Source organism: Balaenoptera physalus (genome assembly GCF_965194825.1).
Source record: "Balaenoptera physalus genome assembly, chromosome: 1".
In the NCBI taxonomy this organism is placed as follows: Eukaryota; Metazoa; Chordata; class Mammalia; order Artiodactyla; family Balaenopteridae; genus Balaenoptera; species Balaenoptera physalus.
The window spans coordinates 35804459-36061722 of NC_138882.1; the positions used below are offsets into that span (position 1 = coordinate 35804459).

Consider the following 257264-nt stretch of genomic DNA (forward strand, 5'->3'; position numbering starts at 1 on the left):
AGCCTACCTTTCAATTTGAGGGAACAGAGGGTTTGAGGTCCTCTCTCTTCTATTGCTCTAGTATACTGCAGAGCAGCTAATAAAATACTGGGTTTATAGTTGATATTTAAATCGCTGATTGATCATCAAGATTGGGATGTATCATTGGAAATGAAAATAGGAAGAGTCTTATGCTTTTTAGGTTTTTCTTTTTTTCCTATGTCTCAGAAGGCTCTTTGACAGGGGACTTTTTATTCTCCCATACAATTCCATGAATACTTTTACCCTGGCACTTATTTTAATGGCATTTTCAATTTATAAATGTCTTTGAAACACATACTGTAAACCATTTGAGGGTAATGACCATGGCCATTGGTGGCACATCTTAAATGTGCATCGTGTTAATTTTTGAGTGTCATGTGGTCTACCATCAGTGCTTCCCTCTTTCACCCAGTTTTCTTCCTCATTTCCTTCTCCAAATTTGTCTCATTTTTCTACTTTCCGTTTTGCTTCTCTATTCTTGCTTTCTCTTTCCCATTGCATGTGTCATTCTTCTTCTTCTTCTCCTTCTGACTTCATTATTATGGCCAACCGAAACCTTTTCTAGAATGTTCTCTATCTTTCCTGCCTCTTCATTGCCATCCACAAACTTACAGAATATTCGTGGTTGACTCCCTTACTTCCTAGCATACCCATGTACTTCATGATCATTTTAGAACATTGAAAAGGGTTGGAATTTTTAAAAATAGGTGATTATAATCAGTCTTCTTTCACCTCTGGCATAAGACTCTTCTTCCTCAATCTGACCATTCTCAAATCTAGAAGTACTCCAGCTCATTGGTCTTCCTTACCCCCATGTCTAGGCCAAAGAACTTGTGAAACCTTAGCCCTGTTTAATACTAGAATTTATCAAAACATAAGAGAGCTAATTCTGCCTAAGGGCACGGAAGAAGAATAAAGATGCCACAGATAAACGTTTTAGTCCATATTTATAATGGACTCTTAAGTACCTAGTTGAGTGCTAACCATTAACTCACTTGAACAACAGGGAGCTCATGACAGAAACTAACATGTTAATTGTATAGACACTTCACTTCACCATTCCTCAATGTAGCTGATAAACTGCATCCAGTTAGCTTAAATAACATGAATGATGAATTTCCCTGTGTATATAAATTGGGAGTTTCTAAAGTTATCTTTTTCCCTTTGTACAACTACTGACTGCCACCTCGCTTGGTCACTGCAATAGAAAATGACGACTAAGAAACACGTTGTCTCAATATCAGTGGACATAATGTCCTAGTATTCTATAAAAATCTCAAAATTCTTAATCTAAAAGATATATCTGGGCTTCCCTGGTGGCGCAGTGGTTGAGAATCTGCCTGCGAATGCAGGGGACACGGGTTCGAGTCCTGGTCTGGGAAGATCCCACATGCCGTGGAGCAACTGGGCCTGTGAGCCACAATTACTGAGCCTGCGCGTCTGGAGCCTGTGTTCCGCAACAAGAGAGACCGCGATAGTGAGAGGCCTGTGCACCGCGATGAAGAGTGGCCCCCACTTGCCGCAACTAGAGAAAGCCCTCGCACAGAAACGAAGACCCAACACAGCTATAAATAAATAAATAAATAAATAAATAAATAAATAAATAAATGTATTAAAAAAAGAGATCTATCTGCCAATATCTTATATCCTTATCCTTTGTTAATATAAATATCCAATCTGTGAAGGTCTCAGTTTCCTTACTTAGACTATGAGGTGGATAGATTTGCTAATATCTAGGGACCTTTCCAATTTTAATATTCCCTGGTTATAAGGTCTGAGCCAAATACAATGGCTCCCTTAATCATTAACCTCACTCATGATGAAAGTTATCAGCAAGTTCTACTTGTAAGTGATCAAACATTCATATCCATATACATTGTAGCACGTTGACTTTTACAGAACTCAAAGTAACACAACATAGTTACATTCATAGACTTAAGGTCACTGTGGTATACTTCACAATTTTTCTTTTCCCTAGGAAGGAAATGTAGATCCCTAGGAAGGGATTTCTATCTCTGCCTTTCAGTAATGGAAGCCTTTTATGATCTCTTGGATCCTAAAAATGGGTAGGGTTTTGGCAGGTGGAGCTTAGGAGAGACCTTCCAGGTGGCAGGGACAACATGAGAAAGGGCAGAAGGAAGAATGGATTTTGAGAAGGACTTGTTATCTTACATGATGAGAGCAGCGTTTCACAATCTCTGTCCTGAGGAGCACTGGTTTTAGATGATGTTGATGTAGTTACAAGGCAGAAGCATTTGGGAAGAGCCGTACTCTACATCCCGACATGAAATTCAAGTTTCACTTTGTTACATTACATACTCTGAAAAGTTTTGGAGGAAGGAATTGATTTCATTTTTTTAATTCAGTCTTACTCACACTTACTTGACAAACCTATATTCAGCTGATGGGACTGTATTTTGTGAAAGGCCAATCGGAGAAATGCTGAGATGGAGCTTAGGTTATTTCTGTGTTGGGACAGGCATGTGATTATTTTTCTTATAATTCTTTACTGTTTGTCCTAACAATTGTTACTTTGCAGGATTTTTTTTTTTTTTTTTACATCTTTATTGGAGTATAATTGCTTTACAGTGTTGTGTTAGTTTCTGCTGTATAACAAAGTGAATCAGCTATATGTATACATATATCCCCAGGTTTCAGTTTTAAACCTTCTGTTTTTACCTGAGTCATTGGGCCTCTTAGAAAGCTCAACAATTCGGGGGTCTTCATCTCTTAAATAGTTTCCAGAAGCTCCTGGCACTTACCACTATTTCCTCTTGATTCTTTTCCTCCGACTTCAAACTTCTTACGATTATGAGCTGATTGTTTTCTCAACCTCTAGAGTCAAAACCAGCTACCTTGCTCATCTTCATTGTCTCAGTTACAAGGTGCAATATTTCCCATGTTTATATGTGTCAAAATATAAGTCAGGGATTGATACATAGCATATGCGTAATAAAAATTGTATTTCCATTTTTTTCTTTGTTCAAAGGTATCCAAACACTGGCCAAGTTCTTAAATTGAAAGTAGAGTGATCTAATTTATTCAGCTCGTCCAACCATCAATATTGAATATTTGTCTTTTTTCTTACACATATTTCTTGTATTCCAATCGTGACATTCTAGAGCACAGTGAGCACATTTATAACTTATTACTGCATTACTACCTTGGCTATTCCTTGGCCAAAATTTACTTCGTACAACTGACAGCCTAATTAACCTACTAGAGTTTTTTTTAATGTATGCATACAAACAATGAACACCAATTGCATTGCTAATAACTGAATTTTTACATCTCTATGCACCCATGTATCCAACACCAGGTCAAGATATTCTAAAATATTTCTAACACCCTACAAGGTTCTCTGTTACTTCTTTCTGTTCCATACTCCCCCAAGGCAACACCCAAGCTGACCTCTATCACCATATATGACATACATGGAAACACACAGTGTGTATTCTTTGGTATCTGGCCTTTGGTTACATATCATTATATCAGTAGTTTATTGTTTTATTGTGTTTTCCTGATTTTTTAAACCTAGACATTCATACAGTGTCAAAGTACCACTGATTTCTTAATATTATTATGCTGACCTCCATCTTCAGGGACTTTCCACAGTCTTCCATGTGTCTTTCCACCTACTTTCTCTTCCGTCTAATTATGTTTCATTTAACCCACCTCAGCCAGCCTTTCCCCCATATTCCCCAACACGTAGCACTCCTGTGTTCAGCCAGTTTTGTTCCCTATTCCATAAGCCCTCTGTGCCATTCCTGACAGTGTGCCTGTTCCCTGCCCGGAAGGCCTGTTCCCTCTATATACTTGTTCAAGACTCAGTTTAAATGCTGCCTGTTCTAAGGAGTCTTCTCAGAAGAAGCCAGTGCTTTTTGGAATCCTTCTTTAATGAAATCCCATAGCAAGTGTAATCTGTCCTCCCTGATCTGGTAATTAATTATCCATTGTTCCTATCATATAGTGTTTGTTTTTCTTATGTGCTGTTATTATTTATTGAAGCAGATTATAGTGACTTGAACCAGGAACTGGGTCATTTTCCTCTTCATTTTAGTGCAAATTTCTGTGATATGAAGTTAAACTCTTTTTCCCTCACTTCCCATTCACCCTCAGCACTTGTTAAACATAAAGTACAAGTGAAACATATTGGTTAACAGGTTTTTGTGGTCCTTGATTCTGGTCCCTAGAGCTAAGCTGCACTTCTGTCGTGCTAATTTGACTGATTCCTTATTGTCACATAACTCAGGAATTAACTAAATCATTACAAATTTAGATACATATAATATATTATAAGAAACCCAGTGGATGTCACAAGTTGAGGCCTGTAGGAGAGTGTTGTATGAGGCCTAGTTCGGCGGGGCTCACACAATGCTCGAGCCTTCCGATATTCCATTGTAAGTAAGAAAGAGGTATGCAAATATATGCTTAATATTTAACAATGTTGATAAAAAAAGAGAAGAGAGAAAGGGATGACAGGTACTTTGAGGCTTTTTGGAATTCATGAACAATTATGATTGGATGGGGAAAAAGAAAAACCGAGGTCTGACCTCCCACAGATGAGCTCAGGAAAGAGAGAAGGGCTCATCTGGTATGCAGGTAGGGAGGTTTGACGTACAGAAACTTAGAAAACCTCAACAATCTGAGCACTGTTGGCAAGAGGCAAACTAAAGGGCTAATGAAAGTCTGCAAAAGTCTCACACAAAGAGCTTTGGCATGGTGTTCATCATGTAGCTAATCCTAACATGCAGACATTTATGAGAGTAAAGTCAGGTCTTTGCCAGAGTGGATTCCTTATTTGGGCAACTGGGTCAAAGGAAGAAAGGCAAATGTAGGCTGCCAGAGTAAATAAGGAGAGGAAAAACAAAAAGAACGAGACATACCATTCATCAGTGATTTCCCCCCAATATTCTTAGCCTCCACCTTATCTCCATCTTACTGGTAACACAGGAACTAGACTGAACAATCAGGTAAAAGGTCTCTACAGAAACTGAGGTAATACAGAAAATAAAACATAAAATTGTAAATTTTCTTCCTAGGGGTAATTGAGATGATAGTTCAGTAATAACATAAGATCAGTTGAAGTCTAAAGAAATTTTAGAAAACCTGGATAAAGTAAGAAAACATCTGTTCGCTGGCATCAGAATGTTAGAGAGACACCAAGACATGTGGGCGAAGTTCTGGAGAGAAGGGAAACACAAACGCAAGCTAGACATTTGGTGCAGCTTTTCTCCTTGGGGTATTTGCTGATTCAAATCTTACAGCCTAGGAGCTGAAAAGCCAAGGAGATCAAAAGACTCTAACCACAGAAGCCAAACGGCAAGAGCTCAAGCTAAAGGCAACAACTAATGGAATGACCAGCTAAGTGTATCTTTAGTCTCGCAGGGCTGCAGGAACCATTACATTTAAAGCCTAACAAATACAAGGGTAGTTGGGAATAGGGAGAATCCAAACGTTCACATGGTAATCCCAAAGGGCAACACCCGTAGAGGAAGGACAAGACAGAAATAGACAAACCTTCACACAGACTGAAAAACAGCCTTGAAAGAGCTCAAACTGAGAATGGACTAAGGTTACCAGTCCCTATAGTGACTGTCTGCCATGGGCAAAAGGAAATCTTTTCAAGAGAAAGATAACAACATCCAGAATGTGGAGGTATCTTTATAGTTTCCTAAAATAAGTTAAACCCAATTTTAATATAAAAAATAATTTGACATACCAGGAAAAAGACGAAATGATCAAAAGCTCAAAAAAAAAAAAAAGAAAGAAAGAAAAAAGACAATATAAATAGACACAGGAGGACAAGAGTTAGCAGGCCTTGGTTAAAAAAAAAAACAACAAAACAACTATGATTAAACAAAGAAGATATACACATGGCAAATAAGCGTATGAAAAGATGCTACACATTCCATATCATCAGTGAATTTTAAATTAGAACAATAATGAGATACCACTACACACCTATTCAAATGGCTAAAATCCCCAAACTGAAATACCCAAGTTGGTGATGATGCAGAACAATTGGAATTCTCATTTGTAGCTAGCGGGGTACTTGGCAGTTTCTTACAAAACTAAACGTACTTTTACCATACAGTGCTCTAGTAATCATGCTCTTTGGTATTTACCCATAGGAACTGAAAAGTTATGTCCGCATAAAAACCTGCACATGGATGTTTATAACAGTTTCTTGCATAATTGCCAAAACTTGAAATCAACCAAGATGTTTTTCAATAGGTGAATGGATGAACAAACTATGGTATATCCGTACAAAGGAATAGCATTCAGCAATAAAAAGAGAAGGCTATGAAGCCATGAAAAGACATGGAAGAAGCTTAAATGCATATTGCTAAGTGAAGAAAAGCCAATCTGCAAAGGCTACATGCATATTATATGATTGCAGCTATTTGAAATTTAGGAAAAGGCAAAGTGTGGAGACAATCAAAAGATCAGTGGTTGCCAGAGGTTGTGGGGAGGGAGAAAAGGATGGGTGAAGCCCGGAATTTTAATGGCAGAGAAATTCCTGTGTATGGTTCTGTAATGGTGGATACAGGTTATTGCACATTTGTCAAAAATCATATAATGTACAAAACAAAGAGTGAAGTCTAAAGTAAAGCATGGACATTAGTTAGTAATAATGTATCAATATTGGTTCATTAACTATAACAAATATATTATGCTAATGTAAGGTGTTAGTAATAGGGGAAACTGGGTAGAGAGCTAAGGAGGTATGAGAACTCTCTCCTTTCTGCTTAATTTTTCTGTAAACCAGAAACTGCTCCAAAATAGTCTATAAGTTTAAAAAACAAATCTAGACCTGCATACAAAACTTGCATGTAAATCCAACCACAGCAGTATTATTCTTAAGAGCCCCAAAGTGGAACTAACCCAAATGGCCATTTACTGTGAATGGATAAATGAAACACAGTAATATCCACACCATGGAATATTATACAGCCATAAAAAGAAATCAAGTACTGATACATGCTACAACATGGATGAACCTTGAAAACATGCTAAGTAATTGTATGATTCCATTTGTATGCAATGTCCACACTAGGCAAATCTGTAGAGATAAAGTATATTAGTGGCTGCCTAGGGTTTGGAGAAGTGGGGAAGTGAGTGACTTATAATAGATTCTTTTTCTTTGGGGGTTGGATGAAAGTTTTACAATTGATTGTGGTGGTAGATGCATAACACATTAAATTGTACACTTTAAATAATATGGAAAGTAAATTATACCTCAATGAAACTATTATTTAAAATTATGATTAATGTCTTCAAAAAGGACAACTTATACAATTTAAGCAAAAATTATCTGTGAAGTACAACCAAGGGAAAATTCTAGAATTAAAAAAGCTGAAATTAAACACTCAGAAGATCAGTTTAGCAGTACCTTAGTCAAACAAAAGAAAGTATTACAAATGTCAATTAAAAAATAACTACACCAGGCTTCCCTGGTGGCGCAGTGGTTGAGAATCTGCCTGCCAATGCAGGGGACACGGGTTCGAGCCCTGGTCTGGGAAGATCCCACATGCCACGGAGCAACTGGGCCCGTGAGCCACAATTACTGAGCCTGCGCGTCTGGAGCCTGTGCTCCGCAACAAGAGAGGCCGCGATGGTGAGAGGCCCGCGCACCGCGATGAAGAGTGGTCCCCACTTGCCGCAACTAGAGAAAGCCCTCGCACAGAAACGAAGACTCAACACAGTCATAAATAAATAAATAAAAGAACGTGAATTTCTTTAAAAAAAAAAAAAAAAAGCAAACTGGGCTATTCATTTCAGTAAAAAAAAAAAAAAAAAAAAATAACTACACTAAAATTTCGAGGGAGAAGCATGGAAAACAGAGAAATAAGTACATAAGACATATGGAGTATATGTAAAACACTGTGTCTAGGCAGGCCCAAGTCTCACAGCCTAGGGAGGAGACACACTGCCTACCTGAATCATAAGGACTTCTCCAAAGGAAAAATGAGGTTCTGATGCCAGAAGTGGAAGGAATGAATTGCAAAGAAAACGAACAATAGTACACTATAATCTAGATATACATCCGTAAATACATAGGTTCCCTGGGGTTGTGATCTGGTACAAACAATAAAAAAATGATGAGACTCATAGTAGAGGCTGCTAGCTTCTGCTGAGGAAAATGTCCAGGGAAGAAGAGTTGATTTATTTAGTTCTTTTTTTAGAGTCCACATATAAGTGACATCATGCACTATTTGTCTTTGTCTTATTTCACTTAGCATAGTGTCCTCCAGTTTTATCCATGTTGTCTTAAATGATAGGATTTTCTTCTTTTTTAAGGTTGAATAATATTCCATTGCATATATATACCATATTTCCCTTATCCAATAATCTACTATGGACACTTAGATTGTTTCCATACCTTGGCTCTTGTGAATAATGCTACAATGAACATGGGAGTACAGATATCTCTTCAAATAATGATGATGTTTCCTTTGGATATATACTCAGAAGTGGGAGGGAGGAAGAGCTTATGACACAAATTGACCATGTGTAAATAAAAGATGTTGTAGGAATGATAAAGTCTGAACACCTAGGAAGAAAGGGGGAGCATGGAGTATTTGGAAAGGACATTGTTCAAGGTCATACATAGTTTAAAATTATGACATTTCAGTGAGCCCGTATGCATGAAGGCTTGCTTATATTTCGGGATTTGAATGCAGTGCAAAGAAGTGTTGCTAAATTTTCGATCAACATAAAAAAAACGGTGGAAATGTTTTTTCTTTTATTATTAAACTGCAGGAAAGGCAAACCTTATAAGCAGCCTGAGGCCCAGTAGAATTTTCCCTGATGATAATGGTAATTTAGGAGATGAAGAAGGATCCAAGACCATAGAACAATTTTGAAAGCAAAATCAGACTGCTGAGTCTTCACCCAGTGTATGAGATTAAGTTTTAATGGCATATGATGAAGTGGCCATGACACAGCCGGCAGAGCTCGTTGAGTTGTTGAAAATGGCTCTTGAAGCTACAGGAAATGGACAGTAGACATAGAAAAAGAACAAGGAAATCCAAAAGAGTGGAAGGACAAAATTAATCAAGAGAAAAGTCAAAAATGGAGAAGAAAAGCAGTAAACTTGACAAATAAAACCAAAACGTTGTCCTTAGAAAGACTAGGAAAATAAGCAATATTTGGCAAGTATGATAGAGATGGGACTAGCTATAAAACAGAGAGAATTTTTTTTTAAATTACAAAAGAATACTGTGCTAGCTTTATACCAACACATTTGAAAATCTGGACAAAATGGCTGATTACTGGTAAGTTATATGCAGCCAATATTTACTTCTATTTTGAGTAGAGAATACAAGTAGCTTTATGAAAATAGAAAATATAATCAAAGATATACACCTTAGAAAGACATCAGTCATTTTCCAATGTATTAAGAAAGCTAGAAGAGTCCTAATACAAACAGCAGATATGGAAAATTTACCCAAAAAGTAACTAGAAGTACATTTCTTTTAAGATCTTAAGTTCTACCCCATATTAGCAAAAAGATTCCAGCAATATATTTTTAAAAAGTCATTATGATCAAGAGGGATTTATCACCATAAAGCAGATTTTTTAAAGTAGGGGAAAGTTGGAACGAGGAAAGAAATGTCCGTATCGAATATCAAAACACACTCCAAATTTCAGTAGTTTAAAAAAATCTAATGAGCTATAACAGTACACTAGTATATTATTAAAGCAGAATACGAACCCATGTATATATGAGAAATAAAATATAGGGTAAGTAAAGTACAGGCTGTCCTCACTGTGGAACTACAAAAATGATCATCCAAGCTGAACTGTGCAAAGTTGATCTTAATGATCGATGGGGAAAGTATTATTGTTCTATGACCTTAAAATTTTTCGGACAAAAACACTAGAAACTTTCTTGTTGGTTGTGATGTTATAGATAGACGTAAAAAATTAGTAAACCTTCGATTTAGTGCAACCTAAAACATTAGAAATATTGAGAATTAACATGTTTTATTCCATTGTAAAAAACTTATGAGACTTCTAGTTTTGAGTCCAGCATGGAAGGAGCTTGGAAGTTGCCACTCTGTCCTCAAAGGTAAATATCTGAACACACTGAAAAATCAACAGTTCTTCTTAGATTCATTAGAGAAGTGAGGTGACAGGAAAAATCACTGTGCCCCAGATTGGAGAGGCAGATGGCAGATACAGAGAATAACAACTTACTGGGACAGATACCCAAGAGCAGAAATCTCTGTGGAAAGCAATAGTGAGGTAGGAAAACCTGAACTGTATTTGACGGATTGCTGGAGGCTTGTGTGGAAAAGTCTGTGAGGTAAAAAACTCCAGGGAAGCCCCTATCCTTCTGTGAGTTTTGTCTCTTGAGCTCTACCAGTTTGTGACTACCAGGTGAAGATCAAAGGAAAATCCCCTTGGAATTCTGGCAGGGGGAGGGTGAAAGGAGCAATTTTGAAATACACCAGAGCATTCTGCTATGCTTCATAAGGCCTGCCTTCAGGAGAAACTGTTTTACCAGAGGCCTAACCTATGGGGTTTTGTCAGAGCCTAACTGACCTGGGGGAAGGGAAATATCCTACCCTGACCCCTGCCAGCCATTGTGTTTCACCTAAGGTGAGGGAAAATACTGAGAGGCACTTGTGACATTCATAGCTGAGGAGCACATGCTCATTACCAGACTGAGACCTAATCATAAGACTATGCAATGCTTCTATAACACCACATCACTAAAGGACTATGTACTGCAGTGAATTTCACCAGTACATCGTGTCTGGATTTTCAAGGAAGAGAAAAGTGAATCATATAAAATGCTTGATTAAAACCAGAAATGGCAGAAAAAGAGTGGAATATAAAAAAGGAACAAAGAACAATGGCAATAAATATGAAACAGTAACAAATATGCTAGATATTAAGTCAATGACATCAATAATCATTTTAAATACCAATGGTATAAATACACCAATTAAAAGACAGAGATTGTCACAGAGGATCGATAAATAAGATCCAAATATAAGAAATCTACTTTAAATAAGAAGGCATATATAGCTTAAAAGTAAAGGGTTGGGGAAAGGTACATCATGCTAACACTAATTAAAAGAAAGTTTGAGAAGCTGTATCAATTTCAGGCAAAGCAGAGTTAAGAGCAGAGACAATTATCAGGCACAAAGAGGGCATTATCATTCCATAATGATAAAGGGGTCAACTCTCCAAGAAGACATAACAATTCTTAATGTTTATGTGCCTAACACCGAAGCATCAAAATTCGTGACACAACAACTGATAGAACCGCAAGGAGAAAGAGATAAATCCACTATCATAGTTGGAGATTTCTACACCTCTCTATCATAAATGGACAAATCCATCAGGCAGAAAATCAGTACAGACAAAGCTGAATTCAACAGCACCGTCGACCAAACGGATAGAATAAACATCTGCAGACTACTTCATCCAACAACAGCAGAATACACATTGTCTCAAGCTCACATGAAGTATACACTAAGAACACATTCTGGGCCATAAAACACACTCTAATAAATTTGAAACATCAGAAATCATATAAAGTCTGTTCTCAGACTGCAGTGAGGTCAAACTGGAAATCAATAACAAAAACAAAGCTGGAAAATTCCAACTTGAAGATTAAATGGTTCTATTCTAAGCAATACATGGATTTTGCTGTCTGTATGTGAACTGAGTAACATGCACAGTGACCAATCACCTACAGACTTTGAAAGAAGGAACCTGATTGTTCACTGACCATGATACACATCTGTTATATCCCGGGTGATATGTGGAGTTAAGAACTAGCTGTGAAGTTTGTACTTTCTGCCCTTCCTCACAGTTAATATGGCAGTAACTGAAATTTGATTGTTTTGTTGTGGTCCTGGGATTGTTTAACTAAATCATGGCAACTGAAATTCATGCATGGGTAAACTGTTCAGAGCGAGGACTGCATGTGTAGCATACATTTGGTAATATTCCATTGCAAGAAACAAATACCTAGAAGAATGTAAAATAGGATGAGAAATCATACTCTTGTTATGAGGAAATCTGTCCCTAAGCAGAACATGAAACTGAGATATCATAAAGAAAAAGGAGAGTTGATTTGACTTCATAAAAATTAAAGAATTCTTCACGGCAAAAGGCAACCCAAACATAAAAATAACTGACAAACTGGGAAATGTAATATAAACATTTGACCGTGGTTTTGGCCAGCAATTCCTTTTCTGCACAATAGTATGGGAGGGGAACTCTCAGTGAGCCAAACCTCATGAGTCAATAGATGAGAGGTTAGACTAAAGTTCTCATATGGTGTGGATTTAATTTTATGGAATGCAAAGTACCTTCCAACAGAAAATGTGGAGTATTACCAGTCTTATCCAGATCCTTGGCAATGCAAGTAGAGAAACCTTGAGTAACTGTGTGATAGATGAATCTCTTTTCTGTTCTATAAGAGAAGGAGAACAATTAACAGAATGTCTATTTCTCCAGGGCAGAATTCCAATATTGTCTCTGTACCACTGAGCTTTGCAAAACATCGAAACGCACAGTCTTTAGCAAATCACTCTTAAACTATCAAGAGGGAAAGAAATGGAAAGGCTAATGAACGTGCCAATTACCTTTGTAGCCCTGACTGTTGAAAATAGCGATGATGGGAAATATGTGATGCCACGTATGTGAAACTTAAAGAGCACAGAGATTCAAATGGAGTAGAGTAGGGAAGAATGCCTCTGATAACCCACCCAAGTTGAATTATTTATAGTCTCAACTGGGAAATGTTGATTAAGAAATGAGAGGAAACAGGCAAGAGCAGCCCCTGAAATTGTGCCTAAATACCTCCAATATTCCTAAGGAATCCCGCGGACAACTGTGTCAGAGCGGAGCTGACAAATGGAGTATAGTAAGCGCAGAGGTCATGGCCTTGTCAGCCAGCATATGGAGAGCATTACTGATCCTCAGCAAATCATTACTGATCCTCAGGAAAATGTACTGCGAATGGGTCTAAAACCTGACTGGAATTTTCCATAGATGTGTGATGCTGGAGATGGGTTTGCAGCTGCACTTGCCAAATCACCTTTGCAAAGCACAGTAGGTCACAGTCAGAGGAGCAAAGGCTGCTCTGTTCTTTCTCAAGCAGAAAAGGATTTTAGAAGTGTGCCGGTTCTGTCCCACAAAGCATGGGGATAGCAGATTACGAAGTAGTGATTAGTACAATATCTGTGATCCCTCGGCTAATTTCCGTCTTGAAGCTGGGATATAAAGACTCAGGTGTTGGGTGATGAGCCACAAGCCCTCTGAACAGGTGCTTAATCAGGAGTGGATAGGAAGAATTCAGGCCTGGGCATCTGGCATCTGGTTCCAGCCCTTTTTCTGGCAGGTTGCCTTTAGACATGTCCCTGACACCTTTGCATCTGTAGCTTTTCGTTGTTGTTGTCTGGTTGTTTAAATACGTAAAATGGCGATAACACTATTTGGTGGCATATTTTATTTTAAAAAGCCTTCCGTTACTCCGTGCACATCAAACAGTAAATGCTTTCTCTTAGTAAACCCGCATAACAATTTTCTGAACTCTTCTGCTCTGGGCAAGATTCATGAATACACCAGGCAAATAAAGTGAAAGAGGAGACAGTACATAGTGTTGTATTTAATTGGGTCTTGATACCTAAGTGTGACTCTTAACCAAGGATTATGCAGTAGTTAAGGACACAGATTAAAGTTGTTTAGAGTGTGTCCTAAAGTCTCACTGGCAGAATTTCAGTCTCTACTCTGGAAATTGTAGACCTGAGACAAATTACTTCCCTAAACTTCATTTCCTGCATCTGAGAAAGATGATAGTATCTACTTTGTAGTAGTCTGAATAATACCGTTGCCCCCAAATAGCCACATTCTAATCCCCAGAATCTGTGAATGTCACCTTAAACGGCAGAAGGGACTTTGCCAGTGGGATGAAAGTAAGGGTCTTGGGATGGGGAGATTCTGCTGGACTACCTGGATGGGCCCAACTGTAACCACTGGTGTTCTCGTAAGAGAGAGGCAGAGGGAGTTTTTACTCCAAAGAGAATGTGATGATGAAATTGGGGTTGGATAGATGTGGCCAGAAGTCAAGGAATGCTGGCAATGAAACAGTTTCTCCCTTAGAGCCTCTAGAAGGAGGATGGATGGCCCTGTCAACTCCTGGTTTCAGCCCAGGGAAACTGGTTTTGGACCTCTGTCTTGCAGAACCATAAGAAAATAAGTGTTTTGTTTTAAGCAAGCACATTTGTAGTAATTTGCTACAGCAGCCATAGGGAACTAATGCGTACCTCATAGGAACTATTTCTCCAATTAAAATGTGTGACTGGAAACACACTTAGTGGCATGTCTGACACACGGTAGGTATGCTACCATAGGTCGTTCTTAGAAACTGAAGCCTTGGTTTTGAGGGATCATCAAAACCAGTACAATGGTTGCCATGTTTCTCCTTGTTCATCCTTGTGACAAACCTGTAGAGAGAGCTCCATCCTTTCCCACAGGATGCCCACCCCTAGTACTTAGAGGGAAGAGGTTATGTCTCACTTAAGGCACCTTCTTCTTTTCCTTTCTACTTTTTTTTTTTTTTCATTAATCTTCATCCAACTGGCCTTTCTAAATTTTAAAGAAAACAAAACCATTTCTCAATGGATTCAGATACTACCCCAAGTTAATATTCCAACCAAGTTCTTGTTCTTCCGGGTCACATCACCAGAAATTTCTGGGCCTAAATCCTGTCTAGTTTCTAGGATCACTCATTTTCTCATTTCTCCCTTCTCCTTTTAGTTCAGAGTCTTGTCAATTTAGTCGCTTCCCTAAACACAACTTATAATAAGCAGACACAGCAAAGTGATGAAAGTCTAGACGGTCTGGTTTTAATCCTGGGTTTTTGCCACCTACTTACTGTGTGACATTAGACAAGCTATTCATCCTCTCTGGGTCTCAGTTTCCTCCAAAAAAAGGTGAATATTATGAATAATACCTACCTATAGGGTTGCCATTATGAGGATTAAGTGAGTTAATATTTGCTAAGCACTTAGAATAGTACTTGTTATAGTCTAAGCACTACAATTGTGCTTGTTAAGAATAATAAATGCAATTACAAGCATATAAGTTACTCAACTTTCTGTCATAACTTTGAGATATTTATTTGGTGAAATCAATAAAATCGTGTTTCAAGGGAAACAGAAAAGTATTTTTGAGAGATTGTTCATGTGGCTAGCTTAGATATTTCACCACAGTCAGTGTTTCCAAGTTTCTATACAACAGCCTGGGCGAGTCCTGTAGCAAACTAGAAATTGCTGGAGCTCGTGTTTTGAACCCTTTATCTCAATGTCCCCCCCAGCCCCAACCAATCCCCATATCTGTAGACATAAACTTTCATTTGTCCTCTGTCTTGTGAAAACCTACTTCTAAGAAACTCTCTGATCTCCAACTTAGTGTGAATTTAAGGCAAAATTACTATTTACCTCAGAGAGACAACTTTTCAAGAGTGGTTTTGTTTGGTTTGGTCTTTCTGTCTCTCCCAGCCCCTTAGCCTTGGACAAATCCAGGAGATACGTATTATGGCTCTACCACTTAGCACCTGTGGGATTCTCCGAGCCTCGGTTTTCCTACCTGGGAGGGGCATCTGAAAACCATCTGGATTTCAACCAGTACTCCAGGTAATTCTGAAGCAGGTAGTCCTTATTCCATATTGAGCCAAATACACTGGTATAGGCCATCAGTGAGATCTCACCAAGGGCCTCATGTGTCTTGTAAGATTAAAAATTTTGCATGGCACTACTTCAGGCTAAAACTCTGGTTAGTAATAAGCAGGGTATTTTCCCTGCATGTATCTCTCAATAATTAGAGAAAGTTCCTGTCCTGGGACTGCTGAGAGGACCACGCCCAGGTCTGTCTCAGGTAAAGTATGAACTGCTGGTCAGGCAGCCTCACTACATCACATCAACCTGGGTTCACGGCAGTGACTGGCTCAGGGAGGGCCTGGGCAGTCTCATAACAGTCAAGGGCTGTTTCTAGATCTCTAAAAAGAAAATATTTAGGACAAGAAAGACATGCATCCATGAGTCTGAAATTCTCAAATCTTCCCCAAGCCACCTTCTAATTCTTGAGAGACATGCAGGGAAAATACCCTGCTTATTATTAATCAGAGTTTTAGCCTGCAGTGCCTTACCAAATTTCTAATCTTACAAGATACATGAGGCCCCCCCTTGGTGAGATCTCACTGATGGGCTAGAGCAGTATTTGCCTCAATATGGAATAAGGACTACCTGCCTCATAATAACCTGGAGTGCCAGTTGAAATCGAGATTGTTAGCTGTCCCACAAAGCAAGGAAATTAGGATGATGGGGCCAGAATTACGCATTTTCCATAATTAGTAATTAGTCATTATTTCCGGCCTAGCCTAAAGGCAAGTTGGTCCCCTTTCTTTTAAGATCTTATCCTTACTTTGGTCTTACAGCTTCCAAACTGAGTAGGGGAGGGACAAGCGTTCTGGCACAGGATGGGACCCAGCCAAGGAAACAATATTGAATTTGAAAATTTAAAAAATAATTTATTACGGGCAAATAGTGCAGGGAGAAAAAAAGAAGAAGGTAGGTCAAATTTTAGGAAAAGTAATGAAATCTTGGAAGAAGATAATAGTTGAAGTCAAAAGCAAACTAAAATATAGCATGAGTTTAAATAATTGATAGTAATGACAGAAGTAGGGGCGTCATACCTAGAGAGAAGAAAATACAGTCCTACCATACTCTTGTCCCCAGGACTGAGCGAAACTTAAATAGTTAATATAACTTCTTGGTTTTCAACCCTTGTTGTCAACCTGTAGATAAAGCACAGGACCGGGCTTCCCTGGTGGCGCAGTGGTTGAGAGTCTGCCTGCCAATGCAGGGGACACGGGTTTGAGCCCTGGTCCGGGAGGATCCCACATGCCGCGGAGCGACTAGGCCCGTGAGCCACAGCTGCTGAGCCTGCGCGTCTGGAGCCTGTGCTCCACAACGGGAGAGGCCGCGACAGTGGGAGGCCCGCGCACGGCGATGAAGAGTGGCCCCCGCTTGCCGCAGCTGGAGAAAGCCCTTGCACAGAAACGAAGACCCAACACAGCCAAAAATAAATAAATTAATTAATTAAAAAAATTAAAAACAAACAAACAAAAAAAACAAAACACAGGACCATTTGCTGTGATTGCATAAGAAAATGTAAATGGGATCAGCACAGACAAATGAAATAAACATGGTATTGACAGAAGGTGAGCTGTACAAGGGGAGAGGAAAGACAGAGAGCTGTGGGGACACAAATAGTCTCAGGCAGAAAGAAAATGAAGAGATTAGGGGGAAAGTTGATACCATAAGAAAGCTGAGAGTATAGCTATATACTAGAGCTAATATTTCTTGAGAGCTTCTGGGTGTTGGATACTAAAGGCTGCAAATGCCTTGTTATTATTTGCCATGAGCAACTCTGTGCGATGGGTATCATCCATTTCCTCGGTTTACAGGGGAGGAAACAGAGGCCCAGGAAGGTTATATGAATTACTCAGGATTGCAGAGCTAATTAACTGAGGAAGAAAGCTTCCAAGCCATGTGGTCCATGTCCAGATCCAGTGCTTTTAGCTACTGTGCTACCACTTCTCCCATCAATAGAGCTAGCAAAACTCCATGAAGTTACAAAAGAGAAGCAGCATGAGTAATGACATGAATATGATGTATTGGAAAAGAAGAGTGATGAGTAGTAGTGGGGGTAAGAGTTTATCTTCCTCTTTCATGTTAGGGTGTTAAAATGGATCTAAAATGGATATAGCAGGATAAACATAATGTTTAGAATTATGGGGGTGACATTGAAGTAGCGAAAACCTGTCTCTGGAGAGGGGAACTGGGGTTAGACGGGTTGAATTTCAGTATTACTTGAGTTGCTATCATGTTCATGTATTATTTTCATTAAAAATACTTTATTTAGAAATAGCTTCAACTGTGTAAATGCATCAAAACATGAAATTCAAAATTATCTTTAAATCTCTCATACATTTGTTAAATGCTTGCCTTATCAGGATCGTTCTTATCAGCTTTGAAGGCCATTTTTTAAAAATAAAAAGCCAAGAAGTATGAGTTTTTAAAATTAAAATTTGTCCCTGATAATATTGCCAGGCACCCCAGAGAGAAGGTGTGGAACTATTAGAAGCAACCTGGATATCAACCCTGCTTCTGGGAGGCAGTTCTGACTACAAGGGCAGGAGATTCTCTGAAGCCAGGTAGCAGGAGTTTGTTTTTTATTTTAACATTTTATTGGAGTATAGTTGCTTTACAATGGTGTGTTAGTTTCTCCTTTATAACAAAGTGAATCAGCTATACATATACATATATCCCCATATCCCCTCCCTCTTGCGTCTCCGTCCCACCCTCCCTATCCCACCCCTCTAGGTGGCCAGAAAACCCTAAGCTGATCTCCCTGTGCTATGCGGCTGCTTCCCACTAGCTATCTCTTTTACATTTGGGAGTGTATATATGTCCATGCCACTCTCTCACTTTGTCCCAGCTTCCCCTTCCCCCTCCCCGTGCCCTCAAGTCCATTCTCTACGTCTGCGTCTTTATTCCTGTCCTGCCCCAGCAATCTCACTACTGGGCATATACCCTGAGAAAACCATAATTCAAAAAGGGTCATGTACCACAGTGTTCATTGCAGCTCTATTTATAATAGCCAGGACATGGAAGCAATCTAAGTGTCCATCGACAGATGAATGGATAAAGAAGATGTGGCACATATACACAATGGAATATTACTCAACCATAAAAAGAAATGAAATTGAGTTATTTGTAGTGAGGTGGATGGACCTAGAGTCTGTCATACAGAGTGAAGTAAGTCAGAAGGAGAAAAACAAATACCATATGCTAACACGTATATATGGAATCTAAAAAAGAACAGAACAGAAAAGGTTCGGGAGCAGGAGTTTTGATCCTCTGGAACCGTAACAAACAACTTAGAGTAAATGAATCAGGCGCCTGGGTGCCTGGAGGAGTCTGGAAGCCTCTCTGTGATGGTTTTCTTTGTTTTTACAGGTTTAATCTCATAAATGTTGCACTAGGCTCAGTGCTGTGCATTTTTAGGCTGTTATATTTTTCCACCTGTGTACTTCATAAAAGTAAGCACTTTTATGCTCCCTTTAAAAAGGGGATCTCCCATTTAAATTGCCAAGTGAAAGCTTTAGAAGGAATTCATTAAGCATACATATATGTGCAGTATCTCCATCTGTCACTGAAGTGAGTATGAATGTCTGTCTATCTATCTATCTATCTATCTATCTATCTATCTATCTATCTATCTATCTATCGTCTATCAATCATTATCTCCCTGTTTATCTATCTGTATCAGTCTGCTTAGGCTGCTATAACAAAATATCATAGACTGAGTGTCTTGAACAACAGACGTTTCACACAGTTCTGGAGTCTGGGAAGTCCAAGATCAAGGCAAATCCAGTTCCTGGTGAGTCCTTCTTTTTTGGCTTGTAGAGGGCCACCTTCTTGCTGTCTCTTCACATGGTGGAGAGGGAAAGCTCTGGTCTATCTTCCTCTTCTTATAAGAGCTAATCACATCATGGCAGCTTCACCCTCATGACCTCTTCTAAACCTAATTACCACCTGAAGGCTCCACCTCCTAATTTCATCATACATAAGAGGATAGGGTTTCAACATATGAATTTGGTTGGGGGGGGGTCACAGAAATTCAGTCCTTAACTCTATCTATCTATCTATCTATCTATCTATCTATCTATCTATCTATCTCTCTCTCTCTCTCTCTCTCTCTCTGTCTCTCTATCTCTGTATCTGTCTGTCTATGTATCTATCTATATCTATCTCTCTATCTATGTCTCTGTCTATCTCTCTATCTGTCTATCTATCTATCTATCTCTCTATCTCTACCTATCTATCTATCTATCTCTACCTCTCTATCTCTACCTATCTATCTATCTGTCTATGTCTCTATCTATCTATCTATCTCTCTGTGTATCTATCTATCTGTGTGTCTATCTATCTATCTATCTCTCCATCTCTCTATCTCTCTATCTCTATCTCTCTCTCTATCTCTCTATCTCTCTATCTGTCTATGTATCTATCTATCTATGTATCTGTCTATCTATATCTACCTGTCTATCCATCTATCCTTATGTATAGAACAGTAACAGTGGCTTATAAGTCACTTCCCTACATTATTTTATCCTTCCAAAACTCTTGAGAGGTCAATAGGCCATAGGAAAAGCACTGAGTTCACTGAAACACTTGAAGGTTGAATTAACTGTTTGTGATCACTCAGTCAATAAATGGTGATGCAGGGAATTCTACACACATCTCCTCTGTCCTCCTTTCCTCCTTCCCTCCCTCCTACTTGCTGACTCTATTCCAGCCACATTATTTACTAATTCTTCCCTGAGGACACTGGCATCCTTCCTCTGGGCCTTGCAGAGGTTATTCCCATGATCTGGAATGCTTTTCCCTCAGATGTCTGACTCATCTGCCTCCCTCTAGACTGTTCAAATTCCACCTTCCCAGTAAGACTTATCCTGTCTACCGTTTACGTTGAAAGCCTTGCTCCTCTCTGCCCACAATCTCACCTCACCATATACTGCTTAATCTCCGTAGCATTTATTCCTGGCGAACCTACCAGATAATGTACATGGGTTTCTGTTCTCCCTTCCAACTGGAAGATAGGCTGCACAGACTCAGGAATTTTGCCATTATTAAACCTAGTTGAGGCCCAGTAGAACTCTAGGGCCAGCCAGAACTGGGCACAATTGTCACTCTTGTGATTTGATATTTTAGTGGGTTAGCTCAGAGCCAAGCCAGTTATTAAAGAGGATCTTTTCTGCTATTTTAAGCAACATGGTACATTTGAGGTCAACTTAAATTTTCAATAATTACAGAGCAGGTATGAACTCTTCCTTTGTTTCTCTAGACACATGGACCTGGATGCCAAATCTGTCCTCTCTGGGTGTAAAGGGAATATATGAAGTTGACTGGCCTAAGTCTCAATTGAATAAAAAGATGCCCCAAAAGACATTTCAACATTTTTGAAAAGTACAATCATTAAGTGTGGTTCCTTATCACACATCAGGGATTCTCTAGCCTCCAGTGTGGTTGGAGTGGTGAGGGGACAGAGAGACATATAGAGAAGCCAGGGTGAGTCACCCCATCTCTCCCTCCTCTGGACCTTAGTTCCTCCTGATTGTCACTCGTTACACTGAAAACAGATTTCAGGAGTCAGCACATGCAGCCATAATGTGTGCCTAATTCCACATCCCAGTCACTGGGACACAAAATTTTGGTGTCTTAAGTCTGGCTCACACATCACCACTCACATATGTCAGTTCTTCCTCTACAGCTGAGTCAGTGAGTAAAGACACATAAACAGAAGCAGATTAATATGAACAAGGTTTTATTGACATATATATATGTACATAAAGCTGGGAAAGAGAAGGGCCCATTGAGGCAAATGCATAGGAGGAAGGGAAGCATCTGAAAACAGCAGTGGGCATCCTGCCAGTTCCAAGTCTAGGGAAAACTGGCCAGGAGCTTGGGTCCGCCAAGTTAACAGTCGAGCCAGGGATGGCACAGTGGATGATACAGCCAGCTCTCTTCCATTCTCCTAACTGGAACGTCTCAAGTCTGGTGTAGTTCTGAAGTGAGCTCATATGCTCCTCACCCTCCAACACACACACACACACACACACACACACACACACACACACACACACACACACTCTTGCACACCCCTGAGGTGTGGTCCTCCGGCTTGCTGTAGGAAGAGAGGAGGTTAAGTTTCACTTAAAGGGGCTGAGCCGCTTTCCAGTGAGGCAAAGTCCATTCATGGTTACACACAGTTTGCAGAATAAGATCTGCTCTTCATTTGTTGAGTTTCTTCATAGAAGAAAGGAATTAGCTGGTGGCTCCTATGAAGCCCTGGGCAGGTTATGAGGCTGCCAGACTCCTATGAGCTCAGGCACAGCTGCCCTGACCAGGAGCCTCCAAACACAATGCTGGCTCGTCTAAGTCAGAGGGGTGTCCTGACTCGGGGACCCCAGTGTTCTTCCTGAGGGTGGAGCTTCCTCTCTAAATATGGATGGTGCTATCCCCCATGGCACCACCTGGGTTTTGACCGGGGGGGGGGGGGCAGGTGCTTTGTATGAATGTGGCACCAGAAGTGTATCCAGTCACAGCAGGTGTGGTGCTGTCCCCCATGCCCCCCCCCCCCGTTCTCTGCACAGATGGGTTCCAAGTCTGATGGCAGTTATTGACACAGGGCCTCCCAGCACCAGTGAGATGTTGTGCCGTCCATCCGCACCACCTGTGTGTTGGCCAGGTGGGTCCCAGTTGTAAGCGGGAATACCAGGTCCTCCAGTCATGGGCATGATGTTGTTCCCTCCTAGACGACCACCACCTAGATTGTGGGCAGGTGGGCCCCTTGTGCTTGGAAATAAGGTAGAACTAGAAGTGTGTTGAAACCCACGGGTGGTAAGCACACTTGCAACTCCAACAGATGTGGTGTGCTCTGATGGAAGGTGGAAACTGACATGTCCATTGACACAGATTTCTTCTCCTTGGTGATGGAACTTTTAAAAGTAGATTTTCTACGTCCAGATGGGCCCTGTGTGCAGTGACGGCAAGTGGAAACACTAGGGCCTCCCATCGTGGGGATGGTGTTGTCCCCTGCCATCACCGTACCACCTGTATTCAGTCCAGGTGGGCCCCAGGTATTTGGATTTAAGGTGGAATCAGATATGTTCCCAAATGCTGGGATGGTGCCTGCCCCTCCTACTGCAGCAGCCTTGCCGTGGTCAGGTAGATGGCAGGTTGTCTGGCCCGAAGTAGGAACAGAAGCGGTGCTGAGTGCCCCACTTAGTCCTGCCCCAAAGTTAAGTGGTCTGGATGCCTCTGAATGAGTGAGGCCTGGGGCTGACACACCGACTCCAAGGCTCCCACCGGCCGTAGGGGCTGCAGGTCCCCTGAACAGTGGGCCCGGTGTGGTATCGGCAAAGAGCGAGCTACTGTCCCCAGTACTGGGCATCCTGGTGGCAACTCCAAAGCCAGTAGCAACGGACACAGCCCTGGGGAGAATGCCTGGGTTGTTGCCAAAGGCCGGCTGCGTGTTGCTGGTGGTGGCGAATAGGGAAGCTGGCAAAGCTGACTGCATGATGCTGACTCGCGGTGGCTAGGCTGCAGGAGCGACTAGGACTTTCTCTTGTGCTGAGGCTGCTGGGTTTCCCAATAGAAAATTATCGTTAGGCCTCTGCCCATCGTTGGCCCCCAATGTGGCCTGAGACGGGAGACCTGGGTCTAAGGAAGCTTGAAATGTTGGTCTATCTGTTGGCCGGCGTTGCAGGTAAATGAGTCGAGGCATGGGCTGAGGCATTGCTGCCACTGGGTGGTGTGTTCCCAGAACTAGGAACAGCCCTGTGAAATGCCTATTGCTTCTGCCTGGAGACAGGGGCAGACTGGAAAATGACAGCCTGCGAAGGAGGTGTGGTGTCCATAGGTACAGTGTCAGAGCTGCTGCCTGCTGAAGCACTGGTGACGGCCGAAGCCATAAATGGGTGGCTGGGGAAAACAGGAGCCGAATGGTACATGACAGCCTGGGAAGGAGGTGTGGTGTCCATAGGTACAGTGTCAGAGCTGCTGCCTGCTGAAGCACCGGTGACGGCCGAAGCCGTAAATGGGGGGCTGGGGAAAACAGGAGCCGAATGGTAAATGACAGCCTGGGAAGGAGGTGTGGTGTCCATAGGTACGGTGTCAGAGCTGCTGCCTGCTGAAGCACTGGTGACGGCCGAAGCCGTAAATGGGGGGCTGGGGAAAACAGGAGCCGAATGGTAAATGACAGCCTGGGAAGGAGGTGTGGTGTCCATAGGTACGGTGTCAGAGCTGCTGCCTGCTGAAGCACTGGTGATGGCCGAAGTCTTAAATGGGGGACTGGGGAAAACAGGAGCCAAATTGTAAATGACAGCCTGGGAAGGAGGTGTGGTGTCCATAGGTACGGTGTCAGAGCTGCTGCCTGCTGAAGCACTGGTGACAGCCGAAGTCGTAAATGGGGGGCTGGGGAAAACAGGAGCCGAATGGTACATGACAGCCTGGGAAGGAGGTGTGGTGTCCATAGGTACAGTGTCAGAGCTGCTGCCTGCTGAAGCACTGTTGACGGCCGAAGCCGTAAATGGGGGGCTGGGGAAAACAGGAGCCGAATGCAAAATGACAGCCTGGGAAGGAGGTGTGGTGTCCATAGGTTTGGTGTCAGAGGTGCTGCCTGCTGAAGCACCAATGACGGCCGAAGCCATAAATGGGGGTCTGGGGAAAACAGGAGCCGAAGCTGTAAATGGGGGGCTGGGAAAAACAGGACCTGAAGCCATAAATGGGGGGCTGGGGAAAACAGGAGCTGAAGCTGTAAATGGGGGGCTGGAGAAAACAGGAGCTCCAGGGAGAGAGGCCCTCTGCTGCCCATCAGAGGTCCCAAATATGGGCTGAGGGTTGGTTTGGGGGCCAAAGTGATGGTTAAAAATTGGGGTGGCGCAGGGCACCATCGGCACAGGTGGGGTGATGGACACTGGTACCCCTGCAGGGTGCCTCTGCTCCACCCTGAAACCTGGGGGAGACCTAACAATGACAGCTTGGGAAGGGGCAGTAGTGTCCGTGTAGACACTAGGCTGCAAGGTCAAACTTCCAGATGCCGTGACCATGCTGGTGGAAGGGATTGCCACAGAAGTCATGGGCTGCCCAGTTAACATAGGGGGATTGATGGTAGGGACTGGAAGAGGGGGAGGTAAGTATAAAGGAGGGGTAGAATCTACACAGACGGGTGTTGGGGGTTCTTTTTCATGGGACGGTGGCTGGACCTTCCTTATATTCTTGGGGATCTTTTTCCAGCGACACTGAATGTTCTTCTCCAAGGTGCCTGGGTTTTTGGCAGCAGCTAAGCACAGAAGCTTAGGAGGAGGGGGCAGCTCACCTCGATCCCATGTCAGTGCCTCGTTCCCCGACGGGGGCGACCTCAGCCTTGGCAGCGGCAGAAAAAGCGGCAGGGGAATCTTCCGCTTCCAGGGCCTACTGCTGGTAGATAGCAGGGAAGAGGAGCTTCTTGTTGGGATGCGTGAAGACTCTTCACGCTGCCGCTCCTTCCCAGACATCGGTGAGCCTGGTGATTTGGGCCGGTGGTCTTCACCCAGCGCTTTTTTTGTTGGCTTCTCCAGCAGCAGGGAGCAGCATGCGGTTGGGGCAGGGGACACCATGGCATGGGATGGGACCTTCACCTCCCTCTTCTCACCTCCTTCCCAGGCTGTCATTTTGCATTCTGCCCGTGTTTTCCCCAGCCCCCCTCTCCTCAGTGGGAGGTGACTGGATGGTACCAGCTTCCTGACGTTGACTCCCTGCTCAGGGCAGATGGCAGGCGCTGGAGCAGCAGGGTGGTCCCGGTCAGATGTGGCAGCCTCCCAGGAAGGCAAAACCAGCGGGTGACAGCCCACCGGGGCCCCTCGGCGGGGCGGGCGGCGGGGCCGGAGCCAGGTACGAAATTTGCATAGTAAATTGCCCATGTAGGACCGGTTGTGCGCCAAGCGATCCGAGAACAGAGTGAAACTGGGAGAGCTTCTCCTTAGCTTCACCTCCTCTCAAGGTCTAGCACACACTGGACACTGGATGGCTCAGCCTGGCGCTTGTGACATGTCCATTGTACCCGTCACAGAGAAAGGGTGGGCGGGGCAAGGGGTGGGGCGGGGGGGCGCATGCAAGCCCAGCCCGTGGAGAAACCCCGGCCCAAGGGCAAAGGGCGGGGCCCCAGAGCCCGAACCCTTCTGGACTTTCTAGTGGCTGGGACTTCTCGCTGTGGGTGACAGGTGTTTGGCACCGGATGGGCCACCATGCGGAGACTGTTGGGGACTGTGGAAGCCTTCTCCTGCAGAGCTCACCCTGCCTGGGCACCGGCTCTGCAGGCCCCTCAGCCCTGTGTATGTATCGGCCAGCCCTTCCCCCACAAGGGGCCCAGGGGCCAGAGCCTGTTCAGAGCTGAGTGCAGGAGGCACCCAGAGCTTGCCAGGCTGTGGCCAGCCTCCTCCAGGGACCTCCCCCGCTTCTCTGCGAGGCCTGATGACGGGAGCACCTTCTCCAGGGCTGCTCAGCTGCCAGCATCACCATGAGCCAGGTGGCGAAGGTTTCTGAGCAGGGGATGCAGAGCCCTGACCCGACTGGGTGCTGCACCCCACGATGTCCCTTCCTGGCAGATAGGTTCTTTCTTCACTTCTTTTTCAAAATTTGGTAAAACAACGTTTAAACCTTCGACTGTTCTTCAGGGTATACAGATGGTAGTGGCTTAGCCGGGATTCGAAGCAAGCCTGTGTGATTCCAGAGCTCGTGCTCTGGACTGTGGCGCCTCCTTATCATATATGCTTCATGTGTTACTTTTTTTTTTTTTTCTTGTGGCCCTTATGGTACTTAGCCCTAAGTGCCATACGTGTGATGAACACATACACTGCCCTGTAGGAGGTCTTCTTTTGTTCAACGCATGAATTGCTCATCCACCACACTGGGTTCTAGTCTCAGAAGATACAGGTCAGGGAGCACCAGTTGTCAGCATAGCAGCACCCCACATTTCTAACTGAGGCTTGCAGCCCAGATTTTCCCTTTGGTCTAGTTTGAAGGATCCAGATATGTAAAGCTTATATTCTAGATAAATCATGGGCTATCCGGAAAGAAATTCACCAGTAAGTTATTCCAGTTTCTCTGGCCTTCCTGGAGTATATCCAGTAAGGCATCTCATTCATGTCTGGAAAGCAAATATATCATTTATTGCAACTTCATCGTGGAGCGACGTATTGGTTTAAAGTACGATCAACACAATTTGGTCATTGTGAGTATGCCAGCTGGGTCCACTGTTTACTACACATATGTAACTCTAGCGATTCTTATGCCCAAGAGAGGAGACATACTCTTGGGTGTCTAGGGCAAGGGAAACATGTGTTGTTATTCAGGAGCTGGAAGCTTCAGCATGACAGGAAAGAATTGAAAAATCCTGGTCTACACATCACTTTACCTTGTTTGAAACTTGTTTCTTTGGCTTGCTTCATTGGAGTGTTTTCTCTCTCCTGGGGCTGACATTGTGTGTTCTGTATCACGCATGTGACATGTAGAAGTTTTGGAACCCAGAGTCATATAGATGAGTAAAAATTTATTTATATATTTTAGTTTAAAATCTATTGAAAATAACACTGGGCATAATTCATATATTCCAAAATTAGTTTGACCCTCTGCCCATGAGATTCTTTTTATGATATGTGACAGCTAATTTGGACTTCCATCCCCAATAAACTTTGAGGTTTGAGGACACAAAAGGTTTTGCTCAGACCTAAATTCTGTCTGAAAAAAAGGGGTAAATATTATAAGCCCTTTCTAACCTCTCCAGGAGCAGAAATGATTTACAGCTGTGGCATTGAACCATAATTCCTTGATCTCATTTGAGAAGAGTTCAGTAAGAAACAATGTCCTGATTTTTGTTTGTTTTGTTTGTTCCCTGTTTTCTTGTCTTGCTTACCAACAATCCATTGTAATCCATGAGTTTGTATGGCAGCAGGCTGAGTGTTCCCTGGAGCTCATTAAATGAACTTTTGTTCCTAAAATGATTTTTGTCTCCTTGTTTTCAGCCCCTCTTCTTTCCTCTGCCCTTGACTATAACCAGAGCTCAGCAAAAGCTGACTGGCTTTGTGCAGACCCTACTTAGGGTAGTCTTTTCTTAATGATTTTATTCATGGCTCCTCCATTTCATTGTTTGCCTTCTCAAAATGTGTTGAAATCTTTCTGTGGTTGATGACTTCCACAATGTCTTGGCTTTTATTGGTTGCTTAATTTTGGTATTTCTACAGTTTTATTTAAATATGGTTTCAGGAGGAACAGAAAGTCAAGGTTTCCTAGTTTGCCATCTTGAGCTGAAAATCCCTGTGGATTTTAGCATCCAGTGTTCCCATCGGAAAAAACCCAACCTTGGCATTAATAGATGTAACACTCAAGAGTTCAGCTTTTCTTGAGCAATCACTAAGGATTGAATATGTGGTCATTTCTAATGGGAAAATAATAACTATCTCATGGAGTTGATTTGAGGATTAAATTAGATAATGAACATGAAAATGCTTTGTAAGGTTTAAAAATCTATAAAAATGTTTTGTGTTATTATTTGATTTGTTGCTATTTCAACTTTAGCTGACAGTTGTTTATGACCTTGCTTATGTGAGAAAATGCCTTCTGGTTTAGTGTGTTGAAAGCCAGAATATATTTTTCAATAGCTGAATGGAAATCGCATCATTTGTGAAGGTTAAGGGTGAAGGCATAAATGTTTCTTGACACCTATCACTTTACAATGTTTTCAGGAACTAATTGACTCATGTATTCCTCTTCCAAATTTTGCTGAGGACCTCCTACCAACCAGATGCCTTCCATCAGGTGTTGGAAAGCATTTTCTGGATTTTAAATGTCTTAAGCTTTGTGGGCCATATACAGTTTCTGTAGCTTCTCCTCCCCTTTTTTCTTCAACAACCTTTCGAAACGTGAGAACCATTATTAGCTCACAGTCACACAGATCCAGGCTGAGCGCCTGATTTGATTTGTGGCCAGTATTTGCCGATCCCGGCTCTGCGTCCTCACTGAGGAGGAGGCACATTTTTGAGTAAATCACTTCATTGAATCAACTGTTGGTCTTCTGGGGCTTGTCCTTATTCTCCTACAGTCTCTAATCAACATGGCATCCAGAGAGATCCTATTAAAACAGGTCAGATCATGTCACCCAAGTCTCTTCAATGGCTTCTTCACAGGAAAAGCAAAGTCCTCAAAGTGCCTCCACAGCCCTAGAAATCTGGGCCTCTGATTCCTCTCTGACTGTTTCCTTCTCCTCTCCACTTTGCTCCCTCTGTTTTCCACACACTGACATCCTTTCTGCTCCTTGGATACTCCAAACCCACTCTTGCCTCATTGCCCTTCCATCTGACTGTTCCCTATGCTTGTACTATTCACTTCCCAGATATGCACCTTGCTCCCTCTCACAACCTTAAGTTCCCTCTTAAATTTTATCTTCCCCAGAAAGCCCTCATTGATCACTTACTTTCAGATCGCAGCCTCCTCCTACCAGCTAACAATCTCCATCTCGCTTCCCTGCTTGCTGTTTTTCTCCAGCACTTACCTGATATACTAATTATTCTACCCATTTATTTAATTTTTATTTACATATTTAAACTTATGATTTTATATTTGCTTCTTTACTTTTGTCTCTCCCCTCAGCTCGAGAGAGGCTATATTCATCTGTGTTGATCACTGCTGTGTTTCCTGAACATGCCTATAAAACATACTGAAGAAGGGTGCCTGAAATTTGGTAAGGGATCAATCAATTTTCTTGGCTGAATGAAGAAATATGTTCATAAATTAATGAACAAATCTCTGGGGTTTCTGAATTAAGGACTAATGGGAAGAGGAAGGCAAAGGGTTGGGACAGGGTACTGCAAGAAGTAGTATTTGGAGTACTCTGATAGCTATCCGAATAGATACAATTTTGTTCGTTTAAGTAGTTTTAATGAGAGAGCTGGGAACTAGGGACACACAGCATCAAGAGTTTTATAATGCATTCTGTAGAGTTCTTTTTAAGTGTGTACAAATATCATTGAAAATATATGCATGCATATACACCTCTGTTACTTTATTTAGTGCTTTACAAGAGCCCCTCAGTGAAGGGGTAGTAGCAACTATCAGTGTCCTTCCTTTATGATGAGCTTAATTTATTCAAAGTTACATCATAATTTATTGGTAACTGAGAAACTAGACTTAGTTATTGAGTAGACCCTCCCTAGAAACCTATGACATTAATAAAACCAACAAAAATTTGTTCAGTTTCCAATGATACACACACTACAGACTCAGTTATGGGCCATCCATTTTAATGAAGGGAAGAAGTGATTTAACCAATACAGAGCAAACAGAATATGAAGTTTTGTCCTCCATTAATATTAGTAACGGATAAAGTAGGCTCCAGCGCCTTCAAGATAGCTTGAGACCATCATCTCTGTGTCACAGGCAGGGGGATGTTCAGCCAGGATGTCTTTCTCTGTCACTGAGAAAAATTTCCATAATATATAATGATACTTACTGAAACAGATATGGGGCATTTGGGTAATTAGGAATCCGGTAGCATATTTTTCCGGAAGCCTTGACTACAACATGAAGATAGCAGATTTGGACACTTTCAGCTATGAAGAAGTTGTTTGGGTATTCATCTTTATGCCAAATGAAATAAGCTTATTTCATCTCTGCAGCTTCCCATATACCATTTTCCAACCTCTGTTTTGTGTTTGGAAAGACTTTTAGAAATTAAAAATCAAGTTAAAAAGTGAGTGACAACTTAAATGGTATATGGAATATTTTGCTGACTTACAGGAGCATGCAGAATTAAATATGAACCAGTTGAAATGTTAATTTTATTTTAATACGTATGTTGGGGTGGAGTCTTCAAGGTGCCAGAAAGCAAGAATTCGCCCATCCTGTTTGGAACTGCAGCACACACACCCCTTCAGTTACCAGTTCTGTTCATTCCACAGAATCATCTTGAGAATACATACTGTTTTTTATGTACCTGGTATATATCTCAATTAGTCTGAAGAATTTCCCAGATAACTGTTAATATGTAGTTCTCCAATACCAATCTTGCCACGTCCTGTACCAGTGACACAGCACATAGGAATTTTATTTCTCTTTCTTTCTCTGGGTTGTTCAGAACCCAACGAAAGAACAATGGAATGGCATCAAAGAGATCAGGGTTCTTGACCCAGATTTACCATAAAATAATTGTGTCCTCTTGGGAAAATTATAGTTATTCTAGGCCCCTTTCCTTTTCTTTACTTTGACAGAGCTGCACTAGATGACCCCAAATAACATTGCACTCTTTCAGTCGTAGCTTAGATGTGATTGGTTTTCTGAAACAAATGAAGACAATGACACATGAAGCTGTGCAACATCTCTGTAACTATGTTTTCTTAGAGTTGCCTCCATTTTACAGATGACAAGATGGCTGAGCACAGAAGCAGATGTTTTGACCAGAAGTTCCAGAGTAAATGGAACTAAACCACAAGTTTCCTTTTCTCCTGACACTCACTTAGCCGAAACATAGGCTTCTGAATATTAATCTGTAAAGCATATTATCAGTATAGTTTAAAAGAAGCTGTTCTTCTAGGATTTCCAATTAATAGCAGGAGGTTTTGAAATTCTTAAAAGATCATCTAATTTTGTGAGATTTACAGCTCTATTTTCCTGTCAAGCAAGTTGTATTAGTGCCAGACAATCATCTGAGCTTCTGGATGCTTCTCTGAACCTCTTGAATTTTTCTTCTTGCTATCTGTAATTCATGCCAGATAAGCCTTTTTGTAGAGAGTATGTACAGACTTGTCTATTTTTATATAGGAAAGCGATGCAGTGAGTCAGGTCGGGGGTTAAGCCCTCATTCTCAGAGTGGTATTGAGCTCCTGGTGAAATACAATCATCATTTCCTCAGAATCGAAAAGCAGTTATCTCAAGTTTTTAATGCCATTAACTATTTATACATTTACGTATAATACATATATTTATTGTACCTATGAGGTGTGTTCTCTTCGGGAAGTACAAAGCTATTTGAGACATAGGTTGTTCATTTTTTTGTTTTCCCACAAATCCTGTGACCCTTTGAGCAGGAAGGTGTATATTTTACTAACATTTAGAACAAGCAGCTAACACGGTGTCTAAGATGTAGTCAATAAATATGAAATAGATAAATGAACACATTTTTAAGGAAGGGCCAGGACATGAACAAATAGAAGATTTTCATGTTCAGTCACGAAGCCACAACAGGCATAAAAATGATACAGACAACAAGTGCTACGGTCATTCAAAGAAGGCATAGAATAGATACAACAAGGATCTCCTCTATGGCACAGGGAACTATACTCAATATTTTGTAATAACTTATAAGGGAAAAGAATCTGAAAACGGAATCACTGTGCTGTACACCTGAAACTGACACGACATTGTAAATCAACTATACTTCAATTAAAAAACAAACAAACAGACAACAACAACAACAAAAACCCAAAGAGGTCATAGAAGTTCTTATGAGATTCCATAAGAGAAGAGAAGCCAAATGAGGACAGGAGAGAAGGCTTTTGAATCAGTTCAGAGGAGAAGTCACAGAGGAACTAGTCTTTGACCTGAACTTGAGATTAAGATTAAGATGAAGTAATCTTAATTAATTAAGATTGCAACACAGGGATATTACAGATGAAGGTAATCACATAAACTTACTATACTGAAACTTGCAGAGCTTATGAGTGTTGTTCAAGATCCCAGCGCAAGTGCATTGTGGAATCAGAATTTTAAGTGAGGCCTAATGAACTAAAAGCAAACACAAAAACAAGCCCTTCCTGTGATAACCACGTTGCCTTTGAAGTCGTTTTTTTTGGTGGGTTGGTAGAAACTGGTTCCAGGGTTTTGCACAACTGTACAGTGTTTCTTGCAGGAATGACTAGTTCTGTCCCCCCGCGGCCCCCCACCCCCGAGTTGATCCTCAAAGTTTCCCTTAGAATGGACTTGCTAAAATGCAGACATGCAAGTATTCATGACACCTGTGTCCAATCATTTCTCCTGCCATTGCCTACTTCACTTCTGGATTATATGAACAATTCACTGTCTTCATTTATGCTTTTCCCTCCTCCAAGAATTCCTTTCTCCCTATGGGACACCTGGGAAACCCACTTCATTTTTCAAAACTCAATTTACATGTTATGCCTTTTGTGCACTCTTCTTTTTAGTGTTGTGATCACACGCTCCTTTTTGCTACCCTTGCACTTCTGCATGCCTGATTGTTGCACTCGCTACACTGTATTGTGACGGTATTTTTCACATATCTCTGTGTTCAAGGAATGTTCTGGGCAACATTCCTTGGGGCCAGGGACTACCTTTTCTCATCTGTTGATGCTGCCTTAGCATGTTACTTGTTGTGAAGTAGTTAGTTATAAAAATGAGATTTGAATAAATTAAAAATTGTTATGTACATATTACTTATTATCACTTTACAGATATAACAGGAAAAAATATTAATGTTGGTGCTGAAAGTTCACTTCTAGTAAATGGTGGTGGTACTTGACTCTACTTATAATATTTTCCCCACTATTTTATATCTTTCTACCTGATAGCTCTTCTTTATTTCCATCTATGTTTCTTTATTGCTAAACCAAGAAAAACAGGTATGAGGGTAGGGCTAGGCCATACTTGGCTGGAATAGTAAAGAAATTGTGTGGGGTTTTGGTGAGAAAATCCTGAAGCATACAGGTCTGCATCTTCCCTTTGAGGCATGTGGAGGGGTCTGCTTCTAAAGAGTTTTATTAGCAACTAATCAAGATGCTTTTGCACAAGGCTCCTGATTAGCTGTTGGTATACTGAGAGTGAATCAGAGTTAGCGTAGTTTCTGATTTCTTTTACATTGTCAATGTGGATGATCATTTTTTACTGCTGGGGGTGGTGGTGGTGGGGAGCGAGGGAATGTTCCTTTCCTGCTCCTGATGTTTCAGTCCTGTCAAGAGAGCTCTTAGGGACATTTCAGCCCTGCTTCTTTACTGACTCTGCCCCAGGGTGATCAAGTGTCTTATATAGAAAGCTTGAAAAGAATTAAGTGAGCATGCTTGCCTTGACTAATTCTGTTCTCTCCCTTGAGAGTGTGAGTGAGTGTCTTCTGTTTCTCTCATTCTGCGTATTACTAGTTAGTAAATCTCCCCAATTCTGGGGTTCTGTTATGTGATCATTTCATTGAAACTGGACTCTCAAGCCAGGGTTCTCAACAGTAACAGGAATATTCGGCCCTCCATCTTTTCTCTTTTCTCTTATTTCCTAATTTATTCCAAACCAAATGGAATTAAGGCATTGTACTTGCTGGAAGGTAATTAAAAGACCCTAACATTTGGTGCATTACCTGGGAACACTGAGAAATAAAAAGAAAGGAGCAGACATTTTGGAGAGGAAAATGTCCATGTGGAAAATATTTTGGTACTGCCAAGGAAGGTAGTCTAGTGCCTTGGTCTTTAATGTATGGTGGGAAGTTGAGACCTTTGACTGTTTGAAACTATTTAGGTTTGTGCAGTAAACTGCTGAAGCCTAGAAAAGGTTTAATGCATGCTGTATAATTGTCCTCCGTGCTTGCTGGGAGACTAATTAACTTGGAGGCTTAACACAATAGAAATTTACTATCTCACAGTTGTAGAGGCCAGAAGTGTGACATCAAGGTGTCAGCAAGGCTGCTCTCCCTACAGATGCTCTAGGGGAGATTCTATCCCTGCCTCTTTCAGCTTCTGGTGGTTGCCAGCTTCCTTGGCTTGAGGCCACATCACTCAGCTTTTGTCTCTGTCTTCACATCACCCCCTTTCTGTGTCTGTATCTTCTCTTTTGTCTGTCTCAAATGTCCCTCTGCCCTTCTTGTATAATAAGGACAATTGTCATTCTATTTAGGACCCATCCAGATAATATAGGATGGAAATCCCATCTCAAGATCCTTAATGAAATTTGCAAAACCCTTTTTTTCAAACTAGGTAACAGTCAAGGATTAGGACATGGATATATCCTTTTGGGGGCCACCATCCAACCCACTATACCAGCCGTAAGATACTTTGATTTTGGCTGATGGCTGCAGCTTATGGCATGGGAGAGTGGCTGTTTCTTTAGAGCCACTTAAGTAAAAGTCTGACATAAAGAAAAGGGGCATTAGGGAGTTGTAGGTGACTGAGCAATACCTGGAGCGGAATGAATAAGGCACCTGGAGGGTCTTTAGTATACAGAGACCTTTACCTGGCACTTGACTTGAGAGTGTGCAGGAGTTTACAGGGCAGGAAAGTCTCAGGCTGCCGTCCACCTTGCCTTACTCTTCAGGTACACTTTTTCCCAAGCAGGCTTGACTGAGACAAAGACTCAATTGTAAGGAAAACATGTTTTGTAGAACTTGTTGGCATTGACACATATGGTCTACCGTAGGCTCAAGTGACTGCCTTTACATGTGGAACCAAGCTGACTCTGGATTTGTCCATTATGTTGGAGGAAGAAATGTTCTCTTAAAGGCAGCCGCCTTTGGTCTATGCAGTTCCATAGCAGGAGGCAGTGAAAATGGCCATGGCGGCATAGGACTGTCAAATCTACGCATCAGAACTGGAGGTGTAATGTCACTCGACAGAAGCCATAATCAGTTCAGTACTGCAGTGGGAACCACAAGGTCATCAAGGAGGAAGGATAACTCAAGGGTCCATGTGTGACAGATGCTCAGGGCTGTGCACTGCACATGGCAAATTCATAGTGACAAATCAACGTCAGGCTTCGAAGATTCCTCCTGGTTCGAAGTTCGCAGGTCAGAAATTTCAAATAAATGGCATAGACTAATGGACATCCTAGTGAGGCTAAAACGAAAGAGACTTTATCTTTCTCTCAAATGCCATTGAGTTTCTGCTATGTTCTTTGGTCAAATTCTGTATTGGATTCTGGGAACAAAAATGTGCCTAGTTTCACTCTTCTAGGAGTGGGGGGTTGGCTTGCTTTTGAGATTGTTTTTAAATTTTGGGGATAGTGCTGTAAAATCAAATTGTATCTTAGTAACTCTTTAGACTCTTTAAAAGCATGGTTCATGAGAGACTTGATAAACTGATAAAACAGCCAAGGCCCTAAGAGACCCACACCCGTGTCAGTGACTGAAGTCCAAGCTACAGATACTGAAGGAGCCCTCAGTCCCATTCAGGCAATGAAAGCCCTGTCACTGAGAATGAACCAAATGTACATTTGGGAGGATTGCTTATGGACATTTAGGACTTTGGATTTTTAACCCACAGTAACAAGGAAACTTGATTTCAAAATTGGACTTTAATACTTTGGGACCTTAATTCATAAGAGCGTTTAATGTGTGCCCTTTTAATTTCTCTGTGAAGAATTTGATACTGGCAAAGGTGTACTTCCAAATTTGCGACATTTCTATGATTTCTGAATTGTATTACTGGATGCTTTTATGTATTTAACCTTAATGTGTCATTTAACCTCATCAGCTTTCTGTGGTTAGCTGTGCTGTGGATGGCTGGTAGAACAAAAAGTTGTTTCTGATCATTGGATATGAGTAGCCCTGGAGTTAACTTAAATTAATGCAATTTCTCACCCATGTCGGAGACTTCTGGGATGAAACTCTTAAGTCGTCCACCAGCAGTTCCCGGAGTCCACTCAAGTGAGTAGCCCTATAAAAGAGTGAGCAGGACTGTCCTGATAAAGGTCTATTCTTTTTCCTGAAGGGAGAGAGATATTCCGTTAATTACAGGCTTAAAGGCATAGTTGAGTGGGTTAAGAGATTGAAAAGAACAGGGAAGCATTAGTGACAATTTCCCTTCTCGTTCCTAATGGTACCTCCATATGAAGGGAATTTGATTAGTATAACTTTTAACCTCCCTGCTCTTATATTCACTGACACTGGCTGGGTGAGGTGACCTACTTGACTGGCAAAGTTAGGAAGAGTAACTGGCCATGCTTTGCTAAGCTCTTCTTTCCTTCATCTTGGGAGTGAGTCTGGTGATAGAGAGACAAAAGTTCTCTGCTCCACTGTGGACATGCCCCTTTCACATGGGTTTGCCTGGAACCAACTTGCTGCAACAAAGTGGGTAAGTCTGGATAATTCTAGAATTCAGTTGACAGACTCACTTGGCTGTCTCATGAAGCCCCTTTTTCCAACATGGGCTCTAACAGTGAAAAGTGACATAATGTGTGGGCTCCAGTGCAAAATGAAAATATAGTGCCTCTTGTTCAAACTGCAAAGCAAAAGTGTTGTTGAAAGTATTTGCATTGGGGTGCATAGTGTCCTCCCCAAATTCATGTTCACCTGGAACCTGTGAATGTGCCCAAGTAAATTCTTTTTTCAGATAGAATCGAGATAAGATGACATCATACTAGATGAGGGTGAGCCCTCATGGGTTCTCTGGGGTGTTCTCTCTTCTCTTTTTCATAGATGTCATCTTTTTCAGCAGAAGTGTTTGGCTAATATTGGGAAGTGACACGAGTAAGAAAGGATATGATAAGATTCCTTGGACATTCTTGTTTCTTAAAAAACAACTGCTTTCTTTCTGTGTTAGAAGTAAGTTCAGATTCAAATGGAAAGCATGGCCTCCCGGAGAGGTTAACACCTTCACTTAGTCTTGGATGTGACCAGTAGCACAGAATTCTGGTGGAACTCAGTAAGACTCCAAATGGGTACCAAATAAGCATGTCATGGAAAGCACACCATAAGCAGGGTGAAAACTAGATGTGAATGGGGCAGCAGGAATGGTGGCAGACACACATATTGCACATGTCTCCTCTGCTCATGCGTATATTTTATTGTCCCATAAACTTTACTTACAAAACGTAAGTTCAAAGATAAAATCATTAAGAATTTCAAGACAGCAATAGCAGAGCATGAAAGCAAGCAAGCGTGGGGCCCTTCTGAGCATGGTTCATGTGGGACTTGATCAACTGGTAAAAGAGCCAAGGCTCTGAGATACCCACACCATGTCAGTGACAGGAGTCCAAGCTAGAGATATTGAAGGAGCCCCCAATGCCACTCAGGCACCGAAAGCCCTGTCACTGAGAATGAACCAAAATGTAAATTTAGGAGGATAATTTATGGACATTTAGGACTTTGGATTTTTAACCCACAATAACAAGAAAACTTCATTTCAAAAGAAAGTGTGAGGTCTTCAAGTTTGCTTTGGTTATTGAGGGTCCTTTGTGGTTACATATCAATTTTGGAGTCGTTTCTTCTATTTCTGCAAAAATAGGGGATTTTGATAGGCATTGCATTAAATCTGTAGATAGTTTTGTGTAATATGGACATTTTAACAATAGTTCATGAACATGAGATGTCTTTCCATGTATTTATGTCTCCCTTAATTTCTTTCAGTAACACTGTAGTTTTCAGCGTACAAGTCTCTCATGTCTTTGGTTAAGCTTATTCCTAAGTATTTTATTCTTTTTGATGCTATTGTAAATGGAATTGTTCTCCTAATTTCTTTTTGGGATTGTTCATTGTTAATGTGCAGAAATGCAAGTGATGCGTATATGTTGATTTCATATTCTGCAAACAAACTTTGCTAAGTTGTTTTATTAGTTCTAATAATTTTTTTGTGAAATATTTAGCATTTTCTACACCTTTTTCAATAGCTTCCCTTTCAGCATAAGTGTATCCTTCAATCTAGGGGACATTTTGACCTCCATCTTAGGCTTTCGTCTTATTTCTCGACTTATTCAGAGTCTTAGTTGGTTAGTGTTCTCCTTATTGTTTGCCACTTTGGAGAATCCAACAAAATGTTCTACTCAAGGTGAGACCTCTTTTCTCTTCCACCTCTGAACCTGAATATCACTTATTACTTACTTCATTCTCTTAGAACTTAGCATTCAAAGTTTCAATGGTGATCTTTCTTAAAGGAGGTCAATATGCTCACCAAATTCAAGACCTCTGGTGAGTTGTGTCAAGTGTGTAGGAATCATATTAACTTGTTGGCTGTTAGCACCCCTGGAAACATTTCTAAAGTGGCGTTTGAGCTTGATATTCAGGTTTATTGGACACCGCATTAAAGAGTTTACCAGAATAAGAGTAGGCTGGTCTTTCCTAAAGCAGAGTTCATCCAAGGGTGACCTTGTAGCCACCTGCATCAGGCTCATCCCCGTTGAGTCATTGAGTGCCCTCAACCCCCCTAAACTGTAAACTCCTTATAGACAAGAATTATGTTTTATAGCTCTTGTTCCCCTTCCCTCTACCTAAACATGCCTGGACTAGAAGGTGCCTCTACGAACAGGTGTTGCTTTATTTTAAACTATATTAAGTACATGTATATGTTCATTTCCCTGTGGGAAAGGAGGCTACATTCCACAGGATTCAAATATCAAGCCTTTAAACTTCCTTGAACCCATAGATATATAAATAGTTGCATAACTATCCTCCCTCTATACAACTCTAAGATGATCATATCAAAGTATGGTCATTAATTGTTTTTCTTTGCAAACAGATAATAAGCAAAGTGAAAGGAACTTCTTCCACCAAAGTAAAGGCTAAAGTTCAAAAAGTCAAATTAATATGGGATTTGTTACTATTCTAAATAGTAAAGAACACTGACAAGAAATATCACAGTGCTGGTTGCTATTATCATCTTTTCATTTTCCATTCCAGTTGTTTATATTATCTTCATGGGATTTCACTGAAGTTATCAAGGTTTTTAAATAGTCAAATTGAAAAGCGAAATCCCTTGAAATGCCAATACAAGGAAAAATGAGTCAGAACATGAAAAAATGTTTTAGACAAGTTGACAACATATATTCTTTGCTCATTTCTCTTTCTGAGACAAGTTCCATCTTATTCACACCCACATGTACAATAGACTGAATAAAATACAACCCCATCACTCGATGGTGATAAAAAAAGGAAAGACAAGCTGGTTCCAGAAAATTCCTCTATTTATTCCTAGTGTCTTGTTGCATCTGGCAAAAAAGAGCATTTTGAAATATTCTCTAAAGTTTTGTATTTTATTTTATAATAATTTGCTTATTTATCTCAATGTAAATATTAAAAACGCATGAGAAATATTTTAACATTTGGCATTTGACTATTCCTATCTATTTCCTTAATGTTTCCTTTGCCTCGTATGATGATCTTTTGGGATAGACAGCACATACCACTCTCATACTCCCCAGACTCTACAGCCCCATACACATGCAAAATAGCTCGTGGGGATGTGTTAACATACACTTGGTTGAGGCAGGAAGGCCGTAGAATACATCGTTTTTACACCTTAACATTTTAAGTGTTTTTGGAAAGTAACCCTAGTTTGAGTGCAAGATCCATCGATTTATCAAATGCATTTCAGGTATACCTAGGTATGTCCAGTCAAATGGTAAGGCTATATTACTGGGAGACTATTTACATAAGCAAGTGAAAAGACATCAGTGAAAGAATATATTATAACCAAGAGTCAGATATAATACGTCAGTCAAATAGAATGTAGATCCCAGAAACATATCCACACATATAAGGACAATTGATTTTTCAATCAATTGAGGTGCAAAGCCAGTTTTGAGCAGAAAGGATAGTCTTCCTGACAAATGGTGCTGGAAGCATATAGCACACGGATATTGTGCGTAGATAGCCATATGCAAAAGTATGACCTTTGATCCCTACTTCACACCATGTAAAGAATTAACTAAATGTAGATCAAAACATAAATCTCTAAAACTTGGACAAAATCTTTTTGACCTTGGGTTAAGCGAAGATTTCCTAGAGATGACACCAAAAACAAGATCCATAAATGAAAAAAAGTGATAAATCGGGTTTCATCTTTGGAAGCCATTATTAATAAAAGAAAAGCCACAGGTTGGAAGAAAATATGTACAAATTATATACCTGAAAAGACTTGTGTCTCTGACACGTATAGAACTCTCAAAACTCAGTAATTAGAAAAATTTTTTTAAATTAACAATATGGGTAAAATATTTAAAAAGAGATCCTGCCAAGGAGGTGTACGGATGCAAATAAGCACATGAAGTTGCTCAATGTAATGAATTATTATCTAAATGAAAATGAAAGCCCCAGGAGATGCCACTACACACCTATTGAATGGCTAAAATTAGAAAAGTCCAAGCACACCAAGTATTGGTGAGGCGGTGTAGGAACTGGAAGTCTTTTGCACTGCTAGTGGGAAGGAAAATGGTACAGTCTCTTCAGTCAACAGTTTGGCTGTTTCTTTATAAGTTGAACATACACCTACCGTATGATCCAGCCTTTCTGCACCTAGATATTTATGCAAGAAAAGTGAAAGCATATGTTCATACAAAGACTTGTACGTGGATCATCATAGCATGTTTATTTTTAATAGACAGAACTGTAACGACCTCGAGCACCCATCGACAGGCGAATGAATAAACATGCTGTGCTAAACTCATCCAGTGAGACACTACTCAGCAAGACAAAGTGATAAGCTATTGATACCCACAAAAATATGAGTGACTCTCAAAATAATTACATTGAGTGAAAGAAGCCAGATAAAAGAGTCCTCACTGTGTGAATCCATTTATATAAATTTCTAGAAAACTGCAAACACATCTCTAACGATAGAAAGCATATCAGTGGTCACTTGGGGGTGTGGAGGGGTGGAATGTGAGGGGAAAAAAGGGGCTTTATGAATGAGGCATAAAAACACTTGCAAGTGATGGATATGTTCCTTTTCTTGATTGTGTTGGCAGTTCCTTGGGTATATGCATATTTCAGAACTTAAATTGTGTTCTTTAAGTATGTGCAGTGTACTGTGTGTCCGTTCTATTTAACAGAGCCATTACAAAAAGGCTAAGAACAGACGTTTGTCTCAACAAATAAATGTAGCAAAGAACAGAAAAGTCAAGTACAGTATGATCGCTGTCAGTTGAATTTTCCTATAGTTTATTTCCCTCAAAAAATATATCCCAGTTCTTAAAAGAGATGGGACTCTTAATAAAAGGTAAAAAAAAAAAAAAAAAAAAAACCGGAAAAGCCATCAGCAGGGTGAGCTCCAGCTACTTTTCAATTGTGAGACCCTAGGTGCACGGTGCAGACATGCTAGGATGTTTGTTCTTCCTGCCCAATATTTCAGAGAGGATATTAAACACCCCCGTTAAATGCCTGCAAGTGATGGCCAGAGTGGAGTTTGGAGAATGATGGCTGTGATCTTTAATATGGTTGTGCCTTTGTAAAGAGTCTCACTCAGAATTTCCAGGGTAATTTTGGAGTCAACTTTGTTTTGTTTTTTGGATGATATATATGTCTAACTCACCTCAAGAATATATCCACGTAGACTTGAAGTTAGGGACCAGCTGGTGTAAATTTGTGTGGTTATCTCCTGACCTAACCTTTTAGCTTCTCTTTGTTCCTTGATTGTAGTTAAGCTTCATCTTGCCTCAGGGCCTTTGTATTTGCTGTTCCCATGTTTTGGAAATATTATTTCCAGAAAAATTGTCCATAAATGATTCCTTTCTATTCTTTGGCACTCATCTCTTAAAGATATTTTTTCCTTGATTGTCCTACTAGCCTAACTCAGTCCCAATTTATCAGATTACCTTACTTCTTTCACAGAATGATAATAAAAACAAATATTATCTTTGGTGTCTCTTTGTATTTAGATGAACTTCTTCCCAAAGAACTCAAGCCCCACAGTGACAGAGGTTGTTACCTTTCTTATCCCTTATTCTGTGTCTTAGAACGGTGTCTGGCATGTAGTAATCACTTGAGGCCTGTTGACTGTGTAAAGAATATGTGAGTAGATGAACAGATTTGGAGTTATTTGAGGTCGCTCTTAATGATGGCTGGTGTTAGTGATTAAATTAAAATTGTAGGTTTTAGAGTTGGAAGTGATCTTGCTGAGTCTCACAGCTATGGCAAAACTCTCCCTACTGTAGCATCCCTGACAGATGATCAAGTCTGAGCTTGAATAACTGTATATGAAAGACCCTAGCCAGGGCAACCTCCTAGCTTTCTTCCTAGCAGGTCACAGCCTTCCATGGGAGTTTGCTCCCTATTATTCAGCTGTAATTAGGAGAAAACGGTTTGATTTACCCAGAATCATCTTCTCTCAGTCTCCTTGTTCTAGTTCCTAGAGAATAGACAGGACAGAGTTTCCTCTAAATTACATCCTTTGGGTTTGCATTCCTGCTTGTAACAAAATAAGCACCGTGCTATGGCAAAATTCCCCTTGATTGTCTGCCACTTGTTGCTACATTGCTTGTTAGTGTTTAGAAATAATTTGTGTTAATGTTCCACATTATAATTGATGGAGTACAGAAATAAAAGAGATCTCCGGGTTATGTCAGAAGCAATCAGACGATATTTTAACTTACCCTTTTAATGTATTTAATGCTGACACTGTGAGGAATTGAGTGGTATAGTCACCGCGTTATTGCCATTGCTGAAAAAATGTATTTATGGTGAAATTTAGGGTAATTTTGAAAGCATTAGTTGAAGGGGGAATTGTCAGCTACATCTTAGAGCTCTGAGCATTTCTCAAAAAGTTGTGATACGAAACACCTCTGCCTTTTCTTGTATTTCTGTTATGTTCAGCTACTTCACAAGGTAGCTTAGTTGAGATTCTTTTGGGTCCTAAGGAAACAATATGTGTGCATAATAGTGTGGAGTTACACAGAGCCTGGATGTTTGGCTCCAGACTGAAAGCCCCATGGAGTCGTTTTTTCACATCTGTTCACCAATGTGTATGAATGGGAGAAAACCAAAGTTCTGGTTTGTTCGATCAAGGGGAGCCACACTCCTTTTACTTTTGCTGTGACAAACAAGTAAAAAGGTGTAAAATATCTGAAAAGAGCCTTTTCGTGTTTGGTAGAACGCTTAAGGGGGATGTAGAGAATATACAACAAAAAGAAAAGCAAGTGAGTACTGCTGGCAAACTTTTTCAAGGACAGCTAACAAAATAATAATAGTAGTAACAAAACTAGTAAGATTGATTTTAAAAGCCTTAAGAGTGGCATGGATTCCTAAGCACTCTACCTGTATTAACTCCACGCCACAGCTCTGTAAAATGGGTGAGGTTATTAAGCCCTTGTTTTTCAAAGAGGAAGCGAAACACGAAGAAGTAACACTCCTGAAGTCCCACCACTAATAAGTGGTGGAGCTGGGGAAAAAAGATCCAGGCAAATTAATTTCAGAGTTAGTTAGTGCTCTTAACCAGTAGGTTATGTCCCACAGGTAATATTTGCACATTTTGAAATCACTTTACAAATACTATTTTTACCCCTAAAGTACACGGGGAATACCCAGGGAAATTGGCATTGTTATTATTTTTATATCTTTGCCAATAATCTGTTAACTTTTGGCAGTTCAGTATCCTTCCCCAACTTCGTAAAAATTCAACCTACAATCCAAAACAATAAGGGCTAGTGAAAATAAATGTCTTGTAAATCCAGTTCAAGAGAGCAACTAAAAATTAAGGCCCCCAAGGATGTAAAAGAGAAAGCAAAAGAAAAGAAGAGACAAGAAGCCCAAACCTAATGATTAAGCTCCACGTTGTTAGGTAAAAGGGCATTTAATTAATGCTTCTTTAATACCTTGTGCACAGAGGCATGGCTCTACAGAAGCCAAGGAGTCTCCCTTTCATCACTGATTCATGGTATGCTTCTGGCAGGGTCACTTCCTTCTTTGAGCCTCAAAGCTTTTCATCAAGACAGTGAGGGAATTGGAACAAGGTTAGCTCTCACAAGCCAGCTCTCATGTTCTCTCATGTTACCTGTGAGTCTAGGTAAGTGCCGAATGTCTTTAACATGACAGATCATATTTTTTCTTAACCATTTCTCTTCTCCTGATTTTTACATAATTTCTAATACATAGTACAATAGTAGAAAAGAAAAAATACCACACTGAAAAGTAACTGATACACTAACTTTCCATTCTCATTTCACTGCCAATTCAACCAAAAGCCTTCTGTAGAATTCTGATGCAGACCATGAAAACACACTGTAAGTGTTCCAAAGTCTTTTCCATATTTGGTAGTCCTGTGATTTCCATTGGCAGAACTATCTTGGACTGTCATCTGAAAATCTATCAAAAAGAAATTAAGTAATAGGAATTCATATCAATGATATTGGAGAAAGAAATCCTTGAACTTATCTTACTGTGTGAACCTTCATCCATGTGCAAAATCAACAAGAAAGGTTAAACTTTAAAGGCAACATGTTCCCATGAGTAGAAGGGAGAACATAACACAAATAATATACAATGCTAACATTATGTACATACACATATATACAAGTGGTCTTGAAATATATTCCCAGATATTAATTGGATTAAAGTTTGGGGCAATAAAGCATTTTTTCTCATAGAGAACATTATTCTTTAAGGCACATACAGGCACACATATCTGCCCTGCTGGCCTCTCACAGTTTCAGCTGATTCCAGTCATGTCCCCAGTTCATTTCCCCATATATTTATTCTCGGATTAGTGATTTTTGAACAGGTGTTCATCTCTTTAGAAATACCTGTGCCATGACCGCAGAGTACTCAGATTTCTTTTTGGCAGTTGGTGGCATATGATGGGGAAAGTGACGAGTTGTACGACAGGAGAGGTACAAGGTGAACCTTAGAGTAAGTAAGACTTTATGCATAGTTCTTAATCCCAAAAGGAAAAGAGAAGGATAGCAGCGAAAATCATTGGAATAAAGGACATCTCAGATGAATCAGCATTAGGATAATTCATTGGTTACCGACTGTCCAGTCGTTTTAGGTTATAAAGTATTCCTGAGTGACTGCGTCACTTTATGAAAGGATCTACCTAACTATAGCTTTCTTTTGCTGGAGTTAGTTTATATGGCAATAATATGCTTAGAGAATGGCAATTGTGAATTCCCGTCTTCCCCAAATTGAAGACACTCGTTAAGGTACAAGTTTCCCCAAGACTGCAAATGATTTATCCGTACTATACTGACTGAGACTGTGTCTTACCATTCTTGTTTGTTAAAGGAGATAACAAGGCTAACTTTGAGTAGAGTAATAGCAAGATACTTAGAAAACACTTTCAGGTTAAGTTTTGTATACAAAGTTCAGTGGTTACCCACCAAAAGGAAATCAGCTCATTTAGTATTGCAGGAAATGCCTTCATACTTTTTCATTGCCACTAAAGGAATTTAAAACACCTGTTGGATATCTTCCCTCCTAGAATGCCATTTGTACACTTATTCCTAATAGGACCTGTTATTTTAAATGCAAACTCATATTAGAAGGCTCAGAATTGATACTCAGTATTTTTAGTGATCACATGGTTTAGGGTTCTCAGATTTGGGCTCAGACTTGCATTTCAAGCATTGCAATTTGGGCTTGTTCAATGATTCCCTTGCAACCAGGAAAAATTGTTTATCTGACTCTAAAGTCCAATTAAAGAAATGTGATAGTGGTGATAGTGGTTGATGAAGCAGACTAGCATAGCAGCTAGGGCAATTATGGACAAGTTACATTTAACCTGTCTGTGCCTCAGTGTCTTCCTCTGAAACTGAGTTTCTTCATCAATGGTGATAAATACTGGTAACCAATCGGACAGAGTTATTGTAAGAAATGAAGGAGTTCACAAATTTCCTAAAGGCTTAATGTTTGGCTTGTCATTACTAAATGCTGGTAATTATTAGTAAAACAATACCCCTCTATTATTTATTATATCAAAATAATAATGATAAGGGCCTGTTATTTTAGTAGTTCTATTTTTTGGTCATATAGTTTAGACTAACTCATATTGTTTAAATGTGAAACCAAGAAGAAAAACAGTTTTGTTTTGTTTTTTTCACCTGGTCAAGGAACCCAAATCACCTAATTCAGAAATGTTTCTAACTTGGCATCTGCTTTGAATCTGTCACAGCCAGAGAAAGTTTATTGTCTCAGAAAGTGACAGCCTTGTATTTGTGTAGCATAAAAAAGAAGATACATGCTAGATAAGATATAGACCCCTTATCATAGTCATGCCACCTAGAATGCAAAACTATTCCTGCTGGGTTCAAACATTGTGATCCAGAGCCTGCCATTGCCTATTATCAGGAGCAGGAAAGCGTAAGAACCGTATGGGTTTGCCCTTAAGTTGGTCTACAACACAGATACTGTCAATCAGCCTCTGATAGTACCCTCCCCGTGGACAACCTTCTGTGCTCTTTTGAGCATGCTCAGATGGAGTCTACCATCAGTGTGGTGGGAGTTCACTTCGCTTCAAGTGTGTCCACGTTGAAGGGTGAAATGAACAAATACTAACCAAATTTGTGGCTGTCCAAACTAGGAAAATAGTTAAAGAATCAGGACATGAATCAAGCAAATACTCATTTGGCGTCAACCCAATAAAAAAGCTTCTTGGTGAGAAAAAAGTTGCCAAAGATGAAAGGCCAGAATAGTGCTACTTTAGCCTAACCACAGTGTCAAAGCAAATAACACACATACACACAAACGCAAAAGGAAGCCCTCTTCACACTAATGCCCCAAAGTCCTTTATGGGTCTTCAAATTGAGCAGATTAGGTAGGTTGATGGTTGTCCTTTATGGACTGGGTCCACCTAACAAGACTGCTTACTAACAGAATATCTCTGTTTTGTCATTTAATAGACATCCCAAACTTAATATACCTTTCAATCAAATACACACATAGTCACTCATGCTTTTCCTGTAGACTTTCCAAAACAGAAAAGGGCAGCTCCATTCTTCCTGGTGCTCAGTTACACAATGTGATTCATCTTTGACTTTTTCCTTTCTCTCTCCTTTCACATCCAATACAGAAGCAAAATGTGTCGGCCCTATCTTTGAGATAGAACCAGAATTTGACAGTTTCTCGATTTTTCCACTATTATCACTCAGGATTAAGATTTCGTTGTCTGTCATCTTAATTATTATCCCTCTGAAATGTGTCCTTAACACAGTGGCCAGAGAACCCTTTGAGAATCTAAGTCAGAAGAATTATGTGACTTCAGTGTCTTCCCCTTCATTATAGTTGAAGCTGAAGTTCTTAAAATGCTGGAAAGTTGCTACATGATTACCCTCCACATTATATATTTGATCTCATCTCCTCTACCTCTACTCCTTGCTCACTCTTTTCCAAACACCTTACACTCTTTAGTCCTTGATGTTCAACAAGTATAGTAGGCAGACATTTTCACTTGCTGTTCCCTTTACCTGAATTGCTGTTCTCTTTACTATCTACAGTACTCATCCACTCACTTTTTTTTTTCACACACACACACTGTATTTTATTTTTACAAGAGATAAATAGACTGACACCAAGCATTGTACATGGATGACCACAACAAAAACAACAATGATTGCAATTACCACACATGAAACACACTCATACTATGTCATAATATTGACATTCAGTCCAGTAATCCTCCACTGTAACAGCTCCTTTACTTTGCAGTGAAAATTGATTTGTATATTCTTTGCCTCTGAGTCCTTGTGGGATTTTTTTTTTTTAATTCAGACAGAAAGTCACAAAAATTATACTCATCCTCATCAGTTCACTCAGTCCCATGTAATTAATTTTTTTTTTCATCTTGATCTTTTGTTAGCACTTTTATGAGTTCGTCAGTTTTTCATTAGAGTTCTGAAAATGCTTATTCATTCAGTTCAGCAGTACAGTCAGTTACCAGAAATCTGTACTTGTCAGAGTCTTTTCCATGAATTTCTTGAAGATGAAACCCTTTTATAGGAACATATTTGCAAAAGCATCAGAGTACACCCAGAACTGTCTGTAAATGACAAAAGACTTAAAAATGACCACGGTTAAAGATTTGATGAAAGTTCATAATAATGCAGTTGACAAGAAAATTAGTTATTTCTGAGATATACATTTTAAAGTAATAACTAGGATTATGACTTATAACATTATACCAGAACATACAAGATTTTTAGAAATTTCATGTAATGTCTGAAACATTTATATTAACATATTTCCATACAAATAATCCAATGAAAGTTTAGTATTAGTTGTTTTGTTTGTTTTTTTACACGGCAGGTTCTTATTGGTCATCAATTTTATACACATCAGTGTATACATGTCAATCCCAATCGCCCAATTCAACACACCACCATCCCCACCCCACTGCAGTTTTCCCCCCTTGGTGTCCATATGTCCGTTCTCTACATCTGTGTCTCAACTTCTGCCCTTCAAACCGGCTCATCTGTACCATTTTTCTAGGTTCCACATACATGCGTTACTATACAATATTTGTTTTTCTCTTTCTGACTTACTTCACTCTGTATGACAGTCTCTAGATCCATCCACGTCTCAACAAATGACCCAATTTCATTCCTTTTTATGGCTGAGTAATATTCCATTGTATATATGTACCACTACTTCTTTATCCATTCATCTGTTGATGGGCATCTAGGTTGCTTCCATGACCTGGCTATTGTAAATAGTGCTGCAATGAACATTCGGGTGCATGTGTCTTTTTGAATTACAGTTTTCTCTGGGTATATGCCCAGTAGTGGGATTGCTGGGTCATATGGTAATTCTATTTTTAGTTCTTGAAGGAACCTCCATATTGTTCTCCATAGTGGCTGTATCAATTTACATTCCCACCAAGAGTGCAAGAGGGTTCCCTTTTCTCCACACCCTCTCCAGCATTTGTTGTTTGTAGATTTTCTGATGATGCCCATTCTAACTGGTGTGAGGTGATACCTCATTGTAGTTTTGATTTGCATTTCTCTAATAATTAGTGATGTTGAGCATCTTTTCATGTGCTTCGTGGCCGTCTGTATGTCTTCTTTGGAGAAATGTCTATTTAGGTCTTCTGCCCATTTTTGGGTTGGGGTGTTTGTTTCTTTAATATTGAGCTGAATGAGCTGTTTATCTATTTTGGAGATTAATCCTTTGTCCATTGATTCGTTTGCAAATATTTTCTCCCATTCTGAGGGTTGTCTTTTCGTCTTGTTTATGGTTTCCTTTGCTGTGCAAAAGCTTTGAAGTTTCATTAGGTGCCATTTGTTTATTTTTGTTTTTATTTCCATTACTCTAGGAGGTGGATCCAAAAAGATCTTGCTGTGATTTATGTCAAAGAGTGTTCTTCCTATGTTTTCCTCTAAGAGTTTTATAGTGTCCAGTCTTACGTTTAGGTCTCTAATCCATTTTGAGTTTATTTTTGTGTATGGTGTTAGGGAGTGTTCTAATTTCATTCTTTTACATGTAGCTGTCTAGTTTTCCCAGCACCACTTATTGAAGAGACTGTCTTTTCTCCATTGTATATCTTTGCCTCCTTTGTCATAGATTAGTTGACCATAGGTGCATGGGTTTATCTCTGGGCTTTCTATCTTGTTCCATTGATCTATGTTTCTGTTTTTGTGCCAGTACCATATTGTCTTGATTACTGTAGCTTTGTAGTATTCCACTCACTTTTTTAGGTCTTTTCTCAAGTATCACCGTCTCCATTATGAGGCCTTGCTTGGATTCCCTGTATAACCTGCAGCCCCACTAATACACACTACCTCCTTAGACGCCTCCCTTCTGCTGTAGAATCTGTTGAATGAATGAATGGAGTGGGCTATGTCTAATTTCCAAAAAAATAAACATCAGCCGTAAACACTTGTTGAGAGACGGGTTCAGGGTATAAAGAAGAAAAGAAGTGTAAATTCAGGCCTTACAGTTCACCATCTATTCCCTCAGGGTTCTGCTATGTTGTATCTTTGAATAAAAAGCGCAATTTGATAAGACTAATTAATAGCTTAAATTCGTTAGACTCCCAAACCTTTTATAGTAGAAATGTGATAAGAATTGTGTCAGAGATTCTCAACAAAATGTTAGCAAGTTGACGCCACAAAAGTAAAAAAACAATTATATACCATGACCAAATGGGATTTGTGTCAGGTAAGTAAGGCTGGTTCAACATTGGAAAATTAATTAATATAATCCATCCAAGACAAAAAAAAGGAAAAAAAAAAAACATATAAATACGTGCGGAAGAAGCATTTGACAAAATCCAGTGTGTACTCATGAGAAAAACTCTCAGTAAACTAGGAATAGAGAGGGACTTTCTTAACTTGATAAATACGATCTACAAAAAACCCAATAGCTAACATCATACTTACTGGAGAGAATCTCAATGCTTTCCCACTAAGATTAAGCACAAGGCAAGGATGTCCTCCTTTATTATAACTTTTCAGTATTGTGCTGTAAGGCCTTGCTAATGCAATAAGGCAAGAAAAGGAAATAAATGGTGTACAGATTGAGCAGGAAGACATAAAGCTGTCTTTGTTCACAGGTGACATCATCATCTATGTAGAAAATCTTAACGAGCTGACACAAAACTCCTGTAACTAGTAAGTGATTATAGCAAGGTTGCAGGATCCAAGGTTAATATACAAAGGCAATTGCTTTCCTATATACCAATAATGAGCAAGTGGAATAGGTTTTAAAAAACCCCACACTATTTACAATAGCACTGCCAAAAATGTAATACTTCAGTATAAATCTAATAAAATAAGTACAACCTCTATAGGAGGAAAACTACAAAACCGTGATGAATGAAGTCAAAGAATAACTAAATAAATGGAGAGATATTGCATGTTCATGAATAGGAAGACTCGGTATTATCAAAATGTCAGTTCTTTCCGACTTAATCTATAGAAATTCAGTGCGATCCCAATCAAAATCTCAGCGAGTTACTTTATGGATATTGGCAAACTGATTCTAAAGTCCATATGAAGAGGCAAGAGACCCAGAATAGCTATCACCTCATTGAAGAAGGACAAAGTTGAAGGGATGACACTACCCAGCTTGAGGACTTATTATGAAGGTGCAGTAATCAAGACAGAGTGGTATTGGTGAAAGAACAAATAGATCAATGGAACAGAATAAAGAGCCCCAAAATAGACCCACATAAATACAGTCAACTGATCTTTGGCAAAAGAACAAAGGCAATACAATGGAGCAAAGATTGGCTTTTCATCAAATAGTGCTGAAACAACTGGATGTCCATAGTAAAAAAAAAAAAAAAAAAAAAAAAATCTAGACACAGACTTTATATCCTTCATAAAACTTAAGTCAAAATGAACCACAGACCTAAATGTAAAACACAAAACTGTAAAACTCCCAGAAGATAACATAGGAGAAAACCTAGATGACCTTGGGTATGGCAGTGACTTTTAAAATATAACACCAAAGGCACAATCCATGAAAGAAAGAATTGATAAGCTAGACTTCATTAAAATAGAAAATGTCTGCTCTGTGAAAATCACTATCAAGATAATGAAAAGACAAGCCACAGAGTCGGAGAAAACATTCGTAAAAGACGCATCTTGGGCTTCCCTGGTGGTGCAGTGGTTGAGAGTCTGCCTGCCGATGCAGGGGACACGGGTTCGAGCCCTGGTCTGGGAGGATCCCACATGCCGTGGAGCAATTGGGCCCGTGAACCACAACTACTGAGCCTGCGCGTCTGGAGCCTGTGCTCCGCAACAAGAGAGGCCGTGAGAGTGAGAGGCCCGCGCACCGCGATGAAGAGTGGCCCCCGCTCGCCGCAACTGGAGAAAGCCCTCGCACAGAAACGAACACCCAACACAGCCAAAAATAAATAAATAAATTTATTAAAAAAAAAAAAAAAAGACGCATCTTGTTAGGATAAAGTGGCAACTTGCAAGCTTCTTACATGTGCAACTGGTGTAATTTATTTTGGTATGTAGTGTGAGGTACAGACTTTAGTTTTCAATGGGTGTGTAGTTTTCTAGGCATCAATTTTAAAGATTATAACTTGACTTTATCACAATCAAACTTCCCAGACATACTTAGAACTATTTGTGGATATTCTTTTCTGTTTAATTTGTATATGTGTTCATTCATGTAGTAATGCTACAATGTTTGAATTGTAGTGGCTTTATAGTTAAGTTATATAGCTGCCTGCTAATTAACAGATACTCAACTTCTAATAAAACTTATGACTTGTACCTGAATGCCTCCAGATTATGTTCTTCATTCAGACTCTTTACTATTCACTCAATAGAAATTCAGAGCTGATATACATTAAAAACTGAACTAAGGTGGCTAACATTTTTTAGTTTTCATCTATATTCCTAGATTTAAAATCCGAGAAAGTAATAGAATGCAACATTTTTAAAAACCTCTAATGACTCACATTTTGTATCTCTAATTAAAACAGAATACCCTGTGGAATATCTTTGCATCATTTACCCGGTTTCATTAATTCTGGCTGCTGAAGTTAATTTAAATTCACTCGGGTAAAATGAGAGCTCAGTATAAGCTTTTAGCATACTCAGTGAGACTTACAAATAGTCATCTGCTAGGTGGTAAACAGTAAACAGTCTTGTTTATTGCAAATAATCTTAGCCAATAAATGTTATTTATGCTCCATTTAAGAATAAAGATGTTAATCTGAGATCACAAAACGATCTTTTTGTTAAAGCTAAAAGCAATTCTGCTTTGATTAGTTGCAAATGCAAATATTACCCAACTTCTTTCTCCTTCTTTGATAGTTGTATAGAAATAAAACTAAACATAAGAATGTAAGCCAAACCCACTACAAATGAAACTGCACTACAGGCCCAGTATCTTCAGTGATTTCTAGATGATTTCTATGCTCAAACCTTCATTCTATCCTCTCTTCCTAAACAGAATTGGTTTTTTTTCTTGTTTTGTTTTTTGGTTTTGAGTCACTTTTATTACACAAGGGATTCATATTCTTTATAGAGAAATCAAGTAATCAAATAATCCAAAAATAGATTAAAGAACAGCCATAATTCCACCTCTCAGATATATTATCACTGTATCTATTTTCTAGTATAGCTTTCATATATATATTTTTAACATCTTCATTGGAGTATAATTGCTTTACCATGTTGTGTTAGTCTCTGCTGTATAACAGTGCATCAGCTCTCCGTATATATATATCCCCATATCCCCTCCTTTTTGTGTCTCCCTCTCACCCTCCCTATCCCACCCCTCTAGGTGGTCACAAAGCCCCGAGCTGATCTCCCTGTGCTACTTGGCTGCTTCCCACTAGCTATCTATTTTACATTTGGTAGTGTATATATGTCCATGCCACTCTCTCACTTCGTCCCAGCTTCCCCTTCTCTCTCCCCATGTCCCTAAACAGAATTTTAAGAAGATAGCCAAGATAAAATGAGAAACTGATTTAGACTTAGGTCCCAAATTTACAGCTTCAATGATTTAGGAAAATTTCTTGACAGCTATACTGAGCCTCAGTTTTCACATTTGTAAAAAAGGGTGAGGATTAAAAAAACTGATACTTCTGGAAATGCCTGTCATTCTGACTGGATATTTTAAAAATGTTAACTGAAATTTAAATGTATAAATTATAAAAAGAAGATGACAAAAAGGCCTATTATCATTTTATTACCCAGATAAACCCTGGTGGTCCACTGATAGGAGAAGGGGCTTCTCTAAGTAGTTTTCTTCATCCTGATTTCTGGACATTCCCTTCTTTAATCTGCTTTTGGAGGCAGCGGGGGACATTTTGGCAAGTTTTATTCAATTTCTTTATGCCTTGCTTTTAAGAAAGAAGAATAGTAGCTGTGCTGAGCTCTGCCAGGTCAGATAGAATTTTGGAGTATTCTTTATCTCTCTTGTAGACAGCCACTGTCATTTGGTAAGCCATAAGCCTTTCTTTGCTTTGACTGTGGTTAGTGTGTTTGCTGGATTTCTAAAATATATTTTTAGTGTTTACTTGTTTAGATTGAAAAGATTGGGCTATATTTTTAAAAGTTTATCCCTTCATTTTGGAAGAACTTTTAAGTTGTGATATTGCATGCAAGAGAGCTAACGGAATTCTGGACTCCATATTTTCGTTTTTACCTTTTTTTTTTTTTTTTTCTCAGACTTTGAACCAACAATGGCTAAGAATGAAAGGAACTCAGACCCAAATATTTTTTTCCCTTGTAAAGCACAGAGAATATGGGAAAAAATGAAATTGGGAAATTGTTTTGCTCTCTTCCTCCTCCTTTTTGGTCAGTTACCTTAGTCATCCACCTCACTTTGTATTTCTAGCCTGGCTTCAGAAAGACCTGAATTTGATGAACTACACCACACTGTTGGAGTAGTAGATTGCTAGAAGGAACCAAGATCCAGACAACCTTCAATGGTGGCTTCATGGAATTATATTCAAGAAGGATGGTCCAGCCAATTTCCTCACTTCCATTGTGAAAGGAGTTCCCTATTCCTAAGAAAATGGACCTATGTCCGACTGACACAGAAGATGGAGATTTATCCCAGTGCATTTATATATGTATATATATTAAAATTATGTATATTTATATATATATATAATGCCTAATGGAAATATCTCAGATGGTCTATTTTGTGTTTTTTCTTTAATTTTACTTATAAAATTGTGACCATTTTTTAACTCAAAAGAGGAGAACCTTAAAAATTAATTAAAAAGACATTCTCACTAGTCTAAGGTTCAGAGTGACTTGGCAGAGAAAATTGCTGAATGGTTAGATAACAGTGCTGGTATGCTTGGCTATTGTAACACTTTACATTTGAGTTTCTCTTCCTTGGAATTACAAGAACTATATGACTCAAGAGAAAGATTGATAATTAGGAATATTCTGCTTGCTTTTTATATAGTCGAATGAAGAACATTTTGATTAATTATTTGGAGGTCATAGGAAGGAACCTTCATGATCTAACTTTTGAACAAGCAGTGTTGCAACACAAAGCTATGACTTCAAATTAAAAAGGAAATTTGAAATGACCTATTTCTTTTGGCATCTCAATCCAGATATCTGTCAGTAAAATGAGTCACTTTTCAGTCAAATGGGTGATCAGCAATATAATTTTTTATTGGGAAGCTGAAAGACACCATTGCCAAACAGAGCATCTGCAGTGTTAACATCTATATTTGAGCATCTTTCGTTTTCCCAAGGGGTGCAGGTGAGAAGAAGGAAGGCAGAGAAATGCACTTGAATAAAGCTTTTCAAGATGGATAGAACCGAGAGCATTCCCAGAGGCAGGTCAAGTTCAACCGAAGAACAACTCTCTCAGTGCTTTCACAACTAGTTAACTCAGCTCTCAAATCAGTAATTCAGCTCTCAAATCAGTGCTGAAATCAAGCAGAAGGTTGTTAATATCGATACGGTTAACATACATCAAATAGGATTACTGAATTTTCTGAATCCAAAAGTTCTCCACAGTGTTGACATTTCCTCACTGAACTCCCAGGATTGTTTGGTTTCAAAGGCTGTTGGGCTCAAGACGCATTTTGATTTAAATAATCCTTCATAAAAAGTTCAGCTTTCAGTCTAATATGATTGAAACCCAGCTTGAGTGTGTTTTATAATGCACTGAGCTGGAAAGACTATGGGCATTGAATTATTCAAAACATGGTAGGCAAAGGAGTGATATGTGGGGAGGAGGTGATCAAAGAAATCAGTGAGACTTGATATGTCATGTTATCTCATTTTATTTAGCTTTTAGAACTCTTCCAAATATTAGAAGAAAGAAATCAATATCAATTTTCATCTGTCACGTTCCACACTTCAATTATTAATGAATGTCAAATTTGACCACAGTTTTCTGTACCACCTGCTCTGCAATAATATTTCTGAGCCTTTATTAAAAATGTAAATTTGTCATTGAATTTCCAAATATGATTCTGCAGTGGCTAATTCAGCTTGTTTTATTAATAAGCAAGTTCTGATGAGTAATACTAATTTAATACGCCTGCATGTAAGGTTAAAGTGTAAATTATTCCTGCCGAAGGTGATGAGATATGACTGCGATGCGGTGGTAGGGCACTCACCTTCCTGAACGAACCCTGCAAGCACACAGTTCTTGGGAGAAACCAGTACTTCATAGAGTAGCAAATCTGATATTATTTTGCATGCCTCCTGTAGCAGTGGAATGCACACACACACACACACACACACACACACACACACACACAAACATGATCACGGGTGAAAAAACACAGATGCGCACCTTAGATGCTTGCTTTAATTTCTGAATATAGTTCTCCGGAAAGAAAAAGCTTTACTGATGATTTGTATTTTTATAGTTTATTACTTTATCCATACTAAAACACTTCATGAAATCACTTACTGTTTTGTTGTCCATGGAATCCTTTCAATTTTGAGATGCTAAATAGAAATCGAAATAATGACTTAAGTTACAGAGAGCCCGGTGACTGGAGGTCAGAGCTGCCACGGAATTATTCCCTGCTCCAGAGACCATTAGAATATCACTGTGTACCCACTTAAGGATAGAATGCTGCTATTGAGAAACTAGCTCTCTTTTATTTACGCTAAAAGGAGAGAACAGTAGGGCACATTGGCTGTGTGAGTGTATGAAACTTTCTCTGTTTTGTACAATAAGCAAAAACTATACATGAAATAGCCTCGGGCCTTTTGTCTTTTGTACCCAGCTCTTTCCTGTATTGCTCCTGATCAATTACACTTAAATCAACAAGAGTTGCTTGAACATTTTGACAGTTATGTTCCCCATACCCTGAAGCATTTTTAAAGGGTTACTGAGATAAAGCTATTTCAAAAAATACTCCCTGCAAATGTTTTCAGGGTGGCATCAATGAAAGTAACTTAGAGGAAGAAAACTCCACCTTGAGTTCCTGGCCTACCACTCTAAGGCCAGGCAAGCATAAACCTTCATAGCAAAACCTAAGTTTGCTCCCACTTGAGAATTTGGTTTCCATGGTCTTATATGAAAAGTATATGGAGACTTTAATTCCCTATAAGCCCTTTCCAAAGAGTAAATACAGTTCATCATTCGTAAGAGATGATGAAAATTACAATTTTGTGGAATAGGTGGAATATATATTATATATAATATATATTTTTTTAATATATACATATATAAAATATATAAAGTTACTATTCAGAGTCCTAAAACATGGATTTTTCTTACTTACCAAGAAGGAACGGTAACTTGATCTCTAAACACAATAAAGCACCTGGTCATAGCAGAATCATAACAAATATTTGATATCAGAATGAATTCACTGTTCAGGTGTAAAGAGGGAATACCTTCAGCTTTCCTCTTTCTTGTACCCCATTATTGCATCCTGGACAGAGGGGATTTTTCTTGATTTTAATCTAAAGGAGAAATGTTCACTTTTGTTAAGATGGAAATTGACAACCTCAGTAGGCAGAGGCACTGTTTTTTTTTTTTTTTTAATTTTATTTATTTATTTATGGCTGTGTTGGGTCCTCGTTTCTGTGCGAGGGCCCTCTCCAGCTGAGGCAAGCGGCGGCCACTCTTCATCGCGGCGCGCGGGCCTCTCACCATCGCGGCCTCTGTTGTTGCGGAGCACAGGCTCCAGACGCGCAGGCTCAGCAATTGTGGCTCACGGGCCCAGCTGCTCCGCGGCACGTGGGATCCTCCCAGACCAGGGCTCGAACCCGTGTCCCCTGCATTGGCAGGCAGATTCTCAACCACTGCGCCACCAGGGAAGCCCCAGGCACTGTATTTATTTGGCTGAATTCCTGTTTCTAGTGATAATTCAAGGTGTAATAGGGTTTTCTCTGCCACTCCAAAATCTGAAAATGATAAGCATCTCACCCGAGTTTCAGGACGGCCCGTTACCTATTCTGTGGAAAGGACATTCAAAGTACCACGCTTCATCAGTGTCTTCTTTGACTTATTCATCAATGGACAACTACTGAGTTAAGACAGTGTCTTACCCTTGCTTCAAAAAAACAAAAACAAAAAAACCCCACAAACACAAAAAAAACTGTTAACGATGAAAACTTATTATGTCAGGCCTTAGTATGGCCTGACTTGGAAATTTAGTTTCAGAGGCTTTTGTGAATATACCAAGGAAAGAGGATCTAGGTGTATCTTATTCCCACAGGCCGCCAATAAATATTTGCTTAATGGAGAAAAAATTAATATATAGTATAGGAGAGAACCTGACAGATGCTTAACATTATTGAGTGATAGCAATGCCCAAACTCATCTGTGATCAAACACTATGAAAGTATCCTCCTAAGGATAAACTGATTACAAATAAGAAGTGAAAATTCAATTATGGAGATACTTTCAGTTTCAGCTCTGATACGCAAAAAGCTTGGAAGTTGTCACTGTATCTTGTCCTTACAAGATAATGCTGTACAAAATGAAAATCAATGACTTTTCTCAGACATGATTAATAAAACATGTAACTATGAAAGAATTTTAAAACTGTAATTATGTATGTGTATATATGTGTCTCTGAAAAATCTGTGTCAAAGAAAACTGAGGCTATCAGTATAAACTCATTTAACTTCTATCTCTTCTTACCTTTATTTCCTCCCAAACTTACCAGTATCCATCCAACTCGAAGGATACAAGTGATTTTTATATACTGTGCAAGGTTTTTTTCTTATTCCTATGTCCATGTTTCCCCAGTTCTCTAAATTATTATCTACATCTTCAGGATCTCCTTCATCGGTTCCTTCATTTCAACATATAAAATACAAGTCCTTCTCATTCTAAAAAGTTCTTTTTTGCTAATTATTTTCTCTTTTCATCCAAACTCCTTCAGAGTAGCCTATTCCCACTGTCTTCACTAGCCCCGCCTGGCCCCCACAGGCAGCCCTACACCCTCAATTTATCGCCATCTGGCTTTCTTGTCCACCACTTCACTGAACTGCTCTAAGGTCACTGGGGACCTAACTGCCCAAATCCAATGGACACTTACATTCTCTGAAGGATGACACTGTCATCTACTTCCTCCTTCTTGAAACTCTATCACCTCTCTCCTTTCCAGAATTCTTTCTCTGCTTATTACTTAAACGTTGTCAGTACTCACAAATCTCTGAAATCTCATCCATTTTCATGATTTTAATGACTGCTAAGTGCTGATGACATTCAACTTTTTATCTTTCCATGTCTTCACGTGCAGGTCCAGTTATCTACCAGTTTGTCTCCCGAATTCTACAGGTGCTTTAAAATTCTACATGTCCAGAACTAAAGTCTTTTCCCCAATTCAGTTCTTTATCCCCTATTTCCAAACTCAATGATACCACCACCCAACCTTAGTCACACAGATGGGGGTTCAGCCTCCGCCTCCTACTTCTTCCTTACTTCCCAAGATCAAGTCTTGCTTGTAATTTCCTAAATACAATTAGAACTTATTTCCTCGCTTCTTCTATACCTTATTTCAGACTCCTTTCTTCTTGTTATTATCTGGTCTAGAAGTTACCAAATTGCTGTTTGCTGGAACCAGTTGTTAGACACTTCTATTAAAAAAGGACTCTAGAGTCAAATAGCTTTGAGGATGGCTGTGTACCATACGCCTGCTGTGACGACCCAGAATGAACATTAGCCTACAGCAGCCCCCAGAAGCTGTGCAGTAAAGAAACCTGATTACCTTTACTTAAGCTACGTTCTCCCTTCTGCCGGCCTATAAACCTTTCAGTAGGGCCAGGAGAGGAGGTGGCAGCATGAAAGTCCCCCTCGAAAATAAAAAACACTGCTCCTCAGAAGAGTGGGGCATAATTGTCTCCAGGCTTCTTCAGATTCCTCATCCATACTGACGTCAGTGGTCTAAAATGCCACCTGAACTTGTCCTTTCCATTCTTAACTATTTTCTGAGGAAACCAGCTCCACGCACATGGATGGCTAAGACCCGCTCTCCTCCTCCTCGCTGCCTCCTTTAGGGGCGCTTGCCACTGCCTGGTGACACTGCACTGATGCTCCAGAGCCTGTGCCTGTGGCCCCGTAACACACCCCTCGCACACTCACGGCTCTGGACTTCCGCTGTCCTCTCTGCCTTGAGTGTCCTTGCCCTTCACCGGCTGACTCACCAGTTTTGCACGAGTCCTTTAAGACTTAGCTTAGGGACTGCCTCTTTCGATGACTTTTCTTTGCCTCACAGCTCCCCCTCTTCTTCCACAAACACTGATGAAACGCCCTGAATATGTCCGTCACAGCAGCATGTCACGCGCAGGATGAGACATCTGCTGTGTGTCTTCCCCTCTCACTCCACTGCTAAAGGGCCAAGGCTACATCTTGCTCATTGTTTCTCTCCTCTAACACCCAATCCATGACTAACGAACTAACTAGTACTCTAGCAGTCCTCTTAGTAACAATCAGGCAGGACCTTTTAGAAGAAATCTGACACTCTAGCTTTTCTCTGATCTCACCTTTCAGTCTGAATGAACTAAAGACTTATCTGTACATGTTTTACGAGGGAGACATAACTTAATCCAGAGATGTGTCATCACATACTCTTACATACTGTGCCATTTAAAAATTAGGCTCACGATGGGGGAAGGAGACAGGTGTGCTTTCTGATAGACCCACTCTTTTGCACCTCTAGTGCTCACTGTCTTCTCTCTCGGTGCCTTCCTTAAACCCTTCCTCTCATAACAAGGAAACAGGATAACAAAGTAATTAAGAGCCTGGGTTCTGCCTATCTGTGAAACAGAAACATAACCAAGGACATAGAGAATAGACTGGTGGTTGCCAAGGGGAAGGGGGTGGGAGAGGGTTGGATTGGGAGTTTAGGATTAGCAAATGCAAACTGGTGTATATACAGGATGGATAAACAAAAAGGTCCTACATGGGACTTCCCTGGTGGCGCAGTGGTTAAGAATACGCCTGCCAATGCAGGGGACACGGGTTCGAGCCCTGGTCTGGGAAGATCCCCCATGCCAGAGAGCAACTAAGTCTGATGCCACAACTACTGAAGTCCATGCACCTAGAGCCCATGCTCTGCAACACGAGAAGCCACCACATTGAGAAGCCTGTGCACCGCAACTAGAGAAAGCCCGTGTGCAGCAATGAAGGCCCAACGCAGCCAAAAATAAATAAATAAATAAATACATTTATTAAAAAAAAAGTGGATGTATTTTAAAAAAACCAAAAAGGTCCTACTGTAGAGCACAGGGAACTATACTCTATATTCTGTGATAAACTGTAATGGAAAAGAATATGAAAAAGAATGTATATAAATGTATAACTGTCACTTTCCTGTACAGCAGTAATTAACACACACTGTAATTCAACTATACGTCAATAAAAAAAAAAATTTAAAAAAATTGTCATAAAAATCATCACATAAGGGGGACTTCCTTGGTGGTCCAGTGGTTAAGACTTCACCTTCCAATGGAGGGGGTGAGGGTTTGATTCCTGGTCGGGAAGCTAAGATCCCACATGCCTTGCGGCCATAAACCAAAATATAAACCAGAAGCAATACTGTAACAAATACAATAAACACTTTAAAAATGGTCGACATCAAAAAATATCTTTAAAGAAAAAAATCACATAAATCAGAAACAAATGAAACATAATAAAGTCCGTACATTTGAAAAAAAAGGAGCATGGATTCGGGTCAGATCGCAGCTTACCACTTACTTATAGCTGTGTAATTCTTGGCAACTCACATAATGTCTCCTCAGACTCCTCATCTATGAAATGGGGATGGTAATAGTTCCCAACCTCATAGCGTTGCTGTAATCCATAAACACGGTTAAGTGCCTTGATAAATGTTTGAGGCTCTCTGGTTATTGTGAATTAAAATACGTGGCTTCTGGCCATGTGATTTATAATAGTTTGACATTTAACCAAATGGTAAAACTGTTCCATTTATTATTCCCATCTCTTTTTACCCCTTACCCTGTTTTGTTGTTTATGTTTTCTCCCACCACAGAGTGCTAGTTCCAGGAGAGTAAAGGTTTTATTTTGTTCACTGCTGAAAGCAACGGCACCCAGAAAAGTACTGTACATATGAAGACCTCAGTAACCACTAGCTGAATGAATGGTGCAAAGTGTCACAAGGAAAAATACACCAAAACTTTCATTATAATAAAAAAGTATAGATAAATCTTTCTCTAATGGCTTCCAGTCAAGTAATTGAAACACCATATGCTATAATAAAAACATAAGTAGTTTATTAAAATTTGAAGGCAAAAACATAATTTTAAAAGACTTAGTCCTATGTTAGGCGTAATAGAGTATGGATGCTTTCTTAAAATTCACAATCAGATCCAAGAGTATCACTTTCAGAATGTTCTAGTAGACTGAGTTTACTTTTAGTTGTCTTTGATGAAACAGTCACTATTCTACTCTCTTTCTTAACAGAAATGTGTTTTTGCAAAGACTCACTTTTAATTGGTTTATTAACCAAAGAATTCTTTTGCCCAATTCCTTTGCTTTTCTGCTTTACAGGTGAGTCAGAGCAGGAATGCAGGTCCTTCCCAGGTTGTTTCTTAGCAGAGTATTTTTTGGTATATTCACCTGCTTTGCTCATTTTCTCTGAAGAAGAACTGCTATTTCTAGATAATTCCTCTTCTTTTCTTTGACTTCCAGTTCCAGAAATGACGTCTGCTGAAGGGAGAACATGTTCTAGCAATGAAATCTTCAAAAGACTCCTGCTGCTGCTCTGTGACTGGGACCCCTAGGTTGTCTTTGGAAGTTTCTAAGGCCTCCTGAGTAGAGACTGGGACATGGAAGGAGTCGAGAGGCAAAGGAAGCCCAGCATCACCTGTAATTTTCTGAAACTGGAGGGAAAGACAAAAGACAAGACAAAAATTTAGTGATGAACAAAGCCAACCATTAAAAAGTAGAGTTCAAAACATCAATGTTATTCTGTGATCTTATTATTAACACAGTAATTGATTATTCAGAAGATTTCAGAGCCAGTTTTTTTCTAATTATATCTTGCCAAGTGATTCTCAACTTAACCTAGCTATATCCAAGGCTATGTCTGCTACACTTTCAGACTTTGGTGATTGGGGTAGTTATTACCCATTTCCTTTCCCTTACTAAAAATGAAACCCTACTCAGTAAGAAAATTAATTTCTTTTCTATCCTCCAGGCACATGTAAACAGTATATTGTTTGTGACCAGACTGTGTTCTCAAGTTGTCAGTTCCCAAGACCAGTCTGAGATTGGCTGATGTGGGCGAAGGGGGCTCTAAGTAAGACTAGAGGAAAAGTTGACATGTTTCCCCTCCCATTCCCATGACCAGGTGAGTCACTATAATATCTTACGTATTAGCTATGTCAAGATTACTTATTTTAAAAATTCTGTCAATACATGTACCTTCATTAGTGTTCCTTCATTGTAAGCTGACTGCATACAAATAGAAACCTAGATAAAATATGAATAGAATAGACATTTATACAATTTAAAATTTGGAATATTTTCTGTAATGTTTTCTTTCTTCATTAAGGAGAGTTTGCTTTAACTCATAAATTTTCTAAAGAACTTCCAGTTTTCTTATGTACAACAATACAGTATCATGAAATGGGCCCACATTTACTAATCTCAGATTTGGAGAGGACTCCACAGTCCTCTAGCTCCCAAGCATGTGAACTATTAGAGACTGACCATTATTATTTTCTCTCTGACTTGGTCATTTCCTTTTTGCTAATCACTCTTAGAATCATTAAGTGCTGTCCTGTCCACTTACTTGGAGATTCTGCATTTGTACTGGGGCACTCTGCTTTGATTCTGATTTTTCTTCTTCAAGTGCCTTCTTTTCTTCTTTAGGTGGACTACTAACAGTAGAATTCATCTGGGGACGACCTAGTAAATGAAAATCTGACTGATCTATACCAGCCATTGTGGCCAGCTGCCCAAGCCTGGACCAGAGGAGGAAAGGAGAAAAGACAAAGGTTATTATAATCACATTAGAGCAGTTTAGATTTCCCCAGACCCACAATCATGAAATACTTCTAAATTCTTAAAAGCCAACATCCTACTCCAGACTACAAGCCTCTCTCTCCCCCAAATTCTCAGCCCTTTCCAGATTCATCCTCTAGGAGACATCCCACTGTCTCACTAGCAGCTTCAACAAGTACCACGCACCTCATCCACTGCTTGTCACACCTCCATTCCCACACTTCTTCACCACCTTTCCTCCAGTTTCCAAGAATGTGTTTGTTCCTTCCTTCCCAACACCAATTCATTCACTGACAAAACACCACTCCATCAACTATCAATCTCTACTTCCCTCTTTCAGCAAAATTGCTCCCGGTTGAGAACCACTGACCTATATCTTCCCTGAAGATTAATAATAATTTTTATGTCTAAGACAAAAATAACTTTAATTCAAACTTATCAAACAAGCAAAATAAATGAAAGATAGGAAAATTCTTATCCATTCCCAAATATTTTCAATGAAAACTGCCTTCAATTTAGTCTTCACAAAAAACTATACCTACTAATTACTCTGTCTACAGGTTACTCTTTTATAATGGGCTCCCCACTCTACCAAAGCAGGCTGCCCTATTTGCATTTCTTAAAAAATTTAATTCCTCATTTTAAAACGTCAACTATATTACCTATAATTACACTAAATTTGGCTAAATATGGCCACGTAAGTGATGAAAATCGCTCCAGTTCCTCAGCAAACTACCGTTATAGTCGCAAAGAGAAGAACGCCATGAAGAGAAATGAACTAACCCAGCATCTTTAAGGAGATCCAAGAAAGCATGGAACTTCTGAAAAGAATTCTCAGTGCTGCCCAAAACACCTTCATCATCCAGGATCATGCTTGTCAATGAGTGGGCATGAAGGCCTTCAGACAAAGAGAAATTTATATTTCTTAACTGGGCATTTTCATGTTCCAGCTATAAAAGAAGACTGAAAATGTCTGACATGCTTTTTTCTCATTGTCATCAAAAGTAGTCTTGTCTAGTTTCAAGGAACAAAACTAAAACACTCAAAATGTAATTAATCTGTAATTAACCTAACTCGCCACCAGTAAAGACAGAGACCATATCACATAATAACCAAAACCCCCAGGCACCCAACAAAGTTTCCTATATAACACTTAGCTGGCACATAAATAAACCAAAGTTATTGTTTTTTTGTTTTTTGTTTTTTTTTAATTAATTTATTTATTTTTGGCTCTGTTGGGTCTTCGTTTCTGTGTGAGGGCTTTCTCTAGTTGTGGCAAGCGGGGGCCACTCTTCATCGCGGTGCGTGGGCCTCTCACTGTTGCGGCCTCTCTTGTTGCGGAGCACAGGCTCCAGATGTGCAGGCTCAGTAGTTGTGGCTCACGGGCCTAGTTACTCCGCGGTATGTGGGATCTTCCCAGACCAGGGCTCAAACCCGTATCCCCTGCATTGGCAGGCAGACTCTCAACCACTGCACCACCAGGGAAGCCCCAAAGTTATCGTTTTATTAATGATCTTTCACAAAAGATCACATTTCTAACTGGTTAAATTCATAATGGAGCCTCATTCCACATTAGAAAATTACCTGCTTTAAGTTTCCCTTAAATTAGAAAGTGAATTATAGAATCTGATTTGAACAAAACATATTACAACTCTGCTGAATGTTAAGAATTAGCTTTAGTGAGCAAATTATCTAATGCTTACGTTTAAAAGTCCTAAATCATACCCAACCCAATTTATTAAATGTACGATCACCAATATTTTCTTTGGCTTCTTGAAAATATTCACTCCCGTGCACTCTTCCCCCTCCGCTCATCACCTATGCACTTAAAACCCCTATAAGCTCAACTCTAGTATTTCTCAGAAAGGCCGTTATGTTCATGATGCCCCTTTTGCCTTATATAAGCAGGTGCTCAACACTTATTGAATGAGTGTCCGCCAATCCAATGGATGCACTTTGAAAAATTCCTCCCTACGTTCAACCTATGATAAAGTATATTTAGATGGAACTTTTTAGATTATGCCCTGCTTTCATGCACATTACCTAATGTAATTCTTATAGTATATATTTTTATCTTGCATTGCATTCGTACAAGTTTTCCAATATCTTAAATTTATTTAAATGATTCACTTTCCTAATTCATTGCCAGGAGAGTCTCATCATGTCTTTTATGCTACTGTATATACAGTATATGCACAAAAAGTGCTTTCTTGAATCAAAGAATCATGAACAGAAAATAAGCTAGTGTCATATGAAAGCACACACACACACACACACACACACACACACACACACACAGATAAAATGAGATTTTCACATTTTTAAAAACATGCTTTCTGGAATATAGATCGTATGATCACTAAATACCAGTAAATGCAAAAGTCCATATGATACAACCAATTTGCAACATATTACAGTCTTAAAGTTTACAAACTATGTGTGTATGGCTTAAAATCAAATCAAAATAAAACGAAAACACTCTCAAAAGTATTAGAAATTGTTTGCCTCATTGACTCATTTATCAGCCTTAAGTCTTATTACTCTTTCCTCCTTTAACTGCTTTAGGCACTCCTCCAGTTTTTCCTAAACAAACAGAGTAAATATTATAACTAATTCGTAGTATAATATCCAAAAGCCTTTCCAGCTATAGGACTCATCAGGATTTAGGGGCAGAGCCAGAAGTGAACTCAGGTTTTAGTCTGCTACTGGTAATATCATACCATGCTAGTGAAATGAATTATCAAAATCTATCAAATTAGCATAGTAAAGATTTATTTAAATTCCACTTTTTCCAACATAAATTCGTGGCAGCCCACCATAAAAGGCATATGCGTATAACATAGCAAGTCAGAAATAAATAGTTAAGACCAAGAAAGAAAACTTCTATTTTTATTTGTGGGTCTCTTTATAGTAGGAAGTCCTATTAATGAACATGCTTAATATACCTGAATTGCATAATTGCAGATTCAAAAGCATTTTTTTAAAAAGTAATCACTTTTAAAGCAATTTACAGTCAAGCACTGTTCCTGGAGTTCCCTGGGCATTAAATAATCTAATCATCAAAACCCTAAGAGGGGGGCTTCCCTGGTGGCGCAGTGGCTAAGAATCCGCCTGCCAGTGCAAGGGACACGGGTTCGAGCCCTGGTCCGGGAAGATCCCACGTGCCGCGGAGCAACCAAGCCTGTGCGCCACGACCACTGAGCCTACGCTCTAGAGCCACCGTGTCACAACCACTGAAGCCTGCGTGCCTAGAGCCCGTGCTCCGCAACAAGAGAAAACACCGCAATGAGAAGCCCGCACACCACTAGGAAGAGTAGCCCCTGCTTGACGCAACTAGAGAAAGCCCGTGAGCAGTATCAAACACCCAGCGCAGCCAAAAATAAATAAATAAAATAATTTATTTTAAAAAAAACCCTACGAGGAAAGAACAATCACTAACTCCATGTTATTTTACAGATGAGAGAAACAGAGGCAGAGAAGTAGAGTAAGTAGAGCAGCACAGCCAAGGTGACACCACTAAGTAGCAGAGCCACACTGTGGACTCAGGAAGCTGGATGCCATTCCTGTTCACGGAGGTGGTAGTCTTCTCACTCACCAAGGTCAATCAAATAAAATGAACACTGATAAACTCTCTTAGGAGTTTTAGGAACTAAGACACTTCGGTCCTTGAAGTGGGGGCACTGCTTGCAATAGGCAGAATTCTAACAGAGCCCCTAAGACTCCTACTTACTGAAGTACACAAACCTTCCACTTAAACAATCAAACCCTAAATCTGGGTGCTGTAGTGAAGGGATTTTGCAGACGGAATTAAGATTCAAAATCAGTTGATTTTTTAAGATAGGGAGATTATTCCAGGTGGATGTGACCTACTCGGGCACCCCATGAAAAGGACTTGAACTCTTCCTGAATTGAAGTGCAAAAGGGACAAGAGGGAGACTCTCCATTGCTGGCTCTGAAGAAGTCCAATGGTGCGGCAGGGAAGGCAAGCGAGAGGCCTCTAGGAGCTGAGACCGTCCCCCGACTGACAGCCAGCAAGGAAATGGGGACCTCTGTCCTGCAACTGCAGAATCTGAATTATGCCAACAAGCCGAAGAAGCTTGGAGGCATTCTTTCCCAGAGCCTCTGGATGCTAACACAGCCAGACTGACATCTTGATTTCAGCTCTGTGACCCACACAAACTATGGTGAACATCCAACGTTTGGGGCTCAATGTTTACACTTAAATTTCACGTGCTTTAACACTCTCAGGAGGGAACCCACATGTTCCCGTGTGTATCTGAGCAGGAAACCCAGTCACGCTGTGCCTGGACTTCTGACCTGCAGAACTGTGAGCTAGTCAAATAGGTATTGTTTTCAGTCAGTGAGAGTGTAGTAAAAGAATTAATATTCTACTCAACCTCCAGGTTCGTGGACAAAATAAATGACTGTCATTGTTTCGGGCCACTGTTTTGGGGTGGTTTCTTATGCAGCGATAAACAGTCAGAATACCTATACTTATGAAAACAGTAGGGTATATTTATACATTTTAACTGCTTTGAACAATCACTTAAAGAATGAGGAACTCTATTATATGCCATCATTGGGAGAGGAACTGGTATCACTTTCTGGAGAGTAGCTTTTGGTACCTAACAACAATCCTACATCAGGAGTTTACCCTAAGAAAATTAAAGATGTGGGCAAAGATTTATCTACCAACATGATGTCATAAGAGTGTTTATAACCAAACCCTAGAAGAAAGCTAAGAGCCTCCAAATTGGGATTGGTTTCAATAAAAATAGCTCACCGTATGAAGGAATGCGCTGTGAAGCCACTAAGAAAAGAATGACAACACGTCTCAACCACAGTTAATGAACGGGCTTCAGGAGTTCTACATTCAAAATATATCTGTGCGTTTCTCCTGGGAGATGATGCATAAGCTTAATCAAATTCTCTGATGTAGAAGAGTATTTAGTGACATGGCAAAATATTTTTGATACTTTTTTAAGACAAAAGAGCAGATTAGGTAGGTGTGTGTACATGCAGAGGTGGCTTTTATTTCCTTCAATAAGTTGTTCACTGTTTTCAAAGATTTGCTCAATGAACATATATTTTTATATTCAGAACATGTTTAAAAAATTGAGAGTCTAAGAACTTCAAATTCTTTAATGTTTCATTACTAAAACCAGTCAAGTTTTCAATGGGAAAAAAGGGAAAAAAATTGCAAAATTCCTCTACTTTTAACATAATGGTTTAATCAATCTTCTAAAACTGATTTCAAAGAAATTCTAAACAAATAAGCAAACAAACAAAAAACCCTCACCACAGTCAGAGGAAAGTAGACTAAAATTCCTGACTGGTTCTAAATAGCACATCAAAGTGCAATTACATGAAATAGTTTCTCCCTCTAATGGAGGGAATTAGAACACAGTGTGAAATTTTTGTGAAAAAGTGTACCCCTCTCCTACAAAGTATTAATAATTCATGTCCCTTACGTGGAAATATGGAACCAAAAAAGTTAGAAAGTAAAATTGCTTGATATTCTATTACTTAAGTAAGACTAATGATAAGGCTTTGGAATAATTTTCCTTCCTGACATCTGCTCTCCTTCCTCCCTTCTGTACACTGGCTAGGGTGATTTTTCTGGGACAAAGCTCCCATCATATTGGATATCAAATTTTATGCTCAACTTTTCTCCACTTAACATTGAAATCAATCATTTCTCTTATAATCAGGGGATTCATAACCTTGATTTTTTTTTTGTGGGCTACCAAATATTGCACCGAGTGGGTTTACTGGTTAACCATTTTACACATTTAAATTCTTGACAACTTTTCAATATTATAAGACAAAATAACCGTTTTTATGCATGAAGCCTTTTTTTCCATATTGAGAATAACATTCTTACAATAAATCCATAAAAATGAGTTTGAGATCAAAGCAAATGAATATTTTTAAGGCTCTGAGGTACCTATCTCCAAACCGCTTTCCAAAAGATTTCTGAGATTTTATACTGCCATCAGCGATGTATCACTTGGTATATAACCTCTACTATAACTGTTGGCTTACTTCCTCACCTAGAGTGCAAGTTATTTGAAGATAGGGGGTGTATTTTATTAAGTGTTTATCCCCAACACCTGTGCCTAGAACAACGTAGACGGTCAATAAATAATTGCTTGATAAGGAAAATCCCTGCCAATACAAGATGTACGTGTGTGAAAGACAGACTGTGTGTTTTTCTCTAACTGGATAGATGAAAACTTGTCATCTTCTTTAATGTGCAAGTTTTTGGCTTATAATTAGTAATTAAATTTCTCTTTTATATTATATTGTAAAAATTCAGATTCTCTGAGGCAAATGGGCCTAACACTACCCATTAGCTATATAACCTTGGACAAGTTCTATAACTCTAGGCCTCAACTTCCTCATCTATAAAATGGAGATAAGCTCCCATATCACAGAGCTCTTGTGAGGATTACATGAGTTAAAACACATATAAAATTAGAAGAGTGCTTGGTACCCAGCATATGTTCAATTAATGCTGAATGAATGAACATGTGAACGCAAGCAGTAGTGAAGGGCTTAAAATGAAATAGTCTCATCCCACTCCCACATCCAGCACTCAAGAAGCGACCGATTCTGTACACAGGTTTTTAATTGTAAAATACGATATGTGTACTGAGAAGTGCACAGGACAAAACTGTCAATGTGACAAATCAAAAGAGAATACTTACATAACCACTACTCGAATCTGAAAATATTGATACTTGTCAGCATCTCAAAAACCCCCCATATCGTTTTCTCATCACAAGCTCCTTCCCTCTTCCCGGTTAAACACCATCCTCATTTCTGAAAATCATTTCCTTTAACCTGCATGCATCCCTAACAAAAGAGTTTAGTTTTGTCAACATCTAACTTTATGTAGAGGATCATAGTATATGAAGTCTTTTCTACCTTATTTCTTTCACTCAACATTGGTTTAACAGATTCATCCACATTGCAGCCTGTAGCTCTAGTTCATTCAGTTTTATTGCTTGATAGTTTTCCCACTGTATGAATACACATAATTTATTTAATTTTTGACTCTTAATGGACATTTGGGTTGTTTTCCGTTTGTGCTAATGCAAATCATGGACAGGAATCCTGCTGTACCGGTTATTCTGGTGCATTTACACAGGGCGGGGGTGAGGGCTGCTGGGTCACAGGCTATTTATATACCTTCAGTTGATGGAGAGTGCTAAATGCTTTCCAAAGTAGTTGTGTCGATTTATACTCCAGTATAAGCAGGGTAGAAGATTCCCATAGTACTCCAGGTCTACAATACCTGATACTACCAGACTTTATTTATGTATTTGTCAATCGGATTGGCATGTAGTTTCATTGGTTTTGACTCACTTTTCTCTTATTACTTAATGAAGTCGTATACTTTTCTGTGTTTACTGGCTGTTTGGATTTCCTTTTTTATGAGGTTTACGTCAACTATTGTTATTTTTATTCTTATTTTTTAAATTATTATTTATTTATTTTTGGCTGTGTTGGGTCTTCGTTGCTGCGTGTAGGCTTTCTCTAGTTGCGGCGACCGGGGGCTACACTTCATTGCAGTGGCTTCTCTTGTCGTGGAGCACAGGATCTAGGCACACGGGCTTCAGTAGCTGTGGCACGTGGGCTCAGTAGTTGTGGTGCACGGGCTTCATTGCTCCGCGGCATGTGGGATCTTCCTGGAGCAGGGCTCGAACCTGTGTCCCCTGCCTTGGCAGGCAGACTCTTAACCACTGCGCCACCAGGGAGGTCCAACTATTGTTATTTTGAATTCTTCTCCATTTCCAAGTAATACTCTTACATGACTATTTTCTGACTAAATTTGAGTCATTATCTGTTCACTTTCTGATTTACTAAGTAAGGGTTTAGTTCCTTTACACTCTTTCCTTTGTCCACACTGCTCAGTAAAGTTATGTCATCATTAGTTATTCCACTGCTCATGATCTCTTTGACTTGTAGTGATATACTTAAAAACCTACATTGTTGATCCACTATAAACTCTCTCAACGTCACGCTTTGTAAAATGAGGACATTCATACCATCTTCCCTTTTTTCTACCTCCTGTCTACCTTCCAAACCTAGCTTTTACGTTGTCAAAGTTGAAATTTATATTCTGTTCTATGTGCAGTTAAGTCTTCTGTCATTTGAGAGTCAGTAGGGAGTAAGGTTTAAGAGAACAGGCAGAGAGCCTAAACTCAAAGCCTCGATCCAACCCTAAATTCCGTACAGCCTGGGCAAGTTCCTTCCCTGTCTTAGCATCCTTTTCTCAAAAGTGGGAATGATATTAGCACCAACCTCATAAGGCTATTCAGAGGATTAAATGAGTTAATATATGCAAAACACTTAGAGCCTAACATATACTAAGTACATACTAGTACACAATACATTTCAGTACATACCAAGTTAATACTAATACATACTAAATATAGTTTAGGTTAGTTATTTCTTATTACATGCAAGTTGACAATAAAAGCTGCAAACCAAGACAGTATTGCCATTATTACAATTAAATTAATATTGCCCACTGCAGATGTACTGTGTCTCTGTGTATAGACTACACCTCGTTCCATACTGTGTCAGTGTCACTGCCCTTGTGCAGGGTGACCACATACCCCAAGCCGCCTTGGGCTGTTCCAGTTTATACCTGTTGTCCTGATGTTACAGCATTAGAGCGCCTCCTTACACTATTGAAGTGTAAGGAGTTTGGACAAGTTCTGGTTTGGACAACAAATTAGATAGGTGGTCATTACCCCTGTGTGTCACTGAAAACGGGGGCATCTATAGTGTCAAGTTTAAGTGGATTCTTCTCTTCCTCACCAATAGTAGGTGAAAAATCAACCATAGTTTAGTTTGCTTCATGTTTATGTCAGTATAGCCTTTTCTCCTCTGGACTTCAAGTTCCTTCTCCTCTTCCTCTCCCTCCTCCCTTCCAACAGTGCCTAATACCTAGTAAGTACAATATGCCTCAAGGTGTTTCTAAGCTCTCAATCACACAATCAATAGAAGCCTCTCCAATCTAGACTAGCTGCTCTCTGCACTGAATTCCCTATTACCTTCTTTCTTGGTTTATTGCCTCATTTTGCTGGATTATTTCTATAAATAGCTTAAGGTGTAGCACAGGAGGTAAATTTTTCAAATTTCTTTGTGTACAAAATATCTCATTCAGCCTTCACTTATGACTGATAGTTTGGCTGGATACAAAACCCTAGGGTGAAAATTATGTGCTGGAAAAATTTGGAGGTATCTTTCTAATGCCTTCCAGCATCCATGGTGCTGATGACAACTATGATAAAGTCAGATTTTAACTTTTTTTTTTTAGGTGACCAGTATTTTTCTCTCTGGAATGGATGTATCCTCTCAGTATTTTATTCTATTTTTCTTTTAATTAATTAATTTATTTATTTTTGGCTGCATTGGGTATTCATTGCTGCGCGGGCTTTCTCTAGTTGCAGTGAACGGGGGCTACTCTTCGTTGCGGTGCACGGGCTTCTCATTGCAGTGGCTTCTTCCGTTGCAGAGCACAGGCTCTAGGCGTGCAGGCTTCAGTAGTTGTGGCATGTGGGCACAGTAGTTGTGGCACATGGGCTTAGTTGTTCCACGGCATGTGGGATCTTCCCGGACCAGGAATGGAACCCATGTCCCCTGCGTTGGCAGGCAGATTCTTAACCACTGCGCCACCAGGGAATCCCAATCTATTTTAATTTATTTTTTCAGTATTTTAAAATTTCACAATGAAGGGTGCCTAGGTATGAGTCTATTCTTGTTCATCTTGCTCAAAACGTGAGTAACTATTTTCAATCTGAGGCCTGATGTCTACTTTCAGCTATGGGGAATTTTGTTGCCCTTTGACAGCTTCCCTCCATTTTTTGTCTGGGTCTGGAGTTTCTAATAGTAACATGTTGGATCTCCCAGATACAGCCTCTCTAACATATTGCTATCACATTTTCCATGTGTCGTTCTTTTTTATATACTGAGAAATTTTTTAAATTCCTACTGAATTTATTTCAGCAACCATATTTTCATTTGCAAGACACCTCTCTTGCTTTCTGACCATTCTCTTTTTAATTAACACCCTAGTCTTATTTTATAGTTGCTAGCTCTTTTTAAACCTCTCTCAGGATACTAATTAGGGTTTTTGCTTAAATTATTTTGTTCCCTAAATTGTCCCCGGTCCTACCAGGATATGTTTTCACTCTTTTTCCCCCTCTCTCATGTTGTAAGCTTTACTCAACTATCAGGCAAATGACAGTTATTTTCTATTTAAGAATGAGTGCAGAAAGCTCCCTGAAGTCAACGATTGATTGGCTTCTTATGCAAGAAGAAGTGGGGAGTGACTGTAATAGGATCCCCCCCAAACACTCTTTTCTAGGGTGTAAAAACTCACACTAGCTGCCCTAGTTCTCCCCAGTTTCACTGTTTTCAAAATGAAATCATCTCATTTCAGGAGTGTGAGGGCGGGGCTGGGAGTCCACTCCTCCAAACACAACCCTTCAATGAGCTCCCCGATTTCAGTCACACTTTTAACTAACTCCACCCTCTCTCCTACATGCGCACCTGAGCATGAAGCTACTTCTGCAGGTGGGGTCAGAATCCTCCTCAGTTGCAGGTGGTCCCTGTGCATATTCTAGGTGATGCTTTTCCTCTGTTCTACTGCTTCAGTTTCACACTCTTCCACTTGTCTTCCGTCTTTCAAAACTATGTTGAAATCTCTTGACTGTTGTTGGCTTATGTACTTAAACACTTTGATACCATCCTTGTAGTGTCTTGTCAAAACGGAGAAGGGCTGCAAGGGTTCTCAGTGCATTCTGAATCTGCTATTCTGTGATCCCAGTGTTTAAAGGTCTTGGTCTTCCCCAGTCTATCACTGCTTTTAGAAATACAATCTCCTGTTCTACTCATGAAGGAAACGAATACAACACATCTAAAATGACAAGGAATGCGGGTTAGATGCTCTAGGGTCTTGTCGTACTCTGCAATTTACTAAGAAACCACTTACGTGCTACAAATTGTAGGTGCTCATTTATAAAACGAAAGGGGGTAACTCTACATGAACTATCGATTTCTCCTACTGTAACATTTCATAATTTTCTAAGTTTTCTTAAAATTTCTCTATATTATCATTAATTTTAATTAAAAACATAAAAATCTAACATTCTCTTTTGAAAATCAAAGAGTAATTACCATAGTCCTACAATAAGGGGATAATTAGTTCTGAAACCTGTCAAGTTTCATGTTTCATACGAAAAGAGAATCATATTAAATAATTTTAAAAAATTAAACATGGACTTTGTAGCACAAAGACAAGGTCCCCCCAAATGGTATTCCCTTATTTACTAGAAATGTTCAGCTCTGCATTAAAGTTGAAATAAAACAAATATATTATTTTTGAGGTGCAAAAGTTTCTTATGAAAATCAATTTTTCTTTTCTGTCCGTACAAACAAAAGTATGGAATCACATTAGATGTCAGGTTTATTAGGGAATATAATGTAGCTTCTTGATGTTTTTTATTTTAGGAAAGGAGAATATTAACAACAAAACATTTTTCAACCTTACTTTTATTTAAAATGAGGCCATATTTTCCTCTTATAAAAAGAGAGTTCAACTAGAACTGTCAATTTTCTCATTTGTAAAACAAGAGCACTGAATCAGCTGACTATATTCATTCAGAACTCAATTTCTTTATCTTATGATCACTAAGGTTCTCCCTAAATCGAATATCCTAAGGTTCTAAGGAAAGGAAACTATATTACTAGCGACATGTTTTGATTTTTATTTCTTAAGAGTTCAAATGTCCACCATTCACCTTGGTCTAAGCTTAAGGAACCATTCAAGGGGATACAATGCAGATGGGAGGAGAAAACAGAACCCTCACTCAAGCTGTGCAGTGTTGCAATCAGGCTTCCATTTGAAAAATAATCTTCTCTATAGCTTTAAAGTGATAACTTCGTAACTGCAATGCTTCTTGTTTCAAACTGATTTTCTCTGGCTCTTCCTGAACACTTTCTGAGGAATCTTCGACCTCCTCGATTTCTGAGGAGGAAGGACTCTCTACTGTAACAGTCACAGGAAATTCTGATGGACCTGAGTGTCACAAGAAGAAGATAGGAAACCACAGAGTTGTTAAACTGAAGTGCAAAGAAAGAAGACAAGATTGTATAAAAGATAACACAAGCCAGATACCAAATATCCACATATTAGAGGACATTTAACAAAAGTGATCTGAGGTATCATTATTTATAAATGTCTCTCACTGCTCCTTAGTCTAAAACAGGCAATGACTAAGTAAAAGTACAGTAACTTATTTTTGCTATGTTACTGTACAGACCTCTGTTGTACATGGTTAGGATTAGTAATGGGAATTCCCCATGTTATTAAGTTTCTTTCACAGAAGCCAAGTGAAGAGCCAAGGTAAACATTTTTTCTCAGATCAACTTTATACTGCAAATGAAAATTTTATTCTTTACCATCAGACAAAAACAGTCTGGAAGAACATGTAGCCTTTCGGAGGAAAATACATCAGTAAAGGGACTGATGAATAATCAGAAAGTCAACGTATCTAAGCTGTGAATAACAGACGTTAGAATTTTAAAAAATAAATCACATACACATACACAACTAAAACTGACCCATCAAAAATTTCATCTTCTCATCACCCTTAAGCCAAAACTAGGGTAACAGTAATACAATTCTCCTGTCAAGCTTCACTGCCACTGCAATGTTGTTCCATAGGACATTTCCAAACATTTAAAAACTGACCTGGCCACAACCCCATAAAAGTCTACAGATCATACAGAAGTGTGCTGGGATTATATAACTACGCAGAAGACAAGTCACTAGGACATCATTTTCACAACAAGCAGCAAACCTGCAGCATAGGAAATTCCCAACAGGAGAACGAGGCGCACACCCCTCTCTCTGGGCATGCAAGGGCAGGACTGACACCCAAGGTGCTCTTCTCTCAATCTCAGCAGTGGTGCCTTTCACAGAGCAACTATGCAGTCTCCCAAGACCACTGGGAAGGAGAATCTGATACTGACAGTACTAGCTTGCCATGAGGCCGTAAGCGAGGGAATGTGTGTGGCCTTGGTGAGAGAGCAGAGGTTTGGGAGATGTTGCTTTATATTGGCTTTCAGACCAGGAATTTGTACATATAGCCTGCAAACAACATTTCTTGAAAACATATGAACATGCTTGAGTATGACAGCTCCATGTGAGGGGTCAGAAATGGCAGTCAAGTTCACTTCACTGGGTAACAGCTGATCTGCAGACTGGAGAACAGGCTTCCTTGTTTACAGACATAACCACAAGGCTGCCAGTTGTGTGCGAAATCCACACAACTACACAGTTGCATTGGGAGAGCGACCAGACAAGTTTTACATGGATTTATTTCAGAGAGGGAAATGCTTCTTGTAAGGCTCTGTCAGTTTAAAAAACAAAAAGAATGACCACCCACCTTTCCCAATTCGACCCCTACATGTCATAACTATGATAGCTACATACCTGCACCTGACTACATACATCACGAGTCTGATGAATGGAGAGCCCCTAAAAAGATATCAACAAAACGAAGTTAGATCTTGATGTAAATACATCACCAGTTAAATCCAGTTAATACAACTATTTAGTATTATGTACAGTATCCATACAGAATTGTGTATAAAAATAAATAAGCTCAAAAGAAGGACCTGGAGGGCTCTGCTACACAGAAAACTGAACAGAATTCAGCCGACTGGCTTGGTGATAACTCTCTGAACTGCTGAGAGGCCCCTTCAGCTCCTATGTTCAGGATGGTTGAGATTTCAGTCTTACTTCTTTAAATGGTGATATTAATCGTTCTCTAATTTACCACTCTGTGTGACGAGGATGGACCTGAGATTAAGTGTCTCACCAAGAATATAGGAAACCACAGAGTTGTTAAACTCAAGTGCCAAGACTGGGGATTCAACACTACAGTTCATGCAACAACAATTCACATTACCATTTGCAAAAAATTAGTTGGTTGTCCAATAGGGATTAGAAACATCCGTTTAACATGAGCTACTGAACAGATACTTTACACAGTAACTCCTTCAAGTACTATTTAAAATCAATTCTCTTTGTTTTCTTAAGCAATTGTTAACCCCCAATTTCATGAATACTACCAAGTAAGTCACTTGAAAATCATCTAGAGCAATCTATTTCACTTAGCAAGCCTAAAGCTATAATTCAACAATTTTATTTACTGTTCTATGACAAAAATTACTATGAACAGCTATCCCCTGGATAAGTAATCAGCTAAAGCTAGTTTGACTCACTAAATCTGATTTACTGAGTTAATAAGCCAGTTGATTTAGAATAGGTCTAATGCAGATTTCTCATCCATTCTGCATTAAACTACTTCCCATGCCTAAAATGTCTTTCTTCCCATTCGTACATATCCAAATTCCTACTTCTGTGCTGTAGGGCTTGGCTCAACTACACCTGCCTTTAGTGAAACTTTTCTCACCTGCACAATTGGAGATAATTTTAGTCTCCTCATGACTCCCACGGGGTTACCTCTGTTGTGACACTTGAGAAACAACTTGAAACTCCCAATTACTTTTTGTTTTTCTTCCTTAGAGGGCTCATTAGGCAGAAGTCATGTGTGAGTTATCTTTTTGCCTCTATAGAAAGCACCAGAGACCGCCCACGTAATAGAAGTTCCAAAATAAAGAATTCTGAACGACTGAAAAAGACAGGGAATGCAAACACATTACCTGTTGCTTTTTGCACGTTCTGCAGTACGCCACGGCAGGAAACCAGACACACCAGGTGGTAGAGGTTCAGGACCATAACATTCTTTACCAGCAGAGTGTTTCCTTCCATTACTTACAGGTTTCCTTGTGGCCAAACCTATGTTTGACAAAGCACGAAAGAGGGAATCAAGATGCACCAAAGGTCTACAGAGCAACTCTCAAAAGTGTACAGTTTGAAAGGAATCAAACAGGCACTGGACAATGATGCCAAGGCCATTAAAAAAAGGATCGTTTTGTAAAAAGGTTTTACATAAGCCAGCATTTTTAAAAAGTATAAGTTCTCTACACTAACAAGTTACTTTTTTTTTTTTTTTTTAGTTGTTTTGTTTGCTTTTTTATACTGCAGGTTCTTATTAGGCATCAATTTTATACACATCAGTGTATACATGTCAATCCCAATCGCCCAATTCAGCACACCACCATCCCCACTCCCCCGCGGCTTTCCTCCCTTGGTGTCCATACATTTGTTCTCTACATCTGTGTCTCAACTTCTGCCCTGCAAACTGGCTCATCTGTACCATTTTTCTAGGTTCCACATACATGCATTAATATACGATATTTGTTTTTCTCTTTCTGACTTACTTCACTCTGTATGACAGTCTCTAGATCCATCCACGTCTCAACAAATGACTCAATTTCGTTCCTTTTTATGGCTGAGTAATATTCCATTGTATATATGTACCACTACTTCTTTATCCATTCGTCTGTTGATGGGCATTTAGGTTGCTTCCATGACCTGGCTATTGTAAATAGTGCTGCAATGAACATTCGGGTGCATGTGTCTTTTTGAATTACGGTTTTCTCTGGGTATATGCCCAGTAGTGGGATTGCTGGGTCATATGGTAATTCTATTTTTAGTTTTTTAAGGAACCTCCATATTGTTCTCCATAGTGGCTGTATCAATTTACATTCCCACCAACAGTGCAAGAGGGTTCCCTTTTCTCCACACCCTCTCCAGCATTTGTTGTTTGTAGATTTTCTGATGATGCCCATTCTAACAGGAGTGAGGTGATACCTCATTGTAGTTTTGATTTGCATTTCTCTAATAATTAGTGATGTTGAGCATCTTTTCATGTGCCTCGTGGCCATCTGTATGTCTTCTTTGGAGAAATGTCTATTTAAGTCTTCTGCCCATTTTTGGATTGGGGTGTTTGTTTCTTTGATATTGAGCTGAATGAGCTGTTTATATATTTTGGAGATTAATCCTTTGTCCGTTGATTCATTTGCAAATATTTTCTCCCATTCTGAGGGTTGTCTTTTCGTCTTGTTTATGGTTTCCTTTGCTGTGCAAAAGCTTTGAAGTTTCATTAGGTCCCATTTGTTTATTTTTGTTTTTATTTCCATTACTCTAGGAGGTGGATCAAAAAAGATCTTGCTGTGATTTATGTCAAAGAGTGTTCTTCCTATGTTTTCCTCTAAGAGTTTTATAGTGTCCAGTCTTATATTTAGGTCTCTAATCCATTTTGAGTTTATTTTTGTGTATGGTGTTAGGGAATATTCTAATTTCATTCTTTTACATGTAGCTGTCCAGTTTTCCCAGCACCACTTATTGAAGAGACTGTCTTTTCTCCATTGTATATCTTTGCCTCCTTTGTCATAGATTAGTTGACCATAGGTGCGTGGGTTAATCTCTGGGCTTTGTATCTTGTTCCATTGATCTATGTTTCTGTTTTTGTGCCAGTACCATATTGTCTTGATTACTATAGCTTTGTAGTATAGTCTGAAGTCAGGGAGTCTGATTCCTCCAGCTCCATTTTGTTGCCTCAAGACTGCTTTGGCTATTCGGGGTCTTTTGTGTCTCCATACAAATTTTAAGATGATTTGTTCTAGCTCCGTAAAAAATGCCATTGGTAATTTGATAGGGATTGCATTGAATCTGTAGATTGCTTTGGGTAGTATACTCATTTTCACAATGTTGATTCTTCCAATCCAAGAACATGGTATATCTCTCCATCTGTTGGTATCATCTTTAATTTCTTTCATCAGTGTCTTATAGTTTTCTGCATACAGGTCTTTTGTCTCCCTAGGTAGGTTTATTCCTAGGTATTTTATTCTTTTTGTTGCAACGGTAAATGGGAGTGTTTCCATAATTTCTCCTTCAGATTTTTCATCATTAGTGTATAGGAATGCAAGAGATTTCTGTGCATTAATTTTGTATCCTGCAACTTTACCATATTCATTAATTAGCTCTAGCAGTTTTCTGGTGGCAGTTTTAGGATTCTCTATGTATAGTATCATGTCATCCGCAAACAGTGACAGTTTTACTTCCTCTTTTCCAATTTGTATTCCTTTTATTTCTTTTTCTTCTCTGATTGCCGTGGCTAGGACTTCCAGAACTATGTTGAATAATAGTGGTGAGAGTGGACATCCTTGTCTCGTTCCTGATCTTAGAGGAAATGCTTTCAGTTTTTCACCATTGAGAATGATGTTTGCTGTGGGTTTGTCATATATGGCCTTTATTATGTTGAGGTAGGTTCCCTCTATGCCCACTTTCTGGAGAGTTTTTATCATAAATGGGTGTTGAATTTTGTCAAAAGCTTTTTCTGCATCTATTGAGATGATCATATGGTTTTTCTTCTTCAATTTGTTAATATGGTGTATCACATTGATTGATTTGCGTATATTGAAGAATTTTGCATCCCTGGGATAAATCCCACTTGATCGTGGTGTATGATCCTTTTAATGTGTTGTTGGATTCTGTTTGCTAGTATTTTGTTGAGGATTTTTGCATCTATATTCATCAGTGATATTGGTCTCTAATTTTCTTTTTTTGTAGTGTCTTTCTCTGGTTTTGGTATCAGGGTGATGGTGGCCTCATAGAATGAGTTTGGGAGTGTTCCTTCCTCTGCAATTTTTTGGAAGAGTTTGAGAAGGATGGGTGTTAGCTCTTCTCTAAATGTTTGATAGAATTCACCTGTGAAGCCATCTGGTCCTGGACTTTTGTTTGTTGGAAGATTTTTAATCACAGTTTCAATTTCATTACTTGTGATTGGTCTTTTCATATTTTCTGTTTCTTCCTGATTCAGTCTTGGAAGGCTATACCTTTCTAAAAATTTGTCCATTTCTTCCAGGTTGTCCATTTTATTGGCATAAAGTTGCTTATAGTAGTCTCTTAGGATGTTTTGTATTTCTGCGGTGTCTGTTGTAACTTCTCCTTTTTCATTTCTGATTTTATTGATTTGAGTCCTCTCCCTCTTTTTCTTGATGAGTCTGGCTAATGGCTTATCAATTTTGTTTATCTTCTCAAAGAACCAACTTTTAGTTTTATTGATCTTTGCTATTGTTTTCTTTGTTTCTATTTCATTTATTTCTGCTCTGATCTTTATGATTTCTTTCCTTCTGCTAACTTTGGGTTTTGTTTGTTCTTCTTTCTCTAGTTTCTTTAGGTGTAAGGTTAGATTGTTTACTTGAGATTTTTCTTGTTTCTTTAGGTAGGCTTGTATAGCTATAAACTTCCCTCTTAGAACCGCTTTTGCTGCATCCCATAGGTTTTGGGTCGTCGTGTTTTCATTGTCATTTGTCTCTAGGTATTTTTTGATTTCCTCTTTGATTTCTTCAGTGATCTCTTGGTTATTTAGTAACGTATTGTTTAGCCTCCATGTGTTTGTCTTTTTTACGTTTTTTTCCCTGTAATTCATTTCTAATCTCATAGCGTTGTGGTCAGAAAAGATGCTTGGTATGATTTCAAATTTCTTAAATTTACTGAGGCTTGATTTGTGACCCAAGATGTGATCCTGGAGAATGTTCCGTGCGCACTTGAGAAGAACATGTAATCTGCTGTTTTTGGATGGAATGTCCTATATATATCAATTAAATCTATCTGGTCTATTGTGTCATTTAAAGCTTCTGTTTCCTTATTTATTTTCATTTTGGATGATCTGTCCATTGGTGTAAGTGAAGTGTTAAAGTCCCCCACTATTATTGTGTTACTGTCGACTTCCTCTTTTATAGCTGTTAGCAGTTGCCTTATGTATTGAGGTGCTCCTATGTTGGGTGCATATATATTTATAATTGTTATATCTTCTTCTTGGATTGATCCCTGGATCATTATGTAGTGTCTTTCCTTGTCTCTTGTAACATTCTTTATTTTAAAGTCTATTTTATCTGATATGAGTATAGCTACTCCAGCTGTCTTTTGATTTCCATTTGCATGGAATATCTTTTTCCATCCCCTCACTTTCAGTCTTTATGTGTCCCTAGGTCTAAAGTGGGTCTCTTGTAGACAGCATATATATGGGTCTTGTTTTTGTATCCATTCAGCCAGTCTATGTCTTTTGGTTGGGGCGTTTAATCCATTCACGTTTAAGGTAATTATCGATATGTATGTTCCTATGACCATTTTCTTAATTGTTTTGGGTTTGTTTTTGTAGGTCCTTTTCTTCTCTTGTGTTTCCCACTTAGAGAAGTTCCTTTAGCATTTGTTGTAGAGCTGGTTTGGTGGTGCTGAATTCTCTTAGCTTTTGCTTGTCTGTAAAGCTTTTGATTTCTCCATCAAATCTAAATGTGATCCTTGCCGGGTAGAGTAATCTTGGTTGTAGGTTCTTCCCTTTCATCACATTAAGTATATCATGCCACTCCCTTCTGGCTTGCAGAGTTTCTGCTGAGAAATCAGCTGTTAACCTTATGGGAGTTCCCTTGTATGTTATTTGTCGTTTTTCCCTTGCTGCTTTCAATAATTTTTCTTTGTCTTTAATTTTTGCCACTTTGATTACTATGTGTCTCGGCGTGTTTCTCCTTGGGTTTATTCTGTATGGGACTCTCTTCGCTTCCTGGACTTGGGTGGCTATTTCCTTTCCCATGTTAGGGAAGTTTTCGACTACAATCTCTTCAAATATTTTCTCTGGTCCTTTCTCTCTCTCTTCTCCTTCTGGGACCCCTATAATGCGAATGTTGTTGCGTTTAATGTTGTCCCAGAGGTCTCTTAGGCTGTCTTCATTTCTTTTCATTCTTTTTTCTTTAGTCTGTTCCGCAGCAGTGAATTCCACCATTCTGTCTTCCATGCCACTTATCCGTTCTTCTGCCTCAGTTATTCTGCTATTGATTCCTTCCAGTGTAGTTTTCATTTCAGTTATTGTATTGGTCATCTCTGTTTGTTTGTTCTTTAATTCTTCTAGGTCTTTGTTAATCATTTCTTGCATCTTCTCAATCTTTGCCTCCATTCTTATTCCGAGGTCCTGGATCATCTTCACTATCATTATTCTGAATTCTTTTTCTGGAAGGTTGCCTATCTCCACTTCATTTAGTTGTTTTTCTGGGGTTTTTTCTTGTTCCTTCATCTGGTACATAGCCCTCTGCCTTTTCATCTTGTCTACCTTTCTGTAACTGTGGTTTTTAGTCCACAGGCTGCAGGATTGTAGTTTTTCTTGCTTCTGTTGTCTGCCCTCTGGTGGTTGAGGCTATCTAAGAGGCTTGATGGGAGGCTCTGGTGGTGGGTAGAGCTGACTGTTGCTGTGGCGGTCAGAGCTCAGTAAAACCTTAATCCACTTGACTGTTGATGGGTGGGGCTGGGTTCCCTCCCTGTTGGTTGTTTTGCCTGAGGCAACCCAACACTGGAGCCTACCCGTGCTCTTTGGTGGGGTTAATGGCAGACTCTGGGAGGGCTCACGCCAAGGAGAACTTCCCAGAACCTCGGCTGCCAGTGTCCTTATCCCCACGGTGAAACAGAGCCACCACTCGCCTCTGCAGGAGACCCCCCAACACCAGCAGGTAGGTCTGGTTCAGTCTCCCCCAGGGTCACTGCTCCTTCCCCTGGGTCCCGATGCACACATTACTTTGTGTGTGCCCTCCAAGAGTGGGGTCTCTGTTTCCCCCAGTCCTGTCAAAGTCCTGCAATCAATTCCCACTAGGCTTCAAAGTCTGATTCTCTAGGAATTCCTCTTCCTGTAGCTGGACCCCCAGGTTGGGAAGCCTGACGTGGGGCTCAGAACCTTCACTCCAGTGGGTGGACTTCTGTGGTATAAGTGTTCGCCAGTCTGTGAGTCACCCACCCAGCAGTTATGGGATTTGATTTTACTCTGATTGCGCCCCTCCTACCGTCTCACTGTGGCTTCTCCTCTGTCCTTGGACGTGGGGTATCCTCCTTGGTGAAGTCCAGGGTCTTCCTGTCAATGATTGTCCAGCAGGCAGTTTTGATTCTGGTGCTCTCGCAAGAGGGAGTGAGAGCACGTCCTTCTACTCCGCCATCTTGGTTAATCCCCTAACAAGTTATTTTAACTAAAACAAAAGTATTGAGATGTGCAGAAATGGAAAAATAAATTTTTTAAAAATCCCAAAGTATGATACATTTTATGTATCATGCAGAAACACTCAAGTTTATTGAATCTTAGAACACCTTTGGCATTTCTGAATCTCAAGGATAGCGAAACACAGGTACACCCATGACTTCTGCCAAACAGAATCTTCAGAATTGGACCAAAATTTCAATTTAAGATGAATTTTTCTATGTAAAAACAGTAAAAGTTATAAGACTGCAAGTTGCTGGGTGGTAGGTGAGTCAATGTTACTCTCCTATAAGCCTGTCAGCCTTCACTGCTCCTTTGATTTCATAAAAAAAAACACACACAAATACAAATGAAACCCACTGGATAAGAGTGAAATGTGGAGACTTATCCTATATTTCAGTAGTAAAGAGGCAAGTATCTTTATATGAAATATTTGGTTGCAAAAACTAGACATACGTGTTAATATTTTATTTAGAACAAGCCATATATTAAAATTCACATTTAAATATTTAATTTGAATTTACTGAAAACAAACATCATAGGTTAAAATGGTTATTTTTATCCTTCAAATCTACTATATTTCATGTTATTTATTTATTTCAATAGATCTTTATTGGAGTATAATTGCTTCACAATTCTGCATTAGTTTCTGTTGCACAACAAAGCGAATCAGCCATATGCATACACATGGCCCCATATCCCCTCCCTCTTGAGCCTCCCTCCCACCCTCCCTATCCCACCCCTCTAGGTCATCGCAAAGCACCGAGCTGATCTCCCTGTGCTATGCTGCTGCTTTCTACATTTTAGCGGCATTAAGGTGGAGTGTAAAATAGAGTGTATGTGGTAATAGAGGATAAATATTTCATAGAGTGTAGCTTATTGATAATCACCACATGATTCTGTGTGATTTAACATGCCTCTTAAAAATATATAGGAGCTCAGTTCTTTTTGTGCTATTTTATTTTGTTTTTTAACTTAACTACCCTCCAAAAAAAATGTCTGTATGCATGTGGTTTGTATGTGTATACCCTTCCTTTACTTTCAGAAACTAATGCAAATACATTTGTATTAAAAATTTTTTTAATTACACTTTTCGTGTTAGGAGATAAAAACAAAATTTCTAATAAAAGTTCCCATCTTTTTTAGGCATACATAATTACAATATAAATGTGACACAATTCACACCATTATCTTACCCCTATACTCACCTGGATCTAAGTATATACCCAGCTATTGATTTGGCTTACCTCTATGTCTCCAAATAACTGAGGTCAATACAAAAACTAGCCCAAGAAATAAAATTACTCTTAAAATAGCTCTATGAGCTTGTATACTTCAGTTACATTTCCACTTTGTTTAATCATGCTAAATAAAAAAATATTTTTTTAATTGTATTCTCTTTCCATGATGCCGTATTATATACCACCAGGTACTAATATTACAGAATTCCTAATATGTTTTACATATACATGTTTTATTTATATATATTTCCATTTCTAATATTATAGCAAAAGGCAACTTAGCTATTTTAAGAATGCTTTACATATCGTATAAATTTTTAATGATAATATGTAATTAGTGTGATACCACAAATCTTAACTTCTTTGTATGTACTCTTTGATTATTAAAATATCACTGTCTTGAAATAACAATTGGCAGACAAATCATAAGCTTTTTTTTTGACTTCATAAACACTCTTAACAACTTCTATTTAATACACTATTGTCCAAGCAAGTTGATTAATGGAGAATCAAAGACATACATCTTTAAGTAGAAAAAGAAAAGTTGTATTTATGAAGATGTTTACAATAGTTTATTTTAGGTTATTTCCAATTTTTCACCAATTTAAAAAATGGACCAACACAATGAAACCTTCTGAATCCAATGTTAAAAAGTATAACTATGAATCATAAAATTTAAATTTAGTATGAAAAGATAAGAATGGCAAATTATATTGAAGCTATGTGGAATTATGTTTATAGACAACAGGAAGAGAAAATAAAAATGTAAACAATGGGAGGAACCAAGATGGCAGACTAGAAGGACGTGCTCGCACTCCCTCTTGCGAGAACACCGGAATCACAACTACCTGCTGGACGGTCATCGACAGGAAGACACTGGAACACACCATAAAGGATACACCGCATCCAAAGACAAAGGAGAAGCCACAATGAGACGGTAGGAGGGGCGCAATCAGAGTAAAATCAAATCCCATAACTGGTGGGTGGGTGACTCACAGACTGGCGAACACTTATACCACAGAAGTCCACCCACTGGAGTGAAGGTTCTGAGCCCCACGTCGGGCTTCCCAACCTGGGGGTCCAGCAATGGGAGGAGGAATTCATAGAGAATCAGACTTTGAAACCTAGTGGGAATTGACTGTGGGACTTCGACGGGACTGGGGGAAACAGAGACCCCACTCTTGGAGGGCGCACACAAAATAGTGTGTGCATCGGGACCCGGGGAAGGAGCAGTGACCCTGGGGGAGACTGGACCAGACCTACCTGCTAGTGTTGGAGGGTCTCCTACAGAGGCAGGGGGTGGCTCTGTTTCACCGTGGGGACGGGGACGCTGGCAGGGGAAGTTCTCGGAAGTACTCCTTGGTGTGAGCCCTCCTAGAGTCTGTTATTCACACCACCAAAGAGCCCAGGTAGGCTCCAGTGTTGGGTTGCCTCAGGCAAAACAGCCAACAGGGAGGGAACCCACCCCACCCATCAACAGTCAAGTGGATTAAAGTTTTACTGAGTTCTGACCACCATATCAACAGTCAGCTCTACCCACCATCAGAGCCTCCCATCAAGCCTCTTAGATAGCCTCAACCACCAGAGGACAGACAGCAGAAGCAAGAAAAACTATAATCCTACAGCCTGTGGAACAAAAACCACATTCACAGAAAGACAGACAAGATGAAAAGGCAGAGGGCTATATATCAGATGAAGGAACAAGATAAAATCCCAGAAAAACAACTCAGTAAAGTGGAGATAGGCAACCTTCCAGAAAAAGAATTCAGAATAATGATGGTGAAGATGATACAGGACCTCGGAATAAGAATGGAGACAAAGATCGAGAAGATGCAAAAAATGTTTAACAAAGACCTAGAAGATTTAAAGAACAAACAAACAGAGATGAACAATACAATAACTGAAATGAAAACTACACTAGAAGGAATCAATAGCAGAATAACTGAGGCAGAAGAACAGATAAGTGACCTGGAAGACAGAATGGGGGAATTCACTGCTGCGGAAGAGACTAAAGAAAAAAGAATGAAAAGAAATGAAGACAGCATAAGAGACCTCTGTGACAACATTAAACGCAACAACATTTGCATTATAGGGGTCCCAGAAGGAGAAGAGAGAGAGAAAGGACAAGAGAAAATATTTGAAGAGATTATAGTCGAAAACTTCCCTAACATGGGAAAGGAAATAGCCACCCAAGTCCAGGAAGCACAGCGAGTCCCATAGACGATAAACCCAAGGAGAAGCACGCTGAGACACATAGTAATCAGATTGGCAAAAATTAAAGACAAAGAAAAATTATTGAAAGCAGCAAGGGAAATATAACAAATAACATTCAAGGGAACTCCCATAAGGTTAACAGCTGACTTCTCAGCAGAAACTCTACCACCCAGCAGGGAGTGGCATGATATACTTAAAGTGATGAAAGGGAAGAAACTACAACCAAGATTACTCTACCCAGCAAGGATCTCATTCAGATTTGATGGAGAAATCAAAAGCTTTACAGACAAGCAAAAGCTAAGAGAATTCAGCACCACCAAACCAGCTCTACAACAAATGCTAAAGGAACTTCTCTAAGTGGGAAACACAAGAGAAGAAAAGGACCTACAAAAACAAACCCAAAACAATTAAGAAAATGGTCATAGGAACATACATATCGATAATTACCTTAAACGTGAATGGATTAAATGCTCCAACCAAAAGACACAGGCTTGCTGAATGGATACAAAAACAAGACCCATATATATGCTGTCTACAAGAGACCCACTTCAGACCTAGGGACACATACAGACTGAAAGTGAGGGGATGGAAAAAGATAGTCCATGCAAATGGAAATCAAAAGAAAGCTGGAGTAGCTATACTCATATCAGATAAAATAGACTTTAAAATAAAGAATGTTACAAGAGACAAGGAAGGACACTACATAATGATCAAGGGATCAATCCAAGAAGAAGATATAGGAATTATAAATATATATGCACCCAACATAGGAGCACCTCAATACATAAGGCAACTGCTAACAGCTATAAAAGAGGAAATCAACCGTAACACAGTAATAGTGGGGGACTTTAACACTTCACTTACACCAATGGACAGATCATCCAAAATGAAAATAAATAAGGAAACATAAGCTTTAAATGACACAATAGACCAGATAGATTTAACTGATATTTATAGGACATTCCATCCAAAAACAGCAGATTACACTTTCTTCTCAAGTGCTCATGGAACACTCTCCAGGATAGATCACATCTTGGGTCACAAATCAAGCCTCAGTAAAGTTAAGAAAATTGAAATCATATCAAGCATATTTTCTGACCACAACGCTATGAGATTAGAAATCAATTACAGGGAAAAAAACATAAAAAACACAAACACATGGAGGCTAAACAATACGTTACTAAATAACCAAGAGATCACTGAAGAAATCAAAGAGGAAATCAAAAAATACCTAGAGACAAATGACAATGAAAACACGACGATCCAAAACCTATGGGATGCAGCAAAAGCAGTTCTAAGAGGGAAGTTTATAGCTATACAAGCCTACCTAAAGAAACAAGAAAAATCTCAAGTAAACAATCTAACCTGACACCTAAAGGAACTAGAGAAAGAAGAACAAACAAAACCCAAAGTCAGCAGAAGGAAACAAATCATAAAGATCAGAGCAGAAATAAGTGAAATAGAAACAAAGAAAACAATAGCAGAGATCAATAAAAGTAAAAACTGGTTTTTTGAGAAGATAAACAAAATTGATAAACCATTAGCCAGACTCATCAAGAAAAAGAGGGAGAGGACTCAAATCAATAAAATTAGAAATGAAAAAGGAGAAGTTATAAAAGACACCGCAGAAATACACAACATCCTAAGAGACTACTACAAGCAACTCTATGCCAATAAAATGGACAACGTGGAAGAAATGGACAAATTCTTAGAAAGGTATAACCTTCCAAGACTAAACCAGGAAGAAACAGAAAATATGAACAGACAAATCACAAGGAATGAAATTGAAACTGTGATTAAAAATCTTCCAACAAACCAAAGTGCAGGACCAGATGGCTTCACAGGTGAATTCTATCAAACATTTAGAGAAGGGCTAACACCCATCGTTCTCAAACTCTTCAAAAAATTTGCAGAGGAAGGAACACTCCCAAACTCATTCTATGAGGCCACCATCACCCTGATACCAAAACCAGACAAAGATACTACAAAAAAAGAAAATTACAGACCAATATCACTGATGAATATAGATGCAAAAATCCTCAACAAAATACTAGCAAACACAATCCAACAACACATTAAAAGGATCATACAGCACGATCAAGTGGGATTTATCCCAGGGATGCAAGGATTCTTCCATATATGCAAATCAATCAATGGGATACACCATATTAATAAATTAAAGCATAAAATCCATATGATCATCTCGATAGATGCAGAAAAAGCTTTTGACAAAATTCAACCCCCATTTATGATAAAAACTCTCCAGAAAGTGGGCATAGAGGGAACCTACCTCAACATAATAAAGGCCATATATGACAAACCCACAGCAAACATCATTCTCAATGGTGAAAAACTGAAAGCATTTCCTCTAAGATCAGGAATGAGACAAGGATGTCCACTCTCACCACTATTATTCAACATAGTTTTGGAAGTCCTAGCCACGGCAATCAGAGAAGAAAAAGAAATAAAAGGAATACAAATTGGAAAAGAAGAAGTAAGGCTGTCACTGTTTGCAGATGACATGATACTATACATAGAGAATCCTAATGATGCCACCAAAAAACTACTAGAGCTAATCAATGAATTTGGTAAAGTTGCAGGATACAAAATTAATGCACAGAAATCTCTTGCATTCCTATACACTAATGATGAAAAATCTGAAAGAGCAATTATGGAAACACTCCCATTTACCACTGCAACCAAAAGATTAAAATACCTAGGAATAAACCTACCTAAGGAGACAAAAGACCTGTATGCAGAAAACTATAAGACACTGATGAAACAAATTAAAGATGATACCAACAGATGGAGAGACATACCATGTTCTTGGATTGGAAGAATCAATATTGTGAAAATGACTATACTACCCAAAGCAATCTACAGATTCAATGCAATCCCTATCAAATTACCAATGGCATTTTTTACAGAACTAGAACAAATCATCTTAAAATTTGTATGGAGACACAAAAGACCCCGAATAGCCAAAGCAGTCTTGAGGGAAAAAAACGGAGCTGGAGGAATCAGACTCCCTGACTTCAGACTATACTACAAAGCTACAGTAATCAAGACAATATGGTACTGGCACAAAAACAGAAACATAGATCAATGGAACAAGATACAAAGCCCAGCGATAAACCCACACACCTATGCTCAACTAATCTATGACAAAGGAGGCAAAGGTATACAATGGAGAAAAGACAGTCTCTTCAATAAGTGGTGCTGGGAAAACTGGACAGCTACATGTAAAAGAATGAAATTAGAACACTCCCTAACACCATACACAAAAATAAACTCAAAATGGATTCGAGACCTAAATGTAAGACTGGACACTATAAAACTCTTAGAGGAAAACATAGGAAGAGCACTCTTTGACATAAATCACAGCAAGATCTTTTTGGATCCACCTCCTAGAGTAATGGAAATAAAAACAAGAATAAACAAATGGGACCTAATGAAACTTCAAAGTTTTTGCACAGCAAAGGAAACCATAAACAAGACGAAAAGATGACCCTCAGAATGGGAGAAAGTATTCGCAAATGAATCAATGGACAAAGGATTAATCTCCAAAATAGATAAACAGCTTATGCAGCTCAATATTAAAGAAACAAACAACCCAATCCAAAAATGGCCAGAAAAACTAAATAGACATTTCTCCAAAGAAGACATACAGACGGCCACGAAGCACATGAAAAGTGGCTCAACATCACTAATTATTAGAGAAATGCAAATGAAAAGTACAATGAGGTATCACCTCACACCAGTTAGAATGGGCATCATCAGAAAATATACAAACGACAAATGCTGGAGAGTGTGTGGAGGAAAGGGAACCCTCTTGCACTGTTGGTGGGAATGTAAATTGATACAGCCACTATGGAGAACAGTATGGAGGTTCCTTAAAAAACTAAAAATAGAATTACCATATGATCCAGCAATCCCACTACTGGGCATATACCCAGTGAAAACCATAATTCAAAAAGACACATGCACCCCAATGTTCATTGCAGCGCTATTTACAATAGGCAGGGCATGGAAGCAACCTAAATGCCCCTCGAGAGAAAAATGGATAAAGAAGTAGTGGTACATATATACAGTGGAATATTGCTCAGCCATAAAAAGGAACGAAACTGAGTCATTTGTTGAGACATGGATGAATCTACAGACTGTCATACAGAGTGAAGTAAGTCAGAAAGAGAAAAACAAATATCGTATATTAACGCATGTATGTGGAACCTAGAAAAATGGTACAGATGAACCGGTTTGCTGGGCAGAAGTTGAGACACAGATGTAGAGAACAAATGTATGGACACCAAGGGAGGAAAGCCGCGGGGGAGTGGGGATGGTGGTGTGCTGAATTGGGCGATTGGGATTGACATGTATACACTGACGTGTATAAAATTGATGACTAATAAGAACCTGCAGTATTAAAAAAAAAAAAGTCTTAAAAATATGTCACACTTAGTCATTCCACTTCTAGGACCTTATTCTACAGAAGTAATCCCAATGGACACAGAGACGTATATACAACGTATTCACATTGTTTCTGACAGGGAAAAGCAAACTGTCTAAATCTAATTGCAAAGAATTGATTAAACTATGGGACATCAATATGATGGAATACTACGTGATACATCATTAAGTGAAAGAAGCAGGAATATGAAATAGCAAGTATACTACAATTCTATTTTTGTAATCCCTAAGCGTACAAATATATTTATAGAAAAATAAAAGACTGAAAGTGTATGCACCAAAATGAACAGTGATTATCTCTGGGTATTAAGATTATAGATAATTGTTCTCGTTACTCTGTATTTTCTGTAAAGAATATATGCAACTCTTAGAGAAAGTTTAAAAGCAAAATAAAAGCTATCAGTAAAATGAGGCTTTAAAAAAATCCTATCAATAGTATCATGCCAAAAGCTAAGCATATATCATATTAAAAATTCAATATTTTCAATTTTAGAATTTACCTCTAAGCCATAAATCCTCACTAAGAGATCCTGCCAAAGCACTTGCACCCAGGTCACCAATGAGCGTGCTGCAGTTCAGAGTGATGCGCCTCAAACCAGCCATACAGTCAAGATCAGGTCTCCTGGGCTTCCCTGGTGGCGCAGTGGTGGAGAATCTGCCTGCCAATGCAGGGGACACGGGTTCGAGCCCTGGTCTGGGAAGATCCCACATGCCGTGGAGCAACTAGGCCCGTGAGCCACAATTACTGAGCCTGCACGTCTGGAGCCTGTGCTCCGCAACAAGAGAGGCCGCGAGAGTGAGAGGCCCGCGCACCGTGATGAAGAGTGGCCCCCGCTTGCCACAACTAGAGAAAGCCCTCGTACAGAAACGAAGACCCAACACAGCCATAAATAAATAAATAAATAAATAAACCCCCCCCCCAAAAAAAAAGTTAAAAAAAAAAAAAAAAAAAAAAGATCAGGTCTCCTGGAATGAAGACTCTCAGCCCAGGTTTCTTCATGCCTTCTGGTAGTCTGATACTTCAAAGACTTAATGGGATGAAATTACGATGCTTGAATAAGGAAACAGGGTGTGCCTACTGAGTATGGCTTATTATGTCAGAGATTTACACACACACATATCAAGCATATATGCCAGGAGAATCAACCTGAGAAATTAAAGTCAGTTCTGGTTTATGAGTCCAGTGACCCAGATTCTAGTCGGTCAGTGATTAGATTCCAGCCACTGGATGGCCTGCTTTTGAACAGTTATGTAAAGTTGGACAACTCAATTACAGTCTATGAATTATTTTCCTTATCTTCTAAGTCAGGGAACTGGTTCTAAATTCTATCATTGCTGAGGCTCTAAATTTCATCATTCTGTCCTCCAATGGTCTCCAAACACCTGACTGGGCAACCCATAAGAAAACTTTTTAATATGCATCTTATTTTTTAACAAATTATATACACGAAGTTCTATACATATAATGTATGTACATTATAAACTACACAGATATTTTTTAAATGATACAAAGCTAAATAGGTTCTAATATTTTCTTTTCCTAACTCCTAAGGCATTATTTTATCTATTTTTAAAAAATATTTATTTATTTGTTTATTTGTTTGTTTGGTTGTGCCGGGTCTTTAGTTGCAGCATGCCGGATCTTTTAGTTGTGGCATGTGGTCTCTTAGTTACAGCAGGCATGTGGGATCTAGTTCCTTGAGCAGGGATCGAACCCAGGCCCCCTGCATTGGGAGCGCAGAGTCTTGACTGCTGGACCGCCAGGGAAGTCCCAGGCATTATTTTAAAAACTATATTTACAAAATGGATCTCACATGCTACCTAGGGTATGCACACAAACTTTAGAGGCCTGGACTATGCAGAGCCAGTTTGATGTGCCTTGGGAAAATAATGGTTTGACATTTAAGCACAAGTACTGTCTTAAAGACATTCAATTCTTTATATTCATAAAATAAATTTTGGTAACAGGGAACACTGACTGTAAATGAAAAAAGTCTTATTACATTCTGGAAAAAATAAAAGACTCAAAGTGCCTTTGATACTCTAAAAGGAAAATCATTCGTGTCATTTTTCTATTAACAATAACTTTTAAAAGCTCCAAGCAGAAATAACACCAATCACTTACACAGTGCTTCGTATGTGCCAGGCACTATTTATACAAATGAGTTCATTTAAACCTCATAATGAGGCATAGACGTTAAGTGATTTGCCCACGGTCAAATGCTATGAAAAGGGAGAAAGGGAATTTGAACCTAGGCCATTTGGCTTCGGCACCCAAGTTCTTGACTGTTTTCTACCCCAGGGGTTAATGGACTTGCCCTGTAGAGGCTCAAAGAATTTTTCAATTTTTCAAATCTAAATTTAAACATTTCCAGCTTTCTGGGCTTTACAGTTTCTGGTGTAACTACTCTGCCCCACTGGTGTAGGGTGAAAGTAGCCACAACTACCATGTAAACAATGGGTGCGACTATGTTCTAAAAACACTTTCTTTACAAAACCAGGCGACGGGCTGGATCTAGCCCACCAGCCATAGTTTACCTACCCCTGATCCGCACCATCAAACTATTCAAAAGGCTTCATGTCAAATTATTAAATAACTTTAGGCCTAAATACAGTCATTGTAACCAAAGTAAAGTTAAGGCATTATTTTAAAAACTGTATTTACAAATTGCTGATGTAGTGATTTTTATGACTTTATAAACTACAGCAGCTAATAAACACTTGATTCATTTAAGTCTTGAAGACTATAATGGCATACTTTCTTCACAGTATCACAATCAAAGTTTTCAGTAACTAAAAATACGTAAAAGTATTATTATGTATTATATATTAAATCGCTTATTTCTAAAATTAAGTGGACTATCTTTACTAAATGGTAGAATCCCAAACTGAAAACTGGTCATATTCTTTCAAAAAAAAGAAAGCTGCACTCACATGTATTAAAAGACAAAAATTAACCGCCATCTGTATCAATATGTTAATGTGCTTCAATCACATGTTTTCATGGAAGTTTAAACATAAAATCACCTTTAAGATCTTGACCATGTGATCTGCTCCCTGCCATTTCAGATTATAGCCCGTGAAGTCTACTGTCTTAAGAGTGATAGAGTTCCTTATACCTTGACAAATAACTGAAAGGAAAAAAAAAGTCACACACACAATAAGATGAAGAGCCGATACATTTGTCAGTCTTAACTTATTTGCTTTTCTTAGGTCAATTGGAGGTTTATAGCCACATTCTTAAAATCATTAACTACAATCTTCCCAAACAGGTAATTGACGAACAGATGCATTCTAAAACTTGTCAGTAACAAAGTGTTATTCCACTTTACAGCAAGAGTTTAATTCTATTTAGAGACTAAAACTGAATACACTGAATACTGGAAACTTTATTCCCAACCACTCAGTAAAGTACTACGTACCTTTTGAGACATAGGAAAAAAAAGAAAAACCTAAAAAGCATAAGACTCTTCCTATTTTCATTTCCAATGATACATCCCAACCTTGATGATCAATCAGCAATTTAAATGTCAACTATAAACCCAGTATGTTATGAGGTGCTATGCAGTATAGTAGAGCAATATGAGAGAGAGGACCTCAAACCCTCTGTTCCCTCAAATTGAAAGGCAGGCTTCCTGACCCCTCCAGGCCACTACTGGACACAGGGAACACACACTAATGTTTCAGGACCCCAACCAACAGTCACCTGCTTTGTGATTACTTCCATGACACACCCCCACTAACACCACCGACTTTGCTGCTCCTACGGGACATTACATATATTTCCTTTCTTAACACATACCACAGTGCATTATAATTATGATTGCAGATAGATGTTCTAACAATTTAAAGAGAATGATGACTTTTTTGCTCTTTACATCTTGCTATTTCCCTTCTCATAATATTTCTTGAAAAGAAACCATAAAAATATAAACAAACACAAAAAACAGAAAATATACAAAATGTGTGCTTTGCAGCTTAACACAAACTTAAGTAAAATTAGTTCTGAAATTATCCAGCATGACAAACTTCCATGGTACAAATGAGAATGGACCAAGCTTTGAGCAGGTACAGGAGACAATCCAGGCATGAACACCACCAAGAAAAGGTAGACAGGAAGTAACATGGTGTGTAGGAAATCACAAGACCAGTCTGATGGGAAGAGACTTAAACAAGACTGAAACTCACTTCCTAAACCTCCATCTCCAATTGGACAATTCGCAAGACACAGGTGCCCCAAAGTGGCCGATTTATTCAATCCCTTTAATGGAGAGGAACAGTTTAAAATTTTACCCGTTTAGTTTGCCACAAAAGCAACTATCAAATGTTGGCAGGACACAATGAAGGCTTACCTTTGTTAATGTAGTTTAGTCTCTCTCTCTCAGAACTAGCCCATTTAGCTCCAGGTTCCTTAGCGCACCCGACGCACTTACACAGCATTTAAGAGCTTTACACAACTGGAAGGTCACATCTTTATTTCTTATTGCAGGAACACAACTTCTGGAAACTTTCACTCTGTCAGAACCTAAAGCAAAATTATTGTAAAATGAGTGATTTAAACTATACATTTTATCACCGTTAAAAAGCATCTAAAAAGAAAAAAAAGCATCTGCTCTGTGCTAAGGATTAGAAACGACTCCTGCCCTTAAAGCCTCATTAAGGAGGGACATGTATAAACTCAAATTTTCAATCACATGAGATAAAGAACCATAAGCTTTATGCACAGAGGTTCCTATGGAGGCAAAAAGTTATATCTAAGTGACGGCTTCATGATAACCCTGAAGTACAATCGAGAAAGACGAGGCTATGCAGAGTTGGAGGAGGAGGTGCATTAACTGCGGAGGGAGCACCTGTGCAAAGACACTCAAGCCTGACACCTGCTGGGCACTGTAAATACTGCAGGTGGGGATAACTAAACGCCAGGGGTCCAAGTGTGAGAAGGGACTCTGTGAAAATAGAGATGTTGGTCGAATCAAGCCTGGGAGACAGCATGGCTTGTATCCCACAGGTGATGAGCCCTGGGGCTACCACTGGCTGAGTAAAGGTGCCTCCGCTGATTAGAAAAAGGTGCCCCGCTGCTGCAGGAACAATTAGATAAAGGGAGTGATCACAAAAAGCTCTCCTTCCTCAGGGCCAAAGAGCCCCAGGAGGCTTGGCAGAGCACAGTTCAGACTACACGCCTCTGTGCAGAGCACACGCAGGCCGGCTAATATGCACTAACTCTGTGTGGGCAAGCCATTAGCAGCATTATTTTAGGCGTATCTTTTCATGTTAGAAGATCACTCAACCTGAGTAGGCAGATGAACTTAGAGGAACTGAGTCCAGGGGCCGTGAAACCACCCAGGAGCTTCTGCCATAGTCCAGGCAAAATGTACTGTGAATGAAGAAGCAAATTTAGGAGGAGGCCAATATCTACAAGCTAGACCCACTGGATGAAAGACATAAAGAAAGTTCAGTGAAGGAACTCTGAAGAGAATGGGCTCTGCAATAAAGGTTTCTTACAATCAATATAAAATATTAGGCAAAATTAAGTACAGTGGCCTTTAAGGTCCCTTCCAGCTCTAATTTCTTTTGATTTCTAACTTATTACTCTGGTTAAGTAAAGTCCCTTCAGAGATACAGAACAGTTCCTACACCTGAATGGGATGCAAAGAATAATCTGACTTCTCTTCACCAGGGGATGAGTTGAACTGTCCTTGCAGAAGAGGTAACACATGGCAAGAACCCCAGATCCTACAAAAGGGCCAGGCACATGATAAGTTTCAGCTTTTTGAAAACAAATGAACAATCATTTCCTCTCCTAGATCTTCACACCCTTTCTCTGCTGGCTACTTTCTTTCAGCTTATAAACATCCTCAATATACCCATTTAAAAAGCCCTCAGACCTGTGATTCTTTGGATCTTCTTGTGGGTAACCTAAGTCTCTCCCATGCCGTCAAACACCTGTCCTCCCAAAAAGCCCAGATCTGTACCTTGGGCCCAGACCTGTCTACCAGGCCCCTCTAAAGCACTGAAGATGAAGTAAGATCCTCTCCCGCCCCCCGCCAATCTCTTCGTACTGTGCTCTGTATCTCACAAAAAGATGCAGCTGTAAACTGTCACCCACACTTGCTGCCCTCCCTTTTCTAACTGGTCACCAGGCCCCACCCATTCCATCTCGGATCTGCAAAATCCAGTCCAACCTTTTATTAACTTAAGTGGGACCCTTAGATTACAATTCACCCTGCACCCAATCAAGTGCCTTCCACATGGAGGTCCGACTGAGTCTCTAAACCAGAAGTCCATCTCACTGTTCTTTAGGGTTTCCCACAGCCTTCAGGATAAACATCTAAACTTATGACAGGACAAACAAGGCCCCTTTCTGTTGGGCCCCACTAGGTTTCCAGTATCAACTCTCTTTTCTTTCCCAAACCCGGAGTTCCACTCGTGTACCTTAGTTTTGCCATATTTTCTTATATTTCTCAAACTTTGACACACACTGCTCCCTCCTGCCACCCCAGGAGCTTCTACATATCCTTAGAAAGGATGGCACCTCCTCCAAGAAGCCTACCCTGAACTTTCCCTTCCAAGATTCTGTGCTCTGCAAAGGGGAAAGGTGGGGGGGAGGGATACATTAGGAGTTTGGGATTAACATATACACACGACTCTATATAAAATAGATAATCAACAAGGACCTACTGCATAGCACAAGGAACTCTACTCCATATCCTGTAACAACCTGTATGGGAAACGAATCTGAAAAAGAATGGATATATGTATAACGGAATCACTTTGAATCACTTTGCTGTACACCTGAAACTAACACAATATTGTAAATCAACTATCCTCCAATATACAATGAAAATTAAATTAAAAAAACAGAAGATTCTGTGCTCTGTAGCACCAGATCTCACTTCTTCCAGAGCACTGACTACTGTGCTTGTGTTTACCTGCCGCCCAGTAGGAGGGGAGATTACCTAGGGCAGAAGCATCGTCTCCAGCAGCCCTTGGTTCTGACAACTCATTCAAGTGCCAGGATTCTTTACACACATAACCTGCTTAATTAATTCTAAGAACCCACAGAAAGAGTGGTTTTTCATGTCATTTTACAAGTGTGGGGATTGCAGTTCAAAAGTAACCTGCCCAGGCCACAGAGAGCATAAGCCCTGGGATTCAAACCCTAAGCTGCCTTCACACCGGTGCTCTTTCCACTATATGATACGACTATTGAGAAAAACGTTTTTTTTCCCTGAGCCCTGTTTTAATGGAAAGGAAATGAATATGGGATCTATCCATTTCCTAAATGCTTTGGCGTGTACCAGGCAAAGTCGTTCAACAGACCAGGTAACATCTGTGGAACAAGTAACGATGCTCCAAACTGCGCTAAGTGTTCTACATTGTAGAGTCTACAAGCATTAACAGAATGCGACCTTGTAACCGCCACAGAGAGTGAGTCCTGTTCAGCCCATGCTACAGATGAGAACACTGAGACCTAGAAGCCTTAAGGCGCTCGGCCGGGGTCACCGAGCCGGCAGGAGTCCTAGGCCGCTCGCCCCATCTAGTGCACGCACACCCGGGCACTGGGCACCGGTTCTAGTGCCCACCTCCACCTTGCACCATCTAAAACCCCGCTTCGCAGCGCCCACACGAGAGCCCCTGGAAGTGGAAACTACAAACCCGTCTCGCCAAGCCGTGGCTGGAAGAAGCTCTGGATACAGATCGGGAGCAGAGGGTGCTTATGGGCGGCGCCCAGTCCACCCCGCGGAGGCGGTCGGCGTTGAAGTCCAGCAGGCCCTCCCGCAGGGAGGCGCGCACGGCGGGCAGAGGCACCGAATCCTGCAATGCGCACAGGTCCTCACAGTGCCAGAAAAAGTCGGCCGCGCTGTTGCGGCGCAGCTTCACTGAGTGATTACGGGCCGAGCACGGCCTCGGGGACGCTGGCTGCAGACAAGATGCCCACACACGCCTGGAGGCCCCGGCTGGCGTCCCCGCCCCTTGGGCGGCCACCGCAGTCCAGGGAGTCATAATCAAGAGCAAAATGGTAAAAGTCCTGCATTCCTCTTCTTCTTGCCTTATTTTTAAACCGGCATCGCTGGCGTCAGGCACTCCGGTAACTGGGTCCGGCGGACCGGGAATTGGGTTCATTTGCCTCGGCGTTATCTGCCTGCCATCTGCTTCCTGAAATGCAAACAGCTACACGGGGTGATTTGCTACAAGAGAGGGCAGGGAGCTTAAGCACCAGATGCAGGATGACATTTACATAGGCAGCTAGGGAGTGATAGGAACAGAATGTAATTTAGCTCTGTGAAAGATACATCTAGTTACTTACTCTACAGATTAGTAACAGTTTAAATAAAACTAGGATCGATTAACCCTTTCAGGCCAGTTTATGTGTCTTCTCTAGCCTGTTCACTGTCCCCTTTACTTTCCTTATTTTCAGGAGAGGAAAAACTTCATTTCTATTTTTGCTCCAATACTATTATGCTTAGTGAAATAAGTCAAACAGAGAAAGACAAATACGGTATGTTATCACTCGTATGTGGAATCTAAAAAATAAAGAATAAATGTAACAGAAAGGAAATGAACTCACAGATGTAGACATCAAAGCAGTGGTTACCAGTGGGTAGAGGAAAGGGGGGAGGGGCAAGATGGGGGAGGGGAGGGGATTAAGAGGCACAAACTACTATGCTTTAAATAAATAAGCTATAAGGATAGCCAATGTTTCCTAATAACTTTAAATGGAGTATAATCTATAAAAATATTGAATCACTGTGTTCTAATATATTGTTATTACAGTATAATACTGCAAATCCACTATACTTCAATTTAAAAAATGATCACCACAGTATGTCTAGTTAACATCCATTACCATACATGGTAGAAATCTTTTTTTCTTGTGATGAGGACTTTTAAGATCTACTCTCTTAGCAACTTTTAAATATGCAATACGATATTATTAACTATAGTCACATCCCCAGGACTTATTTTATAACTGCCAGTTTGTACATATTGACCACCTTTACCCATTTCACCCCACCCTCCACCCCCTGCCTCTGGTAACCACCAGTCTATGTATCTATGAGCTTTTTTAAAAATTCCATATAAAGTGAGATCATACAGGATTTTTCTTTCTCGGTCTGACATATTTTACCTAGCATAACGCCCTCATGGTCCATTCATGTCACAAATGGCAGGATTTGATTCTTTCTCATGGCTGAATTATATATATATATATATATATATATATATATAAATAATTTGGCATATATATATGCCTAATGTCTTTTATCCATTTATCCATCGATGAACACAGGGATTTCCAAGTCTTGGCTATTGTAAATAATGCTGCAATGAATATGGGGGTACAGATTTCATTTTGAATTAGAGTTTCTGTTTCCTTCATACAAATACCAAGTCGTGGAATTGCTGGATCGTATGATAGTCCTATTTTTAAGTTTTTGAGGACCTCCATACTGTTTTCCATAGTGGCTGCAACAATTTACATTCCTACCAACAGTGCACAAGGCTTCCCTTTTCTCCACACCCTTGCCAACACTTGTTAGTTCCTGTCTTTGATATTAGTCATTCTAACAGGTATGAGGTGACATCTCTTTGTGGTTTGATTTGCATTTCTCTGCTGATTAGTGATTTTAGGTGTCTTTTTAATTATCTGCTGTCCATCTCTGTATCTTCTTGGTAAAAATGTCTATTCAGACTCTCTGCCCATTTCTTAGTAGGATGTTTTTTCTTTTTTTTTTTGTATGAGTTCTTCATATAATTTGAATACTAACCCCTTACAGGATATATGATATGTAAAAATTTTCCCCCATTCGGTAGGTTGCCTTTTCATTTTGTTGTTGGTTTCCTTTGTTGTGCTTTGTAGTTGGATATAGCCCCACTTGTTTATTTTTGCTTTTGTTGCCTTTACTTGGATCAACGTCTTTGCATAAGTTCTGGAAACAACTCTTTCATAGTTTCCATGGATCGTTTGTAGGGGAGAGGGTGAGTTGAGATGAACTACTAGTGAAAGGAGGGTCAGTGGGTCGAACTATAGCCTCTGTTACTGTAGGTGGCCTCAAGGCCACAACTGATAGTCATTGTCTCCCTCCTGTGCTATCCATTCTCAAGTCCCCTCATCCTTGGATAATAACTCTGCTAAAATGGATGGCTTAGTTGGTGGGGTGACCCTCACCCTCGTCCCTGAGTGAGTGTTCTGAGCCCTGGTCGTCATTTCTTTCTCAAACCATGGCTGCTGTACTTGACCATTTACTGTGTACTTGACCATTTACTGTGTACTTGACCATTTACTGTCGAAATTGGGAAAGGCAGTACCAAGAAATACCCCACAGACTTCTGTTTTTAATCAATCATTTTCCAATTAAAAATTTTTTTCTTCCCACAGACGTTTTTATCACCCCAAAAGGAAACTCTGTACTCATTAAGAAGATACTACTTCGCTCTCTCTGCCAGGCCCTGGAGACCACCAATCTGCTTTCTTTCTCTATCGATTTACTTATTCTGGAAATTTCAGATAAATGGAATCATGCAATGTGTGACCTTTGTGTCTGGCATCTTTCACTTAGCATGATGTTTGCGAGTCATCCACACTGTAATATGTAGTAGTATTTCATTTCTTAAAAAAATGTTTTTGGCCATGTAATTGTTTGATATTTAATTGTTCCATTCCTTTTTATGACTGAATTACTATTCCACTGTAGGTATATACTACAATTTGTTTATTCATTCATCCATTGATGGACATTTGGGTTATTTCCATGATTTTTCTGTTGTGAATAGTGCTGCTATAAACATGTGTGTACGCAGATTTGTTTGAGTGTTTGTTTTTAATGATTTAAGAGTGGAATTGCTGAGTCATACGGTAATTCTATGTTTCTCCCAAAATACACACCCCAAGAAACTTCCTGAAAGTCTGTCCTTGTCTCAGAATCAGCTTTTCAGGAAACATGACGTGCAACAGTATGGACAGTGTCCCACGAGAGCTTATTTGTGATGCCTGGGGGTCTGGAGTTGGAAAGGGCTTCCCTTAGGAAGTGGCAGCTAAACTTAGGGCAAATTCAATGTTTTTTCCTTCCTTCCTTCCTTTCTTCCCTCCTTCTTTCCTTCAGAGGGATGACATACATGTTTTACACAGTATATCCTTTTAAAACTTTAGTATTTGAACCCTGAACTTATTCATAACACAAATAAATGATAATTTTAAGCAGGGTATTAGGGCTCAAATTATTAATATCATAGAACCATTATAGTGACAACATGGATTGGAAACAATTTATTAGGAAAAAATATGGAAACTTTTTATAACAATTTTGACAAAAAAAGAAGTTGACAAATCAGAGTGTATAGAGAGAATCTTGGTTATTTGGGAAATTGTATCGTAAAATGGATGGGCTCCACAAACTCTTCCATTTACTTGAAGAAAAGAGTGCTAAGTCAGTTTGGGCTGCTGTCACAAAGTACCATAAACGGGGCGGGGTGGGGGCTTGTAAACAACAAAAATGTATTTCTCAGTCCTGGAGGCTGGAAGTCTGAGATCTAGGTGCCGGGATCATCGCCTTCTGGTGAGGACTCTCTTCCGGGTTGCAGACTGTCCACTTCTCATTGTGTCCTCACAGGGCAGAGAGCAGAGAGAAAAAGCCAGCTCTCTCATGACTCTCACAAGGGTAAGAATCTCATCATGAGGGCTCCATCCCGATGACCTCATCAAATCCTAATCACCTCCCAAAAGACCCACCTTCTAATAGCATCACATTGGAGGTAGGGTGTCAACATGTGAACGCTGGGGGGACCCAAATATTCAGTCTATAACAAGTACTAACGGGGAAATGAGAGCTTCTCTTGAGGATGTTAAGGGCTGCTACAAAGATCAACAGTACATGTGTTTCCAGACAGAACTACAATATAGAATATGTTCTACAAGGCGTTCACAGAATAGATTCGTCTTTCTTCCCCAAAACAGTCCTTGGTATCCAGGGACCCATTCCTGGAAATTCACTCTTGCTCAAGGAAATCCATCCTCTCATTAAAAAAAAATCTTATGAAGCTACATGAATGACACAAAGGACTTTTCCCAGCTCTAAGATTCTGTGTGTAAAACCTGTTAGTCTAAATTTACTTCCAAAAGATAGACCCTCTGCGGGGTCTGCTCCTGCGGGGATGGTGGCACCCGCGCTTGTGCCGCAGCCCCCAGGTGTGGCTTCCTCAAGTTTGGAGTGAAGCCCCAGCCCCCTTGGGCTCTGCAGCGCTGCGGTGGGCTCGGGGGATGGAGCACGGTCTCTGGGGTTTCTCAGCAGGAGATGCCGGGGCTGCTGCGCAGGAACCCAGCGGCCCTGGGTGGGGCGCAGACTCGCCAGGCCTGGGTGTCCCTGCTGCGCACGGCTGCGGAGAACAGGGTCCGCAATGAAGCTGTGCCTGGCAAACGGGGACTGTGGGCGGCTCCATCCTCCCCTTCCGTTGGCACAACCCCATCGCAGCCCTCCTTTCCGACAGCAAAGCCTGTGACCTGCGACCGGACAGCTCCACACCCTCATGCCCTGGTGCTCGCCCCACGCCGGTAACAGGCACAACCCCTGGGCCGGTCTCTCTGGACTGCTAGAGCGGGACGGCTTCTTCGGCGCGACTGTCACCCACCCCGAGCCCAGGGGCCGGCAGGGAGGTCTGAGGGCCGCTCGGGCCTGGGCGGGGCGGAGGCAGAGGCTTCGCGGCTGGGCCGGCCCCCCTCGCCGCCTCCTGCCTCTGCGCCCCGGCCCGGGCTTCCCGTGGCCCCGTCTCCTTCCCACCCCCGTCGCGCCTCTTGCCACCCGGGCCGCGGGCTCCACCCGGAGCAGCACCGTGTCACGAGGGGGCGGGAGGGCGCCCGCCCTCGGGGCTTCCCTGACACTTACCGGCTGTTCGGCCACGTCCCGGACGGGCAGCGGCAGGTCAGTGGAGCGGAGTCGGCCCGGGTCTCCTCCCCCCGAGGAGGGGCGACCGGCACCGCGCACGAAGCGACTCTGGCGGGAGGGAGACCAGGGCGGAGGGGGTCGGTGGGGAGCTTGACTCGCAGTCACTTCCGAGGGGACGCTGAGCCCCCAGAGCTGGGGGCTGACTGGCCTCAGCACTCCCACGAGGGGGTCGTCAGGAAGGAGGGACCCTGTCCCTGGGGCCCAGGGCACTCCCGGGTCAGGCGGAGTCGCCAAGTGTGTAGGGTGCCGTGGGCAGCTGAGGCACATTTAGCTCAAAGGAAAGTCCCAGCGCATTGCAGAGAGCAGACGAAATAGACGGTGGTGAAAACTCACTGTTGCTAAGAGTTGAAAGGAACCAATAATTCCTTCTGTTTCTCAGGGTGTTCCCTTTGGCTGCTAATGAAATGTATTTCCAAGGAAGGCAGGCATGTGGCTGAAAAGGCCAGCAGTGCCTCGGGGTCACAGTGAGACCCTCCCATCTCGCCCCCCTCGGCCATCCTGTGCTCTGGGAGCAGAGCTCTCAGCCAGAAGTGAAACATAGTAGCTTCCATATCCGGATTCTAAGATTTTCTAAAGCCCTTTAAAGGCCCCCTTCTCTGAGTGGTGCTTGACCTGCTGGTGTTTGGGGCGGGAGGGTGGGCTGGGTGGAGGGTCTGAGCGCCATCCCGAGGGAAGGGCTTTGGAGGCCTGTGTGAGCCTGAGACCAGGGGGCCCAGTGCACGTGTCCGAGGTGAGGCTAGCGCTGACTCCAGCCTGCCAAGCCAGACGTCGCCCTCCTTCTGGACAACCCAGCAAAGCCTGTCGCTCACATTCCTGGCTGTGCTGCTTACACTTGCCCTCTGGGAAGGCCAGCCTGGCAGAGCTCTGTTCCTGCCCTCTGGGCTGCTGGTAACTGAGTACCTAGCCTGGGTGCTGGAGGGGAGGATCCGTAGATGGTGGAGGCCCAGCGCCTGCCCAGGGTGCTGCCCCTCTGCTGAGGGACGCTCGCCCAGCTGGTTAGACCTGTTCGCACCCAACTGCCTACAGTCAGCGCCCAGGCTAGGAATGGCAGCCTCCCCATTTCCTCGGTGTCTTCTAGTTTTGTTCCTCTCTTCTTTTCGCTGCCTTCCTCTCCAAAGAGGCAAGATACTCATCTTCAAGAACCAAAACAGACCATGATTTTCCAGCTAAACTCATGACAGTTCTGCACTTCTGAATGACTAGGTACAAACATTTGCAAGGGTGAGCTCTTGGGTGAGGCGCCAGCCAACTTTTCTAGCTTCATCTCTCTTGTGTGTGGGCACCCCCTGCTGCCCCAGATGCCTTGACTCCTCCATTTTCCTATATTCCTCCTCAGAATGCTGCCACCACCCCATCCTGGCCTTTGGGAATGTTAGCTGGCTGTTCCCCACAGCATCCTGTCACCCTGGTCCACTCTTTCGAACCTCTGTATGTCCTTCTATGAAATCTTGTCAGGTCCAACTGGAGGAAGACCACCTATAGGTCAGTTAGCTTGGGAAGGAACCCAACTGTGTGACCTGCTTCCCCTTTCCCAGTGTCTTTAAAATAACGTTATAAAAAAAAAAAAAGGAAGACTGTTGTTCTAGAGCTCCTATATCATCTCTTACCACCATCAGAAAACCACCCCCCAAAAGGGGGACCTCATTCATATGGAAAATAACTTCTTAACGTGCAGGCATTACAGTAGGGCATTCTAGACACTGGGGGAGGGGAAAACCATTGTATTGTTTTCTAACATTCATGTTAAACTTATTTCCAAAGTTCTTTAAACTGCGGTACTCTTACAGGTAGACAATGTTACTGAACAAGCGTTTGTTTCTTCCCTTTTCTTCCCGCAGGCTCAAAGATTTGGAAGGAGATAGTTAACAGAAAAGGTAAGGTAATCTCCACCTTAACAAAATATATGATCAAATGTGACCATTTGACAGATACTATGTAGTTCATAAAAACAAATTTAAGTGGAATTGGCTCTCTTTTCCCTAAAGTTGAGGATAACATGGATGTTTCTGTCTAATGTGCTGTACTAATAGGCTATTATGGGTTAGCTTTTGGTAACTCATCGAGTTTCCCAGTCTGGGTTCCGTACCATCAAGTCTGGATTATAACTTATCCAGGTCACACTGGTTTTCAAAATCAGTTTTGTTCTAGTACTCTATTATGTGTCTGTTTCACCTCTAATCTTTCCATTTTTCGCCACTCTGGAGATGGTGCGATATGATCTTAACGGAAACATCACGAACATGTCTTGTGAATATTTCGTTTTCTTTTTGGCCGACTCAGCATTGCCTGCCATTCAGTCATTGTTATGTGACCAGGCAGTGTAACTATTTGTGTATTAGTCCATTGGTTCCTACCTTGGGAATGTGGAGACTTGTAAACCTATATCCTTCCCTTAAGAATGCATGAAGGAGAAATGGAATCTCTTGCATGAATTTCTGCAGACAGAAATAAAGAATCAGTTATGTGACTTGGAAACCAAATTACATAAAGAAGAATTATCAGAGGTAAGTCGTCAGCATCCCGGCGGCTAGAAAACGTTTCCTCCCATGTAACTTGTCTGTGACCAGGGAGGCAGAATAATCCCACCTCTCCCTGTTACCTGGTAGTTATAAAGGAAGCGCATGTGTTTCCTTATTCTCTCATGGCCCCTTGTTTACCTTCACTGCTACTTAAATTATCCTTTCCTGCTGTAGGAGGGCTACCTGGCTAAAGTCAGATCCCTTTTAAATAAAGATTTGTCCTTGGAGAACGGAGCGCATGCTTTCAGTCGGGAAGTGAATGGCTGTCTAGAAAACGGGAGCCAGACAAGTGGTGAGGAGAGCAGAGCGGAAATAGCAGAGAAAAAGAAGTCCCCCAAACCTGTTTCCAAACTTTGCATGCCCAGGAGAAGCAAGTCCGATGGAGAAACAAACTGTAAGAGGGCTTGACTCGTTTGATCTCCTTGGAATCTGGTACCACCTAAGGGGAGGACAGACTTGGCGCCATAGCGTCTGTCTGTTCCCCCCACACACACAACCCCTCCACCGGCAGTACTTGTTTTTTGTGTATCTTTTTTTTGGGGGGGGGTGTGTGGCTGTGTTGCTCGGCTTGTACGATCTTAGTTCTCCAACCAGGGATCGAACCCCGGCCCTCGGCAGTGAGAGTGCCGAGTCTTAACCACTGGACCGCCGTGGAATTCCCTCTTGTGTATACTTCTAACTAGCTTAGATATATACTTTAAATTTTTGTCTTCAACCAAGTTATAGAGCATTAGATCCCCAAATGCGGTTGAATTTATGAGGTATAAGATAACAGGAGCTGCTGATATTTATGACTTCTAAGTTACATGCCTGTTTAAGCTAAACATTTATTCTTAGACTCCTTCCCCACTTGTAGTCAGAGTAACTCTTATGGAATTTTTTAAAAAAGAGCATGGGACTTGAGCTCAGGTCAGGTGCTTGGCCACTTCATCTTTTGACGAAATAAACGGAGGCTCTGTTTCCTTGTGCGTCTCAGGGTTGGGCCCCTCATACAAGAGCTTGTGTTAAAATGGCCCAGCAAACTGGCAGGTGCTAATTTGATGAGTTTATCAAGATGGTGGTTGCTTAGAATAAGAAGAGAAAGTTACTTAATCCTCAGAACCTGGTCTCTGCACCAGCTTGGTAATGCTGAAGAACTGTACCTTGGCTGTGAACTCTTTATTCATAGTGGCTTTTTTGTTTCTTTTTCTTTAAGCAGCTGAAGTCTCATCTAGCCCCAGGATTAGAGGCAAACTACCAGGCAGACCACCATCACATCTCATTTCACAAGAGGATCAGTATATAATGAATGGACAGCCCCCATTTTAGGGGCTAACTGTTTTTGGTAAAACACATATAAATTAGTAGGATGTAACTTAGTAATTCTGACTTCCACGTTGCTTCGGTTTTCCTTTTGATATTCTGTTATTAGACATTCATGAACAGCATTTCTGAAGATCTCATCCATTTTTACTCTTAACATAGGAAACTTCAAATGTACATACACAGAATTACCAAGGATAGTAAAATGAACCCCTGTGTACCTATCACCCAGTGTCAACAGTTAACATCTCCTGGCTGTTGTTTCATCTATACCCCCATATGCTCCACGTGAAAATTATTCCAAATGGATTACAACTCCATACACACCCATATCCTCCCAGTTGGATTACTTTGAAACAAATCGGACATGTCATCTTATCCACACATACTATATTTCTAGATGACAAGGTATCTTTCTCTGACAAGTTTTTTATTCATATTTTGCTATAATTGTTAACATCTAGCAAACAGTCTTTTGAAGAAGACAAAACATGCCTTACAAAGTGTAACAGTTCCTTACTAACAAATATATAGCAGTGTTCATTCTTCCCCTTGTGTAACAGAGTTTGGTTGATTTGCTCCTTAAGCCTTTCAAGTGATAGATTCCTTATTTTCTTGCCATTTATTTAAAGAAAATAGGTCTTTTTTCTAATAGCTTCTAGGTCTGGCTGACTGCATCGTTTTGGTGGTTAATGTGTTCCCTTGCCTCCAGTTTTCTGTAAACTGGTAGTTAGGTCTAGAGTCTTGATCAGATTCCAGCTTTATTTTGTGAGACTTCATTGATGGTATGGGGCTGTCCATCAGAGGCATGTAATGTCTCTTCGGTGATTCTAGCAGCCATTGATCAAAGTCTAGATCCATTATTTCTTAAGGTTTGCAAAATGGTGGTATTCTAAACCTGTCATCCAAAGAAACATTAAGCTCGAAGCTTCTTTTAATGTCCTGGCAAAAAGGGCTTCTCAGAGGGAAGAGGAGACCATGCCCTGAATCTTTCCAAAGAGAGGGTACTCTTGCTAGGGAGGAATATGAGTTGTTTCGTGCCCACTGGAGGTCTAGGGTCTGGTGAGCTAACAGTTGGCTTTACTGTGTGTGACAGCCCTGCCAAACGGAAACCTGAAGAAGACTCTGAAAGAGCAAAATCAGATGATTCTGTCGATGAAGAAGAAAAAGACCAGGTAGGGCTCGCATTTAAGTTTCTTAACTCTGCCATTTTTTGGTACACTTGCTGGTAACTGTGAATTTATACTTGGTCTATCTATGGACCGTAAGTGACTGAGAGGGTGTTAGAACACATCCCTGGACCCAGGGCAGTACGAAGTGTATTATGGTTAGACTCGAGGACTCAGCAGGCCCGTAACTTTGGTCTGTTCTCTCCTGTCTACCTTCCTACGTCTCCAGCTGTCAAGATTTGAACCAGCAGATGTGATGTGTTCAAAGCATTTGCTTCTGATGTCAGATAAGCTCCTTTCCCACATCTAATTTCTCTGTAAAAGCAGAATTGTCGTGTTATTATGTGTATTGTAATAATGCTGCTTAGACTTTTTAGGTTAGAAAACTGGTGGCTTGCCAAAGACCTCCAATATAGAAAATGTCAGTCTCTAGCACTGTCCCATGTGACTTGAGGGGCAAACCTAGATAATACCAGATGGTCACACGCTATCTATTTCATTCCTGCCACAGGATTAGCTGTGTAAGTCGGGAAGTCTGTAGGTTTACAGGTGGGTAGTAAATGCCCTGTTACCTGCTAAAGATGAGTATCCGTGGTTTGCTCTAAGGCAGGGTTTCTCAACCAAGGCATTGACTTTTGGGGCCAGATAAACCTTTGCTGTGGTGTGTGAGTCCTGTGCATCGTAGAGTGTTTAGCAAGGTCCCGACCTCTACTCACTAGGTGCCCGTAACATTCCCTCTCTCTCCTCCCAGTTGTGACAACCAAAGTCACCTTCAGACTTTCCCAGATGTCCCCTGGGGGGCACACTTGCACTCAGTGAGAAGCAGTGGACTCAAGGCTACCAATATCTTTGAGGTAGACTTGACGTCCTGTTGTAAAAGACATACTCATTCTCCTGTTTTCATTTTGGAAATTAGATGCCACTGTTCATGATCCTTATTCAGATGTCTGTAATTAAGTTTAGTCAGACTACCCACTCACAGGTGGGACACTGAGACAGAGGGAAACAGCTTGTCCAAGTCACATGGCCACACCCCTTGCCTCCTAAGAAAACGTGTCACAAGTGAAAGCAAGCTGGCTCTTGTAATATTGACAAGTCTTTTTTTTTTTTAAACAAATGTGCCAGTTTTAGAGTTGTTCTTTGCCAACCTTTTGGAGGGCTTCCATAGCCTTCAAGCTTCTAAAGAAACGAACTGGGGCACTCTTTCCCAAGCAGGAAGCAGTTTCACTGGCAGTGTGTGAGAGGCCTTGGGGACTTGGAGGATGAACACTTGTCGAAACAGGGTTTATCCCGATATGCTAGAGTAAGGCTCAGTGCACCACACCAGTGTTATCAGGTGGTGTTGGTCAAATAAGTAGTACTACGGAGAGAATCTTACTTTAGTCAATTTAAAGTTTTGAGATCTCCCTATGTTTTTTAAAACAGGTATTAAATACATGCATTTGGTAAAAGAGTACAAAAGGCTGTTTGGTACATAGCAGCCAAAGAAAAACAATGTGGCTATTCCGTGCTGAGCTATGCTGTGAGCATTATCAAATAGATACTGGATTCTGAGGCCTTTGTTCAGGAACAAAAAAGAATCTAAAATATCTCATTACCACAACTAAGGAGCTGGCCTGTGGCAACTAAGACCCGGCACAATTAACTAACTAACTGACTGACTGTTTTTTAAAATCTCATTAATAGGTATTTAATATGATTTTTAAGAATTTATTTATTTATTTTTGGCTGCGTTGGGACTTCCTTGCTGCGTGCGTGCTTTCTCCAGTTGCGGTGAGCGGGGGCTACTCTTCGTTGCGGTGCGTGGGCTTCTCATTGCTGTGGCTTCCCTTGTTGCGGAGCACGGGCTCTAGGCGCGCGGGCTTCAGTAGTTGGGGCACGAGGACTCAGTAGTTGTGGCTTTTGGGCTCTAGAGCGCAGGCTCAGTAGTTGTGGCGCACGGGCTTCATTGTTCCGCGGCGTGTGGGAACTTCCCGGACCAGGGCTTGAACCCTTGTCCCCTGCATTGGCAGGCGGATTTTTAACCACTGCACCACCAGGGAAGCCCAGGCTCCAACCTTTTTAAAAATGTGTTCCTTCCACCTTCATGGAGCAGGCGTAGGGGATGGGGAGGAGTGAGAACCCGATTGGCAGGGGTCCGGTCGCAACCCCGGAAGGGGACGGGGGAGGATCTAAGAGGTGGCACCGGGCCACAGTCGACCCCCAGTGACAGCTAAGAGGTGCACTGCTGCCCCTTCCTGCCCCAGGACCTGAGCTCAGGTCCCGGGGCGGCTGGAGAAACGCACTGTTTTTGGTGAGATGCTCTTACTTACTGTGTGGAGCTGCTCCGGCTGCCCGGGCGCCCACACCCCTGCAGGGCCCTGTGCCCGTCCTCCCTGCCCCCTGCCCAGGGCTCGGAGAACAGCAGTCTCTGTGGGGCAACCTGCTTGCAAGTCCTTCAGTGACCACGGAGGACTGGGAACGGGCTGGGCTGCTGGGGAGCCTGGGCATCCAACACCTGAGCTCAGCCCTGGGGGCTCACGTGAGGGCAGGGGCTGGGGGGAGCGGGCGGTGAGTGGAGGGGCCTCCAGCCGGCGTCAGGCTGGGCCCTGGACCCAGGGAGAGGCCTCACCCTCTCAGTCCTGACCTGCCACTCGGGAACCCTGTGGCCCACCAGCCTGAGGCCTGTGGCGCCCGCCACGGACTGCCTGGCACACGGCTGGGGTGCCAACGCCACACCTGGATTTTGCACGGGGACCATCTGGGGGCTCGGTGCACGGGAAGACGAGCAGCCCCCAGGCCCCGACACGCCCCTTCCATATCCATCGAGAGGTGCCTGATGGAAGGCCGGCTGTGCTCCTTTTCAAGCCCCAGGGAATTCACACGGACAGCCCTCCCGGCCACGGGGTGCCTGCCCACCGGCTCTGGGCCTGCGACCAGCCCAGAGCACAGAAGGCACAGAAGTGAGTGCAGGGAGCTGAGCCGGGTCTGCAGAAGGGCAGATACCACAGCCTGGTCCACAACCGACTGGCCTAGGGCGGGTGAGAACGGGCGGGCAGGCTGAGGGGAGGACAGAGCGTGGCACGGCCTGCCCGCCTGGGCCACGGGGAGAAGATCGGTGCGCTACTCGCGCCCTCTCTCCGCTGCCTGGCGTCCTTTGTGGGGACGAAGGGCCGGAGGCAGGGCTCCCGAGGAGCTCAAAGGCCAGGGAAGGACACACAGGACGGTCCAGAGCCACCCTACCGCTCCAGTGGTGCAGCACCCTCTCTGAATTCCTACTGCCACCAAAACACATCCCTAAGGCCTTTGGGAAGAATCGCTAGGACCCAGGAAGGCGGCCCCTTGCTGTGGTCCAGACTTCAGCAGCTGCCGATGACCAGAGGGAGCCAGCCGGCCGGCCGTGAGCAGGAGGACAGGACACGGGGACAGGGACAGCCACAGCCGGGCTTCCCGCAGCTGTGCCCACTGCCAGAACCAGCTCCAGCCAATCACAGCCCCCGAGATGCCAAACAGTGACGGGCGAGAGGCCGGCAGGAAACTGACACCCCCTCACTGGAGAGCCTGCCCGGCCGGGGTGCGGGGCACCATCCCCGTCTGAACTCACCCCACAGCTCAGCCGTCTCCCAGTGACCCAGACGCGTCACCACGGCCCCAGGGCTGATCCCCGACCAAGGTCAGAACTCCCCCCAGTGTGACGGCCCCCATGCCACTCCTGTGGTGGAAGGGACGGCAGGCAGAGACCAGGAGTAGAGTCTTTTTATTAATGGCTGCGTTTTCAAAGAACCGTTTTGTTACCAGGAAAGCTCCCCAGGAAGGGATTGCATTAGTGCAACAAGGGGGAGCCTTGATGCCAGGCTCTCCAGACACTTCCAGGTGGAGACTTTTGGCCTAGGTTGGCTGATGGGGACTCAGGGGCTGGGAGGACACGCGGCCCCTCCCCCGCCCCGACGGGGCGCTAAGGCACCCGGCCCGCCTGGGGGGGGCAAAACCCCGTGCCGTCAGCAGGCCGGCAGCTTGCAGCCCTCAACCTGCAGCCCTTTGCTCAGGAGGAAGGCGTCCTGCGTGGGGTCACAACCCAGGAAGAGCTTCACCATGCCCTTGGCATCCTCGGAGCCCCCTGGCCTCAGAATGCAGCTTCTGTAGTCCATGGCAACCTGCCGAGAGGGGGCGGGGCTGCAGGAGGGTGGAGCACCCCCTTCACTGAGGGTGTGGGTGTGGTCACCTCTGCCGTGACTCAACAAAGGGCAGGGGAGCAGGGGGTCCAGGGCAGGGCCCTCAGAGCCTGGCAGGCCCAGGCGGGCGGCACAAGCATCTAGGCCCAGGCCAAGGACCTCCGTGTTGGTCTGCACGGCAGGCCGGCCTCTCACCTTGCCACTCAGGATGCCCTCCTGCTTGAAACGTGTGTGGAACGTGTCCGCGGAGTACACCTCGCTGCACAGGTAGCCATAGGACTGGGCGTCGTAGCTTCCTGCCAGGTGGCCGAAGGTCGCAGGCAGGTGGGTCCCTGGGACACACGCGGAGAGGCTCCTGCCCGGCCCCCTGGCCGCTCCGTGCCCCTTCCCCAGAGCCCAGAGCTTGGGGCCTCAAAGCAGCCCTGTCTGAGTCCCCTGCCACTAGAGGGAGTATTGGCCCAACACTTCTAGGAAACGGGGACCTTGGTGGCAACTCAGTGGAGGGACACAAATCAATCTTTGCCGACTTTCTGCTGAAGCTCACGAGGGTTCACCCCTAAGCCTCTCACAAGGACAGCTGCCCGAGGCTCCGAGGGATGAGTCAGGGCTCGCCCTCCAGCACGGGGAGAGCGCGGGTTAAAGCGCTCACGAGGGAGTGAACTGCGTCTCCGCACCGACACGCACGGGCAAACCTCGTCGACGCGTTCCATCCGGGGTATGAAGCCCTCTCCTGCCTCTTCCGGGCTCTCCAGAAAGCACGTGCAGATACGCCCACCCCACCCTCGGACTCCGCGGGCCACAGCTGGAGGGACCAGCCCAGGAACCCAGGCAGGAAGAGGCCAGAGGTCAGCGGGCCTCGGCCAGAGCCCGTCAGTCGGTGCCCCTTCACACACCACCAGAGGATCCTCTTGACCTGGGCAGTAGCCGCCAACCGACCGCTAAGGTGGGCCCAGCACGCGCTTGGCTACCTGGCATGGCTGGGACCCCGAGGATCTCCTGGCAGAGGCGGGCATTGTCCTGGGCCGGGTCCGAGGACGTCTGCGTGTGCAGGGCCTGGTCCACCTTGGCCAGGACAATCTGGCGCAGGTTGAAGAGGCCTGGAGGGCGGGAGGAAGGAGACGGGGGGCTGGCACTGTGTCCAGGCCGCGCTTGCCACCCGGGCGGTCCGGGAGCCCCTTTCCTTTCCCTCGGCCCGGCTGCACCGGGGTTGCAGGGGTTGCACCGGGGTTGCAGGGTTGGCCAGCCGGGACTTGATGAGCTTGTTCAGCAGCTCCTGGGGGACGGCGCTGCCCGTGCCCTGCCGAAACTGGCAGCAGCGCCAGGGCCTCACAGGGCGCGGCGCTCCCGGCCCCAGAGCCTACCCTCTGGTTCTCATCACCGGCTGTCACCAGAGTCGCAGGCAATGTGCCTTTCTTTTCGCTTGTCTTTTTTCCGGCCCTCAGCCACGCAAAGGTGTGAAGCCCTGACACTCACTGCCACGTGGATGCACCCTGAGAACACGATGCTCAGCGAGAGAAGTCAGACACAGAAGGACACACAGGGTGTGACCCCACTGAGGGGGAACGTCCAGAACAGGTAGATCCACAGAGTCAGAGTGGGTTCCTGGTTGTCAGGGGCAGGGGAGGGGAGGGAATGATAACTAAGGGCATGAGGGACATTTTTGGGGTGAGGGAAGTGTTCCAGAATGGGGCAGTAGTGACGGCTGCACAGCTCAGTAAACTGTCCCCACGCACTCCGGGTGCAGTCTGTGAGAGCATCGCTCTCAGGACGAAGGGCTGACCGCAGGAAGACTGAACGAGCACTGGGTCCTGGGCCCAGATGCTTAGCTGGGGACCCCCCCATTGGGAAGTCACTGGGACTTGCTGAGCCTCCACCGAGACTGGCAGCAGCCCCAGGGCCTCACAGGGCGCGGTGCTCCCGGCCCCAGAGCCTACCCTCTGGTTCTCATCACCGCCTGTCACCAGACTTGCATGCAACGTTCCTTTCTTCTATTTTGTCTTTTTTAAAGGCAACTCTTGAATACATGTATTTAACATGCAGGGAACCAGTCCTGACTCCTTGATCTGGGACTTCCAGCCTCCAGAGTCTTGAGGACATCCACTTCCGTTGTTTATGCGCCCAGTGCGTGGGGTTTGATGATGGAAACTGACACCGAGGGCGTCGCCACGTGCGGGGTGACATCAGCGGAAGAATCCCGTGGCGAGGGCCTGCCTGAGGACCACGGGAGAGCCCGGGCCCTCCCCGCCCCCTGCCTGCAGCCCTTCGCCCGCACCCTCCTGGGAGCGGAGCTGGTGCATCGCTTGCCAGAACTCATGGAAGTAGGTCTCCAGCTCATCATGCTGCAACAGGGAGGGCGGGTTGGGCGTAGGCTTGGTGAAGTTGGCCACCATGGCCTTGATGGTGATCTGGCGCCTCCCATCCTGCTGCAGGCAGCCCGGCTGCAGGCCAAAGCAGGCCATGTGCCCGGACTTCCCTTCCCTGGGGAGGGACGCGGGTGAGGCCCCGCCTCCACAGAGGAGCCCTGGCCCACGGCCGACAGGTTCCCCGACGCATGCACCGAGGGTAGAGGTCCAGGTAGAACTTGCTGATGGATGACCTTGCCCGAGGCCGCGTCCCAGACCAGGTAGAGCCTCACATCTTCTTCTTCGTGACACATGTTGGTGCCTTTCTCCAGGTCAAAGGTCAGCCCTAGCAGCTCCTGGGAGATGCCCAGCCGCCCGCGCGTGACCACCTGCATGGGGAAGGACTCATTGAGCAGGTACTGGTCCACGTGGCAGCGCGTCTCCTCCCCCTGGTTCATGTAGTAGCACAGGTCCTAGACGTTGATGGGCCTGTCAAAGTGCAGGCCCCGCCTCTGGCACTTAGCCTTTTTTAGCTCCAGGATCACGGCCGCTCCTGCTCCCCGACGGGCTTCAGCTTCTGGGCCAGCTCATCTGCGGGCAGAGGGGAGAGGCTCGGCTATGTCCCTGTGGCAGCCCGCCAGCCGCCCCCCACCCCACGCCCCTCGAGGCAGAATGAAGGGTTGGGGAAGGCGACCCCCAAGGGCTGACACAGTGGGGCCTCAGGCAGCACCATGTCCAGTCAAGGTCCGCCTGACCCCTGTCCCCACTGGGACTCGGGGAGGTGGGGTTACCTAGGAAAGTGGCCACCACCTGGCTGGTCTTGGCCATGTTCATCTCCAGCACGGAGTCGGCACGCGTGCTGAACCCCAGCAGGCGGGACTTCTGAGCCTGCAGCCTTACCAGCTCCCCGAGGATCGCGCAGTTCTCCTGGAACCCAGAGAGAGCCAGCGCTGGGGACCATGGGCCACGCCCTCCCCACAGGCCCCGGGCCAGGTCTCTGTGGGCGGGCAGGGCTCTCAGGCCACTGGCGGGCACAGCCAATCCCCCTCCGTCCTCCTCCTGGCCCGGATTTCTAGACACTTTGGTGCTGTCCTAACACGTGGTCTTTATGAACACAGGTCCTTTTGGAACCAGAAACGGCGTGAACCGTGATGAGCTCTAAGGCCAAGGGCAGGAAGAAATGCGACCAGGCTCTCCAGGAGCCACCCAGGGGCCTCCCCGGGCTCAACAATACAAACTCGGCTGCCGTGCAGACAGCAGCTCATCCCCACGGCGCCCGAACACCCAGCCCCTGGATGGCGAGAGGCCTGTTGCCACAGGTGGCCCGTGGCTGGCTGGTGAGGCCCGGCCCCAGGCGTACGCCACCTTCTCTGGGGCCACCTCTCCGGGTCTGCGGTGGGGTTCTCCTGGGAGCCCCCAGTCACCACAGGACCAACGTGGCCTGTCTGCAGCCCAAGAAGGTGGGGACACAGGACTGTCCCCCGTGCCCCCCGCATCACCCGCGAGGCCGAGCAAGCACCAGTGGTGTCTGCGGGGAAGATGAAGGGCTCATGCACAGCCCCCATCTACTGAAGATGCTAAACGGGAGAAGCACAGGCTGCAGCCACACGCGGTATGGACCAAACGCAAGTGTCCTTGCAGGAACTGATGTCTGAAAGTCAAGGCTCTACCCGGGCCACAGTGAGAAGGCCCAGACCCCACGCAAGGCACAGAGAGGGGATGGGGGGAACATCTGCGAATCTGAGCTCATCGGGCATCACCCCAGAGGGAAAGGGAGAGGGAGAGGGAGAGAGCCAGAAGGAGATACGGAGGGAGAGGGAGAGAGAGGGAGGTACAGACTTCTCTCCCTTCCCTGGGGGTTCTCTAGTGCAGCCAAGGCTGAAAACCACTGCATTTCGGGAGATGGGTCCTTGTGGAAAAGTTAAATAGTAGCTCATGGCATTATCGACACATATTAAAAAGGCCCCAAATCTTGGGGAGTCAGGGAGGGGTGCTGGCGGCTGCCTCGTAAACGAGGAGAGATTGGGCATCAGAGGGGGTGCCTGTGCAGCCCGCTGCCGCCGCCCAGGGCCCTGCAAACTTCATCTCCCAGCTGTGGTCCCGGGCTGGAAGGCAGCGGGGAGGTCAGGCCGTCCAAGCATCAACGTTGACTTCAGGGCTGATCTAAAAGGCACCTGGTGTTTGTTGAAGCAGAAAAAAGAGAAAGCAGTGGGCAGAGAATGGGATGGGGAGGGAGCCCCCATCAGCCCTTCTCCCTGTCTCCCTCTCTGTCTCCCTCTCTCCCTCCCTCTACCTCCCTGTCTCTCACTCTCCCTCCATCTCTCCCTCTGCCTCTCTCCGTCCCTCTCTCCCTGTCCCTCTTGCCCTGTCCTGTCGCTCTCTCCCTCCATCCCTGTCTCTCTTTCCCTGTCCCTCTCTCCCTCTCTCTCTTTCCCTCTCCCTCTATCCGTCCCCCCTCCCTCTCCCCGTTTCCCTCTCCCTCTCTGCCTCCCTCTTTCCCTGTCCCTGTTTCCCTGCTCCGCTCTCCCTCTCCCTCTCTCCCTGTCCCCCTTTCCCTGTCCCTGTTTCCCTGTTCCGCTCTTTCTTTTCCTCTACCTCTTTCCCTCTCCCTCTCTCCCTCCCTCTCTCCCTCTCTCCCTCTCTCCCTCTCGTGCTCCCTCTCCCTCTCCCTCCACCTCCTTCCCTCTCTGGAGAGGGAAGGAGGTGGAGGGAGAGGGAGAGGGAGCAGGAGGGGGGGGGGAGAAGGAGGGAGGGGGGGAGAGGGAGAGAGGGATAGAGGGAGGGAGGGAAAGACAAAGACGTCTCTCCCTCCCTCCCTCTATCCCTCTCTCCCTCCCTCTCTCCCTCTCCCTCACTCCCTCTCCTCCCTCTCCCTCTCCCTCCAACTCTCCCTCTCCCTCCGTCTCTCCATCTCCCTCACTCCCTCCCAGAGACAGAGAGACAGAGGAAGAGGCAGAGACAAGGGAGAGGGAGAGAGGGAGAGGGAGAGGCCGAGGGAGAGAGGAAGGGAAAGGGCGAGGGAGGGAGAGGGAAGGAGGGCGAGACGTCTCTCTCTCTCCCTCTCCCTCCCCCTCCCTCTCTCCCTCTGCCCCCCTTTCTCTCCCTCTCCCCCTCCCTCTCCTGCTCTCTCTCCCTCTCCCTCCACCTCCTTCCCTCTCCAGAGAGGGAAGGAGGTGGAGGGAGAGGGAGAAGGAGGGAGAGGGAAAGAGGTAGAGGCACAGCGGTACAGGGAAACAAGGACAGGGAAACAGGCACAGGGAGAGAGGGAGGGAGAGAGGGGGAGGGAGAGAGGGAGAGAGGAGAGGGAAGAGGGAGAGGAAAGAGGGAGAGGAAAGAGGGAGAGGAAAGAGGCAGAGGAAAGAGGCAGAGGGAGAGAGAGAGAGGGAAGAGGGAGAGAGGGAGAGGGAGAGAGGGAGAGGGTGAGAGGGAGAGGAAAGAGAGGGAGGGAGAGGGAGAGAGGGAGGGAGAGAGGAAGAGACAGATGGAGAGAGGGCGAGGGAGAGAGAGAGAGAGGGAGAGGGAAAGAGGTAGAGGGAGAGCGGAACAGGGAAAGAGGGACAGGGAGAGAGGGAGGCAGAGAGGGAGGAGAGGAAGCAGGGAGAAAAGAGAGAAAGAACGCACCATCTACATTTCTGTCACATGACACCGCGGATCCTTACACAACCAGGAGAAAATAACACAGGGAGGCTCTTTCTCAGCTGGAACTGGAACTGCAGATGGGGTCAAACACCACCAGGCTGGCCACACATGTCCAGCCGCTGCTCCAGCCCCGTCAGCCGTGAGTCCGGTCACCAGGGCTCTGAGTGTCTGCTCCAGGGAGCTGGGGTTCACCCTCTCACCCGGGAGGCCGGGCCAAGACAGCAGGGCCCCGGGGTGGACACATAGGGGGAAAAGCATCCCCACAGGACAGCTTGTGCGAGCAGATTCAGCTGCCAGATTCTAGAGACCCGGGACCACCCTGTGGCCCGTGAAGCCAGGAGCCACGAGGGTCTTGCATCGTGATTCCTGTCCGTTGGACTGCAAAGTTTATGTAGGGAATCTTGGAAACAGTGGTAACAAGGCTGAATTGGAACGAGCTTTAGGCTATTATGGACCATTCTGAAGTGTGTGGGTTGCTAAAAACCCTCCCGGCTTCGCTCTTGTTGAATGTGAAGATCCCCGAGATGCAGCCGATGCTGTCCGAGAACTAGATGGGAGGACGCTATGTGGCTGCCGAGTAAGAGTGCACCTGTCGAATGGGGAAAAGAGAAGTCGAAATCGTGACCGCCTCCCTCTTGGGGTCGTCGCCCTCGAGATGATTATCGGAGGAGGAGTCCTCCACCTCCCACACATCTCCAAGATGGAGAGCCTTCTCCGTCAGCCAGAGCAGGTCCCTTTCTAGATCTAGGAGAAGAGAGAGATCACTGTCCCAGGAGAGAAATCACAAGCCGTCCCGATCTTTCTCTAGGTCTCCTAGCCGATCTAGGTGAAATGAAAGGAAATAGAAGACCACTTTGCAAGAGGAGTGGTGTACAGGCAATAGCTTCATTTGACAGGAGTATGTACAGAACATTCAAGTTTTGTTTGAGACTTCCGAAGCTTGGTGCACTTTTTAAATGTTTTAGTTGTTCACATTTGTTTGTCTCCTGGGACAGTGACACATAAAGGTGTCATTGTCTGTGGTTTGAAATGGGTCCTATGAGGCATGTAATATGAAGAATTGTTACCTTACAATGTTCCCTAAGCAAAATTGAATTTGCTTTGAATTTTTGGTCTTGCCTAGACTGATAATAAAACTCTTAACTCCTGCCCACCTAAAGTGTGATGTTTACTATTATGGAAACAACACTGGCAAACATTGAAAAGGCTTTCAGTAGCTGGGATATGGTATGCAGCTGTAGTTAAGCAAGCAGTCTTTAAAAGGTGCTGTGAACACAAGCCAGCAGGTAAAAATGAAAGCTGCCCCCTTACCCTAGATTAGAGGTTTAAAAATTCCACTAGTCTTCACACCGGACAAGAGGTTGTCCAGGGAGTTTAGAATCTCAGAAGTTTCAAGGAAGTTAGTTTACCTTTGAGTTAGGTCATAAGTCCCCTCTGTGATTGCTGTACATGAATACATAGCTCTTTGTAATATTTTTTGGAAATTTGAGATTATCAAGATACCAATGTCCTGCCAGATTAAGAGTATATTGTAGAGCTGAACTTTGAGTTACTGTGCAATTTTTTTTTTCATGCTGTCATTTGTAATATGTTTTGTGAGAATCCTTGGGATTAAAGTTTTGGTTGCAAAAGAAAAAAAGAAAAGAAAAGAATCCGCCTGCCAATGCATGGGACACAGGTTCAAGCCCTGGTCCGGGAAGATCCCAGGTGCCGCAGATCAACTAAGCCCGTGGGCCACAACTATTGACCCTGCACTCTAGATCCTGGGAGCCAGAACTACTGAGCCCCCGTGCCACAACTACAGAAGCCCGCACACAACGAAGACCCAACGCAGCAAAAAAAAAAAAAAAAGACGATACTGGCCAGGTGATCAAGGGTAAAATCGTTTGTCATAAGTCCCGTTGATGGTGTGTATCCTTGATGTGACCTGAGGAGAATGGCATTTTTATCTCTGTCTGGATCTTCCGCCCCAAACCCCGTAACTCCAGACCAACCGTAAGAAAACATCAGAAAACAAACAGACAAACAAATTGAGGGACAAAATACCTGACCAGTCCTCCTCAAAACTTTCAAGGTATCAAAACCCAGGGACGTCTGAGAAATGTCACAGCCCAGAGGAGACTGGGACAGAAAAAGGATGTTAGGGGAAAACTAGGGAAATTCTAATAAAGTGTGGACTTTAGTTAATAACAATGTATCCATCTTGGTTCCTTAGTTGGATAAACATGTCGTACTAAGGTACTAACGTGTTGGAAATAGGGGTGCTGGGTCAGGGTCCACGGCACTCTGTACACTCTGTACAGATCTTGGCAACTTTTTTGTAACTGTAAGCTATTCTACAATTAAGCGAGTACTGAACAGAGATAAGAGTGTTATTTCCCTGATTTGAACATGCCTGGATTTCTTTTCATGGTCACATTTTTGCTATCTGGATGTGTCTTGGAATCAGTAGCAAAGGAGAGTTGCCAGCCCCTGGGAAGATGTGGGTGGTTTGCAGGTGGCTTGCTCTGGAGCTGAAGACCACGGTGGGAAGTCTGCAGCCTCGGGCTGCACTTAGAACCATGGGAGGGGATGGGCCAGCTCAGTTAGGGATAGAACCTATAAATAAAACTTTTTTCTTTTCCATTATGGCTTATCACAGGATATTGAATATAGTTCCCTGTGCCAGACAGTAGGACGTTGTAGTTTATCCATCCTATATTTAATAGTTTGCATCTGCTAACCCCAAACTCCCGTCCAACCCTCCCTCACTGTTTCTCCCCCTTGGCAACCACAAGTCTGTTCTCTATGTCTGTGAGTCTGTTTTTGTTTCGTAGACGAGTTCATTTGTGTCGTATTTTAGATTTCACGTATAAGTGAGATCATATGATATTTGTCTTTCTCTTCTGACTTACTTCACTTAGTATGATAATCTCTAGGTCCATCCACGTTGCTGCAAATAGCACTATTTCATTCTTTTTATGGCTGAATAATATTCCATTGTATATATATACCACATCTTCTTTATCCATTCATCCATCAGTGGACATTTAGGTAGCTTCCATGTCTTGGCTATTGTAAACAGGGCTGCAATGAACATTGGGGTGCATGTATCCTTTCTTTCTTTCTTTCTTTCTTTCTTTCGTTCTTCTTTCTTTCTCTCTCTCTCTCTCTTTCTTTCTTTCTTTCTCTCTCTCTTTCTCTCTTTCTCTCTTTCTTTCTTTTTTCTTTCTTTCTTCTTTTATTGTCACACGGCATGTGAGATCTTAGTTCCCTGACCAGAGATGGAACCCATGCCCCCGGCACTGGAAGCACGGAGTCTTAACCACTGGACCACCAGGGAAATCCCAGGGGTGTATGTATAGTTTTGAATTAGAGTTTTCTCCGGATCTATGCCCAGGAGTGGAATTGCGGGACCCTATGGCAGCTGTATCTGTTCCTGCACGTCTCACATCAACCACCTGCACTCCAGTCCTTGCTCTCAACGTCATCTTCGGGGAACCCAACCTGCGACAGGGACCTTGACAAGAAGAAATGGCTCAGGGAAAAGCTACCTGCACAGGGAGGAGATAGAGGCCATCGCCCCTGGGGTGCGGCGGGGAGAGTGGGCACAGAGATTTGTCATTGCACCCCCGATACTCATCTCAGCCCTCCTGGCTGCCCCACTCTAGGTCACCTCGGGATACAGAGGTGACCCGGTTAGAGTCCCTGCCTGTGCAGGAATCTGGGGGCACCAGCGGGTCTGAGTAATATTAGTGCAGGGTCTCCCCCGCGGCACTGGGGTTATTCGGGGCGGGTCATCCTCTGCTGAGGGCCCCTCCTGGGCACTGTGTGGGGTTTAGCAGCATCCCTGGCCACACCCATTTGATTCCAGGGGCCCCTCCCCCCCAGTTGAGACAACCACAGATTTTCCCCACACATCACGGAAGAACTGGGTGAGGCGGGGGCGGGCTGGCCCTGGGCGAGGACAGCTGTGTTGGAGCAACCAGCCTGGCCCAGGGCAAGGTCTGCCCCAATCCTGTCAGCGCCTGCATTTAGAACTGCCCTTTTCGTCTCCCACCTCCCCTGCCCTGCAGTGGTCTCCGAGACATCATCCCCATGTAATAAATCACACCTTCTCAGTTTACTGTTTGCTGCCCTCGCTAGAACGTGAGCTCTTTGAGGACAGGGATGCTGTTATGTCCCCAGCACCTAGAAGAGTGTCTGCTGTGTAGTAGATGCTTCATAAATACTTGCTGAATAAAGGAGTTGAATAAAGGGATGAGTGGATGAATGAATGAAGGTTACAATGGAAGGAGGGGGGAGATTCCCTTTCTGGCTCTCGGGGGTTGGGAGATCAAGTGAAACATCCGTCCTAAATAGGCTGACCAGCCTTCTGGGGTTTCCCGGGACTGAGGGTTTCCCCAGAGTTCCAGCGCTCAAACCTGAGCGGTCCTGGGCAAACTGGGGGCGGGTGTTGGTCACCCTATCTAAACACAGTAACAATTCCAGCTGCAATAGCAATGGCCAATGACCTCTACGGTCTTATTGACCATGCACAGTTCTTTACCTGGAGGGGAAGCGTGGGCCGGGATTGGAATTCTGGTGATCCAGGTCGGGTGAGGGCACACCCCGGGCTTGTGGAGGGGAGTCCAGGAAGGTTCTGGAGGAAGTGACAGTGACACAGGAGGGAGGGAGGAGTCTAAGGAAGAACGTCCCACATGACAACGTGTGCCAATGGCCCTGGGCCCAAGGTCACACCTGACCAGGGCTTGCTTTTTTTTTTTTTTTTCTAATTTACTTTTTCCCACATGGATATGCAATTGTCCTAATGCCATTTATTGAAAACTCCTTAATTTCCCCACTTTCTGTCATATCAAGTTCTCATATATCTGTTTCTGGACCTTTATTCTATACCATAGAGCTATACGTCCCATCCTTGCACCACTAGGGCTGTTTCATCACTATAACTTTATTTTTTATTCATTTATTTTTTTTGGCCGTGCCGTGCGGCACGTGGGATCTTATTTCCCTGACCAGGGATCGAACCCGCGCCCCCTGCAGTGGAAGCTCGGAGTCTTAATCACTGGGCCTCCGGGGAAGTCCCCAGGGCTTGCTTTGACATCCTTCGAATGGTGGCAGGTGGGCACGGGGAGCAGCTGTCTGTGAGCCATCCTGTGTAGAAATGCAGGGTGGAGGGGAGGACAGATGGAGCGGGAGGGGAAGAAGCGGAGGAGGGAGGGAGGGAGGGAGGGCGGGCGAGAGACAGACAGTCTCCGGAGACAATAGCTCTGGCCGTGTCCCAGGGCATGAAAGCTGAAAATAGCTCCTAGTGCTGGGAGCCTTGGAGCCGGAGCCTGGGAGCCAGGGTGACTGGCTCTCCTCCCTGGTGTGTGTGTGTGGGGGGGGTGACACTGGGCTTCTCAGGCTGGGAATGGGGTGCACAGAGCAGGGACGGAGCAGGGACCCTTCTTTTTGGGACCTCGTGGGCCATCCTCAGCTCACAAAGCTGAGCCACTCCTGCCCTACGAGTGGGGGGCTTATCTTCCCTGTCCCCTGGATCATAGCCCCTCACACACAACTTCCCCGTGTGTGTTCCCAGCAACCAAGAGAATCTGCTTTTAAAAGATTTGGGGGAGGGGGGTAAACATACACACAAGAGCAGAATGGATACTTTTTCAGAATGTGAATGGCTCTGTGTAAGCCCACCCCCAGGGTAACCACAGTCCTGACCTCTAACACCCTTGACGAGTCAGCCTTGGTCTGGGCTTGCGGACCCACGGAAGCTTCCTCATCCCCTCCTTCAGATCCCGTCTCTCCCTCGGCGTCTTTGTGAGAAGCACCCGGGGAAGTGGGACTGCTAGGCTGTACTGCTGCTAGAACTCCACCTGGGCTCCACCAGGCTCCAGCCCCCGCCCTGTGCGCCTCTCTGACCCTGAGGCACCTCAACTGGTAGGAGCTGCATCCCCTTCCCTCCTGGGACTTGTGACACTTAAGGGAGACACCGAAAGGACAAGCTTTTGGCTCCCTGGCTGGCAAAGAGCAGGTACTCAATTGTCATAAGTGTCCGTATCAGTGAGGGTTCTCCAGACAAACAGAATCCATAGGGTGTGGGTGTGTATATACACACACACGTACATATGTACACGCATACAAAAATATACAGCTGTGTATATATGCAGTATGGATACACACATATACACATATAGTATATGCAATACACACATACATATATACACACATATAAAATGCAGTTTGTATATATACAGTATGTATACACATATATACATAATATATAGAATACACACATGCATATACACTATACATACACAGATATAAAATGCATAGTTTGTATATATACAGTATGTACACATACGTATAACATATGCAATAGACACACCTAGGTACATATATATCATACATGTATACACACATACAAAGATATTTAGGTGTGTATATAGACAGTATACATACATACGCATATAATATATGCAATACATACATGTACATACATATAGAAACACATATACACCTACATATAAAAGCATATAGCATAAAAATATATATGTACTCTATATATAAATTCATCGTATATATACATACATATATGAGATATATAAGATATATACACATACATATATACAATGTATACACACACATACACACCTATATGTAAATATGCGCATGTACATACACATATAAATACATACGCAATGTGTATACAATAGTATATACATATATACATATAATACTTAGAAACATACACACGTACAGGTATACAACATATATACACACCTATATATAAATATACACTGTATACATACATACATACAGTGTACCTATACTGTATATATACACCCATATATCAATATATGGGTGTGTGTATATATACAGCATGTTCACATTTATAATATGTATACTATATATATACACATACATACATGTATACAATATATACACACAAATATATAGGCTTGTATGTATACTGTATATAGTACTTACACATATACTACAAACGCACGCACATATAAACATATGTGTATACATATATATAATATGTATACACACATATACAAATTAATAGGCTTGTATATATTCAGTATTTTTACATATATAGTTTTGTTTTAAGGAGTTGACTCATGTGACCGTGAGGCAGGCAAGTCAGGGCAGGACTCTGGGCTGGAGACACAGGGAAGAGCTGATGTCCCAAGGCCATTGGAGGAACAGTTCCCTCTTTCTAGGGAACCTCATTTTTCTCTCCAGTCCTTCAACTGATGGATGAGGCCCACCCACGCCGCGGCATTGACAATCTCCTTTACGCAAAGTGGACCAATTTCAGTGTTCATCTCTTCTGAAAAATACCTTCCTGGCCACATCTGGAATAATGTTTGTGGTTGCGGGGTCCCCACGCAGTGCGCACATGAGAGTAACCATCCCCGTGGCGATGATGACACTTTATTTTCTCCCTTGACCATTGTCACTACTATTCCAATTAAAATGACAGCGCCATGAGGGCAGGGCATTTCCTTTTTTGCCAGTACTGAGCGTCCAGGGTCTGGTGCCTAGCATAGGCTAAATACACGGCATTTTTGTGAACAGAAGCCGGGATTCCGGCTGTCACACTTAATGAGGAATTAAAGTCTTATTGGGGGGGGGGGTGGTCACGGTACGTCAAGGGCGGGAATTGAACCCGCCACCCCAGGCCCCGAGGGGTCTCCCCGAGTCCCCACTTCGGGACGGTGGGGGTGGGCGGGGGCAGCCGAAGACGTGCGTGCGTGCGTACGTGCGTGCGTGCGTACGTGCGTGCGGGGGAGTCCACGGGGTGGGCGGCGCTCGCGCCGCAAGTGAGTGGTTCAGCCTGGCCCCGGCTCCTTGTGCTCGCCTCACGCCGGCCTGAGTTGGCGGCAGCGCTGGAGGCCCCGGGCCTGTGAGCATAAAGAGGGAGCCGGGGGTCGGACGGGAGCGCGGCGGCGGTGGCTGAGGCCCAGGCCAGGGCCCCTCCCCTCAGCCTCCCGCCCTCCCGCCCGCCTGCCCCGCCCCTCCCCCAACCGCCAGACTAGCCTGGTGCGGGGGCCGCGCAAAGACATGGGGGAGAAGTTTGAGCTGAGGCTGGAGTCACCTGTGGGGGCCGAGCCCGCCGTCTACCCGTGGCCACTGCCGGTCTACGTGAGTGACACCCGTCCCCTCTTCCCGGACCCCCGCCCCTCTTCCCCCACGGCGCGCGCTGAGCCCACTTAGAAACGGAGTGATTCGAGTCGCCAGACCCTCTTTGGAGCCCCCCTTCCCGCCCCACCGTAGTTCTCCGCGGCCGTTTCCAGCCCCCGCGTGCAGGGTGGGCAGAGGGGAGCCGGGGCTGGCCGGGGGCGCAGACTCGGCCGCGGGGACCCCGCGCTTCCGAGGGGCGCCCGAGCTGGGCTGCCGTTGGCTCTGTAGGGCTGGGGACCCCGGTCCCCCCGGGCCTGGACTTCCGGGGGGTTGCCCTTCCGTACTTTATGATCTGACATGTAGGGTTTCCTTTTCCTGGTAGTTTATTCTTAGCGCTGTCAACGTGCTTAGCTTTTTTATTTTTGAGGACACCCTTTCCTCCCTCTCTCCAGTGTTTTTGTGTTTTTGTTTTGTTTTGTTTTAGTTAGGCATTTTGTCCCTCTGATCTTGAGTGGGTGGGCTGGCTGGACCCTTGGAGAGGAGGCGTTGTCTCCCCTAATTTGAATGGGTGGGCTGGCAAGCCCCTTGGAACGGAGGCGTTGTGTCCTGTAATTTTAGTGGGTGGGCTGGCTGGACCCTTGGAGAGGAGGCGTTGTCTCCCCTAATTTGAATGGGTGTGCTGGCAGGCCCCTTGGAACGGAGGCATTGTGTCCTGTAATTTTAGTGGGTGGGCTGGCTGGACCCTTGGAGAGGAGGCGTTGTCTCCCCTAATTTGAGTGGGTGGGCTGGCAGGCCCCTTGGAACGGAGGCATTGTGTCCCATAATTTTAGTGGGTGGGCTGGCTGGACCCTCGGAGAGGAGGCATCCTGTCCCCTGATCTTGAGCAGCCTTTGGAAAATGACACGCCAAACCGAAATTTACACAGGTGTCCGGTGATTCCAGAAATGCAGGGTGTCCGGGCAGGTGGGCGCCCGGCCTCTCGTCCCCCGTGGCGGCGTGGTGCGCGTGTTCTTGTCTCAGGGTTTAGGCTTGGGCCGCGCAGCCCACCCTCGGGAGGGAAAGCGCAGCGGGCGCCTTGGGCTGGTGCCTTTGGGGCGCCCTTTCGTGCGCTCGGCTTGCGGGGGACCGGCCTCCAGGGGACCCGGCGGGGAAGCCCGCACGACCCGCCCCTCGCGCGGGCTCCGTGTGTGTCAGTTTGTGGAAACTGTGTCGCGGCCGGGGGCGGGGTCGGGACGCTGGGACCGCCTGGGAGCCGTTGTTGACTCCGGTCCCCGGTTCTCCGCAGTTCTCCGAGGTCAGAGGGTTTCCAGCCCGCCACTGCGCACTGGCGCTTTCTATTTTTGCTCTTCCTGTGCCCGGAGGCGCGGCTGAGCCTGGGCTCTGGCTTTTCCGGTTGGGTAACTCTGGGTGGCCCGGGTGGGCAGCCTGAGCAGTGGGCAGGGCGGGGAGACATCCCAGGGGAGGGGAACTGAAAGTGGGGAGAACCTTCAGAACTCCAGCTGATCCACTTGCCTCACCTCCCCGCCCCTCTTACTGCACTTGTCATGTACGGGTTGGCTGGCCGGCGCATTTTTCAAAATGTAATAATTTTTGTTTATCCTTAGTAGCCGTGAAGCATAGTTCACTTGTAGTGCACAGTTGTAGGAGTTTTGACAGATGATCGCCGTCAGGTGGCAGAGCAATCGCGTCATCCCATTTGCTGCCCTTTGGCGCCAGTGCGCCTCTAGCCTCTTGGCCACTAATCTCCTCTCTCTCCCTAAGGTTTTGGCTTTTCCAGAAAGTCAGATAAACGGAACAACAGCATGTAGCTTTTTGATTCTGGCTGCTTTGGCTCAGCAAAACCTATGCGAGATTCATCCCTGGTTTGTTTGTTGTTGTTGTTGTTGTTGTTTTAAATATTTATTTAGTTATTTACTTGGCTGTGCCGGGTCTTAGTTGCGGCACATGGGATCTTCACTGCTGCGTGCAGTATGTTTTAGTTGCGGCGTGCGGGATCTAGTTCCCTGAGCAGGGGTGGACCCCGGGCCCCCTGCATTTGGAGCATGGAGTCTTAGCCACTGGACCACCAGGGAAGTCCGTCATCCCTGTTGTTGCGGGTATGAGAAGTCACTCCTTTTTCTTGCTGTGTTGTATTCCATTTTCCGTTTGTCCATTCGCCTGCGGGTGGCAGGACTTGTGGGATGTTTCCAGTTTTGAGGGGATCAGGAATAAAGCTGCTGTAACATCCCAGGGCAGGTTTCCCTGTGAACTTGGGTTTTTACCTGACTTGAGAAAAAAGTCAGGAGTGGGACTGGGGTCTGTGCTAAGTGTATGTTTAACAACGCTTCTGCATCTTAGAAATTGGTATTTTTGAGTATTGGAAGAGGTTAGAAATCCACTGTGACCCAGCACCCAGGCACTTGAAACAAAGTTGAAAGTTCATCTGGATGGTCAGGAGGATTAACCAAGATGGCGGAGTAGAAGGACGTGCTCTCACTCCCTCTTGCGAGAGCACCAGAATCACAACTGGCTGCTGGACAGTCATCGACAGGAAGACACTGGACTTCACCTAGGAGGATACCCCACGTCCAAGGACAGAGGAGAAGCCACAGTGAGATGGTAGGAGGGGCGCAATCAGAGTAAAATCAAATCCCATAACTGCTGGGTGGGTGACTCACAGACTGGCGAACACTTATACCACAGAAGTCCACCCACTGGAGTGAAGGTTCTGAGCCCCACGTCAGGCTTCCCCACCTGGGGGTCCAGCAACGGGAGGAAGAATTCATAGAGAATCAGACACTGAAGCTTAGTGGGAATTGATTGCAGGACTTCGACAGGACTGGGGGAAACAGAGACCCCACTCTTGGAGGGCGCACACGGAATAGTGTGCGCATTGGAACCCGGGGGAAGGAGCAGTGACCCTGGGGGAGACTGAACCTGACCTACCTGCTAGTGTTGGAGGGTCTCCTGCAGAGGCGGGGGCTGGTTCTGTTGCACCATGGGGACAAGGACACTGGCAGCGGACGTTCTGGGAAGTACTCCTTGGCGTGAGCCCTCCCAGATTCTGCCATTAGCCCCACCAAAGAGCCCAGGTAGGCTCCAGTGTTGGGTTGCCTCAGGCAAAACAACCACCAGGGAGGGAACCCAGCCCCACCCATCAACAGTTAACTGGATTAAAGTTTTACGGAGCTCTGACCTCCACAGCAACAGTCAGCTCTACCCAGCGCCAGAGCCTCCCATCAAGCCTCTTAGATAGCCTCAACCACCAGAGGGCAGACAGCAGAGGCAAGAAAAACTACAATCCTGCAGCCTGTGGAACAAAAACCACATTCACAGAAAGACAGACAAGATGAAAAGGCAGAGGGCTATATACCAGATGAAGGAACAAGAAAAAACCCCAGAAAAACAACTAAATGAAGTGGAGATAGGCAACCTTACAGAAAAAGAATTCAGAATAATGATAGTGAAGATGCTCCAGGACCTTGGAATAAGACTGGAGGCAAAGGTTGAGAAGATGCAAGAAATGATTAACAAAGACCTAGAAGAATTAAAGAACAAACAAACAGAGATGACCAATACAATAACTGAAATGAAAACTACACTAGAAGGAATCAATAGCAGAATAACTGAGGCAGAAGAACGGATAAGTGACTTGGAAGACAGAATGGTGGAAGTCACTGCTGTGGAACAGACTAAAGAAAAAAGAATGAAAAGAAATGAAGACAGCCTAAGAGACCTCTGGGACAACATTAAACACAACAACATTCGCATTATAGGGGCCCCAGAAGGAGAAGAGAGAGAGAAAGGACCAGAGAAAATATTTGAAGAGATTATAGTCGAAAACTTCCCTAACATGGGAAAGGAAATAGCCACCCAAGTCCAGGAAGCACAGAGAGTCCCATACAGGATAAACCCAAGGAGAAACACGCCGAGACACATAGTAATCAAAGTGGCAAAAATTAAAGACAAAGAAAAATTATTGAAAGCAGCAAGGGAAAAATGACAAATAACATACAAGGGAACTCCCATAAGGTTAACAGCTGATTTCTCAGCAGAAACTCTACAAGCCAGAAGGGAGTGGCATGATATACTTAAAGTGATGAAAGGGAAGAACCTACAACAAAGATTACTCTACCTGGCAAGGATCTCATTCAGATTTGATGGAGAAATCAAAAGCTTTACAGACAAGCAAAAGCTAAGAGAATTCAGCACCACCAAACCAGCTGTACAACAAATGCTCAAGGAACTTCTCTAAGTGGGAAACACAAGAGAAGAACAGGACCTACAAAAACAAACCCAAAACAATTAAGAAAATGGTCATAGGAACATACATATCAATAATTACCTTAAACGTGAATGGATTAAATGCTCCAACCAAAAGACACAGGCTTGCTGAATGGATACAAAAAGAAGACCCATATATATGCTGTCTACAAGAGACCCACTTTAGACCTAGGGACACATACAGACTGAAAGTGAGGGGATGGAAAAAGATAGTCCATGCAAATGGAAATCAAAAGAAAGCTGGAGTAGCTATACTCATATCAGATAAAATAGACTTTAATATAAAGAATGTTACGAGAGACAAGGAAGGACATTACATAATGATCAAGGGATCAATCCAAGAAGAAGATATAACAATTATATATATATATGCACCCAACATAGGAGCACCTCAATACATATGGCAACTGCTAACAGCTATAAAAGAGGAAATCGACAGTAACACAATAATAGTGGGGGACTTTAACACCTCACTTACACCAATGGACAGATCATCCAAAACGAAAATAAATAAGGAAACAGAAGCTTTAAATGACACAACAGACCAGATAGATTTAATCGATATTTATAGGACATTCCATCCAAAAACAGCAGATTACACGTTCTTCTCAAGTGTGCACGGAACATCCTCCAGGATAGATCACATCTTGGGTCACAAATCAAGCCTCAGTAAATTTAAGAAAATTGAAATCATATCAGGCATCTTTTCTGACCACAACGCTATGAGATTAAAATGAATTACAGGGAAAAAAACGTGTAAAACACAAACACATGGAGGCTAAACAATACGTTACTAAATAACCAAGAGATCACTGAAGAAATCAAAGAGGAAATCAGAAAATACCTAGAGACAAATGACAATGAAACCACGACGACCCAAAACCTATGGGATGCAGCAAAAGCAGTTCTAAGAGGGAAGTTTATAGCTATACAAGCCTACCTCATGAAACAAGAAAAATCTCAAGTAAACAATCTAACCTTACACCTAAAGAAACTAGAGAAAGAAGAACAAACAAAACCCAAAGTTAGCCGAAGGAAAGAAATCATAAAGATCAGAGCAGAAATAAGTGAAATAGAAACAAAGAAAACAATAGCAAAGATCAATAAAACTAAAAGCTGGTTCTTTGAGAAGATAAACAAAATTGATAAGCCATTAGCCAGACTCATCAAGAAAAAGAGGGAGAGGACTCAAATCAATAAAATCAGAAATGAAAAAGGAGAAGTTACAACAGACACCTCAGAAATACAAAGCATCCTAAGAGACTACTGCAAGCAACTTTTTGCCAATAAAATGGACAACCTGGAAGAAATGGACAAATTCTTAGAAAGGTATAACCTTCCAAGACTGAACCAGGAAGAAACAGAGAATATGAACAGACCAATCACAAGGAATGAAATTGAAACTGTGATTAAAAATCTTCCAACAAACAAAAGTCCAGGACCAGATGGCTTCACAGGTGAATTCTATCAAACATTTAGAGAAGAGCTAACACCTATCCTTCTCAAACTCTTCCAAAAAATTGCAGAGGAAGGAACACTCCCAAACTCGTTCTTTGAGGCCACCATCCAGCCTAGCCTAAAAGCAAGTTGGTCCCCTTTCTTTTAAGATCTTATCCTTACTTTGGTCTTACAGCTTCCAAACTGAGTAGGGGAGAGACAAGCGTTCTGGCACAGGATGGGACCCAGCCAAGGAAACAATATTGAATTTGAAAATTTTAAAAATAATTTATTATGGGCAAATAGTGCAGGGAGAAAAAAAGAAGAAGGTGGGTCAAATTTTAGGAAAAGTAATGAAATCTTGGGAGAAGATAATAGTTGAAGTCAAAAGCAAACGAAAATATAGCATGAGTTTAAATAATTGATAGTAACGATAGAAGTAGGGGCGTCATACCTAGAGAGAAGAAAATACAGTCCTACCATACTCTTGTCCCCAGGACTGAGCAAAACTTAAATAGTTAATATAACTTCTTGGTTTTCAACCCTTGTTGTCAACCTGTAGATAAAACACAGGACCCTTTGTTGTGATTGCATAAGAAAATGTAAATGTGATCAGCACAGACAAACGAAACAAACATGGTATTGACAGAAGGTGAGCTGTACAAGGGGAGAGGAAAGACAGAGAGCTGTGGGGACACAGATAGTCTCAGGCAGAAAGAAAATGATGAGATTAGGGGGAAAGTTGATACCATAAGAAAGTTGAGAGTATAGCTATATACTAGAGCTAATATTTCTTGAGAGCTTCTGGGTGTTGGATACTAAAGACTGCAAATGCCTTATTATTATTTGCATCGTCATGAGCAACTCCGTGCGATGGGTTTCATCCATTTCCTCGGTTTACAGGTGAGGAAACAGAGGCCCAGGAAGGTTATATGAATTACTCAGGATTGCAGAGCTAATTAACTGAGGAAGAAAGCTTCCAAGCCATGTGGTCCATGTCCAGATCCAGTGCTTTTAGCTACTATGCTACCACTTCTCCCATCAATAAAGCTAGCAAAACTCCATGAAGTTACAAAAGAGAAGCAGCATGAGTAATGACATGAATATGATGTGTTGGAAAAGAAGAGTGATGAGTAGTAGTGGGGGTAGGGGTTTATCTTCCTCCTTCATGTTAGGGTGTTAAAATGGATCTAAAATGGATATAGCAGGATAAACATAATGTTTAGAATTATGGGGGTGACACTGAAGTAGCGAAAACCTGTCTCTGGAGAGGGGAACTGGGGTTAGACGGGTTGAATTTCAGTATTATTTGAGTTGCTATCATGTTCATGTATTATTTTCATTAAAAATACTTTAATTTATTTAGAAATAGCTTCAACTGTGTAAATGCATCAAAACATGAAATTCAAAATTATCTTTAAATCTCTCATACATTTGTTAAATGCTTGCCTTATCAGGATCGTTCTTATCAGCTTTGAAGGCCATTTTTTAAAAATAACAAGCCAAGAAGTATGAGTTTTTAAAATTACAAATTGTCCCTGATAATATTGCCAGGCACCCCAGAGAGAAGGTGTGGAACTATTAGAAGCAACCTGGATATCAACCCTGCTTCTGGGAGGCAGTTCTGACTACAAGGGCAGGAGAGTCTCTGAAGCCAGGTAGCAGGAGTTTGTTTTTTATTTTAACATTTTATTGGAGTATAGTTGCTTTACAATGCTGTGTTAGTTTCTCCTTTATAACAAAGTGAATCAGCTACACATATACATATATCCCCATATCCCCTCCCTCTTGTGTCTCCCTCCCACCCTCCCTATCCCACCCCTCTAGGTGGTCAGAAAGCCCTAAGCTGATCTCCCTGTGCTATGCGGCTGCTTCCCACTAGCTATCTCTTTCACATTTGGGAGTGTATATATGTCCATGCCACTCTCTCACTTTGTCCCAGCTTCCCCTTCCCCCTCCCCATGCCCTCAAGTCCATTCTCTACGTCTGCGTCTTTATTCCTGTCCTGCCCCAGCAATCTCACTACTGGGCATATACCCTGAGAAAACCATAATTCAAAAAGGGTCATGTACCACAGTGTTCATTGCAGCTCTATTTATAATAGCCAGGACATGGAAGCAATCTAAGTGTCCATCGACAGATGAATGGATAAAGAAGATGTGGCACATATACACAATGGAATATTACTCAACCATAAAAAGAAATGAAATTGAGTTATTTGTAGTGAGGTGGATGGACCTAGAGTCTGTCATACAGAGTGAAGTAAGTCAGAAGGAGAAAAACAAATACCATATGCTAACACGTATATATGGAATCTAAAAAAGAACAGAACAGAAAAGGTTCGGGAGCAGGAGTTTTGATCCTCTGGAACCGTAACAAACAACTTAGAGTAAATGAATCAGGCGCCTGGGTGCCTGGAGGAGTCTGGAAGCCTCTCTGTGATGGTGTTCTTTGTTTTTACAGGTCTAATCTCATAAATGTTGCACTAGGCTCAGTGCTGTGCATTTTTAGGCTGTTATATTTTTCCACCTGTGTACTTCATAAAAGTAAGCACTTTTATGCTCCCTTTAAAAAGGCGATCTCCCATTTGAATTGCCAAGTGAAAGCTTTAGAAGGAATTCATTAAGCATACATATATGTGCAGTATCTCCATCTGTCACTGAAGTGAGTATGAATGTATGTATATCTATCTATCTATCTGTCTATCTATCTATCTATCTATCTATCATCTATCAATCATTATCTCCCTGTTTACCTATCTATATCAGTCTGCTTAGGCTGCTATAACAAAATATCATAGACTGAGTGTCTTGAACAACAGACGTTTCACACAGTTCTGGAGTCTGGGAAGTCCAAGATCAAGGCAAATCCAGTTCCTGGTGAGTCCTTCTTTTTTGGCTTGTAGAGGGCCACCTTCTTGCTGTCTCTTCATATGGTGGAGAGGGAAAGCTCTGGTGTATCTTCCTCTTCTTATAAGAGCTAATCACATCATGGCAGCTTCACCCTCATGACCTCTTCTAAACCTAATTACCTCGTGAAGGCTCCACCTCCTAATTTCATCATACATAAGAGGATAGGGTTTCAACATATGAATTTGTTTGGGGGGGGGCACAGAAATTCAGTCCTTAACTCTATTTATCTATCTATCTATCTATCTATCTATCTATCTATCTATCTATCTATCTATCTATCTATCTTTCTATCTATCTATGTATCTATCTATCTCTCTATCTCTGTATCTATCTGTGTATGTATCTATCTATATCTATGTCTCTGTCTATCTCTCTATCTGTCTGTCTATCTATCTATCTATCTATCTATCTATCTATCTATCTATCTCTACCTATCTATCTCTACCTATCTATCTATGTGTCTATGTCTCTATCTATCTATCTATCTATCTGTGTATCTATCTATCTGTGTGTCTATCTATCTATCTATCTCTCCATCTCTCTATCTCTCTATCTATCTCTATCTTTCTCTCTATCTCTCTATCTGTCTATGTATCTATCTATCTATGTATCTGTCTATCTATATCTACCTGTCTATCCATCTATCCTTATGTATAGAACAGTAACAGTGGCTTATAAGTCACTTCCCTACATTATTTTATCCTTCCAAAACTCTTGAGAGGTCAATAGGCCATAGGAAAAGCACTGAGTTCACTGAAACACTTGAAGGTTGAATTAACTGTGATCAATAAATGGTGATGCAGGGAATTCTACACACATCTCCTCTGTCCTCCTTTCCTCCTTCCCTCCCTCCTACTTGCTGACTCTATTCCAGCCACATTATTTACTAATTCTTCCCTGAGGACACTGGCATCCTTCCTCTGGGCCTTGCAGAGGTTATTCCCATGATCTGGAATGCTTTTCCCTCAGATGTCTGACTCATCTGCCTCCCTCTAGACTGTTCAAATTCCACCTTCCCAGTAAGACTTATCCTGTCTACCGTTTACGTTGAAAGCCTTGCTCCTCTCTGCCCACAATCTCACCTCACCATATACTGCTTAATCTCCATAGCATTTATTCCTGGCGAACCTACCAGATAATGTACATGGGTTTCTGTTCTCCCTTCCAACTGGAAGATAGGCTGCACAGACTCAGGAATTTTGCCATTATTAAACCTAGTTGAGGCCCAGTAGAACTCTAGGGCCAGCCAGAACTGGGCACAATTGTCACTCTTGTGATTTGATATTTTAGTGGGTTAGCTCAGAGCCAAGCCAGTTATTAAAGAGGATCTTTTCTGCTATTTTAAGCAACATGGTACATTTGAGGTCAACTTAAATTTTCAATAATTACAGAGCAGGTATGAACTCTTCCTTTGTTTCTCTAGACACATGGACCTGGATGCCAAATCTGTCCTCTCTGGGTGTAAAGGGAATATATGAAGTTGACTGGCCTAAGTCTCAATTGAATAAAAAGATGCCCCAAAAGACATTTCAACATTTTTGAAAAGTACAATCATTAAGTGTGGTTCCTTATCACACATCAGGGATTCTCTAGCCTCCAGTGTGGTTGGAGTGGTGAGGGGACAGAGAGACATATAGAGAAGCCAGGGTGAGTCACCCCATCTCTCCCTCCTCTGGACCTTAGTTCCTCCTGATTGTCACTCGTTACACTGAAAACAGATTTCAGGAGTCAGCACATGCAGCCATAATGTGTGCCTAATTCCACATCCCAGTCACTGGGACACAAAATTTTGGTGTCTTAAGTCTGGCTCACACATCACCACTCACATATGTCAGTTCTTCCTCTACAGCTGAGTCAGTGAGTAAAGACACATAAACAGAAGCAGATTAATATGAACAAGGTTTTATTGACATATATATATGTACATAAAGCTGGGAAAGAGAAGGGCCCATTGAGGCAAATGCATAGGAGGAAGGGAAGCATCTGAAAACAGCAGTGGGCATCCTGCCAGTTCCAAGTCTAGGGAAAACTGGCCAGGAGCTTGGGTCCGCCAAGTTAACAGTCGAGCCAGGGATGGCACAGTGGATGATACAGCCAGCTCTCTTCCATTCTCCTAACTGGAACGTCTCAAGTCTGGTGTAGTTCTGAAGTGAGCTCATATGCTCCTCACCCTCCAACACACACACACACACACACACACACACACACACACACACACACACACACACACACTCTTGCACACCCCTGAGGTGTGGTCCTCCGGCTTGCTGTAGGAAGAGAGGAGGTTAAGTTTCACTTAAAGGGGCTGAGCCGCTTTCCAGTGAGGCAAAGTCCATTCATGGTTACACACAGTTTGCAGAATAAGATCTGCTCTTCATTTGTTGAGTTTCTTCATAGAAGAAAGGAATTAGCTGGTGGCTCCTATGAAGCCCTGGGCAGGTTATGAGGCTGCCAGACTCCTATGAGCTCAGGCACAGCTGCCCTGACCAAGAGCCTCCAAACACAATGCTGGCTCGTCTAAGTCAGAGGGGTGTCCTGACTCGGGGACCCCAGTGTTCTTCCTGAGGGTGGAGCTTCCTCTCTAAATATGGATGGTGCTATCCCCCATGGCACCACCTGGGTTTTGACCGGGGGGGGGGGCAGGTGCTTTGTATGAATGTGGCACCAGAAGTGTATCCAGTCACAGCAGGTGTGGTGCTGTCCCCCATGCCCCCCCCCCGTTCTCTGCACAGATGGGTTCCAAGTCTGATGGCAGTTATTGACACAGGGCCTCCCAGCACCAGTGAGATGTTGTGCCGTCCATCCGCACCACCTGTGTGTTGGCCAGGTGGGTCCCAGTTGTAAGCGGGAATACCAGGTCCTCCAGTCATGGGCATGATGTTGTTCCCTCCTAGACGACCACCACCTAGATTGTGGGCAGGTGGGCCCCTTGTGCTTGGAAATAAGGTAGAACTAGAAGTGTGTTGAAACCCACGGGTGGTAAGCACACTTGCAACTCCAACAGATGTGGTGTGCTCTGATGGAAGGTGGAAACTGACATGTCCATTGACACAGATTTCTTCTCCTTGGTGATGGAACTTTTAAAAGTAGATTTTCTACGTCCAGATGGGCCCTGTGTGCAGTGACGGCAAGTGGAAACACTAGGGCCTCCCATCGTGGGGATGGTGTTGTCCCCTGCCATCACCGTACCACCTGTATTCAGTCCAGGTGGGCCCCAGGTATTTGGATTTAAGGTGGAATCAGATATGTTCCCAAATGCTGGGATGGTGCCTGCCCCTCCTACTGCAGCAGCCTTGCCGTGGTCAGGTAGATGGCAGGTTGTCTGGCCCGAAGTAGGAACAGAAGCGGTGCTGAGTGCCCCACTTAGTCCTGCCCCAAAGTTAAGTGGTCTGGATGCCTCTGAATGAGTGAGGCCTGGGGCTGACACACCGACTCCAAGGCTCCCACCGGCCGTAGGGGCTGCAGGTCCCCTGAACAGTGGGCCCGGTGTGGTATCGGCAAAGAGCGAGCTACTGTCCCCAGTACTGGGCATCCTGGTGGCAACTCCAAAGCCAGTAGCAACGGACACAGCCCTGGGGAGAATGCCTGGGTTGTTGCCAAAGGCCGGCTGCGTGTTGCTGGTGGTGGCGAATAGGGAAGCTGGCAAAGCTGACTGCATGATGCTGACTCGCGGTGGCTAGGCTGCAGGAGCGACTAGGACTTTCTCTTGTGCTGAGGCTGCTGGGTTTCCCAATAGAAAATTATCGTTAGGCCTCTGCCCATCGTTGGCCCCCAATGTGGCCTGAGACGGGAGACCTGGGTCTAAGGAAGCTTGAAGTGTTGGTCTATCTGTTGGCCGGCGTTGCAGGTAAATGAGTCGAGGCATGGGCTGAGGCATTGCTGCCACTGGGTGGTGTGTTCCCAGAACTAGGAACAGCCCTGTGAAATGCCTATTGCTTCTGCCTGGAGACAGGGGCAGACTGGAAAATGACAGCCTGCGAAGGAGGTGTGGTGTCCATAGGTACAGTGTCAGAGCTGCTGCCTGCTGAAGCACTGGTGACGGCCGAAGCCATAAATGGGTGGCTGGGGAAAACAGGAGCCGAATGGTACATGACAGCCTGGGAAGGAGGTGTGGTGTCCATAGGTACAGTGTCAGAGCTGCTGCCTGCTGAAGCACCGGTGACGGCCGAAGCCGTAAATGGGGGGCTGGGGAAAACAGGAGCCGAATGGTAAATGACAGCCTGGGAAGGAGGTGTGGTGTCCATAGGTACGGTGTCAGAGCTGCTGCCTGCTGAAGCACTGGTGACGGCCGAAGCCGTAAATGGGGGGCTGGGGAAAACAGGAGCCGAATGGTAAATGACAGCCTGGGAAGGAGGTGTGGTGTCCATAGGTACGGTGTCAGAGCTGCTGCCTGCTGAAGCACTGGTGATGGCCGAAGTCTTAAATGGGGGACTGGGGAAAACAGGAGCCAAATTGTAAATGACAGCCTGGGAAGGAGGTGTGGTGTCCATAGGTACGGTGTCAGAGCTGCTGCCTGCTGAAGCACTGGTGACAGCCGAAGTCGTAAATGGGGGGCTGGGGAAAACAGGAGCCGAATGGTACATGACAGCCTGGGAAGGAGGTGTGGTGTCCATAGGTACAGTGTCAGAGCTGCTGCCTGCTGAAGCACTGTTGACGGCCGAAGCCGTAAATGGGGGGCTGGGGAAAACAGGAGCCGAATGCAAAATGACAGCCTGGGAAGGAGGTGTGGTGTCCATAGGTTTGGTGTCAGAGGTGCTGCCTGCTGAAGCACCAATGACGGCCGAAGCCATAAATGGGGGTCTGGGGAAAACAGGAGCCGAAGCTGTAAATGGGGGGCTGGGAAAAACAGGACCTGAAGCCATAAATGGGGGGCTGGGGAAAACAGGAGCTGAAGCTGTAAATGGGGGGCTGGAGAAAACAGGAGCTCCAGGGAGAGAGGCCCTCTGCTGCCCATCAGAGGTCCCAAATATGGGCTGAGGGTTGGTTTGGGGGCCAAAGTGATGGTTAAAAATTGGGGTGGCGCAGGGCACCATCGGCACAGGTGGGGTGATGGACACTGGTACCCCTGCAGGGTGCCTCTGCTCCACCCTGAAACCTGGGGGAGACCTAACAATGACAGCTTGGGAAGGGGCAGTAGTGTCCGTGTAGACACTAGGCTGCAAGGTCAAACTTCCAGATGCCGTGACCATGCTGGTGGAAGGGATTGCCACAGAAGTCATGGGCTGCCCAGTTAACATAGGGGGATTGATGGTAGGGACTGGAAGAGGGGGAGGTAAGTATAAAGGAGGGGTAGAATCTACACAGACGGGTGTTGGGGGTTCTTTTTCATGGGACGGTGGCTGGACCTTCCTTATATTCTTGGGGATCTTTTTCCAGCGACACTGAATGTTCTTCTCCAAGGTGCCTGGGTTTTTGGCAGCAGCTAAGCACAGAAGCTTAGGAGGAGGGGGCAGCTCACCTCGATCCCATGTCAGTGCCTCGTTCCCCGACGGGGGCGACCTCAGCCTTGGCAGCGGCAGAAAAAGCGGCAGGGGAATCTTCCGCTTCCAGGGCCTACTGCTGGTAGATAGCAGGGAAGAGGAGCTTCTTGTTGGGATGCGTGAAGACTCTTCACGCTGCCGCTCCTTCCCAGACATCGGTGAGCCTGGTGATTTGGGCCGGTGGTCTTCACCCAGCGCTTTTTTTGTTGGCTTCTCCAGCAGCAGGGAGCAGCATGCGGTTGGGGCAGGGGACACCATGGCATGGGATGGGACCTTCACCTCCCTCTTCTCACCTCCTTCCCAGGCTGTCATTTTGCATTCTGCCCGTGTTTTCCCCAGCCCCCCTCTCCTCAGTGGGAGGTGACTGGATGGTACCAGCTTCCTGACGTTGACTCCCTGCTCAGGGCAGATGGCAGGCGCTGGAGCAGCAGGGTGGTCCCGGTCAGATGTGGCAGCCTCCCAGGAAGGCAAAACCAGCGGGTGACAGCCCACCGGGGCCCCTCGGCGGGGCGGGCGGCGGGGCCGGAGCCAGGTACGAAATTTGCATAGTAAATTGCCCATGTAGGACCGGTTGTGCGCCAAGCGATCCGAGAACAGAGTGAAACTGGGAGAGCTTCTCCTTAGCTTCACCTCCTCTCAAGGTCTAGCACACACTGGACACTGGATGGCTCAGCCTGGCGCTTGTGACATGTCCATTGTACCCGTCACAGAGAAAGGGTGGGCGGGGCAAGGGGTGGGGCGGGGGGCGCATGCAAGCCCAGCCCGTGGAGAAACCCCGGCCCAAGGGCAAAGGGCGGGGCCCCAGAGCCCGAACCCTTCTGGACTTTCTAGTGGCTGGGACTTCTCGCTGTGGGTGACAGGTGTTTGGCACCGGATGGGCCACCATGCGGAGACTGTTGGGGACTGTGGAAGCCTTCTCCTGCAGAGCTCACCCTGCCTGGGCACCGGCTCTGCAGGCCCCTCAGCCCTGTGTATGTATCGGCCAGCCCTTCCCCCACAAGGGGCCCAGGGGCCAGAGCCTGTTCAGAGCTGAGTGCAGGAGGCACCCAGAGCTTGCCAGGCTGTGGCCAGCCTCCTCCAGGGACCTCCCCCGCTTCTCTGCGAGGCCTGATGACGGGAGCACCTTCTCCAGGGCTGCTCAGCTGCCAGCATCACCATGAGCCAGGTGGCGAAGGTTTCTGAGCAGGGGATGCAGAGCCCTGACCCGACTGGGTGCTGCACCCCACGATGTCCCTTCCTGGCAGATAGGTTCTTTCTTCACTTCTTTTTCAAAATTTGGTAAAACAACGTTTAAACCTTCGACTGTTCTTCAGGGTATACAGATGGTAGTGGCTTAGCCGGGATTCGAAGCAAGCCTGTGTGATTCCAGAGCTCGTGCTCTGGACTGTGGCGCCTCCTTATCATATATGCTTCATGTGTTACTTTTTTTTTTTTTTCTTGTGGCCCTTATGGTACTTAGCCCTAAGTGCCATACGTGTGATGAACACATACACTGCCCTGTAGGAGGTCTTCTTTTGTTCAACGCATGAATTGCTCATCCACCACACTGGGTTCTAGTCTCAGAAGATACAGGTCAGGGAGCACCAGTTGTCAGCATAGCAGCACCCCACATTTCTAATTGAGGCTTGCAGCCCAGATTTTCCCTTTGGTCTAGTTTGAAGGATCCAGATATGTAAAGCTTATATTCTAGATAAATCATGGGCTATCCGGAAAGAAATTCACCAGTAAGTTATTCCAGTTTCTCTGGCCTTCCTGGAGTATATCCAGTAAGGCATCTCATTCATGTCTGGAAAGCAAATATATCATTTATTGCAACTTCATCGTGGAGCGACGTATTGGTTTAAAGTACGATCAACACAATTTGGTCATTGTGAGTATGCCAGCTGGGTCCACTGTTTACTACACATATGTAACTCTAGCGATTCTTATGCCCAAGAGAGGAGACATACTCTTGGGTGTCTAGGGCAAGGGAAACATGTGTTGTTATTCAGGAGCTGGAAGCTTCAGCATGACAGGAAAGAATTGAAAAATCCTGGTCTACACATCACTTTACCTTGTTTGAAACTTGTTTCTTTGGCTTGCTTCATTGGAGTGTTTTCTCTCTCCTGGGGCTGACATTGTGTGTTCTGTATCACGCATGTGACATGTAGAAGTTTTGGAACCCAGAGTCATATAGATGAGTAAAAATTTATTTATATATTTTAGTTTAAAATCTATTGAAAATAACACTGGGCATAATTCATATATTCCAAAATTAGTTTGACCCTCTGCCCATGAGATTCTTTTTATGATATGTGACAGCTAATTTGGACTTCCATCCCCAATAAACTTTGAGGTTTGAGGACACAAAAGGTTTTGCTCAGACCTAAATTCTGTCTGAAAAAAAGGGGTAAATATTATAAGCCCTTTCTAACCTCTCCAGGAGCAGAAATGATTTACAGCTGTGGCATTGAACCATAATTCCTTGATCTCATTTGAGAAGAGTTCAGTAAGAAACAATGTCCTGATTTTTGTTTGTTTTGTTTGTTCCCTGTTTTCTTGTCTTGCTTACCAACAATCCATTGTAATCCATGAGTTTGTATGGCAGCAGGCTGAGTGTTCCCTGGAGCTCATTAAATGAACTTTTGTTCCTAAAATGATTTTTGTCTCCTTGTTTTCAGCCCCTCTTCTTTCCTCTGCCCTTGACTATAACCAGAGCTCAGCAAAAGCTGACTGGCTTTGTGCAGACCCTACTTAGGGTAGTCTTTTCTTAATGATTTTATTCATGGCTCCTCCATTTCATTGTTTGCCTTCTCAAAATGTGTTGAAATCTTTCTGTGGTTGATGACTTCCACAATGTCTTGGCTTTTATTGGTTGCTTAATTTTGGTATTTCTACAGTTTTATTTAAATATGGTTTCAGGAGGAACAGAAAGTCAAGGTTTCCTAGTTTGCCATCTTGAGCTGAAAATCCCTGTGGATTTTAGCATCCAGTGTTCCCATCGGAAAAAACCCAACCTTGGCATTAATAGATGTAACACTCAAGAGTTCAGCTTTTCTTGAGCAATCACTAAGGATTGAATATGTGGTCATTTCTAATGGGAAAATAATAACTATCTCATGGAGTTGATTTGAGGATTAAATTAGATAATGAACATGAAAATGCTTTGTAAGGTTTAAAAATCTATAAAAATGTTTTGTGTTATTATTTGATTTGTTGCTATTTCAACTTTAGCTGACAGTTGTTTATGACCTTGCTTATGTGAGAAAATGCCTTCTGGTTTAGTGTGTTGAAAGCCAGAATATATTTTTCAATAGCTGAATGGAAATCGCATCATTTGTGAAGGTTAAGGGTGAAGGCATAAATGTTTCTTGACACCTATCACTTTACAATGTTTTCAGGAACTAATTGACTCATGTATTCCTCTTCCAAATTTTGCTGAGGACCTCCTACCAACCAGATGCCTTCCATCAGGTGTTGGAAAGCATTTTCTGGATTTTAAATGTCTTAAGCTTTGTGGGCCATATACAGTTTCTGTAGCTTCTCCTCCCCTTTTTTCTTCAACAACCTTTCGAAACGTGAGAACCATTATTAGCTCACAGTCACACAGATCCAGGCTGAGCGCCTGATTTGATTTGTGGCCAGTATTTGCCGATCCCGGCTCTGCGTCCTCACTGAGGAGGAGGCGCATTTTTGAGTAAATCACTTCATTGAATCAACTGTTGGTCTTCTGGGGCTTGTCCTTATTCTCCTACAGTCTCTAATCAACATGGCATCCAGAGAGATCCTATTAAAACAGGTCAGATCATGTCACCCAAGTCTCTTCAATGGCTTCTTCACAGGAAAAGCAAAGTCCTCAAAGTGCCTCCACAGCCCTAGAAATCTGGGCCTCTGATTCCTCTCTGACTGTTTCCTTCTCCTCTCCACTTTGCTCCCTCTGTTTTCCACACACTGACATCCTTTCTGCTCCTTGGATACTCCAAACCCACTCTTGCCTCATTGCCCTTCCATCTGACTGTTCCCTATGCTTGTACTATTCACTTCCCAGATATGCACCTTGCTCCCTCTCACAACCTTAAGTTCCCTCTTAAATTTTATCTTCCCCAGAAAGCCCTCATTGATCACTTACTTTCAGATCGCAGCCTCCTCCTACCAGCTAACAATCTCCATCTCGCTTCCCTGCTTGCTGTTTTTCTCCAGCACTTACCTGATATACTAATTATTCTACCCATTTATTTAATTTTTATTTACATATTTAAACTTATGATTTTATATTTGCTTCTTTACTTTTGTCTCTCCCCTCAGCTCGAGAGAGGCTATATTCATCTGTGTTGATCACTGCTGTGTTTCCTGAACATGCCTATAAAACATACTGAAGAAGGGTGCCTGAAATTTGGTAAGGGATCAATCAATTTTCTTGGCTGAATGAAGAAATATGTTCATAAATTAATGAACAAATCTCTGGGGTTTCTGAATTAAGGACTAATGGGAAGAGGAAGGCAAAGGGTTGGGACAGGGTACTGCAAGAAGTAGTATTTGGAGTACTCTGATAGCTATCCGAATAGATACAATTTTGTTCGTTTAAGTAGTTTTAATGAGAGAGCTGGGAACTAGGGACACACAGCATCAAGAGTTTTATAATGCATTCTGTAGAGTTCTTTTTAAGTGTGTACAAATATCATTGAAAATATATGCATGCATATACACCTCTGTTACTTTATTTAGTGCTTTACAAGAGCCCCTCAGTGAAGGGGTAGTAGCAACTATCAGTGTCCTTCCTTTATGATGAGCTTAATTTATTCAAAGTTACATCATAATTTATTGGTAACTGAGAAACTAGACTTAGTTATTGAGTAGACCCTCCCTAGAAACCTATGACATTAATAAAACCAACAAAAATTTGTTCAGTTTCCAATGATACACACACTACAGACTCAGTTATGGGCCATCCATTTTAATGAAGGGAAGAAGTGATTTAACCAATACAGAGCAAACAGAATATGAAGTTTTGTCCTCCATTAATATTAGTAACGGATAAAGTAGGCTCCAGCGCCTTCAAGATAGCTTGAGACCATCATCTCTGTGTCACAGGCAGGGGGATGTTCAGCCAGGATGTCTTTCTCTGTCACTGAGAAAAATTTCCATAATATATAATGATACTTACTGAAACAGATATGGGGCATTTGGGTAATTAGGAATCCGGTAGCATATTTTTCCGGAAGCCTTGACTACAACATGAAGATAGCAGATTTGGACACTTTCAGCTATGAAGAAGTTGTTTGGGTATTCATCTTTATGCCAAATGAAATAAGCTTATTTCATCTCTGCAGCTTCCCATATACCATTTTCCAACCTCTGTTTTGTGTTTGGAAAGACTTTTAGAAATTAAAAATCAAGTTAAAAAGTGAGTGACAACTTAAATGGTATATGGAATATTTTGCTGACTTACAGGAGCATGCAGAATTAAATATGAACCAGTTGAAATGTTAATTTTATTTTAATACGTATGTTGGGGTGGAGTCTTCAAGGTGCCAGAAAGCAAGAATTCGCCCATCCTGTTTGGAACTGCAGCACACACACCCCTTCAGTTACCAGTTCTGTTCATTCCACAGAATCATCTTGAGAATACATACTGTTTTTTATGTACCTGGTATATATCTCAATTAGTCTGAAGAATTTCCCAGATAACTGTTAATATGTAGTTCTCCAATACCAATCTTGCCACGTCCTGTACCAGTGACACAGCACATAGGAATTTTATTTCTCTTTCTTTCTCTGGGTTGTTCAGAACCCAACGAAAGAACAATGGAATGGCATCAAAGAGATCAGGGTTCTTGACCCAGATTTACCATAAAATAATTGTGTCCTCTTGGGAAAATTATAGTTATTCTAGGCCCCTTTCCTTTTCTTTACTTTGACAGAGCTGCACTAGATGACCCCAAATAACATTGCACTCTTTCAGTCGTAGCTTAGATGTGATTGGTTTTCTGAAACAAATGAAGACAATGACACATGAAGCTGTGCAACATCTCTGTAACTATGTTTTCTTAGAGTTGCCTCCATTTTACAGATGACAAGATGGCTGAGCACAGAAGCAGATGTTTTGACCAGAAGTTCCAGAGTAAATGGAACTAAACCACAAGTTTCCTTTTCTCCTGACACTCACTTAGCCGAAACATAGGCTTCTGAATATTAATCTGTAAAGCATATTATCAGTATAGTTTAAAAGAAGCTGTTCTTCTAGGATTTCCAATTAATAGCAGGAGGTTTTGAAATTCTTAAAAGATCATCTAATTTTGTGAGATTTACAGCTCTATTTTCCTGTCAAGCAAGTTGTATTAGTGCCAGACAATCATCTGAGCTTCTGGATGCTTCTCTGAACCTCTTGAATTTTTCTTCTTGCTATCTGTAATTCATGCCAGATAAGCCTTTTTGTAGAGAGTATGTACAGACTTGTCTATTTTTATATAGGAAAGCGATGCAGTGAGTCAGGTCGGGGGTTAAGCCCTCATTCTCAGAGTGGTATTGAGCTCCTGGTGAAATACAATCATCATTTCCTCAGAATCGAAAAGCAGTTATCTCAAGTTTTTAATGCCATTAACTATTTATACATTTACGTATAATACATATATTTATTGTACCTATGAGGTGTGTTCTCTTCGGGAAGTACAAAGCTATTTGAGACATAGGTTGTTCATTTTTTTGTTTTCCCACAAATCCTGTGACCCTTTGAGCAGGAAGGTGTATATTTTACTAACATTTAGAACAAGCAGCTAACACGGTGTCTAAGATGTAGTCAATAAATATGAAATAGATAAATGAACACATTTTTAAGGAAGGGCCAGGACATGAACAAATAGAAGATTTTCATGTTCAGTCACGAAGCCACAACAGGCATAAAAATGATACAGACAACAAGTGCTACGGTCATTCAAAGAAGGCATAGAATAGATACAACAAGGATCTCCTCTATGGCACAGGGAACTATACTCAATATTTTGTAATAACTTATAAGGGAAAAGAATCTGAAAACGGAATCACTGTGCTGTACACCTGAAACTGACACGACATTGTAAATCAACTATACTTCAATTAAAAAACAAACAAACAGACAACAACAACAACAAAAACCCAAAGAGGTCATAGAAGTTCTTATGAGATTCCATAAGAGAAGAGAAGCCAAATGAGGACAGGAGAGAAGGCTTTTGAATCAGTTCAGAGGAGAAGTCACAGAGGAACTAGTCTTTGACCTGAACTTGAGATTAAGATTAAGATGAAGTAATCTTAATTAATTAAGATTGCAACACAGGGATATTACAGATGAAGGTAATCACATAAACTTACTATACTGAAACTTGCAGAGCTTATGAGTGTTGTTCAAGATCCCAGCGCAAGTGCATTGTGGAATCAGAATTTTAAGTGAGGCCTAATGAACTAAAAGCAAACACAAAAACAAGCCCTTCCTGTGATAACCACGTTGCCTTTGAAGTCGTTTTTTTTGGTGGGTTGGTAGAAACTGGTTCCAGGGTTTTGCACAACTGTACAGTGTTTCTTGCAGGAATGACTAGTTCTGTCCCCCCGCGGCCCCCCACCCCCGAGTTGATCCTCAAAGTTTCCCTTAGAATGGACTTGCTAAAATGCAGACATGCAAGTATTCATGACACCTGTGTCCAATCATTTCTCCTGCCATTGCCTACTTCACTTCTGGATTATATGAACAATTCACTGTCTTCATTTATGCTTTTCCCTCCTCCAAGAATTCCTTTCTCCCTATGGGACACCTGGGAAACCCACTTCATTTTTCAAAACTCAATTTACATGTTATGCCTTTTGTGCACTCTTCTTTTTAGTGTTGTGATCACACGCTCCTTTTTGCTACCCTTGCACTTCTGCATGCCTGATTGTTGCACTCGCTACACTGTATTGTGACGGTATTTTTCACATATCTCTGTGTTCAAGGAATGTTCTGGGCAACATTCCTTGGGGCCAGGGACTACCTTTTCTCATCTGTTGATGCTGCCTTAGCATGTTACTTGTTGTGAAGTAGTTAGTTATAAAAATGAGATTTGAATAAATTAAAAATTGTTATGTACATATTACTTATTATCACTTTACAGATATAACAGGAAAAAATATTAATGTTGGTGCTGAAAGTTCACTTCTAGTAAATGGTGGTGGTACTTGACTCTACTTATAATATTTTCCCCACTATTTTATATCTTTCTACCTGATAGCTCTTCTTTATTTCCATCTATGTTTCTTTATTGCTAAACCAAGAAAAACAGGTATGAGGGTAGGGCTAGGCCATACTTGGCTGGAATAGTAAAGAAATTGTGTGGGGTTTTGGTGAGAAAATCCTGAAGCATACAGGTCTGCATCTTCCCTTTGAGGCATGTGGAGGGGTCTGCTTCTAAAGAGTTTTATTAGCAACTAATCAAGATGCTTTTGCACAAGGCTCCTGATTAGCTGTTGGTATACTGAGAGTGAATCAGAGTTAGCGTAGTTTCTGATTTCTTTTACATTGTCAATGTGGATGATCATTTTTTACTGCTGGGGGTGGTGGTGGTGGGGAGCGAGGGAATGTTCCTTTCCTGCTCCTGATGTTTCAGTCCTGTCAAGAGAGCTCTTAGGGACATTTCAGCCCTGCTTCTTTACTGACTCTGCCCCAGGGTGATCAAGTGTCTTATATAGAAAGCTTGAAAAGAATTAAGTGAGCATGCTTGCCTTGACTAATTCTGTTCTCTCCCTTGAGAGTGTGAGTGAGTGTCTTCTGTTTCTCTCATTCTGCGTATTACTAGTTAGTAAATCTCCCCAATTCTGGGGTTCTGTTATGTGATCATTTCATTGAAACTGGACTCTCAAGCCAGGGTTCTCAACAGTAACAGGAATATTCGGCCCTCCATCTTTTCTCTTTTCTCTTATTTCCTAATTTATTCCAAACCAAATGGAATTAAGGCATTGTACTTGCTGGAAGGTAATTAAAAGACCCTAACATTTGGTGCATTACCTGGGAACACTGAGAAATAAAAAGAAAGGAGCAGACATTTTGGAGAGGAAAATGTCCATGTGGAAAATATTTTGGTACTGCCAAGGAAGGTAGTCTAGTGCCTTGGTCTTTAATGTATGGTGGGAAGTTGAGACCTTTGACTGTTTGAAACTATTTAGGTTTGTGCAGTAAACTGCTGAAGCCTAGAAAAGGTTTAATGCATGCTGTATAATTGTCCTCCGTGCTTGCTGGGAGACTAATTAACTTGGAGGCTTAACACAATAGAAATTTACTATCTCACAGTTGTAGAGGCCAGAAGTGTGACATCAAGGTGTCAGCAAGGCTGCTCTCCCTACAGATGCTCTAGGGGAGATTCTATCCCTGCCTCTTTCAGCTTCTGGTGGTTGCCAGCTTCCTTGGCTTGAGGCCACATCACTCAGCTTTTGTCTCTGTCTTCACATCACCCCCTTTCTGTGTCTGTATCTTCTCTTTTGTCTGTCTCAAATGTCCCTCTGCCCTTCTTGTATAATAAGGACAATTGTCATTCTATTTAGGACCCATCCAGATAATATAGGATGGAAATCCCATCTCAAGATCCTTAATGAAATTTGCAAAACCCTTTTTTTCAAACTAGGTAACAGTCAAGGATTAGGACATGGATATATCCTTTTGGGGGCCACCATCCAACCCACTATACCAGCCGTAAGATACTTTGATTTTGGCTGATGGCTGCAGCTTATGGCATGGGAGAGTGGCTGTTTCTTTAGAGCCACTTAAGTAAAAGTCTGACATAAAGAAAAGGGGCATTAGGGAGTTGTAGGTGACTGAGCAATACCTGGAGCGGAATGAATAAGGCACCTGGAGGGTCTTTAGTATACAGAGACCTTTACCTGGCACTTGACTTGAGAGTGTGCAGGAGTTTACAGGGCAGGAAAGTCTCAGGCTGCCGTCCACCTTGCCTTACTCTTCAGGTACACTTTTTCCCAAGCAGGCTTGACTGAGACAAAGACTCAATTGTAAGGAAAACATGTTTTGTAGAACTTGTTGGCATTGACACATATGGTCTACCGTAGGCTCAAGTGACTGCCTTTACATGTGGAACCAAGCTGACTCTGGATTTGTCCATTATGTTGGAGGAAGAAATGTTCTCTTAAAGGCAGCCGCCTTTGGTCTATGCAGTTCCATAGCAGGAGGCAGTGAAAATGGCCATGGCGGCATAGGACTGTCAAATCTACGCATCAGAACTGGAGGTGTAATGTCACTCGACAGAAGCCATAATCAGTTCAGTACTGCAGTGGGAACCACAAGGTCATCAAGGAGGAAGGATAACTCAAGGGTCCATGTGTGACAGATGCTCAGGGCTGTGCACTGCACATGGCAAATTCATAGTGACAAATCAACGTCAGGCTTCGAAGATTCCTCCTGGTTCGAAGTTCGCAGGTCAGAAATTTCAAATAAATGGCATAGACTAATGGACATCCTAGTGAGGCTAAAACGAAAGAGACTTTATCTTTCTCTCAAATGCCATTGAGTTTCTGCTATGTTCTTTGGTCAAATTCTGTATTGGATTCTGGGAACAAAAATGTGCCTAGTTTCACTCTTCTAGGAGTGGGGGGTTGGCTTGCTTTTGAGATTGTTTTTAAATTTTGGGGATAGTGCTGTAAAATCAAATTGTATCTTAGTAACTCTTTAGACTCTTTAAAAGCATGGTTCATGAGAGACTTGATAAACTGATAAAACAGCCAAGGCCCTAAGAGACCCACACCCGTGTCAGTGACTGAAGTCCAAGCTACAGATACTGAAGGAGCCCTCAGTCCCATTCAGGCAATGAAAGCCCTGTCACTGAGAATGAACCAAATGTACATTTGGGAGGATTGCTTATGGACATTTAGGACTTTGGATTTTTAACCCACAGTAACAAGGAAACTTGATTTCAAAATTGGACTTTAATACTTTGGGACCTTAATTCATAAGAGCGTTTAATGTGTGCCCTTTTAATTTCTCTGTGAAGAATTTGATACTGGCAAAGGTGTACTTCCAAATTTGCGACATTTCTATGATTTCTGAATTGTATTACTGGATGCTTTTATGTATTTAACCTTAATGTGTCATTTAACCTCATCAGCTTTCTGTGGTTAGCTGTGCTGTGGATGGCTGGTAGAACAAAAAGTTGTTTCTGATCATTGGATATGAGTAGCCCTGGAGTTAACTTAAATTAATGCAATTTCTCACCCATGTCGGAGACTTCTGGGATGAAACTCTTAAGTCGTCCACCAGCAGTTCCCGGAGTCCACTCAAGTGAGTAGCCCTATAAAAGAGTGAGCAGGACTGTCCTGATAAAGGTCTATTCTTTTTCCTGAAGGGAGAGAGATATTCCGTTAATTACAGGCTTAAAGGCATAGTTGAGTGGGTTAAGAGATTGAAAAGAACAGGGAAGCATTAGTGACAATTTCCCTTCTCGTTCCTAATGGTACCTCCATATGAAGGGAATTTGATTAGTATAACTTTTAACCTCCCTGCTCTTATATTCACTGACACTGGCTGGGTGAGGTGACCTACTTGACTGGCAAAGTTAGGAAGAGTAACTGGCCATGCTTTGCTAAGCTCTTCTTTCCTTCATCTTGGGAGTGAGTCTGGTGATAGAGAGACAAAAGTTCTCTGCTCCACTGTGGACATGCCCCTTTCACATGGGTTTGCCTGGAACCAACTTGCTGCAACAAAGTGGGTAAGTCTGGATAATTCTAGAATTCAGTTGACAGACTCACTTGGCTGTCTCATGAAGCCCCTTTTTCCAACATGGGCTCTAACAGTGAAAAGTGACATAATGTGTGGGCTCCAGTGCAAAATGAAAATATAGTGCCTCTTGTTCAAACTGCAAAGCAAAAGTGTTGTTGAAAGTATTTGCATTGGGGTGCATAGTGTCCTCCCCAAATTCATGTTCACCTGGAACCTGTGAATGTGCCCAAGTAAATTCTTTTTTCAGATAGAATCGAGATAAGATGACATCATACTAGATGAGGGTGAGCCCTCATGGGTTCTCTGGGGTGTTCTCTCTTCTCTTTTTCATAGATGTCATCTTTTTCAGCAGAAGTGTTTGGCTAATATTGGGAAGTGACACGAGTAAGAAAGGATATGATAAGATTCCTTGGACATTCTTGTTTCTTAAAAAACAACTGCTTTCTTTCTGTGTTAGAAGTAAGTTCAGATTCAAATGGAAAGCATGGCCTCCCGGAGAGGTTAACACCTTCACTTAGTCTTGGATGTGACCAGTAGCACAGAATTCTGGTGGAACTCAGTAAGACTCCAAATGGGTACCAAATAAGCATGTCATGGAAAGCACACCATAAGCAGGGTGAAAACTAGATGTGAATGGGGCAGCAGGAATGGTGGCAGACACACATATTGCACATGTCTCCTCTGCTCATGCGTATATTTTATTGTCCCATAAACTTTACTTACAAAACGTAAGTTCAAAGATAAAATCATTAAGAATTTCAAGACAGCAATAGCAGAGCATGAAAGCAAGCAAGCGTGGGGCCCTTCTGAGCATGGTTCATGTGGGACTTGATCAACTGGTAAAAGAGCCAAGGCTCTGAGATACCCACACCATGTCAGTGACAGGAGTCCAAGCTAGAGATATTGAAGGAGCCCCCAATGCCACTCAGGCACCGAAAGCCCTGTCACTGAGAATGAACCAAAATGTAAATTTAGGAGGATAATTTATGGACATTTAGGACTTTGGATTTTTAACCCACAATAACAAGAAAACTTCATTTCAAAAGAAAGTGTGAGGTCTTCAAGTTTGCTTTGGTTATTGAGGGTCCTTTGTGGTTACATATCAATTTTGGAGTCGTTTCTTCTATTTCTGCAAAAATAGGGGATTTTGATAGGCATTGCATTAAATCTGTAGATAGTTTTGTGTAATATGGACATTTTAACAATAGTTCATGAACATGAGATGTCTTTCCATGTATTTATGTCTCCCTTAATTTCTTTCAGTAACACTGTAGTTTTCAGCGTACAAGTCTCTCATGTCTTTGGTTAAGCTTATTCCTAAGTATTTTATTCTTTTTGATGCTATTGTAAATGGAATTGTTCTCCTAATTTCTTTTTGGGATTGTTCATTGTTAATGTGCAGAAATGCAAGTGATGCGTATATGTTGATTTCATATTCTGCAAACAAACTTTGCTAAGTTGTTTTATTAGTTCTAATAATTTTTTTGTGAAATATTTAGCATTTTCTACACCTTTTTCAATAGCTTCCCTTTCAGCATAAGTGTATCCTTCAATCTAGGGGACATTTTGACCTCCATCTTAGGCTTTCGTCTTATTTCTCGACTTATTCAGAGTCTTAGTTGGTTAGTGTTCTCCTTATTGTTTGCCACTTTGGAGAATCCAACAAAATGTTCTACTCAAGGTGAGACCTCTTTTCTCTTCCACCTCTGAACCTGAATATCACTTATTACTTACTTCATTCTCTTAGAACTTAGCATTCAAAGTTTCAATGGTGATCTTTCTTAAAGGAGGTCAATATGCTCACCAAATTCAAGACCTCTGGTGAGTTGTGTCAAGTGTGTAGGAATCATATTAACTTGTTGGCTGTTAGCACCCCTGGAAACATTTCTAAAGTGGCGTTTGAGCTTGATATTCAGGTTTATTGGACACCGCATTAAAGAGTTTACCAGAATAAGAGTAGGCTGGTCTTTCCTAAAGCAGAGTTCATCCAAGGGTGACCTTGTAGCCACCTGCATCAGGCTCATCCCCGTTGAGTCATTGAGTGCCCTCAACCCCCCTAAACTGTAAACTCCTTATAGACAAGAATTATGTTTTATAGCTCTTGTTCCCCTTCCCTCTACCTAAACATGCCTGGACTAGAAGGTGCCTCTACGAACAGGTGTTGCTTTATTTTAAACTATATTAAGTACATGTATATGTTCATTTCCCTGTGGGAAAGGAGGCTACATTCCACAGGATTCAAATATCAAGCCTTTAAACTTCCTTGAACCCATAGATATATAAATAGTTGCATAACTATCCTCCCTCTATACAACTCTAAGATGATCATATCAAAGTATGGTCATTAATTGTTTTTCTTTGCAAACAGATAATAAGCAAAGTGAAAGGAACTTCTTCCACCAAAGTAAAGGCTAAAGTTCAAAAAGTCAAATTAATATGGGATTTGTTACTATTCTAAATAGTAAAGAACACTGACAAGAAATATCACAGTGCTGGTTGCTATTATCATCTTTTCATTTTCCATTCCAGTTGTTTATATTATCTTCATGGGATTTCACTGAAGTTATCAAGGTTTTTAAATAGTCAAATTGAAAAGCGAAATCCCTTGAAATGCCAATACAAGGAAAAATGAGTCAGAACATGAAAAAATGTTTTAGACAAGTTGACAACATATATTCTTTGCTCATTTCTCTTTCTGAGACAAGTTCCATCTTATTCACACCCACATGTACAATAGACTGAATAAAATACAACCCCATCACTCGATGGTGATAAAAAAAGGAAAGACAAGCTGGTTCCAGAAAATTCCTCTATTTATTCCTAGTGTCTTGTTGCATCTGGCAAAAAAGAGCATTTTGAAATATTCTCTAAAGTTTTGTATTTTATTTTATAATAATTTGCTTATTTATCTCAATGTAAATATTAAAAACGCATGAGAAATATTTTAACATTTGGCATTTGACTATTCCTATCTATTTCCTTAATGTTTCCTTTGCCTCGTATGATGATCTTTTGGGATAGACAGCACATACCACTCTCATACTCCCCAGACTCTACAGCCCCATACACATGCAAAATAGCTCGTGGGGATGTGTTAACATACACTTGGTTGAGGCAGGAAGGCCGTAGAATACATCGTTTTTACACCTTAACATTTTAAGTGTTTTTGGAAAGTAACCCTAGTTTGAGTGCAAGATCCATCGATTTATCAAATGCATTTCAGGTATACCTAGGTATGTCCAGTCAAATGGTAAGGCTATATTACTGGGAGACTATTTACATAAGCAAGTGAAAAGACATCAGTGAAAGAATATATTATAACCAAGAGTCAGATATAATACGTCAGTCAAATAGAATGTAGATCCCAGAAACATATCCACACATATAAGGACAATTGATTTTTCAATCAATTGAGGTGCAAAGCCAGTTTTGAGCAGAAAGGATAGTCTTCCTGACAAATGGTGCTGGAAGCATATAGCACACGGATATTGTGCGTAGATAGCCATATGCAAAAGTATGACCTTTGATCCCTACTTCACACCATGTAAAGAATTAACTAAATGTAGATCAAAACATAAATCTCTAAAACTTGGACAAAATCTTTTTGACCTTGGGTTAAGCGAAGATTTCCTAGAGATGACACCAAAAACAAGATCCATAAATGAAAAAAAGTGATAAATCGGGTTTCATCTTTGGAAGCCATTATTAATAAAAGAAAAGCCACAGGTTGGAAGAAAATATGTACAAATTATATACCTGAAAAGACTTGTGTCTCTGACACGTATAGAACTCTCAAAACTCAGTAATTAGAAAAATTTTTTTAAATTAACAATATGGGTAAAATATTTAAAAAGAGATCCTGCCAAGGAGGTGTACGGATGCAAATAAGCACATGAAGTTGCTCAATGTAATGAATTATTATCTAAATGAAAATGAAAGCCCCAGGAGATGCCACTACACACCTATTGAATGGCTAAAATTAGAAAAGTCCAAGCACACCAAGTATTGGTGAGGCGGTGTAGGAACTGGAAGTCTTTTGCACTGCTAGTGGGAAGGAAAATGGTACAGTCTCTTCAGTCAACAGTTTGGCTGTTTCTTTATAAGTTGAACATACACCTACCGTATGATCCAGCCTTTCTGCACCTAGATATTTATGCAAGAAAAGTGAAAGCATATGTTCATACAAAGACTTGTACGTGGATCATCATAGCATGTTTATTTTTAATAGACAGAACTGTAACGACCTCGAGCACCCATCGACAGGCGAATGAATAAACATGCTGTGCTAAACTCATCCAGTGAGACACTACTCAGCAAGACAAAGTGATAAGCTATTGATACCCACAAAAATATGAGTGACTCTCAAAATAATTACATTGAGTGAAAGAAGCCAGATAAAAGAGTCCTCACTGTGTGAATCCATTTATATAAATTTCTAGAAAACTGCAAACACATCTCTAACGATAGAAAGCATATCAGTGGTCACTTGGGGGTGTGGAGGGGTGGAATGTGAGGGGAAAAAAGGGGCTTTATGAATGAGGCATAAAAACACTTGCAAGTGATGGATATGTTCCTTTTCTTGATTGTGTTGGCAGTTCCTTGGGTATATGCATATTTCAGAACTTAAATTGTGTTCTTTAAGTATGTGCAGTGTACTGTGTGTCCGTTCTATTTAACAGAGCCATTACAAAAAGGCTAAGAACAGACGTTTGTCTCAACAAATAAATGTAGCAAAGAACAGAAAAGTCAAGTACAGTATGATCGCTGTCAGTTGAATTTTCCTATAGTTTATTTCCCTCAAAAAATATATCCCAGTTCTTAAAAGAGATGGGACTCTTAATAAAAGGTAAAAAAAAAAAAAAAAAAAAAACCGGAAAAGCCATCAGCAGGGTGAGCTCCAGCTACTTTTCAATTGTGAGACCCTAGGTGCACGGTGCAGACATGCTAGGATGTTTGTTCTTCCTGCCCAATATTTCAGAGAGGATATTAAACACCCCCGTTAAATGCCTGCAAGTGATGGCCAGAGTGGAGTTTGGAGAATGATGGCTGTGATCTTTAATATGGTTGTGCCTTTGTAAAGAGTCTCACTCAGAATTTCCAGGGTAATTTTGGAGTCAACTTTGTTTTGTTTTTTGGATGATATATATGTCTAACTCACCTCAAGAATATATCCACGTAGACTTGAAGTTAGGGACCAGCTGGTGTAAATTTGTGTGGTTATCTCCTGACCTAACCTTTTAGCTTCTCTTTGTTCCTTGATTGTAGTTAAGCTTCATCTTGCCTCAGGGCCTTTGTATTTGCTGTTCCCATGTTTTGGAAATATTATTTCCAGAAAAATTGTCCATAAATGATTCCTTTCTATTCTTTGGCACTCATCTCTTAAAGATATTTTTTCCTTGATTGTCCTACTAGCCTAACTCAGTCCCAATTTATCAGATTACCTTACTTCTTTCACAGAATGATAATAAAAACAAATATTATCTTTGGTGTCTCTTTGTATTTAGATGAACTTCTTCCCAAAGAACTCAAGCCCCACAGTGACAGAGGTTGTTACCTTTCTTATCCCTTATTCTGTGTCTTAGAACGGTGTCTGGCATGTAGTAATCACTTGAGGCCTGTTGACTGTGTAAAGAATATGTGAGTAGATGAACAGATTTGGAGTTATTTGAGGTCGCTCTTAATGATGGCTGGTGTTAGTGATTAAATTAAAATTGTAGGTTTTAGAGTTGGAAGTGATCTTGCTGAGTCTCACAGCTATGGCAAAACTCTCCCTACTGTAGCATCCCTGACAGATGATCAAGTCTGAGCTTGAATAACTGTATATGAAAGACCCTAGCCAGGGCAACCTCCTAGCTTTCTTCCTAGCAGGTCACAGCCTTCCATGGGAGTTTGCTCCCTATTATTCAGCTGTAATTAGGAGAAAACGGTTTGATTTACCCAGAATCATCTTCTCTCAGTCTCCTTGTTCTAGTTCCTAGAGAATAGACAGGACAGAGTTTCCTCTAAATTACATCCTTTGGGTTTGCATTCCTGCTTGTAACAAAATAAGCACCGTGCTATGGCAAAATTCCCCTTGATTGTCTGCCACTTGTTGCTACATTGCTTGTTAGTGTTTAGAAATAATTTGTGTTAATGTTCCACATTATAATTGATGGAGTACAGAAATAAAAGAGATCTCCGGGTTATGTCAGAAGCAATCAGACGATATTTTAACTTACCCTTTTAATGTATTTAATGCTGACACTGTGAGGAATTGAGTGGTATAGTCACCGCGTTATTGCCATTGCTGAAAAAATGTATTTATGGTGAAATTTAGGGTAATTTTGAAAGCATTAGTTGAAGGGGGAATTGTCAGCTACATCTTAGAGCTCTGAGCATTTCTCAAAAAGTTGTGATACGAAACACCTCTGCCTTTTCTTGTATTTCTGTTATGTTCAGCTACTTCACAAGGTAGCTTAGTTGAGATTCTTTTGGGTCCTAAGGGAACAATATGTGTGCATAATAGTGTGGAGTTACACAGAGCCTGGATGTTTGGCTCCAGACTGAAAGCCCCATGGAGTCGTTTTTTCACATCTGTTCACCAATGTGTATGAATGGGAGAAAACCAAAGTTCTGGTTTGTTCGATCAAGGGGAGCCACACTCCTTTTACTTTTGCTGTGACAAACAAGTAAAAAGGTGTAAAATATCTGAAAAGAGCCTTTTCGTGTTTGGTAGAACGCTTAAGGGGGATGTAGAGAATATACAACAAAAAGAAAAGCAAGTGAGTACTGCTGGCAAACTTTTTCAAGGACAGCTAACAAAATAATAATAGTAGTAACAAAACTAGTAAGATTGATTTTAAAAGCCTTAAGAGTGGCATGGATTCCTAAGCACTCTACCTGTATTAACTCCACGCCACAGCTCTGTAAAATGGGTGAGGTTATTAAGCCCTTGTTTTTCAAAGAGGAAGCGAAACACGAAGAAGTAACACTCCTGAAGTCCCACCACTAATAAGTGGTGGAGCTGGGGAAAAAAGATCCAGGCAAATTAATTTCAGAGTTAGTTAGTGCTCTTAACCAGTAGGTTATGTCCCACAGGTAATATTTGCACATTTTGAAATCACTTTACAAATACTATTTTTACCCCTAAAGTACACGGGGAATACCCAGGGAAATTGGCATTGTTATTATTTTTATATCTTTGCCAATAATCTGTTAACTTTTGGCAGTTCAGTATCCTTCCCCAACTTCGTAAAAATTCAACCTACAATCCAAAACAATAAGGGCTAGTGAAAATAAATGTCTTGTAAATCCAGTTCAAGAGAGCAACTAAAAATTAAGGCCCCCAAGGATGTAAAAGAGAAAGCAAAAGAAAAGAAGAGACAAGAAGCCCAAACCTAATGATTAAGCTCCACGTTGTTAGGTAAAAGGGCATTTAATTAATGCTTCTTTAATACCTTGTGCACAGAGGCATGGCTCTACAGAAGCCAAGGAGTCTCCCTTTCATCACTGATTCATGGTATGCTTCTGGCAGGGTCACTTCCTTCTTTGAGCCTCAAAGCTTTTCATCAAGACAGTGAGGGAATTGGAACAAGGTTAGCTCTCACAAGCCAGCTCTCATGTTCTCTCATGTTACCTGTGAGTCTAGGTAAGTGCCGAATGTCTTTAACATGACAGATCATATTTTTTCTTAACCATTTCTCTTCTCCTGATTTTTACATAATTTCTAATACATAGTACAATAGTAGAAAAGAAAAAATACCACACTGAAAAGTAACTGATACACTAACTTTCCATTCTCATTTCACTGCCAATTCAACCAAAAGCCTTCTGTAGAATTCTGATGCAGACCATGAAAACACACTGTAAGTGTTCCAAAGTCTTTTCCATATTTGGTAGTCCTGTGATTTCCATTGACAGAACTATCTTGGACTGTCATCTGAAAATCTATCAAAAAGAAATTAAGTAATAGGAATTCATATCAATGATATTGGAGAAAGAAATCCTTGAACTTATCTTACTGTGTGAACCTTCATCCATGTGCAAAATCAACAAGAAAGGTTAAACTTTAAAGGCAACATGTTCCCATGAGTAGAAGGGAGAACATAACACAAATAATATACAATGCTAACATTATGTACATACACATATATACAAGTGGTCTTGAAATATATTCCCAGATATTAATTGGATTAAAGTTTGGGGCAATAAAGCATTTTCTTCTCATAGAGAACATTATTCTTTAAGGCACATACAGGCACACATATCTGCCCTGCTGGCCTCTCACAGTTTCAGCTGATTCCAGTCATGTCCCCAGTTCATTTCCCCATATATTTATTCTCGGATTAGTGATTTTTGAACAGGTGTTCATCTCTTTAGAAATACCTGTGCCATGACCACAGAGTACTCAGATTTCTTTTTGGCAGTTGGTGGCATATGATGGGGAAAGTGACGAGTTGTACGACAGGAGAGGTACAAGGTGAACCTTAGAGTAAGTAAGACTTTATGCATAGTTCTTAATCCCAAAAGGAAAAGAGAAGGATAGCAGCGAAAATCATTGGAATAAAGGACATCTCAGATGAATCAGCATTAGGATAATTCATTGGTTACCGACTGTCCAGTCGTTTTAGGTTATAAAGTATTCCTGAGTGACTGCGTCACTTTATGAAAGGATCTACCTAACTATAGCTTTCTTTTGCTGGAGTTAGTTTATATGGCAATAATATGCTTAGAGAATGGCAATTGTGAATTCCCGTCTTCCCCAAATTGAAGACACTCGTTAAGGTACAAGTTTCCCCAAGACTGCAAATGATTTATCCGTACTATACTGACTGAGACTGTGTCTTACCATTCTTGTTTGTTAAAGGAGATAACAAGGCTAACTTTGAGTAGAGTAATAGCAAGATACTTAGAAAACACTTTCAGGTTAAGTTTTGTATACAAAATTCAGTGGTTACCCACCAAAAGGAAATCAGCTCATTTAGTATTGCAGGAAATGCCTTCATACTTTTTCATTGCCACTAAAGGAATTTAAAACACCTGTTGGATATCTTCCCTCCTAGAATGCCATTTGTACACTTATTCCTAATAGGACCTGTTATTTTAAATGCAAACTCATATTAGAAGGCTCAGAATTGATACTCAGTATTTTTAGTGATCACATGGTTTAGGGTTCTCAGATTTGGGCTCAGACTTGCATTTCAAGCATTGCAATTTGGGCTTGTTCAATGATTCCCTTGCAACCAGGAAAAATTGTTTATCTGACTCTAAAGTCCAATTAAAGAAATGTGATAGTGGTGATAGTGGTTGATGAAGCAGACTAGCATAGCAGCTAGGGCAATTATGGACAAGTTACATTTAACCTGTCTGTGCCTCAGTGTCTTCCTCTGAAACTGAGTTTCTTCATCAATGGTGATAAATACTGGTAACCAATCGGACAGAGTTATTGTAAGAAATGAAGGAGTTCACAAATTTCCTAAAGGCTTAATGTTTGGCTTGTCATTACTAAATGCTGGTAATTATTAGTAAAACAATACCCCTCTATTATTTATTATATCAAAATAATAATGATAAGGGCCTGTTATTTTAGTAGTTCTATTTTTTGGTCATATAGTTTAGACTAACTCATATTGTTTAAATGTGAAACCAAGAAGAAAAACAGTTTTGTTTTGTTTTTTTCACCTGGTCAAGGAACCCAAATCACCTAATTCAGAAATGTTTCTAACTTGGCATCTGCTTTGAATCTGTCACAGCCAGAGAAAGTTTATTGTCTCAGAAAGTGACAGCCTTGTATTTGTGTAGCATAAAAAAGAAGATACATGCTAGATAAGATATAGACCCCTTATCATAGTCATGCCACCTAGAATGCAAAACTATTCCTGCTGGGTTCAAACATTGTGATCCAGAGCCTGCCATTGCCTATTATCAGGAGCAGGAAAGCGTAAGAACCGTATGGGTTTGCCCTTAAGTTGGTCTACAACACAGATACTGTCAATCAGCCTCTGATAGTACCCTCCCCGTGGACAACCTTCTGTGCTCTTTTGAGCATGCTCAGATGGAGTCTACCATCAGTGTGGTGGGAGTTCACTTCGCTTCAAGTGTGTCCACGTTGAAGGGTGAAATGAACAAATACTAACCAAATTTGTGGCTGTCCAAACTAGGAAAATAGTTAAAGAATCAGGACATGAATCAAGCAAATACTCATTTGGCGTCAACCCAATAAAAAAGCTTCTTGGTGAGAAAAAAGTTGCCAAAGATGAAAGGCCAGAATAGTGCTACTTTAGCCTAACCACAGTGTCAAAGCAAATAACACACATACACACAAACGCAAAAGGAAGCCCTCTTCACACTAATGCCCCAAAGTCCTTTATGGGTCTTCAAATTGAGCAGATTAGGTAGGTTGATGGTTGTCCTTTATGGACTGGGTCCACCTAACAAGACTGCTTACTAACAGAATATCTCTGTTTTGTCATTTAATAGACATCCCAAACTTAATATACCTTTCAATCAAATACACACATAGTCACTCATGCTTTTCCTGTAGACTTTCCAAAACAGAAAAGGGCAGCTCCATTCTTCCTGGTGCTCAGTTACACAATGTGATTCATCTTTGACTTTTTCCTTTCTCTCTCCTTTCACATCCAATACAGAAGCAAAATGTGTCGGCCCTATCTTTGAGATAGAACCAGAATTTGACAGTTTCTCGATTTTTCCACTATTATCACTCAGGATTAAGATTTCGTTGTCTGTCATCTTAATTATTATCCCTCTGAAATGTGTCCTTAACACAGTGGCCAGAGAACCCTTTGAGAATCTAAGTCAGAAGAATTATGTGACTTCAGTGTCTTCCCCTTCATTATAGTTGAAGCTGAAGTTCTTAAAATGCTGGAAAGTTGCTACATGATTACCCTCCACATTATATATTTGATCTCATCTCCTCTACCTCTACTCCTTGCTCACTCTTTTCCAAACACCTTACACTCTTTAGTCCTTGATGTTCAACAAGTATAGTAGGCAGACATTTTCACTTGCTGTTCCCTTTACCTGAATTGCTGTTCTCTTTACTATCTACAGTACTCATCCACTCACTTTTTTTTTTCACACACACACACTGTATTTTATTTTTACAAGAGATAAATAGACTGACACCAAGCATTGTACATGGATGACCACAACAAAAACAACAATGATTGCAATTACCACACATGAAACACACTCATACTATGTCATAATATTGACATTCAGTCCAGTAATCCTCCACTGTAACAGCTCCTTTACTTTGCAGTGAAAATTGATTTGTATATTCTTTGCCTCTGAGTCCTTGTGGGATTTTTTTTTTTTAATTCAGACAGAAAGTCACAAAAATTATACTCATCCTCATCAGTTCACTCAGTCCCATGTAATTAATTTTTTTTTTCATCTTGATCTTTTGTTAGCACTTTTATGAGTTCGTCAGTTTTTCATTAGAGTTCTGAAAATGCTTATTCATTCAGTTCAGCAGTACAGTCAGTTACCAGAAATCTGTACTTGTCAGAGTCTTTTCCATGAATTTCTTGAAGATGAAACCCTTTTATAGGAACATATTTGCAAAAGCATCAGAGTACACCCAGAACTGTCTGTAAATGACAAAAGACTTAAAAATGACCACGGTTAAAGATTTGATGAAAGTTCATAATAATGCAGTTGACAAGAAAATTAGTTATTTCTGAGATATACATTTTAAAGTAATAACTAGGATTATGACTTATAACATTATACCAGAACATACAAGATTTTTAGAAATTTCATGTAATGTCTGAAACATTTATATTAACATATTTCCATACAAATAATCCAATGAAAGTTTAGTATTAGTTGTTTTGTTTGTTTTTTTACACGGCAGGTTCTTATTGGTCATCAATTTTATACACATCAGTGTATACATGTCAATCCCAATCGCCCAATTCAACACACCACCATCCCCACCCCACTGCAGTTTTCCCCCCTTGGTGTCCATATGTCCGTTCTCTACATCTGTGTCTCAACTTCTGCCCTTCAAACCGGCTCATCTGTACCATTTTTCTAGGTTCCACATACATGCGTTACTATACAATATTTGTTTTTCTCTTTCTGACTTACTTCACTCTGTATGACAGTCTCTAGATCCATCCACGTCTCAACAAATGACCCAATTTCATTCCTTTTTATGGCTGAGTAATATTCCATTGTATATATGTACCACTACTTCTTTATCCATTCATCTGTTGATGGGCATCTAGGTTGCTTCCATGACCTGGCTATTGTAAATAGTGCTGCAATGAACATTCGGGTGCATGTGTCTTTTTGAATTACAGTTTTCTCTGGGTATATGCCCAGTAGTGGGATTGCTGGGTCATATGGTAATTCTATTTTTAGTTCTTGAAGGAACCTCCATATTGTTCTCCATAGTGGCTGTATCAATTTACATTCCCACCAAGAGTGCAAGAGGGTTCCCTTTTCTCCACACCCTCTCCAGCATTTGTTGTTTGTAGATTTTCTGATGATGCCCATTCTAACTGGTGTGAGGTGATACCTCATTGTAGTTTTGATTTGCATTTCTCTAATAATTAGTGATGTTGAGCATCTTTTCATGTGCTTCGTGGCCGTCTGTATGTCTTCTTTGGAGAAATGTCTATTTAGGTCTTCTGCCCATTTTTGGGTTGGGGTGTTTGTTTCTTTAATATTGAGCTGAATGAGCTGTTTATCTATTTTGGAGATTAATCCTTTGTCCATTGATTCGTTTGCAAATATTTTCTCCCATTCTGAGGGTTGTCTTTTCGTCTTGTTTATGGTTTCCTTTGCTGTGCAAAAGCTTTGAAGTTTCATTAGGTGCCATTTGTTTATTTTTGTTTTTATTTCCATTACTCTAGGAGGTGGATCCAAAAAGATCTTGCTGTGATTTATGTCAAAGAGTGTTCTTCCTATGTTTTCCTCTAAGAGTTTTATAGTGTCCAGTCTTACGTTTAGGTCTCTAATCCATTTTGAGTTTATTTTTGTGTATGGTGTTAGGGAGTGTTCTAATTTCATTCTTTTACATGTAGCTGTCTAGTTTTCCCAGCACCACTTATTGAAGAGACTGTCTTTTCTCCATTGTATATCTTTGCCTCCTTTGTCATAGATTAGTTGACCATAGGTGCATGGGTTTATCTCTGGGCTTTCTATCTTGTTCCATTGATCTATGTTTCTGTTTTTGTGCCAGTACCATATTGTCTTGATTACTGTAGCTTTGTAGTATTCCACTCACTTTTTTAGGTCTTTTCTCAAGTATCACCGTCTCCATTATGAGGCCTTGCTTGGATTCCCTGTATAACCTGCAGCCCCACTAATACACACTACCTCCTTAGACGCCTCCCTTCTGCTGTAGAATCTGTTGAATGAATGAATGGAGTGGGCTATGTCTAATTTCCAAAAAAATAAACATCAGCCGTAAACACTTGTTGAGAGACGGGTTCAGGGTATAAAGAAGAAAAGAAGTGTAAATTCAGGCCTTACAGTTCACCATCTATTCCCTCAGGGTTCTGCTATGTTGTATCTTTGAATAAAAAGCGCAATTTGATAAGACTAATTAATAGCTTAAATTCGTTAGACTCCCAAACCTTTTATAGTAGAAATGTGATAAGAATTGTGTCAGAGATTCTCAACAAAATGTTAGCAAGTTGACGCCACAAAAGTAAAAAAACAATTATATACCATGACCAAATGGGATTTGTGTCAGGTAAGTAAGGCTGGTTCAACATTGGAAAATTAATTAATATAATCCATCCAAGACAAAAAAAAGGAAAAAAAAAAAACATATAAATACGTGCGGAAGAAGCATTTGACAAAATCCAGTGTGTACTCATGAGAAAAACTCTCAGTAAACTAGGAATAGAGAGGGACTTTCTTAACTTGATAAATACGATCTACAAAAAACCCAATAGCTAACATCATACTTACTGGAGAGAATCTCAATGCTTTCCCACTAAGATTAAGCACAAGGCAAGGATGTCCTCCTTTATTATAACTTTTCAGTATTGTGCTGTAAGGCCTTGCTAATGCAATAAGGCAAGAAAAGGAAATAAATGGTGTACAGATTGAGCAGGAAGACATAAAGCTGTCTTTGTTCACAGGTGACATCATCATCTATGTAGAAAATCTTAACGAGCTGACACAAAACTCCTGTAACTAGTAAGTGATTATAGCAAGGTTGCAGGATCCAAGGTTAATATACAAAGGCAATTGCTTTCCTATATACCAATAATGAGCAAGTGGAATAGGTTTTAAAAAACCCCACACTATTTACAATAGCACTGCCAAAAATGTAATACTTCAGTATAAATCTAATAAAATAAGTACAACCTCTATAGGAGGAAAACTACAAAACCGTGATGAATGAAGTCAAAGAATAACTAAATAAATGGAGAGATATTGCATGTTCATGAATAGGAAGACTCGGTATTATCAAAATGTCAGTTCTTTCCGACTTAATCTATAGAAATTCAGTGCGATCCCAATCAAAATCTCAGCGAGTTACTTTATGGATATTGGCAAACTGATTCTAAAGTCCATATGAAGAGGCAAGAGACCCAGAATAGCTATCACCTCATTGAAGAAGGACAAAGTTGAAGGGATGACACTACCCAGCTTGAGGACTTATTATGAAGGTGCAGTAATCAAGACAGAGTGGTATTGGTGAAAGAACAAATAGATCAATGGAACAGAATAAAGAGCCCCAAAATAGACCCACATAAATACAGTCAACTGATCTTTGGCAAAAGAACAAAGGCAATACAATGGAGCAAAGATTGGCTTTTCATCAAATAGTGCTGAAACAACTGGATGTCCATAGTAAAAAAAAAAAAAAAAAAAAAAAAATCTAGACACAGACTTTATATCCTTCATAAAACTTAAGTCAAAATGAACCACAGACCTAAATGTAAAACACAAAACTGTAAAACTCCCAGAAGATAACATAGGAGAAAACCTAGATGACCTTGGGTATGGCAGTGACTTTTAAAATATAACACCAAAGGCACAATCCATGAAAGAAAGAATTGATAAGCTAGACTTCATTAAAATAGAAAATGTCTGCTCTGTGAAAATCACTATCAAGATAATGAAAAGACAAGCCACAGAGTCGGAGAAAACATTCGTAAAAGACGCATCTTGGGCTTCCCTGGTGGCGCAGTGGTTGAGACTCTGCCTGCCGATGCAGGGGACACGGGTTCGAGCCCTGGTCTGGGAGGATCCCACATGCCGTGGAGCAATTGGGCCCGTGAACCACAACTACTGAGCCTGCGCGTCTGGAGCCTGTGCTCCGCAACAAGAGAGGCCGTGAGAGTGAGAGGCCCGCGCACCGCGATGAAGAGTGGCCCCCGCTCACCGCAACTGGAGAAAGCCCTCGCACAGAAACGAACACCCAACACAGCCAAAAATAAATAAATAAATTTATTAAAAAAAAAAAAAAAAGACGCATCTTGTTAGGATAAAGTGGCAACTTGCAAGCTTCTTACATGTGCAACTGGTGTAATTTATTTTGGTATGTAGTGTGAGGTACAGACTTTAGTTTTCAATGGGTGTGTAGTTTTCTAGGCATCAATTTTAAAGATTATAACTTGACTTTATCACAATCAAACTTCCCAGACATACTTAGAACTATTTGTGGATATTCTTTTCTGTTTAATTTGTATATGTGTTCATTCATGTAGTAATGCTACAATGTTTGAATTGTAGTGGCTTTATAGTTAAGTTATATAGCTGCCTGCTAATTAACAGATACTCAACTTCTAATAAAACTTATGACTCGTACCTGAATGCCTCCAGATTATGTTCTTCATTCAGACTCTTTACTATTCACTCAATAGAAATTCAGAGCTGATATACATTAAAAACTGAACTAAGGTGGCTAACATTTTTTAGTTTTCATCTATATTCCTAGGTTTAAAATCCGAGAAAGTAATAGAATGCAACATTTTTAAAAACCTCTAATGACTCACATTTTGTATCTCTAATTAAAACAGAATACCCTGTGGAATATCTTTGGATCATTTACCCGGTTTCGTTAATTCTGGCTGCTGAAGTTAATTTAAATTCACTCTGGTAAAATGAGAGCTCAGTATAAGCTTTTAGCATACTCAGTGAGACTTACAAGTAGTCATCTGCTAGGTGGTAAACAGTAAACAGTCTTGTTTATTGCAAATAATCTTAGCCAATAAATGTTATTTATGCTCCATTTAAGAATAAAGATGTTAATCTGAGATCACAAAACGATCTTTTTGTTAAAGCTAAAAGCAATTCTGCTTTGATTAGTTGCAAATGCAAATATTACCCAACTTCTTTCTCCTTCTTTGATAGTTGTATAGAAATAAAACTAAACATAAGAATGTAAGCCAAACCCACTACAAATGAAACTGCACTACAGGCCCAGTATCTTCAGTGATTTCTAGATGATTTCTATGCTCAAACCTTCATTCTATCCCCTCTTCCTAAACAGAATTGGTTTTTTTTCTTGTTTTGTTTTTTGGTTTTGAGTCACTTTTATTACACAAGGGATTCATATTCTTTATAGAGAAATCAAGTAATCAAATAATCCAAAAATAGATTAAAAAACAGCCATAATTCCACCTCTCAGATATATTATCACTGTATCTATTTTCTAGTAGAGCTTTCATATATATATTTTTAACATCTTCATTGGAGTATAATTGCTTTACCATGTTGTGTTAGTCTCTGCTGTATAACAGTGCATCAGCTCTACGTATATATATATCCCCATATCCCCTCCTTTTTGTGTCTCCCTCCCACCCTCCCTATCCCACCCCTCTAGGTGGTCACAAAGCCCCGAGCTGATCTCCCTGTGCTACTTGGCTGCTTCCCACTAGCTATCTATTTTACATTTAGTAGTGTATATATGTCCATGCCACTCTCTCACTTCGTCCCAGCTTCCCCTTCTCTCTCCCCATGTCCCTAAACAGAATTTTAAGAAGATAGCCAAGATAAAAGGAGAAACTGATTTAGACTTAGGTCCCAAATTTACAGCTTCAATGATTTAGGAAAATTTCTTGACAGCTATACTGAGCCTCAGTTTTCACATTTGTAAAAAAGGGTGAGGATTAAAAAAACTGATACTTCTGGAAATGCCTGTCATTCTGATTGGATATTTTAAAAATGTTAACTGAAATTTAAATGTATAAATTATAAAAAGAAGATGACAAAAAGGCCTATTATCATTTTATTACCCAGATAAACCCTGGTGGTCCACTGATAGGAGAAGGGGCTTCTCTAAGTAGTTTTTTTCATCCTGATTTCTGGACATTCCCTTCTTTAATCTGCTTTTGGAGGCAGCGGGGGACATTTTGGCAAGTTTTATTCAATTTCTTTATGCCTTGCTTTTAAGAAAGAAGAATAGTAGCTGTGCTGAGCTCTGCCAGGTCAGATAGAATTTTGGAGTATTCTTTATCTGTCTTGTAGACAGCCACTGTCATTTGGTAAGCCATAAGCCTTTCTTTGCTTTGACTGTGGTTAGTGTGTTTGCTGGATTTCTAAAATATATTTTTAGTGTTTACTTGTTTAGATTGAAAAGATTGGGCTATATTTTTAAAAGTTTATCCCTTCATTTTGGAAGAACTTTTAAGTTGTGATATTGCATGCAAGAGAGCTAACGGAATTCTGGACTCCATATTTTCGTTTTTACCTTTTTTTTTTTTTTTTCTCAGACTTTGAACCAACAATGGCTAAGAATGAAAGGAACTCAGACCCAAATATTTTTTTCCCTTGTAAAGCACAGAGAATATGGGAAAAAATGAAATTGGGAAATTGTTTTGCTCTCTTCCTCCTCCTTTTTGGTCAGTTACCTTAGTCATCCACCTCACTTTGTATTTCTAGCCTGGCTTCAGAAAGACCTGAATTTGATGAACTACACACTGTTGGAGTAGTAGATTGCTAGAAGGAACCAAGATCCAGACAACCTTCAATGGTGGCTTCATGGAATTATATTCAAGAAGGATGGTCCAGCCAATTTCCTCACTTCCATTGTGAAAGGAGTTCCCTATTCCTAAGAAAATGGACCTATGTCCGACTGACACAGAAGATGGAGATTTATCCCAGTGCATTTATATATGTATATATATTAAAATTATGTATATTTATATATATATATATAATGCCTAATGGAAATATCTCAGATGGTCTATTTTGTGTCTTTTCTTTAATTTTACTTATAAAATTGTGACCATTTTTTAACTCAAAAGAGGAGAACCTTAAAAATTAATTAAAAAGACATTCTCACTAGTCTAAGGTTCAGAGTGACTTGGCAGAGAAAATTGCTGAATGGTTAGATAACAGTGCTGGTATGCTTGGCTATTGTAACACTTTACATTTGAGTTTCTCTTCCTTGGAATTACAAGAACTATATGACTCAAGAGAAAGATTGATAATTAGGAATATTCTGCTTGCTTTTTATATAGCCGAATGAAGAACATTTTGATTAATTACTTGGAGGTCATAGGAAGGAACCTTCATGATCTAACTTTTGAACAAGTAGTGTTGCAACACAAAGCTATGACTTCAAATTAAAAAGGAAATTTGAAATGACCTATTTCTTTTGGCATCTCAATCCAGATATCTGTCAGTAAAATGAGTCACTTTTCAGTCAAATGAGTGATCAGCAATATAATTTTTTATTGGGAAGCTGAAAGACACCATTGCCAAACAGAGCATCTGCAGTGTTAACGTCTATATTTGAGCATCTTTCGTTTTCCCAAGGGGTGCAGGTGAGAAGAAGGAAGGCAGAGAAATGCACTTGAATAAAGTTTTTCAAGATGGATAGAACCGAGAGCATTCCCAGAGGCAGGTCAAGTTCAACCGAAGAACAACTCTCTCAGTGCTTTCACAACTAGTTAACTCAGCTCTCAAATCAGTAACTCAGCTCTCAAATCAGTGCTGAAATCAAGCAGAAGGTTGTTAATATCGATACGGTTAACATACATCAAATAGGATTACTGAATTTTCTGAATCCAAAAGTTCTCCACAGTGTTGACATTTCCTCACTGAACTCCCAGGATTGTTTGGTTTCAAAGGCTGTTGGGCTCAAGACGCATTTTGTTTTAAATAATCCTTCATAAAAAGTTCAGCTTTCAGTCTAATATGATTGAAACCCAGCTTGAGTGTGTTTTATAATGCACTGAGCTGGAAAGACTATGGGCATTGAATTATTCAAAATATGGTAGGCAAAGGAGTGATATGTGGGGAGGAGGTGATCAAAGAAATCAGTGAGACTTGATATGTCATGTTATCTCATTTTATTTAGCTTTTAGAACTCTTCCAAATATTAGAGGAAAGAAATCAATATCAATTTTCACCTGTCACGTTCCACACTTCAATTATTAATGAATGTCAAATTTGACCACAGTTTTCTGTACCACCTGCTCTGCAATAATATTTCTGAGCCTTTATTAAAAATGTAAAATTGTCATTGAATTTCCAAATATGGTTCTGCAGTGGCTAATTCAGCTTGTTTTATTAATAAGCAAGTTCTGATGAGCAATACTAATTTAATACGCCTGCATGTAACGTTAAAGTGTAAATTACTCCTGCCGAAGGTGATGAGATATGACTGCGATGTGGTGGTAGGGCACTCACCTTCCTGAACGAACCCTACAAGCACACAGTTCTTGGGAGAAACCAGTACTTCATAGAGTAGCAAATCTGATATTATTTTGCATGTCTCCTGTAGCAGTGGAATGCACACACACACACACACACACACAAACATGATCACAGGTGAAAAAACACACATGCGCACCTTAGATGCTTGCATTAATTTCTGAATATAGTTCTCCGGAAAGAAAAAGCTTTACTGATGATTTGTATTTTTATAGTTTATTACTTTATCCCTACTAAAACACTTCATGAAATCACTTACTGTTTTGTTGTCCATGGAATCCTTTCAATTTTGAGATGCTAAATAGAAATCGAAATAATGACTTAAGTTACAGAGAGCCCGGTGACTGGAGGTCAGAGCTGCCACGGAATTATTCCCTGCTCCAGAGACCATTAGAATATCACTGTGTACCCACTTAAGGATAGAATGCTGCTATTGAGAAACTAGCTCTCTTTTATTTACGCTAAAAGGAGAGAACAGTAGGGGACATTGGCTGTGTGAGTGTATGAAACTTTCTCTGTTTTGTACAATAAGCAAAAACTATACATGAAATAGCCTCGGGCCTTTTGTCTTTTGTACCCAGCTCTTTCCTGTATTGCTCCTGATCAATTACACTTAAATCAACAAGAGTTGCTTGAACATTTTGACAGTTATGTTCCCCATAACCTGAAGCATTTTTAAAGGGTTACTGAGATAAAGCTATTTCAAAAAATACTCCCTCCAAATGTTTTCAGGGTGGCATCAATGAAAGTAACTTAGAGGAATAAACTCCACCTTGAGTTCCTGGCCTACCACTCTAAGGCCAGGCAAGCATAAACCTTCATAGCAAAACCTAAGTTTGCTCCCACTTGAGAATTTGGTTTCCATGGTCTTATATGAAAAGTATATGGAGACTTTAATTCCCTATAAGCCCTTTCCAAAGAGTAAATACAGTTCATCATTCGTAAGAGATGATGAAAATTACAATTTTGTGGAATAGGTGGAATATATATTATATATAATATATATATTTTTAATATATATATATAAAATATATAAAGTTACTATTCAGAGTCCTAAAACATGGACTTTTCTTACTTACCAAGAAGGCATGGTAACTTGATCTCTAAACACAATAAAGCACCTGGTCATAGCAGAATCATAACAAATATTTGGTATCAGAATGAATTCACTGTTCAGGTGAAAAGAGGGAATACCTTCAGTTTTCCTCTTTCTTGTACCCCATTATTGCATCCTGGACAGAGGGGATTTTTCTTGATTTTAATCTAAAGGAGAAATGTTCACTTTTGTTAAGATGGAAATTGACAACCTCAGTAGGCAGAGGCACTGTTTTTTTTTTTTTTTTAATTTTATTTACTTATTTATGGCTGTGTTGGGTCCTCGTTTCTGTGCGAGGGCCCTCTCCAGCTGAGGCAAGCGGCGGCCACTCTTCATCGCGGCGCGCGGGCCTCTCACCATCGCGGCCTCTGTTGTTGCGGAGCACAGGCTCCAGACGCGCAGGCTCAGCAATTGTGGCTCACGGGCCCAGCTGCTCCGCGGCACGTGGGATCCTCCCAGACCAGGGCTCGAACCCGTGTCCCCTGCATTGGCAGGCAGATTCTCAACCACTGCGCCACCAGGGAAGCCCCAGGCACTGTATTTATTTGGCTGAATTCCTGTTTCTAGTGATAATTCAAGGTGTAATAGGGTTTTCTCTGCCACTCCAAAATCTGAAAATGATAAGCATCTCACCCGAGTTTCAGGACGGCCCATTATCTATTCTGTGGAAAGGACATTCAAAGTACCATGCTTCATCAGTGTCTTCTTTGACTTATTCATCAATGGACAACTACTGAGTTAAGACAGTGTCTTATCCTTGCTTCAAAAAAACAAAAACAAAACAACCCCACAAACACAAAAAAACTGTTAATGATGAAAACTTATGCCAGCCTTAGTATGGCCTGACTTGGAAATTTAGTTTCAGAGGCTTTTGTGAATATACCAAGGAAAGAGGACCTAGGTGTATCTTATTCCCACAGGCCGCCAATAAATATTTGCTTAATGGAGAAAAAATTAATATATAGTATAGGAGAGAACCTGACAGATGCTTAACATTATTGAGTGATAGCAATGCCTAAACTCATCTGTGATCAAACACTATGAAAGTATCCTCCTAAGGATAAACTGATTACAAATAAGAAGTGAAAATTCAATTATGGAGATACTTTCAGTTTCAGCTCTGATATGCAAAAAGCTTGGAAGTTGTCACTGTATCTTGTCCTTACAAGATAATGCTGTACAAAATGAAAATCAATGACTTTTCTCAGACATGATTAATAAAACATGTAACTATGAAAGAATTTTAAAACTGTAATTATGTATGTGTATATATGTGTCTCTGAAAAATCTGTGTCAAAGAAAACTGAGGCTATCAGTATAAACTCATTTAACTTCTATCTCCTCTTACCTTTACTTCCTCCCAAACTTACCAGTATCCATCCAACTCGAAGGATACAAGTGATTTTTATATACTGTGCAAGGTTTTATTCTTATTCCTATGTCCATGTTTCCCCAGTTCTCTAAATTATTATCGACATCTTCAGGATCTCCTTTATCGGTTCCTTCATTTCAACATATAAAATATAAGTCCTTCTCATTCTAAAAAATTCTTTTTTGCTAATTATTTTCTCTTTTCATCCAAACTCCTTCAGAGTAGCCTATTCCCACTGTCTTCACTAGCCCCGCCTGGCCCCCACAAGCAGCCCTACACCCTCAATTTATTGCCATCTGGCTTTCTTGTCCACCACTTCACTGAACTGCTCTAAGGTCACTGGGGACCTAACTGCCCAAATCCAATGGACACTTACATTCTCTGAAGGATGACACTGTCATCTACTTCCTCCTTGTTGAAATTCTATCACCTCTCTCCTTCCCAGAATTCTTTCTCTGCTTATTACTTAAACGTTGTCAGTACTCACAATTCTCTGAAATCTCATCCATTTTCATGATTTTAATGACTGCTAAGTGCTGATGACATTCAACTTTTTATCTTTCCATGTCTTCACATGCAGGTCCAGTTATCTACCAGTTTGTCTCCTGAATTCTACAGGTGCTTTAAAATTCTACATGTCCAGAACTAAAGTCTTTTCCTCAATTCAGTTCTTTATCCCCTATTTCCAAACTCAATGATACCACCACCCAACCTTAGTCACACAGATGGGGGTTCAGCCTCCGCCTCCTACTTCTTCCTTACTTCCCAAGATCAAGTCTTGCTTGTAATTTCCTAAATACAATTAGAACTTATTTCCTCACTTCTTCTATACCTTATTTCAGACTCCTTTCTTCTTGTTATTATCTGGTCTAGAAGTTACCAAATTGCTGTTTGCTGGAACCAGTTGTTAGACACTTCTATTAAAAAAGGACTCTAGAGTCAAATAGCTTTGAGGATGGCTGTGTACCATACGCCTGCTGTGACGATCCAGAATGAACATTAGCCTACAGCAGCCCCGAGAAGCTGTACAGTAAAGAAACCTGATTACCTTTACTTAAGCTACGTTCTCCCTTCTGCCGGCCTATAAACCTTTCAGTAGGGCCAGGAGAGGAGGTGGCAGCATGAAAGTCCCCCTCGAAAATAAAAAACACTGCTCCTCAGAAGAGTGGGGCATAATTGTCTCCAGGCTTCTTCAGATTCCTCATCCATACTGACGTCAGTGGTCTAAAATGCCACCTGAACTTGTCCTTTCCATTCTTAGCTATTTTCTGAGGAAACCAGCTCCACGCACATGGATGGCTAAGACCCGCTCTCCTCCTCCTCGCTGCCTCCTTTAGGGGCGCTTGCCACTGCCTGGTGACACTGCACTGATGCTCCAGAGCCTGTGCCTGTGGCCCCGTAACACACCCCTCGCACACTCACGGCTCTGGACTTCCGCTGTCCTCTCTGCCTTGAGTGTCCTTGCCCTTCACCGGCTGACTCACCAGTTTTGCACGAGTCCTTTAAGACTTAGCTTAGGGACTGCCACTTTCGATGATTTTTCTTTGTCTCACAGCTCCCCCTCTTCTTCCACAAACACTGATGAAACGCCCTGAATATGTCCGTCACAGCAGCATGTCACGCGCAGGATGAGACATCTGCTGTGTGTCTTCCCCTCTCACTCCACTGCTAAAGGGCCAAGGCTACATCTTGCTCATTGTTTCTCTCCTCTAACACCCAATCCATGACTAACGAACTAACTAGTACTCTAGCAGTCCTCTTAGTAACAATCAGGCAGGACCTTTTAGAAGAAATCTGACACTCTAGCTTTTCTCTGATCTCACCTTTCAGTCTGAATGAACTAAAGACTTATCTGTACATGTTTTACCAGGGAGACATAACTTAATCCAGAGATGTGTCATCACATACTCTTACATACTCTGCCATTTAAAAATTAGGCTCACGATGGGGGAAGGAGACAGGTGTGCTTTCTGATAGACCCACTCTTTTGCACCTCTAGTGCTCACTGTCTTCTCTCTCGGTGCCTTCCTTAAACCCTTCCTCTCATAACAAGGAAACAGGATAACAAAGTAATTAAGAGCCTGGGTTCTGCCTATCTGTGAAACAGAAACATAACCAAGGACATAGAGAATAGACTGGTGGTTGCCAAGGGGAAGGGGGTGGGAGAGGGTTGGATTGGGAGTTTAGGATTAGCAAATGCAAACTGGTGTATATACAGGATGGATAAACAAAAAGGTCCTACATGGGACTTCCCTGGTGGCGCAGTGGTTAAGAATACGCCTGCCAATGCAGGGGACACGGGTTCGAGCCCTGGTCTGGGAAGATCCCCCATGTCAGAGAGCAACTAAGTCTGATGCCACAACTACTGAAGTCCATGCACCTAGAGCCCATGCTCTGCAACACGAGAAGCCACCACATTGAGAAGCCTGTGCACCGCAACTAGAGAAAGCCCGTGTGCAGCAATGAAGGCCCAACGCAGCCAAAAATAAATAAATAAATAAATACATTTATTAAAAAAAAAAGTGTATGTATTTTAAAAAAACCAAAAAGGTCCTACTGTAGAGCACAGGGAACTATACTCTATATTCTGTGATAAACTGTAATGGAAAAGAATATGAAAAAGAATGTATATAAATGTATAACTGTCACTTTCCTGTACAGCAGTAATTAACACACACTGTAATTCAACTATACGTCAATAAAAAAAAAAATTTTTAAAAATTGTCATAAAAATCATCACATAAGGGGGACTTCCTTGGTGGTCCAGTGGTTAAGACTTCACCTTCCAATGGAGGGGGTGAGGGTTTGATTCCTGGTCGGGAAGCTAAGATCCCACATGCCTTGCGGCCATAAACCAAAATATAAACCAGAAGCAATACTGTAACAAATACAATAAACACTTTAAAAATGGTCGACATCAAAAAATATCTTTAAAGAAAAAAATCACATAAATCAGAAACAAATGAAACATAATAAAGTCCGTACATTTGAAAAAAAAGGAGCATGGATTCGGGTCAGATCGCAGCTTACCACTTACTTATAGCTGTGTAATTCTTGGCAACTCACATAATGTCTCCTCAGACTCCTCATCTATGAAATGGGGATGGTAATAGTTCCCAACCTCATAGCGTTGCTGTAATCCATAAACACGGTTAAGTGCCTTGATAAATGTTTGAGGCTCTCTGGTTATTGTGAATTAAAATACGTGGCTTCTGGCCATGTGATTTATAATAGTTTGACATTTAACCAAATGGTAAAACTGTTCCATTTATTATTCCCATCTCTTTTTACCCCTTACCCTGTTTTGTTGTTTATGTTTTCTCCCACCACAGAGTGCTAGTTCCAGGAGAGTAAAGGTTTTATTTTGTTCACTGCTGAAAGCAACGGCACCCAGAAAAGTACTGTACATATGAAGACCTCAGTAACCACTAGCTGAATGAATGGTGCAAAGTGTCACAAGGAAAAATACACCAAAACTTTCATTATAATAAAAAAGTATAGATAAATCTTTCTCTAATGGCTTCCAGTCAAGTAATTGAAACACCATATGCTATAATAAAAACATAAGTAGTTTATTAAAATTTGAAGGCAAAAACATAATTTTAAAAGACTTAGTCCTATGTTAGGCGTAATAGAGTATGGATGCTTTCTTAAAATTCACAATCAGATCCAAGAGTATCACTTTCAGAATGTTCTAGTAGACTGAGTTTACTTTTAGTTGTCTTTGATGAAACAGTCACTATTCTACTCTCTTTCTTAACAGAAATGTGTTTTTGCAAAGACTCACTTTTAATTGGTTTATTAACCAAAGAATTCTTTTGCCCAATTCCTTTGCTTTTCTGCTTTACAGGTGAGTCAGAGCAGGAATGCAGGTCCTTCCCAGGTTGTTTCTTAGCAGAGTATTTTTTGGTATATTCACCTGCTTTGCTCATTTTCTCTGAAGAAGAACTGCTATTTCTAGATAATTCCTCTTCTTTTCTTTGACTTCCAGTTCCAGAAATGACGTCTGCTGAAGGGAGAACATGTTCTAGCAATGAAATCTTCAAAAGACTCCTGCTGCTGCTCTGTGACTGGGACCCCTAGGTTGTCTTTGGAAGTTTCTAAGGCCTCCTGAGTAGAGACTGGGACATGGAAGGAGTCGAGAGGCAAAGGAAGCCCAGCATCACCTGTAATTTTCTGAAACTGGAGGGAAAGACAAAAGACAAGACAAAAATTTAGTGATGAACAAAGCCAACCATTAAAAAGTAGAGTTCAAAACATCAATGTTATTCTGTGATCTTATTATTAACACAGTAATTGATTATTCAGAAGATTTCAGAGCCAGTTTTTTTCTAATTATATCTTGCCAAGTGATTCTCAACTTAACCTAGCTATATCCAAGGCTATGTCTGCTACACTTTCAGACTTTGGTGATTGGGGTAGTTATTACCCATTTCCTTTCCCTTACTAAAAATGAAACCCTACTCAGTAAGAAAATTAATTTCTTTTCTATCCTCCAGGCACATGTAAACAGTATATTGTTTGTGACCAGACTGTGTTCTCAAGTTGTCAGTTCCCAAGACCAGTCTGAGATTGGCTGATGTGGGCGAAGGGGGCTCTAAGTAAGACTAGAGGAAAAGTTGACATGTTTCCCCTCCCATTCCCATGACCAGGTGAGTCACTATAATATCTTACGTATTAGCTATGTCAAGATTACTTATTTTAAAAATTCTGTCAATACATGTACCTTCATTAGTGTTCCTTCATTGTAAGCTGACTGCATACAAATAGAAACCTAGATAAAATATGAATAGAATAGAAATTTATAGAATTTAAAATTTGGAATATTTTCTGTAATGTTTTCTTTCTTCATTAAGGAGAGTTTGCTTTAACTCATAAATTTTCTAAAGAACTTCCAGTTTTCTTATGTACAACAATACAGTATCATGAAATTTACTAATCTCAGATTTGGAGAGGACTCCACAGTCTTCTAGTCCCGAGCATGTGAACTATTAGAGACTGACCATTATTATTTTCTCTCTGACTTGGTCATTTCCTTTTTGCTAATCACTCTTAGAATCATTAAGTGCTGTCCTGTCCACTTACTTGGAGATTTTGCGTTTGTACTGGGGCACTCTGCTTTGATTCTGATTTTTCTTCTTCAAGTGCCTTCTTTTCTTCTTTAGGTGGACTACTAACAGTAGAATTCATCTGGGGACGACCTAGTAAATGAAAATCTGACTGATCTATACCAGCCATTGTGGCCAGCTGCCCAAGCCTGGACCAGAGGAGGAAAGGAGAAAAGACAAAGGTTATTATAATCACATAAGAGCAGTTTAGATTTCCCCGGGCCTACAATCATGAAATACTTCTAAAATCTTAAAAGCCAACATCCTACTCCAGACTACAAGCCTCTCTCTCCCCCAAATTCTCAGCTGTTTCCAGATTCATCCTCTAGGAGACATCCCACTGTCTCACTAGCAGCTTCAACATGTACCACCCTGTCCACTGCCTGTCACACCTCCACTCCCACACTTCTTTACCACCTTTCCTCCAGTTTCCAAGAATGTGTTTGTTCCTTCCTTCCCAACACCAATTCATTCACTGACAAAACACCACTCCATCAACTATCAATCTCCACTTCCCTCTTTCAGCAAAATTGCTCCCGGTTGAGAACCACTGACCTATATCTTCCCTGAAGATTAATAATAATTTTTATGTCTAAGACAAAAATAACTTTAATGCAAACTTATCAAACAAGCAAAATAAATGAAAGATAGGAAAATTCTTATCCATTCCCGAATATTTTCAATGAAAACTGCCTTCAATTTAGTCTTTACAAAAAACTATACCTACTAATTACTCTGTCTACAGGTTACTCTTTTATAATGGGCTCCCCACTCTACCAAGGCAGGCTCCCCTATTTGCATTTCTTAAAAAATTTAATTACTCATTTTAAAACGTCAACTATATTACCTATAATTCCCCTAAATTTGGCTAAATATGGCCACGTAAGTGATGAAAATTGCTCCAGTTCCTCAGCAAACTACCATTATAGTCTCAAAGAGAAGAACGCCATGAAGAGAAATGAACTAACCCAGCATCTTTAAGGAGATCCAAGAAAGCATGGAACTTCTGAAAAGAATTCTCAGTGCTGCCCAAAACACCTTCATCATCCAGGATCATGCTTGTCAATGAGTGGGCATGAAGGCCTTCAGACAAAGAGAAATTTATATTACTTAACTGGGCATTTTCATGTTCCAGCTATAAAAGAAGACTGAAAATGTCTGACATGCTTTTTTCTCATTGTCATCAAAAGTAGTCTTGTCTAGTTTCAAGGAACAAAACTAAAACACTCAAAATGTAATTAATCTGTAATTAACCTAACTCTCCACCAGTAAAGACAGAGACTATATCACATAATAACCAAAACCCCCAGGCACCCAACAAAGTTTCCTATATAACAGGTGGTATATAAATAAACCAAAGTTATCGTTTTATTAATGACCTTTCACAAAAGATCACATTTCTAACTGGTTAAATTCATAATGAAGCCTCATTCCACATTAGAAAATTACCTGCTTTAAGTTTCCCTTAAATTAGAAAGTGAATTATAGAATCTGATTTGAACAAAACATATTACAACTCTGCTGAATGTTAAGAATTAACTTTAGTGAGCAAAATATCTAATGGTTACGTTTAAAAGTCCTAAATCATACCCAACCCAATTTATTAAATGTACGATCACCAATATTTTCTTTGGCTTCTTGAAAATATTCACTCCCGTGCACTCTTCCCCTTCCACTCATCACCTATGCACTTAAAAGCCCCTATAAGCTCAACTCTAGTATTTCTCAGAAAGGCTGTTATGTTCATGATGCCCCTGTTGCCTTATATAAGCAGATGCTCAACATTTATTGAATGAGTGTCCGCCAATCCAATGGATGCACTTTGAAAAATTCCTCCCTACGTTCAACCTATGATAAAGTATATTTAGATGGAACTTTTTAGATTATGCCCTGCTTTCATGCACATTACCTAATGTAATTCTTATAGTATATATTTTTATCTTGCATTGCATTCGTACAAGTTTTCCAATGTCTTAAATTTATTTAAATGATTCACTTTCCTAATTCATTGCCAGGAGAGTCTCATCATGTCTTTTATGATACTGTATATACAGTATATGCACAAAAAGTGCTTTTTTGAATCAAAGAATCATGAACAGAAAATAAGCTAGTGTCATATGAAAGCACACACACACACACACACACACACACAACGAGATTTTCACATTTTTAAAAACATGCTTTCTGGAATATAGATCATATGATCACTAAATACCAGTAAATGCAAAAGTCCATATGATACAACCAATTTGCAACATATTACAGTTTTAAAGTTTACAAACTATGTGTATGGCTTAAAATCAAATCAAAATAAAACGAAAACACTCTCAAAAGTATAAGAAATTGTTTGCCTCATTGACTCATTTATCAACCTTAAGTCTTATTACTCTTTCCTCCTTTAACTGCTTTAGGCACTCCTCCAGTTTTTCCTAAACAAACAGAGTAAATATTATAACTAATTCGTAGTACAATATCCAAAAGCCTTTCCAGCTATAGGACTCATCAGGATTTAGGGGCAGAGCCAGAAGTGAACTCAGGTTTTAGTCTGCTACTGGTAATATCATACCATGCTAGTGAAATGAATTATCAAAATCTATCAAATTAGCATAGTAAAGATTTATTTAAATTCCACTTTTTCCAACATAAATTCGTGGCAGCCCACCATAAAAGGCATATGCGTATAACATAGCAAGTCAGAAATAAATAGTTAAGACCAAGAAAGAAAACTTCTATTTTTATTTGTGGGTCTCTTTATAGTAGGAAGTCCTATTAATGAACATGCTTAATATACCTGAATTGCATAATTGCAGATTCAAAAGCATTTTTTTAAAAGTAATCACTTTTAAAGCAATTTACAGTCAAGCACTGTTCCTGGAGTTCCCTGGGCATTAAATAATCTAATCATCAAAACCCTAAGAGAGGGGCTTCCCTGGTGGCGCAGTGGCTAAGAATCCGCCTGCCAGTGCAGGGGACACGGGTTCGAGCCCTGGTCCGGGAAGATCCTATGTGCCGCGGAGCAACTAAGCCCGTGCGCCACGACCACTGAGTCTACGCTCTAGAGCCCCTGTGTCACAACCACTGAAGCCTGCGTGCCTAGAGCCCGTGCTCCGCAACAACAGAAAACACCGCAATGAGAAGCCCGCACACCACTACGAAGAGTAGCCCCTGCTTGACGCAACTAGAGAAAGCCCGTGAGCAGTATCAAACACCAAGTGCAGCCAAAAATAAATAAATAAAATTAATTTATTAAAAAAAAAAAACCCTACGAGGAAAGAACAATCACTAACTCCATGTTATTTTACAGATGAGGGAAACGGAGGCAGAGAAGCAGAGTAAGTAGAGCAGCACAGCCAAGGTGACACCACTAAGTCGCAGAGCCACACTGTGGACTCAGGAAGCTGGGTGCCATTCCTGTTCACGGAGGTGGTAGTCTTCCCACTCACCAAGGTCAATCAAATAAAATGAACATTGATAAACTCTCTTAGGAGTTTTAGGAACTAAGGCACTTCGGTCCTTGAAGTGGGGGCACTGCTTGCAATAGGCAGAATTCTAACAGAGCCCCTAAGACTCCTACTTACTGAAGTACACAAACCTTCCACTTAAACAATCAAACCCTAAATCTGGGTGCTGTAGTGAAGGGATTTTGCAGACGGAATTAAGATTCAAAATCAGTTGATTTTTTAAGATAGGGAGATTATTCTAGGTGGATGTGACCTACTCGGGCACCCCATGAAAAGGACTTGAACTCTTCCTGAATTGAAGTGCAAAAGGGACAAGAGGGAGACTCTCCATTGCTGGCTCTGAAGAAGTCCAATGCTGCGGCAGGGAAGGCAAGCGAGAGGCCTCTAGGAGCTGAGACCGTCCCCCGACTGACAGCCAGCAAGGAAATGGGGACCTCTGTCCTGCAACTGCAGAATCTGAATTATGCCAACAAGCCGAAGAAGCTTGGAGGCATTCTTTCCCAGAGCCTCTGGATGCTAACACAGCCAGACTGATATCTTGATTCAGCTCTGTGACCCACACAAACTATGGTGAACATCCAACCTTTGGGGCTCAATGTTTACACTTAAATTTCACGTGCTTTAACACTCTCAGGAGGGAACCCACGTGTTCCAGTGTGTATCTGAGCAGGAAACCCAGTCACGCTGTGCCTGGACTTCTGACCTGCAGAACTGTGAGCTAGTCAAATAGGTATTGTTTTCAGTCAGTGAGAGTGTAGTAAAAGAATTAATATTCTACTCAACCTCCAGGTTCGTGGACAAAATAAATGATTGTCATTGTTTTGGGCCACTGTTTCGGGGTGGTTTCTTATGCAGCGATAAACAATCAGAATACCTATACTTATGAAAACAGTAAGGTATATTTATACATTTTAACTGCTTTGAACAATCACTTAAAGAATGAGGAACTCTATTATATGCCATCATTGGGAGAGGAACTGGTATCACTTTCTGGAGAGTAGCTTTTGGTACCTAACAACAGTCCTACATCAGGAGTTTACCCTAAGAAAATCAAAGATGTGGGCAAAGATTTATCTACCAACATGATGTCATAAGATTGTTTATAACCAAACCCTAGAAGAAAGCTAAGAGCCTCCAAATTGGGATTGGTTTCAATAAAAATAGCTCACCGTATGAAGGAATGCACTGTGAAGCCACTAAGAAAAGAATGACAAGAGGTCTCAACCAGAGTTAATGAATGGGCTTCAGGAGTTCTACATTCAAAATATATCTGTGCGTTTCTCCTGGGAGATGATGCATAAGCTTAATCAAATTCTCTGATGTAGAAGAGTATTTAGTGACACGGCAAAATATTTTTGATACTTTTTTAAGACAAAAGAGCAGATTAGGTAGGTGTGTGTACATGCAGAGGTGGCTTTTATTTCCTTCAATAAGTTGTTCACTGTTTTCAAAGATTTGCTCAATGAACATATATTTTTATATTCAGAACATGTTTAAAAAATTGAGAGTCTAAGAACTTCAAATTCTTTAATGTTTCATTACTAAAGCCAGTCAAGTATTCAATGGGGAAAAAGGGAAAAAAATTGCAAAATTCCTCTACTTTTAGTATAATGGTTTAATCAATCTTCTAAAACTGATTTCAAAGAAATTCTAAGCAAATAAGCAAACAAACAAAATATCCTCACCACAGTCAGAGGAAAGTAGACTAAAATTCCTGACTGGTTCTAAATAGCACATCAAAGTGCAATTACATGAAATAGTTTCTCCCTCTAATGGAGGGAATTAGAACACAGTGTGAAATTTTTGTGAAAAAGTGTACCCTCCTCCTACAAAGTATTAATAATTCATGTCCCTTACATCGAAATATAGAACCAAAAATGTTAGAAAGTAAAATTGCTTGATATTCTATTACTTAAGTAAGACTAATGATAAGGCTTTGGAATAATTTTCCTTCCTGTCATCTGCTCTCCTTCCTCCCTTCTGTACACTGGCTAGGGTGATTTTTCTGGGACAAAGCTCCCATCATATTGGATATCAAATTTTATGTTCAACTTTTCTCCGTTTAACATTGAAATCAATCATTTCTCATATAATCAGGGGATTCATAACCTTGATTTTTTTTTGTGGGCTACAAAATAGTCCACTGAGTGGGTTTACTGGTTAAACATTTTACACATTTAAATTCTTTCCAACTTTTCAGTATTATAAGACAAAATAACCGTTTTTATGCATGAAGGTTTTTTCCATATTGAGAATAACATTCTTACAATAAATCCATAAAAATGAGTTTGAGATCAAAGCAAATGAATATTTTTAAGGCTCTGAGGTACCTATCTCCAAACTTCTTTCCAAAAGAGTTCTGAGATTTTATACTGCCATCAGCGATGTATCACTTGGTATATAACCTCTACTATAACTGTTGGCTTACTTCCTCACCTAGAGTGCAAGTTGTTTGAAGATAGGGGGTGTATTTTATTAAGTGTTTATCCCCAGCACCTGTGCCTAGCACAACGTAGATGGTCAATAAATAATTGCTTAATAAGGAAAATCCTTACCAATACAAGATGTACGCTTGTGAAAGACAGACTCTGTGTTTTTCTCTAACTGGATAGATGAAAACTTGTCATCTTCTTTAATGTGCAATTTTTTGCTTATAATTAGTAATTAAATTTCTGTTTTATATTATATTGTAAAAATTCAGATTCTCTGAGGCAAATGGGCCTGGCACTACCCATTAGCTATATAACCTTGGACAAGTTGTACAACTCTAGGCCTCAACTTCCTCATCTATAAAATGGAGATAAGCTCCCATATCACAGAGCTCTTGTGAGGATTACATGACTTAAAACACATATAAAATTAGAAGAGTGCTTGGTACACAGCATATGTTCAATTAATGCTGAATGAATGAACATGTGAACGCAAGCAGTAGTGAAGGGCTTAAAATGAAATAGTCTCATCCCACTCCCACATCCAGCACTCAAGAAGCGACCGATTCTGTATGCAGGTTTTTTTTTTTTAATTAATTAATTAATTAATTTTTGGCTGTGTTGGGTCCTCGTTTCTGTGCGAGGGCTTTCTCTAGTTGTGGCAAGCGGGGGCCACTCTTCATCGCGGTGCGCGGGCCTCTCACTATCGCGGCCTCTCTTGTTGCGGAGCACAGGCTCCAGACGCGCAGGCTCAGTAGCTGTGGCTCACGGGTCTAGTTGCTCCGCGGCATATGGGATCCTCCCAGACCAGGGCTGGAACCCGTGTCCCCTGCATTAGCACGCAGATTCTCAACCACTGTGCCACCAGGGAAGACCCTGTAAGCAGGTTTTTAATTGTAAAATACGATATGTGTACTGAGAAGTGCACAGGACAAAACTGTCAATGTGACAAATCAGAAGAGAATACTTACATAACCACTGCTCGAATCTGAAAGTATTGATACTTGTCAGCATCTCAAAAACCCCCCGTATTGTTTTCTCATCACAAGCTCCTTCCCTCTTCCCGGTTAAACACCATCCTCATTTCTCGACAATCATTTCCTTTAACCTGCATGCATCCCTAACAAAAGAGTTTAGTTTTGTCAACATCTAACTTTATGTAGAGGATCATAGTATATGAAGTCTTTTCTAACTTATTTCTTTCACTCAACATTGGTTTAAAAAATTCATCCACATTGCAGCCTGTAGCTCTAGTTCATACAATTTTATTACTTGATAGTTTTCCCACTGTACGAATACACATAATTTATTTAATTTTTGACTCTTAATGGACATTTGGGTTGTTTTCCGTTTGTGCTAATGCAAATCATGGACAGGAATCCTGCTGTACCGGTTATTCTGGTGCATTTACACAGGGCGGGGGTGAGGGCTGCTGGGTCACAGGCTATTTATATACCTTCAGTTGATGGAGAGTGCTAAATGCTTTCCAAAGTAGTTGTGTCGATTTATACTCCAGTATAAGCAAGGTAGAAGATTCCCATAGTACTCCAGGTCTACAATACATGATACTACCAGACTTTATTTATGTATTTGTCAATCTGATTGGCATGAAGTTTCATTGGTTTTCACTCACTTTTCTCTTATTACTTAATGAAGTCGTACACTTTTCTGTGTTTACTGGCTGTTTGGATTTCCTTTTTTATGAGGTTTACGTCAACTATTGTTATTTTTTATTCTTATTTTTTTAATTACTATTTATTTATTTTTGGCTGTGTTGGGTCTTCGTTGCTGCATGCAGGCTTTCTCTAGTTGTGGCGAGTGGGGGCTACACTTCATTGCAGTGGCTTCTCTTGTCGTGGAGCACAAGATCTAGGCGCGCGGGCTTCAGTAGCTGTGGCACGTGGGCTCAGTAGTTGTGGCTCACAGGCTCTAGAGCGCAGGCTCCGTACTTGTGGCGCACGGGCTTCGTTGCTCCATGGCATGTGGGATCTTCCTGGACCAGGGCTCGAACCTGTGTCCCCTGCCTTGGCAGGCAGATTCTTAACCACTGTGCCACCAGGGAGGTCCAACTATTGTTATTTTGAATTCTTCTCCATTTCCAAGTAATACTCTTACATGACTATTTTCTGACTAAGTTTGAGTCATTATCTGTTCACTTTCTGATTTACTAAGTAAGGGTTTAGTTCCTTTACACTCTTTCCTTTGTCCACACTGCTCAGTAAAGTTATGTCATCATTAGTTATTCCACTGCTCATGATCTCTTTGACTTGTAGTGATATACTTAAAAACCTACATTGTTGATCCACTATAAACTCTCTCAACGTCATGCTTTGTAAAATGAGGACATTCATACCATCTTCCCTTTTTTCTACCTCCTGTCTACCTTCCAAACCTAGCTTTTACGTTGTCAAAGTTGAAATTTATATTTTGTTCTATGTGCAGTTAAGTCTTCTGTTATTTGAGAGTCAGTAGGGAGTAAGGTTTAAGAGAACAGGCAGAGAGCCTAAACTCAAAGCCTCGATCCAACCCTAAATTCCGTACAGCCTGGGCAAGTTCCTTCCCTGTCTTAGCATCCTTTTCTCAAAAGTGGGAATGATATTAGCACCAACCTCATAAGGCTATTCAGAGGATTAAATGAGTTAATATATGCAAAAGCACTTAGAGCCTAATATATACTAAGTACATACTAGTACACAGTACATTTCAGTACATACCAAGTTAATACTAATACATACTAAGTATAGTTTAGGTTAGTTATTTGTTATTACATGCAAGTTGACAATAAAAGCAGCAAACCAAGACAGTATTGCCATTATTACAATTAAATTAATATTGCCCACTGCAGATGTACTGTGTCTTTGTGTATAGACTACACCTCGTTCCATACTGTGTCAGTGTCACTGCCCTTGTGCAGGGTGACCACATACCCCAAGCCGCCTTGGGCTGTTCCAGTTTATACCTGTTGTCCTGATATTACAGCATTAGAGTGCCTCCTTACACTATTGAAGTGTAAGGAGTTTGGACAAGTTCTGGTTTGGACAACAAATTAGATAAGTGGTCATTACCCCTGTGTGTCACTGAAAATGGGGGCATCTATAGTGTCAAGTTTAAGTGGATTCTTCTCTTCCTCACCAATAGTAGGTTAAAATTCAACCATAGTTTAGTTTGCTTCATGTTTATGTCAGTGTAGCCTTTTCTCCTCTGGACTTCAAGTTCCTTCTCCTCTTCCTCTCTCTCCTCCCTTCCAACAGTGCCTAATACCTAGTAAGTACAATATGCCTCAAGGTGTTTCTAAGCTCTCAATCACACAATCAATAGAAGCCTCTCCAATCTAGACTAGCTGCTCTCTGCACTGAATCCCCTATTACCTTCCTTCTTGGTTTATTGCCTCATTTTGCTGGATTATTTCTATAAATAGCTTAAGGTGTAGCACAGGAGGTAAATCTTTCAAATTTCTTTGTGTACAAAATATCTCATTCAGCCTCCACTTATGACTAATACTTTGGCTGGATACAAAACCCTAGGGTGAAAATTATGTGCTGGAAAAATTTGGAGATATCTTTCTAATGCCTTCCAGCATCCATGGTTCTGATGACAACTATGATAAAGTCAGATTTTAACTTTTTTTTTTAGGTGACCAGTATTTTTCTCTCTGGAATGGATGTATCCTCTCAGTATTTTATTCTCTTTTAATTTATTTTTTCAGTATTTTAAAGTTTCACAATGCAGTGTGCCTAGGTATGAGTCTATTCTTGTTCATCTTGCTCAAAACTTGAGTAACTATTTTCAATCTGCGGCCTGATGTCTACTTTCACCTGTGGGGAATTTTGTTGCCCTTTGACAGCTTTCCTCCATTTTTTGTCTGGGTCTGGAGTTTCTAATAGTAACATGTTGGATCTCCCAGATGCAGCCTCTCTAACATATTGCTATCACATTTTCCATTGTGTCGTTCTTTTTTATATACTGAGAAATTTTTAAAATTCCTACTGAATTTGTTTCAGCAACCATATTTTCATTTCCAAGACACCTCTCTTGCTTTCTGACCATTCTCTTTTTAATTAACACCCTAGTCTTATTTTATAGTTGCTAGCTCTTTTTAAACCTCTCTCAGGATACTAATTAGGGTTTTTGCTTAAATTATTTTGTTCCCTAAATTGTCCCCGGTCCTACCAGGATATGTTTTCACTCTTTTTCCCCCTCTCTCATGTTGTAAGCTTTACACAACTATCAGGCAAATGACAGTTATTTTCTATTTAAGAATGAGCGCAGAAAGCTCCCTGAAGTCAATGATTGATTGGCTTCTTATGAAGGAAGAAGTGGGGAGTGACTGTAATAGGATCCCCCCCCAAACACTCTTTTCTAGGGTGTAAAAACTCACACTAGCTGCCCTAGTTCTCCCCAGTTTCACTGTTTTCAAAATGAAATCATCTCACTTCAGGAGCGTGAGAGCGGGGCTGGGAGTCCACTCCTCCAAACACAACCCTTCAATGAGCTCCCCTATTTCAGTCACACTTTTAACTAAATCTACCCTCTCTCCTACATGCGCATCAAAGCATGAAGCTACTTCTGCAGGTGGGGTCAGAATCCTCCTCAGTTGCAGGTGGTCCCTGTGCATATTCTAGGTGATGCTTTTCCTCTGTTCTACTGCTTCAGTTTCACACTCTTCCACTTGTCTTCCGCCTTTCAAAACTATGTTGAAATCTCTTGACTGTTGTTGGCTTATGTACTTAAACACTTTGATACCATCCTTGTAGTGTCTTGTCAAAACGGAGAAGGGCTGCAAGGGTTCTCAGTGCATTCTGAATCTGCTATTCTGTGATCCCAGTGTTTAAAGGTCTTGGTCTTCCCCAGTCTATCACTGCTTTTAGAAATACAATCTCCTGTTCTACTCATGAAGGAAACGAATACAACACATCTAAAATGACAAGGAATGCGGGTTAGATGCTCTAGGGTCTTGTCGTACTCTGCAATTTACTAAGAAACCACTTACGTGCTACAAATTGTAGGTGCTCATTTATAAAACGAAAGGCGGTAACTCTACATGAACTATAGATTTCTCCTACTGTAACATTTCATAATTTTCTAAGTTTTCTTAAAATTTCTCTATATTATCATTAATTTTAATTAAAAACATAAAAATCTAACTTTCTCTTTTGAAAATCAAAGAGTAATTACCATAGTCCTACAATAAGGGGATAATTAGTTCTGAAACCTGTCAAGTTTCATGTTTCATACGAAAAGAGAATCATATTAAATAATTTTTAAAAATTAAACATGGACTTTGTAGCACAAAGACAAGGTTCCCCCAAATGGTATTCCCTTATTTACTAGAAATGTTCAGCTCTGCCTTAAAGTTGAAATAAAACAAATATATTATTTTTGAGGTGCAAAAGTTTCTTATGAAAATCAATTTTTCTTTTCTGTCTGTCCAAACAAAAGTATGGAATCACATTAGATGTCGGGTTTATTAGGGAATATAATGTAGCTTCTTGATGTTTTTTATTTTAGGAAAGGAGAATATTAACATCAAAACTATTTTCAACCTTACTTTTATTTAAAATGAGGCCATATTTTCCTCTTATAAAAAGAGAGTTCAACTAGAACTGTCAATTTTCTCATTTGTAAAACAAGAGCACTGAATCAGCTGACTATATTCATTCAGAACTCAATTTCTTTATCTTATGATAACTAAGGTTCTCCCTAAATCGAATATCCTAAGGTTCTAAGGAAAGGAAACTATATTACTAACGACATGTTTTGATTTTTATTTCTTAGAGTTCAAATGTCCACCATTCACCTTGGTCTAAGCTTAAGGAACCATTCAAGGGGATACAATGCAGATGGGAGGAGAAAACAGAACCCTCACTCAAGCTGTGCAGTGTTGCAATCAGGCTTCCATTTGAAAAATAATCTTCTCTATAGCTTTAAAGTGATAACTTTGTACCTGCAATGCTTCTTGTTTCAAACTGATTTTCTCTGGCTCTTCCTGAACACTTTCTGAGGAATCTTCGACCTCTTCAATTTCTGAGGAGGAAGGACTCTCTATTGTCACAGTCACAGGAAATTCTGATGGACCTGAGTGTCACAAGAAGAAGATAGGAAACCACAGAGTTGTTAAACTGAAGTACAAAGAAAGAAGACAAGATTGTATAAAAGATAATACAAGCCAGATACCAAATATCCAATTATTAGAGGACATTTAACAAAAGTGATCTGAGGTATCATTATTTATAAATGTCTCTCACTGCTCCTTAGTCTAAAACAGGCAATGACTAAGTAAAAGTACAGTAACTTATTTTTGCTATGTTACTGTACAGACCTCTGTTGTACATGGTTAGGATTAGTAATGGGAATTGCCCATATTATTTTATTAAGTTTCTTTCACAGAAGCCAAGTGAAGAGCCAAGGTAAACATTTTTTCTCAGATCAACTTTATACTGCAAATGAAAAATGTATTCTTTACCATCAGACGAAAACAGTTTGGAAGAAAATGTAGTTTTTCGGAGGAAAATACATCAGTAAAGGGACTGATGAATAATCAGAAAGTCAACATATCTAAGCTGTGAATAACAGACGTTAGAATTTTAAAAAATAAATCACATACACATACACAACTAAAACTGACCCATCAAAAATTTCATCTTCTCATCACCTTTAAGCCAAAACTAGGGTAACAGTAATACAATTCTCCTGTCAAGCGTCACTGCCACTGCAGTGTTGTTGCATAGGACATTTCCAAACATTTAAAAACTGACCTGGCCACAACCCCATAAAAGTCTACAGATCATACAGAAGTGTGCTGGGATTATATAACTACGCAGAAGACAAGTCACTAGGACATCATTTTCACAACAAGCAGCAAACCTGCAGCATAGGAAATTCCCAACAGGAGAACGAGTCACACACCCCTCCCTCTGGGCATGCAAAGGCAGGACTGACGCCCAAGGTGCTCTTCTCTCAATCTCAGCAGTGGTGCCTTTCACAGAGCAACTATGCAGTCTCCCAAGACCACTGGGAAGGAGAATGTGTTACTGACAGTATTAGCTTGCCATGAGGCCATAAGCGAGGGAATGTGTGTGGCCTTGGTGAGAGAGCAGAGGTTTGGGAGATGTTGCTTTATATTGGCTTTCATATCAGGAAGTTGTACATATAGCCTGCAAACAACATTTCTTGAAAACATATGAACATGTTTGAGTATGACAGCTCCATGTGAGGGGTCAGCAATGGCAGTCAGGTTTGTGTCACTGGATAACAGCTGATTTGTGGACTGAAGAACAGGCTTCCTTGTTTACAGACATAACCACAAGGCTGCCAGTTGTGTGCAAAATCCACACAACTACACAGTTGCATTGGGAGAGCGACCAGACAAGTTTTACATGGATTTATTTCAGAGAGGGAAATGCTTCTTTTAAGGCTCTGTCAGTTTAAAAAGCAAAAAGAATGACCACCCACCTTTCCCAATTCGACCCCTACATGTCATAACTATGATAGCTACATACCTGCACCTGACTACATACATCACGAGTTTGATGAATGGAAAGCCCCTAAAAGGATATCAACAAAATGAAGTTAGATCTTGATGTAAATACATCACCAGTTAAATCCAGTTAATACAACTATTTAGTATTATGTACAGTATCCATACAGAATTGTGTATAAAAATAAATAAGCTCAAAAGAAGGACCTGGAGGGCTCTGCTGCAGAGAAAACTGAACAGAATTCAGCTGACTGGCTTAGTGATAACTCTCTGAACTGCTGAGAGGCCCCTTCAGTTCCTATGTTCAGGATGGTTGAGATTTCAGTCTCACTTCTTTAAATGGTGATATTAATCGTTCTCTAATTTACCACTCTGTGTGACGAGGATGGACCTGAGATTAAGTGTCTCACCAAGAAGATAGGAAACCACAGAGTTGTTAAACTCAAGTGCAAAGACTGGGGATTCAACACTATAGTTTATGCAACAGCAATTCACATTACCATTTGCAAAAAATTAGTTGGTTGTCCAATAGGGATTATAAACATCCATTTAACATGAGCTACTGAACAGATACTTTACACAGTAACTCCTTCAAGTACTATTTAAAATCAATTCTCTTTGTTTTCTGAAGCAATTGTTAACCCCCAATTTCATGAATACTACCAAGTAAGTCACTTGAAAATCATCTAGAGCAATCTATTTCACTTAGCAAGCCTAAAGCTATAATTCAACAATTTTATTTACTGTTCTATGACAAAAATTACTATGAACAGCTATCCCCTGGATAAGTAATCAGCTAAAGCTAGTTTGACTCACTAAATCTGATTTACTGAGTTAATAAGCCAGTTGATTTAGAATAGGTCTAATGCAGATTTCTCATCCATTCTGCATTAAACTACTTCCCATGCCTAAAATGTCTTTCTTCCCATTCGTACATATCCAAATTCCTACTTCTGTGCTGTAGGGCTTGGCTCAACTACACCTGCCTTTAGTGAAACTTTTCTCACCTGCACAATTGGAGATAATTTTAGTCTCCTCATGACTCCCACGGGGTTACCTCTGTTGTGACACTTGAGAAACAACTCGAAACTCCCAATTACTTTCTGTTTTTCTTCCTTAGAGGGCTCATTAGGCAGAAGCCATGTGTGAGTTATCTTTTTTCCTCTATAGAAAGCACCAGACACTCCCCACGTAATAGAAGTTCCAAAATAAAGAATTCTGAACGACTGAAAAAGACAGGGAATGCAAACACATTACCTGTTGCTTTTTGCATGTTCTGCAGTACGCCACGGCAGGAAACCAGACACACCACGTGGTAGAGGTTCAGGACCATAACATTCTTTACCAGCAGAGTGTTTCCTTCCATTACTTACAGGTTTCTTTGTGGCCAATCCCATGTTTGACAAAGCACGAAAGAAGGAATCAAGATGCACCAAAGGTCTACAGAGCAACTCTCAAACGTGTGCAGTTTGAAAGGAATCAAACAGGCACTGGACAATGATGCCAAGGCCACTAAAAAAAGGATCGTTTTGTAAAAAGGTTTTACATAAGCCAGCATTTTTTTAAAATATAAGTTCTCTACAGTAACAAGTTATTTTAACTAAAACAAAAGTATTGAGATGTGCAGAAATGGAAAAATAAATTTTTAAAAAATCCCGAAGTATGATACATTTTATGTATCATACAGAAACACTCAAGTTTATTGAATCTTAGAACACCTCTGGCATTTCTGAATCTCAAGGATAGCGAAACACAGGTACACCCATGACTTCTGCCAAAAAGAATCTTCAGAATTAGACCAAAATTTCAATTTAAGATGAATTTTTCTATGTAAAAACAGTAAAAGTTATAAGACTGCAAGTTGCTGGGTGGTAGGTGAGTCAATGTTACTCTCCTATAAGCCTGTCAGCCTTCACTGCTCCTTTGATTTCATATAGAAAACACACAAAAATACAAATGAAACCCACTGGATAAAAGAGTGAAATGTGGAGACTTATCCTATATTTCAGTAGTAAAGAGGCAAGTATCTTTATATGAAATATTTGGTTGCAAAAACTAGACCTACGTGTTAATATTTTATTTAGAACAAGCCATATATTAAAATTCACATTTAAATATTTAATTTGAATTTACTGAAAACAAACATCATAGGTTAAAATGGTTATATTTATCCTTCAAATCTACTATATTTCATGTTATTTTATTTATTTATTTTAATAGATCTTTATTGGAGTATAATTGCTTCACAATTCTGCGTTAGTTTCTGTTGCACAACAAAGCGAATCAGCCATATGCATACACATGTCCCCATATCCCCTCCCTCTTGAGCCTCCCTCCCACCCTCCCTATCCCACCCCTCTAGGTCATCGCAAAGCACCGAGCTGATCTCCCTGTGCTATGCTGCTGCTTTCTACTACATTTTAGCAGCATTAGGATGGAGTGTAAAATAGAGTGTATGTGGTAATATAGGATAACTATTTCGTAGAGTGTAGCTTATTGATAATCACCACATGATCCTGTGTGATTTAACATGCCTCTTAAAAATATATAGGAGCTCAGTTCATTTTGTGCTATTTTATTTTGTTTTTTAACTTAATTACCCTCTAAAAAAAATGTCTGTATGCATGTGGTTTGTATGTGTATACCCTTCCTTTACTTTCAGAAACTAATGCAAATACATTTGTATTAAAAAATTTTTTAATTACACCTTTCGTGTTAGGAGATAAAAAAAAATTTCTAATAAAAGTTCCCATCTTTTTTAGGCATACATAATTACAATATAAATGTGACACAATTCACACCATTATCTTACCCCTATACTCACCTGGATCTAAGTATATACCCAGCTATTGATTTGGCTTACCTCTATGTCTCCAAATAACTGAGGCAAATACAAAAAATAGCCCAAGAAATAAAATTACTCTTAAAATAGCTCTATGAGCTTGTATACTTCAGTTACATTTCCACTTTGTTTAATCATGCTAAATAAAAAAAAATTTTTTTAATTGTTTTATTCTCATTCCATGATGCCGTATTATATACCACCAGGTACTAATATTACAGAATTCCTAATATGTTTTACATATACATGTTTTATTTATGTATATTTCCATTTCTAATATTATAGCAAAAGGCAACTTAGCTATTTTAAGAATGCTTTACATATCATATAAATTTTTAATGATAATATGTAATTAGTGTGATACCACAAATCTTAACTTCTTTGTATGTACTATTTGATTATTAAAATATCACTGTCTTGAAATAACAATTGGCAGACAAATCATAAGCTTTTTTTTTGACTTCATAAACACTCTTTACAACTTCTATTTAATACACTATTGTCCAAGCAAATTGATTAATGGAAATCAAGAACACACATCTTTAAGTAGAAAAAGAAAAGTTGTATTTATGAAGATTTTTACAATAGTTTATTTTAGGTTATTTCCAATGTTTCACCAATTTAAAAACTGGACCAACTCAATGAAACCTTCTGAATCCAATGTTAAAAAGTATAACTATGCATCATAAAATTTAAATTTAGTATGAAAAGATAAGAATGGCAAATTATATTGAAGCTATGTGGAATTATGTTTATAGACAACAGGAAGAGAAAATAAAAATGTAAACAATGGGAGGAACCAAGATGGTGGAGTAGAAGGATGTGCTCTCACTCCCTCTTGCAAGAACACCGGAATCACAACTAGCTGCTGGACCGTCATCAACAGGAAGACACTGGAATGCACCAAAAAGGATACCCCGCATCCAAAGACAAAGGAGAAGCCAAAATGATACGGTAGGAGGGGTGCAATCAGAGTAAAATCAAATCCCATAACTGGTTGGGGGGTGACTCACAGACTGGTGAACACTTATACCACAGAAGTCCACCCACTGGAGTGAAGGTTCGGAGCCCCACATCGGGTCTCCCAACCTGGGGGTCTGGCAATGGGAGGAGGAATTCATAGAGAATCAGACTTTGAAGCCTAGTGGGAATTGGTTGTGGGACTGGAGGAAAAAAAGACCCCACTCTTGGAGGATGCACACAAAATAGTGTGCACATCGGGACCCAGGGAAAGGAGCAGTGACCCCGGGGGAGACTGGACCAGACCTACCTGCTAGTGTTGGAGGGTCTCCTGCAGAGGCAGGAGGTGGCTCTGTTTCACCATGGGGATGGGGACGCTGGCAGTGGAAGTTCTGGGAAGTACTCCTTGGTGTGAGCCCTCCCAGAGTCTGTTATCAACCCCACCAAAGAGCCCAGGTAGGCTCCAGTGTTGGGTTGCCTCAGGCAAAACAACCAACAGGGAGGGAACCCAGCCCCACCCATCAACAGTCAAGTGGATTAAAGTTTTACTGAGTTCTGACCACCACAGCAACAGTCAGCTCTACCCACCATCAGAGCCTCCCATCAGACCTCTTAGAAAGCCTCAACCACCAGAGGGCAGACAGCAGAAGCAAGAAAAACTATAATCCTGCAGCCTGTGGAACAAAAACCACATTCACAGAAAGACAGACAAGATGAAAAGGCAGAGGGCTATACACCAGATGAAGGAACAAGATAAAACCCCAGAAAAACAACTCAATGAAGTGGAGATAGGCAACCTTCCAGAAAAAGAATTCAGAATAATGATGGTGAAGATGATCCAGGACCTTGGAATAAGAATGGAGGCAAAGATCGAGAAGATGCAAGAAATGTTTAACAAAGACCTAGAAGATTTAAAGAACAAACAAACAGAGATGAACAATACAATAACTGAAATGAAAACTACACTAGAAGGAATCAATAGCAGAATAAGTGAAGCAGAAGAACGGATAAGTGACCTGGAAGACAGAATGGTGGAATTCACTACTGCGGAACAGACTAAAGAAAAAAGAATGAAAAGAAATGAAGACAGCCTAAGAGACCTCTGGGACAACGTTAAATGAAACAACATTCACATTATAGGGGTCCCAGAAGGAGAAGAGAGAGAGAAAGGACCAGAGAAAATATTTGAAGAGATTATAGTCGAAAACTACCCTAACAGGAGAAAGGAAATAGCCACCCAAGTCCAGGAAGCGCAGCGAGTCCCATACAGGATAAACCCAAGGAGAAACACGCCGAGACACATAATAATCAAATTGGCAAAAATTAAAAACAAAGAAAAATTATTGAAAGCAGCAAGGGAAAAACGACAAATAACATACAAGGGAACTCCCATAAGGTTAACAGCTGATTTCTCAGCAGAAACTCTACAAGCCAGAAGGGAGTGGCATGATATACTTAAAGTGATGAAAGGGAAGAACCTACAACCAAGATTTCTCTACCCGGCAAGGATCTCATTCAGATTTGATGGAGAAATCAAAAGCTTTACAGACACGCAAAAGCTAAGAGAATTCAGCACCACCAAACCAGCTCTACAACAAATGCTAAAGGAACTTCTCTAAGTGGGAAACACAAGAGAAGAAAAGGACCTACAAAAACAAACCCAAAACAATTAAGAAAATGGTCATAGGAACATACATATCGATAATTACCTTAAACGTGAATGGATTAAATGCTTCAACCAAAAGACACAGGCTTGCTGAATGGATACAAAAACAAGACCCATATATATGCTGTCTACAAGAGACCCACTTCAGACCTAGGGACACATACAGACTGAAAGTGAGGGGATGGAAAAAGATAGTCCATGCAAATGGAAATCAAAAGAAAGCTGGAGTAGCTATACTCATATCAGATAAAATAGACTTTAAAATAAAGAATGTTACAAGAGACAAGGAAGGACACTACATAATGATCAAGGGATCAATCCAAGAAGAAGATATAACAATTATAAATATATATGCACCCAACATAGGAGCACCTCAATACATAAGGCAACTGCTAACAGCTATAAAAGAGGAAATTGACCGTAACACAATAATAGTGGGGGACTTTAACACCTCACTTACACCAATGGACAGATCATCCAAAATGAAAATAAATAAGGAAACAGAAGCTTTAAATGACACAATAGACCAGATAGACTTAATTGATATTTATAGGACATTCCATCCAAAAACAGCAGATTACACTTTCTTCTCAAGTGCGCATGGAACACTCTCCAGGATAGATCACATCTTGGGTCACAAATCAAGCCTCAGTAAATTTAAGAAAATTGAAATCATATCGAGCATCTTTTCTGACCACAACGCTACGAGATTAGAAATGAATTACAGGGAAAAAAACATAAAAAACACAAACACATGGAGGCTAAACAATACGTTACTAAATAACCAAGAGATCACTGAAGAAATCAAAGAGGAAATAAAAAAATACCTAGAGACAAATGACAATGAAAACACAACGATCCAAAACCTATGGGATGCAGCAAAAGCAGTTCTAAGAGGGAAGTTTATAGCTATACAAACCTACTTAAAGAAACAAGAAAAATCTCAAGTAAACAATCTAACCTTACACCTAAAGAAACTAGAGAAAGAAAAACAAACAAAACCCAAAGTTAGCAGAAGGAAGGAAATCATAAAGATCAGAGTGGAAATAAATGAAATAGAAACAAAACAATAGCAAAGATCAATAAAACTAAAAGCTGGTTCTTTGAGAAGAGAAACAAAATTGATAAGCCATTAGCCAGACTCATCAAGAAAAAGAGGGAGAGGACTCAAATCAATAAAATTAGAAATGAAAAAGGAGAAGTTACAACAGACACTGCAGAAATACAAAGCATCCTAAGAGACTACTACAAGCAACTCTATGCCAATAAAATGGACAACCTGGAAGAAATGGACAAATTCTTAGAAAAGTATAACCTTCCAAGACTGAACCAGGAAGAAGCAGAAAATATGAACAGACCAATCACAGGTAATGAAATTGAAACCGTGATTAAAAATCTTCCAACAAACAAAAGTCCAGGACCAGATGGCTTCACAGGTGAATTCTATCAAACATTTAGAGAAGAGCTAACACCCATCCTTCTCAAACTCTTCCAAAAAATTGCAGAGGAAGGAACACTCCCAAACTCATTCTATGAGGCCACCATCACCCTGATACCACAACCAGACAAAGATACTACAAAAAAAGAAAATTACAGACCAATATCACTGATGAATATAGATGCAAAAATCCTCAACAAAATACTAGCAAACAGAATCCAACAACACATTAAAAGGATCATACACCATGATCAAGTGGGATTTATCCCAGGGATGCAAAGATTCTTCAATATACGCAAATCAATCAATGTGATACACCCTATTAACAAATTGAAGAATAAAAACCATATGATCATCTCAAAAGATGCAGAAAAAGCTTTTGACAAAATTCAACACCCATTTATGATAAAAACTCTCCAGAAAGTGGGCATAGAGGGAACCTACCTCAATATAATAAAGGCCATATATGACATCATTCTCAATGGTGAAAAACTGAAAGCATTTCCTCTCAGATCAGGAACAAGACAAGGATGTCCACTCTAACCACTATTATTCAACATAGTTTTGGAAGTCCTAGCCATGGCAATCAGCAAAGAAAAAGAAATAAAAGGAATACAAATTGGTAAAGAAGTAAAACTGTCACTGTTTGCATATGTCACGATACTATACATAGAGAATCCTAAAGATGCCACCACAAAACTACTAGAAGTAATCAATGAATTTGGTAAAGTTGCAGGATACAAATTTAATACACAGAAATCTCTTGCATTCCTATACACTAATGATGAAAAATCTGAAAGAGAAATTAAGGAAACACTCCCATTTACCACTGCAACAAAAAGAATAAAATACCTAGGAATAAACCTACCTAGGGAGACAAAAGACCTGTATGCAGAAAACTATAAGACACTGATGAAAGAAATTAAAGATGATACCAACAGATGGAGAGATATACCATGTTCTTGGATTGGAAGAATCAATATTGTGAAAATGACTATACTACCCGAGGCAATCTATAGATTCAATTTAATCCCTATCAAATTACCAGTGGCATTTTTTACGGAACTAGAACAAAGAATCTTAAAATTTGTATGGAGACAAAAAAGACCCCGAATAGCCAAAGCAGTCTTGAGGGAATAAAACGGAGCTGGAGGAATCAGACTCCCTGACTTCAGACTATACTACAAAGCTACAGTAATCAAGACAATATGGTACTGGCACAAAAACAGAAACATAGATCAATGGAACAAGATAGAAAGCCCAGAGATAAACCCACGCACCTATGGTCAACTAATCTATGACAAAGGAGGCAAGGATATTCGATGGAGAAAAGACAGTCTCTTCAATAAGTGGTGGTGGGAAAACTGGACAGCTACATGTAAAAGAATGAAATTAGAACATTCCCTAACACCATACACAAAAGTAAACTCAAAATGGATTAGAGACCTAAATGTAAGACTGGACACTATAAAACTCTTAGAGGAAAACATAGGAAGAACACTCTGACATAAATCACAGCAAGATCTTTTTTGATCCACCTCCTAGAGTAAAGGAAATAAAAACAAAAATAAACAAATGGGACCTAATGAAACTTCAAGCTTTTGCACAGCAAAGGAAACCATAAACAAGACGAAAAGACAACCCTCTGAATGGGAGAAAATATTTGCAAACGAATCAATGGACAAAGGATTAATCTCCAAAATAGATAAACAGCTCATTCAGCTCAATATTAAAGAAACAAACACCCCAACCCAAAAATGGGCAGAAGACCTAAATAGACATTTCTCCAAAGAAGACATACAGACGGCCAAGAAGCACATGAATAGCTGCTCAACATCACTAATTACTAGAGAAATGCAAATCAAAACTACAATGAGGTATCACCTCACACCACTTAGAATGGGCATCATCAGAAAATCTACAAACAACAAATGCTGGAGAGGATGTGGAGAAAAGGGAACCCTCTTGCACTGTTGGTGGGAATGTAAATTGATACATCCCCTATGGAGAACAGTATGGAGGTTCCTTGAAAAGCTAAAAATAGAATTACCATATGATCCAGCAATCCCACTACTGGGCATATACCCAGAGAAAACCATAATTCAAAAAGACACCTGCACCCCAATGTTCATTGTAGCACTGTTTACAATAGCCACGTCCTGGAAGCAACCTAAATGCCCATCAACAGACGAATGGATAAAGAAGATGTGGTACATATATACAATGGAATATTACTCAGTCATAAAAAGGAATGAAATTGGGTCATTTGTTGAGACGTGGTTGGATCTAGAGACTTTCATACAGAGTGAAGTTAAGTCAGAAAGCGAAAAACAATATTGTATATTAACGCATATATGTGGAACCTAGAAAAATGGTACAGATGAACCAGTTCGCAGGGCAGAAATTGAGACACAGATGTAGAGAACAAACCTATGGACACCAAGGGGGGCAAGCGGCAGGGGGGCGGGGGTGGTGGTGTGATGAATTGGGCGTTTGGGATTGACATGTATACACTGATGTGTATAAAATTGATGACCAATAAGAACCTGCTGTATAAAAAAATAAATTAAATAAAATTCAAAAATTCAAAAAATAATGAGCTATATACACAAAGCTTTGGCAATGCTAATTAAAGTAAAAAAAAAGAAAGGAAAACTCAAATGCCTAGAAATGGGAAGGAGAATTATAAACAAGTATATATGGGCACAATGTACAATGAGTCTTGCTGGACCAAGCCCAGCTCAGTTCAGAGCCTGTGGTAGCGCATCCCATGATGATATTAGGGAGCTCACGGGAGAGGAAGCTGATACTTATAGAGTCCCTCAGTCAGCAGGCAGTGAGTGGGTGGAAGCACCCGAAGTAGAAGCCTGTGCACCGCTCTTGAGTGGGAGATGAGATTTCATATTAATGGGGCAATGGGCCAGAGCCAAGATGCTCCCAAAAGGAGCCTTTTTTGACCAGCCTTCCTTGCTAGGCTCTCCAGAGGCCAGGTGGAACCCATCTCAGGGGGACCAGCAGACCCTGGCCCAAGGCCCCAAGCTAAAGTCCACTGCCCTTGCACATTTAAAGCCTTGAGTAATGAGGAATCTCAACTTCAACACGTTTGGGGGAAGATAGAAAAGGCTCAGGGCCCATTGTGGGGATGGAAAATTCTCCCTGCCACTGAGAAAAGGTTGAAGTGTGAGTGATTCTCAAGGGGATTTGCATTTTGAGAAATGACCCCAGTGAGAAGCAGTACTTTACTTAACCTTGTAGGCTGCAAGCTCCACAGGCACAGGGGCTGCGAATTCATCTCAGGGTCCCCAGTGCCTGGCACAGTGCTTGTTATCTAGAAGGTGTACAGCAAACAGGTAGACTAAATTTTTTAAAATAATAAAAGTAAAAAAGTAAAAGTAATGTGTGCTCATCATTAACAGTCAGAACATAATTGTTTGAGGTTAGAAAATCAGAAGCCCTCACTGCCACTCACTCTGGTTTCTCCAAGTTCCTTTTTTATTCTGTTTGTTTGATCTCTTTCATGTAGGGACTCTTTCCTCAAATGTCTGGTGATCCTGCATTTCTTCCATCTGCAATAGTGAGTCATCGCTACTGGAAGATCCAGGGGCTTGGTGGCTTTTTATCTAAGGGCCCCCACTTTGGGGTGATGGGATAGGGACATGGCTATTCCATTCAAGATGTCATTTGAGTTTCAGTAGTCTGAGTTTTGGTAACTTTTCTCTTAGGCTGGTTTGTTTTCCTGAGAGGAGTTAATGCTCTGCTTAGGGCTCTAGTGGAGGGAAGGGCTGGTTGGTCTGACCATCCCAGAGACTTTCAGAGACTTTCATTTAATTCCCCTGTCATCAGTCTCAGTCTTCAGTCTGGCATCCCCCTCACCCCATTCCCCTCCACTCTCTGCTGGGCAACGTGTTCCCAAATCTACAGTCACTCTGGTTCATCTTGTGTTTTATGGGGATGGAGAAGAAGATCTGGGGGTCTAAACAGTTCACTCATACCTACTGTTGTCAGCTTCACTCCACTTCACAATTTTCTGCTAACTCCTGTGCCTTTCCAGGGTGCCTTGGCATGAATCCCCTGCTTCCTGTGCATTCCCCACCTGCTGGCTGAGGTTTCAGCTTTTTCAGGTCTGCTGAGTGAGTTCCACTTGTTCATTCTGTTTCATCTTCCAAACAGCTGTTGATATCTCTCATCTATTTTGGTCCCCTCTTCCATTTACTTCGTCCTAGTTGATTTATACCATTTTAATCCTTTAACTGCTATTTTGAGGGGGTTTCAGAAGAGAGTGGAGATAAACACCTGTGTTCAATCTACCATGTGCAATGGGTACACTGTGCTTTTTCCTTTTAACAATATATTGAGAAGGTGTTTATTTCTTTGTAATTGGGTATAGAATTCCGGGCTCCAATAGGCAACACATAAATCTATTTTAAGTTTATGTTGCTTAATGCTGAAAAGTATACAACGAACATTATTTTATACTAATAATTATGTGTAGAAATAAAGGAGAGAAGAATAGAAGGAGAGAGAGAAAGAGAGTGAGAAAGAGAGAAGGAAGGAGGAAGAGGAAAGAGGTCTACATGGAATGTCAGGCTCTGAAGGAGGGAGTGGGGGAGAAGCTCAGGGAAATGAATGGGCTGTAGTTCTGGCCTTGGCCCATACTACCTAGATCCAATCCTCGCCTCTCATTTCTGGTACCCACTGAATGCCAACTGCCTCAGACTCAAACCTGTTGTTATTTGTGAGAAAAGCAGCTTCCACTGGGATGTGGTCTACTAGGACCAGGAAACAAGCTGACGTTTGGACAGGCAAGGCCACAACCTACATGGCCAGAGAGGGCTCAGTGTGCCCTTTCTTGCCAGAGGTGGGGGGGGCTCCCAGATGTGCGTTTCAGCATGACTGAAGGCCATAGTGGCCAGCATCCACAAGGTCCACCCCTGCCTGGGGCTCAGGCCCATCAGAAGATGCCCAGATAGGAAAGGGAAGAGCCTGGGAACCTTCACTCCAGCTCTGGCTCCTCTTTTATCCAGCTTTGGGCAAGTTTGCAAGAAACAGAAGCTTTGGCTTCTGTTTCTTCAACTGCAATATGGGAGAATAGCTTCTGCTAATAGTTAAGAGGTTTTACGGGGAGGTTTGCACTTCTCACATCAACCAGATACTTTCTGAGCACTTGACATTGAGTGGTGAGAGGACTGAGGAAACAACATTCAATAATAAACTCAATATTTTCAGATATTTGTTGATGACTATTCTGTGTACTGGCCACTGGGGTTGTCAGTGCACAGTAGTGGACAAACAGACATGGTTCCCACTCTTGGGGCTTCCAGTCTAGTGAGAGAGACACACATTCAATTCATAAACTCACAAAATAAGTACATAATTTCAAATTAGGATAAGGGCTAGGAAGGAAAAGAGCATTCTGCTTCAGGAGAGAGTAGCAGGAATGAGGTAGTCAGGGGGAAAGAAAAGAAACAGCTGCATAAACCAAGGTAGTGATGCTAATGGTGGGGCTACTGGGCACGGTGGAGACCCCAGATGATTGGGGGCAGGTCAGCACTTAGAGTGACTCAGAATCCTGGACACCACAATGCAGGGTCCTTTTGGTGACATGAAGCCGAGTCAGAAAAGCTCAAAGCTGACAGGTCAGCTATGTGTACAGGAGTAGGGGGCAAGATAAGGAGGCCACCTGTCTCCCTGGAGAAGCCTCTCAAAGTCTCCTGGTTTTCACTTCCCACCTTCACCCTTCCCCTTCTGCCCACATCCCAAGACCTGAGGCAGCTCTATAGACCTCAGGTGATTCTGAACAGGCTCCTTGGCAGGATCCCTAAGTGAAAGAGGAGGCAAGGACACAGGGACTGTCCATCTGGGCACAGAGCTCTGACCGCCTCAGAGACCTCACAGAGGTTACCAGAGCCCTGATCTCTGACACCAACAGAGACTGGGCAGAAGTGTCAGGGCCGGGCAGCCCCAGGAATAAGAGCAGCCAGCAGGCAGTGCATTCATAACCATCCTCTGAGGACTTCTCCTTACAGATGAAGAAACTGGAGTTCAAAGAAATCGAGGAACGTGCTCGAGGTTACACAGATAGTAAATGACAGAGTTCGGATTCAAACCCAGGCAACTTGACTCCAGAGTCTGCTGCCACTGGACGTTCCCACTCAGCCATTCAGGCCACTCATATTAAGGCCTAGGACCAAAGAGCAGATCCCCTAGAAGCTCAGAGGTTTGCCAGGACCTTGGAGTTCATGTATGCACTGGCTACTGTCTGCACACAGAATAAGTAACATGTCCCAGTAGGTCCTGCAGTGGCTGAATGCTGCCCCCTCCCCCAATATCTCCACCCAGCACCTCAGAATGTGACCTTAGTTGAATAAGGGTCTATGCAGATGTAATTAAGGTGGGAATCTCAAGATGAGATCACCCTGGGTGGGCCCTAAATCCAATGACAAGGGTCTTTATATGAGGCAGAAAAGAAGACATGCAAAGACACAGAGGAAAAAGCCTTGTGAGAATGGAGACAGACATCGGAGTGATGCTGCCACAGACCAAGGAACACCAGAAGCCATCAGAAGATGGAAGAGACAAGGAAACATTCTTCCCTAGAAATTTTGGAGGAAGCATGGCCCTGCCAATACCTCGATTTCAGACTTCCGGCCTCCCGAACTGTGAGGTAATAAATCCTGCTGCTTTAAGCCGCCTAGTTTGAGGTTATTTGTTACAGCAGCCACAGGACACTGATAGAGGTCCCTCTGATTCTTCATAAGAAACACAGGCATTTAAAAATATTACTAAACTCATAGTTGCTATTTATCATTATGTATTTTTCTCAATGGATATAAAATATTACTATCACATGGATAGTAATAAAAACATTACTATTATAAAATATAGATTATACTTGCAACACTATCATCTTACAGAGAGATTACCTAAATTTCAGAGAGGGCCGTGGTAAAGCAAGCAGGCAGGCTGGTCTGGAAGCCTGCTTCCCTGACTCATGAGGTGTTTCTCTTCCTCCAAAGCCTGGGGCTGCTCGTGGTCCTCACCAGCCCACACAGAGAAAATCAGAATCAAGCTTGCTCAGCAGAAGGTTTAGAAACACTTCCCTCTTCCCTCCCTTTGCCTCCTGGCTTGGCAATGATAAGAGCCCAGGTTACACCCTGTGATTGTTCCAGAAAACCAAGCATTGCTAAAGGGCATTGTGTCGGGTGTCCCCAGTCCATGCTACTTGGCACCCTAGACCTCCATACCACATCCCCTGCCCCCTGTGCCCTCCCACTGCCCCTGTCTGACTTCAACACCCTGGCTGTGGTGGGACAGGGAGGCCTGATAAAAGGAGGGCAGGACCTGGATAGCTGGTTGCATGGGCTGAAGTCTGTCACTGAGCCAGCACCATGGTGTGGTCTGTAGCCTGGGCAGGTGAGTGGGTGCTGTCAGGGAGTATGGGCTGGGCCCCGGGAGCTGTGGGGAAGTGGGGATGTGTATGTGAAATGGTTCCTTGGTGCTGTTTGTAAGGAAGCAGAAGCTTTCAGGAGAACTTTGGAGGGTCATTCCATTTCTCCTTCTGCTGCCAGGCTTGCAGTTCCTGTGGGTTCCCCCCTGAGGTCTTTCAGCCCAAGAGGCTTTGTGTTGCAAGGAAAAGCTTTTCTCAACAGGCTGAAAATGACTTTTCTTCCTGTTTTGGAAGCCCAGAGTCAGTGAACCCCTCGGCATTGGGTGGTTTTGTCTTTCCTATGTTCTGAGGCCCCCTACTTTCCAGGGGTGCCCACTGCCAAGGAATTCTTCTCCACCCTGAAGCTGGTTGCCCTGCAAAGTGCAGCCTGGGAGCCATGACCCTGGGTGCCCTTACAAATTTTCATGCAAGTTTTATTAGGTTAATGGGAAAATCCAAGGTCACCAGAGAGGTGAAATAAATACTTTTAAAGGAGTCCCACTGAGCCCTAGGTCTCCAAGGATATTGGTAACTCAGCCAGCCTCTTGTGGGGTGTGGCAGGAAAGCAGCAAAAAGTAGTCAATTGTGGCTGTGAGCAGAAGTACAGAGACCTCACCTAGAGATGAACTCTCTGGCCTAGCCCTTCCAAATTGGCTCTTTTCATCCTGAGGACAGGTTTTCTGCTTATTTCAAAAGAGAAACTTTCTCTCCAAAAAGCTTAAAAGTCAGTGGTTTTCCTAGAATCTTCCTAAATCCACACTGCCCTCTACTGATGTTCTAGAGAGGGAGCAGTCTCAGCTCATGGAGATTTCCATCAGCTCTGGGACTAGCCCAGGCCAGGTAGGGGCCCCTGCTGTCTGGCCTGGGTAAAGGGATGGACACAGTGCCCTCCTGGGTCACTTGTGGGCAGAGGAAGCTGGATTTGTAGGAAACTGTCCTGAGCCCACCCCCATCCCTGACCACTTCTCGCTCTTGCGCTTCAATAGCCATAGAGGGCTGGGAAAGTAAGAATGACATCTTAACCTCTGCCTTCTCTTTTGTGCTGTTCAGGTTTGATGGTTCTGCTGACGATCCAGTGGGGTAAGTGGTGCCCTTCTTGAAGCTAGCCCTGGGTTCCCTCAGCCCCATTCCCTGGGCTCTGCTACCCTCTCCCATTCACTCCCCTAACATTTACGCCCACCTCAAGAGCTCTTGCCAGATTTCAGTGGGTTCTCGCCTCCAAAGCTCAGGCCCCTGCAAGTGTCCTTGTCCCCATAATGGCCTTGCCATTCCTTCTTCTGGGAAGGGTCTAGCCTCCTAACCCACTAGCTGAACTCCTGTGTGTCCGTGGGGCCAGCTTAAATGTCAACCTCTCTCTGTTCTTTCCTGAGGTCACTTGCTCCGACCTCTGTGCTCTCATAGCACTGGAACACATTTTACAGTATATATCACAGCGTTTCTAATTACTGGCTTAGGTGTCTCCCCTACCACCAGTAGGGGCGCTCTGACCTACTGGAAGTAAGAAACCTAAGTCTTCTCCAGCTCCATGTCCTAGCCCCTTGGCTCAGCAAGGACAACACACTCTTTCCGTGTCTGTTGAACTGATTGCATGTGGAGCTTGGGAGAACCAGGAGGGATCCTTCTTGTGCAAGACAAGAGAGAACTCTCTGGGTGATGTTTAGCAACTTGGACTCCTGGGTTCCCTTCCTATCCCACACCGCTCCCTGTACTCAGACCCTCATCCTGAGCCTGGGCTGTGGCACTAGACACACATTTCCCCTCTTCATCTCACAGGAGGGGACAGCCAGGTCCAGAGAAATAGCAAACATGGGGAAGAGAGAAAAGTTGAAGATTTCCTCAAAAGCTTTAATCCAAGCTACTTCTGGGCATATGGTGTGCTATGGTATGGGATGGTATATATTTATAATAATAGAATTTTGTGTGGGCTAAGGGTTAATGTATGCAAAGCACTTAGAACAGAGCTTACTTTCTGCCAGCACTGTTCTGAGTGTTTCACATACATTAACTCTTCATTCACACAATAGTCCTTAAGATAGGAACAATCATCATTCCCATTTTATGAAGGAGAAAGCTGAATTATCTGGCTAAAAATTTGCAGAGTTGGGATTTCAACCCAGGCATGAAATTCCAAAGTCCCTGCTGTTAACCACTAGACTTTGTTGCCTCTATAGTACAAATATTCATGCACAATATTCAATATGCTATGGCAGGATATGATACAAAATAAAAAGAGCCTCCTGGCTCCTTTCTAGATGGTCCCAGGGATGTGTTCGCTGGGTTAATCCCCTGTTTCCTTCTTTTGCTTTGGGGAGTTCACCAATCCTCCTTCTATGTCACTCAGGCAACGCCCCAGTCCCATCGGCAAACTTCACTCCCGGGTGACCTCTAGTTAGGGCCAGTGACTACCCAAGAGCTTTGACTCCTCCTTCTGAGAGCCATCCATGGGCCCAGGGGTGTCTCAGCCAGCCCTTCATGCTCTGGGTTCCTACACACTCTCCTATAGCCACTTTGCACTGCTCTCTCTCCTCATCCTCTCACTGGCCACATGGGGGATGGAGGAGGGTGCAGAGAGACCCTGTCTGTGCAAAAGGAAATCCTAGTGTCTAGACCATGACCACAGACATGCTCCAGTCCAAACTCATCATTCTGCCAAGTCCCTGGCATAAAATGCTGGTGTGTGCAAACCACACGATCATAGTCTGCAAGGCTGGAAGAGCCCTCAGAGACCACACTGTCATTTTCAGATGGGGACCCCTAAGCCAAGGCTAAAGAGAAGATCAGCCCAAAGTACACTTCTGGCAGCTGCAGGGATGAAGCTGCAGGCCTTTGTGTTCTGGTCAACTTTGCACAGTGCTGCCCTCGGTGGGAGCCATCACTGCTAGACAAGCCCCCACCTGGGAGGAGAGGCCCTACACACAAAGCCATTCTACAGGGTGTGGGGATGACAGAAACAAGCTGCCTTTTCCTAGAGAAAATATTCTCCTTGTTAGAACCTTGTCAGTGATATTAAACCAATTCTCTACAAGGGATAATAGTATACAAATGCAAACCTCTTTAAAGCAAGACTAAAGAAACATAAACCCAGGCTGTAACTGGGGCCTCCTCTCTGCCACTTTATATATTTGTATTTTAATTAACATTCTGAAGTATTCCAAGCTGTGATTTGAAAGTTCTGCCTCCCTGCCTCCAGCAGATGAAGGGCCATGTTTAACGTCTTCTGGCATGACATAAGTTCTGCCTCTGGGCAGAGGAGGCCAGTCCACAGCAGGCCCTTCTGATTGCCATTTCTTTTCTTTGCCCCAACTTGCCAGGCTCTGCGGCAAAACTGGTCTGCTACTTCACTAACTGGGCCCAGTACAGACAGGGGGCTGTTCGTTTCTTTCCCAAGGATGTGGACCCCAATCTGTGCACCCACCTCATATGTGCCTTTGCTGGCATGAACAATCACCAGCTCAGCTCCATAGCGTGGAATGATGAGACACTCTACAAGGAATTCAACATCTTGAAAAAGATGTGAGCTGCAGTGGAGGAGGTGGGGATGGGAGGTGGAGAAGACAGGCGCCTCCTCTCAAAGCCAGAAACCTTCTCCATTACTGCAGTCTGGCTGCAGACCCGCTGTGTGGCTTTGGGCAAGTCTCATCACTTCTCTGGTCTTTCCCGTGCTTATGTGGAAGAGATGGGGGTAGATAGTGACTCCTTAAGTGCCCTTCCAGTTTAGGTCTAAGTGGAATCCGGACTGTGAAACTGTTTCCCTCTACTGGGAATGAGTGCCCTTCTTTCTCCTAAAATCTATCTATCCTTCAGCTCAAGTGTTATCACTACCTTAATACAGCCTCTCTGAAGATCTGTTCTGATCTCTTGCTTTCTGAATTCCTTGAGTGTACGGCTCCCCAGCCAGATAAGAAATCCTCAAAGGCAGGAACGTGTCTTTTCTTTCCCAATCTAGAGCTTCCCTGGTACAGAATCTGAACATAGGGATTTATATATCCCCTACCTCACCCCACCAGCCCTGCCAGGCTCCTTGCTTCCTTGTTAGTGAGGTGAGCCTCCCCAGGACCTGGCTGGATAAATTCTGGCATTTCTCTTTTCTTTCCCAGGAATCCCAAGCTGAAGACGTTGCAGGCCACTGGGGGCTGGAGCTTCGGCACTCAGAAGTGAGCTGTCTGTGGGCACCAATGTGGCAGGGCCCCTAGTGGGGAACTGGCTCACTGGCCAGAGAGACCCCCAGTCAGGGAATCAGCCAGGCAGAGGTGTAGCCAGGGTGAGGGGGAGTGGGAGAGAAGAGTGGACTCTGGGGGCTGACCTTCCTTCTGACTTCTTGGTACCTCATCAGGAGGCAGTGGAGTGGGCTTAGCTCCAGGCCGTTATACATCCAGTCTTGCTTTAAATGCAGCACAGAGAGTCTGACCTCTTTCCAGGCCTCAGTCTCTTCCTCCATGAAATGTGTAAAGGGAGGGTCTCAACTAATCCCAGACAACATATAATGTCTATATTTTCTGAGCTCTGGAACAGTATGTCTGAGAATTTTTGTTCCCCTTCTGGGTGTCAAAGGCAGTCTGCGAGATTGAGCTTGGATGCCAGAATATTGACATTTCCAGGACATTTTTGATGATTTAGGGAGATAATGGAATGGTATATTTGGAACCATACTTTTCCTAGAAAGTCCTAACTATAAGGTCCCCAAAATTCTAAACCAGTCTTTCTAATACTTTTTTGGATCATGAGCCTTTTTGAGAACCTGATGAAATTTATGACTCCCCTTCCCAAAACACTGCTTATACACAGATTTTTCACTGAAATTCAGGATTCTTAGCCTGGGGTTCCCAGGCATACAAACCCCACTTAAGAACTGATGCTATTAGCTAAATTAAAAAATAAATTAAAATAGAAACAGTCTATAAAACTCAAGACCCCCAAGAAGTCCAGGGACTTCTTGAGAAAGTAAGATGTGGGGAGGTTGTTCTTGGGGCACCTCAGAAATTGTAAAGAACTCTGGACTAGTAATAGTAATAACAATAACACAAAGCACTCTACAAATGTGAGCTAGAAGAATAGTAACCATGTTAACCTGCCAGGGAAGTAGAACAGCAGGCCCCCAAGATTACCCAGATCCTCACTAAACTGCCGTGCTTCTCTTCCTCTTCATCTTAGAAACCGATTCCTCTTCTTTTTTCAATCTCCTTGCTGGGTTGACAGCCAGCTCTGATTCAGGTTAGAACAAATCCCTGGGCAGGGATGTGGCAGTAAGCTTCTGGAGGGAATTTTGGGAAGCAGAACTCCTAGTGAGTCAGTGTGCCCCTGGTGATGTCAAAGTTTGGGGGCACTTCTACATTGTCCCTTTCCCTTAGCCAGGCCCATAACCCACCTGCAAATATCCCAGCAGTCTCTGAAGCAGCCCTTCTGGTTCCCTTCTAGCCTAGACAGCCGAGCACCAATATCCTGAGAAGTTTCTCACTTGCCTCTGAGGGAGCATGACCCACTGTCCTGTGTAAGACAGGCCCACACTGCCTTTTATCAACCCATAGGTTCATGGATATGGTGGCTATAGCCAATAATCAACAGACCTTTGTCAACTCAGCCATCAGGTTTCTGTGCAAATATGGCGTTGATGGTCTTGACCTTGACTGGGAGTACGCAGGAAGCCGGGGGAGCCCTCCATCAGATAAGCAGTGCTTCATAGCCCTGGTGCAGGTACAGCTGGGTGAGATAGGGAAGACCTAGTTGTCCAGGGGGCCGCATAGGTGCTGCTCTGCCCCCAGGCTCAGCTGCTTCATGTGTCTGCATAGCACAGACCAGCCCTGTGGTCAGTTTTCAGGCTCCTGTGTGGGAACATCTGCTTGGAGCTCACAGGGCTGCCTGTTCCCCGCCTGTGTGTTCACTCTGAGCTGCCCCTGCAGGACCTGGCCAATGCCTTTCAGCAGGAAGCCCAGGCCTCAGGGAAGGCACACCTCCTGCCGAGCACAGCTGTCCCAGCAGGGCCACACTGCACAAAAGATGGATATGAGGGGGACAAAATTGCTCTGTGAGTCTCAGGCAGATGGCATGGACCCTGTGTTCTCTGCAGGGGAAAGAGACCAAGGGCAGGCTGAGCTTCCCTCAGAATGGAGCAGGGGCTCGCCTGCACCACCAGCAGACCTAAGGAGGGTTTCCTTAGCACATCTGCTACTCCATCACTCCGGAGTCCCTCTCTTTGGAGCCTTGCCCTTTTCCTTAAGAATTCAGTCTTAAAGTGAAATACCCCTGGAGGAGGAAAGAGGGAAGCACTTAGCATCTCTGAGAGAATGAGTTCCCACCCCAAGCCTACTGAATAAGAGCCTGTACCTGAATGAGATTCCCAAGTGATATATGTGCACAACTAAAGTTTGAGAAATGCTAAGCTAGATTTCCCTTCAAAATAGCAAAATAGCAAGAGGTGTCCTTGAGTGGACTCTGTCCTGAGGGTGCTAAGGGGACAGCTGGGAGGAGGACGCTGAAGACGTGAGCTGCCAAGAATGAGAATGGCCAGGATGACGGGGGCCACCGGAGGTGTTGCCTATGCTGCTGCGTCTCCCAGAGCAAGAAGGGAGCCCGCCCCCACCATGCAGGTCTCTCCCCAGGCCACACACTGCGTGTGAGGGGACGGAGGAGCAAGGAAGGGGGAGGGCTCCACCCTGCTCACTAGCCCCTCACTCTCTCTTCCCATGCCTCATGCAGGAAACTGCAGTTCCTCAGCTTCATGGCCTATGACATCCATGGCTCTTGGGAAAAGAACACAGGGCATTACAGCCCCCCCATGAGAGACAGGGAGAGACTGGGGCCATGGCCGAATTCAATGTGGTAAGGGGCAGGACGCCCCTGGCACAGGCCCTTGCCAGTGGCCCTTTTTGAGCCTCGAAGAACCTAATGGAAGGGAAAAGCAGGATACCAAGCAGGGCATGGAGAAGCCAGGATTTTTTGGTTTCTTTCGTGTTTGTTTGTTTGTTTTATTTTCCTATTCCATGTCACTGCTGAGGAGAAACCTCACTTCTGTGTAGCATCTCGGCTGATATTAGACACAGCCAACCAATCTAGCAACATCAAACAAACAAGTGACTAATTGGGAGGCTGTCTTTGAGCTCAAGTTTCCAGCCAAAATGGCTCCTGCTCCCTTCATACACCCTCAGCCCCATTTCCTTCAAGATAATGGGTAACTTTTGCTCCTTGGCACTGAATGTCCTTCTGGAAAGAGGTGAGAGCTTTCCCAAGTTGATAACATCTCAGGGGATGTCACTCAGGGCAGAACCCCCCTACGCCACCCCAGTCCCTGGAAAGGGCAGGCTTGGTTGTAGACTGGGGTGGGTGGAGGTTTCCTGCCCAGCTCTTCCTCATTGAGCAGGCTAGACATTTTTTTATAAGCCCATTCTATATTTTAAAAGTCAAGATTGACCATATCATTTCTCCTTCTTAAGAAACAACAATAACAAAAAGCCCTAAATTAAAATGTTTGTTAATTTTGGGGAGTCCACATCTTTGTGTTTCAGCTGGGTGGAACATCTAGGACTTCCGTGGCTCTTTCACAAATAAAGTGCACTTCTTCAGGCACTTGAGCCGAGCGTCTAAACCTCACATTGCACCTGGTTCCTCCACCCTCATCTGGGAAACTGTGTGGGTCCCAGGGGAAGCCAGCCAAGTCAAGTGGGGAGACATACAAAGACATTCAGCTGAGAGGTGAGGGGGTTGAACTCCCACTGGCACAGTGCTCTCCAAGCTGTGTGCCCTGGATCCATGTGGGGGAAGGGAGGCCTTTATCCTCCTACAAAGAGGCCTTCTACTCTCTATACTATGTGCCCTGCATGTTGCTTCTGGCCAGAGGGGTGACTTTTCCAAATTTGCACAAAAATGCCACAGAACTTAGCAGGGTGCTCTGACCTCTGCCCTCAGAAAGCTCCAGTCTGATCAAAGATGAATCATGTGGACCAGCAAAAAGAAATACACGTAAATCAATACAGTGAAAATACCTAAGTGCTAAGAGGTTGCAGGGTAACTAGAAAACCTGGACTCAAACAGGGTGGATTCTTGGGGAAAGTGAGCCTACCATCCTGGTTTGAGGGAAGAGTCTTCATTACTTGTTTATTCCACAGAGTTGTATTGGGTACCTCCTCATGTCACAGGCCTGGGGGTGTCATGTCAAGTAATACATGATGGGGGAAGGTCTTGTGCAGAGGCGGTGAAGAAGCCCTGTGTTCATTTGTTCTTTCTATTTGCACATCTTAGTGTCAAGCATTGTTCTAGGCACTGGGGTTACAGAGATAAATAAAATTCCCTGCTGTTGTACTGAGGGTGAAACAACAGTGATGGTAATGATCACGATCATAGCTCCCCTTTATTGCACTATGTTAGACTTATACATGCATTATATCTTTTAATTCTCACAATGCCTTTAGTGACAAATATTTTTATCATTTCCATTTTATGGACAGGAAGCTCGAGGCTCAGCAAGATCAAATAAGTTGCTGAGTAAGGCAGAGATCTTTGTTTACTGAGGTATCCCAAGCGTCTAGGACAGTGCCTGGCACACAGCTGGCCTTCAGTAAATATTTACTGAGTCAATGACTGTTTGACTCCAGAGCCCATGCTCTTGGCTATAGGGCCATGCAGCTTCAATCACTGTGGTTCAGGGTCTAAGAGAGGATCTAAAGAAGATGGGGCAGGGTTGGAACACTAGTAAAGGCTCATGAAACTCCTCTGGAGCCCCCAGGCTTGGATGATCTGAACCAGTCTAAAGGCAAAGAAAATTAGCCCTGACATTGCTCCTTCACCACCAGGACTCTGCCATGCAACGGTGGTTGCAGAAAGGGACCCTGCCAGCGAACTGATCTTTGGCATGCCCACCTATGGATGATCCTTTACCCTTGCCTCTTTGTTGGACACTGGAGTGGGGGCCCAAGCCACGGGGCCTGGAACTCCTGGCCCCTTCACCAAAGAGGGAGGACTCCTGGCTTACTATGAAGTAGGAAAACCCACAACCACCCCGAGTATTGTGCAGAGCAGGGGCTTCTTCTCCAATAATTTCTGAATGAGGATGCTAGGCACAGTGAATTCTGGTCGGGTAAATTCCATCCCATGCCTGTCATCTTGGATTTATCCTTAAGCCCAGGTGCCTCATTGAATCAACAGTTCTAGGTCACTCAGTCTAGAACTTCCTAGAATCTCCAAGCTTCTCAGATGGGAATTTTTCAGTCTCTAGTCTCCTCATGACAGGGAGAAGATGCTTGCAGTGCCTCCCACCTCCTTCCCAGCTCTGCCCTCTGCTCCTCCAGGTCTGCTCTTGGAAGGGGGCTGCTGAGCACAGAATCAAGGACCAGAAGGTGCCCTATGCCTTTCAGAGCAACCAGTGGGTGGGTTTTGATGATGTGGAGAGCTGCAAAATCAAGGTGAGGTTCAGCCCCGCTGGGAAGGTGTGGTCCTGTGTGGGCCCAAGGCCTGTCAATAACATTCAATGACAGCATTCAGAACCTCTTCAAGGAGAAATATCCCAGCATTTCACAGATCTCCATGTGATAGCATTTTGTACCATTATCACCTACTGGTTAAGAAAAGACACAATGGCAAAAAAATTGCTCTACATTGAGTATCTCTCTTGAAAGTATTTGTATTTTATTAAACACAAATTCTACAGACATATAAGAGGAGAAATACATACAGTAAGGCATATCATTTTATTCAGTCCGTTGACAATATTTGGTGCATGTTCAAATTATAGATCCTTTGATTTACTTATATGACACCCCTTCAATTCCTGCCTCAAAACTTGAGTGTGTTTACCTGTTTCCATGTCTCTCTCCCCAGTGAGGTCATTGGCACCTGCAGAGGGACCTGTATTTGCTCATCTGCTTATCTCTTGTCAGTTATGCAGGGCAGACTGTGGCAGGTTCTTCTGGAGGTGTAGACAAAGCGCTCTGGAGAATTGAGGAGGCAGCATGATCCTGGCTGGGGGAGATGAGAGAAGGCATCATGGTGGAAGGGATTTTGAGAAAGTCTTAAAGCAGAGAAGATGGGCCTTCTGGGGAGGAAAGCACAGGAGAAAGACTTGATGGAGAGGAAAGGGGAAGCTAGCCTCTGAGAGCAAGTTGTACCATAGCTGGAACCCTGAGTGGGGACTGGTGTAGAAAGGGAGGTAGCTGGGAGGGAGATTGGGGCCATCAAGGGTTCCGACCACCCCTACCCTGTAACCCCAGCCTCACGCCAGAGGTGAGCCATGGCCCCTGGCAGGGCTAGGGCCAGGGAAGCCCACTCGGAGGGGACACACAGCCATACCTTAAAGAAGCCTCAGGGAACTGGTGGAGGTGAGAAGGCCCTCAGGGTGGACAAAGACATGAAGACAGGGAATTGATTCAGATCTCTGGGGAAGTTAGTCATTCCCTATGGTAAGTGAACTCATTACACTCAGCAGACAGTACCCCAAACACAATAGCTCAGCCCAGAAAATGCTGGGAAGTTAAGGCTTCCAACCTAAGGAAGGTCACACATCCATGTACTCCTCACACCTCCACCCTCATGCCCACCCCTGGCCATGTTTATGTCAGGGCAGGGAGATTCCAGAATGAATCATGCCCAGCAAGGATCAGAACTCATGGGTGCTGGAGAAAAGAGGTCCCTGCCTGGATGCGGAAACCAGCTCTGGGGCTGCTGGCCGGGCTTCCCTGGGCTCCTCCACCCCCATCTCGCTCCTCAAACAGGTCAGCTATCTGAAGCAGACGGGACTGGGTGGGGTCATGGTTTGGACACGGGACATGGACAACTTTGCTGGTTTCTTCTGCAACCAGGGCCGATACCCCCTCATCAAGACGCTGCGGCTGGAGCTGAGTGAGTATGGGGCCAGGGCACCTCAGGTACCGGCTTCTTCTGAGGAAATGATTTTGCCTCAGTACTGTGATTTCCCAAATTTCACCCCCAGGAGCTGAGGAAGCTGTAGAAACGATTCTCTTTTCACACTCTTCTTCCTCTTTCTGATTGTACCAATGCCTGCCCAGGGTGTTGGTAACCAGGGCTTCCCTCCAGAGGGCCCTCAGCCTCTCTTCTCAAGGCCTGCACTCAGCCTTCATTGTGAGACCCCGCTGGCCCTCACCATTACTTGGTTGGTCTTTGCAGATGGTAGATAGCCGTTCACTGCCTATGACACTTGTAGCCCCGGTGTTTTCTCTTGAGCTGTGCTCCGGCTGTAGGTGTGGCTGTTGTCTGGCTGTCCTCTGCCTTGGGTGTCTGACTATGCCCTGCCTGTAAGGTATGGGGTGTTGAGCTGCTGCTGCCTATGGTTGCTGCCTGTGTGCTTGGCCTATGGGTTTGGGATCTTTTGGAGGAGCCTTGGTTGAATCATCACTGTTTTCCCAGGTCTTCCATATATGTCTTCAGGCCCCCCAGAGCCTGAAGCTCCTGCACCAGGCCAGCCCTCTTAACTTGAGCATGGCTCCAGCCTCAGACAAGACACATTCTGCCAGGGCAAAGCTGACGGGCTCTACCCCAACCCTCTGGACTGGTCCAGCTACTACAGTTGTACAGGGGGGTGGTTGTTCCAGCAAAGATGCCTGAGGAGCCTGGTGTTCAGCTCCTCTTGCAAATGCTGCACCTGGAGTTGAGTCTCCAAGGCCCCTTTGACCCCAGCACCTGGGCAAGGGCCCAGGACCACTCCATAGCCCGCCTCCCCAGCTCTCCCTGGCAGCTGCAATCTGGCTTCTTGTGTCTTTCCATATCCAAGCTTTCTGTTCTCAGCCTTGGTTTCCTCTTGTTCTGCTCTTCCTGGGCTGCCTATTTTACTTGAAAAATAAATCTTTGGTTTGCACCCCACTGCCCCCAGATGTGGTGGCTTACAGAGGCTCTCTAAGCACTCTGTTAGTTCAAAAACTACCCTGAGGAAGGTAGGGAGCCAAGAGGGGAGGGTGACATAAGGCATGACTAGGTCAGAGCCAGGTGAGAAGGCGGTCCATTCAGGGTGTGTCGGGCTCTGCACCAGGTCTCGCCTTGAAGACTCCACTTTCCAGTGGGCAGCTTCCAGGGCACAGATGACCACATCTAGGGCATGGCCCTGGATCTGACACATTCTTCATTGGCTCAGAACCCCTTGGAGAGAGAACTTTTCCTGGTGACCTCCATTCAGGCGTTATTCCCAAGATGCTCACTAGATGGCAGCAGAGAAGAGTTTTTCCCCTGCCTTAAGGGCTCCGCTCATGGCCACTGCATTAAAATGAGAATCCAGACCCCCTGCTACTAAGCGCTCATTTGACAGATGAGGCAGGGATACTTATTACCCTCCTTTAACAGGTATTTAAACTGAAGACCTATTCTAACCCAGTTCTGAGACCAGAACCAAGGCCTAAATGGGCCAATATGGGCCAGAAGGGCATGCACATACAGTACCCTGGACAAATAGAGTAATCCAAACAGTCCTTGAAGCTTTGAGTTGAATCTTGGTCAATTTGAAGAAAATCTGCACATAACCTAATGGTCCAGCTTGCCATGCACTCACCCAAAGCTGGTTTTTTGGGTGGGACTCGGGCAGCTGGGGATGGGGACAAGTGGGGAGAGAGATGAGCTGGCCCTTCGCATGAGTACAAGCAGCACCAGATCCCTCTAGCAGTGACTTCCCCTCTACACCCTGCCTGTCCTCAAGCCTTTTGAAATCTGCTCTTCTTCAGTCCAGAGCACAGGTCTGCTTTTGCCCATGTTCCTTCCTCTGAGGTCTCAGCTGAGACCTGTCTCTGCTCAGAATGGAGTCTAGGATGGAAGTCTCCTTATGGCAGGGGCTGCAGGAGGCTTAGTGCCAGACAGCTGCAGAACCAACTTCCGGCCCCACCACCTACTAGCTGTGTGACTTTAGGCAAAGAAATGGAGGCTCAGTGTCCTCATCCGGCAGCTGGGGACAGCCTCCTCCTGTCAGGGTGGGTGAGGATTAGGGGAAGTAAGTGCGTGTTAGCTGGGTCCAGCGTGATCAGCACCACCTCTCACTAACCTTCTCGCTGGGCTCTCTGCTTCCTGTACCTCCCTCATCCAGTGCAACCTCCACACTGTGACCAGCTTGATCTCTCTAAATAGGAATCTAACCCTGTCATTTCCCATGCCTAAGAACTACCAACAGCTTCCTCCCGCCTAAAGAATAAAGTCTCTGTCATCAGCACAGTGTCAAGACACTTCATCAGGCCCAGTCTCTTCTGCTCTCATTCCTATCATCCAACCCCAGTTCAGGTGCCAGGTACCCCAGCTGTTGGTACTAACCTCAGCCACGCCAGCTTCTCATGTGGGACCCCCAGATGTCCACTGTCACTCTTATGAGGTTTGAGCCCCTGTCCCAAAGCAAATACTATTGTGTACTTTAGACAAGACTGTCTCCCTTTACCCACCTGTCTGCCCTACCCACCCACCCCCAACTTTATAACCTAGGTGATGTACCCTTGTATGGAGTAGGCCTTTGAAGTCAAGTGCAAATATTGCCTGGATTGTTAGGTTTGCTTCGCTTTGAGCAATATAGTGTTTTTTTGAGGTAGAGAAGCTTCTTTATTTAAAAATACTGTGAAGAGAGAATATCCAGATGCTCAAACACAACATTACTCCAGACGTAGAAAATGTGAAATTGAGACCAAGGGAAGTCACTAGAAAACATCGGCGCAGACTCCTTCCAGGAGCACTTGCAGAGGGCCTGGGAGCCGGACAGCACCCCTACTGGGGACTCTCCAGTTCTCCTCCCTCCCCTCTGCGCTGGGGCTTCCAGGTCACCTTCGCCTTTCTCCAGAATTCCCCAAGGGAAAGGTGTCACGGCTGAGGAGAAACCCCCCAGCCTCGAGCTGCCTGGCCTTTGGCAGGTGCCTCCTGTGCACGGCAGAGTGCACCACTTGCCCGGGGCTCGGCCCGCAGAGCAGGACCCCTGGTCCCTGTGCCACCCCGAAGCTGCAGGGAGAGCAGAGACAGCCGATCCCTGCCTGAGAGGGAGGTGCCACGGACACCGCGAGGGCACTGGCCTGGCTGCCTGCTTTCCGAAGGCCTCGTCCCCCTCTGCACCCTGGATGTCGGTGGCTGCTGAAGCCAGATCCCCACCAACCAGAGACGTCCCCATGATTCCCCGCAGACCGGCCGGGACAGCCCCACCCCTGCTTCCGTCACACCCAGCCCCTGCCCAGCACCTTGTTCTGCCCTGGCTCCCGACCCCACCTCCGCCTCATAGACCCTCCACACCATCTGACCCTCTAACAAACACCGAGGCAGGTCAGCACGAAGATGTCCTTCCCGCTCACCAACCGTCAGCGGGGGAGGTGACGGCTGGGGCACAGTCTGGCTCTGAGGAGGGTCTCCTGTCCAGGGTTGTCCCGCGGGCCGGGCACCGCCTACCTAGCTGTCGAAGGCGGCGATGGCCACCGCCTGCAGGACGGCCTCCAGGCCGTGGAGCGCGAAGAGCATGGCGCTGAGGGCCGAGTCGGCCCACAGCACCAGGGTCTGCCAGAGCAGGAAGTAGATGGACAGCAGGGCACCGCCCACCGTGAGGACCAGCCTGGCGGCCAGCGGTACCTCGGCTTCCATCAGGTTGCCCTTGGTGCCGAAGTATAACCGAATTGCTTCCAGAATCCCCATCAGAAAGAGCAGAGTCAGGTCGAGGACCAGGTAACTGTGAGGATAAGTGAAAACCTGATTTTTTTTTTTTAATTTATTTTATTTATTTATTTATTTATTTATGGCTGTGTTGGGTCTTCGTTTCCGTGCGAGGGCTTTCTCTAGTTGCGGCAAGCGGGAGCCACTCTTCATCACCGTGCGTGGGCCTCTCACTGTCGCGGCCTCTCTTGTTGCGGAGCACAGGCTCCAGACGCACAGGCTCAGTAGTTGTGGCTCACGGGCCTAGTTGCTCCGCGGCATGTGGGATCTTCCCAGACCAGGGCTCGAACCCGTGTCCCCTGCATTGGCAGGCAGACTCTCAACCACTGCGCCACCAGGGAAGCCGGAAAACCTGACTTTTGTATACAGCCAGCAGGAGCGTAGCTAGGAAATACAGGGCATAGTACGTTCCACTCAGATAGAGCAGCATCTGAAGAGGGAGTGATGAGAGCTGGCCAGCAGTTAAGGACTCTCAGGCCCAGCAAATGACCCTGCCCGAGGGCACCCACCTGGGGAGGGTGGACAGGAGGGGTTGCTCTGCCACCTGTCCAGAGGCCCTGCAAACACGTGGGTCCAGCCCAGGCACCTTCGGGTGGCCACAGAGACCCGGCCAACGGCCCCCTGCCTGGCTTCCTTTGACACCCCTCCTGGTGTCACCACACCTGGCAGGGCTCCTGTGGGCTCCGGGGTGGGGCTGGGGCTTACCCCCAGGGGACATCCTAGCCTGGAGCAAGAGGACCGGGCACATCCTTGGTGACTGCAGGCAGGACGGCCTTGGCACCCCGGGCTTCCTCAGGTGGCATCACCCTGACCTAGGTCCCGGTTATAACACTGAGAGCAAAAAGTGACCTTTTTCACTTTCTTCAAAGAAAATGTCTTTCTCTCTTTTGGGGGGCAGTTAAATACCCACTAGCAACTTTCCTGAGCTCTGAACACTTTGTATTTGTTTATGCTGAAACAAGTCTGTAAGTTTTCCAAGTGAGGGGTTTTCGTGTTCCTGCCCCTCAGGGCCCGGAGGGAGTCAGGCAGCCATCCCTCGGCGTGGGGCTGAGCAGGAGGCACCAGTGGAGGAGGTTATATCAACTCTCTCCACCTGTTAGTGGACGCCCTTCCCACTCAGGTGGAATGACTACTCAAAACTTATAGGGAAGGTGGGGCTAGGGGCTGGGGGCTTAAAGCAGTAAAAAGCAGGAGCCAAGAGCCGACTTCAGGTGCCTGGGAGGTCTGGGTCTTGGGCTGATGGAGGGCCACAGGGATGCAGCAGCGGGATACCACCGTGGAGGAAGCTCTCCCTCGCCGCGAGGCCGCCATTTTGCCGCGCCCCGCCCCGCGCCCCCGAGCAATATAGTTTGTAAAGGAATTTTGGGTCACTTATGCTTTAGTGGCTTAGTCCATGAATGTCTGGCCACTCTCTCTAACAGCAGTGACCACTTTCAGCCCCATAGAGGAGAAGTTCCTCTGGTCTTCTCTCTGAGCAGACTCAGAACATGCACCACCATGTCTAATATACCTGCTGGAACACCAGGCAAATCCTCAACCCCCACCACACCCGAGGACCCAGCTCTCCTGGTGGGCCCACAGTCCCCTGCTCTGACATCATCCACTTCTTAATGTACCACACCTTACCTGGAGCCATGGGAACTGAAGCGCTGTTCTCTTTATTTTGTTTCAATTATGAAATCTACCACATGGGCAAAAGAGTGTTTAAAAAAATACGTATGTTCAGTGTCTCCCAGGAATCCATCACGGGAGTAAGGAAACAACACTACCAGCAACTTTGAAGTTACTCATGTGCCCCTCCCTAGTCCCACACCCTTCTAGCTAGACTTTGGTTAGTCATTCCCTCTTTTTTCTTATAGTCTTACCAACCGTGTGTATGTTCCTAAACAAGATACTATTTAGTCTAGTCTGTTTTGAAACTTAAATAAATAGAAACATACTGTGTGGTACCTTCTGTGGCCCACTTCTTATGCTCCACAGAGCTGTAACCCACTCATCTTCACTGCTGTACAGTATTCCATCATATGTGTATACCACAATTTATACATTCTGCTATTAATAGGCATTTGGGTTGCTTCCAGCTTTTGGCTAATGTGGACAATATTGCTATGAACACTCTTGAGCATGACTGTTGGTAAGTATGTGTAGAATTTGTCCAAGAGTGGACTTGATAGGATGTGGGGCATATGCAAATTCAGTTTTACTAGGTGCAGGCAAATATTTTTCCAAAGTGGTCGTACAGGTTTTCCCTCCCATTGCAAAGTTCACACTGCATTCCATCCCTACCTTTACTACACTATACTTTATACCAACCCAAGAGGTGCAAAATGGTATCTCATTATGGTTTAAACTTGCATTTCCATAATTACTCATTATTTTAGCATCTTTTCCTGTGTCATAAGCTATTTGTGTTCTTTTGTGAATAGAGTGAGTGTGCCTTGCCCATTTTTCTGTTGGGTTGTTTGTCTCTTTCTTATTGAAATGTAGGAGTTCTTTACATATTCTGAACACAAATCCTTTGATAGTTACAAGTTTGGCTATATTTTCTCCTAGTTTGAGGTTTGGCTTTTCATTCTTTTTAGGTGTTGTTTAATGTAATCTTATACCCTTTATTGTTTGTGCTTCCTGTGTCTTGTTTAAGAAATCTTTCTTTAGTCCGAGGTCAGAAAGATATTTTCCTAGATTGTCATTTAAAATTTTTATAGTTCTTTTTCTTTACATCTTTAATCCTTCTGAAACTGACATTTGAGTATGCTGTGAGGTAGGATCCAAAATAATTTTCTTTCCATTTGGATAACCAGTTGTCCCAGCACCATTTATTGCATAATCTATCATTTTCATTTTGATACTAATAAATCAGGTTTCTATCTATGCATGGGTATCTTTCTCTGCCTTGATCTATTTTTTTACCCCTGCCACAGTAACTCACAGACTTAATTACTAAAGCTTTACAATATGTCTTGGTATATGGGAGGGTAAATCCTTCTATTATGTTTTCTGTTTCAGGAATGTCTTGGCTATTCTTAGCTCTTACTTTTCCATGTATATGTTAGAATCCTTTTGCCAAGTTCCATTAAAAATTCTGTTTAGGTTTTGACAAGAACTGCATTGAATATATAGGTCAATTTGGGGAGAATTGACATTTTTATGATATTGAGTCTCCCATTCTAAAAACATGGTATATCTCTTTATGTAGTTATTTCTTCTAAAACATATCTTAATAAAATTTTGTAATTTTCTTCTTAAAGATCTCATACATCTCTTATGATACTTATTCCTAGATTTTAAATTTTTGATAAATTTTATCCTTTTTAAAAATTAAATTTTGGACTTCCCTGGTGGTGCAGTGGTTGAGAATCCGCCTGCCAATGCAGGGGACACGGGTTTGAGCCCTGATCCGGGAAGATCCCACATGCCATGGAGCAACTAAGCCCATGCGCCACAACCACTGAGCCTGCGCTCTAGAACCTGCGAGCCACAACTACTGAGCCCGTGCGCCACAACTACTGAAGCCCACGTGCCTAGAGCCCATGCTCCGCAACAAGAGAAGCCACCGCAATGAGAAGCCCGCGCACTGCAACAAAGAGTAGCCCCCTGCTCGCCATAACTAGAGAAAGCCTGCACCCAGCAACGAAAACCCAATGCAGCCAAAAAATAAAGAAATTTATTTAAAAAAAAAAATTAAAATTTTTTCACTAATTATTGCTAGTGTATAATAATGTCATTGATGTTTGGATATCAGTGTTGTACCCAGAAACTTTTCCAACCCTTTTATTAATTTCAGTGATTATTCTGCAGAAAGTTCCATGTAGACAATCATATCATCTCCATTAATGTTTTGTTTCTTACATTCCAAACCTTATGACTTTTTTTTCTTGTTGACTGTCCAGTACAGTGGTGAATAAAAACAGTAGCAGTGGGCATCTTTATCTTGTTTCTGGCCAGAAAGGAGATGTTTGCAACATTCATCCTTAAGTATGCTATTTATTGTAGGGTTCTCGTAGATGCCTTTTATAAGACAAAGGGAGTTTCCTTCTATTCCTAGTTTGCTGAGAGTTTTCAAGAGAAGGTCTGTGATGCAAAATAAATGAGTCACCAGTATGAAATGTACAGTGTCAATAACTATGTAGTATCTTTGTATGTTGACATATCATAACTAGAATTATCATGGTGATCATTTTGAAATGTATGGGAATATCGAATCACTATGTCATATAACAGGAACTAACTTAGTGTTGTAAGTCAATTATACTTCAGAAACACACAAACAAACTCATAGAAAAAGAGATCCGATTTGTGGTTACCAGAGGCAGGGATGGGGGAAGAGGGAATAGGATGAAGACAGCCAAAAGGTATAATCTTCCAATTATAAGATAAATAAGTACTGGTGATGTAATGAACAACATAATACATATAATTAATGCTGCTGAATGTTATATATGAAAGTTAAGAGACTAAATCCTGAGTTCTTATCACAAGGAAAATATTTTTTCTATTTCTTTAATTTTATATCTATATGAGATGATGGATATTCACTAAACTTACTATGATAATCATTTCATGATGTAAGTCAAATCATTATGTTGTACACCTTAAACTTCTACAGTGCTGTATATCAATTATATCTCGTAAAACTGGAAGAAAAAAATCTGAGGAATAAAGCTGAAACATTGTAAAGCTCTAGAAAATAAAAGAAGGGCTGTGAATTTTGTCAAATGGTTTTTATTTATAGTAACTTTTTGTTTTTATTCTGTTAACAAAGTAAATTACAGTCATCAGTTTTCCCCTGTGAAATTCATCTTGCATTCCTAGGGTAAATCCAACTGAGTTATGATAGATTACTGCTTTTGTACATTGCTGGATCTGGTTAATATTGTATCTCATGTTTTTGCACTTATATATTGAGTAAGATGGGCCTGCATGTTTTCTTTCTCACATTCTAGGATGTCCTTGCCATCCCTTGCTGCCTTCCAGGCTTACAATAAACTGATTTGGGGTACCGAGGTTTTGCTAACCTCATAAAATGAGCTGGGGAGGTTCCCTCTCTCTACTCTCTGAAAGAGTTGTATTGAAGGACTTATCTGTTTGTTTTTCTTTTTTTTTTTAATTAATTAGTTTATTTATTTTTGGCTGTGTTGGGTCTTTGTTGCTGCGCACAGGCTTTTCTCTAGTTGCGGCGAGTGGGGGCTACTCTTCATTGCGGTGCACAAGTTTCTCATTGCAGTGACTTCTCTTTGCTGAGCACGGGCTCTAGGCGCCTGGGCTTCAGTAGTTGTGGCTCGAGGGCTCTAGTGTGCAGGTTCTGTAGTTGTGGTCCATGGGCTTAGCTGCTCCATGGCATGTGGGATCTTCCCGGACCAGGGCTCGAACCTGTGTCCCCTGCATTGGCAGGCGGATTCTTTTTTTTTCTTTCTTTTGCTCAGAACCATATATTTTATTGCTAGGAATATTTTTTATTCCATCTTTCACATAATCAATTCCATTTATTTATTCAACCAATAAAAAAGAATGATAATTACCAGCATTTCCCCTTTTATAAGGCTATTCAAATTGGAATCTACTTCTTTTTACCAAAAATTTTTACAATTTACAACTAAGGCTTGTAAACTTTTTTCAGGCATTTTATTTTTTTATTTTTATTTTTTGAATTTTATTTATTGTTTTTCATACAGCAGGTTCTTATTAGTTATCTATTTTATACATATTAGTGTATATATGTCAATCTCAATCTCCCAATTTATCCCACCACAACCACCCCACCACCCCACTTTCCCCCCTTGGTGTCCATATGTTAGCTCTCTACATCTGTGTCTCTATTTCTGCCTTGCAAACTGGTGCACCTGTACCATTTTCTAGATTCTACATATATGTGATAATATACAATATTTGTTTATCTCTTTCTGACTTGCTTCACTCTGTATGACAGTCTCTAGGTCCATCCACATCTCTACAAGTGACCCAATTTCATTCCTTTTTAGGGCTGAGTAATATTCCATTGTGTATATGTACCACATCTTCTTTACCCATTCGTCTGGTGATGGGCATTTAGGTTGCTTCCAGGACGTGGCTATTGTAAATAGTGCTGCAATGAACATTGGGGTGCAGGTGTCTTTTTGAATTATGGTTTTCTCTGGGTATATGCCCAGTAGTGAGATTGCTGGATCATATGGTAATTCTATTTTTAGTTTTTTAAGGAACCTCCATATTGTTCTCCATAGTGGCTGTATCAATTTACATTCCCACCAACAGTGCAAGAAGGTTCCTTTTTCTCCACACCCTCTCTAGCATTTGTTGTTTGTAGATTTTCTGATGATGCCCATTCTAACTGGTGTGAGGTGATACCTCATTGTAGTTTTGATTTGCATTTCTCTAATAATTAGTGATGTTGCACATCTTTTCACGTGCTTCTTGGCCATCTGTATGTCTTCTTTGGAGAAATGTCTATTTAGGTCTTCTGCCCATTTTTAGATTGGGTTGTTTGTTTCTTTAATATTGAGCTGAATGAGCTGTTTATATATTTTGGACATTAATCCTTTGTCCGTTGATTGGTTTGCAAATATTTTCTCCCATTCTGAGGCTTGTCTTTTCGTCTTGTTTATGGTTTCCTTTGCTGTGCAAAAGCTTTGAAGTTTCATTAGGTCCCATTTGTTTATTGTTGTTTTTATTCCCATTACTCTAGGAGGTAGATCCAAAAAGATCTTGCTGTGATTTATGTCAAAGAGTGTTCTTCCTATGTTTCCTCTAAGAGTTTTATAGTGTCTGGTCTTACATTTAGGTCTCAAATCCATTTTAAGTTTATTTTTGTGTATGCTGTTAGGGAGTATTCTAATTTCATTCTTATACATGTAGCTGTCCAGTTTTCCCAGCACCACTTATTGAAGAGACTGTCTTTTCTCCATTGTATATCTTTGCCTCCTTTGTCATAGATTAGTTGACCATAGGTGCGTGGGTTTATCTCTGGGCTTTCTATCTTGTTCCATTGATCTATGTTTCTGTTTTTGTGCCAGTACCATATTGTCTTGATTACTGTAGCTTTGTAGTATAGTCTGAAGTCAGGGAGTCTGATTCCTCCAGCTCCGTTTTTTTCCCTCAAGACTGCTTTGGCTATTCGGGATCTTTTGTGCCACCATACAAATTATAAGATGATTTGTTCTAGTTCTGTAAAAAATGCCATTGGTAATTTGATAGGGATGTCATTGAATCTGTAGATTGCTTTGGGTAGTATAGTCATTTTCACAATATTGATTCTTCCAATCCAAGAACATGGTATATCTCTCCATCTGTTGGTATCATCTTTAATTTCTTTCATCAGTGTCTTATAGTTTTCTGCATACAGGTCTTTTGTCTCCCTAGGTAAGTTTATTCCTAGGTATTTTATTCTTTTTGTTGCACTAAAAGATTTTTCATCATTAGTGTATAGGAATGCAAGAGACTTCTGTGCATTAATTTTGTATCCTGCAACTTTACCAAATTCATTGATTAGCTCTAGTAGTTTTCTGGTGGCATTTTTAGGATTCTCTATGTATAGTATCATGTCATCTGCAAACAGTGACAGTTTTACTTCTTTTCCAGTTTGGATTCCTTTTATTTCTTTTTCTTCTCTGATTCTCGTGGCTAGGGCTTCCAAAACTATGTTGAATAATAGTGGTGAGTGTGGACATCCTTGTCTTGTTCCTGATCTTAGAGGAAATGCTTTCAGTTTTTCACCATTGAGAATGATGTTTGCTGTGAGTTTGTCGTATATGGCCTTTATTATGTTGAGGAAGCGTCCCCCTATGCCCACTTTCTGGAGAGTTTTTATCAGAAATCGGTGTTGAATTTTGTCAAAAGCTTTTTCTGCTTCTATTGAGATGATCATATGGTTTTTATTCTTCAATTTGTTAATATGGTGTATCACACTGATTAATTTGCATATATTGAAGAATCCTTGCATCCCTGGGATAAATCCCACTTGATCGTGGTGTATGATCCTTTTAATGTGTTGTTGGATTCTGTTTGCTAGTATTTTGTTGAGGATTTTTGCATCTATATTCATCAGTGATATTGGTCTGTAATTTTCTTTTTTTGTAGTATCTTTGTCTGGTTTTGGTATCAGGGTGATGGCGGCCTCATAGAATGAGTTTGGGAGTGTTCCTTCCTCTGCAATTTTTTGGAAGAGTTTGAGAAGGATGGGTGTTAGCTCTTCTCTAAATGTTTGATAGAATTCACCTGTGAAGCCATCTGGTCCTGGACTTTTGTTTGTTGGAAGATTTTTAATCACGGTTTCAATTTCATTACCTGTGATTGGTCTGTTCATATTTTCTATTTCTTCCTGGTTCAGTCTTGGAAGGTTATACCTTTCTCAGCATTTGTCCATTTCTTCCAGGTTGTCCATTTTATTGGCATAGAGTTGCTTGTAGTAGTCTCTTAGGATGCTTTGTATTTCTGCAGTGTCTGTTGTAACTTCTCCTTTTTCATTTCTGATTTTATTGATTTGAGTCGTCTCCCTCTTTTTCTTGATGAGTCTGGCTAATGGCTTATCAATTTTGTTTATCTTCTCAAAGAACCAGCTTTTAGCTTTACTGATGTTTGCTATTGTTTTCTTTATTTCTATTTCATTTATTTCTGCTCTGATCTTTATGATTTCTTTCCTTCTGCTAACTTTGGGTTTTGTTTGTTCTTCTTTCTCTAGTTCCTTTAGGTGTAAGGTTAGATTGTTTATTTGAGATTTTTCTTGTTTCTTGAGGTAGGCTTGTATAGCTATAAACTTCCCTCTTAGAACTGCTTTTGGTTCATCCCATAGGTTTTGGATCATCGTGTTTTCATTGTCATTTGTCTCTAGGTATTTTTTTATTTCCTCTTTGATTTCTTCAGTGATCTCTTGGTTATTTAGTAACGTATTGTTTAGCCTCCATGTGTTTGTGCTTTTTACGTTTTTTCCCCTGTAATTCATTTGTAATCTCATAGCATTGTGGTCAGAAAAGATGCTCGATATGATTTCAATTTTCTTAAGTTTACTGAGGCTTGATTTGTGACTCAAGATGTGATCTATCCTGGAGAGTGTTCCATGCGCACTTGAGAAGAACGTGTAATCTGCTGTTTTTGGTTGGAATGTCCTATAAATATCAATTAAATCTATCTGGTCTATTGTGTCCTTTAAAGCTTCTGTTTCCTTATTTATTTTCATTTTGGATAATCTGTCCATTGGTGTAAGTGAGGTGTTAAAGTCTCCCACTATTATTGTATTACTGTCGATTTCCTCTTTTATAGCTGTTAGCAGTTGCCTTATGTATTGAGGTGCTCCTATGTTGGGTGCATATATATTTATAATTGTTATATCTTCTTCTTGGATTGATCCCTTGATCATTATGTAGTGTCCTTCCTTGTCTCTTGTAACATTCTTTATTTTAAAGTCTATTTTATCTGATATGAGTATAGCTACTCCAGCTTTCTTTTGATTTCCATTTGCATGGACTATCTTTTTCCATCCCCTCACTTTCAGTCTGTATGTGTCCCTAGGTCTGAAGTGGGTCTCTTGTAGACAGCATATATATGGGTCTTGTTTTTGTATCCATTCAGCGAGCCTGTGTCTTTTGGTTGGACCATTTAATCCATGCACGTTTAAGGTAATTATCGATATGTATGTTCCTATGACCATTTTCTTAATTGTTTTGGGTTTGTTTTTGTAGGTCCTTTTCTTCTCTTGTGTTTCCCACTTAGAGAAGTTCCTTTAGCATTTGTTGTAGAGTTGGTTTGGTGATGCTGAATTCTCTTAGCTTTTGCTTGTCTGTAAAGCTTTTGATTTCTCCATCAAATCTAAATGAGATCCTTGCCAGGTAGAGTAATCTTGGTTGTAGGTTCTTCCCTTTCATCACTTTAAGTATATCATGCCACTCCCTTATGGCTTGTAGATTTGCTGCTGAGAAATCAGCTGTTAACCTTATGGGAGTTCCCTTGTATGTTATTTGTCGTTTTTCCCTTGCTGCTTTCAATAATTTTTCTTTGTTTTTAATTTTTGCCCATTTGATTACTATGTGTCTCGGCGTGTTTCTCCTTGGGTTTATCCTGTATGGGACTCGCTGCGCTTCCTAGAGTTGGGTGGCTATTTCCTTTCCCCTGTTAGGGAGGTTTTCGACTATCATCTCTTCAAATATTTTCTCTGGTCCTTTCTCTCTCTCTTCTCCTTCTGGGACCCCTATAATGTGAATGTTGTTTCGTTTAACGTTGTCCCAGAGGTCTCTTAGGCTGTCTTCATTTCTTTTCATTCTTTTTTCTTTAGTCTGTTCCGCAGTAGTGAATTCCACCATTCTGTCTTCCAGGTCACTTATCCGTTCTTCTGCCTCAGTTATTCTGCTATTGATTCCTTCTAGTGTAGTTTTCATTTCAGTTATTGTATTGTTCATCTCTGTTTGTTTGTTCTTTAATTCTTCTAGGTCTTTGTTAAACATTTCTTGCATCTTCTCGATCTTTTCCTCCATTCTTATTCCGAGGTCCTGGATCATCTTCACTATCATTATTCTGAAATCTTTTTCTGGAAGGTTGCCTATCTCCACTTCATTGAGTTGTTTTTCTGGGGTTTTATCTTGTTCCTGCATCTGGTATATAGCCCTCTGCCTTTTCATCTTGTCTATCTTTCTGTGAATGTGGTTTTTGTTCCAGAGGCTGCAGGATTGTAGTTTTTCTTGCTTCTGCTGTCTACCCTCTGGTCGTTGAGGCTATCTAAGAGGCTTTATGGGAGGCTCTCGTGGTGGATAGAGCTGACTGTTGCTGTGGTGGTTGGAGCTCAGTTGGCAGGTGAATTCTTAACCACCGTTCCACCAGGGAAGTCCCTTATCTGTTTCTTGAATGTTTGGGAGCAGTTCCTAGGAATGCTGCCTTGGTCCCATGCTTTTGTTGAGGATGATTTATAACTGCTGATTCAATGTCTCTTTGTGGTTACAGGACCATTGCATTTTCTAATTTTCCTTGAGTAGATTGAGGGCTGAAACTCCCTGGGCCAAAGATTCTCCCCTTCCTCCCCAATGGATATAAGGGTTATAGCTGGTGGCACTAGAGCTTGCCTTTGTTTTACTCAGAACTCAGTATCCTTGTGCTCCTGGGTAGAGCCCTTATTTGAGATAAAGTCAGGGAGGTTGGTGGTTCTCTCTTCTTCCCATATGTCCCACCCAAGTGGCCCTGGAGAGGGTTGGGTCAGGCTGTAAACCCACAATTTTCTCAGAGATCACTGGAGTGGACTCAGATTTTTGAAGGTCTCACAGACAGTTATGAACCTCCTGAAAATGTTGTTCATCTAGAGGCGCCATCCTTATATCCTCCCAGTAAGGGAGTTCTCAGATACACCCAAGAATGTCCAGGGAGTTCAGGCTCAACGAACCAGCCTCCTCCATGCCTCTCTGCCTCCTTCTCTGCCCTGATCCCCACCCCCATCCCACAAGGCAAAAGCCTCAGAATGCCACTCTCCCTGCGTTTTAAGGCTCTTATCTGGGAGATACATGCATTTCCCTTGACTCTAGGTCCTGCTATCACTGAGTTTGGGGGAAACTGGAAGGGATCATGGCTGAGGGGGCAGTGCCAAAATGGAGAAGGATGGCAAAGCATTTTAGATGGATCTGCCTCTGAGAGTTTGGTGGAGGGTATATCAGGAGTGGGGAGCTGCTAAAGGATCCCTGGGCACCACCTGCCATGTCATGCTGTCCGGGCAGCTACTTTTTCTAAGCATCTTCACTGGATGCCACCACCCAGTTCAGTGTGGAATCACTGCTAACAAGTACTCCTGGAGCTCATTCCACCGTCCTCTGCTGTAAGTAAAACCCATTTCCTCGTGTTCAGAGCTTGGTGCCAAGAGAAAATAGCCAGTCATATATTAATTAATTAATCCAATAATTAATTCTGTCATTCAGCAAAAAATGTTTTTTAAATACATCTCAAGTAGAAAAGCATAGCTTCCGAAAGCTCACTGTTCAATTTCTCTTGGGCCTTGCCTCATTTTTTTCAGCATAGGAGTGGGGACAAGAGAACATACAGACATTCCTGGCATTCCCCCTCTCCTCGTTGGCCTCCACCATATGTCATGTGAGATCTTGGGAGTTTAGGATGGCACCAGCATTACACGTTCCCTCCTTCAGAGTGTCCTTGTTATTCCCAGCTGTCGCCCAGGCCAATAGGAAACTGACAATGCCAGGCAGCCAGGACCCCAGGCTTAGCTGATGATACCCTCTTAGTCCTCCCACCCCCTCAGCACCTTCATTTCTTGGAGACCACACTCCAAGAAAGGACACTGAAAGGGCAAACTGAGAAGGGGAGGCATCTGGAGGAAAAGGGCAGAAGGACTCAGTGCCCATAACTTCCATCATCACTACAGCTTGCCCTTGGCCTTCCTCTGAAGCAGAACAGCTGGGGTACTGAGGAGCCAGACCAGTCTAAACCAGCCCAGAGCACAGGCCCTTGGTCTTGTTTTTCCTAAGCTCCTTCCTAGCATTAAATTTAAGAGTGTTGTGCTGTAGCAATAGATCACATGACCTTATTTGGACCCCTGTAAGGATGGAAACCTCCACCCTATTCTTTTTTTTTTTTTTTTTTTTTAAGATATTCGCCATGTATTTCTTCTTTAGGTCTTTTTTTTTAATTTATTTTTTTTTATATTTATTTTTGGCTGTGTTGGGTCTTTGTTTCTGTGCGAGGGCTTTCTCTAGTTGCGGCAAGCGGGGGCCACTCTTCATCACGGTGCGCAGGCCTCTCACTATCGCGGCCTCTCGTTGTGGAGCACAGGCTCCAGACGTGCAGGCTCAGTAGTTGTGGCTCACGGGCCCAGTTGCTCCGTGGCATGTGGGATCTTCCCAGACCAGGGCTCGAACCCGTGTCCCCTGCATTGGCAGGCAGATTCTCAACCACTGTGCCACCAGGGAAGTCCTACCCTATTCATTTTTAAAGTTAGCTCTCAATTTGCCAGATATGGCTTTTCTGTGTCCATGGTTAAGTCTTGGGCTGCCTTCCAGTGTACAACCCAATGCTCCTTCACTCAGCCCTGCCCCACAGAAAGACAGACTTCGAATATGAGGGGCTCAGACCCTGTAACATGAGCCAGGGCAGGACTTGAAGTTAGACATCTGGGACCCATAAAGTCAAAGTACAGAGAGGTTGTCACCCTATCCTATTCCTACCACAATCACCCAGACTCAAAAGTGACTTGATAAGGAAGAAAGTATACTAGTCTTTTATCTCTGCCTCCCTGTGTGGCCTTGGGCAAGTTGCTTCTTATCCTGAGTCCTCAGCTTCCTGCCGTACAGTGGGTGGGTTGGATTTACTGGCCACAGCCAGCCACAACCAACCACTGAACACCTCTTCCCAGGAAACAGGAAAGCAAGGGAGGGCCAGAGCCTCCCTTTGACTTAAGTATTGCCCCTTTACCCTGCTCTCCCAACTGAAAGGCCCCTTTTAGTATAAATCTTGAGCTGAATGTTGGGGGCTTGCTCTGCGGCTCTCTCCTCCACACACACACACACGCACACACACACACACACACACACACACAGGAAACTTGTGCTTTCTTAGCTAAGCAAAGGGAGTTGCAACACTGGGATGGAGAATCTTATATTACCCTCCTGCCAGGTGTGTCTTTACACATTTCTCAGGGCCTCCATCTCCACTAGCAGACCTCAGCCAGGCCTTCCTTGCCCTCTCATCTGCCCACATCTGCAGGAGCAGCCACAGAGCGAAAGCCAGCCGGCAGCTGAGCATGATGTTCTGGCTGTGTTCCAGAGCATCCTTGGAGTGATTCAGAGGTCACTGGCCTTTGGAGGACATCCAGACCTCCACTCCCCAGGGGTGGAGAGATCTCTTAGCACACCAGTCCTCAAATGCCTTGAAACAATCTCTTTCCAATCCTTTAATCCAGTAGGTTGGAGCCATTTTCTATTAAGAGACAGTGAACTCAGTGGAAAAAAACAACAACCAAGGGTCATATAATCATATAAAATTACTTAATTTAGGTGTGGATGCTGCTGCTGAGTTTTAACTTAGAGGAGGTGTATAAGCATTAAACACACCTGATTGTAAAAGGAAGACAAAACTATACAGAATAAGCAAATTTTAAAATATGTCTTTAATCCAAATTTTGGGCAGTTGCAATATGACTTGAAATAATGTGAAGGAGAGCAAAAGTAAGAAATTTATGCTGGGAGAAAAGAAAGAAAGATAAAAAGATAAGAAAAAAGGTGAAGGAGAGAGAAAAGTCAGGGAGAAAGAAAGAGATGAAATTAGGAGAGAGCGAGGAAGGCTTATTAGGACAATTGCTAACTTGTCATCCTCTGGGCTTCATGCTCCTGGTCATCCCTAACCTTGTAATGCTTGTTTTTAAGTTATTATGTGGATTATAGGTTACCACTTATACAGAGTCAACATGATAGGTGCCTATTTCTATTATATCATTTAATCTTCACAAGAGCTCTAAAAATGAGATATTTTACAAATGAAGAAACTAAGACCCAGAAAAGATGCCCAAGTTCACACACCACTAATAATTAGAATCAGAACTAAAATTCGTACCTTGTTCCAAACCTCTAAATGCCACACCATCTCTTATTGGCTATCTCACCATTGCCTCACTACTGAACACTTGTTCCCCATGACCCAGCCACTCTTTCCTTCCTTCCACTCCTTGCGCCCATTAAACTCATTCCATCTCTCTCCCCACCTTCCCCAACCTCAAAGCTTTGTGTTTCCCCCTTCACAGACTGCTCATACACAGACCTTTCCATGGTCACCTGTGCTCATCCTTCTGGTCTTTCCTTAAGTGTCACTTCTTCAGAGAGCCCTTTCAAACACTTCCCAGTCACATTATCACATCACCCTGACTTATTTTTTTTTTATCATGGCACTTACCACTACTTGATGTTTTCCTTGCTTATCATCTGTTTTTCTGGGCTAGAACAGAATCTCCACATGAGCAAGAACTTATCAGTCTTCTTACTATATCTCCAGCATCTAACACTATTTCTGGCACATAGTAGATGCTTAATAACTGTTTGTTGAATGAATGTATGGGTGAATGAATGGATGGATGGATGAACAAACTGCTCTTTATCCCTTTACGGACTCTGTTCTTAGCATAGAGGTGCATTTTTCCCAGAGAACCAATAAAGTCAAGTCCTAGGTTGCATTCTCCACATCAGTTTCGGTTCCCCCCTACAACTTTAATCAAAACTCATCCATTCCACAAGCCTGTCCAAGCTCTTTGCTGAGACTGTGGATGGAGATAAATGATATTTGGACCCCAGACTCAAAGTTTGATCTCCTGGAGTTTATAGAGTCTAGAAGGGGCAATAAACATGCCCATGAAGTATTATAGTTCAAGATTAAATGAGCCATAAGCAGTGAAAAATGAACAAACTAAACATGTTCAAAGGAAGAAGAAATCTTTGGTTGGGTGATTTTGGTGAGGGCTTTAACAGATAGAGGTGCCAGCACTGAGACTGAGCCTTGAATGTGGGTTCAGATCTTCCTCAATCTCAGAGGCAGAGCATTACCCAGGCAAGGACTGAGTGCCAGGATCCCAAGGGCACGTCCAGACTGACTGATCATGGCACACAGGAAGGAGGCAGCATGAGACAAGGACAGAAGGAGAGGTTGGGGCCAGATTGTGCAGGTTCATGGACTGAACATAGCCATGGGAGAATTAGCCATGGGGGCACCTTGACTCAGGCAGCAAAGTGAACAAGTGCAGCCCAGCCCCCTGCACTCAGCAGCAGATGGGAGGAGGGAGGATGGTCAGTGGAGGGTCCTCACCTGCAGTCATGAGGGGGCTGACCTGGCTTCTCTCTGAGAAGCTCAGGGAGACAGGTTTCTCTCTTTTCTTCAAACAGTATGAAAAACAAGTTGGTCAACACACATGATTTCTCAACAGCAGGAAATTAAGCAACAGTTTTTGAGACAACATCCTGCCTTGATAGAGGGCAAGCCTCCAGGCTGTGGTCATTTTGCTCTGAAGTTAATCCTGTTTTTGAAAACAGTTCTCCTCCTAAGGGTGCTAGCCTGTCTGGGAAGGGGTGGAGACCTGGGGGACTGGAGACAGGGATGGAAACGAAGAACGAGCAGGGCTCTGTGGTGTTGGCATGGACAGTGGGCATTCTGGTGGAGGAAGACCAGGGCGTGGAGGGTGGAAGAGAGGTGAAGCTGGGTTCAAGGAGACTCAAGGAGTCTCAAGGGAGATCTACCAGATCTGGAATAATTCCAAGCCTCTGCATCCTTTGTCTTCATCTTCTGGGGGCCCATGGCCCCTCCCATAGACTCGGCCATACCCCCAGTTTCAGAGACCTGAGACCAACAGCCCCTTCTCCTGGGTTCATCTCTAAACTACTTTACCACATTGTACTGGAGTTATCAGCTCATACACTTGTTCCTACACACTGTGAGCTCCTTGAGGACAAAGGCCTTGTCCTACTCCCCTGGTGTCCCCAGCATCTGTGGCATATGCAGCCAAGCCTGTAGGCTTGATAAATGTTTGGTTGAATGAAATAGTTGCAGCTGCACCTTCTTGGTCTCCTCCACCTCCACCTGATCTCTAAATGTCAGTATCCCTCAGGGTTTGAACAGGGGCCTTCTGCCCTTCTATCCCTAGATGATCTCATCCATTCCCATGGCTTTAAATGGCAACTTTAAGCTAATGACTCCCATACTTATACTGGGGAGCTCCAGTCCCAGGCTCCCCTCTGAGCTCCAGACACATATCCACAAGCCTTCTTGCTATCTCTACTCAGATGAAGTGTAAACAGTTCATCTTTACTATGCCTGAAATAGAACCCCTTACTCTAGAGCCTATCGTTACCCCAAGTGTTCCTCTCTATAAAAAATTACCACAATCCTCTCTAAGTTGCTAAAAGTAGAAGCCCAGTGTGGTTCCTGATTCTTCCTTTTCCCTCATCCCTTTACATCAGTAAGTTTGTTACTTTTCCTCCAATAAATGTCTAGAATCTTCTCACTTATCTCCATCTCCATCCTCACCAGCCTGGTCCAGGCCACTATATCTCTTGCCTGGACCTCTTTAATAGCTATTTATGTTCTCACCTCTTCCCGCTCAATATCTATTCTCTACAGAGCAGCAAGAGTGACTTTTTAAAACAAAAATCCTATCATGTACCTCCTTGCTTAAACATTCAGTGGCATCTGATTACACATAGAGCAAAACCCCTCCATGGTTTACAAGGGCACCCTGACCCAGACCTTCTTCTCTCTCCACTGGGCCCCCTGCCTCTCTCCCCCTTGGTTCAGTCTACTCTAGCCACACTGGCCTTCTCTTGCATATTTTTTTAAATGCCCAAAGCTGTTTCTCACCTCTGGGACTTTGCATATGGTGTTCTCTACCTAGATCACTTTCCCACCTCTTGGCATGTCTAACTTCCTATCCCTCAGATTTCAGCTTAAGCTCACCTCCCCAGAGAGGCTTCCCTGGCCATCCAAACTAAAGTAAGTCCCTCCATCTGCTCGTCACCGCCCCCACCCCCAGCTTAGCCCAGGATTTGGTCCCTAACAGGGACTCAGCAGATACTTCCTGAAAGGATGGATAGCTGCAGCCCTGGGTCCCAGCTCCTGTGAGTTCTTTTCTTCCTCCTTCCACACCACCAGGGATTCAGCACCCTCCCCTCATTTTTACACTTTCTCAAAACTGCCCACACAAGCACCGTACTGTGGGGTTTTTTTCTTCTCCAAATTTAGCTGCACAATTGGACAAAGACTCCTTTGCTACCTGCTTCCTTGCTGTCACCTTCAGTTTCAGGTTTAAAAGCTAGTCACTGCAAGGGAAGAGTGGAGAGAATGGAAAATCACCAACAGGGAGAAGTGGCAGAGTCCAGGGCCTGACGCAGCTCCTGTGGACATGGTGGTGTTCTATAGTTAGCTCCTGACTGCCCTTCTTGGCAAGATCTTTCCAGTTTCTAGGACAGTCCCGACTCCCACCATTCTGTTCTAGTGTCTGACTATGCACCATGAGTTTTCTTACCATATGGTTGCTCTACCCTTCTCTTCCTGCTCTTCTCCCATGACAACAACCTTTCTTAAATCACCCCCACACTCAATAGTTCAAAGATCATGGTCTGGTTCAAGCCCTTGAGCTCTGCCACATAAAATCTCTGTGACTTTGGGCAAATTACTTATCTTCTTCAAGCCTCAGTTTGCTCATCTGTAAAATAGGATAAGAACAATACCTCCATTCCAGGAACTGCCAAAGCGGTGACTGGCATAATACGCGTCAAGCATTTGGAACCCATAAAAAGTGCCCTCTTCCCCCTCAGGATGGATAAATGGTGTAACAGACTCTTAGGCTCTAGTAAACAATTTAGTGTTTTAACCAAATAGTGTACACATGAAACTGATATGGTATTGGATGACTGGTACATTGGATGACTGGTACATTCTTGTGGCCTGAATGGTGAGCCAGGTCACGTTTGTAGGGCAGGATCTCGGTCTCCGTGAGGAGGGAAGGGAAGAGGAGTTGGCTTGGGACTAAGGGCTGCACTTAAGTGGGGAAAGGGCAAATCTTTATTGGAAATCAGAGCTCATAAGACTGGTCTTAGGCAGACAGGAGAGGGTCACCCATCTCTTGGGCCTGGTTCTCTTGGTCCCAGCTTGGAAGCAGGGGTGCATCCCTGAAAATGGGTTGTGAGATAGCCCCCTTCCTGTGGGATCAAGGCGAAAGCATAGCTGGGAGGTCTCCTCCTCTGGTGTCCATCTCTCAGTGTGCACTTCCCTTTGATACCCTGGAACCTTCCCTAAAGTCTTATTTGAATGCCGTGGCTCAGAGTCAGCTCTGCAGAGGGAAGGTGTGCCACCTCCTGGGCTAGAGTATTTATTAAGGGACAACCAGTGTCCCCAAGGCCACATTGGCGATAGCCTCTCAAGGGGAAGGTGCATCTTGGTGAATCCTGGGGACGGAGTAGGGATCACGTGGTCTAGTTGCCACTCCCATGTAGGAATTCTTCTTCCAGTGCCAACTCGGGCAGTCCTGCCTGAAGTTTTTTTTATTAAGGGAGCCGAAATATCCCTTTCAACATTCCAGAGGTATTCATTTCATACCGTGAAGGTTTCACCTCCCCAAGGCCGCCACTTTGAAGGAGAACTTTCACTTTCAGGAATGGCCTCACAGTCCCTGAGCTCAGGTCTGCTTTAAGCTGTGCCTGGTGAAACAAAACTGAAGTCTGGGCTCTAGGGCAGGCTCTGCCACAGCAGCTGAATGAGCTGGAAATGTCACGTACTCTCAGCTTCCTTGTTGCCAGATGGAGAAAACAACCTCTGTGTTAGTTTCCTACTGCTTCTGTAACAAATTACCACGAACCCTAGTGGTTTAAGACAACACATATTTATTCTCTTACAGTTCTGGAGGTACGAAATCCAAAATAAGTTTTATGGGGCTAAAATCAAGGTGTCAGCAGGGTTGCATTTCTTCTAGAGGCTCCAGGGTGGAATCCATTTTCTTTCCTTTTTCTCCTTCAAGGAGCCACCTGCATCCCTTGGCCTGTGGCCCCTTCCTCCATCTTCAAAGCCAATCACTCCAACCTCTGCTTCCATCATCACATCCCCTTTTCTGTGTCTGAAGGACTCTTGTGATTATATCAGACCCACCCAGATAATCCAGAGTAATCTCCCCATCTCAAGATTCTTGACTTAGACACATCTTCAAAGACATTTTTTTCATGTAAGGTACTGTATTCTCAGGTTTAAGAATCAGGATGTGGGTAACTTTGGGAAACCAGTATTCTGTCTTCCATAATCTTCTTACTATATAAGCTGTTATTTTCAAACCTCATCCATTTCCCAGGCTCCAGAAGCTTCTTATCTCATCTCAGTTCAAAAGGTCTGGCTTAAGATTCCCTAAGAATGGAGGATCTGTAGATTCTTCTAGTTGCCTGTTTTAGTGTTGAAAGCCCTTGAAGGAATCATCTCTGGCTATGGTATAAGAGATCCATATAGCTCTGACCAAGTGCTCCGCAAATTCAGTACTTAGTGGCAGAGCCACAGAAACATTTCAAATGCAGAAGATGGAAATTCTATGGAAGAGCCAGAAATTAAGGTGGGGAGTGGAGAAGGAAGGTAACTAGCATCTGCTGAGCATCTGCTATGCACCCAGCCCTTACATACAAATCTCTCATTTAATCCTGGGGAGAAACTGAGCCTCAAACGTAGGGAGGTGGCAGAGCTGAATGAGAGTGAAAGGGTTCTTTCTGAGTTGTCCTCAGCGCAGCGTGGGGTTGGGGGGTCACTAGAGCCCTGGTTTTATATTTTACCGGCATTTCTTTTCTCTTGGCATTATAAGCAATCCCAATGAGAAGACCATTGGTTATGGTGAAAATGCCTATATTTAGACAGGTTAGAGCTATACATTTGTAGATGAGAATTAGAGCTTACAGAGGAGAGAGAGGAACATTAACTCCTACTTACCTCTGGATATTCAAATGGAGAGGAATTGGGGGAGAATGCCCTACTGGATGGGAGATTAAGATTGTCATCTGGACAGGAAGGGAGGCCCAGCGAAGAATCACTGAAACCACCTCTGTATTCACTTTGTAGATGAGTGCAAAATATCCCTCAAAGCAGTGGCTTGAAATCACCACCATTATCATCCAAAGACATTTGTCAGAGACTTTGGTCCTCGAGCTAAAGACAGCTGTTGAGAGTCATAACCCTGCACAGATACGCCGGTGAAGTCCGGCAGATGTTGACACAATCCCTGCCCTCAGATCTGAGATGGAAAGGAGGAGAGAGCCCCTACCTTCAGGGAGAGCCATCTGTGGCATTTGGGAAAGAGACAGCCTCTTCCCTCAGAGAGTTCCCAGTCTGAGAGGAAAGCTATAACCCACAGGCACTAAACACACCACTACAGAGGCAAGTGTTCCCAAACCCACATGGTTCAATGGTTGTAAAGCCAGAGACAGAGGAAAGAGCCATTAGATGTTAGCTTGGTTAAAGAGGGAAGGTTCTAGGAGGATCATGAGTTTGGAAGCAGGGAGAGGAAAACTGAAGTAGGGAGTTGGCACCAGAGTGCTGAAGTTGGGAGAGGAGCTTACCATCTGAGAGGCCTGTAAAGGCAAGAGAGGCGAGAGCTAGCCAGCTGAGGCCTTGGATGGGGAATCACCTGGATCAACTGGAGTCATCATCACTTCTTTAACAAGATGGATCCTATAGAAGAAGAAACACGCCCTTGGATGAGTGAAGACTGCTGGCCCCAAGTTCTCGAGTGGTTTCTCACCTGGCTTTCTCTTCCCAGGCCACTTCTCAGAGAACACAGACCCACAGGGAGCCACTGCTCCCTTACAGAGGACCCCCTCACACCCCCAGCATGGCCATCCCATCTGTCCGGGGAGAGATGGTGCCTGGGTCACTTCCCATCCAGTCTACTTACCCAGAAACTGATTTCAGGTCAGCCAAGGAGACCTAGTACAACCACCTGTCCATTACCTTCATGTGGCTTCTCCAGAGAGACCATGGTTTTCATGATCCTATGAGGGACCATCAACAACCAACAAATGTGTTGAGCGCTGAAGAAACAAAAGTTGACACTTCCCTGTTTCCAAAATGACTAAGCACTCACATGCCAGGAAAAGGGGGAAAACAAACCAACAGCGTTGGCCTAACAGGTTCAGGTTCCCCAAATAATAAGTCTTGAATATTCCTCAGAAACTTGGACTCCCTAACAAAAACAATTTGATCCCTGAGTTTTGCTATGCTGAAATGTGAGGATATGATGTGAATATGATGATTATGTAAGAAAGTTGCTGTTTTCCACCATGAATAGACTAATATAAACATGGTCATCCTGGCCATTAAAAATGATTTCCTTTAAATACTTGTGCTTCGTATTTGGCCAGCCAGTTGTCTGAAGACCAATTCATTCACAGACTTCACAAGTGAGTGTTTTCTTCCCTTTTCTAAATGCTTTGGTCTCTGGTCCTCCTTTGACAACTTATTCCTAGAGGTTCCACCAATGATGTCAACAGACACATGGAACCTACAGAGTCCCTCTGAGGGGACTCTCTAGTCACCCTCCCCTGACACCTCTGGGGACTCTCATTTGAGGTGATGGAGCTAAATCCGATTCTTAGTCAATTTTGCTTCTGGCTCTGATGGAGCACAGCAAGTTGTGCCCACACTAGTGGCAGCAGGAATGGTACATGATCTGGCCATTAAGTGATTTCTGTCAGGGGGCAATAGATGGTGTTTCTGGAATCTGATTCCCTGGTAGTCTTTTGGGGGAAAATATGTTTTCCTGAGGATTCTAATATTTCCTGGCATTTGAGAATACAGAATTGAAAAAGGGTTTTTGTTTTTTGGTTTTTTTTGGTTTTGGTGGTTCTATGACTATTGATAGAATTGTCTGTGTTGATGTGTTTAATGTTGGTGCCAATGTGGATTCTGTTAACTCAGAGCCTCCTTCCTCATCCCAAAGTTCTGGCTTTTAAAGTATATAACTCATTATGGTCCCAATAGCTACTAATAGCTACAAAGGTGAAATTCCTATACCTAAGATTAAAGGAAACAAATCAGCTTTCTTTAATTTCTCTAAAAAATTAAATGATTCAAAAATTAATGTCTCTTCAGAAACTTGTATACAAGATTAAAAAAAGGATGTGGACATTAGAAGAGAGAGAGCTTAGCCTGCTGAATTCAGAAGGAAATCCCCCAATTACTCAGATTTTCAACAGTGATACTTCCCCCCCAAAAAGAACTAATGGTGCTTAATTATATGTTTTAATGGATCACCTTTTAGGTTTTTCTTAGGTGATCCTTTTAGTTCTTCCAACTTGTACAAGAGTTGATAAAATTATCTACTTTATAAATATGAAAAAATTTTGAGCAAACAAATTGATATAGTTAAACTTCTGGAGGGAGTTAATAAATCAGATTATAAGGTTTTATTTATTTATTTTTAAGTTATTTATTTATTTATTGGCTGTGTTGTGTCTTCGTTGCTGCACGCAGGCTTTCTCTAGTTGTGGCGAGTGGGGGCTACTCTTCCTTGCGGTGTGTGGACTTCTCATTGCGGTGGCTTCTCTTGCTGTGGAGCACCGGCTCTAGGGGTGCAGGCTTCAGTAGCTGCAGCACACAGCCTCAGTAGTTGCGGCACACGGGCTCAGTAATTGTGGCGCACGGGCTTAGATGCTCCACAGCATGTGGAATCTTCCCGGACCAGGGATACAATCCATGTCCCCTGCATTGGCAGGCGGATTCCTAACTACTGCGCCACCAGGGAAGTCCCAATTATAAGGTTTTAAAATCTAGTAGAGCAAGCTCATGTTCCAAACGTCTTTTTTCTAAAAACAATACTATCATATCAAGCACTTACACAAATGTAAAGAATCCAAAGATTTCTAAAATATTTTCTACTTGCATGCTTTAAATCTGTTGACTCTTTCAGATTTTTTTTCCCCTAAAACTGTAATTCAGGGGGAAAAAGAAAAAAAAAGGGTTTTGACTCTGGGCTTAATTAATGACCTTTGTTTCTAGGTTACAAAATAAGAAACAAAAGTATTACTGTTAAATAAGGTGAACGTTTTAACATCTAATATATAATTGTATAAGAAGAAAAATCTGTATAGTATTCTCATCAAGATGATTCTTTGGAAAAATTAAACTGGTTTAATAATTTTGGCTTAAAACACCTCTATGCCTTCTCCCTGATTTTACCACCATTTAAAAACAATGCAGGCACAGTATTCTAGTTTGTAACTCTTGTGATTATTTTCTCGTGAAAAATCCAATTATTTTGGATTGCCTAAATTTCTTCTACTGTTTTTTTCTGGTCATATAAACTAACATCAATTTATTTAAGATTATAAAATTGCAAAATAAAGAGTTCAGCTAAATAGATGATAATAAGTAATATCTTTGTAAAAGGAGATTATTTTATGTAATGCTAAAAGATCACATAGACTTGATGTGCCAACTTAAATTGTAATTTCTAGACCCTTAGTTAACTTTATGACCTTAAACTAATACTGTATTAATTTGAATTAGTAATAATCTCTGGATACTCAAACAACAAATTTAAAAATACTCCTACTGTTATTCAATGCATCCTAACATAGCCAACAGTAACAAGTTGGAAGCTTATGTAAATGCTTTTGGGTTATGTTAATGTACACATTGAGTTTTTAAGAAAAGTACAAAATGTCTGGGCCAGTAGGGAGATGTGTATGCAAGATAATGGATGTGTTTTTGTTTATCAAAGGAAAAAAAGGAATAACTTTATCTTAAACTGAAAATGTTCTTGCTGTGTCAAAACATAAAAGAAGATAAAAGAGACAAATCTGAGGTTGTTTCATAAGCTTAGATGGTCTGAGGGGAAGTAAACTTTATTTTCTTGTGTTTAAAATAGCTACAAATAATGAGTTTGAAAAGCATAATTATATATGTTAGATTTTTAAATGCAGTTAGACCAATGTTAATTAATTTACTCATTAGTATTGAGTTCTTTACTGAGATTTTTCTGCCCATTTATATAATCAATTTAACCTATTCCGAAACAACAGAAGTCTCTTTTTATCATTAATATATTCTGTTAATATTAATTCTCTGTTCTTTTGGCATGTTTTTACATTTTAACAAAGATTCCTTCTTTTTGAAAAAGTTAATATTTCTAATAATTATTACTACCTATATCTGAGTGTTTTTTAAAAACATTGTTTATTTCTTGCCTTTAAATACTTCGATGTAGGTTCATATCTTGTATCCTCTGACAACTCTTTCGAATTTTATCTTGCTCAAATTCAAGCCCCTTATTCAGAATTGTAAAACTGTTAGGATGTCTTTTTTACCAGACTATTTATGGGTTTTTTTAGATGGCCATGGGTAACACATGAATTTATTTTTTACCGTATAAAAGGTGAGATATGAAAAATAGTTATATTTGACATTCTCCAGATGATTGATTAGCTCAACACAGTTGTTAGAGCCATCCTTTTCATTCCTGCTTATCAAAAAGAAACATTCAGCTTTTTAGGGTTAAGTATTTATAAGTAAAATGTATTAATTTAACCATTTCAGTGATTCCATTGAGAGTAATCATACTCACATTTCACTTTGAAAAGAAACATTCTGATGTTCATGTACAAAAACTAACACAATAATTGCCAACACATCTATTTATTTTAGGTTTTGTCCCTAGGTTTAAATATCCTTGTCAACTGGTGACATTCTTACTTTATGGCATAAAATAAAGGCCCTGGAGATTTGCTAGTATCCTCACTCTCTCACACAAATTGATTGCATATCATACTTGAATTAAAAAGGCTCTACATTCCTACAATCTGTTGATTAACCAGAACCATTTAATCTTCTTATTACAGATGATAGTTAATTAATCATAATTACAGATTATTTTTCCTGGCATCTACTAAAGGCCCCTGCTACAAGCTAAAGATCAGGAATTCAGTCTTCTGAAAGAAATAACAAAGGAACATCAATTTAAAAAAAACTGAACCTGGTACTCTTTTTTTAAAAAATTAATTATTTATTTTATTTATTTTTGGCTGTGTCGGGTCTTAATTGCGGCATGCAGGATCTTCATTGAGGCCTGCAAGACCTTGCGACGTGCAGGCTCTTCGTTGTGGTACGCGGGCTTCTCTCTAGCTGTGGCATACAGGCTCCAGGGCAAGTGGGCTCTGTAGTTGTGGTGCGCGGGTTCCAGGGCCCGTGGGCTCTCTAGTTGAGGCTCCGAGCTCAGCAGTTTTGGCACACAGGCTTAGCTGCCACGCAGCCTGTGGAAACTTATTTCCTGGACCAGGGATCAAACCTGCGTCCCCTGCATTGTAAAGGCGGATTCTTTACCACTGGACCACCAGGGAAGTCCCTGAACCTGGTATTCTTGACTTGGATACGATAGGATACACTCATGGGTACAGACCTCCCTAAATAAGTGGACATCATTACCATGGATCTGTTAGACTGAACCAAGTGACTGAGTCAGAATTCCTAGAGTGGTTTTGGTCTAGATTTGAACAGGGGTCAGCAAACTATGGCCCTCGGGACAAATCCAACTAGCTGTCTGATTTTGTAAACGTTTTATTGGAACACAGCCATGCTCATTGAGTCACTATTATCTATGGCTGCTTTCCTACTACAACAGCAGGATTGAGTGGTTGCAAACAGAGTATGCAACTGATCTAAAAGCATACAACTTTGTAGAAGTAGACTACCTAACCCCAGATCAATAAAATAAAAATTAATTACCTACAGCTAAGTGGACTAAATGAACTGATTTCATATGATTAACATTTATATTAATTGACATAAGAAAAAAAACTCCTTTTTTAAAAATATATTTCTTATCCTCCACTTAGAATATACCTAAAATTTTTTAAATAATATATTTTATTTAACCCAGTATATCCATAATATCATTTCAACATGTAATCAATGTAAAAAATATTAGAGATATTTTAAATTCTCTATCTTCAATTTTATTTTAAATGCAGTGTTTATTTTTATACTTACAGCCCATTGAATCACGTTTTTTATAACATTTTTTAAAAATTTATTTATTTATTAATTTATTTATTTTTGGTTGCGTTGGGTCTTCGTTGCTGCGCGCCAGCTTTTCTCTAGTTGTGGAGAGCAGGGGCTACTCTTCCTTGAGGTGCTCGGGATTCTCATGGCAGTGGCTTCTCTTGTTGCAGAGCATGGGCTCTAGGAGCACGGGCTTCAGTAGTTGTGGCAATAGGCTCAGTAGTTGTGGCTTGCGGGCTCTAGAGCGCAGGCTCAGTACTTGTGGCACACAGGCTTAGCTGCTCCACGGCATGTGGGATCTTCCTGGACCAGGACTCAAACCCGTGTCTCCTGCATTGGCAGGCGGATTCTTAACCACTGTGCCACCAGGGAAGACTTGAATCACATTTTGAATGCCATTTTGTTCCAAATGAACTTTTAAATTTCAAAAGGAAAAAAATATTCCATGAGTGATCCTAATATAGATTATAAGCTAATGTATCATTAGGACAGTTCAAAAAGAACAATTTTGTAAATGTTAATGACATGTATTGATTGGACTTATCTACAGAAAAATGATAACACAGGTTAAATAATATGGAAAGTGCCTTTACTAAGTTCCTATATACTTTTTTTTTTCTTTTCTTGTGATGTCTTTTTTTTTTTAACATCTTTATTGGAGTATAATTGCTTTACAATATTGTGTTAGTTTCTGCTGTATAACAAACTGAATCAGCTATATGTATACATATATCCCCATATTCCCTCCGTCTTGCTTCTCCCTCCCACCCTCCCTATCCCACCCCTCTAGGTGGTCACAAAGCACCAAGGTGATCTCCCTGTGCTATGCAGCTGTTTCCCACTAGCGATCTATTTTACATTTGGTAGTGTATATATGCCAAGTCTACTCTTTCACTTCATCCCAGCTTACCCTTTCCCCTCCCCGTGTCCTCAATCCATTCTCTACGTCTGCATCTTTATTCTTGTCCTGCCCCTAGGTTCATCAGAACCATTTTTTAGATTCCATATATATGTGCTAGCATACAATATTTGTTTTACTCTTTCTGACTTACTTCAGACTGTATGACAGATCTAGGTACCACCTTACTACAAATAGCTCAATTTCGTTTCTTTTTATGGCTGAGTAATATTCCATTGTATATATGTGCCACGTCTTCTTTATCCATTCATCTGTCAATGGACACTTACGTTGCTTCCATGTCCTGGCTATTGTAAATAGTGCTGCATTGAACATTGTGGTACATGACTCTTTTTGAATTATGGTTTTCGCAGGGTATATGCCCAGTAGTGGGATTGCTGGGTCATATGGTAGTTCTATTTGTAGTTTTTTAAGGAACCTCCATACTGTTCTCCATAGTGGCTGTATCAATTTACATTCCCACCAACAGTGCAAGAGGGTTCCCTTTTCTCCACACCCTCTCCAGCATTTATTGTTTGTAGATTTTTTGTTGATGGCCATGCTGACTCGTGTGAGGTGATACCTCATTGTAGTTTTGATTTGTGACACTGAGCATCCATTCATGTGTTTGTTGGCAATCTGTATATCTTCTTTGGAGAAATGTCTATTTAGACCTTATGCCATTTTTGGATTGGATGGTTTGCTTTTTTGATATTGAGCTGCATGAGATGCTTGTATATTTTGAGGATTAATTCTTTGACTGTTGCTGCATTTGCAAATATTTTCTCCCATTCTGAGGGTTGTCTTTTCGTGTTGTTTATGGTTACCTTTGCTGTGCAAAAGCTTTTAAGTTTCATTAGGTCCCATTTGTTTATTTTTGTTTTAATTTCTATTTCTCGAGGAGGTGGATCAAAAAGGATCTTGCTGTGATTTATGTCATAGAGTGTTCTTCCTATGTTTTCCTCTAAGAGTTTTATACCATCTGGCCTTACATTTAGGTCTTTAATCTATTTTTAGTTTATTTTTGTGTATGGTGTTAGGAAGTGTTCTAATTTCATTCTTTTACATGTAGCTGTCCAGTTTCCCAGTGCCACTTATTGAAGAGGCTGTCTTTTCTCCATTGTATATTCTTGCCTCCTTTATCAAAGATAAGGTGACCATATGTGCATGGGTTTATCTCTGGGCTTTCTATCCTGTTCCATTGATCTATAGTTCTGTTTTTGTTCCAGTGCCATACTGTCTTGATTATTGCAGCTTTGTAGTATAGTCTGAAGTCAAGGAGCCTCATTCCTCCAGCTCTGTTTTTCTTTCTCAAGATTGCTTTGGCTATTTGGGGTCTTTTGTGTTTCCATAAAAATTGTGAAATTTTTTGTTCTAGTTCTGTGAAAAATGCCATTGGTAGTTTGATAGGGATTGCATTGAATCTGTAGATTGCTTTGGGTAGTATAGTCATTTTCACAATGTTGATTCATCCAACCCAAGAACATGGTATATCTCTCCATCTGTTTGTATCATCTTTAATTCCTTTCATCAGTGTCTTATAGTTTTCTGCATACAGGTCTTTTGTCTCTTTAGGTAGGTTTATTCCAAGATATTTTATTCTTTTTGTGCAATGGTAAGTGGAAATGTTTCCTTAATTTCTCTTTTAGATTTTTCATCATTAGTGTATAGGAATGCAAGAGATTTCTGAGCGTTAATTTTGTATCCTGCTACTTTACCAAATTCATTGATTAGCTCTAGTAGTTTTCTGGTAGCATCTTTAGGTTTCTCTAGGTAGAGTATCATGTCATCTGCAAACAGTGACAGTTTTACTTCTTCTTTTCTGATTTAGATTCTTTTTATTTCTTTTTCTTCTCTGATTGCTGTGGCTAAAACTTCCAAAACTATGTTGAATAATAGTGGTGAGAGTTGGCAACCTTGTCTTGATCTTAGAGGAAATAATTTCAGTTTATCATCATTGAGAATGATGTTGGCTGTGGGTTTGTCATATATGATCTTTATTATGTTGAGGTAGGTTCCCTCTATGCCTACTTTCTGGTGAGTTTTTATCATAAATAGGTGTTGAATTTTGTTGAAAGCTTTTTCTGCATCTATTGAGCTGATCATATGGTTTTTATCCTTCAATTTGTTAATATGGTGTATCACATTGATTGATTTGCGTATATTGAAGAATTCTTGCATTCCTGGTATAAACCCCACTTGATCATGGTGTATGATCCTTTTAATATGCTGTTGGATTCTGTTTGCTAGTATTTTGTTGAAGATTTTTGCATCTATGTTCATCAGTGATATTGGCCTGTAGTTTTCTTTTTTGTGACATCTTTGTCTAGTTTTGGTATCAGGGTGATGGTGGCTTTGTAGAATGGGTTTGGGAGTATTCCTCGCTCTGCCATATTCTGAAAGAGTTTGAGAAGGATAGATGTTAGCTCTTCTCTAAATGTTTGATAGAATTCGCCGGTGAAGCCATCTGGTCCTGGACTTTTGTTTGTTGGAAGATTTTTAGTCACAGTTTCAATTTTAGTGCTTGTGATTTGTCTGCTTATATTTTCTATTTCTTCCTGTTTCAGTCTCAGAAAGTTGTGCTTTTCTAAGAATCTGTCAATTTCTTCTAGCATGTCTTTTTTATTGGTATATACTTGCTTGTAGTAATCTCTCATGATCCTTTGTATTTCTGCAGTGTCAGTTGTTACTTCCTTTTCATTTCTAATTCTGTTGATCTGAGTCTTCTCCCTTTTTTTCTTGATGAATCTGGCTAGTGGTTTATCAATTTTGTTTATCTTCTCAAAGAACCAGCTTTTAGTTTTATTGATCTTTGCTATTGTTTCCTTCATTTCTTTTTCATTTATTTCTAATCTGATCTTTATGATTTCTTTCCTTCTGCTAACTTTGGTTTTTTGGGGGGTTTTTTGGTTCTTCTTTCTCTAATTGCTTTAGGTGTAAGGTTAGGTTGTTTATTTGAGATTTGTTTTTTGTTTCTTGAGGTAAGATTGTATTGCTATAAACTTCCCTCTTATCTGTAAAAAACACAAACACATGGAGGCTACACAATACACTACTTAATAACGAAGTGATCACTGAAGAAATCAAAGGGGAAATCAAAAAATACTTAGAAACAAATGACAATGGAGACACGACGACCCAAAACCTATGGGATGCAGCAAAAGTACTGCTAAGAGGGAAGTTTATTCACTTTGTTATAAAGCAGAAACTAACACACCATTGTAAAGCAATTATACTTCAATAAAGATGTTTAAAAAAAAAAAAGAGGGGAAAAAAACAAAAACAAAAAAATCTTCCCTCTTAGAACTGCTTTTGCTGCATCCCATAGGTTTTGGATCATTGTGTTTTCATTGTCATTTGTTTCTAGATATTTTTTGATTTCCTCTTTGATTTCCTCAGTGATCTCTTGGTTATTTAGTAGCGTATTATTTAGCCACCATGTGTTTGTGTTTTTTACAGGTTTTTTTCCTGTAATTGATATCTAGTTTCATAGCATTGTGGTTGGGAAATACAATTGATACGATTTCAATTTTCTTAAATTTACCAAGGTTTGATTTGCAACCCAAGATATGATCTATCCTGGAGAATGTTCCATGAGCACTTGAGAAGAAAGTGTATTCTGTTGTTTTTGAATGGAATGTCCTATAAATATCAACTAAGTCCATCCTGTTTAATGTATCATTTAAAGCTTGTGTTTCCTTATTTATTTTCATTTTGGATGATCTGTCCATTGGTGAAAGTGGGGTGTTAAAGTCCCCTACTATGATTGTATTACTGTCGATTTCCCCTTTTATGGTTGTTAGCATTTGCCTTATGTATTGAGGTGCTCCTATGTTGGGTGCATAAATATTTACAATTGTTATATCTTCTTCTTAGATTGATTCCTTGATCATTATGTAGTGTCCTTCCTTGCCTCTTGTAATAGTCTTTATTTTAAAGTCTATTTTGTCTGATATGAGAATTGCTACTCCAACTTTCTTTCTATTTCAATTTGCATGGAATATCTTTTTCCATCCCCTCACTTTCAGTCTGTATGTGTCCCTAGGTCTGAAGTGGGTCTCTTGTAGATAGCATATATATGGGTCTTGTTTTTGTATTCATTCAGCCAGTCTGTGTCTTTTGGTTGGAGCATTTAATTCATTTACATTTAAGGTAATTATTGATATGTATGTTCCTATGACCATTTTCTTAATTGTTTTGGGTTTGTTTCTGTAGGTCTTTTCCTTCTCTTGTGTTTCCTGCCTAGAGAAGTTCCTTTAGCATTTGTTGTAAAGTTGGTTTGGTGGTGCTGAATTCTCTTAGCTTTTGCTTGTCTGTAAAGGTTTTAATTTCTGCATTGAATCTGAATGAGATCCTTGCTGGGTAGAGCAATCTTGGTTGTAGGTTTTTCCCTTTCATCACTTTAAATATGTCCTGCCACTCCCTTCTGGCTTGCAGAGTTTCTGCTGAAAGATCAGCTGTTAACCTGAGGGGGATTCCCTTGTAGGTTATTTGTTGCTTCCCTTGCTGCTCTTAATATTTTTTCTTTGCATTCAATTTCTGATATTTTGATTAATATGTTTCTTGGCATGTTTCTCCTTGGATTTATCCTGTATGGGACTCTCTGCGCTTCTTGGGCTTGATTGACTATTTCTTTTCCCATGTTAGGGAAGTTTTCAACTATAATCCTTCAAATATTTTCTCAGTCCCTTTCTTTTCCTCTTCTTTTTCTGAGACCCCTATAATTCGAATATTGGTGCATATAATGTTGTCCCAGAGACCTCTGAGAATGTCTTCATTTCTTTTCATCCCTTTTTCTTTATTCTGCTCTGTGGTAGTTATTTCCAATATTTTATCTTCCAGGTCACTTATGCATTCTTCTGCCTCAGTTATTCTATGATTGATTCCTTGTAGAGAATTTTTAATTTCATTTATTGTGTTGTTCATCAATGTTTGTTTGCTCTTTAGTCCTTCTAGGTCCTTGTTAAACGTTTCTTGTATTTTCTCCATTCTATTTCCAAGATTTTGGATCATCTTTACTATCATTACTCTGAATTCTTTTTCAGAATAGGCAGGTAGACTGCCTATTTCCTCTTCATTTGTTTGGTCTGGTGGGTTTTTACCTTACTCCTTCATCTACTTCATATTTCTCTGTCTTCTTATTTTGTTTAACTTACTGTGTTTGGGGTCTCCTTTTTGCAGGCTGCAGGTTCGTAATTCCCATTGTTTCTGGTGTCTTGCCCCAGTGGGTGAGGTTGAACAAGTGACTTGTGCAAGCTTCATGGTGGGAGGGACTGGTGCCTGTGTTCTGTTGGGTGGGGCTGGATCTTGTGTTTCTGGTGGGCAGGGCCAAGTCC

The 257264-nt window shown here is 41.9% G+C and overlaps 3 protein-coding genes, 2 long non-coding RNA genes and 3 pseudogenes across 20 annotated transcripts; 4 read left to right on the plus strand and 4 right to left on the minus strand.

Moving 5' to 3' along the window:
- The first annotated feature begins 7829 nt into the window (after nt 1–7829).
- Nucleotides 7830–18029, plus strand: LOC309647660. Its single transcript, XR_014256235.1, has 2 exons — nt 7830–15689; nt 16856–18029. It is a non-coding gene; the product is annotated as an uncharacterized lncRNA (long non-coding RNA).
- A 44784-nt stretch (nt 18030–62813) lies between these two features.
- Nucleotides 62814–70891, minus strand: LOC309646118 (centrosomal protein of 78 kDa pseudogene; annotated as a pseudogene). Its single transcript, XR_014268462.1, has 4 exons — nt 70875–70891; nt 64948–65062; nt 63953–64124; nt 62814–63038 (listed from the first exon to the last, which is right to left on the minus strand). The product of XR_014268462.1 is annotated as a centrosomal protein of 78 kDa pseudogene (transcript).
- A 15116-nt stretch (nt 70892–86007) lies between these two features.
- Nucleotides 86008–182450, plus strand: LOC309647598 (uncharacterized protein). Of its 13 annotated transcripts, none has more exons than XR_014256174.1 (6): nt 86008–87353; nt 136518–136621; nt 147640–147730; nt 181154–181406; nt 181662–181814; nt 182328–182450. XR_014256174.1 is itself a non-coding variant. In XM_082435043.1 (4 exons), the coding sequence occupies exons 1-3, from the start codon at nt 129204–129206 to the stop codon at nt 147708–147710; spliced, it is 345 nt and encodes a 114-aa protein (XP_082291169.1). In that variant the 5' UTR covers nt 129175–129203; the 3' UTR covers nt 147711–147730; nt 172916–174980. The 13 variants fall into 13 exon arrangements, 5 of the variants coding, with proteins under 5 accessions (XP_082291169.1, XP_082291170.1, XP_082291171.1 ...); XR_014256179.1 differs by lacking the exon at nt 86008–87353 and adding an exon at nt 134936–135615; XR_014256175.1 differs by lacking the exon at nt 136518–136621 and having other exon boundaries at nt 86011–87353.
- LOC309647618 (DNA (cytosine-5)-methyltransferase 1-like) lies at nt 108263–113519 on the plus strand. Its single transcript, XM_082435130.1, has 3 exons — nt 108263–108542; nt 108732–108951; nt 113124–113519. The coding sequence occupies exons 1-3, from the start codon at nt 108441–108443 to the stop codon at nt 113144–113146; spliced, it is 345 nt and encodes a 114-aa protein (XP_082291256.1). The 5' UTR covers nt 108263–108440; the 3' UTR covers nt 113147–113519.
- On the minus strand, nt 115006–119086 carry LOC309646665 (thimet oligopeptidase-like; annotated as a pseudogene). Its single transcript has 9 exons — nt 118902–119086; nt 118313–118545; nt 117737–118112; nt 117365–117657; nt 116913–116938; nt 116402–116485; nt 116148–116276; nt 115375–115511; nt 115006–115161 (listed from the first exon to the last, which is right to left on the minus strand). The product of its transcript is annotated as a thimet oligopeptidase-like (transcript).
- Nucleotides 181206–199508, minus strand: LOC309647639. Its single transcript, XR_014256212.1, has 5 exons — nt 196895–199508; nt 195660–195704; nt 194105–194235; nt 182248–182419; nt 181206–181344 (listed from the first exon to the last, which is right to left on the minus strand). It is a non-coding gene; the product is annotated as an uncharacterized lncRNA (long non-coding RNA).
- A 1194-nt stretch (nt 199509–200702) lies between these two features.
- CHIT1 (chitinase 1) lies at nt 200703–226176 on the plus strand. Its single transcript, XM_082434372.1, is given in 14 exon segments — nt 200703–211049; nt 213281–213482; nt 214067–214123; nt 215495–215660; nt 215867–215991; nt 216663–216736; nt 216739–216785; nt 218753–218783; nt 218786–218826; nt 218830–218937; nt 219248–219361; nt 220667–220793; nt 221319–221380; nt 221384–226176. Coding segments are annotated over 14 exon segments (1359 nt in total). The 5' UTR covers nt 200703–211024; the 3' UTR covers nt 221564–226176.
- Nucleotides 224304–225872, minus strand: LOC309647762 (transmembrane protein 80 pseudogene; annotated as a pseudogene). Its single transcript has 3 exons — nt 225768–225872; nt 224919–224991; nt 224304–224527 (listed from the first exon to the last, which is right to left on the minus strand). The product of its transcript is annotated as a transmembrane protein 80 pseudogene (transcript).
- Nucleotides 226177–257264: the final 31088 nt, after the last annotated feature.

What these genes read in the sequence shown, in the direction of transcription:
- LOC309647618 (XM_082435130.1), top strand. Translation starts at nt 108,441, where the DNA reads ATGAAGGAGAAATGGAATCTCTTGCATGAATTTCTGCAGACAGAAATA. An exon ending in ATAAAGAAGAATTATCAGAG is followed by an intron (nt 108,543 to 108,731) that starts GTAAGTCGTCAG and finishes TTCCTGCTGTAG; the next exon opens with GAGGGCTACCTGGCTAAAGT. An exon ending in GTCCGATGGAGAAACAAACT is followed by an intron (nt 108,952 to 113,123) that starts GTAAGAGGGCTT and finishes TTCATGGAGCAG; the next exon opens with GCGTAGGGGATGGGGAGGAG.
- LOC309647598 (XM_082435041.1), top strand. Translation starts at nt 129,204, where the DNA reads ATGGGGGAGAAGTTTGAGCTGAGGCTGGAGTCACCTGTGGGGGCCGAG. An exon ending in CGTGGCCACTGCCGGTCTAC is followed by an intron (nt 129,285 to 143,694) that starts GTGAGTGACACC and finishes TGTTTTCCCCAG; the next exon opens with CCCCCCTCTCCTCAGTGGGA. An exon ending in GGCGGCGGGGCCGGAGCCAG is followed by an intron (nt 143,888 to 181,153) that starts GTACGAAATTTG and finishes TTTGACTTCCAG; the next exon opens with TTCCAGAAATGACGTCTGCT.